The sequence below is a fragment of the Gigantopelta aegis genome, chromosome 10 (genome assembly GCF_016097555.1).
Source record: "Gigantopelta aegis isolate Gae_Host chromosome 10, Gae_host_genome, whole genome shotgun sequence".
In the NCBI taxonomy this organism is placed as follows: Eukaryota; Metazoa; Mollusca; class Gastropoda; order Neomphalida; family Peltospiridae; genus Gigantopelta; species Gigantopelta aegis.
This window is the reverse complement of record NC_054708.1, coordinates 43,395,421-43,665,420: the sequence shown is the minus strand read 5'-3', so window position 1 is coordinate 43,665,420 and position 270,000 is coordinate 43,395,421. Positions and strand designations below refer to the sequence as shown.

The 270,000-nt window shown below is 37.4% G+C and overlaps 6 protein-coding genes and 1 long non-coding RNA gene across 7 annotated transcripts; all 7 read left to right on the top strand.

Moving 5' to 3' along the window:
* The first annotated feature begins 44,881 nt into the window (after nucleotides 1-44,881).
* On the top strand, nucleotides 44,882-102,198 carry LOC121383641. The gene is made up of 10 exons (XM_041513735.1): nucleotides 44,882-44,945; nucleotides 45,668-45,778; nucleotides 46,396-46,506; nucleotides 54,166-54,443; nucleotides 55,509-55,685; nucleotides 68,194-68,356; nucleotides 73,050-73,324; nucleotides 80,388-80,582; nucleotides 86,607-86,771; nucleotides 102,020-102,198. The coding sequence occupies exons 1-9, from the start codon at nucleotides 44,882-44,884 to the stop codon at nucleotides 86,757-86,759; spliced, it is 1,527 nt and encodes a 508-aa protein (XP_041369669.1). The 3' UTR covers nucleotides 86,760-86,771; nucleotides 102,020-102,198.
* A 7,948-nt stretch (nucleotides 102,199-110,146) lies between these two features.
* LOC121383640 (uncharacterized protein K02A2.6-like) lies at nucleotides 110,147-110,635 on the top strand. Its single transcript, XM_041513733.1, has one exon. It carries the CDS (start codon nucleotides 110,147-110,149, stop codon nucleotides 110,633-110,635), a length of 489 nt encoding a protein of 162 aa, XP_041369667.1.
* Nucleotides 110,636-112,481: 1,846 nt separating this feature from the next.
* Nucleotides 112,482-121,778, top strand: LOC121383639. The gene is given in 5 exon segments (XM_041513732.1): nucleotides 112,482-112,662; nucleotides 114,688-114,840; nucleotides 115,243-115,309; nucleotides 120,676-121,518; nucleotides 121,520-121,778. Coding segments are annotated over 5 exon segments (1,503 nt in total).
* A 7-nt stretch (nucleotides 121,779-121,785) lies between these two features.
* On the top strand, nucleotides 121,786-123,218 carry LOC121383637. The gene is given in 2 exon segments (XM_041513731.1): nucleotides 121,786-122,037; nucleotides 122,040-123,218. Coding segments are annotated over 2 exon segments (1,431 nt in total).
* Nucleotides 123,219-125,651: 2,433 nt separating this feature from the next.
* Nucleotides 125,652-165,429, top strand: LOC121384483. The gene is made up of 16 exons (XM_041514892.1): nucleotides 125,652-125,958; nucleotides 129,727-129,906; nucleotides 132,854-132,979; nucleotides 134,041-134,145; nucleotides 136,422-136,532; nucleotides 137,788-137,898; nucleotides 142,871-142,981; nucleotides 144,202-144,312; nucleotides 145,541-145,651; nucleotides 149,584-149,867; nucleotides 152,245-152,421; nucleotides 154,368-154,530; nucleotides 155,831-156,102; nucleotides 160,083-160,262; nucleotides 164,086-164,266; nucleotides 165,178-165,429. Exons 1-15 carry the CDS (start codon nucleotides 125,661-125,663, stop codon nucleotides 164,236-164,238), a joined length of 2,493 nt encoding a protein of 830 aa, XP_041370826.1. The 5' UTR covers nucleotides 125,652-125,660; the 3' UTR covers nucleotides 164,239-164,266; nucleotides 165,178-165,429.
* Nucleotides 165,430-230,153: 64,724 nt separating this feature from the next.
* On the top strand, nucleotides 230,154-236,450 carry LOC121384486. The gene is made up of 3 exons (XR_005959394.1): nucleotides 230,154-230,282; nucleotides 233,141-233,295; nucleotides 236,260-236,450. It is a non-coding gene; the product is annotated as an uncharacterized LOC121384486 (long non-coding RNA).
* A 16,706-nt stretch (nucleotides 236,451-253,156) lies between these two features.
* On the top strand, nucleotides 253,157-268,644 carry LOC121384484. The gene is made up of 6 exons (XM_041514893.1): nucleotides 253,157-253,273; nucleotides 259,708-259,855; nucleotides 260,887-261,054; nucleotides 261,859-261,945; nucleotides 264,517-264,630; nucleotides 268,294-268,644. Exons 1-6 carry the CDS (start codon nucleotides 253,211-253,213, stop codon nucleotides 268,596-268,598), a joined length of 885 nt encoding a protein of 294 aa, XP_041370827.1. The 5' UTR covers nucleotides 253,157-253,210; the 3' UTR covers nucleotides 268,599-268,644.
* Nucleotides 268,645-270,000: the final 1,356 nt, after the last annotated feature.

The window sequence follows — 270,000 nt, the reverse complement described above, 5'->3', positions numbered from 1 at the left end:
TCATGGTATGTGCTGTCCTGTTTGTGGGAAAGTGCATATAAAAAATCTCGCTACTAATGGAAAATGTAGCGGCTTTCTTCTGAAGACGTGTTAGAATTACCAAACGTTTGACATCAATGTGTTCTCATGGTGTTGTTAAACAAAACAAAAGTGTTTTTGTTTGTATCTGGATACTATTTAATATAATGATAGTCTGTAAGTCAGTATGTTTTGTAAAGTATTCAAGCATAACTGCACTAGGAAAACCTATATAATATACACCTTTTCACGCTAGTCTTATCGACAACTTTAGTACAAATCAGTTAACAAAAGTTATTTGTAATCGCTGCAGACTTATACACACATTTTGTTTTCAAGAACAAGATTGCTTGTCAATTCAATTTCTGAGATGTGACTCGCTGCATCCTTTGTTTCAACAATGCTCAAATCGAGTTTTTGTACTGAATGTAATGAGAATTTAAACATAATATACATGTGATATAGCTACAAGGACATATTTCTAGAATATATACTTGGGTAAAACTAATGCGGCCCATTCCTTTATAATAATGTCTGAAAAAAATATACCATTCAATGATCAATGACCTAAATATGTAATGACAGTAGACTTAAAGACATATTGTCACAGACCACTGATCTGTTTAATGGTCTAATAAAGACCTGAACAAAAGTAATTTGATTTGTCCTTCAATATACTTTATTCAACCATCTTCATAACAACCATACTCATCATGATATTAATGATATTTTGTAAAAATAACTGAATTATGGCAATGGTCCATAATTCAAAAACTAAAATTGCCGAGAGGGTTACCCGGATTTCACTCCATCATGGTTCATTTAAGATGATGCGATAGCTAGATTTGGTTTCCAACAATTAATGTAATTTGTATTTATTATCCATTTTTAGAGAAAGAAGGTCCTTAAATCCGTGACAGTATGCCTTTAATTATTTTTCAGCCTCTTTACTTTCACCCTTCTCATAACAGTGTCCAAGGCTGCTTTTTGTGCATATTGGTAACATTATATGATAATGAGCTGCTAAATACCCACATGTTGCATTCAAAAAGGATGTTTTTTTTGTTTTTTTTAAAAGCCATACCGATTTTAATGCATGATTGCAGAGGTGACGCCCAAACGAAAGTTTCTTGCAATAATTGCAATGAAAGGCAGCAACGTTAAAGAAACATGATTGCGTCTCATTTGATGACATTTAAGACTATGACACGTTTTCAATGATATAATGGTTTGCAACAGTAATAGTCGTGGAAGTCTGCCTGACTAAACTCCAGAGAGGCTACATAATTTGGTTTCGAATACTGACGTCACAACGGTGGTTGTGAATAAAGAATTAAGCTTTACCTCACTTCTACTAGCAAATATTCCACATGAAGTAAAACCTGTAGCCTCTGAAATCATAAAACCTTTCAACACAGATATTTAACCAAATGTCGCCGATGTATCTGTTTGCGCACGTGTGCGCTCGTTAGTGCGTGTGTGTGTGTGTGGGTGTGTGTGTGTGCAAGCACATCGTTAGGCCACCTGTCGCTGGGTGGAGTATTATCAAATCGAATACATTTGGCAGGGAATCAACTTTGTTGATATTTGTAACTATTGAATATGTAGCTACTCGCTTGTTGATACTAGAGGTATAACCGGATAGATATACTTCATATTACAATTTATGATCTCTTAAATGAAAATACGTACGAATTAACCAGAGGCATACTTTTGCTCATCTTCATAAATCAAGGCTAATATTCGTTCCTCGTATTCAGCCTTGATACATGTAGTCAAGATTACTGATATCCACTACTAGCGCCCTCTATTGGAAGAAAATTTGTAACACCGATTATGTCACTTACACGATGACATCGCTGACCAATCACAGCATCGGTAACATGTGACAATCTTGAAAGCAATATCAAAAATTAACCGCCGGACGCTGACGCTGCCATCTTTGTTTACAATAACAAGGGAATCTATAAGGAGCGTTGCGATTCGTTGCAATCAGATCTCATCGCATCCAATGAAATTTAAGTATTTTGTGGCACGATTTCTTGACGACATGTATCAAGGCTGAATACGAGGAACGAATATTAGCCTTGATTTATGAAGATGACTTTTGCTATGTTCGCTCCCAATCCTTAAAACAAAAATGTGACTTGAGCAATTTATTAAATGCCACAAATTTATAGATGTAGCCTCAGATTGAGCATTTAATAAATACCATACGTCATGCAAAGAATACTATACATAATACATATGGTAAAGTTAAAGTCAAACATATACTGACACACAATGAAAACGCAAAACAGATATTTTTCAATATTTTGTTGTGATTAATGAAAAATATATTTATTGGACTTAAAATAACAATTTATGAGAGGAAAAGAAAGAAATGTTTTATTTAAGGACGCACTCAACACATTTTATTTACGGTTATATGACGTCAGACATATGGTTTATGAAAGGAAGCCATTGATTGGTACTTTTGTCTGGGTTTTAATCCTGGTTTTGTTCTCGTTATACATACAATAGCAGAAACACACAAAATGGTGTGAAATGTGTTCACTACATGCTCAATCATACTGCATGCAATGCACGTGAAATGCGAGTATGTGAACACATAAAAGTCACGTAACCGTGTCATATTCCTCGTCGCTTTAAGAATGCCACGACTCGGAGAAGAACAAAGGGAGCGAGCGTTGAGCATGGTTCAAGGGGGGACTTCGCAAAGCCAAGTTGCTAGGACCTTCAGAGTCCATCCATCAACTATTGGACGACTTGTTGAACGTCACCAACAGACCGGGAGTGTCCGTGATCGACCTCGACCTGGTCAACGTCCCGTTACGACCCCACGCCAAGATCGGCATATTCGACGACACCACCTTCGTGACCGGTTCAGAACTGCGACGATGACAGCAAGAAACACGATAGGACGTCAAGGAAGGTCTATCCATCCGATGACGGTCATCCGTAGACTCAAAACGGCTGGACTCAAGATGCAGACGCCCGTACAACGGTACATCATGACAACGCGACATCGTGCTGCGAGACTACAGTTTGCTCTCCAGAATGGTAATTATCCACCACCCTTTTACAGGAGCATTGTTTTCTCAGATGAGTCCCGTTTCTCTGTCTCTTTTGCCGATGGAAGAGCACGTGTTTACAGGAGACTCCGTGAACGGTACGCTGACGGATATGTGAGGGAACGTGATCGGTGTGGCGGCGGTTGTCTGATGGGGAGGGGGGGGGGGGGGGGGGCAATCAACTGTGATTTCAAGAGTGATCTCATCATTGTCCACGATGCCCTTACAGCCCAGCGTTATGTTGACATTATTCTAAGACCAGTTCTCCAGCCACCTTTGCGCCGTCAATGAAGACCAGGAGGTCCCCTTCTGTTTCAACAAGACAATGCCCATCCACATACTGCAAGAATTACCCAGACATTCCTGCAACAAGCCGGTATCACTGTTATGAACTGGCCCGCCGTTTCACCGGATTTGAACCCAATTGAACACATGTGGGATGAGTTAGGACGTCGTGTACGTCACCGCCAGCCACCACCGCGTAACGTCGCTGAGCTTGCACAGGTGTTGCAGGAGGATTGGAGGAACATTCCTGTGGCTTATTTGAGATGTTTGTGCGAATCCTTTCTCCGTCGTCTTCACGCATGCTCACGGGCCAGTGGTGGATACACCAGATACTGAACTTGATGGGGGGGGGGGGGGGGGGGGGGGGTTTGAACGTTTCGATTACGAATGCAACTCGATTACTGATGATAACTGGCCATGTTTCCATGTGAATGTATCTCAAGAATACCAGTCATCAATGTCATATTACATTATCCACCAATTCATTAATAGTTTGTTGTTTTTTTGCGTTTTCATTGTCCGTCAGTATGTATGACTAGAAACAACTCGAGTACGGATAATATAATTAGAAATAAAATATGGTAATGTACTGTTATTAAGTTAAAAAGAGCGAAGGTGGGGCCTAAAAAAACGCCACAAAGATGCAACAACTTGTGAAACAAGAGGGAACAGCTACCCCACCCAAAATATGCCTCTGGTAGTAGATACAGTCAAAACAACAAGTCAATGGGAATGTTTGAGACAATATTGGTAGTACAACCCGTAATCATGTAATGCTAAAATATACTAGTTCCTTCACACACACGTGGCAGATACATAAATCAAAGTGCTACCCACTAATAGTGTATAATCTGACAACAGAACATCTCATAGGTCGCCAACCACAGTTCATGACTCATACAGTCTTAGTAGAAGATAACACAATCTGATTACATTAGAAATATTGCAAAGACTACAGAGAGTCGAAAGTGTAGAAAAATAATAAGTTAGTAACACATATACCACGAATCCATCAGCTCACCGTATCTATGTGATAACAATGTTGTGCAGACATGAACATGCTGGGCTGCCTGAGTCAGTCCCAACCTGTGAACTTTAATTAATGTGAGAATAAAGTCAAATTAAATCTCCTGTTCCAACTCTGCAGGCTGCCTCAGTCAATCCCGAGAGAAAACTCAAACCTGCACCCATACGTGACTATAAAATTGTCTAACTACTGGATTCAGTCAGATCCAACCTTTTATCTCGCAAAAATTAATTAACGTGATCACAAGGTCCAATTAAGCACACCGCTCCATCTCTGCAGGATGCCTCAGTCAGATCCGAGAGAAAAAAAATAAAATCATCTGCACTACTGGATTAAGTTGTCCCAAACTGTTATCTTTGCAACAAATAATTAACGTGATAACAAGGTCCAATTAAGTGTATCGTTCCAACTCTGTAGGCTGCTTCAGTCAGTCCCAAGAGAAGAACAGAACCTGACCCAGCTGGACACTACAAAAAGCAGCTAACTATTAGATTCAGTCAGTCCCAACCTGTTATCTCTGCAAAACTATATTAACGTGATAGCAATGTCCAATTAAATGTACTGCTCCAACTCTGCAGGCTGCCTCAGTCAATCTCGAGAGAGAAACAGCGCCTGTCCCCCTTGCATGACAACACAAACATCTGAACCAGAAACAACCGGCCGTTTCAGCCAGTTCCAAGCTGATGAAATGTCCACATCTAACTTGTACTGGACCAAACAAATTAACAAATGATTCCCAGTGCCAGGAGCTACCTATAAGCCTGACAAGAATGGTACTTTGGTGTACCGTATATATGAATCCAAATGCTAACGGCCCATTCTTTTGATTTGGGCATCCGGGATCCTCAACATATGAGCTGTAGTAGCAGCACCAATCCAAAAACTGTGTGATTTATAGATTGTGAGATCTAATTTGGCAAAGGATAATGTTACTTGTAATACTGCACAGAATTCAGAACAACGAATGAGTTTCAAGTCCCGATAGCAGAACAATGGTCCAGTAGCATATTACCTCTTAAACTCCTGCAATTTTGAAGCAGGACAAATAATGATGCCAAATACGTGGCGATAGTGCTAGGTGACTTCCCTTTGTGAAACAAAAATGAAGTAAACAGCATAATATTTTCAAGGGTTGGTTTTATGGAGTACCCTGGGTGAAACCTGTTCAGAAAAAAAGTGAACGACGGAACCATATTACCATACACCAGCTTCGTATTAGGAGCAATAGCTGCATCCAGGAGGAAAGTTGCAGTTTTGACTAGACCTGAAGTAAATGGGGGTCCAAACGTTGTGGGTTCTTTGTCCATGTGAGGTTCACGCCTCAGAAACTCGATCTGTAAACGGGGGAGAAGATCAGGTAATATATTGTAGAGACCAGGAATATGTTCAGCTTTCATTAAATAATACAAGTGGTGGATTAGACGAAACTGGCCTGCTGCCTTCTTGGGTACCACTGCTACTGACGGAATTTGTAAATTTGAAAACAGAATTTCTGAAAATGGGCCAGCTATCCTACCCAGTTTCAATTATATGTGCAGTTTATTATCCACAATCTCTTGATGCTGAATAGCTGACTGTGAGTTTTTCGACATTCGAAATATTCTTTAGCCTTCAAAACCTATCCTGAATCCAAATTTAAAACCATTTACTTAATATTTATGTTTTTCTAAATCGTAACCATACAACAATATAGAAAATGTCTTCAAACAAACAGGAGTGACTATTGTATTTTGTATGCCCTTTTTACACTGATTTGGATTGTCCTGATTCTTTAGCTTCCAAGGATTTTTTTTTGCACAACTGAAAAATGGGTGGTTTCCAGAACACCCTTCACATTTATGGGAGAACTTGCAGGGGTAAGTATGGCAGAAGCCATCTCTGTTGTATTGCCAGCAGCAACACTTTGGAAGTTTTGATACCTTTTGAAATGTGGAACCCCCTATCTAATCGAAGTGAACCCGGTCAGAAAAGGGGCCTTCCTTCCGTCAAAGGACCGCTGATTGTACTGATTGGACGAGACTTCTTCGCAGGATCGAGTGTCAATAATAAAGAAATCAGTATTGTATTGAACTCCAGGACAGGCCTCTCATCTGTAGATCATATATGAGCCAGTTAGCCTGTCTAGCAGCCAAATGTCTTACTATCTCAGCATGTTTTACTAAATGTGGTTTTGCTTCCGGGAATTTGTCCGCATAAATGATGATGTACCTCAAAAAGACTGTCGTTCAATGATCTATCGAATAGATGGCATATTTGGTTTTGTTTGGCAATATGGATAAAGTAGAATTGTCCACCATTTTGAATTGCAAGCCTTGGTTTGATTATAAGAGTGACATATTTTGTGAAGAAGAAGAGAAAGAAACATCAATGCATTTATACTGCCAAATGTTTTGGTTGAGTTGTGAGTCAACCATTGCAGAAATAGGGGTTGAAATGGCTACTGTTGAATGCTGGTCGTCTAACAGTGATTCGGGCATGTGGCTAGATCCTACGTTTATAATTTCATCTTCCAACTGGCTTTTAGAAGACTCACGATTTGACAAGTCTGATGCAGGTATATCAGACGGAGAGCATCCCTTTGAGACTTGGCTCAAAGATTCCACTACATATGCCCGGATTTTCTCGAACAACTCAGCTTTTGCTGATAAGGTTGTCTGTGTCGTAGTGAGGGCCACTGGTGGTGAAGAAGAAGACTGTGCCTTTGGTAATGAAGCCGACGTAGTTTGCTTGATCCTTGACTTCGAAACCACTGGTGTTTAACGAGTAGCTCCCCTTTTTCCTGGCCTTGCATCTCATGGCTTAACTTTTGGCATTGTCCATGTTTGCTAAAAGTACAACCACCAAATACTAATAATTATCTAGAATTATTAACGATTTTTTGTTTTTTTAAATTCTGCTCAACCAACTTACAGACCAACGACCAGGGGAATTCTTCATTTTAAAAATATATGTAATCCTAATGAGCTACATATAGACAAATAGTAAAACACGGAAGACCCGCAGAGTAGGACCACCTATAAGAAATGTGTATTTAAAACACATAAACAAACAGTCCAATATAACGCACACCACGTAGGGTATTGCATAATGTAAAACATACCCAACAGTCGCGGGTATAGCATACCACTGAGAGTAAAACATAATTTGAAACAGGCCCAACAATGTAGGTTCAGCACACCACCTAGTGTAAAGCCCAATTTACATACACGACCAACAATCTAGGACAGAGGACACCACCTAGGGTAATGTCCAATTTACACACATGCCCAACAATCTAGGGCAGAGCACACCACCTAAAGTAAAGCCCAATTTACACACACGCCCAACAATCTAGGGCAGAACACGCCACCTAGGGTAGTACCCAAATTATACACACGCCCAACAAGATAGGGCAGAGCACGCCACCTAAGGTAATGCCCAAATTACACACATGCCCAACAAGCTAGGCCAGAGCACACCACGTAAGGTAGTGCCCAATTTACAAACACGTCAAACGTTTTAGGGCAGAGCATACCATCCAGGGTAATGCATAATTTAAAACAAGACCAACAACCCAGGGCTGAACACATCACCAGTGGTAATACCCAATTTACACACGCGTCCAACAATCCAGGACTGCGCACACCATCGAGAGTAATGCCCCCACCCACCCCTTACACCTCACCCCCTAGTTTACGGCTGAACACAGCACCAAGATTAAAGCCCACCTTAGACAAACATCAGTATAGGGCTGAGAAAACCATCGAGGGTAATGCCCACTTTGCACATACCCAACGATCCAGGGCTGAGAACACCAACGAGAGTAAATGTCTGTTTTAAGAGCGCAGGCAATAATCAGGTCTAGAGTAGTACATCTCATTTACAGCCAAAACAACCATATAGAGCATCTCGTAAATGTATATGCATTTAAAACAATCAGTCCAACACCGTAAAACCGAATGACCACTTTGGGTTCTGTAAAATCCATTCTGATAACTCAATCTTGACCAAATAAGACTAGTATGTATAGTTAAAATACCATAAAACCAGTATAGGGCAAAGTAAACACTGTAAGAACACTGGACACTACAATCCTAGCATACCAGTTCTACGTCGTTCTTGTATACACTATTGCTGCCCTAATACTTCGGTAATACTTTGGGTAACCAATATCGGTATTCAAATGTACCCTATCATCAATTTAAACTTGTCTCTGATTTTCTTCAGACCAAAACCCAGAATGTTTCCAAAATTTGACACTTCCATCCTATCCTCCTTGAAATAATGGAACAAGAACTTATTCAAATTCATCACACCTGCCATTGAACCAAACATTATCAACCTCATACCGTATCTTGCGAGTAGGGGGAATTCGGTGCAATACCTGACATGCCACCACATTTTGTACCATATACTTCAATCTTAATTCCAAAACAAGTTGCATTAATTCTTTCTCAGTATCACACACAGTTTTGCTTACTGTACACAAAACATTAGAACCCACTTGTAAAAGTACCACTTCGGGGCCCACAGCTCGAACTGTCATGCGACATACGCCATTCATTGTCGATAGCGATCCTCCTGGAAAACGGTGCATAATTATATTTTTCCTATTCGGATCCAACTCTAAATCTAGATCGACTGAGTGATACTTATTGCTTCGTATGAATTGCTGCATACGGGAAATAAAATAATGGCCCATAATCAACATATTTGCCATTTGAACCGAAATTCGAGACTACCGACAATACAACAGACCACACTATAATACTAAGTATACACGTCAAAAACCTCAAAGAAGATAATATATACTCCACACCGTGTGCTTTGCGAAAGAATTTTAATCGATGGCGAAACAAATGTAATATAATATTATAGTGTATGTAATAATGTTCTAAAGCATGTAACAAAAACAAAATCAAATTTTGTTTACAGGTCGCAGAGAAGTAAATTGACCAATCAGCGTCGTGTTTCCCAGAAAGATAGTGCTTTTAAAACGCACCCCATTTTTGAATAAAATAGTGTATGCGTTTGAAAATAGGTAAGAGATTGGATCTTTGACCAAAATTGCACCTACATTTATGGTGCACAATTGTGTTAAATTAGATATCACTTTCTTGACACATACCACCGGAATTCACACCACACTGGTTTCCAAGGTAATAATAACAATGCATTTGTATATGCCATACTTTTAATGGAGCCACAAATTTGTCTGCTTTAAACAAATTTAATTTATTACATATTCATTGATGTAATAGGACAAAACAACAACAAGAGATGTTAAGGTTGAGATGAATTAAAACTGGGTATCGACTATGAAACATCGTTTTCTGGCCAAGACTGAACAAATGCCAAATGTGGAATGTGTAATTTGGAAAGGTTTCCAAAAATGGGTCAAAAGAAATAATTATAACAAATACTGAGTTATTCATGCAAAACTACCTGGTCGTCCAAAACACCAAATTTTTAAAGTAGACCACTCCAGTATATGCTCCACCACAATTACTTTGACATGGCTCGTAGCATGGATGTATCACATTTATGTCATAACTCCCTCTTTGTTAATATTGAACACTTGAGTCTCGAACCACAGTATGTTAACAACAACCGTCAGCACTGTCTAAACATTGTCCTGAAACACTGAATCGGCCATCCAGGTTATAGAGACTGGGGTTGTGTTCTTCTTCTTCTTGGGGACAGGTATGTATGATCGGTTAGATATTGTTGTGCAACGTCGGAGTCGAGTACATTCTTCTTGTAGTTTGTTTTTGTAGTACTGTTCTGTGTGTTGTCATATTGTTGGTGTCGAACCTTTGGGATCTGTACTGAGTAGCGTTTTTTCCGAGTAGGGTTTTTTTCCTAGTGGCGTTATACCGGTCTTCATGTTCCCTAGCTTTCAGTTCTGCGAGGTTGTGTATTCTTCCAGTCAGTGGGCCTCCCACTAGTTGGCATCTTGTAACAGTAGACTTTAAAATTTCTTTGTTGAGCATCTGGGTGGCAGGCACTATGTATTCTTGCTTCAAAGTTGCGATAGAATGTCACTTGTTTCGGATTTGTACTAGTATAAGCCCGGTTAACACTTTCTACTTTTTGAGTGTTTGTATTCAGTTTTGTTTTCAGAACTTCAGTTTTGCCGAGTCGAAGTTCTAGGCATTTCCTTAATAAGTCTTTATAGTCTTCTTTCCTTTTTAGAACACGCGAATGAATGCCTTTGACACAGTGTTGAACAGTTGCCACTCACACACGCTACAATGGAATACATGGTGTAAGTCATTTTTCGTGTTATTGTAGTGATATCTCCTGCAAGTTGACGGTAGGTGATGTCAAGTTCGAGGTGACAACGTTGCTTGATGATGACAAAAAGTATTTGTATTTTCTCTCGGTCTGACTTATTTCTTCCCGGAAACATGTTTTTGCTGAATGAAACTTTCTCAATAGCCTTTTGATGAATGTTCGTCATACTTCAGATCACCATCACATGTTGGGAAGCTATTTCTATGTTCTCGATAAGATTCATTGAATACATTGAGCACTTTTCCACAAAGAAGAAATTTATAGCCATCTATGTCTTGTCTGCTTTGCTTCAGGATATGTCCCAAACCATCGGGAACAGCTGGGTGTGGCCGAAGCACCTGCATATTGACAGTCGTCCTCTGTGAATCACTGACCATATATGGAGATGCTTTTTGACTCGTCGATGGCTTAGCCACTGCACCAAAGTCTTCCCTGGACAGTCTAGTACAGGTAGGTGATTTGGTGGCATTTTGGAGCAGTGTACTTTCTTTTTGGTGATGGAATTTGTGACCAATTGCATATACATATTTTCGTTTAGGGGGTCTACCCAGAAAACCCCCACATTGTTTCTTGGTGGGGGCTTTCCCCATAGCAATTTCTCAATGTCAGTATATAATTTTTATTTTCTGTAGTCTGCCCCAGTGCGACAAAAAACATGTTCTCACTTTCAAAATTATCTGACTGACAAATAATCCTGGCTCGGGGAACACATATGCCAGGTCCGCAAAATACCCCCCGCCCACGCCCACACACACACACACTGAATACTTTGTCCTGGTATGCAGTAACAACACACTTAAACAACGTGTTGTTGTGTCATGGTGGACGTATGACTGATAGTGGTCACCCAATATGCTAAAGCTACTCTAAACAGATGAACACTTATCTGATAATCACTGAAGTAATTTGAAAATGTTTCTCGCAATCCACAATTTCCAACTTGAAAATAAAATGTAAAAATAGCAGGACAGGTGAGATGGCCTGAACATATTCCCTGTGTAGAGTATAACTGTACCAGGTTTAGCAACAAGTCAGACTTGGCATAAAAATAGAAATCAGCGTCGTGTTACCCACGAAGATATTGCTTTTAAAACGCACCCCATTTTTAAATAAACTAATGTATGAGTTTAAAAATAGATAACAAATTGGATCTTTGACAGAAATTGCACCCACATTTATGGTGCACAATTCTGTTGAATGAGATATCACTTTTCATTAGTTATTTCTACAATTAGAATTATAAGAAAAAACAAAAAGGTTGCACACCTCCACACTATTTATATTTACAGTTGATAAATGTATGTATGTGTCATAAAACCAAGTAATTATTACATCGCTGTTGAGACAAACTGATATGGTCAATGAACTGCAGTGATGAAGTACACATATTCATTATCATTTGACAGAAAATGTAAAAACTCTATCACATTGCTCATTTAAGACAACACAGATGGAATTACATACTTGGGCGATATGAAGCAACCTTACTTTTAGATAATTCCAGACAGACTGACATACTGACAGCTATTTTATTAAAGTCACGCCTAATGTACACAATAATAAAATGCAATTTAAAATACATTACAAAAGTACATAAGCCATTCCTTACAGGAGGAATGGGAGGCTATCAGTAAACAAGTAAACACAAATATAAAACGAGCGTACACATATATACATAATAAACGTAAAACAAATACATGCACATAAACGTTTCAAACTATTATCATCAAATTTGTATTATAAATATGTCAATAAATTACACAAAAACACACACACACCACATGTAAGTTAAGAACATAAAAGTGTTCGGCGGCATGTTAACATTAAAAATAGGGTTTTGGCAGTATTACAAAGAAGGTTCTTACTTGATATTAAAAAAACTAAATTGTTTAACATCATTTAAAGGGACATTCCTGAGTTTGGTCCAATTTTGTAAAGATGTTATCGACTAATAAAATATTTCTACGATTACATTTACATATTAAATATATTTTCTTGTTTAGCATATTAGTGGCTGCATATTAAACGTGTTTCTGATCGTTCTAATATTTGTAGTAGGTCAATTTTCATTTTATTTCCTAAAAATATTGTTTCGTACGTACAATATTATTTGAAGACAAAATCCAGTTTGGACTTCTTACAAATATTAAGACGACCAGAAACACATCGAATATACAGGCACTGATATTCTAAACAAGAAAACATATTTATTAGGTAAGTTTAATCGTAGAAATAGCTGATATGTCTAAACATACAAATATTTGATACAATATATATTTTTTGACAGATTCGGATGACATTGTACCTCTTTAGTCACGAATGGTATAATCATAAACTGTTACACAAGTTTGCGATAATAGCATATATTATTTCCAACACGCAAGCAAACCCTATGATGCTGCATCCAATTCTCTCGTAATTGACATTGACACCATCGCTTTGGGTCCAAGCCATTGCTTGTGAGTTTACCCCCAGTAGTTGAACCAGTAAACTTTCGGTAGGTGGACGATTCTGTGGCTCAAACGATTCTTTGTTTGACGATACTGTTTCCGCGGATTTAGCATATCATAAACTGTTCATGATATCATCTGTCATGTATAATCAGATGCTAGATTTACCTTCATGTTCTCAATACCTACACCTTTTCATAATTCTATTCGGGTGCTCGTTATCGTTTGTTGCCATACCAGCGCATACCCATCATAAACAACGCAACTATGTCGATTGTCTGTTGTATTTGTTTTGTTCCCCCATGTACTAAAAGCTTCTCAACAACCAATTTGCTAATTTAGGACTATATTTATTCAAATAGATGTTAAGGTTTAACGTCCCATGGGTATCAGTGTAGCTAAATAGACTCCTGAATGAAGACTTTTGATATTTATTTCGTTTCTTTCTGAACACAGCGGCACATCTATGTGCATAATATAATTATGTTTTAGCATGTTCGTACTGTGTCCCGAATGCAATGAGCTTAAACCTTGCCATTTTCTAGCTCAATCAAGAGTACTGTATTATATTTAGTAACACTATAGCAGAACCTGTTTTATCCATCAAATGTGCTGTGGTCCCACTATGAGCAGATTGTAATATTATAACAGACCTACTAAGTTTTAAAATTATACAAATTATAGTATTCCGTCGGTTTATCTGTGCATGTCAATCTGTTGATATATAATAATCAGTTTTAAGCACTCGGTTTTGTAGTCGTTAGAATAGTTTAAGGATTCAGACACATGCAATATACCTTGGTAATACAAAGGAAAACTACTTAGGCCTTCTTGATCAGAAATAAGGAGTCCACGTCTGGAAGCCTATGCGAATGTTTGAAAAAAATATATTGTCGATAAATGTCATTTCAAACGTTGTTTCAGTTTGTCAATTGAGAAAGAAAAAGAGTAGGTCCAAATTTAATTAAATTATCAGAAATGCATTAAATATATATTCATATTCGAAGCAAGACAATTCAGGTATATTGTTGTTTTAATTATTGAAAAAGGCTTTATTTGTAGGAAATATGTCACAGGAAATACAAACTGAGGGTACCATTTTTAAAACAGCTGTCTTTAAACGGCATAATACATGAACATGTATGATTAATTTGCAGCTTTTTAAAACTATTTGTATTATGGTTTTGCTGTAGGGCGACATTTTACGACACGCTGATATTCTGTGACGTACTTAGATACGCTTAGTTACCATTGTATTTTGAATCGCCGCGCACTGATTAAATAACGTCACACGTAACGTTAGTTGGGATATTATTAGTTATATTTCCTAATATTTCTAATGATACCAAAATCATTTCTATACCATTTTGTCCCGGGTTCGACCACGTGTTTCGCCTTCAATGACCAGACTAAACCCGACATTCGTTGACCTATAGGTCGTATTAATGGACAATGCATGTGCGTACTATCTGTATATTCTATTTTCAAAGACCATATTATATTGCTTTACATGTGAAAATCACATTCCTTAATGTCAACCTTAGATATAAAGATTTAACTTTGTTTGGTAATATATACGAGAGATAAAACAAACCATCGAGTATTACTTTATGCTGATTAGTAGGCATGTCTTTCCCACACAAGAACTGTTAATTGAGATATTCATTATATTCAGATAAATACTTTACAACCTAGCAGATAACGGTTTTGATTCCAGACCGCATAGACCAACCCAGAGAAGATGTAATTTTATCAAGGTGTAAATACGATAAATTGCATGCCTAGTTCTGGGGGTTTATATTCAATCTCTGCTAACTTCAGCTATCTGAACTGTCCGTCTACGATAAACAATGATGGTCAGATTTCAGTGATCTTAATCGTTATTTATGTTCGTGTTTCCCCGTGTCCCGCTTCTCTCAGGCAGGTCTGATAACATCTATTAAGGTACAATTTCACTTTTCATTTCAACATATGTTCGTGTTTATATCCATTTAAGAAATCGATCCGAGTCGAAGCCGGTCAAGGTACGATTACACCTAGTGCAGTAAAGTGATGGCGATGTAGTGCAGGGCTCACATTAAAGAGACATTCCTGAGTTTGCTGCAATATTTAAGATGTTGTCGACTAACAGAGACTTTTTAACGACTTTAATTACATATGAAATATTTTTTTCAGCATAAAATATTACTGGCTGTATATTAAACGTATTTCTGATCGCTCTAATATTTGTACTAGGTTAAATTGTATTTTATTTCCTAAAAATTTTATTTCCGTACGTACGAAATTATTTGAAGACAAAATCCAGTTTGGGCTTCTTACAAATATTAAGACGATCCGAAACACATTGCATATACAGACATTAATATTCTAAACAAGAAAATATATTTAATATGTAAGTTTAATCATAGAAATATTTTATGTGTCGGAAACAGCTTACAATGTAGCAAACTCGGGAATGTCCCTTTAAGTCAATATTTTCAATGTCCCTTCGGAACAGGTGGCGCTGGAAACTAGTGTTTAATCTTCACTAATAAAGATGAAAAGAAACCGATGGTGAGCCCGGTTATAATACGTGCACATGTACTATAAGCATGAATGAATTAATGTTTAACGACACTCCAGCAATGTACTATAGACGTGCAGACTGATTTTTTTTTTCTTTCACCTTTTGTTTTTAGTGTGTGCGTGCGCGCGTGTATTGACAATTACCGTATTACCAGCTTGGTTTAGTATTTATTGATAGTACATGTCTATATATATATATATATATCCCAGACTGACCGCGCATCAAGCGAACGCTGTACCACTGGGCTACGTCCCGCGCTCCACCGATATAATGACCTAAGACAAAACAAATTTAAAACGTATTATTACAGACGACCTAGTGTCTTTAAGCTAACTACAGAACACATTGAAGTTCAATATCCTTGGAAAATATTTTAATTCGTTCAAATAATTTAAAGGGACATTCCTGAGTTTGCAGCATTGTAAGATGTATTAAAGTAACCGTTCTCAACAAGTTTGTTTTCTCTTTCCATTTAAGTATTTAATGTCTACTACATGCAGTGTATTGTCATAGTAAGTGAATCTACGAATGTCAAGCGTAGCCTGCCCAGAGGCAATTAGATGCATTCCACAGTAATACTTTCTTAATTGATGCACAGTTGAGATGTCGGAAATGAATGGGTACTAGTGTTCCTGAAGGTGTGAAGATCTGTTATTTGCTGCATCTTATCGCTGTTGTTAAATATCTCTTTTATATAATAGTGAACATTTACTGTGACCGCTTAATACAGGTATTTTAGCGATTTGGGATCCGATTTGTGTGGCTGCTGGCCGCGTTAGAAATGTGACCGCTTATTTCAGGTGCATTGACGTTATAAATCGTTTGGGAGGGAACAAATTGGCCGCTTAAGGCAGGTGCCCGCTGAATACAGGAGGCCGCTATGACAGGTTTGACTAATATATATATATATATATATATATATATATATATATATATATATATATATATATATGGACATTCCTGACTTTACAGACGTTTAAACATGACCCGTGCTAACGAGTCTTTTAATGAATACAACTGGATATTAATTGTATTTTTTTGTTTAAAATATTAATTTTATGAACCATGTGTTTCTGGAAGTCCTAATGTGTATAATAGCTTAAACAGGATTTGATTTTACATGTACACAATTATTGAATGCAAAGTCCAGTTTGAAATTTTTGGCCTGGTGTCGACCACTTTTGAAATATGCCCCACACAAGTCAGTGTGAGGCTGGACAAACAGGGTGTTAAGAGTTAATGGATAGAATTGCGAGGACTGAAGTGGAATTGTTGTTTCACTACAATCGTCAGTTGGTGAAATTGCCGCCACCGAACTGCAGTTGCATGTGCGTGCCAACGATCTGACTGAACATGCAAACAATACAAAACATAATAAGCTGGATTTAAATACGTTGCGCTACTACCCCCCGTAAATGCAAATACAGATCAAACGTTATCTTGATACTGAAATGAGAGAAAATATCTTGAACTATTTGTGTTTCAAATAAAGCATACATAGTGTTATTGAAAAGAGCTTTTCTCAATGTCATGATATCCTCAGCTGGAGGGTATAGAAACAATAATGCCACAACAGACCTTGAACAGTGACATGAAACAAGTGAATTTCGATCAAAGCGACCTGATAGCACTTTCTATTTTATCTGATGGAAGACACGGAGTGAGTTATGTGATAAAAACTGGCTTGACGGTTGTTGGTCTTTAGAAGCAAGTGGCCGAGTTGGACTAATCCGGTAATGTAGCGTTAATTTAATTTATTAGTTTATTATTTGTGAAACTATTATGGGTCCGAGGACCATGGCAATGATGTTCACTTTGATGCTAGTTATCATAGTGTGTCCACTAACTACAGCTGACAGCAACGACATGAACTTTAAATTCCAAAGCACTGATGGTTCAAACTTCAATTTCAATAATTTGGAGGACCTGATATTGGATGTTTCCAGTATAAATACTGTTAATTATGGCGCCGGCACGAACAATGTTGATCTCGACATTTTGGAAGCTCAAATTAAGAATTTTGCAGGGGATGATTTGGATTCCCTGTTAGAAGAGTTGAAAGGATATCATGGCATGACAGATGATGGTGAGTGATCATTACTTGTTTTTATAAATAAGTTCTGTTTGATTTGATGTAAGAAGAAAAATTGGTGTGCAATCAATCTGCTCAGAAACAAATAACTTGTACAAAATTCCATAGTATGAAACAACGCTTTTCCTGTGTGAAGGACTAGTGTTTCTCAAACAGAAAATCAAGTGTAGAAATAGGCTGTAAAGGTCGCTGCACACCATAGAAACAGGTCACGCAACAAGTAAAATGATTGTGTGGTGTTTCGCTGTGGCGCGGCTACAGGCAACGTGCGTGAAACGGAATAGAACCAGTCCTGTTTCGTGTGACACGCAGCCTTTTTTCAGCCAATCAGAACAGGAGGAAACGCGTAGTGTGGCGTTTCTTTCAGATGAAAATATGGCAAAACCGTTTGAGTTGTATCAACATTAACAAAACTACATAGCATTTAAATCTTCGCAAAAATCACGATCGAATGAATGAATGAATGAATGTTTAAAGACACCCCAGCACGAAAAATACATCGACTATTGGGCGACAAACTGTGGTAATTCAAAACATGAAGTGATAATCAACATCAATATAAAATTCAAGAGTGAAATAAAAATACAGTGTAAAGAACTGTGCAAAAAACATACAAATACCACATATATATAAAATTAAAATTTAGAGTAAAAGTCAGTATCACGTAAAAAAATGGGAAGCGGAAGTTGGTTCGATATTCAACGTTCAACATTCAATATTGCTCTGACAGAACAACATTCAGTATATTTTTTTTGAAAGATGCATTTAAAGGGACATTCCTGAGTTTGCTGCAATTTTTAAGATGTTATCAACTAACAGAGACTTTTTAACGATTGTAATTACATATCAAATATTTTTTTCTGCATAAAATATTCGTGGCTGTATATTAAACGTATTTCTGATCATTCTAAAATTTGTAATAGGTTAAATTTCATTTTATTTCCCTTTAAAGGGACATTGCGGAGTTTGCTGCATTGTAAGATGTTTACGACTAATAAAATAATTCTACGATTAAACTTGCATATTAAATATATTTTCTTGTTTAGAATATCAGTGTCTGTATATTCAATATGTTTCTGTTCGTCTTAATATTTGTAAGAAGCCCAAACTGGATTTTGTCTTCAAATAATTTCGTACGTACGAAAAAAACAATATTTTAGGAAATAAGATGAAATTTAACCTAGTACAAATATTAGAACGATCAGAAACATGTTTAATATACAGCCACTAATATTTTATGCAAGTTTTTTTATATATTTGGTATGTAATTACAATCTTTAAAAAGTCTCTATTAGTCAATAACATCTTAAAAAGTGCAGCAAACTCAGGAATGTCCCTTTAACATTCTTTAGAAACTTAAATTCAGATACAAGTGTTCGTCTATGAAAACAACCAATTTAGTATGATTTCGGAATAAACACATTTACCATAGTTTGACACACAATAGCCGATGTGTTTTTGTGTGCTGGGGCGTCGTTAAACATTCATTCATTATTTCATATTTCCAGGTGAAGACGATCATTATTTGTGAAAATAATGAATCACATAAATTAATTCAAATTCAACTTGCAACACGAACATGGCACCCACACTCAAATGCGGGCGCGCACATGTACGGCCACGGGCACGCACTCACATACGCGCGCGTACATACACACACACAGACACAAACAAATTATTTTGTTTAAATTTAATAAACACTAAAACAACTACACACTTCCATACTATCTATTAGTTCGTTAATACTTCCCTTAGGAATCATGGTAACTAACTTCAGAATTATGCAATAAAGCCCTAGGAGAAGAAGACAACGTTAAAACATGTCTATGTTAAATATGTATTTAAACTTAATTTATGGGATTACTTTTGTGAGTAAAGTCTAGGTTGAATCGGCCATACCAGGCATGCTGAAATATCCCCTTATTTTAAAAACAGAATCGAATAAGCTCTGTCTTGTGCTAGCACAGATTTAATAAACTAGTCTGTGAGTTGCATTCCCGTTTGTGGCGGTACAGGAAGAATATATTGTCCAATAAAGAGGTTGCCCTCCTATAGACGAGACAGCAGAGATTCATGGAATCGACCACTATTTTCTCAAATGCCCTTCCAACACAACATTGTGCACAGATAACGTTTTTGTCGTTCAGATTTAAAACTATTCAGTAAAATGTCTAAGAGAAGATAAGCTCCTAAAGGGACATACGTGAGTTTGCTGCACTTTTTAAGATGGTATCGACTAACAGAGATTTTTTAACGATTGTAATTACATATCAAATATATTTTTCTGCATAAAATATTAGTGGCTGTATATTAAACGTGTTTCTGTTCGTTCCAATATTTGTACTAGGTTAAATTGTATCTTATTTCCTAAAATATTGTTTTTTCGTACGTACGAAATTATTTCAAGACAAAACCTAGTTTGGACTTCTTACAAATATTAATACGACCAGAAACACATTGAATATACAGACACTGATATTCTAAACAAAACCAATATATTTAATATGCAAGTTTAATCGTAAACATATTTTATTAGTCGGAAACATCTTACAATGCAGCAAACTCAGAAATGTCCCTTTAAATTCCCAATGTTACATATCTGTTGAATTTAAAATTTAACAAATTTTCAAACATTCAAAACTCCAATATATCTTTACTACTTTGTGAAGACTGCCACAGATGATTGTTGAATCAAATGTTAGAACAGTCCAGTCAAAATTGTTGGGAGTACCCAGACATCAACTGCGACACAAAATATTAAAGTTCGCTAACGAACGCATTAGCAGAACTAAACAGGAAGACGAAAATAATAATTAGATATGTCATTACTTGATTAAAAACAAAAACGAACTAAAATTGAATGAATGTTTAACGACACCCCAGCACGAAAAATACATCGGCTATTGGGTGTCAAACGAACTAAAATTGAAGACAAAACTTTATTCCGATCGGAAATAAAGAACTATAACTACTGTAAGCATAATGCCCAGTGTTTAATAACATATATTACTTGATCATTTATCCACTTTGTTTCCTCCAAAGTCTCTATGTCCTTTTGACAAATTGCAATATGTCCAACCATAGTAACTTTTCTGCTCTGTTCCTGTGCCTGCAATCCAATATTGATAATTATTTGTAGTAAAAATTGTCTTAGCAGCCAACCAAAGCATCCGGAATTAATACAATTATGGCAGTCTCGCTAGATACAATAGTGCATACTATCAATGTTTAATGACACCCCCAAAAAACCATATATATCGGCTGTTGGGTGTAAAACAATGGTTAACATATAAATGATACAATAGTGGATAGTCAGTTGCTTTCAAATGAATGGGCAATGTTTAAAAATAGCACAGCATAAAAATGTATCTGCTTTTGGGTGTAACACAAAGGTACATGAATAAACATGGATGAATAATTTACATCAATTAAAGTAATTCAATTGAGGACAATAAAACTAAGAATCAAAACATTTTGTATTCAATTTTCTGTGATATTTATCAACGAAACATAGTGTTATTATCCCTACTATTTTGATGGTACATCTTTAGGACTATTTGTAAGAATTTTTATAATATTTTTAGTAATGAAATCTGATTACAATTTTGGAAGAAGATAGCGTTTCAAATGTTAAATTTAAATGTAAAAAGGAATAAATAAAAATTCAAATACGTCTTTAAAACATTTCCTCTCAGGATCAATTAACAAATTAAAAAAAAAAAAATCAAAACTATACGAAAAAAATAGACTTCAACGGAAAAGTCGATGGACATACTAGAGTAATAAATTGTACATTATAAAATATAAATTTGATGTAGGTGTGACCTTGAGTTCAAGTTACTTTTCTGATTCACTGGCACTTTAAATGAAACTAGTTATCCAGGTAATCCCGTCACCTGTTAGGCAGTTAAATGTCCTCAACTGGTTTCACTTGCAATATACAGTAAAACCAAATTGCCCCCAGATAGGTCGTCAAAATGCACGCCTGTGTAAAATAGCTTGCATTATTGATAGGGTTCATTGGTCCTGTTGTGTTTGGCACCCATAAAGTACTGTACCTATGTCTATTTCCGCGAGTCGTTCAGTATCAGCAATGATCTATTTTAGCCTTGATTGGTTTATATTACAGCGGAAATTAGTTATATATTTGTCGTTCGGCATGACAAATAACGAATAAGTACCTAACTGAAGTCGCGTGCTTGCGTCGACGTGTTGCTTTCAATATTATTTCAATTTTGATTGCTACTGATGCAATACGTTAATGGCATAACCTAGTGTCCACTTGAAAATATAAATGAAGATATTAATGTTTATCGATTGAATAAATATTTCTTAATTTAGCTTAAAGCCTAAAATGTTTGTGCATAATTATCATCTAAGTGTAACCATTTACCTCAGATGTGAATTGTCTGGCCAAGTACATCTTTTCGTAAAACAAGATGTAAGCATTTTCCTGAAATAACAAAGTATAACTAATTAGAAAAACAAGTCCCACTCGTTGAAACTGAATAGCTGTAAAAGTATGCAATGCATAACAACGAAAACCTTTCCATTTTTCGCAATATAAGCTTGGTATTTTGTGTAGTGATCATAACATTTTCATTTTGATTAATTACTTATAAATTGGCGCATGAAACGAAACATAATGTTAACAAAGCCTATACGCTTCAGAACTTATTCAACATCTACTGTATTCTATAAACGATGGAAGATTTGTCCACCAAAAGGGCAACGTAAGTAGTCGTTGAACAGCGACCAATATTGTTTAACTGATTTTATTGTGCCCATAGTCTTTTCCTCCGGGTTAAACATATGTCATTGTATGTGCATCTTTGTATGTTTATTTTCATACACTTACCATTTGTGACACCCAATAGCCGATGTGTATTTTTGTGCTGGGGTGTTGTTAAACTTTCATTCATTCTTTCATTCCTTGTATGTTTTCACTGTATGCGTATACATGTGTATCTGCTCATTACTACAATGCCAAACTCACTTCTGCAACCGTTGATGAAAGGATTGTTTCCATGTTCGTGGCAATTCTTGTGTCGTCATAACATAATACTTCTGAATCGCCTACAGTAATAGTCGTGTCTGTGAAAGAAACAAATATTTAACTATTTCTCTGTATATAAAAAACCGCTATGCGGTGGTCTGGTTATGTAAACCACATTATATCAATGCCAAGTCCATTGGCAATGAAAATTAATATATAATGTCAGTTGTCTACGTTGGGTTTGTGCAGGTGCATGCGTGTGAGTTGGGTTGGGGATTCATGACTGAATATGAGTAATTATTTTTTGTTAATCTTAGCATCACATATAAATGGCTTACTATTACAATAATTATAGTTCATAATTAAAAGGGTACCTAAAATGGAAAACATTTTTGCTTAATGTCAAACGTACTTATAGTACATTTTAAATACGTTTATATCCTGGGCACACTTCTCACAAATATGTACTGCCTACTTAGGTCAGAGGTTAGTATACATCTCACGTAAAAATGCAGTTACTTGGTGTTTAACCCCTACTGTAGATACTTAATCTACACAGTGAAAAGGAAAATATGTGCCGCCACACTGGCTCCCGAACAACACAAAGGGGTCAATAATAATCACATTCATAAGAACAGAGAGCATATTTGTCGGTATCGTTCATACCATGTGTGGGACATTGGTAACAAAAGGTGTGTGTGGTGGGGGGGGGGGGGGGGGGGGGGGGGGGGGGGGGGGGGGGGGGTGCCAACAAGGGTGATTTCTTTTTGTACAATATACAGACCTTAAGCGATCACGCTCTCTGCTGCTGGCCTATATGCCACCCACTGATGTAATAAATAAACAGCCACATACTTATTAATAGGTAATCAAATGAATGAATGAATGTTTAACGACACACCAGCACGAAATATGCATCGGCTATTGGGTGTCAAACTATGGTAATGCAAACAAATAAGGTGACGATCAACATCAATATAAAAATAAACGAGTGCAATAAATAGGAAACTAAAACAACGTATGTGAAGTTCGGTGTTTATTACATACCTTTTTTATGTTTTACAAAAACGGATTTTAATTTAACGTCATAACAACACTTTGTTAAATCTATCATCAAAACTCCTTTCATGGATGTACTTAACGTTAAGACTAATACTCTGAGGCAGCCTTGTGTAATGTTTCAAATACGATGTGACGTCATTTGTAAATCATATATGACGTCAGTAAATATAAATCCCTAACTGCAATGTGTGTACGTGTGTATGTGTGTGTGTTATAGTAAATAGAGTTGCTATAGACATTCAATAAAAGATAATTATTTTCATTTCATAAATATAATGCAAATGTACCCACATTACATATATATATACAGATCTAGGTATTTAATGTTAAAGAATAGTAAACTATTACGTACAATGAACACAGGTGAATGATGCACCCAAGTGAAGCTGTAAAAAAAACGTTCAATAGCATTAGAATTTAGAACATATCTTGAACTTTAGACACCATTTCACATATCACCATGTCGTTTAGATATACTACTACAATATTTCATCTGTAGGGACAGTTACCTTAACACAATTTGAAACCTTGCACTACCCATCGTAAACTTTAGAAAATGGAATAATTATGTGAAAAAAAATAAAAAAATTGAGAAACGATGTTATAATATGACATGGCCGTAGGAAATAACCTGCGATGTCACAATATTGGTATTTTGAGATAATTGAATGTTAAAGTTTACAACTGTGCAGTAATAAAATATTTATACCGGAGCAAGCATGTTTTAAAGACATTATTCAATGGCCTACAATAAATATAGGTTTTTATTTCATAGTTATTGTGACCTTGATGTACACGACCATTATATCACTGACCCTTTGTTTGGATACCACAGGGTATTCCATTATATTTCAGGTTTTTGTAATATGACGTCTGGTTCTAAATGACACCACATTGTATTAATTTCATTATTTACTAATTTCTATTTATATACCAAATGTGCCAAAATATAGTGGTATAATAATTACTCGACCAAAAGTGAGGTGTATAACTATCAAATGTTTAACCTATTTTAATGTAACGTCACCGATTAATACATAGCTATCACAAACCTCAAAGCAAATATATTGTATAATCGAAGTGGTTTATATAATGTTTGGCAATAATGACACTTTTTTTTAAGATGCATAGTTTGCTATGTAAATTACAGTGTTCTCATTTCATTTATATGATTGTATAATAATGAGTACAGTATGTGCAGTGTGCAAACCTGTAATTACTTGAAGGGTGTACTTTTTCATGTGGTCTACATCAAGTGAATCATTGGGCAAGTGAATTTGTCTGTGAAATTAAAAATGTATTTTATATACTGAAAAAAGACATTACAAATATATCCGATCTTTCTGACGTATGCACACAGATTACTTGTTAAGTAACAGGCCGTGCTGGTATATAATTATAACATCCAATCTGCCATGCACTTTAACTTATATGCACTAATTAAGTAATACCGTTTCAATATAACAGATGTTCATTTCCTGTTCTGTCACAAGCTCGTAACAAGGAAAGTGGCACTTAAATTCCAATTTAGTATATGACTGTTTGTATTTAAAAGTTGTTAGCCACCTTCAGGGAAAAGTGTAGGTCCATAACAAATGTTGTTAAAACAGGAACAGATTCAAACCTGTAAATACAAACATTAACTTTTATCTACATTTGTTTACTTGAAAAGGTGGTTAATGTGTCCCGTGTGCTGCTCGTAGACTGCCTTCAAACGTGTTTTCCGATGAGAAAATCGACTTTGTGATTTCGTCCATAGGGATTTCTTCACATGTCTCGAATTTTTGCCCTTTAGTTTATTTTCCCTGAATACTGCCGAGCCGTAAACAAAGGTAAATAAAATTGCACTTAACTTTTGAATATGTTGCTATTTTACCAATATCTGTCTGTTATCCGTGAACTAGATCGTGTCTCTGCACAATTCAAAGTCGAATGGACATCGAGTAAAATATTGATTCCATGAATCTGTAGATGGTGTATAGAGGACAGCCACTCCCATTGATATCTTTTACTAAACAATACATCATTTGATGCCACAAAGAGTACTGCCGATCCCAGATTAGTTCACGAAATTAAAACTATCACATACATAGCTCATTGGAATAAATACAGCTGTGATGACGTGATATCAGGTGTTTGCAAAAGATGAGCATATCGTGTCCCACCTGTGGTACAGGTCATCGATGTTACAGTCCCCATACGCTTTAAATGATGTCATATTCAGTAGCGATATCGTGTTGTGGGGGCCACTCGATACATATAATATAGGGATATCGCTGGTTTCTGAATAAGCCATATGAATGTTACTGTAAACGCACACATGAAACACCTTTCTATTTCAACTAAACTTGGAAGAACAGATGCTACACATATACGGTAATATGGTAAATACTTCAATAAGATTACTAAATATTTGGCAACCTAATTTATACAAATATCTAATCTACACATATTTTGCTTTGAAAATGAAGATCTTCCAATTCCAATACCATGCAAGCATTGCTGTTAGTAACGATATTCAGTTTAATGTTCCCTACAGAAAAATAATAATTTGATGTGTGAATACCTGTCTAATTCTATTATTGTGTGAACTTTTTCCAGATTACTAGTGAATCTTTGCAATTGTATTACCAGGATATTGTGTTCATCAATTGTTTTCATGCATATTGAATGTGATGTCATATACCCACAAAATGGACATAGTCTGAAAGAAAGAACACATTTTTGTTAAATTGTGATCCGTGTCCTTTAAGATTGCTCAAATGTAGAATACCCTTACTTAAACATTAAAATTCCCACTAACATTTTCATTGTAAACCTTTTTGAGTTTTAAATTATACTCTGTTTAACTGTCATTGACAAATTGTAGATATATAGCCATATGCTCTGGGGTATAATTCAAATCAATAGTACTATTTTGTTAACGATATAATAAGACGTAAATACAGTAAATGTTTTGGTATAAATATGATGCACTTGATAATTAGGAGAAAATAAATATTTTTAAATATGCTGACTTTGAAAGTCTATATAATGTATAATTGTGTTCAGTGCACTAATTATTAGTAAACTAGCAATTTATATAAGGAGTAATGTTAAATCATTTTCATTTTTGTTTAACTAACAAATACAAAAATTAAAAAGTTTGTTTTGTTTAACGACACCACTAGAGCACATTGATTCATTAATCATCGGCTATTGGATGTCAAATATTTGGTAATTTTGACTCGTAGTCATCAAAGGAGACCTGCTACATTTTTATTTTATATGCACTTTGCCAAAGACATGGAAGCACATACCAAGGCCTTTGTCCAATTGTGGTGCACTGGTTGGAAAGAGAAAAACCCAATCAGCTGAATGAGTGCAGCGATGTGGTTCGACCCTGTGATGCAAGCACATCAAGTCAGCACGCAACCGATTGAGCTAAATCCCGCCCAACTAAGAAATCAACTACATAAGCAATCCATGTAATAAACTCACAACTTGACTTCATACCCCAAACGTCTTTTGACCTAATATACTAACAACTTGTCTCCTTCGCAAATCAAGTGGCGGGACGTAGTCTTGTGGTAGAGCGCCCGCTCGATGCGCGATCGGTTTAGGATTGATCCCCATCGGTGGACTCATTGGGCTATTTCTCGCTCCAGCCAGTGCACCACGACTGGTACATCAAAGGCCGTGGTATGTGCTATCCTGTCTATGGGATGGTGCATACAAAAGATCCCTTGCTGCTAATCGGAAAGAGTAGCCCAATGAAGTGGCGGCAGCGGGTTTCCTCTCTCAATGTCTGTTTTGTCCTTAACCATATTTCTGACGCCATATAACCGTAAATAAAACGATTGTACTTACATATCAAATATATTTTTCGGCATAATGTATTAGTGACTGTATATTAAACGTGTTCTGACCGTTCTAATATTTGTACTAGGTTAAATTTCATTTTATTTCCTGAAATGTACATTATTTGAAGACAAAATCCAGTTTTGGCTTCTTACAAATATTAAGACCAGAAACACATTGAATATACAGACAGTCATATTCTAAACAAGAAAGTATATTTAGTATGTAAGTTTAATCGTACATTTTACGGACATTTTACTTGGTCCCGAGGGTAATATGACACTAATGACTGGCATTCTTGAGATACATTCACATGGAAACATGCCTAGTTATCATCAGTAATCGAGTTGCATTCGTAATCGAAAAGTTCAACCACCCCCCCCCCCCCCCCCCCCCCCCCCCCCCCCCCCCCCCCCCCCCCCCCGTATCGAGGTCAGTATCTGGTGTGTCGACCATTGGCCCGTGAGCATGCGCGAAGACGATGGGGAAAGGATTGGCACAAACATCTCAAATAAGCCACAGGAATGTTCCTCCACTTGTCCAGCAACGCCTGTGCAAGCTCAGTGACATACATGACGTCCTAACTCATCCCACATGTGTTCAATTGGGTTCAACTTCGGTGAAACGGTGGGCCAGTTCATAACGGTGATAACAGCTTGTTGCAGGACTGCCTGGGTAATTCGTGCAGTACATGGACGGGCATTGTACATCCGTGTCATTGATAGACAAATGATGAACTGTATTACTGGATTATTTACCTTTGATTTTACGTATCCTATTTCAGACAGATTTCACTGATGGTTGGGAATTCATCTTGGAGACAAAAGTTCTCCAAGATATTTTCTTACTCTGTCTAATCTCTCTTCGAGCCTTGGCCCTAGCAATACGAAATGCATTCAGGTTATCCCCAGTAGGTTCACGTTTGAACCTCTTAAGTAACCTTTTTTCTCTTTTTGAATGCATCCTTACACGTATTATTAAGCCATAGTTTATTGAAACGCTTTGGAACTGCCGAAGTCTTAGGAATAGTTTCATCTGCAATGTCCTTCAAGATGGAAGTGAACAAAAACATGGGATCATCAGCATCAGTAAGTTCAAATATTGACCCGTATGAATTTATCTATGCCAACAATGGATTTATGAAGGAAGGAAGGAAATGTTTTATTCAACGACGCGTTCAACAAATTCTATTTACGGTTATATAGCGTCGGATATATGGTGAAGGACCACACAGATATAGCCACTTAATGGGCTACTCTTTTTTTGCGATTAGCAGCAAGGGCTTTTTACATGCCATTTACCATCCCACAGACAGGATAGCACATACCACGATCTTTGATATACCAGTCGTGGAGTACTGGTTGGAGCGAGAAATAGCCCAATTGGCCCACCGACGGGGATCGATCCAAGACCGACCGCGCATCAAGTGAGCGCTTTAGGTTTCTATGGAATACAAATAATTATATAGTTATTCCAAATGTAGCAAAAACAAAATCTAAACACCCAAATCATGACATAACAATCCAGACTATGACATGATTTTTTGTTGTTGTTGCTTAAAGAACAACTGCGGTTTTTGTTTGTCCAGTTACATGTATGGCTTGTGTGTCGGGAACATCAGCATCCAGCCTTTTTTTTTTACATAAATGTTTGCGTACATTTGTGTTGGTAACTTGTTTTAACTTCAGGTGAAGTAAGTCATCCTTTATGTCCATGCTGTTGATTAACATACTGAGTTTGTTTGTTCCAACCGTTAAACTCAAGAACAACTGGTCATTATCACCTGGATTGGACTTGTTTTAACTACAGATAAATACAATGTGTCATGGGCTGAGAAAAATCACAGGGTTGTTTCTTTGCGAAGTGTTTATATACATGTACAGGACACTTGTTTGAAACATCTGTCGGATAGGCGCGGGGTTTCCTGTCTCGCACATTGTTTTTTATGTCGACACCGGTTCTAGTTTTTGTTTGACTTTCTGTGCATACTAGATATTCAGAGCCAAAGACAGAATCCAAACAGAGTTGTATATCACCCCCAGCACCTGGCTTGGTGCTTCCTTCCCTCTCCTCTCCTGCCACAATACCGTGTGTTATTTACCACAGCGTGTTTAGAATACTTGATGCATTGGCAAGGCCCAGTTGTCCTCTTTCATACAAGGTGTTCATGTCGTTGCCGCCAATGGAATCGGAGGCGTTTGGTCTGTTGCCCAATCCCTATTTTTTAAAATTATTTTGTTTACACTTGAGTACAGTGCGGGTTTGAGTACATTCGTAGCCTTGTTTTGACACTCACACCATAATTCTGCCTTTTATAATACCCTTCTACACTGCCCAGCATGCTTAGTAACGAGGACGGTTGATACTCACTACCGTCCTTTTGGCGAACACTCAAAAGAAACTAAGACAAATAATTATCTAGTTTACGGGATGAGATGGAATGTATTGCCCTAGTTTCATTTTTCGTTTTTAGAAAATCCTGAAATAGCTTTTGATAACTTAAGTTTTGTGTTTATGTTTTAATTTTCGTCGATGTATGTTTGGATGTCATAGCGAACAGCAAAAACACACTTTGCGGGTTCAAATATTTTTATTGTGTGCATGATTAAATGTGCCGGGGAGAGTGGGAACAGCAGAGGATGAAGGTATAGAAACGGCAGGTTCGCCTACATAATCATGGTAATTGGAGAAACATGTTTTCTCAAGTTCGAAAGGAAAATTAAATATTTCGGCACGGATATTGTCTGCATGGTCTGTCAAGCCGTTTACTAACTGGTGTTTTCCAACAGTATTCACAATTCAAGTGTACATCGTGTATGTGCCTAACGGGATTTGTGTGTCAATAATCTTGTATTTTTGTCCAGTAGCACAAATACATACAGTATCTCCAATTTTAAAACGATTATCCATTGTTGAGATTAATCTGTTTCGTGTATCTATCGTAAAAAAAATAAGAGTTGTCTCCACTAAAACGTAGTCACACAACAACATATGTAGACATCTTCTAGCACCGGGGTTCTAGACAGATTTATCTAGCACCATGCAAAAGATGGCTAATTCACTCTAGTGGGCAGGAAAAACAAGGACTAAAATGCATAAATGTCTTTCATCCAGATTAGATATACATCGTGTACGTTTGGAAAGTCTGTCCAGGACAGAAGTCAATGGCTAAAGGCACGCTGTTAAACACCAGTTCGTGCAGTGACCAGGATTGTAACCTTGGTTTTGTTGTATTAGAACCTTTTTAGCTATTGATATTACATGCTACTGACATACATTTTTGCACAGAATATCGGTGGCTGCTCATAGGACAGTAATTCAAAACTTCCAATAGGTTCGAACAGATTAAAGGAAATTATTAGGACAAATATAAATAGCAGAAATCTACATTTAAACGTGTAAACATCCAAGTACATCCAAGTACTTATATTGATGAAACGCAGCACTTTCCTTTGATATATATTATCAATAGACACGACCACACCAAGCGATGTTAAAGGGATATTCCTGAGTTTGCTGCAATGTTTAAGATGTTATCGACTAACAAAGACTTTTAACAATTGTAATTACATATCAGATATATTTCTGTGCATAAAATATCAGTGGCTGTATCTTTGGTTGAAGGGACATTCCTGAGTTTGTTGTAATTCGTAAGATGTTATCGAGTGACAGAATACATTTTGCTACGATTGTAATTACATAACAAATACATTTTTCTGCATAAAATATTAGTGGCTGTATATTAAACGTGTTTCTGATCGTTCTAATATTTGTACTAGGATAAATTGCATTTTATGTCCTAAAACATATTTTCTCGTATGTACGAAATTATTAGAAGACACAATCCAGTTTGGGCTTCTTACAAATATTAACACCACCAGAAACGCATTGAATATGCAGACAATAATATTCTAAACAACAAAATATATTTAGTTTAATCGCAGAAATATTTTATTAGTCAGAAATATCTTACAATGCAGCAAACTCAGGAATGTCCCTTAAAATGGCTCCGAGATAAAATTGCTCGACGCTTTGGTAAATGCAATATGCAAACCATTTCATCTGCAATACAAATCGTATCTAGTAGAGCGAGTTACATTCTAAGAACCGACCAATAGAGGTTTTGTGATACAAATATGTTTTGCTGTTTACAGAAGTCGTTTTAGAGAGTAATTATCTCCGTTTCGTGTTACAAATTCTTAAACAATCCAGTTTAGACATATCAACATGCAGATGATATATATATATATATATATATATATATATATATATATATATATATATATATATATATATATATATATATATATATATATATATATATATATATATATATATATATAATAATAATAATAATAATAATAATAATATAGTATATATGTATGTTTTGATGTGTTTCAGGCAGCGAATCAATGGAAAGTGGAGGCTTTGGCGTGAGAGGTGATACCAAAATCAGCAAATACGAAAAGATAATAAAGAAACTAGAAGCAAAACATGGTGTAAAGCCCAGTCACAAATCGGCAAAAAAAGTGGATACTGGAGAGAATTCTAAAATTGGTAATCTTAGATTCGATCTTCTGATAGGACCTAGACAGATATTCCATTTGTCCGTTATTATTATGCGTATATGTGTACTTACTTCATGATAATAATAACAATAATAATAATATACATGTGTATTTTTATTATTATTACATGTATTATTATTAGTATTATTATTATTATTTATTATATACACGGGTACCTACTCAACCTATTTGTTACAGAAAGTGGTTCCTACGTATTAGGCATTGTGGATTACGTGTACGGATTGCAGACAAATATAATTCATGTTTTACGAAAGTGTTTTATTTGTTATTTGACGTATGCAAAAAACACAAATATCCTTCAGATGATATTGTGTAAACACCATAGTCAAACCAATAGTCAAACCAACAATTACAGCAACAACAACTAAGGAATAATAACAATCACTAAAACTTCAGTCTCACAAAAAAACCCAGTCTCAAATACACAAATTATATTCCGAATGGGCCCAATTTAAGAATTATTGGTGATTCTTGGATATACGTACTGAGACTGTAGGGGATTCCTGATCTTTCGTCAGTATTCTTGAATGTTCTGGATCGACTCCCGACTGTTTTGAACATATTCAAAACTGTCGGGAGTAATCGTGAATAAAGTTGAAATCGTGACTCAATCTTACGAGATCTTGAGGACATCGTGTGTAACCGTAATATGTTCGTAGACGCATTCGGGATATTCGTGATTAAACGTGGGGTATTCGTTCGATTATTGAAGGGTCTTTCTCTACCTCTTGCTCCTTTTCTGCCTCTGGTTCTCCATGGGACGTTGGCTCTTCCCTCGTCCCTTGTGGCCGGTTGCTGACTTCTTGAAGAGCAGCATGGTGATGTTCATTGCTTACAGGCAGAACATCAAATGAAATCTGGCCTGTTCGGCAGCCTTCATATGGGCTTCTTGCGGCAATCTTACTGACTCGTGTTCTAATCGTGCGGATTCCTAGGCATGTCATGGTAATTCTTGACGCGTTCTGCATTAATCGTCATGAAACGGGAAGGCGTCCTAGGGGACACGTAGTAGGTCGTCCCGATTCGTAATGGAATCGGGTTCAAGATCGTAGTGGTATTGTATCAGTTCTTGCTGCAGTCGTGAGCATCCATCCGCAGTTCGGGAAAGAAGCCGAATCATGCAAATTTAGCCCAAAAATCGGGAGCAATCGAGGCTGCATTGGATCGTGTATATTCCTGGACATTCGGGGTATAATTCGTGTATGTGCGATTGGGGCTTTAGAATGAGTAAGAACTTGTACGACGGTACTTTTTATGTGAGTCTTGTGGACGTCATAGTAAACCGTGAGGCAGTCGTGAGGAGCCTTATTACAGTCGTAGTAATTCGTCAAGGTACAGTAATGGAGGCGTACTACGTCGTAATGAAGTATTGAATTAGCTTCAAGAACGTAGTACAATCTCAGTACTAACTTACATCAGTCGTGAGTAGTCATAGAGAGGTCGTGAATGAAGCTGATTCATACCGATTGTGGCTACAATTCGGGAGCAACCGTCGCAGTGTAGGATCGGGGCTCGTCGTGGCCATTCGAGGACAAAATCGTGTATATGTGACTTGAGTCTTTAAGTATCTCAGTATAAACTCGTTATCTCAGTATAAACTCCAATCCTAGATGTAGGCACGAATATAGTCAGTGTGGGTCATGCCATAGATTTCCGATATGCACTGTGTGGTTTATACTCTGTACTCTGCCTCTTTGTTTGCATGTTCAGACACAGTCGATACGTTTGGAGGTGCGGCGATCACTGGTCTAGATTTTACGTTCAAAAAAAAGGAAGGTCCTACTGTCGTTGAACTGACCAGACGAGCTACATATTTGAAGGAGACATTCCACAAAGGCAAGTGTGATACTATTTACAGAGAGTAATATGAACTAGGTAAAACCTGAAAATGAGCGCAAGTGAGATAAATTAAATACGATGCATAAGTGTGTGTGTGTGTGTGTGTGTGTGTGTGTGTGGAACAAGTCGTGTGCGTGTGTGTGTGTGTGTGTGTGTGTGTGTGTGGAACAAGTCGTGTGCGTATGTTGTATTGCTAGATAAAAAAAAGGTGTTGCTAAGCAAAGTAGTTCAAGGTCACGGAAAGTAGGTGAAGGTCAAAGGCCATGATTCTCAATAAGCCTCCTTACTACTTGTATTAATATACCACAAAACGTGGCAAAACACATTTATACTGTTAATTTATTTATGAACAAACTGATTTGATTTGTATAAACAAAAATCGTCTCGCCGACAATGCATATGCGAGTCCGTAATTCTTTTCGGAGCGAAAATCCTATTTAAAAAATTCAATGTATTCTTGGAAATGTATCGAATGTATTTTCTAAAAATATATATTAACACGATCCCGATCATAAGGCATTTAACCTTTTTTTATATTCATCACTATCGTTTTTCCCTCATTTATTCCTAAAATGCATGCAAAACTAAAATGTGAGCGCAAATTTAATTGTCCACTTAAAGTAGAGAATGGATCACTAGAAGTCAATGCTGTTAGCTAGCCAAGCAATGAAGTATCATTCGGGTACAGGATAAAATTGTAACCACTTACTTTGCCCCACTTCTCTTGTGTTTGTGTCCGAATAAATGACAATCTAATTAAAATTAGCTCCACTATTGCATGTGGATCTAACAGCAGCCTGTTGGAGCTCACGTCCAGTTGACCTTTCATTTAACCAATCAAAATCTTACTTGCAAAATCATGCCACTGATTTGAAAAGAATTTGAAAACATTCAGGATTATGTCAAGAGTATACGAAATGATTCGGGCGAAATACGGAGTATGCCGGAAACTAATTACAATATAAAATTTTATATAAAATTGGTTTCAAGATGACCCCCCCCCCCCCCCCCCCCCCCCCCCCCCCCCCCCCCCAAAAAAAAAAAAAAAAAAAAAAAAAACCGTGATGGTATATCCATACAATCTGTTTATACTAGTAGTGGGGTTGCTTAATCAAAAAATCGATACCGAGTTGAAGAAAGCACCACATTTGGCATACATGATCCTTAGGGAGTGCATATTGGATTTAGAAGGGGTGTCATCAGACTCTATATCAAGGTCACATTTCATAATAACACTGTGATTTTCTAGTTTGGCTAGATTTAAGTACCACATTCTTCATCAAACATGCCCAGATAAAGGATATATCAATGTAGAAGATATATTTTGAATCAAGATCATCAAAGATGAAATTGAAAATGATGCCCGTGAACAAAATTAAAACAGTTTTCTGAAAATGACCACAACTTATATGTGTTACTTCCCGATAAGAGACAACTAAACTCGGTGAAGATATTTTAACAGGGTTCTTTATTCCGGAGAATAAGGATATATAGTCAAACAAACCCTTTAGCTGTGGGCGTTAGGGCGGTAACATGATGAAAAAGCGTCAAACGTATTAATTCAGTTTATTCCTTTATCAAAGTAAATGTTAATTGAAGTAGTTATTTATTTAAACCTTATTTGTAATTTATAAACTGTACTTTATATGTTAGTAAAATAGTAAAGTCAATTAGAAAAGTAGAAATATAACTCACCAATTATCCCAGTATACTTTAAAGCTGACCAACAGTGCGTGGCCTGTGCAGATCGTGATATGTCAAGGAATGTCAGGTGAGTGATGGTGAATAGCCACCAACTGGGTCAAACACAGTTGGCCAGTCTATTGGTTGATCGTCACTGTCCCTGGTCAGAGGTCAGATGTAAAGACAGGTAAATGCATGTCCCTACAGCTCCTAGCCAAAGGTTTAGGTGCATGTGTTTTGTGCATACTAAAATCATTAAAAGAATAAAACCCACATGGTTACATTTGCGTATACCGTGTATGTATTTGCAAAAAAAAAAAATCTCTCATGTTGTCATTATCAGTCAAAGATGGCTGTCATCGGTGATGACTACAAACGTCTCAGTAGCATCAGATGCCAGTCAGTTTTTCACATTTAGATTTTACATAAATTTAGTTATAAATGTACTTACGTTCCACATGACTCACCACATTTGCACATTGTAGTACACTTCAGCCCTGCCAATTTGCATTTGCAATGTTTGTGACACCAAGGTTGAGCTTTGCAACTGCATTTGACAAATTCTCTGCAGGCCTTTGCTGCTTCTGACAAGAGGGTCCAAACTGGCATCTAAGAATCATCATGCTTTGTCCAGCCATAACCCTGGGGACTAGGCTGATTTCGTTCTGACTGATACTGTGCCCTGTTAACATGTTGCAGTAAGGCAGCCTGGGTTGGAGGTAGACTCTCCATTGCATGTGTTTATTGTGAGAAGAGCTCTTGTCTTAAGTCATTTACGCTGCTCTGGTTGGTGGTATTATACAGAATGCACGTGAATCGTTCCAGTGAAGCCAATGTTGTCATTTACAGTTCAGTGATCTGAAGCGGGTGGTCAGCCATATGGCAGAATGATTCGGTGACACTTGGATATGACTCCCAGGCTTCCAAGGCTTTTTTCTTCCCCTTTCCAAAGAATTGTGACGTAATATCAGATCCTGTTAGTGAGTGGAATACAGGTACGGCTCGACTCTTCAAATTTCCGAGTTTCTTGCAGGTGTTCTTGATGGAATAGTATTGAAACCATTTTCCAGAACCAAATGCTACCCACAGTTCAATTTCGGGGCGACTTGATTTAAGAGTGAAGAATATTCCAATGAGTATGATGATGACATCTGTGTCAACTGTGCGTACATGGATCTTCTTGGCACCTTTCTCAAGAGCATCACTGATGTGGATGCACATCCTCGAGTCTGCCTCTTCATGAGTACAGGGTCCCATGGGGTGCTTGGAGCCAATTGAGAGAACTGATTCTCCCTTGGTGATGTAGACCTCTTTTCCTGGCGGAAACGTGTGAAGAGCTGTCATCTCAGTCAGGAGATTGAAGAGCTCTTCTTTGTTCTTTGGGTCTCGCAAGAAATCTTTAAACTTTGAAGGCAGTTTGGATTGACCTCGAACTTTGGTTCTTGTTCCTTTTCCTCTCTTTTTCCTAGTTGACTCCTTCAGGCTGTCAGACTTGTATTTGTCCCACACACTGTCGATCCTGTCAGTATTGTCCATTTGATTTGTGATCCATGTGGTGAAAACCTTCTCACAGTACTCATCAAATGTTGAGACCTGTCAAGTTGGGAGAAGATGAACTATGACAAGGATGGTGGCCATGAGTGGTTCCCATGTGAGACAAACTCTTTGGGATCAACATCTCTGAACATGCTTGCAATATAAAGCTGACCAAGGAGAGTGCAGTCACTTTTAAGACTGGCCATTGTTTGCTTTGCTTTTTTAGATCTTGATGCCTGAGGACGCTTCAAAAGGGGCAGAGAGTTCTTCTTGATTGGTTCATGGATTGACACTATTCTGTCAATGAGGACATCCTTGACATATTTCTTGTACTGACTTTGACCTTTTCCATTTATTCCTCTCACTGTTTCCACCACATCCGCATTGGAACAGTTGTAAGTGTCCAGACTTGATAGTTCAGGATTATCATCACAAAATGGATTGCCCATTTGTTCAATGGCCTCACACAGACTTATCACCTGTGCTTTGAAGGTTTCTTGAGTTGTGGGTCCTTGCTCATGGTAATCTACTGCCAGTACGTCATCCTCGATGAACTGACTCTCGAACTCACTCAGCAGCCTGGTTCCATTTTGAAAAATAAAATCGTATCTACATTGAACTTACTGAACAACAATACACTGTTTATCTCATATGAATGTTATTACCAACATATCTTTAAACTTTATGTTATAAGAACCGAGAAAATCAAATCAATATGTTTACTATTACATTAAGCCACCCCCCCCCCTTACATTCCTTTATCGTGACCTTGACCCATTTGCTGAAGGTTATTCATGTGTTCTAACTACAATTTATGCTGAATAGTAAACAAATTGAGTTGAAATAAATTATTATAGTAAACCAGAAAGATAAATACATAACATATTTGATATTTTCAGTATCGTGACTTTGACCTTGATTTTGAAGGTCACCCAGACCTCTGATTTCGTAGCACCCCTTCTGAATCTGATCAGTAGGCCCTAGGGGTCATGTGTACTAAATTTGGTGTTTTCTTCAACTCGGTAACGATTTCGTCAAAAAATGGGGTTAAGCAACCCCACTATAGTATACAATCCAGAGTTTATTACTGCACTTTTCCCCCTTTTTCTGGTTCAGTGTTGAAGTAAACCAACAAGTTCGCCAGTTGCATACATAGTATCGCCCGTTATTTTTTTAGAATTTGTATGCTCCCGAATAACGCTATAAAAGGCGAAGTGTAATTGGTCGATATTTAAATTGTTATTTATAGATGAAATATCACCTGGACATGGGAGTCCACGCAATTCTGTTAGATCTAGTGATAGACCCAGTAGAGCTAATTTTAATCAAATTCAATAAATGAGTAAGTAATGTTACTCCCGTGGGTTAAACGTCAGTTTGTGAAAATTAAAATTGGCTGATTCCCAAGTATTGGAAATAATATAAAATTTGGATATGACAGCGGCACAGTAAAGATCTACCAGTATACATCGATAGTTGAGCGATCGCGACTGATCCACGATCAGTAACTAACAGTACAAATACGATCTACAACATTATTAACGCGTGTTTTAAACATGTTACATTTGTAGATGCATGCACTACCAATCCTTGCAAGAATGCAGGTGTGTGTTCCCTTGACGGGTCATCGTACACGTGCAAGTGTACAAAAGGATACATGGGGGAGAAATGTGAAGGTAGGTTTGGTTGCTTCAAAGAACTGATATATTGTGTTTATCTGCTTATGTTCCACTGTCAGGGTGTCTGCTACTAGCACTCGTTTTTATAAACATGTTACCTTTATAGATGCATGTACTACCAATTCCTGCAAAAAATCAGGTGTGTGTTCTCTCGACGGGTGGAAGTGTTCTAAAGGATACATGAGGATGAAATGTGAACATAAATCAACTGTTCATCTGGTGTCGGCCCGGTGTCCCAGTTTCAAATTCCTCCCGTATTCAAGTTACTCCCCGGTAATTTGAACCAAGTTTCAGATTACCGGGGGTTGTTTGAACCTAGGTTCAGATTACCCCCCGGGGTTAGGGTTAGGGTTAAGGGTTAAGGTTAGGGTTAAGGGTTAAGGGTTAAGGGTTAGGGTTAGGGGTAACCTGAACCGGGGGGTAATTTGAACCTATTACACCGGGACGTAGAAAAATGTATTCTGTGTAGTACCGGTTTGCCTAATTTTTCTTTACCAACGAACTGAGAAGTGTTTATATTCTAGCATTAGTGTTCCGGGTAGCAATTGAGAAGGAGCTTGTGTGTGTTTTCTTTTCTTTTATTGTTATTTCTTCCTTTTCTTCTCAGTTTTGTTGTATTTTTCTCGTATTGGTCTCTACTGTTTTAAAGGATTACTGACCTGGGTAGTATTGTTATATGTGTTTGATTGAGCTGGCGCTTGCGCATTGCAGGTTGTTTCCTGTTTAATCTATATAAAGTTTTGCATCGAAAAGAGAAACTCTTTGAGATTTAAAATAATGGCAGCTGAACAGGCTCGAGTGACATATATTGACACATTACGAGGCTGCAGGCATCTATATTATAACCAGCATGACTTTCGCATAAATAAAAATAATGGAGAGAGAACATATTATTGGAAATGTGTTAACTCGCAGTGCAGAGCCTACATCGTGACTGTGGACAACATGTTGCAGATGGCAGAACAGATGCAGGACAACCACGCGGTGGTGTCATTCGTTAAGCACGTAGACGCATTCAAGGCAAAACTTACTGACTGGGCTAAGACCGAAACTACGCCAATTCCGAAGATTTACGGTGATGAAATCTCCAATCTGAGAAAGAACCATAACGCAGTGCCTGACGGTTTGTTAGTCAAGCTATACCGTCAAAGCCACACCCCGACTACCCCAGACAAGACAGAAAATCAACCTGGAAGGCGAGTGGACCTGTACGGAGTTGAAGGACGAGAACCAGTATTGTTGTGCACGACTGACAAAAACCTGGAGTTGTTGTGTGAGGCTGATGTGGTGTTTTCAGATAGGACATTTTTCTCAGCACCCAAGCTGAATTTCAACGACATATGTTCCCACTTGTGTATTCTCTTCTTCCCAACCGCATAGAAAACACATACGTACGAACTTTCCAAGACTTACCATGGCCTAGGTTTTCATTTCGCTCCAAGGGCGTTTCAGATGGACTTTGAGAGATAGGTTCACAACGGTGTACGCACTGTATTCCCCACCACAGGAATTGTTTTTACATTACATGCAGTTTGTTTGGAATCGGACGCAAAAAGTAGGACTAGCATCCGAATATACTGAAAACGATGATGTACAAAAGGTGGTAAGGCGTGTTTCAGCCCTTCCAATGATTCCACCTGTCAAAGTAGAAGAGGTTTGGACTGACACAATTGCCGACAGTCCCCAGGATGAAAAGGTAACATTACCGATGGATTACGTCACTATCACCTGGATCGACGGGCCATGGACTCCAGAAATGTGGAACCACTTTGGCAATGACAGCCACCGGACATCTGAACATATTTGAGGTGGTAGGTCTATTGAAACGTGAGCAGCTCTGGCACGAAAACGAAAATACTGCACTATCGATGCCAGAATCCTTTCTCTGAAAGACGAGTTGATCAACCACAACATCACAGACATGGAGTACACTGATCACATCGGAGAACCTTTGCATTTCATCTGAAAGCTGCGGAGATCAACGGAAAATATTTTTCATTCAAAATGAATCGTTGAAACTGAGACCGGTCTCGGTGGCGTCGTGGCAGGCCATCGGTCTACAGGCTGGTAGGTACTGGGTTCAGATCCCAGTCGAGGCATGGGATTTTTAATCCAGAGACCGACTCCAAGCCCTGAGTGAGTGCTCCGCAAGGCTCAATGGGTAGGTGTAAAACCACTTGCACCGACCAGTCATCCATAACTGGTTCAACAAAGGCCATTGTTTGTGCTAACCTGCCTGTGGGAAGCGCAAATAAAAGATCCCTTGCTGCTAATCGGAAGAGTAGCTCATGTAGTGGCGACAGCGGGTTTTCTCTCAAAATATGTGTGGTCCTTAACCATATGTCTGACGCCATATAACCGTAAATAAAATGTGTTGAAAGCATCGTTAAATAAAACATTTCTTTCTTTCTTTCGTTGAAACTGAATTATGGAAACAATTAATGTGTTACTTAAGTTTGAATAAAAATGTTATGCTACTTTTAAATTTGATAGTTTGTTGTATTAACATATAAAAATTAACAAACACACAGACATAGAGACCGAGAGACGACGGACGGACAGACATATTTACACCAGAGCCGTTAAAATCTAGGTTGGAGCTGATATTATTGTATATCATTTTAATAATATATTTTATTTTAATTATTTGTAATACCCACAACGTAACCAGTGAAACGAATTCTTAGTGCTCATAACTGCACAGTGGTACCGAATTAGTTCGATGTTACCTTTTGACTGCACACACCGTCAACCCGGTCAAAGGGCAATTGACAAGTACCGGGACGTAGATAGATCCTAATTAGTACACGTCAACAAGTCCCGCGACGTAGAATTCATTTTAGGACAATTTTATACAAACTTATCTACTTCCCGGACCATAACCGTTTATCTCCTTATGTTCAACCATAGATGTTTGTTTGGTTGTTTTTGTTTGTTTTTTTAAGTTGCGATATTAACAGCTGTGATAACTAATTTGTAATGCATGTTTTAGATAATAACCAATGCGATAACTAGTGTGCAATGTATTTTTCAGATATTCAGTCTGATAACTAGTTACCATCTGTTTCACATAGCATCCTGTCTGATAACTAGTTTACAGTATATGTTTCAAACATTATCTTGCCTGATAACTAGTTTGTAATATATCATTCAGATATCATCCAGTCTGCTAACTAGTTTACAATCTAATTTCAAATAATATTATCCAGTCTGATAACTAGTTTGCAATGTGTTTCAGATATTATCCTGTCTGAGAATCTAATATCAAATGTTATCCAATCTGACAACTAGTTTGCTATATGTGTTTCAAATATTAGCCAGTGCCCATAATCATAGGCTATGGCGTAACTATAGCACACGACATAGTGACGTTATGGTTTATGAAGATTTTATGATTTTAGAGCGTTTGATTGATTCAAACTTATATTTATTGCTTTTTAAAAAGAACAAATATATTAAGCATATTTTATACAACTTACTAGGCCTTCTCCATAATGCATACACGTCACGACAGTAATACAGTTTTGCAATTTAAATATGAACATAAATAAATATCACAAATATAAACAGAGGAAGAAATAAATAATAAAGGAAACATCCCTAAGATAGCCTCGACAAAATAGGTACTGCCTGATAATTAGTTTCCACTATAGTTCAGATATTAACAAGTTTTATAACTGGTTTGTAATGAATATTTAATATGTTGACAACTGTGATACCTAGTTTGCACTATACTTCAGATATTAACAAGTTTTATAACTAGTTTGTAAGGAATATTTAATATGTTGACAACTGTGATAACTAGTTTGCACTATAGTTCAGATATTAACAAGTTTTATAACTAGTTTGTAATGAATATTTAATATGTTGACAACTGTGATAACTAGTTTATAGTTGCATATGTTTCAGATACCGACCACTGTGCAAGCAGTCCATGTGTCAATGGAGAATGTGTTTCTACCAAATCTACCTACACATGTAATTGTCGTGCAGGTTACCAAGGCGACCTGTGTGAGACAGGTACATGTTCAAGTTATTTATTTTCAACTTACCAGCATAATACAATATACAACGAAATAATAAACCTATACAGGATACGTACATGATTATGGTCAAGAGTAATCTAGTGACAAATAATAATAATAATAATAAACACAAGTCTTTATTTAGTATACTGAGACATACATGTATTATTGATTTAATATACATGTTAACAAATAGTACTATACTGAACAAATAGAAGTAATGTTAATATTAACCTGTTTCCTCCAATAACTGACCTCTAACGGCATTTCCTCTAAATAATTATTTGCCGAGATTATTAAAGGGACATTCCTGAGTTTGCTGCACTTTTTAAGATGTTATTGACTAACAGATACTTTTTAACGATTGTAATTACATATCAAATATGTTTTTCTGCATAAAATATTAGTGGTTGTATAATAAACGTGTGTCTGATCGTTCTAATATTTGTACATAGTTACATTTCATCTTATTTCCTAAACTATAGTTTTTTTCGTACGTACGAAATTATTTGAAGACAAAATCAAAATTGGGCTTCTTACAAATATTAAGACGACCAGAAAGACATTGAATATACAGACACTGATATTCGAAACAAGAAAATATATTTAATATGCAAATTTAATCGTAGAAATATGTTATTAGCCTGAAACATCTTACAATGCAGCAAACTCAGGAATGTCCCTTTAAGTTCTATAATATAGTACGACGTTAACAACTGGGTACGTTTTATGTATATGGTAATATATAAACATAAGTTTCATCCTTAAATCATTATATTGTAGACACTGGAGGATAACATGACACTCGTCTTCGATTTAATTTGTGTCATATAGTGTACATTTTCTCTGTGATCTTTCAATAATCTTGTAATTTGAAATTATTTAACCAGTGTTTTTTTTATAGACTTCCCTTATAATTGGGAATCATCCTAAATCACTATAAGCAAAAGTATTAAAAGTTTTTTTTTTTTTTTTTTTTTACTCCTGATAAGTCTTTTACAGAACTGTATTTGAATTTCTTCAATATATTGGCCAGGTTGAAAACTCAATACTTCAGGTCCTTAACTAAGAATACTATTAGCATAGGTGTCAAATACAGATATAATTGTTTCAATATTAAAACAATTCTTGTTACAAACTTTCAGTACTGAAAATAAATCTTTTCGACCCTCTCCTGTTACTCTCTTCTGCTTACGACTTAAATTACCATTGTAAAATGATAATATTCCTAAGTAATTAAATTCATCCACAATATCTATTTTGAACCGTTATAAAACCATTTCCCTTAATTTCTAAAAAAACACAGTAGTATACTATAGTATTCTAGACAAAACTTCTCCCTTTCCTTGAAATAAACTGTTCTTGATTTTCTGAAAGTACATTATTATATTTTACACAACATTAACAATTATCTTATGAAGACCATATAATAGTAAACGTTCTATCCTCCACGCTCTGTTGAATTATTTTATAACACAGGTTTGTTTACTAAAACAATCAAACATTTTACTATAATAAAAAAAATTAAAGCGATTTAACTTTCTATAGGTTCCTCTGTTGGATTGATGATATCAATAAATATTTTAGAAAGTAGGCAAGTGCGAGAGATAAACAAAGAAAAAGCAATACACACCCACACACACACGCACACACAGAGAACGAGAGAGAGAGAGAGCTGCCACATATTCAATACTTACTATAATATCAGACGTTTCTCCGCATTCTATCATTCCACTTATGGAAATTAATTGAAACCTCTAACTACATCTTTTCAATCGAAGTTAAATTGCATTTCAGTTATCAATTACTGCGCAAACAACCCCTGTAAGAATGGAAAGTGCAAAATGGACACGACCGGCTACCAGTGTCAGTGCTTTGCTGGCTACCAGGGAACTCACTGCGAAACGGGTAATACTTGTTGGCGTTCAACCCCAAAACTAACATCATTTATTTTTATAACGTGTATGATCCATGATAGCCTTTTCATGTGTACATTTGAAGTGCTATATCTACTTCCATATCTACTTGCATACCTACTAAATAAAATTGTGTTATTAAAGGGACATTCCTGAGTTTGCTGCATTGTAAGATGTTTCCGACTAATAAAATGTTTCTACGATTAAACTTACATATTAAATATATTTTCTTGTTTCGAATATCAATGTCTGTATATGCAATGTGTTTCTGGTCGTCTTAATATTTGTAAGAAGCCCAAACTGGATTTTGTCTTCAAATAATTTCGTAGCTACGAAAAAATATTTTTTAGGAAATAAACCTAGTATAAATATATAGAACGATCAGAAACACGTTTAATATATATATATCCACTAATATTCTAAACAAGAAAATATATTTAATATGTAAGTTTAATCGTAGAAATATTTTATTAGTCGATAACATCGTAAAACATTAGAGCAAACTCAGGAATGTCCCTTTAACATTACTGGAAGGCTAATATTACTAAAACTCCAGGTAGGCATACATCGTTTACAATGTTATTATTATGGTGAATTTTCATTATTATTATTATTGCATTTAAGCATAAAAATTATTATTGGGAAGACTCTTGGTTGAAACCCGTTAAACGCAGTGACTGCTACGTAATATCGGTTTTGTAATTTATGTTTTAGTTATTGACAACTGCGCAAGCAATCCATGTGTCAACGGAGACTGCAAATCTAGCACATCTGGATACACCTGTACCTGTCACGAAGGTTACAAAGGAGATCAGTGTGAATCGGGTAAAACACATACAAACATTTATATACACTTTATCGCACAGGGATATAACTAATAAAATATTTTAAAATTTTCGCTGCACAATTTATAAATAGTTAATACAAACAATTGTTTTGATTAATAACTCTCATTAAACAATATATATATAAACAAACACAAATTCAGTTTTGTTCATATAACTTTATCCCTATAGCAAATTTAGTAACATTTGAGACATAGCTACCTCGTTTTACCCTCTAAAGAATCTTTGGTTGAAGGGATATTCCTGAGTTTATTGCAATTCGTGAGAGAGATAAAGATAGAAAAAGCCTTTCTATTCATACTGAGACAGAGAGAGAGAGAGAGAGAGAGAGAGAGAGAGAGAGAGAGAGAGAGAGAGAGAGAGAGAGAGAGAGAGAGAGAGAGAGAGAGAGAGACAGACAGACAGACAGACAGACAGACAGACAGACATTATTGGAAGGCTATTATTACTAAAACTCCAGGTAGACACACATCGTTTACAATGTTATTATTATGTTGAATTGTTATTATTATTACTATTATTGTATTTAAACTATCAAATAATTATTTGGCACCCAGTGACTGCTGCGTAATATCGGTTTTGTAATTTATGTTTCAGTTATTGACAACTGCGCAAGCAATCCATGTGTCAACGGAGACTGCAAATCTAGCACATCTGGATACACCTGTACCTGCCACGAAGGTTACAAAGGAGAGCAGTGTGAATCGGGTAAAACATACAAACAATTATATACACTTTATCGCAGACTCCACAGCGACATAATTGATTAAATATTTAAACATTTTCACTGCACAATTTATAAATATTTAATACAAACAATTGTTTTGATTAATAACTCTCATTACAAAATATATAAACAAACACAAGTTCAGCTTTTTTAATATAACTTTATCCCTATACCAAATTTAGTAAGATTCGACACATAGCTACATCATTGTACTGTCTAAAGAATCTTTGGTTAAAGTGGCATTCCTGAGTTTGTTGCAATTTGTAAGATTTTATCGACTAACGGACGTTTTAGCGATTGTAATTACATATCAAATAAATTTTAGTGTCAATATATTAAACGTGTTTCTTATCGTTCTAATATTTGTACTAGGTTAAATTTCAATTTATTTCCAGCATACGAAATTATCTGAGGACAAAATCCAGTTTGGGCTTCTTACAAATATCAAGACGACCATAAATACATTGAATATACAGATATTGACATTTTAAGCAAGACAATATATTTATTATGCAAGTTTAATCTTAGACATATCGTATTAGTCTGAAACATCTTGCAATGCAGCAAATTCAGGAATGTCCCTTTAAATTACATGAATGAATGGATGAATGAATATTTAACGACACCCCAGCACAAAAACTACATCGCCTATTGGGTGTCAAACTGTGGTAAATGCAAAAACAATTAATGATCAACATCAATATAAAAAATCAACAGTTCAATTAAAACACAGTGTAAAGAACTGTGCAAAATACAAATATGACAGTTAGATAATATTTAAAATTTACAATAAAACGCAGTATCACGTAGGAACTGCAAAATAAGTTCTGGATGGAATCGAAAGGATTCGCAACACATTTCGTGGTTTAAATATATATTTTCAAGTTTCTTGCAGATGCGTACACTCCACCAAAATGTGGCGTGCCGTCAGAGTACACTGACAGTGCTCACACTGAGGTGGAGGATCCTTCTTCTAAATAAATGAATGAGTCAAATATGTATGGCCGATGCGAGCACGACACAAGACTATTCTATTCTCCCTGTACTGTCTATAGCAGGACTGCCACTCTCGCAAGACTGGCTTGATAGAATGAAGCTTATTGGCAACCGCACCGTCTCAATCGTCATGCCAAGTCAAAAAGATAAATTGGTTGATACTAAGTTTAAAATCAGTATAAGTTACAACAACCCTGGTATGGGGCAAATCCAAAGCAGACTTGGCAGCAGAATATGCCTTTTCATTACCCTTAATACCAACATGGCTGGGCACCCAACAAAATACAACATCTTTATTGGCAATAGATAAAAAGACACTTTCATTAAGGGATGGTCCATCTTCATATTGCGCAAAGCTTTGAGACACAAAAGTGTCAGTAAAAATAATACATTTGGATGCTATTGAATCTTTGATTTCGTCTAAGGCTTTAATGACTGCCCAAACGTAAGCACTAAAGACCAATGCCGAGCCAGGCAGTCGTATGGAAATGATAGTGTCTGATGCAAAGACTGTAGCACAAGTCACATAATTCCCACCCGTGATCCATCTGTATACACAGGAATGTAATCACGGTACTTGTCTTGAATTTCCATGAAAAACTGTTTATAAATAACAACATCTGTACGATCTTTCTTCAGATGCGCCAGATCAAACACAATTTTAGGTGGTGTAATACACCAAGGTGGTAAAACAAAATATGAAGGAGTTTCCAAAGTGTCAGTTAAATCAATGTTGGAAAGCGACAAAAACAACTTAATTCGAAGATCAAATGTACAAATAGCATTTGGCCTTGCATCAAACAACTTCATATATTTGTTGTCAAACACCGCATTATGTGTAGGATGCGTTGGTAAAGAGTCGATATTGATAGCGTACTGCAGAGAAAGCTTTGCACATCTAGCACTCAAACAAGGTTCATGTGCATCAACGTACAGGCTTTCTATAGGAGATGTTCTAAACGCAAGACAAAGCCTAAGTCCCTGATTGTGTATAGGATCTAGCATCTGCAAGTAACACTTGCGTGTCGACCCATACACAATGCATCCACAATCAAGTTTTGACCTCACAAGAGATCGATACAGACGGAGCATAACCTTGCGGTCTGCTCCCCATTCCATATTACCAATAACTTTTAAAATATTCAGAGCTTTTAAGCTCTTCTTTTTATCATATTTAAGATGGGGCACCAAAGATAGCTTCCTGTCAAATATAACCCCCAGAAATTTAGGCTCCTCCAAAACTGGAATTGGATTTTTGTCCAAAAACAACTGTGGATCTAAGTGGAGACCTCTTTTCTGGCAGATATGCATACAGACCGTTTTTGCCTTTGAGAATCGAAAGCCATTGTCAATTGCCCATTGATGAAGTTTATTAAAACAAAGCTGCAACTTACGTTCAGTGATACTCATATTGGACGATCTGTAACAAATCTGAAAATCATCGACATATAACGAGCAATCCACACCAGGTGTTATACACTGGGTGATGCTGTTAGTTTTTACAGAAAAGAGAGTTACAGACAGGATACTACCTTGAGGCACACCCATCTTCTGTGGGTGAATGTCAGACAAAGTCGACCCCACCCTAACTTTAAAGGGACATTCCCGAGTTTGCACCATTGTAAGATGTTTCCGACTAATAAAATACTTCTACGATTAAACTTGCATATTAAATACATTTTCTTGTTTAGAATATCAGTGTCTGTATATTCAATATGTTTCTGGTCGTCTTAATATTTCTAAGAAGCCCAAACTGGATTTTGTCTTCAAACAATTTCGTACGTACGAAAAAACAATATTTTAGGAAATAAAGCGAACTTTAACCTAGTACAAATATTAGACCGGTCAGAAACACGTTTAATATACAGTCACTAATATTTAGTCCAGAAAAATTTATTTGATATGTAATTAGTCGCTAAAAAGTCTGTTAGTCGATAACATCTTTAAAATTGCAGCAAACTCAGGAATGTCCCTTTAAAAGATCTATTTTTTAAACATTGAGAAATAAAAACAGGAAGTCGACCTCTAAGGCCCATGTTGATTATGGATAAAAGCCTCCCTACAAAACGTTTCAAATCGAACAAGATGATCAACCGTGCTACGTCTAGATCTGAACCCACATTCTACGTTAGTAAGCAATTTATGGGATTCAAGATACCAGACAAGTCTACGATTGATCATTCATTCCGTGGTTTTACAAATGCAACTTGTCAAAGCGATAAGGCGATAACTAGTATGATTAGTTGGATCCTTACCAGGCTTGGGAACAGGAATAATAATTGCTTTCCTCCAAACAGAAGGAAAGTAACCAGAAATCCAGATGTTATTAAACATATTCAAAAAGAACCATCAAAGATGATTCAGGTAAATGTTCTAATAACTGATAATGAATTTCATCCGGTCCTACTGAAGTATCATGGACTCTACAGAGAGCATCCTGCAATTCCTCCATAAAGAAATGCCTGTTGTATACTTCAGCATTATTGGATGAAAAATTCATGGACTGCTTTTCAGGTTTTGTTTGTCACAATGCCAGGTTGACTGCAACACTTTTAGTGGCGACTTTAGCAGCAACTGCAGCTGTATATGACTTGTCAACCACTGTGGGTGTTGCTGTCTCCACCAACCGCCTGGCATCCATGAAAGATAACTTATTTTGTACCTTTACCTGCTGAACCCGTTTTTCCAGTTTCCACCACGGACACTCTCGCAAGTATGCACAGTGGTTGCTCTTGTATATCGTTTGTACACATCTTCCTATCATGGTCAAAAAGACCACAGCGGGCACATGTAAGTTTCCCACGGCATGTGTTCTGACCATGGCCAAACCTCTGGTATTTGAAGCAACACAAGGGGTTTGGAATAAAGGGTTCAACGGGAATATTAAGGTAACCAGCTTTGACAGATTGGGGAAGGGTAGGGATGTTACATGTGAGAATACAAGTATTCGTCGGTAACAAATCATTGTTTCGACGAACCGTTATCCTCCTCGCAGCATTAACACCCTGTGAGCATAGATTTTGACATATCTCATCCTCACTAACTCCTTCCAGATCTCTGCATCTGATCACTCCCTTAGACCAGTTAAGGCAGGTATGCAGAGTTACCTTAATTGGCACGGTACAAAAAACTGTAGACTTGAGAAGGCAAGTTGAGTGCTTTTCGGTTGAACATTAAACTAATAGTCCATTCTTTATTTTATTTTACTGAGTTTGGCTCCCCAGCCAAGCCAACAAGTGCCTTTTGAATGGCAAACGGGGATAATTTGTTCAAGGCACGTGAGAAACCGTGGCCAATTTTGTAAAGAAATCACTTTGGATTTCTTCACATTTGTTCTTGATGTCATGGACTCCTCGTCCGAAGACAAGAAGTCCAAAACTTCGGTGTGGACTCTTTTCAGGGTCCATCAGAATTTGGAATTAAATTTTGGATGTTATCCATATTTAATAAATCAAGTGTTCGTCAACCATGCCCCCGACCCACCACCGAGTCCAACAAAGGGGACATGGTGCTGCGGATAACCAGCAGACAGCTATGCCAGGGATACATGGTTGATATACTTGGGCAATAAACAAACAATAAATCACCCAATTGACCCTAGCGACCGCTTCAAGAGCAACGCATACAAACGGTAAAGCAAATAATGTTTGTTCTTGACTGTATAACCAAAACAGAGGTTGTTTGCTCTAGAGCATGGCGTGACCAGCCGATTGATCGGGTCGGGCCATTCCTGACCTCCCGTCTACATGAACTCCGGGTTAAAGTGGTGTATTGTCAATGGCAATATACTCGGTTGCAGACATTAACCATAACTCAACCACCAGGATCCCATCATCCACTTCACGGGTCGCCTCATACGATGAACAAGGCGCCTCATACCAGGAGTTGTGCATTTATTGGCCATTCTATAAAATAACGTTCACCCCTGCACCACGGTGAGGTTAATGCACACGCAGGGGTTAAATTACATAAGTTACATAATCTGGCGTAAGTTACAGACTGAAGTAAATATAATGTGTCTGGTCGTCCTGGTGTTTCTAGTGGCTTAAAATGCATTTTATGCAAATAATAACGTCATCTATTGGTTATTGGTTAACACGAGGTCTATTATAACACAAGACAAATACTATTTTAGGAACCGTTTTGCACTTGCATTAAAGTATCTTAGCATCAAAACAGAATATACCTCAGTCGATAGCACGTTTCACTCGTAGGTTCAAACACTGCTATTATGAACATTCAATTTTATTCATCGGCAGTTGAAAGATGTATGCACCTTTTATTTTGTTTACAATTTAAAGTTAGATAAATCTGTTATAAAAACTAAATTAACATCACATACTTTAAGACATATATTATTATGTATCACAATAGAGTTGTCATAAACTATGCTTCATACCGGATCGCTGTATCGATACATCTCTAGGGGAGGGACGTAGCCCAGTGGTAAAGCGGTCGGTCTGGGATCGATCCCCGTTGGTGGGCCCATTGGGCTATTTCTCATTCCAGCGAGTGGCATGACTGGTATATCAAAGGCCGTGGTATGTACTATCCTGTCTGTGGGATGGTGCATACAAAAGATCCCTTGCTGCTAATCGAAAAGAGTAGCCCATGAAGTGGCGACAGCAGATTTCCTCTCAATATATTTGTGGTCCTAAAACATATGTCTGACGCCACATAACCGTAAATACAATGTGTTGAGTGCGTCGTTAAATAAAACATTTTCTTTCGTCCTTTGCTACATCTCTAAAATATACCAGCCGGACATGTTTCATTACAATACTGATGCAGTAAAACCATGTATGTATTGTAAAATATACTATCCAGAATAACTAGATAATAGAAGAAAATAGTGCAAGTCACGGATGCTGTGGTGCTTAACTGTTCTGGTTTTTGGTTCCTCGAGGATATGAACACCAACAATTAAGTACCATTTAAACAATAAGATCGATGTATCATGTATAAACAGGAAAATCACTCAATTATATGCTAATTGAAACTGAGTTTCTCCAGTTAAATATCTTTATTGTGTAACCTTTTACAACTTATCAACATTATAACAATGAAAACATTAATATAGACTTACATGAATATATGGAGTTAACACCCATATATATGTAAATAATTAGTTCACTTGTTATTTTCATGTAGAACATACTTATAAATATGTGTACAAAAAACAAGTGTTCTCTTCTCAAGTACCATTAGCAATACGAATTGTAGAAATAAAAAAGCTAAATTAGTTCTTTTTTAGTAATAATAGATCTCTTTTCGCTTACAGTATTTGTCAGGGTTATGCATGTTATTAGTGCAAATTATTAGTGCCAGTTCACAAGACCTGTATTAGTAAGTGGGTATATTTAATATATATATAGACAGATCGATATATATATATATATATATATATATATATATATATATATTCCTTAAAGATTCGTATTGTGAACATTGAAGAATAAAATGGAACTCATCCACAGCCTCATTAATATTATTTGTCAGGGTTATGCATGTTATTAGTGCAAGTTATTAGTGCCAGTTCACAAGACCTGTATTAGTAAGTGGGTATATTTAATATATATATAGACAGATCGATATATATATATATATATATATATATATATATATATATATATATATATATATATTCCTTAAAGATTCGTATTGTGAACATTGAAGAATAAAATGGAACTCATCCACAGCCTCATTGATATTATTCTAGAACATCCGTCTACAGGTGAATGCTATTATGGTTATGCAGGAGACCCAGTGTTAAACTAGGGGCTGGGGCAGACATTTTATTTTTCGTGCTGGGGTGTCGTTAAACATTCATTCATTCAATCAATCAGCAATTTTATAGAAAGATGTATGTTTAAAAAAGTACAGTATTTTGAAGTACACTAACATGCATGGTACATATGACAGTCCAACCAAAATATCGAATGTTCCCACTACAACAAATTACAGTTATTGTTTCCATATCCTAAATACTGATATTGTTGGAGAATTTCAAAAATCCGGGGCTGGAATATCTTCTCCATCACTCACTAAGGCAAAAGTTTGATTCCATTGCACTGTAAAAAGCTCTATTATTGGCGACACGGAACCGAACAACTGGCATATCAAAAAATAGTATTGCGTTTTAAACACATACAAACTCGGAAAACATTAAAATGTTATTGAACATTTTTTGTCAATAAAACACTTTGATTTTTTTTTATTTGCATCAATTGGCATAGGTTAAGTCTGCTTTTTTATATAGAGATGAAGGCAACAGATGGAACAGCCATGGTAAAACACCCTCAGTTCTGCCTTTAGTCTCTGTGTACTGCATTACCGATTACATAAAGCGGTACAGCATAACCACCATGTCTGGCGTTCCTGCATTTTGTTTTTACCCCCTTAATATATACCATTTGATGATAATTTGTAAAACCAATAATTTTATTTCCGTGAGTTTCTTGCACAAAATGCTATGAGAGTTCGTATGGCTTTAAACATTAATATTATGTTTATAAAGGACTTTTAGTATTATAGTGTATGTAGTTAATCACAAATGCATTGGTTCCCTTTTGCTCCTAACAGACTAAAGCTCGTCTATAACTTGTTTTCATGTAAACTAATAAAGCTCAAACATTTTTGTCTAGAGAAAGCTGTATTATCCAGTTGTAAAGAAGTACGTGGAATGAATCCAAACGCGAAGGATGGAGAATACTGGATCTACCCAACACCGTTTAATGGCAAGAAAGTGAAAATCTACTGTTTCGACATGGCAAAAAACGCAAGAGAATATGTGACACTAAAGGCCATCAATCGAGGCAATTATCCAAATTTGAAACTCATGAACTGTAAGGGTACAGAGCGCGCCGGCCTCAGAAAGGTTGCAGGGAGATATGCGTTTGCCAAAGTTCGAGTTAACATCAAGGTATAGTCGCTGATTCACCAACTGGTGACCATTGGGATTGGCGCAGCATTGTAGCATGCTAATGTCGCTCTGAAAGCCTAATGTCATCCTTGACAACATTAGATGTTCTTATCGATATTGGAGGTTGCTACGACTGCCCTCTAATGACATATCGGTTGTCATTTTAAGTGTATTGTCACTAGCACGCCATTACACGTTTTCAACAATATTGCATGTTAGGCACATTGCTTCCAGTATCATCCTGTGTGGGATTGGGTGTTGAATGTAGCTTGATCAACGTCTCATGTCGCTAAACCGAAACATACTAGTACTTCACTGCTCAAAACAAATATTGCTATACAATTCTATTGACATATTCCAAAAGTCTATGGTGTTATTGCGAGTGGAATATTATAAGTTATATTGAAGAGTGAATAAGGTACTTTTTATTTCAACGAAAATTAGTTTTACAGAAATAATTTAAAAACCCCCCAAACAAACAAACAAACACACAAACACATAAAATCATGCAGTATCTACTAATTGGGTGATTTGGCTGAGGTCACATTACAGATTACTACTCAACATGCTAATGTTTCCTAGTATGATTCTACTCTTATCTATAACAGCAAATCCAGTTGAAAAACTTATAATTATATGTTTAATATATAACTAACTGCATAGTTTTCTAAAGAACATTGAATCCAATGTTCTATATAATCTAAGAGTATAAACAAAAAGTAGTTTAATTTTATAATGGATGTAACTTGGAATTTTCAAAATATATTTAAGAATATCCCACAAAGCAACATACATGTAGCAGGAAATCTGGGAAATAATATAGGATTTCACATTTCGTTATATCTTGATATTTAAAAAAAAAAATTGGGACAACAAGATGTAATTACATAATTTGCATACCATAAATACTCAATCAAGCAGTTATGTCCAGTTGAACATTACCACAGTTCGAAATTTGTAATAAGGCCTCGAGTTCCTAACCATATATTTCTGTTCTGTAAATTTCTCATTAATATATGATTTGTTTACTAATTGATGCTACATATTATTAACGTACACTTCCAGAATATGGAACTGGTCCTAAATGACTTTACATTTGCAACTACTGTTGGTGTCAAACAGAGATATGGCATAGCAGCGGACTGCTACACCAATCACAATAATGGCCGTCGAGCTTCGTGTGGAACAAAAGGCTACTTTATCATCGATACCTCGGGGACAGGCATGATCATCAATGAATCGGTATCTATCTTCTATATTACCCTATCTCTCTCTCTCTCTCTCTCTCTCTCTCTCTCTCTCTCTCTCTCTCTCTCTCTCTCTCTCTCTCTCTCTCTCTCTCTCTCAGTATGGCGTTTTCTCTCTTTATCTTTTGCACTTGTCTACTTATAAAAAAAATATACTTAGTACCAACCAACATGCAGTGTTTTTATTTGTTAGTTACATTCCGCCATTCTTTATATCAGTTACTTTCGGGTTACTTCTATACGGATTTGCATGCCTTCTGTTTTCGATTTAATTACCACTTTTGTGTTAAGTAATAAAAGACTCAATCTCTCAAAGTAATTTTTTGTTTCCAACATTTAGGTTATATATATATATATATTTGTATTTCCAAAACTCGAAGTGTTTAGATTGATAAAGGTATCTATGGAATTGCTATATAAACTAGTAATAAAAGACTCGATCTCTCAAAGTAATTTGTTGATGCCAACATCGATGTTTAATATATACTGAACTTCCAAAACTCGAAGTGTGTGGATTGATAAAACAATCAACGATGACAGTATTGTAAAGAATCAATTGTCAGTCAAGCAATGCGCGCGTCTCGGCATCTTGGATGTTCAAGATTTTGTTGTTAATTAGAGAATAATAGATCGCAGACTAAGTGGAAAGAACGCTATATATTGGTTGTCGGTGTTTGTATACTGGGTAGAGAGTCATTACGAAATACATAAGTACCCAATCTGGTTACTGGTGTACAACAGTAGTAATAATTGTTAACGGGTTTGGGGTTGTTTGTTTGTTTTGTTTTTTTAAATTATTATCTCAGATGAATCGTTCGGGTCAAACTATTTTAAATATGAACAACAACAAAAAAAACCCCCAAAAAACCCCCAATATACTTAGTACTAATCAACATGCAGTGACTTAGTGTGTTAGTTACATTCCGCCAACATTCATTATATCAGTTACTTTCGGGTTACTTCTATATGGATTTGCATGTTTTTTGTTTTGAATTAGCAGTTTTCGTTTGTTGTTTACTTAGTTTTAAAATATACACAAAAAAGGATGTACCTGATGCGTCAGACGATGCCAGTAACTAGGCTAGTTTAGGAGAGGTCAGTGTAGCACACGATTTTTACAGTATCAAACAAAATCATCCATCCAAATCCACTTTTAATTATGATGTCTGGTAGATGAATTCCGAAATATCGAACTATCCGACACTCGAATTATTTTATCGTCCCATTCAAGTTCACTAAAATCGCATTTCCAAGAATGGAAAACAGTTCTTCTTACAGCTGTAAACTGAAATAGTGACTCGAGAAGAGTCAAAAGACATTAACTATTAAGTAGTAGTTAAAGGGACATTCCTGAGTTTGCTGGTTAAATTTCATTTTATTTCCTAAAATATAATTTTTTCATACGTACGAAATTATTTGAAGACAAAATCCAGTTTGGGCTTCTTACAAATATTAAGACGACCAGAAACACATTGAGTATACAGACACTGATATTCTCAACAAGAAACTATGTTTGATATGTAAGTTTAATCGTAGAAATATTTTATTAGTCGGAAACATCTTACAAAGCAGCAGACTCAGGAATGTCCCTTTAATACAGGCCAAAACGCCTACCATGGAAAGTGGTTAGACTACAATCTCCAGCGAAAACACTGTTCTATGTGGATATAATTTTAGTACAGAAGTGTTTGAGAAAGAATTGTTTGTAGAGCTTATTAGCATTACTGGTCAAAGAAATAACTAGTTAAAGCCAGACTATTTACTTGCCAAGGTACATATTTCAAAATCAGGATTTACCCTGCCAATTGCCATTAAAATTTTGTTATACAAAGACGCTGTTAAATCGCGATGTGTCACCCCGGCACGATTTGTCACCCCTGGGTGACGAATAGTGCAGAAAGGTATACTTGATGCACGATTTGTCACCCGTTTTTTACCAACGTAATTTATTTTCCCTATACACACATACATACATACATACATACATGTATGCATGCATGCGTGCGTGCGTGTGTGTGTACGTCCGTGCGTACGTACGTACCTACATGAAGCATATATACATACATAGATACGTGCGTACGTACGTACACACACACACGCAAATACACACACACACACACACACATATGGAGGTGCACGTGCGTGAACATGCTGCGTTTGAAGTTACATAAAAAGCGGCACATAATTGACGTTGACTTCTTCAAAGTGAATGGCGTTGCTTTGATTGTAAAACAACATCGGTGTATTTATAAAGAAAGAAGATCAATGCGGCGTCCTTCTTTATATAATAGCCAATGGTTTCAGCAACCTTTTCAAAAGAACGGGTACCTGCAGAAGAGAGGACTTCGGAAATTCTCGAAGTAACACGTTAGTATTCCTTTTTCATATTTTTTTATTTGTTTCATTGGTAGATTTGATTGCTTAATTAATTTCCCACTTTTAATAAATCTAATAAATACTGAAATCAAAAACATGTTTACGCTAAAGGTCAACTGATCAGATGACTATTGAAGATGCCAGCCATTATCCATTAATTTGTCTTTAGGGATCCCAGCCGCCTGAACAGCTTGAAGAATATATTTATTACATATTAGGCATGCACATTTAAATACTGGGCACAAGTTATTCAAACAACCTGAACGTCTCTTAGTTACAAATGATACAATATTGGCGACTTCAGTTGTTTCTAAAATATAACCATTAACAACATGAAGTAGTAAAACACAAACAAAGATAAACTTTAAAAAGAAAAGTAAAGATTAGAAAAGTAAAAGTTCTTTATTTGCTTTGTTTTAAAACACATCATTGGAAGAGGTGGGGTCGTAGCCTAGTGGTAAAGCGCTCGCTTGATGAGCGGTGAGTTTACTATCGATCCCCGTCGGTGGGCCCATCGGGCTATTACTCGTTCTACTTTGTGCTCCAAAAGAACTGGTGTACCAAAATACCGTGGTATGTATTATCCTGCCTGTGGGATGGTGCATGTTTTTAAAAGAATCTGATAATTGTATATATTTTTTATTTACTTATTCTATTGTATAGTTAAAGTTATATATGCGATAATTGTATATATGTATTGTTTATTTATTATATTGTAAAGTCTATAATATAGTAAATCAGGTGTTTACAACTGATTTATTTTAAAATAATTGTTTACTCTTTTTTTAGCACAGAATGACACCCAATAGCCGATTTTATTTTTTGTGCTGGGTTGTCGTTTACCAACTAATTCTAATGTAACCTAATCGAAAAGAGCAACCCATGGGGTGGTTCTCTCTTCAATTGTCTGCGTTGTCATTCACCATTACATTCTTTTTCTCTGATATTGTTCTCTCTCTCTCTCTCTCTCTCTCTCTCTCTCTCTCTCTCTCTCTCTCTCTCTCTCTCTCTCTCTCTCTCTCTCTCTCCACTTTTTCCATTTTCTCTCCAATCCTCCTTCCACCTGCCCCTCCCTCCCTCTCCCTCCTGTACATCCCCCTCACTCCCTTCCTCTCCCTCCGTCTCCCACTCCCCCCCCCCCTCTCTCTTTCTTTCTCTCTATTTATGTTGATATTCTTGGATATTTTGCAGTTTATGAATTATTTTCCTCTTTTAAAAAAAAAAAGAATATACAATATGATTATTCTCAGTTTAAGTATTCTTTTTTTCTATCCAGGGACAAAAGAATTTATATATGGATCGGGTCTAGGAAATTCCAGAGCAAGTCAGGAAGTGTCGACCTCATCCATTCTTACACATCTTCAAAAAGGACGAGTACGATACTATTGTTCAGCACATTTAAAATCCCAAAGAAAGAACTCACAAGGGTGCAAGTCAACGCTATACGACAGTATTTTAGAAATAATTTAAATTTCTCTTGTTGTTGATGGCAACTCACAAGGGTGCAAATCAACGCTAAAAGACAGTATTTTAGAAATAAATTAAATTTCTCTGTTGTTGATGGCAAAATATTTTTAAATGAGAAACCAGTTGTAGTGAGAAATGAGATGTCCACCTTAGTAAAAAAAAATTTTCGAAAACATTACGGATGCGGCTCAAGGACAATCTGGCACCAGCTTCTTGATGGCTTTGCCAATGTGTCATACAGGAACATTGGAAAAATCCTGAAACAATCAAAGACAAACCAAAAGACGTTTCCTAAGTTTACTAATACTGTGCCACCTAAAGCAGTGACATCTGATGCTGTAAATGAACGATGGCAAATCGATTTAATTGATATGAGCAAGGACAAGGTCATATATCATGGGAAAATTCAAAAGTATATCCTGTCAATCATCGACACATTTTCGCGATTTATTTTTCTTAGACCACTGGTCAGGAAAAAATCCTTGAAAATAGCAACAGTCTTGCAAAAAATCTTCGCAGAGCATGGAACCCCGAAAATAATCCAGTGCGACCAAGGCATGGAGTTTCGTGGAAAAGTGGAAACGCTTTTACACAAGATAGGAATCCAAATTATCCGAAGCCGCCCTTATCACCCGCAATCTCAAGGGAAATGTAAAAGGTCCCACCGGGAAGTTCGAAGAAAAATACAATACAGAACCCTAAAATAAAAGGGCTTCAACTGGGTGAAGAATCTCTTTTCAAATTCAAGAAAGCATAAACTCCATTCCAAAAGAAGTGCTCGGGTACAAAACTCTGGTTTTCACCAATAGAACATGTAAGTCCTTACAAGACTCTGTACCAGGATTTCACCGATAGAACATGTAAGTCCTTACAAGACTCTGTTACAGGTTTTCACCGATAGAACATGTAAGTCCTTACAAGACTCTGTTACAGGTTTTCACCGATAGAACATGTAAGTCCTTACAAGACTCTGGTACAGGTTTTCACCGATAGAACATGTAAGTCCTTACAAGACTCTGTTAAACAAGCCTCGCAGCATTCGAGTGACATAAAGATCAGAACCTGTTCTCGAAGCACTCACACTTCAATCTATAATATTGGAGAGATGATTCTTCTTCGTTATCCTGCAAAAAATTCTAAACGGATTCCGCACCGACGATTTGTTTTGACAGGTATCGTCCAGGATAGAATTCTCCAGAAGAGTAAATATCTGGTCAAATATAAGAAACCAGATAATGAAGAAATATGTCAGTGGTTTTCTGTCTGTCACAGATATAACAAGCACAACAGCAGAAAAAAGAAGAAAAAAGAAAAAAAAAAAAAAAAAACTGGTGGCAAAACGAACGTTGAAGTCGGAGCTGAAGAAAGATCTTCACAAAAAGAAATATCTGATCCCACTGACACACGAGGACATAGTTAACAATTTGAATACAACTCACACGACTAGTGTGTTATTAGACCCAACAGATAACCCTGGAAGTTGCCAGTTTGCTTCAGTGGCAAATCAGCTTTCATTGTACGGAATCCACCGGACTCCAGCAACCCTTCGTCGTAATGCAGTGGATCATAAACACAGATTTTGTGACACGTACTAACTATTTGTTGTTGGGACCATCGAGCAATACCTGAAAAATATGCAGAATAGTACGACTTATGGTGATCATGTTACACTGATGACACTAGCTCGAGAATATAATGTACAGTTTTTTATACTCTCATCCGATGGACAGTTTTTTATACTCTCATCCGATGGACCGGCCCATACTCTTTCTTGCTGACAGTTGGCTATCTGCCTGAAAACAGGGGAGAACATTATATGAGTGTGAGTATTACACAGGATGTTGAACTAGAGCTGTTAACATGGGTACCTCAGTAATTCGTGAATCAATCATGGATGCATTTGAGCAGTCGATGTACGAACATCCTTTTGAGTTGACAAATTGTACAGAGACAGGAAGCCCAAGCAACCATTCTGACTATTGTGCAGTCAGTCCAGTCACTGCAGTTATCGCCGGCACTTTCTTCCCAGGAAATCACCCCAAACTATGACTTAACTTTTCAATCAGCCCAGGAGCAACCATTTTCTGAGCAGTCCGCAGAACTGAAGGACTGTCCGAGAACAGATAGTCCACAGAGGCAGCCAATCAGCTCTTCTGCGATCATTCCTTCACTGCAAACATTCCATCACGGATCCGTCGACTGACCATCAGTCAGAAGAAAACTTGCCGTGTGAAATTCAAATGTTAATTATCTATACAATACTAGAACTTGATCCAACCAGAAGATACATTCTTCAACGAGTCAACTCCTTTTTCAGGTCTGTGGTATCCACAATTCCATTTCCCAGACTTCATATTAATTATTCCATGCGTCCAGTTGTTCCTAGCATCATTAGTGTCAGGCGGATGGTAAGAGCAGCAGGACGAAGCAGTGGCTTGGCACTAGAAATTAGGAGGATCATGAATAATCCCAGATGGTTTAATGCTGGTTGTATTTACAAGAACCCCAACACAGAAGTTTCTTAATTATACATGTGGTTTAGGCGCTGATTATGGTAGCACCAGATGTTGCAAATCATATATTTGCAAACAAAAACACACACAAAAGCAACCCCCCCCCCCAAAAAAAAAAAAACTGTTAATGTGTGGAAAGCCATATGTGAAGAAAGAGAAAAATACTTTTGTTATTAATAAAATAAAAAATAAAAAACGATTATTTTTTTTCTCTCTTTAAGTTCACATCTAGACCAATTGGTGGAGGATTTAAACAAATGATTGTGATTCCAAATTTATTGACAGTTAATTTTAATTTTAAATATTCCACTATATAAATTTCTTTATTAAAAGTCGGAATTCTATTGTTTGATCCTCTACTAGTAGCCCCAAATCAAAAAGAAAAAACAATTAAAATCAAAACCATTGAAAGGTTTATAATGCTAAATTTAGCTTGACCTGTTTACAACGGCGCTTTTTCACACGTTAATTTCAGTTATTTGTTTTAGCATACTTAATAAAATTACACTCATGAAAGTGTGACTATTTTTTACCTTTCGCCCAATGGTAAATGTGTATAATGTGTTGTAATTAGGCAGAATCTTTCGGATCCTTCTCAGTGGACCCATTTGCAGTTTTGGCTATTTTCCATTCCATCCAGTGGTCCATAACTGGTTCGTCAAAGACCGTGGTATGTGCTGTCCTGTCCGTGGGAAAGTACATATAAAATACCCCTTGCTGCATATCGAAAAGAGTATAGCCTATGTGGCGACAGCGGGTTTGCTCTAAAGAAATGTGTAAGAATGACCATATGTTTGACGTCCAATAGCACGAATTGTGCATATACTCCCATTGGCTTAATACGCTGCGTCTAATACTTCTATTACAAATTTCTAACATTATTGGCAATGTTATTTGATTTGGTGCAATGATACTTTAACAATACCACTAGAGGCGATTAATTAATTATCGGATATCAGTTGTCACACATTTGGTAATTCGGACATAGTCTTGAAAGGAAACCCTCTACAATTTTCCACTGGCAGCAAGAGGTCTTTTCCATAGACAGGACATCACATACCACAGTATTCGGTAGATCAGTCACTGGCACCGTATGGGATGAAAGAGCGGGATGTAGCTCAATCGGTAGCGTGTCCGCCTGTGAAGCGGTCGGTCATCGGATCGATCCTGCTCAGTGGACCTATTTGCAATTAGGGCTATTTTCCGTTCTAACCAGTGGTCCATAACTGGTCCATCAAATGATGTGGTATGTGTTGTCCTGTCTATTGGAAAGTGCATATAAAAAACTCTCTTGCTGCATAACTGAAAGAGTAGCCTATGTGGTGGCAGCGGGTTTCCTCTATGGAATTGTGTCAGAATGAGCATATGTTTGACGTCCAATAACCGATAATAAGATAAAAATCAATGTGTTCTAGTGGCATCGTTAAATAAAACAAACTTTAGTTTTGTATGGGACGGGGGAACTACCCACTGGGTCCGCCAAGAAGGATCGATCCTACCCGACACAATATAAATGTAATTAAATGCATTGTTGAATGCGTCAAATAGAATTTTTTTTTTTTTTTATTATTCAAAAATGTAGCATAACCATGATTTGAACAAATGGACTTTGATATTAAAGGTCTACAAAAATAAGGTGCACACGCTCTCTTCTTGGGTGACAAAACGTGCAAAAAAAATAAAAAATCAACATGTAATTATTAAGACTGCAAATTAGTTTGTACGTTGATTGGTCTTAGAACAAAACTGCAATGGCAAATTATTTATGAATCTAAGTTGTGAAGCATGACTGAAAACGCATGACTGAAAATGCATCTCGGATCACATAACGTCGTATAGAAATGTGCTGGGGAGGACCCTAACAAGTACACTTGTCACTCGACCCACATACAAAATTACCTAAACATTAATTAGTTACCATCGGGTCTTTCCACCTTCTATTTTTTTTTTTCTTAAAGACAAGACATTGTCTACTAACAATTGTTTCATTTTAACACGTCTAATTGTTGCGTAACCTATTTTTCATTTCCACATTAAATGTAGGACAACCATTTACATAGGCATACTATATTACACAAAAGTAAATTGGTTGCTTGAATTTATTGTTGTGTAACACATAAATGGGTTAAGCAACTTGTTAATTCCCAATAGTCGGTAATCATACAAAACAATGTAGAATAATGTAATAATAGCACGAAGAACTATCTTTATTTGCACATTTCAATGTTAACAAGCCCATATATTCCACTGAATCCAACAAAAGGTTCTAAAAGGTTAGATAGGACATGGGGTATCTAATCAGTATTCAAACAGTGTATAAACATTTAAGAATTGCTGTTATATGTAGTAAAACATTAAGAACAGAGCCACTTACAGACATTATAAATACTTCAGTAAGACAGATTGATTTGTCTCAATCGAGTTGATGATGCAGAATGATACTTTCATGAGAAGATGGTTCATGCCTGTCTGGTTGACTCTGGATTCTTGCTTACACTTTCTGAAGAAACGGGGAGGGTGGGGGGGGGGGGGGGGGGGGGGGGTAAAATGTTATGGCACGTCAAATATATTTCTTGAATTATGGCAAAGGAAATAAAACTGCTTTCCTTAAAGATTATTTTTATAATACAATAGTAGAGAGTGTTAAATTCCACTTTTCCTTTTACAGAAGCGTCAGAAAGTAATTACCAAATACATGTGCTAAACGATTCAAACTTTAGTCCAAAAGTAGAATGACATCATTATTCGTAAGTGACGGCGGTAAGCTTATTCCCAGTATTTTTCACTACTCATAATAATCACTTGTATCTACATACCGGTAATTAATGTTGATCAAGCCAAGAGATATATTACCATTGCACTGATGGATGGATATACGCCGATAGCGGGCCACTGTATCCCTAGCTAAAATTTATTGTTTTTTTATTATTACTTATATTAGTATTAGTATTTGTTTTAATTCCAAACAATAAGAACAAATTTACAACCAAAAAATTAAAAATAAATAAAAACATATTTATACTGGATACTAAATTAGTGGTGACTTAGCCATGGAAAATGTTATTGAACTAAAGAAGGGCTAACAGCGGGCCGCTGTATGTGTAAATGTAAACACATTTTTTTTTTTTTTTTTTTTTTTTTTTTTTGTGATTGAAACATATTGTATTGCTTTTTAAAGAACAAATGGATTAGGCACAAGTTACACAATTTACTAGGCCTTCTCCATAACACATACGTATTACGACAGTAATATAAATATTATTGAGAAAAGAAAGAATAAAGGAAACAGAAAAACAAAGCGACGCAATAAAGTTTCTGTGTGTTCGATAATTAGACAGCAGGTTTGATAAAAGAAAACATTATTACATAATGGCTACACAAATAGCAATACAATAAATAAATAGTAATAATTTTAACGATCCATAATTTATTTACTACTTAAGGGAAACGTTTTGTTTCATTTATATACTTATGCACATGAAACAAATATTTCTTTATTGTCTTCTTCACTTAGTGTATTGTCACCATTTAAAACTAGAGGGTTTGCTCTTTAATTATATATGGCATGTGTTTTACATCAAATAGCCGATGATTAATCAATCAATGTATTCTAGTGCTTTCAAATGTAAACACAATTTCTTTGAGCTGCGTAGACATTTTTTTATTTTTTTTATTTTATTATAAATTCAAACATGATATAAACATATCTATATAATTAGTATATATACGCGATGTAAAATTAGTGTTTATCTGGCCCTGCGTTGCGCCAACAGTGGGCTGCTGTAGGAAAGCGTTCTTTGTGAGCCACAGAAAACACTGCCTTCGTTGCAACGTACAATGTACGTGATACTGACATTTACTCTAAATTTTAATTTAATCTATCTGTGATATTTGTATTTCTGCTCAGTTCTTTACACTGTTTTTATTTGACTCTTGAATTTTTATATTGATGTTGATCATCACTTCATGTTTTGAATTACCATAGTTTGACACCCAGTAGCCGATGTATTTTTCGTGCTGGTATGTCGTTAAACATTCATTCATTCGTTCCAACGTAGAATTTACTTACATAATTATTGTTAAAACCCGATGGTAAATTAATGTAGATGTAGTCACGCAAACTATCGTAATCAAGCTGACGGCGGGCCAACAGTGGGTCACTGTAGGAACATTTTGCCGATGGTAGCCGCTCATGTCCGACCATTTCCCAACATCGGCCGATGGTCCATGCATGTTGGGATATATAACTTTCCTCATTTGAACTTGATAGATTTCATATGATACTCCCGAGAATGTTATAATTTATTTTTATCCACAAACTGATTTATAATAAACGTTAAGTGTGACTGTAATCGCTTTACAATTGATAACAATGAGAGATGTCAACTACAGTGACGTTGAATAAAATGTCAGTTTTTCGGCTGCAACTGCAGCATATTTGCATCTGCTATAGCAACTGTAATGACGTCAAATGTGCATCATAACAGTATTTGATATATTATTATGAGCCATGCCATAAAGATAACGTGGGAAAGTACGTTGTGTGTAACCCTTCACTATAGGGCATATAGTCAAATTTCGATAACTCAATATTGAAGGAAGGAAATGAAGGAAATGTTTTATTTAACGACGCGCTCAACACATTTTATTTGCGGTTATATGGCATCAGACATATGGTTAAGGACCACACAGATATTGAGAGAGGAAACCCGCTGTCGCCACTTCATGGGCTACTCTTTTAGGTCAGCAGCAAGGGACATTTTATATGCACCATCCCACAGACAGGATAGTACATACCACGGCCTTTGTTATACCAGTTGTGGAGCACTGGTTGGAACGAGAAATAGCCCAATGGGTCCACTGACGAGGATCGAGCGAAAGCTTTACCACTGGGCTACGTCCCGCCGCCCAATACTGAAGGGGACGAGGAAATAGTCGAACTTAATATATAAGACTTCAAAATTTTGAAACAGGAAGTAAATGATATAATTAACGTTGATGTATTTTGCAGATTTCAAAACATGGCGGTATGTAACTAACAAATACAACACTGAATGCCAAATAACACTCAGTACATTTGTTTTTCACAAAAACATGTAAAACTATTCTAGTTATTTTAAATAAGAATAATCATTAAAAAGCACAAACGTAAATCAGGAACTATCAATTATACAAAAGATACAACGCTAACAATTATTACAAGTGGTCTTTGAAGTTAACCAGTCTGTGTCTGCAATTATGTTTTATGTAGTGAGGCTCCCCCACCATGTACGAACACCAACAACCAAACACAGGATCAGTTCGTTCCGCTTAGTCGGCGATTTATTACTCTGTAATTATCACATTGATTGATTGCAAACATATTTTATTGTACAACTAACAAAATAATTGGGCACAAGTTTGACAACATTCAAGGAAACCAGTGTATCACATTAATCCTCCCGAGACAAGCGCGCTTCGTCTGATTGACCCGATTGACAATTCATTTGTCTTTAAAATACTATCGGCAACAACAGTTTGATCACTACACACGCATCAAGTTTTAGAGGTGCATAATCTATTAAATCTCTATGTCGAGTGTTCGAAGTAGTTTTTGAAGGCCGCTATTACTAAATGTATAGCACTTCGGCCCGGTCTCTTCATCCATAATGCCACACGTTTGGCATTTTGAAATAACTGAATTTTAAAGTGTACAACTCTGTAGTAAACCAATCGTGAAATTGATTCCCTAGGCAAGCGTGCATTTTACGTTTTGTTTTGTCTAATTATCGAACACATAGAAAGCTGTATTGCGTCTTTTCTCTGTTTCCTTTATTCTTTCTTTCTCTCTTTCAATAATATTTATAAAGTAAAGTTTGTTTTATTTATTTAACGACGCCACTAGAGCACATTGATTCAATATTTATTTCCGTTCATATTTAAATCGCTGAAGCTCGCCAGTTACACTGCTATCTCAACTGCGCCAAATAATCACAATATCCAAACGTAGTAACCTGATATTCTATGTATAACAGTGATTCATGGTAGCGATTATGACATTGTAAAAATTTTCCATTTGACGTGACTGTCAAGCGATTCACATTTTGATTGTGATAAAGGTTTTGTTTGTGTAACTAATTAAAAATAAAATTGTTTTTTCAACTACAGACACAGTGGAAGACGTTCGGTAAAAGGGCATTTGCATCAGTGAGCAAATCGGATGATTATTACAAAATACGTTTGGAATGTGGTGGACTCTGTGGTGGTTGCCAACCCACAACACCGCTTGTTCTAAAGTACAAAGAACATGTAGAGGAAAAACAATGGGAACGTATGTATTGCCTTTGACTATTCTATAAATTAGCCATTTTAAATGTCACCTCTGTCCTTCAAGCTCATATATTAAGAGATTAGCGGATGTTTCACACACACACACACACACACACACACACACGCACGCACGCACACACACACACACACACACACACACACACACACACACACACACACACATCATATAGATAATTTGGTATTTGACAAAATTAATATTTGAAAAAGGGGAATTTGGTAACTGAAAAATCATTTATCAAATTCGCCTTTTTAAAATTTTAATTTTGTTTATTCGATAGTATGAAACACATTATCACTTTACATAATAATGTGTTTAGAAAAAAAACACAAAAAAACACACACACAAAAAAACGCGCATCATTACAACCACCACCCCAAACAAACAAACAGATCATCAAAACAACGAAACATTATACAAATACAATAAAATAACGTGGTCACTTTTCTAAATACATGAATAATGCATAGCTCATCAGGACATAATGCAGTGGCTTATTCTACCTCATGATGATGCAAATCTGTATTTCAAAATTGCATATTTTGCCCCCCTCCAAAAAGCAAATAATAAATAAATAAATAAATAAAAAAAGATAAATAAAAAGTAAAATAAATCATATGACATTTGCACCTGTAGAAATTAGATGTACAATGTATAGCATCTGATTCTTGTAGCACTAAACATTAGTGTCATGAAAAGGAGCAACCGCACTTTCCGTTAATCCTAGATTTTATACTTGCTGTGAGACCACCAGGAAATATAAAAGGTGGTCAGAAAAAAAGTTGCAGCCTTTTACTTGCTGTTGGGTGCTAGGGCAGTGTTACAATTGTACGTATGTGAGCGGTCAATGTATCTGTAGACCCAGTACCGTTTTCGCCTAAGGATATACATTATTTGATAACATATCACAACACCTGCTGTTCAGGTGATTCCATACATTACCTGGGTGAATATCCTAGTACTGTTGTATTTTAACATCTTTGAGAAAGTGAGTTTGACAAATATTCTATTGAGGACTTTTCCTGTTTTCCTGGTTATGCCATTCAATTATGTGGCGATTTAAGTGAGCATGTGTATCTAAACAACAATGAAATACAGCCATATACATTGTGAAATTGTCCTATCTATGAAGATTACTTTAGTTTATGGTCCCGATATAATTCACAATTGAGTGAAATCCATGATAATAGTCCTTGATATATTGAGGGATGCATCATGGTGTTTACCGTGTTTGACTAATAACTGCGTTGCTTTTATAGTGTCTACCATCCATCTTTAATAACTTGCCGGACATGGTCACGTGCCAAGTATGAACGTTCGAGCATAACAAACGTACATGCATTCATTTGCTTAACGTGGAAAACAAAACATTTTGATTAGATAATAATAATAATATTAATAATAATAGTAATACTAATATATTTCAGGTATGAACATAATAAGGTTCCAATGAGTCGACTACTTCACAACTGTAGTCTGCGGTGAAGACTGAATCTAGTATACACTCTCCCCTAACCCTAAAAGTAAACTTAATGTTCAAACTGAACAAATAAACAATATAAAACGTCTGGGACATAGTATCGTTTACAATGGACAAAACTTATATTTGTCAAGCGTAGGTCTCTGAAGATGTCTGCAACTGTAAGAGCAATGTATCAATTTGGCTTTAAACTGTTGGTGCATTATCTTCAAAGTTGTAGGAACAGGACCTTCGTGCCCCATATTCCGATTCCAATGCCAAAATTCCAATCAAGAAAATTAAAAAAAAAGTTTGAACGAGGTCAACATGATATACTCTCCCGAAAACAAAACGCATATTAGAACATTTTCCTATACACCGTATTTATTTTATCATCTCATCGATTTAATAAGACATTTACGAACTCTAAATTTCATATCGTGCCTGTGATAGGTATGATACGTTCATTTACCACACACAAAAAAAAAAAAAACAATTACACAACTATAACGTTACACTGTGTCGCTGAAGACAGTATCTATTATGACTGCCACGGGTCTGAATAACTGCTCTGCATCGCCTACTCATTGACTGTATCAGTTTCTGTATTCGAACCTGTTGTATCCTTGCCAATTCATCTTGCAATGCCTTTTAAAGTTGCTGAAGCGTTTGAGGTGGTGGTTGACGTTGTCGCACTCGTCGATCAAGGTCATCCTAAAGATGCTCAATCGGGTTTATATCTGGCAATCTGGATGGCCATGGTATCACATTAATATTCTGGTTCCGTAGAAAATCCATGAGGCCTGGCTGGAACATTTCTCTCTGAACATCAATAACGGGAAGACGATGACGCTGGAGGATTTGATCTCGGTAGTGTATGGCGGTAAGATTTCCTTTGATGTGCATCAAAACTGTTCTACGGACATACGATATCCCTGCCCACACTATCACGCTGTCCCCGCCTAGTCTGTATACGTCCACAACGCAACTAGGGGCAAATCGCTCATTTCTACGCCTATAAATACGCATTCCTCCATCGCTTCTGTGCAACACAAAATGCGACTAATCACTATGTCAGATCCTCTGCCAGTTTCTCAAATTCCAGTTCTGGCGATTTATATAGCACTGAACACGAAAACGTCGATGTTGACGTGTCAATACAGCACAGCTATATGGCCTTCTTGCTCGTAGTCCAAACCCACGAAGTCGGTTGCGTATTGTTTGCGCTGATATATGACGCAGAGAAACACACCACTGAAGTTAGGTTGTTACAAGATGAACAAAAGAACACAAGTAAACTTATGTTTTTACATGACGATCACAAGACCATGGCTGAAGTTAGATTTGTACATGACAAACAGGGGACTATGACCATATAAAAGTATTTGCCTTTGTTAGCATTGCCGAGAGAACTTAGATTTAGTTATGATCCTATGATCAATTACTTGTATAGTAATTAGAAACATGATGTGTAGCTATTTGCCGATGAGCTCATATATTATGAAATTGCATGTATCCATTCGACATTGTTAACTATAACTGTTCCTACTGTTTGAATGCGGGGTAATTTTTTGAATATTTACTTTAACAAATCAACAGGTATTAAATGTAACATTAGCGATGTGTAGAGTTTTTTTTCTTTCGATCAACATAAAGCCGCACGCCCTAGTTCCATCCGGCGAAAATAAATCACGTTTTTTTAATAAAATAGAGTGAAAAAGCAGGTTTTATATCCATAAATACCATGGGAATCCCCATGCCCCAATTGCTTGAAATAATTTTGAAAGTTAGTATTCTGATGTCACCGGTAGATGTCGCTCGAAGTACAAAAATGCCTACGTCACGACAAATTTCACAGAGTGCGCACAGACTTGGGGTGCGTTCATTTCACCTCTCCTGGACATGTTCCAATTGTTCTGCCCTGGACAACGAAAGGAATGAGTTTGGAACAGGAAGTTACTTTACGAACATGGGTGCTTCTGTTTAGGAAGTGGCTGCTGCAGCAATCATGATACTTGAATCGGAATAAGATGACACTGACCATGTTGACTATACTACAGTGTTTGAAATAATAAATTTTATATATTTTGTATAAACCGCAATTAGCCTACATTTACTATTCGGAACCGGGTACTAGTGCCTAACCTATTGTTATTAGCAATTAGATGCACCGTTTATTATTGGTGGTGGTGGTGGGTAGTGGTGGTGGTGGTGGTGGTAGTAGTAGCAGTAGCAGTAGTAGTAGTAGTAGTCGTCGTCGTTAGGGGTGGAGAGGCACTTCCCCTCCCCAGGACGAAAATGTAAGATTGTTTTTCCTACTCTATTTAAGTAAAGGTAACAACATAGCATGTGTCCCCCACCCCACCCCCCGAAATTGTATCCCCTCTCCAAATATCGTAAGACTTAGCAGAATTATTGGTTTTAATGGTTTGTAACGTTTTGTATTGAGATACTTACTTGTCTGAACTTTATTGTTAATGAAAATGTTCACGAACTGTGAAAAAACACCTCACAAATGAACAACAAGTAAACGACAACAAATCGGATGTTGATTGCGCGAACCGTGCACGAGAAAAGAAACGGAACCAAAATGATAACGGGCACGTGGTATACCAACGTATGTGACATTGAAATGGGGTTATCCCCTCTAAAAATAGATTAGACCTTGTCTGCTCAACGTTTTTTTAAGAAATACGAAAAATGCATTTTATGGTATTACAAACACCAGGATTACCAGGATTACCAAACCGCACTTCAGGTGAATGGAAATGTATATTCTAAATAATAAACGGTAAGTAAACTGCAATTTTATTTGTGAAAAAATGGGTTTAATAGCGAAAAACAACGGCGTAATGGTTAACAACTAGGGCGTGTCCCTTTAACAACAGGTGCGCTGTCCTAATAATCCAAATCCTTATATTCATATAATTCTAACTGATTGTGCAATCAACAGTGTATCAATCAGCGCAAACTGATTACATGTGATGATCGATGATGATATACTAACCGATTCCCAACACTGCTTTGATTAACCTTCAAGTTTGCAAAAACAATTAGACTCACTTTATGTCATTTTACCTGTACCAATTGGGATCTGGAATCAAAAGTGGTATGGCTGTGCCTTACCACTTTAGAAAGTAGTCCTTCATATAATTATATTATTACCAAATACTATTTGTGTTTAATAATTGCATAATCCAACGTTTTTATCGATAGGCTTACCACCGACTTGTGCTGATCACCAGAAGAAGGGAAAGACAACTGATGGCGAGTATCTGGTTTACCCGCCAGTCCTCAGTGGTGTTAAAGTCAGGGTTTATTGTCATGGCATGAAAACCAAAACCCCAAAGGAATACATAACTTTGAAACACCCAAATGTGGGAGAAAACCCAGACAAATCTGATAAAGACTGCACGGGACACACGACTCGTTCGAAATTTTGGCGTATCACAGGCAAAATTGTATATACCAAAGTGAGGATACACATAATGGTAAGTAAAAGTAAGGAAATGGATATTTCGTTCATGTCCATTTGGTGCCTAGTACTGGAACACTCAACAACAAAAGAAGAATAAAGTATACATATGATATAAATTCATTTCTACATAATGCTGTACCTTATTACAATAGAACACTCCTCTGAGCGCTTAGTGCTCACTTCAACATCAATGGTGTCGGAATGCTGTTGATAACGTTACTGATTCACGGTTCGGCACTTCGTAGTGGGGCAGCTACCACCCAATATTCCAGTGAATTGTGCACTTTTGGTTAAAATATGAAACTTGACACATAAATACCATGTCCCAATACAAACATTCTCAGATATGGTTCCAAGTCAGCAGCTTCTCTTCGTGGCTAGGTAAGCGCTCAAAATGTCTTATCACCACCTTTCAGTGGGGGTGGGTAACCACAACGTGTGCATTTGTGGTTAAAACATGGACATTGGCACATGTAGACCCTATTTTTCAGTGTCCTCTGTTGGTCAGGTAGAATCTACAAATGTCCTCTCCCTTTTCCATGTCGGGATTTCTTAACAACATGCAAGTACCTGGATAAAAAATACATAGTTCTCACCCTGTGTTAATACAACGTCAATTGTAACTGTAATATCCAATATCGAAGATGGATGCAGGGAGATATTGGGGGGATACAAGGGTGAGGAATATTATAGTTGGACACGAAATGTAGACGACATTTTAGGTATTACTATTTTGTACAACAGTAAAATATGTATATATAAAAAACCCTGGAATGGGACACGTTTAATACTCCCCCTTTTTATAGCGTGAAAGATGTATCTGTATCATGGTTTCAGTATAGTCTTTTGCACCGAATCCTGGCAACTATCAAATTCTTACATATGATTCCATATATTGATTCTAATGATTGTATTTGTTGCAGTGATTACTCAGAAACGCTACAACATGTATTTTGTTATGTATAACAGGGTCCGTAATTTATGAAAAGAAGTAAATTCATGGAAACCGTCCATAAAATAGGGAAGAAATTCAATTTGAGTATATATAGTAAATAAGTAACACAGGTCTATTTCGCGATTAACACAGCGTCCACATATATATTTTGATCACGGTATTAATTACCTCTATTTCTCTTATAGCCAGAAATAGGTTAAACAAAATATATTTTATTGAAGTTAATGTTAATGAAAGTTAATTTCCACTCCACTGGAAACAAAACAGAATTGTGTTGTTTAGTATTGCGTGAGGGCGGTTCCAAATAGTTTTCAGTCAAATTAAAGTCTAATTGTTTAAGATATTAGTGCGAGTGCGAATAATTTTTACATGCTCATATACCACTAGAGTTTCGAGCATGTCCGTCCCGGGTCTCTGGATAGCCAGGGGCTTGTCCCGGGACAGATAAGATATTAATCTATATAAACATTTCCAGTTAGATAATATTCTTATATGTCTTGTACAACTAATTTTCTACTTAGTAAGACATATTTGTTTAGTTGTGATCTAAAACTAAATCAAGATACCAAAACATTTACGTACCCGTCAATGCCAAAAATAGAACTCGTCTTGACGTCTGTTTGAACGGTTCCTTCAAAAAGTTGAATATTGTTAATTATTTTCCAACAGGATTACTTTCATTTTATAAAAGTAATCATTGTAAATAAAGGATAGGTATTATTTGATTATTAATTTAATTTAACTTATAATGGACAATACACACAACTGGTCACTTCGGTTCGTTTACACACATAACCAGAGTCTGCCAATCTAGTGTTTATTTATTAACTTTACAATAGACATGATGAACGTTTTAGCCAGCATGTCTCACATAGCATTAGTGACGTCACGCCACTGCCGTTCTGCTAGTTAACCTGTCTACCGCTGCCAACTATAGTGACATTCCACCCACATTACTGACATTTACAACTGTCGCAAATGAAAAGGACGATACTGGATGATAAAAATAATACACCCTAGTGTCTTGTGATAGAATAATGTATCAGCACTCGTTGATAAAAGTATACTTTTATCAACTCGTGCTGATACATTACGATATCACAAGACACTCGGGGAGTATCCTCTATATCTTAGTGTTTCTCTTTCTTTTCCTCTTGCATACACAAAATGGCTCTTACCTTTACAGGCACGCTATCGTCTTTCCATCTTTTGTCTCATGTTCTCTTTTATTTTTAAGTTAAATTATATCTTATATATTATCCTTATATGCGTGAAATAATAATAAAGTGGTAGCAATAGTAATGATAATGATGTTAGAGGTGATGATGATAATAATGAGAAATGTACTATTTTCTATTTTGAATTTTTTCTTTAAATAATGTTTTCCCCTTCAGTCTTTAGTTTTTTTGTTTGTTTTTTTAAATATATTTTCTACCTTCTCTTTATTTTTATTATTTGCAGCTTCTCTGTTAACCCCCAAAGTTGAACATTAATAATAATTAATAATAATAATAATAATAATAATAATAATAATAATAATAATAATTTTATATATATATATATATATATATATATATATATATATATATATATATATATATACATATACATATACATATACATATACATATACATATACATATACATATATATATATATATATATATATACATATACATATACATATACATATACATATACATATATATATATATATATATATATATATGCAGTATATTGTTACAATGGCAAAGTTCGTCCCTGGGTCACTTTGTTGCTATAGCGAATGAATTTGTAATAAATTATTAAATTTGCCAAAATGACGTAAGTAAAATTACCGACTAATAGTAACTGAAGACTGAATAGCATTTAAATAATTAATGTATTACAATTACTATGAAACAAACACATATATGTACACATAAACATTTTAAAACAAAAATCACCCAAACAATATAGCATTATTATTACATAGTATGTGAATCAAGGTGCATTCACTGTCAATCTAACCATTTGTGTTTAAGGAATCTGTGGTTGATACCTGCTTCGTTTACAAAATATCAGAACAATAACAGACTTGATTGCTTGAAGTTAGTGCTTTAACTGAATGACTAAAGGATACTTTTCATAAGCAAACCTCGTCTACACATTTAGCCGACATCAGTAACTCGGACGTCATGTGACACTGTTAGCTGGCAACGATATCAAGGATGTCAAGTATCTGTGTGTATACTGCCAACGTGATAGGCATATGTTCAAACGTCGTATGTACATTTGTTCCTAATTTGATTTGTCGGTGTCAGAAGGCGTGAATTCTAGAATACCATTAATGTCCCTTTGTTCCCTCTGACAATTTCGTATCAGGTGGTTGGTGTGTGTGTGTGTATGTGTATGTGTGTGTGTGTGTGTGTGTGTGTGTGTGTGTGTGTGTGCGTGTGTGTGTGTGTGTCTACATGTGTATTAGACCGAACATACGTTTCCACCACAGATGTTAGTAAAAATGTGAGTATTTGGGTTTCCTTTGGTACTGGCAAATACTTTCCATTTTATACATCAAGGGTATATATGACTATTGATATGGGTAACGATACATTCATGTCCCTACCTCTCCCATATAGCTTCACAGGACGTGACACTGCCTCTGCTTTCCTTGGAAAAGGTAAAATGACAGCCTGTAGTAAAAGACAGTGCTACCCTGGTGTGATATGTATGTTTATCTACATGGTGCTCAACATTTACACCATCGTAGATAAATATGTTCCACGCTTCCAGGTACTGGACTGCTGCACAGATGAGTGACATGAAATATGTTGACAAAGCAAGGGAGGTGTTGTCCTGCCAGAATGGGAAAATTATGGAAATCATGCCACCCACCCATGATGCCTTACTGCAACACTCAACATGAGTGGCAAACCAGGCTGGAATATGGTCCACCAAATTATCAGAGTGAAAAACAATGCATCCGCACCACAGAGGTGGGGTTGAACGTTTCTTAAAGACAGACAGTCCTTTATACTGTACATGTGGCAACAAAGGCCTGCAGTGAATTGGATCAGTGTAGTTGCAAGTTGATGTTGCACTACATATGTATGCATAAAAGGCTTATTGAAAATGCACTATGTGTATTTGTTCTGTCAGAAGTAAAATGTTCAAAGAAACTGCATTTATGTGCAGTAGTACATGAAATCAGCAAAGAATCTTGACTGATATATTCAACTACATATTGAAATGATTAATTGGATTAATACTACCCTATATTCCAAGCACACTTTGCTTTGCCTATAACAGAATGATAACAAAAGAAACATCCTGGTAATACTAACGGTAAATGTTGGAGCATTATTTTTGTCCATAATATAATAATATAATTTTTTAAACAATATAATTACATTCCTTGCTTCCAAAATGTCAGTTTAAACAACGCAATTGCCAAGCTATTTGGCACTGGTGCTGATATATTGGTACTAATGCGTTTTTATTACTTTAATGAATCTTGGAAAGTGGGTGTATTAATGAAAGCTAAGTCAGTGAGCAGCACGTGGAAAAAAATATGGTGTATTTTGTCCTCAATTTTCATATTATTCTAAAATCTGGACCTAAGCTCCATGACTATTATGCTTAATTATCTTCAGAAACAGATAAAAGGATCCATATTATAATAACTGGTTTTGATACCCAAAATACAAAGATTCCATGCAACTAATGTCTTAAATAACCCCCCCCCCCCCCCCCCCCCCCCCCCAAGAAAAAAGCAACAAACCCAAACACACGCCCAAAAAAACCACAAAAAACAAACAACAACAACAAAAAAACACCACCACAAAACAAAACAGAACCGAAGAAAGAAAAAAAAAAATACAAAAAAAATACAAAACAACAACAACAAATGCTCTTCCATCTTAACTATCCAGTTATATATATTTGTTGTGGCAGTAAAACTCACTGAAAAAAAAGACATTTGAACACAAGTAATATATGTAAACTATTACAAGTAATAGTTATACCCACACTTTACGAGGTGCACCAGTGAATGTGCGAGTGGGTGAGTATTTTTAACATGCCCATATACCACTAAGGTTTTACGCATATTTGTCGCGGGCCAAGTCTCTGGATAGCCAGTAGCTTGATCCAGAACAGAATACTAAGTGACAGTTTAGATTTTGAAACCAAAATTGGGACTAGGGACATATACAATTGCATGGCCAGGCTGGGAGACAGAGCGGGGCAGCCACCAAGCCAACCACCAAGCAAATGTTGACATACCTAGCAGATGAGTGCCCCATCCCTCCTCAAAGCGGAATGCATAAATAAATAAATAAATTAATTAATAGCTAATCAATATAAATATTGATAAAAAAAAACAAATATTAAAAGTTATATAGTGTTTAAAAACATATAATTTAAAATCGGTAGAACTATTAAAAGCAGCTCAGTCGGCCAGGCGTGGAAATATAGGAGGTGAAACCCGGCAGGCGGAGCAGGCCCAAAAAGAGGACAACGGTTGTATTTAATAATAATAACAACAGAATAGAAACAGATAATAAGTGTGAGTTATGATATAAAATAGCTGAAACCTCAGGAGTATATTTTATTAAATAATAACACACAAAAATTAAAGTCAAATATAACTCGCATTCTCATACACAAAGGCCAACAATAATCTATCCTTAGCCTCTTTATAGTCCTTACTTGGATTTAGTAAATGTTTAGGATCAAAAGTAATATTATTTTTCAAAAAGTAGGAACTTAATATTTGTCTTTGTTTTGCGTAGGCGTTACAGTCAAAAAAATCATGTTTAACGTCTTCAGGGACGTTACACCTACTGCAATTGGGAGACTTTATTTTTCTAATTTTAAATTTAGTACTATTAAGTCCAATAGAGACTCCAACTCTCAATCTTGCAATAATTTTGGTCGCTTTACGATTAAAAGATGCCGGCCCCGGTGCAGATACCCTGGGTTTGATGTTAGCATGCCATGCCCTGCCCTGGTCTTATGGTCCCAGTCCGTTTGCCAAAGACCATCCAGGCATGGCGTAGTCATAGAACAAATTTCATTATGGCTGTAGGCTACTGTCAAACCAACCCTGGGGTCAAGGAGACTATGTTTAGCTCCTGCATCGGCCGCTTTATTCCCGTCTATGCCTATATGGGCGGGGACCTACTCAAAGATAATCTGACATTTTGTTTAAAGTAATTTATTATAAAGATTGTTTCTGGTCTGATACTGTGTGAGCCCACGATGGCCTGGAGTGCACTAAGACTATCAGAGAGAATATCATATCTGCTAGGGCTATTGATTTTATTACTATTGTTTAATATACAGCTTAACGCATACATGATGTCCGTTAACTCAGTAGAATAAACCAATATTCAGTCTAGCTGCACCAGTGAATATCCCTAGAATTCTGATCATGTGGCTTCTCTGGATATATATATATATATATATATATATGTCTGTGTGCGTGTGTATGTATATATATATATACACACACACACACGGACAGAGAGAGACAGATAGGGAGGAAGGCAGGGTAACCTGTTACTCCTACCTAGTACCAACAAAATATTACTGCAAATGATATGTAAATGCACTTTCCCCAAAAATGTTATCATTATTAAAAGTCCATTGTTTTTCCTAATAAAAATTGTCATAAAATTATAATCACTAGTGACAATGGCAGGCATCAGTACATGCTTCTGGGCAGGGGGAGGAGGCATAATTATTTTGATATATTTCAAATTGCAGATGCTCGTTCGTGTATTGTAGTCGATTTTAAATATTTTATTCTATTATTTTAATAATGCAATAACAATAATGTATAATAGCTATATCATAACAATCACGCCACCCTACTAGCAACAGGTTATTTCTTGGTCAAAGTAGATCATTATTAAGTGTGATACATTTTGTATTGGCCTTAAAGTAGATGTCATAATGTGAAATGAAAAGGGACACAGCTCTTGCACGTTTTGTTTTTCATACCAACGTTATTCAAGTATTGGTTGACCCTCATCCACACCTACGGTGGCACCCCAACCCACCCAACCCCGATTTCCAGAATGTCTTTCCATGTCGAACAATGTTGCTACATAATAAATTGTGAAGGTTTTTATTACAGACGATGGTAGCTGAGGAATTTGATTTCACGTTTGCGAAACTTTATGGAAAACTAAAACTACATAAGAAGCCAATATCTTTCGGACACGCAAGGGACGGATATACAAAGCACTACAAACGCAAGAAATCCAAATGTGGACCAATAGGCACGTTTGTCATCGATATGCGCGGAACGGGACTAAAGGTTAACGACAATGTAAGTATGAATGCTTTTAAGGGTGGATTTTAAGTCTTTCTGGGCATAAGGGGAAAGTTGCGGCTAGCCCCATAGGAGAATCAAATACACGATGGCTGCCGACGGTCATATTAAAAATCAGCAATCACCATATTTTACTTAATGCATGAATTACCCCAGGTAGAATCAGTGACAACGTGTCTATTTGCACTACATATAGGGCACTTAATGTTCTGGTGGGGTATTTGTGTAATTGTAAAGCACCTTCACACTGAAGTTGAAGATGACCATTGTCCACTTTACTGATTATTAAAAAATGCTGAAGCTCTTGAAATAGTTAGGCTAAATCATGTTATGTGTTTGTTTGCACTGAAAAAACTATCGGTGAAGTTCTCTTCAGTTTGTCATCATCGTGGTCGTCAAAACCAACATGGTCACTGTTCACCATATTGAAAAATTAGAACATGTTTGAGCTCTTGAATTAATTGATAGCATAGACGATAATTGAAGAGTCAATGTCCACTAAACATGGCACTCAAATCGTGTTATGAGCTTTTATGACTTGATGCCATTTGGAAATCTAATATCGAAGGTGTGGCAGTTGTATTGAAACAACGGAAAGTGCAATACATTTCAAAATAATTGTATGTCCATGGGAGCTGTAATGCATGCAGATTATAACTAGTTTATCTAAAGAAAAAGCAGAACATATCAAATACTGATACAGAACTGATAACATTGTTGCCTTTGTGTACTGAATTTCCAGTGGAGAGACGAAGAAGGAAATGTTTTATTTAACGACGCACTCAACACATTTTATTTACGGTTATATTGCGTCGGCTAGTGGAGAGATAACAAGTGTACCGAACAGCAAGCCATTTATACATCTTTCCATTGGCAACGTTCCAGTCAGAATCAACACAAGAGGGGTGAGATGTGTTACATGAAGGCGAGATAACTGGTACTTATTCCGTTTTGCTAAACAAAATTCTGTCTGGTGGGTGCTACACTTTTTGTTTAGTTTTTTGTGATTTGTACCACTTTTATCACGTTTCTGCAACATTTGAGCTCTTCATGTCACCATTACACAAACTTGATAACAGGAGAGATCAATAATGTTTTCGTAGGACATATCTCACATATAGCCCATGGCCAGTGATACACCAGTTACTATCAGATCCAGTTGTGACATGTACTATAACTTTGATATATTATAAGCTTTCCTTTAGATGCAGAACATACATTAATGGCATGAGACATATCATTCAATATTGTTGGTGTTAACGACTACTGGCACTAGTGGTGCATGGTTGAGTATAATATATAGTGATTAGAATACATTTGCTTCAGCCAGATGACACATTACAGAGACGGGACATCCAGGGCAGGTTTGAATAGTTATGCCTCAAAAGCTGCTGAATTCTCAGTTTGTTAGTACAAGTCCTTGGCCGAGAGAAAGACAACCATTCTATTCATCAAAGCACAGCATGACTGAATGCGATATTGACCCTGGTCTAGCTGGTCGTGGTGAAAGAGATATATTTGAGAAATGTAGTGTGCCATAGGGCAGTTCAAACGACTTTTGATGATCATTTCCTATCTCCACTAAAATAGTTAATACCCTTAACACGTTTCCCTTGTATGGTAACACAGGAGCACAGGCTAGAATATGGTATCAACAGAATAACATTGCATGCACGCCAGATACCTCATATGTGACCCGCTCTGGCGAACACAGTCGCTTGTCGCAGTTGTCGATTTTGCGTAATGAGGCAATTAGTGAAAAAATAAACTACCTTGTGAAAATTGCGATTTTGACAGAAAACAGTGCCTACATGTTTAAGTTATCATTTTAAACTACCCTCGTTTAATTTAATAATGTCTAAATACTTTTTATTACGATTTTTAGTTGGGGTTATTATTCAGAGAGTCGAAACAATGGTCCGAATTAGGCTGTTCTTTGTTCATTTTCACCACTTTGAATTGTGGTAGCCGTTTGGTGAATAGCTTCATATTTAGTATCAAATTGCGCCAAAATAATTCCTCTACACCATCCTTTCGGTGACGTGTGGGTATGACTTAGCTGTAAGCCAATAGGAATCGAAAATTGACCATACACAAAGTAGTTTGTTACTAGGCAGACATCTTAGCTAAGTAATATACGCCTTTTGATTGGTCAGTGACAAGGTCACTGCGGCTTTCTGGGTAATCTAAGCATTGAAGCTTACAGTGGTTCGTCGAAGGGAAAACACAAAGGAAGAAAAAAAAAGATGGCTGCGCCTACGGTTTTTGTTCGAAGAGAAATTTTTAAATGTGAATTTATGTACCATTTCAATCAGTTATTTTACTTTGTCATGATCTTAAAGGGAGTAAAAAAGACGCTCTTCTTGCTAGAGCTTTCAGTGAGCTGAACAATTTATATTTAAGTGGAGCCAATTTAGTCAATGAGTGGACAAATGTAATTTTCCGATTATTCCTGGGATGTGGACGATCACGATGACGGGGACGGAATTCGAAACCAAAATTTGTTCCTGGGTGGCCCAGGATGTGACTTTAGGAAAATGACGTTAGTCATTTCAAGAAAGAAAAAAAACAAGACCAAAAAAATAAAGGAAATAAAAAAGAGGAAAAAATTACCGACAAAAAACACACACAACCCTCCATGGATTATCTCTGGAATCAGAATGTTAAAACCATCTAAAAGTTATAATAATAATAGTTTCATTCTGTATATTGTATTTGACTTATTATTTTAGAAATGTATTATGTACTGGATTTTACTGCTTAATTTATAATTTGGAGCTTATATAGCTCATAAATTTGCAAAATGATTTTCACCAAATTTAAAATTTTTTTTTTACTATTTATTAAATTATTTAATTTTATCGTATTTAACCACCCTTAAACTACAAAACCTGTTTATTCATATAGTTTATGATATAAACTTAATGTGTGAAAAATTTGAGAGCTGTACCTTTATTTTAAGTATGTTGTTGCTATGGTGTTTTGATACCAGTGACCAAAATCCAGGACCTTATCTTCGGCGGCCATTATCTCAAAATAATGATCTCACATATCACCGAACCTTTTTTGCTCAAACTCTGTCAAAAATCAATATATTTTAATAATTTTTGCACCACATTGAAGCTGAGACTCTACAGGTTAAGAATATGCATGTGACTGAATTCGCCAGGGTGGGTCACATATTTATTAATCTCTGCCACCCCACTGTTATACAACCCATTTTTGTTAATATTGAATTAGAATTTCGATTTCCAGTATGGCTCCAGGTGGCCATCATGGATTTGCACCTCTGATAAAGTTAGCTGGATCGTTTGCGGAGTACAAGGGGACTAATGTTGTTCTAAAGGTCCACCCTCAAACTGTGGTCACCGTAACTTGGTCATATCTCAACAAAATATGACCCCATTATAATATCTATTATAATGTACACACAACATTATTATATGCTGTCCCAACAACCCTGTGACTTTCGGAAATTATGCCACAAAGTTTTGGCTTCAACTTATTATGGGTTGTATTTCGGTTTCAATTTGAATTTTGGGAAACAAAAATAACGCAGTGCTAGATCAGGTGATGACGGATGGTGTAGTATCGCACTTCCTTCAAGTACACAAAATAATTATTATTCTTGACCACTGCTTATTCCTTTATATTACAAAACAAAATATTTAGCAACTTTAGTGCAGTTTTAGGTGTCTTAAAATCAACAGACGCTACTCCCAAGTGCTAACACCAGTTAGTTCATCTTAGTTTATATCGAGCTTTTATCCGTTTAAGGCTCAAACGCGCTGTCCTGGGCCCCGTTTTATAAAGCTATCTTAGCGCTAAGATCGCCTAATTCTATAAGGTAGCTATGCACTTAAGGTAATCTTAGCATTAAGATTGCTTAGTAAAACGTGGCCCAACACAGCAGTTATGTGAGCGGTCTGTCCCGGATAGTTGTTTTGTATCTTCCCATTTAGGCAATATGATTTGCTCTAGGTTGGAACTGGTACAGGAGTACGAACCTAGTATCTACCAGTCGTAATGCCGATGGAATAGCCTTAGTCACTGCCCCATTGAGGCAACATTTAGTTCACAGCTCACAAAACACATGGCAGATTGTCACAAAAGGACGCTGAAAGACGAAATGAGCTTTCAGAAAGTGGAATATATAGGACATAGCTTAAGGTTGTCGCAAAACAAAAATGCACAGTTAAGCAGGGCATCCATTCGTACGTGGTCTGTGTCCATGTCCGCGTTCATTCATACCAGGTTTAGTGAAAAATCGTATATATATATATATACTCTGTGAAAAAAGAAACGCATAAGCGAAATATTCATGGCATTATCTCTTTAATACAAAGTGGCATAATAATTTCGTTATTTATGATCGTATCACAGTAAAATTTGACATGAGTATGTGACAATGTTCATGCCTTTGAGGCGTCGGACGAGGGCGCTGAAATCAGTACCTTGTGTGGCTACCAATAGCATCAATCACTGCGCGACATCTTCTTGGCATAGACTGAATGAGTCCCTGAATCCGGGCACGTGGAATCCTAACCCATTCTTTCTGCAGTGCATGTGACAGTTGCGGTAGTGTCTGAGGCTCCGGGTCACGCTGGCGTACACGTCTGTCCAGTTCGTCCCATAGATGTCATATGGGGTTGAGGTCTGGTGATCTTGATCAGCATGGCAGCACATTAATGATTTCATTCTGTAGGAAATCCATTGTTACACTTGTGTCCGGCCTGGTATTGTCCTGCTGAAAGAGATCTCTCGATCTTGATCCAAAATGGGAAGCATGTGATGGCGAAGAATTTCATCCCGGTAGCGTACAGCTGTTCGGTTGCCTTGTACGAACACACGTCTGTCGGTGTTTGAGATGGCTCCACACATCATGACACTCCCTCCACCGAATCTGTCAACTTGGGCGACGCAGTTGTTGGCAAAATGTTCATTGTGGCGTCTGTAAACACGTTGTCACCCATCATATCGCTGTAGAAGGAAACGAGACTCATTGCTGAACCATACTTGCTGCCAGTTTCCCAAGTTCCACCCACGTACATTCGTGCACCAGCGAACACGTAAATGTCGTTGTTGACGTCGCATGACGGGGCCAACATATGGTCTCCTAGTCCATAATCCAGCTTCCGGTTCCGAATGGTTTGTGCAGACACCCTTCTCAAACCAGGTATGCGTCCAGCAGCGTTCGTTGCAAGTGCAGAACCCGGATGTAGCGATCTTTTGCTGCAGTGGCTATACGAGGTCTTCCACTTCTGGGCCGGTCTTCAGCTGATTGAAACTGCTGGTACCTGTCCCAGAGACGTGAAATGGTGCTCCGATGGACGTTCATGTGGCGTGCGACTGCTAACTGCGATTCACCTAAATGGAGACGGCCTATTGCAATGTTTCGATTCGGCAGGCTTAGTCTTGGCATCCTGTAACTCGACTACTTCGAAATGGAAATGAGGCATCATTGCAGCTTTAAATACCCGTCACTACCTCAATATTTTCCCCGAGTTTCAAGGCCATTCGCCAAAATCTTACCATTTCACGCCGATTTCCAGCAAATGTCGCACAACGTGCCACAACGTGCCTTAAATGTGTTTTAGGGTGCATTTGGGCATGCTGTCCCATTCCAGGAACATTAGCAAACATGGTCATTCAGCAACATTGTACAAAACAAAAGAAGATATTTTGTATAATAATGTGTGTGTGTGTGTGTGTGTGTGTGTGTGTGTGTACAATAGAGATGCATCCGTTGATCAGATCCACGTCAGTGTCCATGTGATACACGGGCTAGTACCATGGACCATATACGAATGGATGCCCTGCATAACACACCTAATAGCCAGTTTAAAATAAGAATAGGGTCATGAAACAAACTATCGTTTCCATTGCCTTTCTTCAACATAAATTATAGTACAATTAAAATATAAACAGCAGTGTAAATTACTAATACAAGACGTATTAACAAATTAGCAATGTTATGTAATGACGCTTCATGCACTTACTGTGTTATATTTTTATCTGCAGCTTACATGGCTTCCTTATGGAACTACACCGTATGCAGAATGGTCCAGAGAACATGCAAATGCCACAGTGCATCTTCGATGCGGTGGATATTACGGCTGGTGTGTGCCGATGGATCTGTTAACTTTTGTGCCAAATCCAAATGACATATATTGAAATCTGAAAACGGTAAGCAATGTACTTTCTTTTCTTTTTTTCTGAAATCAACTACAGAAGTATTCAAATTTTATCAAAGAATTTAAATGAAAAATACATCAGCGGGGATAATAAAATATGATTTTAAACTAAGTTTATTGTATAAAACCCTCCTCCTTGGCCACGGTGTCCCCTCATTTGTCATGGTACCCCCCCCCCCCCCCCCCCTCCCCATTCATTTAAAAAATAAATAAATACAAAACTAACATTGAACATTTAAAAGTGTGCCGTTTAATGTTAAGTTTTGATCAAATAGTTTTGCAGGCTTTCTCCCAGAAAATAATAAACATAAAACAGATCATAATTATGTACCTTTATTAAGTGATTATGATTTTGGACTTATTTTAAAATTAAGCATTGAATTTCAAGAACATTCGCCAGTTTTAAATAGCAGATCTCTTTCTATAACTTTATATATATATAAAAAAAATAAAAAAAAAAAAATAAAAAAATATATATATCCATTAATTTTCAAGATTTTATGGTATCGTCCGTTGCCCTGTTTTGGTTAGGTTCCTGTTTCAGTGGTTGCGTCGGTTGTATGCATCAGTACGTATATTTGCATATTTTGTTTTACGAATTTGACTTTTGCACGCAAAAAGTAAACAAATGCCTGTCATATTCAAAGAAATGTTCGTAAAATAAAGTAAAAACGAGCAAAGAAAGCAAGAATGACCTTTACCCACTCAGAAACACGGCACATATTTTAATACCTTTTTTTCTATGAATTGCATACTGTAATTTGAAAGAAAACTTAATTTGAAAACATATTTCCGTCTGTTCTTAGCTGTACTGGTATCTGGTTATTGCAGTCACATGATTGTCACGGCGTCTGCTGGTAAAACTCTCTGTACAGAAACTCGTCAAAAATATATGGTCCTTATATATTTTAACATAAATATCATTCTGGATATCTGTTTATATATTTATTAAAACTCAGAATGCAGTTTATATTTTTAACCAAACAAGTTGGCGGTTATAACCATTCATTTGCTCAACTTCTAACACAATTGCAAGACATCAGAATTGTTATATTCGTTTTCCTAAAATATGATCTTTTTGCATTGGTTCTCGAGGACTCCATTTTGTAATTTGCCTTAAAATATTTTAAATACTTTTTTAATAAATTAGTATCAGTGCATTTTTGTTGAACAACATACATGTTTTGATAAAACACTGAAATATTTAAAGGTATCACCCACTGAAATTTGTTTTTACTGCTGATGCATGCTACAGTTTTTGACGCACGTGCAGTAAACGTATCTACGTAGCGGCCAATTTAGTGCTTATGCCAAGTGTTTAAATACTAATAAAATGGTAGCTATGTGAATAGCAACTGTCTGTTTATAAATATTGATACTTTAGAACCGAATGCTTATGCTCACCGAAACTGGTCGCCCCATGATACGTAATTTAACCTTCACTCTCCAGTAGAAATCCTGTTTTAGAACTTGGTACTATGATTCTCTGGGTCAGCCTCCCACATCCAATAGAGATATTTATGTTCGACCTTCTGAGTCTTTAAATTTGAATATAAAGCCAAGATGTAAATAAAATTGAAATACCTCCCTTTAATGAAGAACGCCATGTGTTCAGGGAGGTTACAGGTTTTATTTCTCGAATCTCCAAATAGTAGAGGCGTACTATAAAGGAATACTCAGAGAGAGAGAGAGAGAGAGAGAAAGAGAGAGAGAGAGAGAGAGAGAGAGAGAGAGAGAGAGAGAGAGAGAGAGAGAGAGAGAGAGAGAGAGAGAGAGAGAGAGAGAGACAGAGAGACAGAGAGAGAGAGAGAGAGAGATAAAGATAGAGAGAGAGAGAGAGAGAGAGAGAGAGAGAGAGAGAGAGAGAGAGAGAGAGAGAGAAATACAGAGAGACAGACATATACAGAGATAAAGATAGAGAGAGAGAGAGAGAGAGAGAGAGAGAGAGAGAGAGAGAGAGAGAGAGAGAGAGAGAGAGAGAGAGAGAGAGAATGAATGAATGAATGAATGTATAACGACACCCCAGCACGAAAAATATATTGGCTATTGGGTGTCAAACTATGGTAATGGGAAAAACAAAATGATGATCAGCATCGATATAAAAATTCAACAGTTAAATAAAAACACAGTGTAAAGAACTGTGTACAAATTACAAATATCACAGATAGATATAAATAAAATTCAGTGTCACATGAAAACTGTAAAATATATTCTGGATGGAATCGAAATTATTCCATCACATTTGTTTGTCCAAATATATCTTTTCGAGTTTCTTTAAGATGCTTACACTCCACCAAAATGTGGCGTACCGTCAGAGTACACTGACAGTTCTCACACTGAGGTGGATGATCCTTCTTCAAAATAAATGAATGGGTCAAGTAAGTATGCGAGCACGACACAAGACTATTTCATCCTTCCTGCACTGTCTGTAGGAGGACTGCCACTCTGCCAAGACTGGCTTGATAGAATGAAGTTTGTTCGCAACCGCACCATCTCATTCATGTTGCCAAGTCGAAAAATAAATTTGTTGATATTTTTAAAATTAGTATAAGGTACACCAACCCTGGCATGAGGCAAATCAAAACCAGACTTGGCAGCTGAATCTGCCTTTTCATTACCCCTGATGCCAACATGGCTGGGCACCCAACAAAATGCAATAACTTTATTGCCAATAGATAAAAAGACACACTTTCCTATCACCATCCCAATTAAGGGATGGTCCAGCTTCATATTACGTAAAGCTTGGCGACACGAAAGTGAGTCAGTAAAGATAATAAATTTGGATGCACTAGAATCTTTGATTTTTTCTAAGGCTTTAATGACTGCTTCAGCACTAACGATCGATGCCGAGTCTGGCAGTCTTATGGACAGTATTGTGTCTGATGGAAACACTGTAGCACAAGCCACAGAATTCCCATCCCGTGATCCATCTGTATAAACAGGAATGTAATCAAGGTACCTGTCTTGAATTTTCATAAAAAAACTGTTTATACACAACATCATCTGTACGACCATTCTTCAAATGCGTAAGATCAAACACAATGTTAGGTGGTGTAATACTCCAAGGTGGTAAAACAAAATATGAAGGATTGTCCAAAATGTCAGTTAAATCAGTGTTGGAAAGCAACAAAAAGCGCTTAATGCGAAGACCAAATGTACAAATAGCATTTCGCCTTGCATAAAAAAACATCATATATTTGTTATCAAACACCGCATCATGTGTTGGATGTTTCGGTAATGATTGAATCTGGGTGGCATACTGCAAAGGAAGATTTGCACGTCTAAGTAAGACTTGCGTGCCGACCCATCATCAAGTTTTGACCTCACGAGAGATCTATACAGACGGAGCATAACCTTCCGATCAGCCACCCATTCCATATTACCAATAACTTTTAAAATATTAAGAGCTTTTACGCCCTTCTTTTTAAAATATTTAAGATGGGGTGCAAAAGATAATTTTCTGTCAAATATAACCCCCAGAAATTTTGTCTCCTCCACAATTAGAATTGGATTTGTGTCCAAAAACAACTGTGGATCTAAGTGGAGACCTCTTTTCTGGCAGATATGCATACAAACCGTTTTTTTCTTTGAGAATCGAAAGCCATTATCAGTTGCCCATTGATGAAGTTTATTCAAACAAAGCTGCAACTTACGTTCAATGATACTCATATTGGACGATCTATAGCAAATCTGAAAATCATCAACATATAACGAGCAATCCACACCAGGTGTTAAACACTGGGTGATGCTGTTTTCACAGAAAATAAAGTTACAGACAGGATACTACTTTGATGTACACCCATCTCCTGTGGATGAATGTCAGACAAAGTCGACCCTACCCGGACTTTAAAAGATATATCTTTTAAAAATTGTGAAATAAAAACAGGAAGTCGACCTCTAAGGCCCATGCATGCGATGGAGGTCGTTTAAAATCCCACACTTCCACGTGGTATCGTAAGCTTTCTCCAAATAAAAACCCCACTGAAACCAAGTGCTGATTATGGATGAAAGCTTCCCTACAAAACGTTTCAAATCTAACAAGATGATCAACCGTGCTACGTCTGGATCTGAATCCACATTACACGTTAGTGAGCAATTTGTGAGATTCAAGATACCAGACAAGTCTACGATTGATCATTCGTTCCATGGTTTTACAAATAGAACTTGTCAAAGCGATAGGGCGATAACTAGTAGGATTGGTTGGATCCTTACCAGGTTTGGGAATAGGAATAATAATTGCTTTCCTCCAATCAGAAGGAAAGTCTCCAGAAATCTAGATATTATTAAAAATATTCAAAAGAACCATCAAAGATGATTCCGGTAAATATTTCAATAGCTGATAATGAATTTCATCCGGTCCTACTGAAGTATCATGGGCTCTATGAAGAGCATCCTGCAATTCCTCCATAGAGAAATGCCTGTTGTATACTTCAGCATTTTCGGATGAAAAGTTAATGGACTGCTTTTCAGCTTTTGTTCTGAGAGATATAAAAGCACCTGTATTGAAAGCAGAAGATGAATTATGAGAAAAGTTGTCTGTCAATGCATTGGCAATGTCACGATGAGACGTGACATCCGTATCATTGACAGACAAATGATGAACTGTATTCCTGGATTCTTTGCCTTTGATTTTAGGGATCCTATTCCAGACAGATTTCACCGATGTTCGTGAATTCAGCTTGGAGACAAAAGTTCTCCAAGATGTTTTCTTACTCTGTCTAATCTCTCTACGAGCCTTAGCCCTAGCAATACGAAATGCATCCAGGTTATCTGCTGTAGGTTCACATTTGAAACACTGTTTCGCTCTTTAAATGCATCGTTGCATGTATCATTAAACCATGGTTTATTGAAACGCTTTGACACTGCCGAAGACTTAGGAATAGTTTCATCTGCAATCTCCTTCAAGATGGGAGTGAAAACAAACATGGGATGATCAACATCAGTAATAGCATATTGTTGCAGACGAGTGCTGCACAGATGCTGAAAGTGAACCCAATTTGCCTTCGCCAACTTCTACCGTTGAACACTTTCAAATGACGGAGGTCCATCATTCTTCAAAATAATGGGAGAGTGGTCATTGCCACAAAGGTCTGGGCCTACTTTCCAGGAGAAATCAAGAAAATGTGATCCACTTGCAGAATGAAAATATTTGGGACTTTTATCATTAAATAAAAGTAAATCGTTTTTGAGAATCAAGTCTTCCAATTGTTTTCCTCTAATACTGACATCCTCGCATCCCCGCAACGTGTGGTGACCATTAAAATCTCCCATAATAACAAAGGGAGTAGCGAGCTGATCAATAGATCTTGAAGGTCCCTAGGATTGAAATTAAAATCATTACGAGGTGGCAAGTAAACTGAACATAGAGTAACAGTTTTATGAGCCGTGACTGTGACGGCTTGTAAAGTAGTATTTAATGTGACAATACTCTGAGGAATGTTTTCATTAACAAGAATAGAAACACCCCCAGATGCCCTATTTTCAGTTTCTTGAAATTTATGATAGAGGTTAAATACTCTCATGGTAATATGATCAGTGTCCTTCAAGAAAGTTTCTTGAAGACACACTGAAATAGGATTATGTCTTTGAATTAAAAGACTTAATTCATCAAAGTTGGGCCTAAGCCCACGGCAGTTCCATTTTAGGAGTTTATTTGCCATTGGGTGGAAGTATGGGATTTATTTTGGCCTTTTCCTTTGCCCTAGGTCGTGATGGCTTTTGTGACTGAGAATGATCCTGAGATGAATCATCCATATCGTCACAAACATCCATCGACAAAGGATCAAAAGGGTTATGTATTGGGACGGATCTCTGCTCAATCTTCTTCGTCTGTCCCAAAGAACTACTTGTATTACTTTTAGTGTCTTTTCCTGTCTGAGGGACACTAGGACCTGGCATCCCAGTGTTCAACCTACGTGATGGATTCAAAGACGCTTGAACTGACTTGCGTCCTTTCTGTTGTTCAACAGCATCTTTCATTTTTTTAACAGCTTCATGTTGTCGTTGAACCTGGTTCGCTGTCTGTTTTTCAGCCTTTTCAATATCTGAAAGTGTTTTGTATTTACTTTATCGTAACGCCATGTTAGATCTGTGTTGACTGCCACGCTTCTAGTAGAAACTTTAACAGCAGCAGCATATGACTGGCCTGTAAAAGCAGGTGCTGCAGTCTTCACCAGTTTCCTGGCTTCAGGAAAAGACAAGCGTTTTTCAACTTTTACTTGTTAAACCTTTTTTTCCAACTTCCACTTTGCACACTCTCGCGAGTATGCAAAGTGATTTTCCTTGCACTTGATGCAGCTGATGCTATTATTGCAAGACTTGCTCTCATGATCAGCCTGGCCACAACGAGCACAAGTCAGTTTTATTTCAACAAGTGTTTTGTCCATGACCATACTACTGACACTTAAAACAACGCAAGGGATTTGGTATGTAAGGCTCAACAGGTATATGTAAATACCCAGCCTTAATCGACTGTGGAAGGACTGGCTTTCCAAAAGTTAGGATAAAGATATTCATAGGAACTAATTCATTATTCCTATGAACCTTGATCCTCTTGACAGCAGAAACACCCTGTGATGACAAATTTTCACAAATTTCGTCGTCACTTACACCTTCTAAGTCACGAGACCAGATCACCCCCTTTGATGAGTTTAGTTAGGAATGTGGCGTTACAATGATGCAGATATTGCATAAACTGGTAGATTTCAACAAGCACTTTGAATGACTCTCAGTGCTGCATTCAACTAACAGCGATCCATTTTTCCGGGTTTTTTTTTTTTTTTTAACAGTTTTAGGCTCGCCAGCTAAGCCAACAAGCCCTTTCTGTACAGCAAAAGGTGATAACCTCTTCAAGGCTCCGTCATCAGATGAACTAATAACCAGAAACCTTGGCCAGGAATCTGATGTTACTACCTTCGATTTCTTCATAATTGACGAATTAGTTATAGATTCTTCATCAGAGTTTGAGAATGGTTTGAAGCCATATGTAGGAAACATGATTCATCAACCATGCTCCCCACCCACCACCGAGTCCAACAAGGGGACATGGTGCTGCGGATAACCAGCAGGCAGACATGCCAGGGATACATGGTTGATATACTCAGGCAATGAAATAATCAAACACCTGATTGACCCTAGCCACCTAGGCAATATAAACAAAACAAAGATTGTTTGCTATTGAGCTTGGCATGACCAGCCGATTGATCAGGTCGGGCCATTCCTGACCTCCCTTCTACATGGACTCCAGGCCAAAGTGGTGTATTGTCAATGACAGTATACTCTGTTGCTTTAACCACGACTCAACCACCAGGATCCCATCATCCACTTCACGGGTCGCACCTCACGGCAAACAAGGTGCCTCATACGAGGAGTTATGCATTTATTGGCAATTCTATGAAAGAATGTTCACCCCTGCACCTCGGTGAGGTTAATGCACACGCAGGGGGGGGGGGGGAGAGAGAGAGAGAGAGAGAGAGAGAGAGAGAGAGAGATAGAGAGAGAGAGCATTATCAGAGCGTGTTTCGCTGTCGTCGATCCCTTTTTAACCAAGTTGCCCAAACTGACAGCGCAAAGTAATCAAAATGGAAAACATTTGAATGCTATCAGAATCATGTATTACTAAAAAATCAATATCAATGGAGTCGGTATATATAAGTTGCAAATCATCTAACAAAACGCTATATAATATTAAACGAAAGTTACGTGACCACAATCAATAGTATTAGATGATGGTTGTGTTATTTCAAATCATTTACAACGTAATTATACACATTCCACTAAGTTGTTGTTATTCAATAGATTTGGAATAAACAAAATAGGTCATATTATCAATTAACAACACATACCTCTATGTTAAATATACATGTAAAAATATGCTCATTACTAAGTATTATGATACCTTTTTATGAAAGCAGGAGCAAGTGATTGTGATATAATGAATACTGTATTCGATGTGTCATTGTATTTGCTGGGTAAAGTACTCAATCACATCCAAATACCAAAGAGATAATTTTCACTACAAACCATTGGTTGTCTATAAGAAAAATAGGAAACACTATGTCTAACATGCTTAAAATAACTAGGAAAGAAATTTTAATTGGATAGTAAAGCTTGTCAGAAGGCAACAGTTTCGTAGATTTCATTTTAGTTTAGTATCTTCGTCCTGCCTTTGAAAGCCCTGAGCTTCATTCACTGTAATCTCGAAGCTTCTCTTGCTGTGTCTTTTTGGCTCTGGTGTGTTTTAGGCAGATCATGTTTTGAAACGTGATCTATAATTCGTCAAATAAACTAGGCCATATCAAAGTTGCAAAGAAGGCACTTTTTATCCTTCGCATCGATGTGTTTAACACATCTGATATGCCAATCGTCATTATAGATTACGGCAAATCACATATCCTCGGAGAGATCACCTGCCATAATTGAAATGTCAGAAGACTGAGCTCATGTGTAACATCAGCTCTAGCTGACATTCATCAGTAACAGCTGCATGAATTGTGTCTGTATTGACTAACGCATCAGTACTAACAGCCACAGTATGTTTTGTGTTTTTCTATATGGACGTGTGTTTCAATACTAAATGATGCAGGCAGTTGTTGTGTTTTATATATATATATATATATATATATATATATATATATCTGTGTGTGTGTGTGTGTGTGTGTGTGTGTGTGTGTGTGTGTGTGTGTGTGTGTGTGTGTGTGTGTGTGTGTGTGTGTGTGTGTGTGTGTCAGAAACTAATCGGCATGGTAGTTTCCTTCCAAACAGTAAACTAAACGGATTTTCACATCTGCAGCTGAAGTGTGCCTTTATCAAGAACTAGGGTTTTATTGAATTTGTGCAGTTTCTGAACCAGCATCTTCACACTCTTCTGAACTCACGAAGATGTACTTAACATTGTTGTGGTACTTTTGTCCTCATGTGTAATCGGCCATGCATTCGGCCTGCTACACCATCGCATGTCTAAGTTAAAAATAATTCCACGTTGCGGGGACACCCAACACGCTTTTATGGTCAGAAACAATGCAAAATGTTGTTTTATTTCTATATGGCTGTATCCAGTAATGTATCCAGTCTATCCGTTTGTATATTGGGAACTAGCTTCTTCAGGATAGCATACACGGTACCGATGCTGTGATCTAAGTCATCTGAGGTGAACACGTAGCTTTTGTGTTTGAGATAATCGTCTGCATAGACAACTACATGATGCAAAGTTACGGCAGCACTCGTCCAATGTGATACAGCTAAAATGTTCCGCAAAATCCATTTGAAGAACAACATGATTTTTCAGCAAACTGTTGTCAAGATTTGAAAAGACTTTATATTGGTCCTTGACCCTTAATGCATATGCCAAGAACTCGCATGGTTGTTCCGAGACAATTTTACTAAAACCATCTTCCTCCACAATTCTTGTTGGGTTTTTCTTACCATCTGGCATATCCACCTCCTTCCATCTTCAATATACAATCTTTTCGCTGTTCAATTGTTTCAGGAATTATGCAGGTGATTGATCTTTTAATGTGCGCCCATACTCATCAGGGTTGAGTTGCACATTGCAACCTGAAGATTTCATAGATTTCAACCACGCCATAGTTTGGTACTTTTGGCAAAGACATTGTTTTTTGCGAGTAATGTATTGTGTTAGGATATGTTTCGGTCACATCCTGCAGAATGTTTCTTGTGAGATCTCCAGTGTATTCCCTGACATAAATATAAGATACCTATACAAACAACTGTCATTTAGAACTATTTTCTGTTTCTTTCCCCTATTTATTGTTTTCGCATCATTCCTCTTTGGCATCACTCAACTATCTCTAGAAAAATTGTAAAACTTTCTTGAAGTCTTTGGTGTTGCACAAGTACTCGTGTGGTGTTGGGAATTCGTTCACACTCCTTGCTTTGTTTTACGACTAAAACCTTTCACGTTTCCAAATTAATTATGCAAGTGATATGTCTTAATTACCTGACAACATACAACTCTTTTAACAACTTGATTTCCTTTATATCCATTTGATCATCGAGCCTGTTTAATTTCATTTCATCTATATCATTTGTCAAAATCATTTTGTGTGTGTGTGTGTGTGTGTGTGATATTTTTTTTTTACGAAGTTCTTCCACAACTATATTTCAGGCGTTTGCATTTCTGGTTCATCTGGAGAAACATTCCCACTTACAGTAGGACATGCACCATTTTGCTTTTTCGCTATCTCGTATCTGTTGGATACACAATTTTTATATTGATGTTATTCATCATTTAATGTTTAAATTTATCGTAGTTTGAAACCCAGTAGCTGATGTATTTTTCGTGCTGAGGTGCCGTTAAACAACTAATCTGTTATATTCCATTCTCTTGGATGCACATGTATATGTTTAATCAACTTGTTAAGTTCTGTGGGAACATTGATTCTTCTTCTTGACGTAACTGTTTCATTTCGTAACTTATTATTACCCATATCCTATCTTGTTTTATTGGATAACCAGTATATTACTATAATAAATATATTTATTTTGGGTGGCGAAATGACTCTCTATAAACGAACAGGACTAAGTGCGAAACAATGAAGGGTGCGAATTGATATTAGGGTGAAACGACCCGGAATCTATCTATCTATCTATCTATCTTATCTATATATCTATATAAAACAAAATGAAAGATTTATCTATCTATCTTATCTATCTATATAAAACAAAATGAAAAAATGTCATCCATACTAGACTCTATTTCAATTATAAATAGTAAGAGACAAAGCAAACACTTGAAACAAATACTGACAAGAAAGAAATGTTTTATTTAACGACGCACTCAACACATTTTATTTACGGTTATATGGCGTCAGACATATAGTTAAGGACCACACAGATTTTGAGAGGAAACCCGCTGTCGCCACTTCATGGGCTACTCTTTCCGATTAGCAGCAAGGGATCTTTTATTTGCGCTTCCCACAGGCAGGATAGCACAGACCATGGCCTTTGTTGAACCAGTTATGAATCAATGATCGTTGCAAGTGGTTTACACCTACCCATTGAGCCTTGCGGGGCACTCACTCAGGGTTTGGAGTCGGTATCTGGATTAAAAAACCCATGCCTCGACTGGGATCCGAACCCAGTACCTACCACCCTGTAGACCGATGGCCTAACCACGACGCCACCGAGGCCGGTGAGATACTGAGAAAGGCGCGATTTGAATCTACAACAGTAGAACATAAATGCAGTGTTAAAAAGTGTAACTGAAGTGTATGCTAGTAGTCCATGATTCCATTTATAATAAATTCTCGTTTACTGAAGTTTATTGACAAAAATTGAAGAAATTTGACTACATGCACATTCAGAATAATAAACTTTCAGTCAAGTTTATTTGCTTCAAAAATCAGTTTAAAAAAATTACCATCGGCATATTCAAAATTGCCGTCGGTGGGCCCTTTCACCGCCGCAATTTTTTTTTTTTTTTTTTAATTGCCGTGGGTCATAAACTAGGGCAAACCAGGTTAGGTTTATGCAAACGTTTATTTAAAGTTCAAGAAAAACTATACCAAAGACATAGCTGTTTTTTTTGGTCATTATTGTGCCTTCTGTTCTTATTTGTACACACCAATAAGCGTATTAAATATATCTTTAGATTTTGAGATCAAATATCTAAAAAAAACACCCATAATTCCTTAGTTTGCTTTCATGAAGTGCATTTTCAGTTTATACTAGATTCAGAACCATTGTTACCAGATTTTATTATCTGCTTTCGAGTAAGTTGATAATTTATGTTATTGTTAAAGCTGCATTATTACCCAGTGTTACTAGCTAAGTAATATGCTGGATCAAATATTGTAGGGATACATCCAGTATGAATATTGCATTAATCTAGATTTAAAATCAATCTAATTAAAATTAGCTCCACTATTACCTGTGGATCTAACAGCAGCCAGTTGGCGCTCATGTCCACCAATCAAAACCTTACTTGCAGAATCATGCCAGTGATTTAAAAATAATTTGAAAACATTCCGAATTATCCATGTGTCGTGTGAATTACGAATGCCTTAAAAAGTGTTTTTTATTTATAAAATAAATAATTGTAATGTAAAACTGAAGACTGATTTAGTTTTTAGTTTTTTTAATAAATAAATAATTTGTAATGTAAAATTGAAGACTGACAACCCATCCCGTATGTATTGGTATGGTTCGCTGTACTGTGGCCACCAAAATAGACTCGCCCGATATATTTAGAATTTGTATGCTCCCAAATAACGTTATAAAAGGCGAAGTGTGATTGGTCGATATTTAAATTATTATTTACAGACGAAATGTTACTTGGACATTGGAGACTACGCAGTGTTGTTAGCAATCTGATTAAAATTAGTTCTACTGGTCTAAATAAGGCATTCGTAATTCACATGAAACATGTCGTATACCCTCAGGGTAATTCGGAATGTTTTCAAATTATTTTCAAATCACTGGCATGATTCTGCAAGTAAGGTTTTGAGTGGTGGACATGAGCTCCAACTGGCTGCTGTTAGATCCACATGTAATAGTGGAGCTAATTTTAATTAGATTGATTTAAAATAAAATGCAAGAAAATAGGTATCCGGGTATTTATGGCATTTAAAAACAGGTTGGGTTTTTTTTTTGGTAATGAATAAAAAATAAATGTGCCAAAGCTGATGATAATTCCAGATATCACAAATCTTTAAAACCTCCAACTACACTAGGCTATAAATAAAACATAGTCATGAATATTGGTGGCTGTCAATGATTTTGATGGTACATTATAAAAATCAGCATGACCGATGGATTTGAAATTCCTACACCTGGTGACTTGAAGACACCCACACCTAGCATATAGGAACCCCCTCCCCCATGAACACTGATGTTCAGGACATTAAGTAAATACTTCATAGAGGTGCAGTCATGTTTATGTTTCCTTCCTCAGACACGGTATTTTTAATAGTGATATTTATTTGGTGTGCCTGTTAATAGGGGGTATATAGGGGTCAGTCAACTGCATGTGTTCCAATGGAATTCGTTAAAGGAGTTGAGGTATTGTGAATATCAATGCTGTCTCTACAAATATAGCTGATCACACACCCCATCTGACAGTAAATATTTTTAGGAGTATTATTTGAAAAACAAAATTGTTTAATATGGCATATGGTTTTGTACAAAACTGTATACAATATATATATGACTTATGAAGTGTACATTGTATTAGGTTGCACTGTAAGAACAGTTTCAATGGAGTTGACAGTTTATGTCAGAATACACAAGATCCTTATTGTCATAAAAACACATAGTTGGACACTTTTTGAAAACAATGTATGTTATAAGTATAAGTACTACTAAAATAAATAACGTCCAGCTAGGTCAAAGTTCGAAGTGCACCCAACGTTCGATATGGAAGTTAACAACACAACTCTTGTGATTGGTTATCAATGTGTGTTGGTTGTAAAACTGTATGCAATTTTATTTCATCTAGTGTCACTGTGTCAAGTAGCCTTGTGCTTGGAACACATATGGGGTACCTGTAAACAAAAAGTACTAACTTTTGTGCAGAACTATGGTATTCATAGACACCACCCGTTATCTCTGAAATGAGCAGATGGACCCTTAATGTTTTTGACGTTAAGGGTGAGGGCGTATTATGTATATCTATGGTGTTTATATCAATTGATACGATGCAGGTTGGAGTTTTAACCACGTATGTTAATATTGTTTGTATTCATTTCTGTGTGTATATTCATTTCTGTGTGTAGGCAATTGGCCTATATGCAACAGTTTACATAATAATTTACAATATTATTAAGTAAATAAATTGCATCAACTAAGAGCTAGTACATATCGGATCTACTTTTAACATGCAATTCATAAGAACGTGTGTATCATTAGAGTTACATGTAACTACTTTACTAAATGTTACAATATTTGATACTTAGGAATGTATATATTTCGCTCGTCAGTATACGCTTCACAAACAAACATAAAAAGAACGAATTATCAATAGGCATAGTATACGTCTATTTTCTCTTGCATTGATGTGTGTTATATTCAACATCTAATAAAGATTTCAACTATTTATAGAACAACAATCTAGCTGAATCATTAAGTTTTCCTGTAATTCGTTGTTTCCCCACAATCTTCTAATCTCAGTCTAAACATAAATTCAAATGGGAAATATCACCAACATCCTGACTTGACAAGTCAAATGCAAAACCATATGGGTTTAACAGTGTTCTTATCCCGGTTGCTCATGTAAATCTTCCAGCAATATCAAGCTTTTTCCATAAGTAGATAACGTTGTTTAACATATCGGTCATCAGTTAGCTGTGATAGTTTACACAAATATTTAACACACTTAATATAATAATCAACATAAAGACCACATCGTCCACATTCTGCTAATATTGCATTACTTGACACACGTTTACCTACACCCAATACAAACTTACAAAAAAATCGTATGGAATTTTTCGAGAACTGGTCTTGCTTCAAATGATCACACTTTTTAAATACCACACTAACAGGTATACTGGAAATATTGTACTGCAATTTTTTAACAATAACCAATGCTTTACTTGCTTTAGAAGCCATATTTTCCGTACATTTTGTCCATGATAATATTGTGGAAAATAACATTCTGAAATCAAATAACAATGTTATCAAATACACAAAGGTCATCGGCATAAAGAAGCAATAATAAATCCTGAAACTCCTGGCCAACAAATATGCCTCTTACGTCTACATCTTTGTAATTCTGTTGTAAACATTGCAAATAAAAATGGGCTTAAAACATAGTCTTGGCGTACACCACTCACACAATGAGAACAGCTAGATATATTTTCAATTCTAACAGCAGCTTAGATATCGATATATTTTCAATTCTAACAGCAGCTTTAGCCTAAGAATACATTTTTTAATCACTTAAAATAATCTTCCATGAATTCCTTTGTTCATAATAAAATGTTAAAGTATCTTCCTCTTAATAGAGTGAAAGGTTTTGTTTTTGTTTTCTTTCTTTTTACTGAAATCAACAAATCTACAATAAAATCGACCATAATTTTGTGATAAATATTTCTGAGCTAAACAATGTAAGCGTAACCATATTATCTATTGTTGTCTATGTGATTTGTTTTGGTAGTTTACACCCTTTATTGGTATCGTTAAACAAAACAAACGTTTTTGTTCATTTAAAACGATAACAGAATTATAAATAATAAATGTGAAACAAATGTATCGACTAACAGCATTTTGTTTTCATTTCAGTGACAATCGTCGGAGAAGAGTACACTAATAATTTGCCAGCTCATGCGAAGAACATATCGTCTGCTATTCGTTACGATTATGAACTGTGGTGTAAAACAATATGAAATTATATAAACTTGGCCTACTTTCAGTAGTGTGCATATTGTGCGATTATGGAATAAAGATAGTAATAATAATCATTATTCTGTGTTGTTGTTCTTGTTTTTTGCTAAACTATATAATTTATATAAAATAAAACACTGAGAAAAATATTGTAAGCCCAAACGTATTTTGAAATGCCTATGGAATTAGGACAGTGTTTAAGACCAAGAGTTTCCGCGCTGTGGGGCGACTGTTGCGTAGCGAATATGAGCCTTTGGTTCCTTAATAAAGTATGTATACATACAAGACAAAACGCAAACGCAAAACAGACAATCATGAACAAAAAACACCCTAAACCCAAAAAAAACAATGAAATGTAAAATGTCATCCACGTCACTATTGAAATAATTACAGTTACCATTTTAACGGAGTGATTTGTATTGTGTTTCTATGCTTAAAGGCGTAGGAAGCGGGGGTAGGGGTGGGGGCAAAGTTGGTATGTGCCCCCCCCCCCCCCCCCTTTGCAGCAGCAGTGATGGTTTTTAAAAATATATTTCTACATGTACACACACACACACACACACACACACACGTATGCAACGGGGCAGTCTGTACTAGACAGTTCTCGGAGTACTTTAATGTGTTTGTATGTGATAGACCAAGCTCCAAGACCTGTTTGAGGTATACCTAACCAGGTAATCTTTAGGTTATGTGTGTTTTTAAATGCAGTGTCATCAATTGAAACAATTCAGGGTGGGTTTACTAAATTGCTTGTTCGGCATGTTATTATTTTGTTTTACTATCATTGCTCATGTATAGCAATTTTTAATCAAAGTTAAAGTGTATTTTGTTTAACAACACCACTAGAGCGCATTGACTTGTTAATCATCTGTTGTTGGATGTCAAGCATTTGGTAATTCTGACATATAGTGTGAAAGAGGAAACCCGTTAAATGTTTTTTCGACAAGTAGCAAGAGATATTTTATATGCACTTTCCCACAGACAAGACAGCACATACCACGGCGTTTAAAATACCAGTCATAGTTCACTGGTGCTTCAAAGAAAACAAACGGACATTAGTTGTGATCTAAAACGCCAAGTTGTCCAACTCATGACCAACGCATCATCTTCCATTATGTACCATACAATATCCAATTTGTTGTTATATTTTATTTCAGCAATGAAAACATATTTATTTTATTTTTGTGGTATCGACAATATCCAGCTGAAACCACTTATTTGGCACAATAGTTGGCACGTGACCAGAATGGTCATTCAGGTTTCTGTTTCCAAAGACTATCAGATATTGTGTGCCCGGTTGCAGATTCGGTCATGCCATTGCTTTCATTTACTATTATTTGTTTATTCTAATCAAATATTATGAAACGGACATTCTTGAGTTTGCTGCACTTTTTAGATGTTATCGACTAACAGAGACTTTTTAACGATTGTAATTATATATCAAATATATTTTTCTACATAAAATATTAGTGGCTGTATATTAAACGTGTTTCTGATCGTTCTAATATTTGCACTAGGTTAAATTTCATTTTATTTTCTAAAACATATTTTTTTCGTACGAAATTCTTTGAAGTCGAAATCCAGTTTGGGCTTCTTACAAATATTAAGTGGACCAGAAACACATTGAATATACAGACACGGATATTATAAACAATAAACTATATTTAATATGTAAGTTCAATCGTAGAAATATTTTATTAGTCGGAAACATTTTAAAATGCAGCAGACTCAGGAATGTTCCTTTAAAATTTCATTTTGTCAGGGATATCACCGTTTATAAAAACAACTAAAGTCATTCATCATTGCAATTATCTATCACGGGCGCTAAATAATATGTATACCGTCTTGATAGAAACAAAGCTACACGTATCATCTAGTGATATCAATGCGATCAATTAATTTGAAAAAGATGAAAAGAAACACACAACAATGTTACCTGCTTGTTTATTTTTTAAGTATCTTAAAATCGTTAATAGAATAGCTGTACATTGATCGGTTCACTAAAAGCACATCCCTAAATGTACTCCTAATCGATGAGAATATGCTGGCTCTGGTCACACATCAATGTTACCTCCTTGTTTATTATTCAAGTATCTTAAAATCGTTATTAAAATATCTGTACTTTGATCGGTTCACTAAAAGCCCATCCATAAGTGTATTCCTAATCAGTGGGAATACGCTAGCTTTGCTGGAGCAAAGGGAGAGGGGTGTTTGTTTTTAGGCTCGTAGGAACAGAGGGCACCCATATGGGAACTACAATGCAGGATTTGTTTGTTTCTCTTACTCTATAAATAAAGATACACATATGCACACACATCCCAACATCCCCACCTCCACATATCGTTACCACGGGCCTGGTTTAACACATGGGTTTATGACATGGGCATCATGGGTAAGTTCTAGGAAAAAATAGTTTTTATATAAACTTATTTAAAGAAACATTCGTGATCAAAACAGTCAAATCGGAATCTGTCCCCATCCAGGTTACTGCCCGATAAGCCTGACAATCCATGTAGTCCAGGAGCCAATTCTGAAAAGAGGTCTAGAAAATGGTGAGCACAACACCCACTACACAGTTGGTTTTTCAATCGACGATGAATGAGGGATGCCTCTGGAACATGCCTAGCCCTGATATAGAGTTGAATTGTGGCAGCAACAATAGGTAGAAAGTGTGTGTGTGTGTGTGTGTGTGTGTTCAATGTGTAGCCGATAATCATACATGTTAACCTGCCAACAAAATAGACAATTGATTTTAAAAACGGATTATAAGCTATGTAGAACACAGTATTAGCTTGATATGATGATCACTGATGACCGCCGGTTCGAGGAATGGACTCTGTTTTTTCTCCTTTTTTTTTTTTTTTTTTTTTAATGAACCTAACAGACACTATCGTTAGCACTGATTATGTATAGCCCAATACTCTGCCATTCTGGAGCTAGGTGGACATTTGTACGGTTATGATTGCTCTCTCAGTCGGAGATTATTCTAGAAATGCAGAATGACAAAACTACTACTTTTAAATGTTTAACACAGTTTTAAAGACATGAACAGTAACAACAGAAATGTATTGAAATATAAATCTTAAGATTTGTTATTTGTTTAAAATGTTAGTTTCTTTTGAACACATAAACAGTAACAACAGCCATTTATTTAATCTAAGCAACAATATAATAAATACATCATTAAATGTAGCAAAGCTTTGTTATCATCTGTAAACAAATTCAGGATCTCTGAAAATGCATATGTGGACGATGCCAAATATTAGTGCAGCGGATTGGTGAAAATTATAGAAAAATTGTGGTTTTGATGATAAAAAAGTTTGTTTTGTTTAACGACATCACTAGAGCACATTGATTAATTAATCATCGGTTATTGGATGTGAAATATTTGACAATTATGACACGTAGACATACGAGGAAAACCGCTATTTTTTTCATAATGCAGAAAGGGACCTTTGTCATGCACTTTCCGTGATACAAAGCATGAAACTTGGCATGAAGTAAGAACATACCAAAATAGTTATTTTTAGGTATATGGTCACTGCAGATTTTCTCAAATTACCAAATTGTTTACATTCAGTAGTCAATGTTTAAAAAAAATTAATGTTCTCTAGTGGTGTCGTTAAACAAAAACGTTCAACTTTTAGATTGACGTATACGTGTGTTACCACTTCATATCTTTTATGCTTATCTGACACTGATCATTAACACAAACAACAAAAAATCGCTTGCGTCAATTCAATGCAGTCGTCTCATGGCGTCGATAACCTTGCTCAAACGTGTTGAGCACACAAAGTTGATTACCATTCTTGGGTACCTAAACTTGTGTCCCTCCTCTACAAGTAAAGGCTTGCTGCAGATGCCGTCTGTTGAGCGGTTAAGACTGCTCGTGAATATGTCTCACAAGGTGTTCTATGGGACAGGTATGATGACATTACTGACCAAGGCAACACGTCCACATGGTTTTCAATCGTGTGGAAATGTCATATGTGGATATTGTAAAAGATAAGGAAGAACAACCATGGATGCTGGTGCCTGGATGCTCTGTTTTTGGTCGGTTTCTTAAAATTATGGCAGTGACTTGAAACGTGTCGGCAGTAATGGTGGGTGGTGGAAATCGGTTTATGGGGGTTGTGGCATACTTGGCATAACTCGAATCATGACCTACCACTAAAAGAAGGATCACTGGCATCTAGTCGATTGAAAAGACTGTACAGTCGTTCTTATTATATCAAAATGTCTGGCAATGTCAAACTATACCGATGCCTGCTTGGTCGAAATTGATGATATACGGAAATCACGCATTTGCCCGTGATGTCCCCAACAGAATGTTTCGTAGTGGGGTATAATACAGGGCCGTAGCTAGAATTCTTGTGTTGGGGGGGGGGGGGGGGGGGGGGGGGGGGGGGGCAACTGAGAGTAGTTAATAGTCTAAAACTCCTTAAACAGTTAAGAAGAGAATTTTCTTTAAGTTTCTATAATGCGAGTTGTCACCAACAACATTCTAACTCCATGTGCACGTGCCATATGTGATATAGCGGGGAATCAGCGCTATTTCAATGTACAGCATTAATTTATGCACGTCCTATAACTAATCTACTACCTACTAAATGAATAATGCTTAATGAAGTAAAATACCCACTTTTTTTGCATGCATTATATTTATTTAACTTTTACATTTCTGAATGGATTCGTAGTGACTAAAGACTGGACAGGACTAAAAACAGTCGACATACCGCCGATACCACTTATACCAGACAACACATGCACGTATATATACTACTACTACCTACATACTGGCAAGTCAGCACACGCTGGCAACACCACTGCTACAAAACATGTCAAGCACACACCGTACCACAACCATCAGCACACCGCTGACAACCAGTTGGCGTACAACCGCTGAACCACTGACAAAACTGTCAGCACACACCTAACACCATAACCAAAATATTAGGGGGTATACGGGTGATGCACACTTAAATCAAGTTTGTATGGACAAACACCCTACAGCCAGGTTATTTCATATGCAAATCCATGGTCAGGAGGACAATCCGGAAATCACCATAATTCTGATTAATTAATACCCAGTTAAAATTAATAAATATGTAATATTCGATTATTAATTGTGTCTGTCCAGGCTCCAGCCAATCGAATTCTGCCCGACCGCGACAGCTATTATGAAATAACATACACGTAACCGGCATTTAAACCATTATAGTCTAGGAATTTCAATATGCACACATGACTGGGTACCCATAGTCTAGTCTACTCACTGTGTACTTGAGTCCATACTGTAAATGTTAATGGGATCAGTCGCATCATGCAGCCCACCACGCACAGCTGTAGCACTTTTTGTCCATGTCACTCCATCCTGTCCTAATTTGTCAGTTTTATTTCTTCAACCTTGGCCATTCCATTCCAGAATGTTTCACATCAATATAGGTGAAATCAATCCTGTAAGACAAAGATAACTCGACAGTACCACCACACGCATGACGTATACAACAATATATCAATTTACAATTATTTATATATTTGTGGGTGTGGGGGAAGGCTGTGGAATGTTGTCCGTGTTGTCAGACATGCGGTCAGGATGGACACGAATTATAATTGAGCCGCTTTCAGTTAACTTCCACTTTCGAAGCCGGCTGTGATATCGGACCAAAATGCGGACTTGAAAATTACCATCGGTCATGGGCAAACCTTGTGTTGGGGACCTGATCATTATGCACTCTGCCAAAACCCTAAGAACAGACATTTTATCCTTCTCTGCAAGTACATGCAGTGTGGTTGGCGTGCCAGCCTGATTATACTTCGAAACACGAATCTTCACTCTTTCTGCGCTAGTGTTTGGTTGAAAGAAGATATCAGATCTCAGCAACGGGCGATTTGCTTGCGTCTCTGACGTAACTATTAACTCGCTCACTCAGAGAAGGCCAAAATATGCTAAAAGGAAAGTGGCATTGAATGTTTTAGCCTCATATTCAGAATAACAGATATGCTGCAATGACCGCACCGGCGTTACTAAAATTGTGTATGTTATAGCTGAGCGAGAATCGACACGTGTACCTCGGGTACGGCGACAACATACACCCCCCCCCCCCCCCCCCCCCCCGACGTTTTTTTAACAATAAAACTTGTGTCGGATCACGCCAATTATTAAATCGGTGTATGTACGTGATCCCAGATATATATGTGGTTATAGTGGCTGTTGCATATCCCTTTTCATAACAATTAGGTTTGTATAATATAACGTGGTTACTTGGTGCTGGCCAGAGCTCACAACTAACAGTCCAATCTAAACTTCGAAAATGAGGTTATAGCATTATTGTAAACTATACTAAAAGGCAAAAGTTATTGTGACACACAAAAGACTGCTGTGTATGAAACGTTATAATATGGAAAGAGAAATTGTACAATATCTCAATCTGTCTTTTCTGTACATTCCGCGTTTTAGATAACGCCACCGAAAGTCGGTGTACTTCCGGTATCGAGCTGACTCAATAAACATAATACATGGTGTCAGAAGTAAAACTCTGAAAAATCATCCGTAATCCGAGCCATCTGAAACAAAATACAAATATGGCAAGTAATTTGAACATTCTATACCTGAATCGTTCAATTTTTCAAAACCTGAAGACTGGCCTAAATGGATACGACGGTTTGAAAGGTTTCGCCTTGCATCTGGCCTCGCCGAAGAAGAGCCCGAGAGGCACGTCAACACACTTGTGTATTCGATGGGAGATGAAGCAGATGATATTATGATTGGATTTGGACTAACTAATGATGAAAAGAATGACTACATAACAGTTAAAGGTAGATTTGATACGCACTTTGTCGCTCGACGAAACCCGATTTTTGAACGTGCAAAATTTAACAAACGTTCGCAGCAGCACGGTGAAAATGTTGATTCGTTCATTACTGCATTGTACGTTTTAGTAGAACATTGTGACTATGGTCAATTACGAGACCAAATGATCAGAGATCGTATCGTAGTAGGTGTAAAAGACGATGCTCTATCGCTCAAAATGCAGCTTGATGACACTCTTACTCTGAAAAAAGCCACAGATATGGCCAGGCAATCCGAATCTGTAAAAAGGGAGCAAGCCCAGCTACGTAGCGGTTACGAAGAAGATACTTCAGTATCAACGCTCCACACCAAACGCAATCAACCCGATCGACAGCGCGCTCCGTATCGTCACTCCTGAACTCAGCATCAAACCGTACATAAAACTCAACGCAGTACTAGTGGTTCGTGTAGTAGCTGCAGAAAGGATCCAGCACACACCTGGAATAAGAGTGTGTGCCCGGCTAAAAATTCGTCGTGCATTTATTGTAAAAAGCCAGGGCACTGGATTGCCGTCTGTCGTCGTTGTGCGCAGGTGAACACCGTTCAGGCTGAGAACGAGCAGTTCACAGACACTGAGGAAGTGCTAAATATCTATGCAATGGATAGTGTTGAACAACATTGTAAGGAAAAATGGATACAAAAGCTACGCATTCTAGATCGTGACATTGAGTTTCGTATCGATACAGGTGCACGTTGTAAAATTCTAACCCTGTCAGATTATCAGCTACTCGCACACAGTGGTGAGCTACAGAAATCAAATCGGATTCTGCGTACCTATTCAAATCACAGAATAATTCCAACCGCGTCAGTTGAATTGCCAATCACACACAAAGAATGTCATGTCTCTACTCAGTTTGAGGTCGTGGACATTGACCAAGAAAACATTCTCTCCGGAGAAGTGGCCGAAGGAAATGGGTCTGATAGCTCGTCTGAATCATGTTGACACTAACAAAGATACTGCCCGACAGGAGGAATTCCCCGAGCTAGTCCGCACTACTGGTACATTACCCGGTAAATACAAGATTAAACTGCAGCCTGGTGCAAAAGGTGTTGTTCACGCTGCACGTCGCCAACCCGCTGCTCTGAAAGCAAAACTAGTGGATAAACTCAATGAAATGACCGATAATGGGTACATTACCCGAGTAGACCAACTGACAGAGTGGGTTAGCTCTATGGTTGCTGTCGTGCGCAATGGTAAGGTTCGTATATGCATCGACCCCAGTGACCTAAATAAAGTCATGCTCCGCGAGCACCATCCAATGAAAACGGTTGAAGAAGTAGTCTCCGAAATTGCAGGCGCACAAGTGTTTTCTGTTCTCGATGCAAAATCTGGTTTTCTGCAAATCTGTGTTCATGAAGAGTCGTCATTTCTCACAACGTTTAATACGCCTGTTGGTCGCTACCGTTGGTTGAGACTACCGTTTGGCATCAAGTCGGCGCCAGAGATTTTTCAGCGTATTATGGACCAAATGCTTGAGGGCATTTCAGGTGCTACAGCAGTGATGGATGACATCCTTGTAGCCGCGCGCACTGTTGAAGAACACGATATCATCCTGCGGAAGGTGATCGATCGTACAACTCAGTATAATCTGAAACTCAATATGGACAAATGTCTCATCAGGCGCTCCGAAGTACAGTACGTGGGTCATCCGAAGTACTGAAACCAGACCCTCGCAAAGTGCAAGCTGTGAAAGACATGCCCCCACCTACCGACAAAGAAGGTGTCCGTCGTTTTATAGGGTTTGTAACGTATCTCGCAAAATTCATCGCAAACCTCAGCGAGGAGGACGTTCCGTTACGACAACTGCTGAAAAATGACATCCAGTTTCAATGGCAGCCCGCGCAACAATGTGCATTTGACAGGTTGAAACAACTCTGCTGCGAGCCACCCGTACTTGGATACTTTGACGTTAATAAACCTGTGCAAATACAAGCGGATGCCAGCCAATTTGGTCTTGGTGCTGTGCTCCTACAGGATGACCGACCAATCGCATACACGTCCCGGTCACTCACTGATGCTGAGTGCAGATATGCTCAGATAGAAAAAGAAATGTTATCAATAGTGCATGAATGCGTTAAGTTTCATAATTGCATCCTTGGCAAAGACGTCACCGTCTTCAATGATCACAAACCACTTGAAGCAATATTCTCAAAACCGCTTCTACAGGCACCCATGCGTCTCCAAAAGATGATGCTGAAGCTCCAATGGTATAACCCCACGATTAAATATCAACCTGGCAAGCAGATGGAGCTGGCAGACACTCTATCGCGCTCTACACTAGCTGACTGTACAAGTGAAGTTGAGACTACGCCTGTGTCAATGCTCGATTTCCTAGCCATTTCAAGCGAGAAGCTTATCCAGCTCCAAAACTGTACGAAGGAAGAGCTCAGCAACCTCATAGAGACTATCAACTCAGGATGGCCTGACACTCGTGCACAGCGTCCAATATTTCTCCGACCTTACTGGGATGTGCGTAGTGAAATCGCGGTGTCAGACGGACTAATATTTCGTGGCATGCGAGTTGTAGTACCACCGTCACTCCGTCCGCGCATGCTACAGCTAGTCCACGAGTCGCATTTGGGCATTGTAAAATGCAAACAACGCGCACGCGAAGTACTGTATTGGCCTTGTATGAATGCTGACATTGACGAAACCGTGAAAAACTGTGCTCGATGCGCAGAGTTCCAGAACAAACCAGCACCACAGCCACTCATGCCAACTAAACCACCAGAACTCCCCTACCAGGAAGTTGGCACAGATCTGCTGTATTACAATGGCAAACACTACATACTGACAGTAGACTACTACTCAAAGTTTATCGAGGTAGATGAACTATCAGATGAGAGTAGCACAACTGCTATTTGTGCACTCAAACGACAATTTGCTCGATATGGCATACCGCAGATCCTGAGAGGTGACAACGGACCGCAATATAAATCAGCCGAGTTTCGAAAATTCTGTGCAAGCTATGGTATTGATCACCAGCCTTCAAGCCCTCACCTGTCTAGATCAAATGGTCAGGCCGAAGAGGCTGTACAGACTGTTAAAAGACTATGGCGTAAGAATAATGACCAATATCTAGCACTGCTTGACTATAGGACCACACCACTCGATGGCATCGATCTATCGACCGCTCAGCTGCTGATGGGCAGGCGACCCCGCAACAAACTGCCTACCACCCGTTCGATGCTCCAGCCAACTAGTTACAACCGACATGAGGTGAATCGTCGTTTTAGCGTTCGCAAAAGTGAGGCAGAAATATTACTACGATCGCTCAGGCACTCGCGAACTGCCTCCTCTGCACCCTGGTGAACATGTCAGGATAGCTCCTCTACCAGGCACCAAAGAGTGGATACCTGGAGTGGTCGAGAGTCACCATTCTACGCCCCGCTCATACGTCGTGCAGAGCACAGATGGTCGTAGATACCGTCGTAACCGTCAACATCTACGGCAGTCGACTGAAGGAGCCAATCATTAACCACCCATGATCAACGACATTCCATTAGATGTCAGCGAGGAACCACATGTCGTGGCTGAAACACCAGCTCCCAGCACTACACCAGCTGTGCGACTTAACTCGCCACCCTAAAGTGATCGTATGGCCAAACCACCTATGCAACCACCGCCGAATGCTCCATATGTTACAACTCGAGGTCGTGTTGTCAAACCACCCGTGCGGCTGGACATGTAGTTGAATATGACTGTGTTATTCTATTACAGTACAGTTGATAAGACTGCCTGTTTGTTTCACTTAACTATTACCTACCATGTCGGATATGCTGCTATTTAAAACAAAACTCATGATGACATTTGGTAAAATAGTTTATTGACTGTTATGTGTTAAACATGGTGCTTTTGGTAATTTGCCGTAATTATGTGTGATTGTAATACATTCAGTTCAGTTGTTAGAAAGGGAGATGTAACATATCTCAATCTGTCTTTTCTGTACATTCCGCGTTTTAGATAACGCCACCGAAAGTCGGTGTACTTCCGGTATGGAGCTGACTCAATAAACATAATACAAAATGTCCGAAGATATGGAAACGAGCAATAGTCCAGCTTCATATTGCGATATAGAAACATAGCGTAAATACTGGTGGTCTGTGGCCATGTCGGGACTATGACACCAAAGGAACTCTTTTGAGCAAATGTAATAAAGTATATGGCATCTCTTGGCACAAGATGTCGCAAGGGCCGAGCACTGCCCAAGATGTCTCAGTTAGGACATCTTGGGACGGTGCTCGGCCCACAATATCTCAATATGGACATCTTGGGACGGTGCTCGGCCCACAATATCTCAATATGGACATCTTGGGACGGTGCTCGGCCCACAATATCTCAATATGGACATCTTGGGACGGTGCTCGGCCCAAAATGTCTCAGTTGGGACATCTTGGGCGACTGGGACATTTTGGGCTTCAACACACGACTGACAAACATAATACAACATTTATAAATCAAGTGCGCAGATAGTTGGGGTTTTTATATCAATCGATACTGATAAGATGAGAATTAGCGGTGTCCCAACCTAACACTAAGGGGTAGCATGTTTTATGTTTATTATCTACTATAAGAACCACAACTCTTGAAATATATACGTTCCGTGGAAATAGACGAGAGCATAACACGCAATTGCATTGTTCAGTAAGAAATGTATACTTCCAAACATATAAAAGAGAGAAAACGGTAGTTGCGTTGATCGTTTTAAAACACACACACACCGACAGAGAGAGAGAGAGAGAGAGAGAGAGAGAGAGAGAGAGAGAGAGAGAGAGAGAGAGAGAGAGAGAGAGAGAGAGGGGGGAGAGAGAGCCCGGGAGAGAGAGAGAGAGAGGGACAGCGACATGATAGTGTGTGCAAGTGTGTGAGAGAGAGAGAGAGAGAGAGAGAGAGAGAGAGAGAGAGAGAGAGAGAGAGAGAGAGAGAGAGAGGGACAGCGACATGATAGTGTGTGTGAGAGAGAGAGAGAGAGAGAGAGAGAGAGAGAGAGAGAGAGAGAGAGAGAGAGAGAGAGAGATACAACATAATCGTGGCTATTGCCTTAAAGGTACATTCATGAGTTTGCTGCAATTTATAAGATGTTATCGACTAACAGAGACTTTTTAACGATTGTAATTACATATCAAATATATTGTTCTGTATTAAATATTAGTAGCTCAATATTAAAGTGTTTCGGATCGTTCTAGTATTTGTCAGGGGCGTTGCGTGATCTGGACCTGGGGTGGTTCGAATATGAACCAAGTGGACCCTTTTTCTATTTTGTTTTTGCACCACCAGACTATGTTAAATTTGATTTTATTTCCTAAAATATTATTATTTCGTACGTACGAAATTATTTGAAGACAACATCCGGTTTGGGCTTCTTACAAATATTAAGACGACCAGAAACACATTGAATATGCAGACACTGATATTCTAAACAAGAAACTATTTTTAATATGTAAGTATAATCGTAGATATATTTTAATAGTCGAAAACAGCTTACAATGCAGCAAGCTCAGGAATGTCCGTTTAACAATAGACTAACTTTAATTTTGCTCATGATCGATGGTACTTTTTATGTCCGCATTTTGGTCCGATATCATAGCCGGCATCGAAAGCGGAAATTAATTGAAAAAGGCGCAATAGTTATTTTCCATCTTGACCGAAGATGTGACAATAGGCCTATGTAGGCAATTTCATCGGCAACAATCTATCATAAATATCGTTCAGTGGATCGTGTCGGCAAAAGAAAGGCTCGGACTAGTCAGCCAACGACAAAATCAGCGAAAAGACGGCTTACGGCGAGGAGAGAAGAGGGCGAAGTGGAGATTGTGCAGTTGGGTGCCGACGATGTCACCGACCCCGCCAGTCCCCACCAGAGAGGTAAAATATAGATATAATCGATTTTGAAAAGCTTGTTGCTACCCCTTGGAATAATCAAAACGTGATATGTTTGCCCGTTGAGGAAATGATAAGTGCCCCATCACCTGTCTTGTACTCGGTTGCGTGTGCAGGTGACGAAATAGACGTCCATGTTTCGCATAGTTTAACAAATCATATGGAAACACGAATACATTCACCTTCCCCTGCTATTAAAAGGAAACATCGAAATGTGTGGTCGGTCGGCCTGCCAGCGTAGTAAGTATTAATGAACAAGAGGTTTTGGAAACTCGTCCGAAACACGCCAAACAAATAAGGAGCATAGAAAAATGGACGGATGCTATGCACATCTTTATGGCAATTTACATTCAGGGGTATAAAGAGAACGCATTGGAATTGTTACAGTATATTACGATGATTCGCGCACATATGATGAACAATTCCGCACGATGCAGATGACGAACCCCCAATTGTGGGAAAAAAATGAACACTGATATGTGTCTCTGCATCATGTCTGCCCATCCCCCATTCCATCAAAGCGCCTACCGAGTTAACGAACAAACATGCTTTGGCTTCAACCAGGGTAGCTGTCAGTGGCAGTACTGTAAATACCAGCATGTGTGTGCAGTATGCAATGCCAATAATCATTGTGGGCTGGAGTGTCCTAAAATAAATGGCGGGTCCAGTAACCCTAAATAGCACGGGCCTGGGTTTCGGACCAATAGCGGAAGAAATGGAAACTACGGTCCCAGCCGGCGATACAAACTTGCTGGATGTATCTTCAAATCTTTTAATGGGAGGTTTAGGTCACTTGTTCACAAAGGCTGATTCACCTATAAATATTACAAAGTTGTGCCACGAATTAACCCATTATGTTCATATAGATGCAACAGATATAAACAGTGGTTTTACTTATGGATTCCCGTTACATTATGGTGGCCCTCGACTGCCAACAGACTAAAAGAAATAGTCTGCTACCCAGCACCTTGAAATTATTTTGCAAAAAATCAATATCGAAATTGCCAATAATAGTGTTGCAAGCCCATTTGATAAACGTCCAATCGCATGGGTACGAGTTTCTTCTATCAGTTTTAATGTCCGGCGAATTTCGGTTGATACATCATTTATCCTATCCCACTGGAAGTTCAATAAATGATCATACTGAACCTAAAGTATGTACGGTACACTACACCAGCTTCAATGAATCGATTGCTATGGTTCAGCAATTAGGCAATGGTTGTTTTCTTGGTAAACTTGACCTCAAATCGGCGTTTAGGCTCCTCCCGGTATTACCACAGAATTTTGATCAGTTGGGTTTTTTGTTGAACAATACATATTATTTTGACAAGTGTATGTCTTTTGGTTGCTCGATTAGTTGTCGCACTTTTGAGAAATTTGCAATTTTCTTGGAATTTTTTGTAAGTAGACGCCTCAAAGGGGGCAGGATAATTCATTATCTGGACGATTTTCTCGTAGGAGGCGCTAGAGATACAGAAGACTATGACGATGCTATGAGGCAACTTGCAGCAACCTTCAAATTTTTAGGGATACCAGTAGCTAAAGAAAAACTGAGGGCCCAACAAACGTGTTAACCTTTTGGGGATTAGAGATAGATGCACACCAAAAAATGGAGACACGATTACCGAAGGGAAAAATATTTGATATCACTGAACAAAATCGGGACTATCTTGCCAAAAAAAACAAAAAAAACATTAAAGAACCTCCAATCAGTGATTGGGTCCCTCAATTTTGCGTGTATGGCAATAGTACCGTACGAAAGACCATTTTGTCGCTGACCAATTAATGCAACTAGCGGGTTAACAAAACTCAATCACCATATAAGGATTAGTAAGGAAATGGATAAGTATTTGAAAATGTGGTTACAATTTTCAAACAATATAATGATGACGATGCTCGGTTAGTTCTCGGATAGTGCAGTGGGGTTTGGTATGGGTTTCTGGCATTTAGTATGTAGGAAAATTAGCTTATGCCCCGTGGCCTACCACATGGTCTACTAATGGTTTAACAGATAACATTACTGTACTTGATTTTTTTCCAATTTTAGTGTTGTTGACCATTTGGGGAGATAATCTGTGTAATAAAAATATACCTTTTTCGTTCCGACAATATGGCTGTTGTACAAGTACTAAATTTCATAAGTCTGATCGGTTAACGGTGTTACCGAGGGCAATAACAATGAAATGTCTGCAATTTAATATCAAGTTTGTTTTATTTAACGACGCTTCTAGAGCACATTTTGCCTGCCTGAGAGCAAAAGGACAACCCCTGGCCCGGAAATACCACAAAAAAGTCTTGAGTGTCAACAAGTTTCACATATTTGCAAACTACATGCTCTCCCCTGTCAATTTCAGTCTAATAGTTGCCAATTCAAAGCTGTCTGCCATGAAATAACCAGTCAAACAGCAGACTACTTACGTGTATATATTTTCTGATTGGGAAGATAACTGGAATCTGAGGCCAAATGCTAACAACATTCGTAGATTACTACATGCACGAGACAACATGTCGTACTCGTGACATTGGTGTCGATTTTTACAAATGCCAAATTTCTTCTACCTGATTTAACAACAAAGAAACGTTGATATCGCTGAAATACTAAACATCTTTGTCGACAATCGTATTATTCAGGTAGGCGTCAAAGCCGAATCAATCGTATAATCGATAATAGTTTTACTATGTGGAGTATTATCAGATAAACAGTCAAACATTGTCCACGCAAAGTTAGCGACTATTCTTAGGTAGGTACGTGACATTCGAATCGTATCGGAGAAAGTTAGACCAAACGAAGTACCTTATAGTTTGTTGTAGATAGGTATATTGTTTAGGTGGGTATAAACAAAACAAAGGAGATCAAGAACAAAACACCTTGACTCTGTTCCAAACCATGTTTACTGTTTTGCTAAATAGTTTGTTATACTTATGTACAATAAGGTCTGATAGTTGTTAAAGGGATAGTCCTGAGTTTGTTGCCATTGTAAGATGTTCTGACTAATGAAATATTTTAACAACTAAAATTGCATACTAAATATTGTTTCTTCTTTTGAATATAGGTGTCTGTATATTCAATGTTTCTTCTTGTCCTATTATTTGTATGTAGCCCAAACTGGATTTGGTCTCCCAACAATTTTGTACGTACGAAAAAAAAAAATATATATATGTATATTGGAAAACGAAATGAACGTTCAGCTAGTACAATACTGGGACGACCAGAAACACATTTAAATATACAGACACTGATATTGTATACAGGGAAATGTATTTAATTGACACGTGTTGTTCTTGAAACGTCTCTGGCAGTCCGCAACATCTTCACAATGGCAACAAACTCAAGACTGTCCCTTTAATCTGTTAATTTATATAACCAGGGGGCAAAATTTAAAAAATAGACCCGGCGTGCTGTAAAAGGTTTCCCACCTAAAATCATATCTACTGTTGAACAGTTGTTGGAATGGAAAAGAACCCTGAGAATAGACCTCCCGCTCCCATGAGAGGGTCGTCAAGCGTTCTGCCGACTAAACTGCACCACGCCCCTGTTTAAGCATAATAAATGTACGTAAACTAGAAGAAGAAGAAGCAGAGGAAGAGACATGAATGCTTTATTTAACGACACATTGGGCACATCTGAATTACGGTTATACAAAGATATTTAGAGAAGGAAACCCGCTGCCGCCTCTCCATGTATTTTATTGACATACGATCTTTTATATCCACCATTCCACAGACAGAATAGTACATTACACGGTCTTTGTTACGAACTGGCTAAAACAGAAATAACGCAAATGGTCGAATGAATGAATGAATGTTTAACGACACCCCAGCACGAAAAATACATCGGCTATTGGGTGTCAGACTATGGTAATGCAAATAAATAAAGTGATAATCAACATCAATATAAAAATTCAAGACTTAAACAAAAACAGTGTAAAGAACTGTGCAAAAACACAAATATCACAGAATTTTACGGATACTGAATTTTACTCAAAACTTCAATTTTGTGCTGTATTGGCCATTCTCAAAGAGAATGTTACACCCCTGCACCACGGTGAGGTTACAGCACACGCAGGGGCAAATGGTCGAACGACAGGAATCTATAATAGACCGATTGCCCTACAAATAATTACACATAAAAAACAACAACAAAACAACCTAAATAAAACAATAACAAAAACTGCCTGTGTAAATTGGTGGACGCATTCTCATTAGGTATTTTCCCCGTCCCAATCAACGCCCCATAGCTGGTACATAAAGACGTTACGCCCAATGTTCGTTCTTACACCATAACGTTAGCGTCCCTTTATCTTAAATATCCTGTAATAAGCATAATTCGGAACGTACATTTACGTTTTATGCCTCAAATTCATTGCAGAACATTTGCCTATATAGATTTATAACTAAATCACATGAATTAATCCACATTAATTATTTACAAGAGACAGAAACATTGCAAAACGTCGAAAACACTATGTAGACGGGTAACATTTGCAAAACACGTTTTATTCCAAAGTGCTGAAATTTCTGTTATGAAAGCGGGAAAATGCTCGAACTTTCATTCACATTATCGTTTGAAAATGACGTAACTGGAATAACTGCTAATTAGATGACGTCACACGTAATTAAACAAATTGTTGCTGCAAAAGGAAGCAGACAGCCATGTAGACGCCTTGAAAAAGTGTCAAGATTGGAGGAGGGTGAGTCTGCTTTATTGTAAGCAAAATAACAGTTTTAGCATTTCTTCCTAAATAAAGTCATATTTGACATATTGTTAGCGCAAAATATGTGCATGAAAAATTAAACTGCTTTAACATTGCTATATTTTTTAAAATGTGCATATGTTTGTGTCCAGTGAAATGTCACAAAATCGAAAAGAATGCAGTTCGGTGTAGATATGCATATCTTAAGGTCAAATATTTAATATGTAATGTTTGATTTGTCACATCTATCCCTTTATTCTACATATTATTTTTCTTAAAATTCAGAAAAAGTATAATATGGTTATATATAAATGGATGTTAAAAAAATATAACAAATTAACTATGTCCAGGGAAATGTCACAATATTAATATAACTGCACAAATGCCGACGTTAAAGGTACATGTATAGTCATATATCGTATTTCTCCTCCTGGAATGGAATATAACGAAGGCCATTTATATTTATACAGCAATTTCTGGTCATGTAATGTATTTCTGGACTATCATGGCAAACTATAATAGAATTAAAGAATACGCAGAACACAAAAAGCAAAGGCGAAGACTACAGAAGTTGGAATCGTATAACGGGAATGCAACATTAAAAGGATTTCTGAATAAAACTTGATATTTTGTTTTGCTTTCACAATAGCACTAAAATAAAGTATTTACTTATTTAAAGATAGGTTAAGTGTATATATGAAAACAGTTTGTTTTGTTTAACGTCACCACTAGAGCACATTGAAATTATTTAATCATGGACTATTGGATGTCAGACATTTGGTAATTCTGACACAGTAATCAGAGGAAAACCGCTACATTTTTATCTAATGCAGTAAGGGATATTTTATGTGCACAGGTTAGCACATACCACAGCCTTTGATATACCAGTCGTGGTGCATTGGCTGAAACGACAAATAGCCTGTATACAGAAGAACATTTCGTTAATATATCGAATCATTGTTTAAACAGTTGAAATATCTATGTGCACTGCATTGAACAAAAAAATTAATGAAGGTTTAACTACACCCCAGGACGAGAAATACATCGGCCATTGGGTGTTAAACTACACTGAACAAAGCCACTTTACTGAGATGAAAGCATAACGTTGAGTTCTTATATATTTCAGATTACAAAACCAAAAAATTATCACCAGCGGCACTACGAAGAGAAAGCAGCGAGAAAATGAAAAACGGCACAAGGACAGTCTCATAAAGAAGCATGAAAGACAACGACGTTGGAGAGCAAAACAGAAAATGCTTCATTGTGAAAATGTGACACCCAGTCAAACTATCACAAACACCTTTTCTGATAAAATGCAGAAATGCAGAGCATTACGAAAACTCAAAAATGCACTTCCTTTATCAACACCAGCACGTGTAGCAACAATATCTGCCTATCTAAAACTGGATAAATCACCAACTGTAAAAGGTCTCCAGAAAAGTGGAGTGGTGCTCTCACCTGAAGACACAGATAACATAAAGCTCGGGATTGCCGTAATTGAAGATGTAAAGTCCACCATCAAATGTACAAAAATGAAAAGAACCGACGACTCCAGGACTGCCATGAATATCATTACTTCATCTATCAGTGTAGAATCGATTTCAAAATCAAAATCAAAAACAAAACTCGCAGAAAGATTGGGCGTAAATGCAAAAAGGATTTTTCATGGATCAAAGCGGCGTACCATCGTTCACTCTGAAAAGGCAGCATACACTTTCTCAGAAAGGAAAACGCGTTCTGATGCCCTCACTGAAGATGTAAGAAGGACAATCTACGAGTTTTGGTGTAGTCCGGATAATGCACGGCCCACAGGAAATAAAAGTGATGTAAAAAGAGTACGGATTGGACCAAAATATTCAAACCATGCTGTGTATATCCTCGATAAAACTCAAACAGAAGTATTTTCTGACTTCAAAGAGAAACACTTTTCAATAAAAGTATCACAAAGGATGTTTGAAAACTGCCAGCCATTTCGTACGTGCTGCACGCCTAAAGGATCGCACTACCTGTTGTTGTCGATACCATATGGAAGCCAGAACATTGTTTAGATCATGTATGGAGTTTCGAAAATCACTGCCTCAGTCTGAACGAGATAAATACCCAATTTATACTAGTTTAACAGATTTAGCTGCAGCCACTCTCTGCGATATGGATGCAAACGGACTTTACAGAAAGGTATGTCTAGACAGAGAGTGCACCGACTGTGGTGTTTCTTTATTAGTTTCATGAAAGCGAAATGTCAACGCAAGGCGACTCACAAGATGTGAAATGGGAAAAATATGAATATATTGAATTTACAACAAAACAGGGAACCAAGAAAAAGCTGACACTGATGAAGAAAAAATGAAAACCAGGAGAAATGTTCTCATATCTTCAAAAACTTCTTCAAACGTATCCAGAACATCAGTTTCGGGCCACGTGGCAAAATAAGCAACTGAAAACCCTAATAGAAAACCTACCTGAAAATCAGTGCATCTGTGTGCATGATTTTTTTCCGAGAATTACAGATGCAGTGACAAAAACGAAGTACAGTCATCCTATTTTCAGAGAACGGAAGTTTCAGTGCATGTGTCCCTCCTATATAGACACGCCGTTCTGGAAGTTGATGGTATTAGCAGTACCGAAATGGAACCAAATATTGTCGGGGAGCAGTTCTTTGTCATATCTGCAGACATCATGCACGATCAGCATTTCACGCGTGTTGCTCAGACCAAGATCGCAGATTATCTTAAGTCTATAAGCTATGAATGTACTGTAAAGCACGAGTTTCGTGACGGATGTCAGTGCCAGTATAAAAGTCGACATTGCTTGGGCGATCTGACCGATTCTGTCAACGATTTAAAGTACACGGCTATTTACAGAAATTTCTTTGAAAGCAGTCATGGCAAAGGACCGCAAGATGCGGCGGGAGGGCTAATAAAGAATCAGGCAGATGCCGCGGTAACTCGTGGGAAAGCTAATATTCAGTGTGCATACGACTTGTACCAGTTTGCCTGTGACAATCTCCAAGAAGCAAAATCACATACATTCAGACGTCGTATATTCAGATATGTTGAAAGTATCCCGAGAAATAAAGTTCAGAGTTACAAGGCTATTCATGAAAATCTGAAGATCTATCCAGTTAGAGCAACTGCGAATTCAAAGCAGCTACTTATCAGAAGCTTGACATGTTATGAATGCGACAGTTGTATTGAAGGTTCCATAAACAAATGTGAAAACCAGAAGACGATTGGCACAGTAAAAACTGTGGAAGCTCAGAATGAGACTCGTTCTTGTACTGAAGAAGGTGAAGAGAACAATGAAATCATTGAGAGTGAAGACTTAACAGATCATATCAAACGCGGATCAATAATCGCCGTTTTATCTGGAACTGAACCAGAAGAATACTACATGGTTAAATGTAGCGCTAAAACAACTTTAGTACGCACTGAAACTGACGCGTGGAATACTACATATAGGGCCGGGAGTGTGGTGCTGAAGGGATTGTATTTTGCAAAGGTGGGAGACTTAAAGTATAAAATAATACGCGGAAAACAGGCAATTGTTCCAGTACAGTCTGTCATGTACATTTGCAGCGATATCAGATGTGAAAATGGCCAGTTTTCCTTGAGCGAAGATGAACACCAAGATATATTACAGTGTGTTGATATGTGTCACTTTGTTCGCTAAGACAAGCATTTCCAATGCATATGTTACGGGTAACAAATTGAGAATAATTATACTAGCATTTATAATACATAAAATATACAGTACAATTGAAGTTGTGTTTATTGACGAATTAAAGTGTACAGCTTAATATACAGTGTACAGGTTTTAACAACGTTATAAACAGATGGCGTCATTTTGACGTTACCGTATGAGGTACGAACATTGTGCGTAACGTCAAAAGGTTGTGGTATGTGCTCTCTTGTCTGTTGGAATATGCATATAAAATATTCCTTGAAAATGTAGCAGGTTTATCTGAAGATTACGTCTCACAATTACCAAATGGCCAAATAACAGATGATTAATTAACACAAAAAGACCGCCTACCCACAAACCCACAAACAACAATAAACAAAAAACAACACACAACACCCAACGGCCCCCCCCCCCCCCCCCAAAAAAAAAAACACAAAAAAAAAAAAAACAACCTAGCACAATCACACACACACACACACACACACACAATTCATGCACAAAAAACCCCACAAAAAAGGAAAAAAAGCAAATAAATCACAAACAACAACATCCAAACATATTACTTAATGTGTTATATCACAAAATCAAACGTACCCGATATATCATCAATTCGTTGTGTTTATTAGAAGACAGGAAAACCCTTGCAAAGTTGTGAAGGAATATATAGACACGTATACTTGTTGCAATCAATTTGTTTTTTAAATAAATAAATAAAGTGTATTAACCCCAGAAACAAATATGGTAGTGTCAGAATTGGGAACCTGATACCACTACCTTACAACAATGTTATATAACAAATATTTTCATTCATATATATAATGCATTACACTAGTAATAATGGTATAAAATGAAAGTTGTTTTTAGGGGTTAACAGCAAAGAAAGGCAGAAGAAACAAAGATTGAAGGAAAGAGAGATTGAATTTTAAGACTGAATTTCCAGAACGAGAATAGCATAATATGTATTATTATTTCATGTCTATGGGGATAAAATTAATTGATATAATTTAATAAGATAAAACGAAAATGAATTCGCATGATACATATTCACATAACACATGCACCTGCGCGCATGTACACACACACACACACACTTTATTTCACAACGAGGTTGTTTTAAATGTATCTAACGAACGAAAGCGAGTTTGATACGTTTTTAAACAACGAGTTGTGAGATAAATGGTATCTAACAGACACGAATGTATTACTATATTTCTTACATATCCTTGAAAAACAGGTTTTAAGGACATTTTAAATTCTTTTTCGAATAAAAGTTATTTATAACCTTTGCACTTGCAGCTGACTTACGCGTCACAGACACATGATCGTCAAGATAACTACACGTCACAGTGTAATCTATTTCCATCGCGTTGGTTTTATTGCACGTATGACATTGGTGACCTAGTCATCACCTAGGAGCAGCCAGTCGTATATCTTGAAATTGTTAACACACATTCATGCTTAAAACAGACTATGTGTTATAAAAAAATAACACATGATTTTCTCACCAATGGGTGTGTAAGGAACATATTTAACTAAATTGTGGTTCAGATAATTGTTCAATGATCTGTGATCCAAGCAAGGTATACAATCGAACGCCGGGGAAATGTGGATGGTCAAAAAACGATGAGCAAATTAAAGGGACATTCCTGAGTTCGCTGCAATTTTTAAGATGTTATCGATTAACAGAGGCTTTTTAACGACTGTTATTGGATATTAAATATATTTTTCTGCATAAAATATTAGTGGCTGTATATTAAGCGTGTTCCTGATCGTTGTAATATTTGTACTATGTTAAATTTCATTTTATTTCTTAAAAAAGATTTTTTCGTACGTACGAAATTATTTGAAGACAAAATCCAGTCTGGGCTTCTTACATATATTAAGACGACCTGAAACACACTGGATATACAGACACTGATATTCCAAACCAGAAAATATATTTAATGTGTAAGTTTAATCGTAGAAATATTTTATTAGTCGGAAACATCTTACAATGCAGCAAACTCGGGAATGTCCCTTTAAGGGTTTTCAAACAAAGAACGGTACATTGACCATATGGAATGGAATTTATTAGACTCTTTCTACTCAAATATTTTTTTCTATAATATATCTATATATCTCTAGACCAATCAGTAATATTGGTACACATGTTCTCAAATCATGTGTGTAGGAGATCACCGAACTGTACTGGAAACACAATCAAACAAAGATATGAAATCCTTGATTGGTTTGAAAATATATCCAGTGATCTGATAGAACTTTCCATGTTATCTGATGGAAGACACGGAAAGACGAAACAAAATTGTGATATAAGCTGGATGGATATGAGACCATTTTTCATACGAGCGTGACAGTGTAGACCGACTGATCTGGTAATACACTAATAATGCAATGTTAGTATCCGGGAGAACATCACGAATTTCGATAACCATGAGAGGACTGTTGAGACTTGTGTTAGCCATCATGATGTGTACAATGACAAAAGCAGGCGGGAATGATTTTGATTTCACGGCTGTGGACGCCGATAATTCTTTTTCGTTCGGTACTGATTTGAATTCCATAGTCCTAGACGCCTCCAGTATACATGGTGACAAAGCCAAAGGTGACGGCGGCATCATGGCAGGTGTTGATCTCGAAGCTTTGGATGCCCAAATTGAAAAGATAGCAGCTGGTGACCTGGATTCAATTCTGGATGAGTTGAAAGGATATCACGACATGACAGATAATGGTGAGTGATCATAGGGTTATAAATTCACTATCTTGTCCCTTCTGCGAATGTTTATGTTATGACACTGACTAAAGTCCATGGTCTGAAACACCTAAGTCACTCCTAAGTTTTATATCAGTTTACCCTTTTATTCGCATTTCCTACAGACGGGAAACAAGGGCGGATTTACCAGTCCTGGACGACTGGCTTGAACACGGAATAATCGACTGGCTCCAGTGAGGTATATCCATCTCCATGTGTACTAAAACATTTAATACAGTTAAAGTTTGTTCTGTTTAACGACACCACTAGAAGCACATATATATTAATTAATAATCTGCTATTGGATGTGAAACATTTGGTAATTCTGACAGTAGTCATCAGAAGAAACCTGTTGTATATTTTCATTAGTAGCTAGGAATCTTTTATATGTATATTTCCACAGACAGAAAAGCACATACAACGGCCTTTGACCAATTTGTGGTGCACTGGTTACAACGAGGAAAAACTCCAGTTTGTTGCATGGACCCTGCGACGCAGGCACCTCATGCCAGTATTCAACCGATCGAGCTAAATCCCCCAAGAGCATTTAATACATGCTGTTAATTGATTGCTAGATCTTTACTCGAGAGACAATGCTTATAATGCCGTAAAACCTTTGTATAACGACCACCCCGGTCATAAGACCACCCCGCTATAAGGAAGGAAGGAAATATTTGTATTTAACGACGCATTCAACACATTTTATTTACGGTTATATAGCGTCGGAACCCTCTAAAAAGAACAATATTTTAAAGACTGGAATATTTCCTTATTATTTTATAGTAAAACTACCCCGGTATTAAGACCACCCCGCCTATTACGGATTTCGACAAGTAAAGTCAGACCCAATGGTCGTTTTCAGTGCATTTGGACACCAGAAATGTGACGACAACATGTACTTGTCACGTCACATAAGCGACAAACAATCAATAACGTGGTAAAATATTGCCTAGTTGGCTCCGCTATTTTGTTAAATTTAATTGCAGGTATATGTGTTGCTGAAACTAGCAATTAAGTAATCTTATATTTATTTAGTTCGAAAGAAAAAGGTATTACTTTCAAATTAGGAAGCCATAGTAAATTGTTGGAAGGTACGGCACACAGTCGTTTTATTGTATAACTTGCACACAGTAATGTGAAAATTAACAGTTACACTGAGGAACATGGGGTTTTTTTTAATGAAAGCAAATGCCATACTAGTGCCATACCAAAGTAGTGTCGGAAATAAAATAAAACGGATTTTCGTCGATTATGTCTTTCATATTAAACTGACAGGTAAATATTTTGTAAATATTTTTTTAATGATACTGTACCTACTTTGGCATTTATTTGTTTGGGCTTTCGTGTTTACTCTTGAAATTAAAAGAAAGATGTCAGTAAACAGGTAATTTATGCACTTTATTGGAAAAGACTATAACAAATTTTCATCGACATGTGTCAATTTCATTGCTGTTGCAATATGTGAGGGACCGTCTCTGATGACGGTTTATCCCTATCCCTTTCAAAAACAAAATATCTGTATACATTTCTAAACAAACTTTGAGCATAACTGTCATGAACCATTCTGAGGGTGTGACCTAGTATACAGACATTAAAAGGAGCCATCTCCAAGTTGCATAATGACTTATATTGCATTTTGTTTTAAATTAAATTTTCCTTTAAACTTTAAAGACTACACCTTCAACTATATGCCCATAAATGATACTGACAAAATTATTTTATCTACTAGTAGAAAATACAGTTTTATTGGAAAATCTTTATCACAAACAGATGCTCACATATAACTATGATATAACACATTTAAGTGGTTGCAAGATCTTAAAAATTGCAGCAAACTAAGGAATGTCTCTTTAAGGGTAAATTAAATTGACACGTCGATCAAAACGTGTTATAGTCTGTTCCAATAAAGTGCACAAATAACCTGTTTACTGACATATTTCTTTTAATTTCAAGAGTAAACACCATCTTGTACATCAATCAGAGCCCAAACAAGTAGATGCTATTTTAGGTAGAGTATCATAAAATATATATTTACAAAATATTTACTTGTCAGTTTAATATGAAAGAAATAATCGACAAAAATCAGTTTTATTCTATATCCAACATTAGTGCCATCCTAGTACAACAAATGCAACGATTAGCTGCAGTCAGTCAAGTGAGACAGATTCCACGTGTTTGTATTAGCTCGTGTTTGTATTAGCTTTGAGACAGTGGACGTCCTAAAACTTCGGGAGGGTGTAATTTTTCTAGACAGTTGTTAAAACTGTTGTGTAATAATTAATATAAAGAACGGATCCAAGCTCACAAATAACTGAAGCAGGTTTGACACTTGATTATTCTTGCATTTCAATGTAAATGTTAATACACCTTTATCGGTTTTATCAGTTTACACACTACTGACGGTAACCGAAATATGTCCCTCATACATGAAGCGGTAGTACCATTAATGCCAAGGTGTCGGATTCTTAAAATCAACAAAATGGCATGACCTTTTGACATCTGTTGACTTAATTATTACACTAATTTGTATATATTATAATCAGTTTGTACAGGTATTTAATATAAACATTTTGCTAATTTGTGTGGCTATGTTCATTGGTTACAAAGTTATGATACATTGTGTCATCCCTACCCCAAAATATTGTTCTCGTCTCACTATGTTTATGGGGTGATATCCATCAAAAAGCTACTCCTTACAAAAAATATCATACTACTTTATTAACTACAGGCACAGAGCTATTAAAAAACCCACCATGATAATGTGTCCGCCCAGGTGATGCCAATTCCTTTTATTTCAGTGTCTGGCCCATGGTCTATTTACCCACAGAGAGGAAAGCTCATACGCCAACCTTTGACCAGTTGTGGTGCACTGGCTGGGACGATAAAAAGAACCCAGTTAGTTGAATACATCCACCGAGGTGGTTGAATCCTGCGACGCAAACACCGCAGGGGAGTACTCAACCAACCGAGCTAAACCCGCCAAGAGCATTTAATATATGCTATTCATTGATTGTCAGATCTTTAATCGAGAGACACTGTCTATAATATTAGTGTAAACGGAAGTCGATTCATGTGTTGTTAAGCGACGATCATGAAGTGAGACAGTTAATCGTCATTCGGTTTTCGTCCGATGAAAGGCGAATTAGTAAGTACTGTTTAAAATGAAAACCAACGAATAACAAAAACCTCAGCCAACATCACACGACTGATCGAAAATGTCTGATTTTGGTCCAGCCTGACCTTTGTACATCTGCTCTCCCGTTTCCACAAAATATCATACTTTCTACCTCCACCATCCTGAGTAAATGTCCACTTAAACTTTATGACGCAAACAGGTGGCGGTGAACTATATAGGCCTACACTTTTTGTTTTAACTTTCGCATATCGTAGTCGGTACCAAACCTTCGATTCTAGAGCTACACAAATGGCGACTTCAATATACCTTTAATATGACTAATTGTAATAGCGGGTGGTACTTAATATAACTAAGTATAACAGGGGATGGTACCTTAATGTCAAATCAAATTACGAAGTTCCAAAATATATTTATAAAATTAATTTTCGCTGAATCCATCCACCTTTCATAATCTGCTTGGGCGTTAAAGGTCCAGTCCCCATATAAATGCCTATATATTGGTTGTGGTAAAGTTGGACCAGGGTACTCCTAGATTAGACCCAAAGCCAGAAACGAAATTATTTCTTGAACCACCTAAATAGCTGGGGTTTTTGGGGTTGTTGTTTTTTCAGATAGCGAATCGCCGGAGAATGGAGGTCCCATCTTTAAAAGCTCCGGGTTTGATTTCAGCAGCGATTCTAAGCTCAGCAAGTACGAAACGTTCATAAAGAAACTAGAAGCCATGCATGGGGTAACGCCCACTGACGAGTCAAAAGAAGCGCAATCGGTCTTTGGAGAGAATACTGCTGGAGGTAACGTTACGTTCTAATTCAATCTGTATATATAACGAGAGAAAGAGAAATTCAGATGATTTATCTTCGAAGATATTGATATAACCTGTAGGATGTCGTATCCAATCGAGTGTCATAACGTAAGAGTCGATTTACTGTGGTGTAAGACGAAGCATGTCCTACCTATTGTGCATGCCATTCTGTTAACAATATTTTAAAAATAAATACTATGTCATGCATTTGTTGATATATATACTCAACCAAAAAAGTATTGCAGTATTGCATTTTTGATCATAATGTATACGTTTTGCAATTTTGAAAGAAATGCAAGTAATCACCGTGTTTAATCCAGCATACTGTTTGATTGTCAATCTGTTTTTTCTGGAAAGTTTTCCACTTCCTGTCTTTGCTCGTGCACAGTCTGAAAATGTCGTGTGCGCACATAACATGAAAATCACGCGCAGTGATTAAGCATAAGCCTTGATTTTCAACTGTGTGACAATTGCCATGGGACTCCGTCCATCAATGTCCGAAAACCAACGCCATGAGGTCATTGGTAGACTTGCTGCTGGTGAAAGTGTTAGGAACGTTGCTCGTCACTTTAATGTCCACCCGACGACAATACTGCGTCTACGGTATCGTTTGCAACAAACTGGAGCAGTAAAAGACAGACGTCGCTCCGGTCGGCCACATGCGACAACGCAAAGCGAGGACCGGTATTTAGTGACGTCATCACGCCGCCGTAGATTCCAAGGTGCTCCCAAGTTGGCGGCCGCCTAACGACTGGCTACTGGCACAATAGTTCACCCTCAAACCGTTCGTAATCGACTCCATGACGCTGGTTTAAGAGCTCGAAGCCCTGTAGTAGGGGTTCCATTAACACGATGTCATGTCGCAGAACGCTTGAGGTGGGCCAGGATTCATCCGCAGTGGCGTCTTAGACAGTGGAACGAAGTTTTGTTCACAGATGAATCCCGATTCTGTCTAGAGTTTGCGGATGGTTAGACTAAGAGCATGGCGTCGGCGAGGCGAACGTTACGACGCTGCAAACATCATCGAGCTTGACAGATACGGCAGAGGCAGCATCATGGTCTGGGCGGGAATTCATTCCAACGGCAAAACTGACCTGGTTACTGTTAATGGAACATTAACTGCACAACGATATTGTGACGAAATCATTACACCTGTTGTCTTGCCATTTATGCAACGCAACCCTACGTTCACGTTTCAGCAAGACAATGCCCGCCCTCATTCTGCCCACATAACTAACGAACTTTTGCAGAGATATCACATTCAAGTCTTAGACTGACCAGCCAGATCCCCCGACCTTTCCCCCATTGAACACATGTGGGACATCTTGGGTCGACGATTACGAGAACATCACCCACAACTGAACACGAGACGTCGTTGTACAGCCGTTATTCGCCAAAATGGTCGGCATACAAGATATAGACATTATGACAAAATCACATTTTTGTACCCTCCTGTTTAACAATGAAGTATCCGTCAATGAACATCTGTTCATAAACGTAAATTTACTTCCAGGCTTTTCAAATAATCCATTTTACTTAATTAACTTAATTTGACTGGTTTTAGACAAATAATATAAAGTTTGAAGACGATTTAGTCGGAACTGCAATACTTTTTTGGTTGAGTATATATATACCACGACTTTTAATATCGCAATGTGTATACTGAGGAGAATCGTCTCTATGTATTATTTAATCATCAGATTTAAGCTCTACCACAGAAACAAACTGAGCTCCTGTATCCCACCTTGAACCTGACGCGCACATTGTTATGTACATATTGATATATACCACGACTTTTGATGTACTGAGGACAACCGTCTCTGTGATTTATTTTATCCTCAGATTTACGTTCTACAACAGAAACCAATTGAGCTCCTGTATCCCAGCTTGAAGTTGACTCACAAAGAACCACACCAATTAAAAAGGAGTATAAAATGTATGCTAGAGAACCACGCCGATTTAAAAAAAAGTATAAAATGCATACTGAAGGCTAACACCAATGTGAGATCTGGCGCAAATCAGAACACTTGCCCAGGATGAATGTACCTGAACCGGCAGTGAATATAGGCACGTTAATAAAGTTCTCCTTCCGCCAATTATAACTGAACCGTGTATCACGATACGTGTGTGTCACTGAGAATAAGTGATAGATACATGCAATATAAATACTAGTATATTGTCCATTACAGTTTCTGTCAGAATATATTCAGTGAAAAATGCACCACTATCGAGAGGGTCATGTGACTGCTAATTTTAGGGAGTGCACTCAATTGATAAGTGTTTTGTAAACAAATCAACATAGGTTATGCCTGACCACCGCCTCGTGTTGCTGCTGTGCCACTTGCTCAGTTGTTATCAGTTAGTATCACACACACACACACACACACACACACACACACACACACACAGACACACACACACAGACACACACACACACACAGACACACATACATACATACATACATACATACATACATATATATATATATATATATATATATATATATATATATATATATATATATATATATATATATATATATATATATGGATACATACATACATACATACATAAACAAATAACTTTAAACTAATAGGTTATTTAAATACTACGTGTAATCATCAAAGAAAGCTTTCAAAATGCATATCAGAATTGTTTTATTTTTTATTTTGTTTTATTTTTTTAATGAGGAACTATTTCCTAAACCGAACTATATTAACAAGTAACGATACGCCAAATGGCGGTGTGTTGCCTTCAGTGAAGGCCAGAGATACAACTGAGTAGGTTTATATTGTTGGGTTAGAGAACTGGTGCGGCCTCCCCTGGAACAAACTGGAAAGAAGAGTACCCACTCCACTCCGCACTCATGCCTACGTTATGGATGTCGTTTGCCTTAGTTAGTTCTACACTTGGTATATTGAAGTTTCGTTTGCAGGCAATTTCGACATGTTTGGAGGGGCAGCGATCACTGGTCTAGATTTCGGGTCGAAGACGAAAAAGGGTCCCAGCCTCGTTGAACTGACCAGTCGAGCTCAATACTTAAAGGATACATTCCACAAAGGCAAGTCGTTTACGTTTTATACAAACATTCGATTTTTATTTAGAGTTCGTTTGTCTTTGTTTAATTCATAATTGTCTGATTATTTGATTGTGGGAACGCTTTGGCGTTTTGGTTTTGTGTCTTTTATGTGATTTTTTTGTACTACTATTGCTTCACATCGGCTGCTGGCTATCAAAAAGGTAAGTGTATGAAACTATTATGTATATAATTAGGTAAAACCACGGTGCAAAGAGCGTGAGGAAAATATAATACAATACATAAACAAGGTAAGTAAAAAAAAAATTATATATATATATATATATATATATATAGAAATTAACGTGTTTTAAAAATATTAAAATATTTCAAAACATTTCTGTTGCCAAATATACCATTTTTCGTAGACTTCAGATGATCACACTCCATCAAACTGTGACACACAATCAGTATACACTAACGATGTCTACATTGAAGAGGGCGGTCCTTCTTTAAAACAAATGAATGCGTTAAATGTGCATGGCTGATGCGGATACGGCACAATACTACTTCATGTTCCTACGCCGCCTGTATGAGGACTGCCACTCTCCCAGGATTGGCTTGACAGAATGATACTTGTTCGCGAGTGCACCATCGCTATCATATTGCCAAGTTGAAACGATATGATTAATATGATATTTAGAATCACAGCATGGGATATCGATAGTGCCACGTGGCAAATTCAAAGCAGATTTAGCAGCAACATCTCCGATTTCATGTGCTGCAAAGCTTGAAGACACGAAAAATTTATATATTCGGATGCATATAAATCATCAATATCTTCCAGGTATTAATGATTGCCCACGTTTCAGCAGTAAAGACTGGTGCTGAATCAGGGAATGTCATAACATTTTTGTCTCATGGAAACAACTGTAGCAGAAGCCACAGGATTCCCATATTGTGATCCGTCTTTGTAAACAGGAATGTTATCACGGTACCTCTCTTGAATTGTCATGAAATAATTTGTATAAATAACTGCATCAGTGCGATTTTTTCCCCACATTCACAAGTTCGAATACAATGTTTTAATATTGTTACCTTTGTAGATGTATGCACCACCAATCCCTGCAAGAATTCAGGTGTGTGTTCCCTTGATGGGGCATCTTACACGTGCAAGTGTACTAAAGGATACATGGGGAAGAAATGTGAAGGTAGGTTTGGTTTGTATTAAAGAGACACTCAAAACAAGTAGGGGAACCTGAAATATTAATGCTAATATCAACTATTAGACCGAACATACGTTTTGACCATAGACATCCTAGTAAAGAACGTTCAGGTCTGTTCATCAACACACCGAAACACATTCCATAGTATGCACGGGCATCACGCAGTTGCTCCGTACACGTGCGTGGGGTGTCATTCTCGATTTTGACCATTTCCAGTAAGGTCGACCGGCCTCGGTGGCGTTGTGGTAGGCCATCGGTCTACAGGCTGGTAGGTACTGGTTTCGGATCCCAGTCGAGGCATGGGATTTTTAATCCAGATACCGACTGGAAACCCTTAGTGAGTGCTCCGCAAGGCTCAGTGGGTAGGTGTAAACCACTTGCACCGACCAGTGATCCATAACTGGTTCAACAAAGGCCATGGTTTGTGCTATCCTGCCTGTGGGAAGCGCAAATAAAAGATCCCTTGCTGCTAATCGGAAGAGTAGCCCATGTAGTGGCGACAGCGGGTTTCCTCTCAAAATATGTGTGGTCCTTAACCATATGTCTGATGCCATATAACCGTGAATAAAATGTGTTCAGTGCGTCGTTAAATAAAACATTTATGTCTTCTTCTTTTTTTCCCCAGGAAGGTCGATTAATCACTGTGGAACATTATTTCTGTCAATCTGTTTCATTCTGTTGATCATACAGTTGTTATTGTTTTGTTTTTAGTCATTTTTATTGTTTGAATTTGCCTTTTACTGATAAAAAAGGTCAACTTTCAAATTTCAGTTTTGACCCCAATCGTCCTTCAAGATCTTTGGTAGTCATAAAACCTACTGTAATACTGAACTACGGGTTGTAATGTTTGCCCAATTAATTCACTATTATCATATAACCATTCCCCACAGCTAATATGCCATACAGTTTTGGCAATTGTAAATTCTTATTAGAGTTCTCCTACTTTTTTGAAGAGTATATAGGGACTAATACATTAGTGGGCCTTAGATACCATTTATCTCACGAGTTGTTTTAAAATTATCTAACGAGCAAAAGCAAGATTGATACGTTTTTAAACATCGAGTTGTGAGATAAATGGTATCTAACGGCCACTCATGTATTATTCCTTATATATTTCCCTTTATAGTACCTATATTTCTTATATATCCACACAAATCTGAATCTGCCTTTTTATTACCCCTGATGGCAACATGGCTGGGCACCCAACAAAATACAATATCTGTATTGGCAGTGGATAAAAAGACACACTTTCGTATCACCATCCCAATTAAGGGATGGTCCAGCTTCCTATTGCATAAAGCTTGAAGACACTAAAGTGAATCGGTAAAAATAATAATTTTTGATGCATTAGCATCTTTGATTTCTTCTAAGGCTTTAATGACAGCCCAAACGTCAGCACTAAAAACTGATGTTGAGTCAGGGAATATCATTGAAAGTATTGTGTCTAATGGAAAAACTGTAGCACAAGCCACAGAATTCCCATCCCGTGATCCATCTGTATAAACAGGAATGTAATCACAGTACCTGTCTTGAATTTCCATGAACATTTATTTTTTATAAACAACAGCATCTGTACGATCTTTCTTCAGATGCACAAGACTTAGTAATATTGATGTGTAGGGGAAGGCTAGAGGAAACTCGATGTAATTCTTTGGCAATCGTCGACGTCAGCTACTGTGTCAAAAAAAAAACGTTTTCTTAAATCTGATGCCATAGAACACTAGCTTGATTATTCTCGAGTCCAGTCGTGACATTCAACTTGCATGTTCTTAACCAGTACCAGGAAGAAACCCGATTCTCCATTACGAAACGTACATTTCTGTGTTGATGTAGAGGAAGTGTGTTCCTTCGTGTAGCGTTGGTACTGGCTAACAACATGTAAGTTTAATGTGACGACTGGATTCTAGAATAATCAAACTAAAGCTCTATGGCATCATATTTTAATTGTCTTCTCTTTTGTTTGTTTTCTTGGGGGGTGGGGGGGGGGGGGTGGGGGGGGGGGGGGGGGGGGGGAATATTTGTTTGTTGGTTGTTGTTTTTTCCTCTGTGTGTTGCTTGTTTCTTTTGTTTTCTTTTTAGGGGGAGGAAGTATAATAAATAGTAATCAGTGTTTAACGCACACCTTTTTAGAATGTACTTCTGAAAGTTCTGTTGATATTATACTGCGACACATTTAGGTACATGTAAATGTATCGTGTAACACGACAGGTCGCACATAAGCCACTGTGGTCACTATTTTCAATTTATAACGTATGTTTCAGATACCGACCACTGTGCAAACAGTCCTTGCGTCAATGGAGAATGTGTTTCTACCAAATCGAGCTACACATGTAATTGTCAGGCAGGTTACCAAGGAGACAGGTGTCAGACAGGTAAACTATTTGATGCAGGTTTATCTCTTACTATGTTGACATTGATTCAAAATAATTGTGAAACCCAGTTATTAATGATAATGACAGTATATCTGTCGTAAACGTTAATACCAGGGTTTATAGATTAAATAGAGAATACCACATGAGTGGGCCGTTGGATACCGTTTATCTTAAGAGTAATTTTAAAACGTATCCAACCAGCGAAAGTGAGCTGGATACGTTTTTTAAAAACGAATTGTAAATGGTATTTAACTGACAAAATGTAGTATTCTATGTCTTGCATATCCTTAACAAATCCCAAATGATTTTTGTTCCAATTAAAATGTGTTTACGGCACTCGCGCGACAGTAAATGTAGGCGTCTTACTGTAATCAGTTTCAGTTTAACTTGCAGTTTCAGGACAGTCTGTTTCTGACATCATTTCACCCACACCCACACACCACCCACCCACCCACACCCACACACACACACACACACACATATATATATATATATATATATATATATATATATATATTCCTAATATATGATATTGACGATACCGAAAAACACTTGTAATAACCTCTCTATATATATGCATATATATATATATATAGAGAGAGAGAGAGAGAGAGAGAGAGAGAGAGAGAGAGAGAGAGAGAGAGAGAGAGAGAGAGAGAGGGGGGGGGAGAGAGGAGGGGGGGGGTTATTGCAAGAGTGTTTTTCGGTATCGTCAATATCATATATTAGGAATAAAAATTGTATTATGCGAGCCTCATTGTGAAAATGAGCAAAATTGACAAAGCAGAAACATGTTCAGTGCGTTATGCAGGGGGAGGTCTAGACTGTGATAAGTGGAAATTTTCTTTGAAGATGGGTGTTTGAACCACGCCACCAAACCCCGCATCCTCTGTACACGCGCCTGCAACATTATTGACAACAAGGCACAGATGCCAGGGAATGAATGAATGAATGAATGAATGAATCTTTAACGACACCCCAGCACGAAAAATACATCGGCTATTGGGTGTCAAACTATGGTAATGCAAATAAATAAAGTGATGATCAACATCAATATAAAAATTCAAGACTTAAACAAAAACAGTGTAAAGAACTGTACAAAAACACAAATATCACAGAATTGGTATGTCAATTATATGTATGTGTGTATGTGGGTGTGTGTATATGTATATATTATTTTAAACTTTATTCATTATAGAGTTGCGTGCCAGTTCATCGATTCCGTTTTCATGCAAACAGAGTATTTGTTTTTCAGCTATCAATTACTGCGCAAACGATCCGTGCAAGAATGGAAAGTGCATATCTGGAACAACCGGCTACCACTGCCAGTGTTCACCTGGTTACCAGGGAACCCACTGTGAAACGGGTAATGTGTTAATGCTTACTTTTATTTTATTTGACAACGTTTACCTGCCTCTGCCTGTCTGTGGGAAAGTAGCCAGTATGTAAATGTCATTCAATAAGGATGGTCCGGTCTGTGGGAAAATACCTGTATGTAAATGCCATTCAATAAGGATGGTCCTGTATGTAAATGCCATTCAATAAGGATGGTCCTGTATGTAAATGCCATTCAATAAGGATGGACCTGTATGTAAATGCCATTCAATGAGGATGGTCCTGTATGTAAATGCCATTCAATAAGGATGGACCTGTCTGTGGGAAAGCGCCTGTAGGTAAATGCCATTCAATAAGGATGGTCCTGTATGTAAATGCCATTCAATAACGATGGACCTGTCTGTGGGAAAGCGCCTGTAGGTAAATGCCATTCAATAAGGATGGTCCTGTATGTAAATGCCATTCAATAAGGATGGTCCTGTATGTAAATGCCATTCAGTAAGGATGGTCCTGTCTGTGGGAAAATTACCTGAATGTAAATGCCATTCAATAAGGATGGACCTGTCTGTGAGAAAGTACCTGTATGTAAATGCCATTCAATAAGGATGATCCTGTCTGTGAGAAAGTACCTGTATGTAAATGCCATTCAATAAGGATGATCCTGTCTGTGGGAAAGCGCCTGTAGGTAAGTGCCATTCAATAAGGATGATCCTGTCTGTGAGAAAGTACCTGTATGTAAATGCCATTCAATAAGGATGATCCTGTCTGTGGGAAAGCGCCTGTAGGTAAGTGCCATTCAATAAGGATGATCCTGTCTGTGGGAAAGCGCCTGCAGGTAAGTGCCATTCAGTAAGGATGGTCCTGTCTGTGGGAAAGTACCTGTATGTAAATGCCATTCAATAAGGATGGACCTGTCTGTGGGAAAGTACCTGTATGTAAATGTCATTCAATAAGGATGATCCTGTCTGTGGGAAAGCGCCTGTAGGTAAATGCCATTCAATAAGGATGATCCTGTCTGTGGGAAAGCGCCTGTAGGTAAGTGCCATTCAATAAGGATGATCCTGTCTGTGGGAAAGTACCTGTAGGTAAGTGCCATTCAATAAGGATGATCCTGTCTGTGGGAAAGCGCCTGTAGGTAAGTGCCATTCAATAAGGATGGTCCTGTCTGTGGGAAAGTACCTGTATGTAAATGCCATTCAATAAGGATGATCCTGTCTGTGGGAAAGCGCCTGTAGGTAAGTGCCATTCAATAAGGATGGTCCTGTCTGTGGGAAAGTAGCCTGTATGTAAATGCCATTCAATAAGGATGATCCTGTCTGTGAGAAAGCGCCTGTAGGTAAATGCCATTCAATAAGGATGGTCCTGTCTGTGGGAAAGCGCCTGTAGGTAAATGCCATTCAATAAGGATGATCCTGTCTGTGGGAAAGCGCCTGTAGGTAAGTGCCATTCAGTAAGGATGGTCCTGTCTGTGGGAAAGTAGCCTGTATGTAAATGCCATTCAATAAGGATGATCCTGTCTGTGAGAAAGCGCCTGTAGGTAAATGCCATTCAATAAGGATGGTCCTGTCTGTGGGAAAGCGCCTGTAGGTAAATGCCATTCAATAAGGATGATCCTGTCTGTGGGAAAGCGCCCGTAGGTAAGTGCCATTCAGTAAGGATGGTCCTGTCTGTGGGAAAGTACCTGTATGTAAATGCCATTCAATAAGGATGGACCTGTCTGTGGGAAAGTACCTGTATGTAAATGTCATTCAATAAGGATGATCCTGTCTGTGGGAAAGCGCCTGTAGGTAAGTGCCATTCAATAAGGATGGTCCTGTCTGTGGGAAAGTACCTGTATGTAAATGCCATTCAATAAGGATGGACCTGTCTGTGAGAAAGCGCCTGTATGTAAATGCCATTCAATAAGGATGATCCTGTCTGTGGGAAAGCGCCTGTAGGTAAGTGTCATTCAATAAGGATGGTTCTGTCTGTGGGAAAGCGCCTGTAGGTAAATGCCATTCAATAAGGATGGTCCTGTCTGTGGGAAAGTACCTGTATGTAAATGCCATTCAATAAGGATGATCCTGTCTGTGGGAAAGCGCCTGTAGGTAAATGACATTCAATAAGGATGGTCCTGTCTGTGGGAAAGTACCTGTATGTAAATGCCATTCAATAAGGATGGTCCTGTCTGTGGGAAAGCGCTTGTAGGTAAATGCCATGCAATAAGGATGGTCCTGTCTGTGGGAAAGTACCTGTATGTAAATGCCATTCAATAAGGATGATCCTGTCTGTGGGAAAGCGCCTGTAGGTAAATGCCATTCAATAAGGATGGTCCTGTCTGTGGGAAAGTACCTGTATGTAAATGCCATTCAGTAAGGATGGTCCTGTCTGTGGGAAAGCGCCTGTATGTAAATGCCATTCAATAAGGATGATTATGTCTGTGGGAAAGTACCTGTATGTAAATGCCATTCAGTAAGGATGGACCTGTCTGTGGGAAAGCGCCTGTAGGTAAGTGCCATTCAATAAGGATGGTCCTGTCTGTGGGAAAGTACCTGTATGTAAATGCCATTCAATAAGGATGATCCTGTCTGTGGGAAAGCGCCTGTAGGTAAGTGCCATTCAATAAGGATGGTACTGTCTGTGGGAAAGTAGCCTGTATGTAAATGCCATTCAATAAGGATGATCCTGTCTGTGAGAAAGCGCCTGTAGGTAAATGCCATTCAATAACGATGGTCCTGTCTGTGGGAAAGCGCCTGTAGGTAAATGCCATTCAATAAGGATGATCCTGTCTGTGGGAAAGCGCCTGTAGGTAAGTGCCATTCAGTAAGGATGGTCCTGTCTGTGGGAAAGTAGCCTGTATGTAAATGCCATTCAATAAGGATGATCCTGTCTGTGAGAAAGCGCCTGTAGGTAAATGCCATTCAATAAGGATGGTCCTGTCTGTGGGAAAGCGCCTGTAGGTAAATGCCATTCAATAAGGATGATCCTGTCTGTGGGAAAGCGCCCGTAGGTAAGTGCCATTCAGTAAGGATGGTCCTGTCTGTGGGAAAGTACCTGTATGTAAATGCCATTCAATAAGGATGGACCTGTCTGTGGGAAAGTACCTGTATGTAAATGCCATTCAATAAGGATGGACCTGTCTGTGAGAAAGCGCCTGTAGGTAAATGCCATTCAATAAGGATGATCCTGTCTGTGGGAAAGCGCCTGTAGGTAAGTGTCATTCAATAAGGATGGTTCTGTCTGTGGGAAAGCGCCTGTAGGTAAATGCCATTCAATAAGGATGGTCCTGTCTGTGGGAAAGTACCTGTATGTAAATGCCATTCAATAAGGATGATCCTGTCTGTGGGAAAGCGCCTGTAGGTAAATGCCATTCAGTAAGGATGGTCCTGTCTGTGGGAAAGCGCCTGTATGTAAATGCCATTCAATAAGGATGATTATGTCTGTGGGAAAGTACCTGTATGTAAATGCCATTCAGTAAGGATGGACCTGTCTGTGGGAAAGTACCTGTATGTAAATGCCATTCAATAAGGATGATCCTGTCTGTGGGAAAGCGCCTGTAGGTAAATGCCATTCAATAAGGATGGTCCTGTCTGTGGGAAAGTACCTGTATGTAAATGCCATTCAGTAAGGATGGTCCTGTCTGTGGGAAAGCGCCTGTAGGTAAATGCCATTCAATAAGGATGGTCCTGTCTGTGGGAAAGTACCTGTATGTAAATGCCATTCAGTAAGGATGGTCCTGTCTGTGGGAAAGTACCTGTATGTAAATGCCATTCAATAAGGATGGACCTGTCTGTGGGAACGTACCTGTATGTAAATGTCATTCAATAACGATTGGTCTCTCTGTGGGAAAGTACCTCTATGTGTATGTCATTCCATGACGATGGTTCTCTCTGTACCTTTATTTGAATGTCATTCCATAAGGATGGTCCTGTCTGTGGGAAAGTACCTGTATGTAAATGTCATTCAATAATGATGGTTCTCTATGTGGGAAAGTACCTCTATGTCATTCCATAAGGACGGTCCTTGTCTGTGGGAAAGTATCTGTATGTGAATGTCATTTCATAAGGATGAACATTTTCTGGTGACGCCTGCTTTCTGGTTACTTTCTAGACCAGATTGCCGGAGCTTAAAATAGTCCTTTCCATTGCATTGCGTTGCAACGTTTATACACCCTACATACATATCTTTATTTTAAAGTGTAGGTCACAGAGTGCGACGCCAGACAGGAGGACAACTTTACACTGTGTTTTTAATAATTATACATTTCTATATGTTTAATGGAAATAATCATATTAATCTGCTTAACTTTGTTCGGCACCTAATAGCCTAAATTGTATTATATCAGAAAGCTTTAGATGATTAAGTTGTAGTATTGTTAAACAAAATAATAATATTGTAGTTGTACATTCTTGTGTTCTTTTTATTGTTTTCTTTAGCACATTTTGCATCAAAGCACTGGCGTCTATTAATGTGCATGTTTCCGCGATCAACTACTGTGAAATCAATCCATGTGGCAGTGTAAACTCTCATTCTAGTACATCTAGGTACACATACAATTGTCAGGAAGGCTACCAAGGAGACGGGCGTGAATCAGCTAAATTAATATACCTTTTTGTATGACACGACTGGTGCATCAAAGGCCGTGGTATGTGTTATCATGTCTACGGGATGGTGCATATAAAATACCCCATGCTGCTAATCGAAAAGAGTAGACCATGAAGTGACGACAGCGGGTTTCCTCTCTCAATATCTATGTGGTCCTTAGCCATATGTCCGACGCCATATAACCATAAATAAAATGTGTCGAGTGTGTCGTTAAATAAACCATTTCCTTCATTCCTTTTTAGTATGAACAATCCCACAAGCAGTCTGCCTATTCTTTTATTATCTATTTTCATTGTAGATTATTTGAGGCATATGTGTTTTATGTATTAACAAATGTAATTAAAAAACACACACACATATTAAATGTTAACTCTTTAACTGTGTGTTAGTTTTTTATTTTCTAATTTGTCTTGTTTTAGCTACCAACTACTGTGAAAGCAATCCATGTGTGAACGGAGACTGTGCTTCTAGCACGTCTGGGTACACGTGTACCTGTTACAGCGGTTACCAAGGTGACCGATGTGAAAAAGGTAAAACATACATGAAGGACATATTTTAAAATGATGGATTGATGCCAGATGGAATTTAAAACTTCAGTCCCCTCCGCCACATGTATGACTTCTACATCAAAATCATTCACATTACGAAATAAATTAACATACGTTTGTATGAGGTAGGTGAGTACGCTTTTGGAGGAATTTAAAACGGTAATTGGTAAATAATTAGAAGCTATTTTCCAATACGAGACATCATTGACCTATCACATAAGCATCGCTGACTAAATGTGTTATCTGATCGTCTATCCCGTTTTGTTCTTGTACTTATTATTTTTTTTTTGTGTGAATCCTGTGTTCCTATTTTAGAAACAAAACCATACTTGTTAACTAACTAGCAGCTTTGCTCATGATGCCTCATTTGAAAATCGCCTGGTTCAAACAACACTAAATGAACGATTGCATTCTTACGCAACATAAGTATCATTGAAGTCTACACAAACGATACAGCAGGGGTATTTGAAGCTAATATATCAAATTCAGCCATGCATTTTTAAAACATGCATACAAATTTAATCATAAGATTTGACCGCAATTAGTATTTCGTTCATGCAAATATGAACCGAAAAACTATGTGTACACTTTGTATGGCCCGCTACACTATTATGTATGACGTTAAAGATTCATTCATACATTTATTCATTGATATTCTGAACTGTAAATGTATTTCCAGCACAAAATATACTTCTTAAATAAACTTATGTAACTAGAAAATTGTAATATTTCTGAAATCTTTAGTTGAGTAAGTTGAAATACTGTTAAAAATAATAATATTTTAGTTAAATAATTTGAGATTTCCTTTTCAAGTTGTACATTCTTGTGTTCTTTTCGTTGTTTTCTTTAGCATATTTTGCATCAAAACACTGGTGTCTATTAACATGCATGTTTCCGCGATCAACTACTGTGAAAGCAATCCACGTGGCAGTGCAAGCTGTCATTCTAGGACATGTAGGTACACATGTAATTGTCAGGAAGGCTACCAAGGAGACCGGTGTGAATCAGACAAATTAATATACATTTTTGTATGAACAATCCCACAAGCTATCTGCCTATTCTGTTATTGACTATTTTCATTGTAGATTATTTGAGGCATATGTGTTTTATGTATTAATAAATGAAACAAACAACACATATTAAATGTTAACTCTTTCACTTTCTCTTAGTTGTTTTTTTTCTTCTAATTTGTCTTGTTTTAGCTACCAACTACTGTGAAAGCAATCCATGTGTGAACGGAGACTGTGATTCTAGCACGTCTGGGTACACGTGTACCTGTTACAGCGGTTACCAAGGTGACCGATGTGAAAAAGGTAAACCATACATGAAGGACATATTTAAAAATGCTGGATTGATGTCGCAAAAAAATGTACAACTTCAGTTCCCTCCCCTACATGTATGACTTCTAAATCAAACTCATTCACATTACGAAATAAATTAACATATGTTTTGTATGAGGCAGGTGGATAAGCTTTTGAAGGAATTTAAAACGGTAATTAGTATATAATTAGAAGCTATTTTCCAATACGAGGAATCACTGACGTATCACATAAGCATCGCTGACTAATGTTTTCTGATCGTCTATCCCGTTTTGATTTTGTACTTACTTTTTAATTAATTTTTTGTGAAACCTGTGTTCCTATTTTAGAAACAAAACCAGACTTGTTAACTAACTAGCAGCTTTGCTCATGATGGCTCATTTGAAAATCGCCTGGTTCAAACAACACTAAATGAACGATTGCATTCTTACGCAACATAAGTATCATTGAAGTCTACACAAACGATACAGCAGGGGTATTTGAAGCTAATATATCAAATTCAGCCATGCATTTTTAAAACATGCATACAAATTTAATCATAAGATTCGACCGCAATTAGTTTTTCGTTCATGCAAATATGAACCGAAAAACTATGTGTATACTTTGTATGGCCCGCTACACTATTATGTATGACGTTAAAGATTCATTCATACATTCATTCATTCATTCATTCATTGATATTCTGTACTGTAAATTTATTTCCAGCACCAAATACACTCCTTAAATAAAATTATGTAACTAAAAAATTGTAATATTTTTGAAATCTTCAGTTGAGTAAGTTGAAATATTGTTAAAAATAATAATATTTTATTTGAATAATTTGAGGATTCCTTTTCAAGTTGTACATTCTTGTGTTCTTTTCGTTGTTTTCTTTAGCATATTTTGCATCAAAACACAGGTGTCTATTAACATGCATGTTACCGCGATCAACTGCTGTGAAAGCAATCCACGTGGCAGTGCAAGCTGTCATTCTAGGACATGTAGGTACACATGTAATTGTCAGGAAGGCTACCAAGGAGACCGGTGTGAATCAGACAAATTAATATACCTTTTTTATGAACAATCCCACAAGCAATCTGTCTATTCTGTTATTAACTATTTTCATTGTATATTATTTGAGGCATATGTGTTTTATGTATTAATAAATGAAAAACCCCACATATTAAATGTTAACTCTTTAACTGTATTTTAGTTTTTGAATTTCTAATTCTTAATGTTTCAGCTACCAACTACTGTGCAAGCAATCCATGTGTGAACGGAGACTGTGATTCTAGCACGTCTGGGTACACGTGTACCTGCTACAGCGGTTACCAAGGTGACCGATGTGAAAAAGGTAAAACATACGTGAAGGACATATTTCAAAATGCTGGATTAATGTTAGATGCAATTTAAATCTTCAGTCCCATCCCTATTTTCGAGACAACCTAAATCCATTTTCACTGCATCTTAAACATGTTTTAAAGGTAAAACGGACAAAAAACATTCAGGATTTTCTTTGACTTAATTATTTCAAAGTTTGTTTGGCAGTTGAAAGAACAACAAATTGATACCTACGAAATTATGGAATGCACGTACGTACACACACACACACATACACACACACACACACACACATATATATATATATATATAGGGATGCATGATTGCCATCCACATTTTCAAGCACACTTCAGTTGAAATTTACCAATTTGTTTTCGTAGAATTATGGCACTTGAAATATGTTGGACCCGGTAGGAGACATGCATTGCTTTAGCAGTACTCTCAGAATGTTTGTTTAAATTGGCCCCAGTTGTTTAGTATGTTCGTTCATGCATATTAGTCTCTTGCCTATGGTTCAGGAATGAAAATTACAGAAAATGATTTGTAAACTGTGTAAGCTGTGTTTTGTAATGCATACTGCAGCTTCTGTGGTTTATGTAATCAACGTATACTGTGTTGTTGCTGCTGTTCACTTGTGTGTAATTGTTTATGATTAAACAAACAAAAAAGTAATGCATTCTGGGATTTCGGACTTTCGTGCAGTCTTTATTAAACAGGTACCGCAATGAAAAACTATGTCTGCACAAAGTAGAGTGAAAGGGAGTTTTGGCAGCATGCAATGGAATACTATGATTGACAATGCATGTTATTTCAATTGATTATTGTGTAAACGTAACACATAAACAATTCGCATTTGCATAGACAATTTCCCGTAATGTACGTTTCAGTTGTTAACTACTGTGAAAGAAGGCCATGCAAGAACGGGGAGTGTGTTTCTAGCACATCTGGATACACGTGCAAATGTCATGCCTTTTACACTGTGAAATAGGTAATATAGTCCTATACATGTACAACCCATGTTCCTGGGCTTGGTGTAGTTTGAAATGCGATAGGTTGTAGGATCGACTGACCTCAGTTGACCTTTATGTACCACAATTGGTATATTAAAGGCTGTGAAAGGGGAAGGGAAACTCTTTTTACGTGCCCATATCCACAGAGGTTCAGGCACGCCAACCTGGGATTTAACCTCTGACTTCGCCAGTGACTTAATTCCGGAGCAGGAGGGGGGGGGGGGGGGGGGGGGGGGGTTGATTGAGTTTGAAGTGGACAGAATTTGGAAAACAGCCATTTAGTGAAGTCCAGCGAGAGCGCGGACCAAATAGCAAACACCAAGTGAGGCCAAGCTGTCATTGGCTTAAGTTCGATTCCTTGGTAAAACCTGTCAAAAACCTAAGTCTTCTAAGAATAACTGCATAAAAAAACAAAACATGTCTGGACTCTAAGTTAAACCCAAAAGTAGTTTTGACTGCTCGGCCGAAAAGGTTTTAAGGTGATTTGAGCAATTGAACGGGCGCCAAAGTAAAATGCGTTAGACTGTTTATAAAAAAATAAACATAAGAATTTTGAACCAATCGCAAAAGTTTGTTTAAGTCTAACTAGCCCAAAAAAGGAGGTTGTTACCTGTCCTAGTTAAGGTTGGCGCAGCAGGACTCATGGCGAGGTGATGGGCTGATCAGGCTTGAAGTTCGGGAGGGCCACCTTGAACAACTCAAGGTTCCTATCCATGGCTCCTAGGTAAATGCCCCGCAGCACGATCTTCATGATGCGGTGGATGGTAGCGTTGGGCATTTGTGGGCTCAGAACTCCCTGCCTGAAAAGTCCGTCCTGCTGTGCAGTCACATAGAGATGGTCGACGGTTCCTTCTGTTAGTAGTTGGATTTGGTATTTTCCTCGTCCGTTTGGTAATCTTCGCCAGTGGTAATCGGACCAAGGTCCCGTCAGTTGGTTAGGGTTGGTGTAATCTCCGAAGATCGAATCCCGGTACTTGGGCGGTAGTTGATCGCACGCGATAACCCAATCTGAGCGGTTGGGTGTCTCCGGTACAGTGGCCGATGACTCCTTCCTTCTCTTGAGTTCTCGTTGCCACGCCGCTGGAACAACAACTTTTAGAAGCGCTGGTGGGCTGGCTGGGGGGTCCGTGATAATCACGTGTCCAGTGTCCATCTCAGCTGGTGGGTCAACAGGAGGGATCGCCACTGTCAGTGGAGCTGACAGATTTGGTCCCCCCTGTTCCGCTCCTGGCAAGTGCTTCTGTCGAGTATCTGGGGGCGGCCGCGCAGAATGAACCGCCCCCGGTGGTTTCACCGGGAGAGAAATTACCACATTTTCGCTAATCAACTTCATTGCTCGAAAACAAGAATCGAATGAAAAGGCTGTGATATCAGATACATGTGAGTTTCTCTTTCTCTTTTTATAGAAATGCATATCTAAACAATATTCGGCAGGAGTAACTCATGTGACGGTAGCCTCTGTACACTGGAACAATATGTTCACGAAAAAACAATTTGACGCATGTACTTACGGATGCATGCACGGAAGTACATTTGATATGCCCCATTAGCACACTCCTACCTTACGAAAAAAATACGAAGTGTATTCGGGTGCATTTTAATATGTTGTAGTAGAGACCTCTCTAAAATCCATTGTGAAGAAAATAATTATGTTGAAATTTGTGGCTCCCAAATCCCCTAGATTGACTAGACTAGTAATGCCGTGACCTCGATTAATTTGCATCTAATTTATAAAGTTATCAAAGTCTGAAAGTATGTGATTTGAGGAATATCACATACCTTTATTACACTAACAAATAAGACATTCAATGCCAAATAAGACTCATCAGTACATATGTTTTTTCACAAAACTATTTTAAAGAAGAAAAAATCATTAAAAAGCAATAATGCAAATCAGGACTAACACACACACACACACACATATATATATATATAAAGAAACAGTGCTAACAATTATTACAAGTACTCTTTGAAGTTAACAAGCCTGTGTCTGCAATTATGTATTACGTAGCGAGGCCCTCCGCTATGTACGACCACCGACAACCAAACACAGGATCAGGTCGTTCCGCTTAGTCGGCGATCTATTATTCTGTAATTATTACCTAAATCCTCGACAGCCCAAACCACCCGAGACAGGCGCGCTTCGTCTGATTGACCTGACTGACAATTATTCGTCTTTAAAGTACTATCGGCAAAGACAGTTTGATCAATCCACATGCGTCGAGTTTTAGAGGTGCATAATCTGTTAAATCTTTATGGCGGGACCAAAGAATTAGATCGAGAGATCGATTTTATCGAGTGTTCGAAGTGTGAGTTTTCGAAGGCCGTTATTACTAGTTTGTATAGCAAGTTGGCCCGGACCGTCTCTTCAAGGCAAGAGATCGAAAGTTTGGAGAGATCGAAGGTGACGTAATAGAATTTTGACTATATAGATAGATATATATATATATATATATATATATATATATATATATGTATGTATGTATGTCTGTATGTGTGTGTGTGTGTGTGTGTGTGTGTGTGTGTGTGTGTGTGTGTGTGTGTGTGTGTGTGTGTGTGTGTGTGTGTGTGTGCCTACAAATATAAACCACGAGACCATGTTGTTATGATTTAAAATTATAATTGTGTGTACCATGGCTGGTATATCAAAGGCCGCGGTATGTACTACCCTGTTTGTAGGATATGGTGCGTTTAAAAGATTCCTTGCTGCTACTGGAAACATGTAGGAGGTTTTCTCCCTATGACTATATGTCAAAATGATCAAACGTTTGACATCCAATAGCTGATGAGTATTAAATCAGTGTGCTCTAGTGCTGTTGTTACACAAAACAACTTTTTAAAAAAGCGTTCAATAAACGATTTTTTTTTTTGCACGGGCTAATATAACAAGATTGAATGGGAATGCAATAAAGGGTGTTAATATATTCCCTTCTAGATGAAGTGTTTACGAGTTGCAAAGAACTACATAACAAGTATCCAAAGGCAGAAGATGGAGAATATTGGCTGTCTCCAGCGCCGTTTAATGGGAGGAAAGTGAAAATCTTCTGTCTTGGCATGGCTACGGGACCTATGGAATTTGTGACACTAAAAGCATTCAATCGAGGCAACTATCCCAATCTGAGTTTCCTCAACTGTCAGGACGCAAATAGCAAGCAGAGAAACAACCGTGCGAAACTAGAAGGATCATATGTGTTTTCCAAAGTCCGAGTCAACATCAAGGTACAGGGGCGGGTCTAGGGTTATGCAAGCGGTGAGGGAGTAAGGGGGATGTTTAGATTTTCTATGTATTATAAACTCGACGTAATGCACTTGTAATCACTAATAATATTCCCCAACTTAATGGAGGGCCGTTCGTTGTGTACGCCCTTTAAACACATGCCTCATGAAGTTCAACAAGGTAATGTTGAAAGACAAATTCTTTACTTTCGAGTCACATTCTGTCCACTTTCAGACAATGCAAATTAATGTAATACAACAATAGGGTACAATGTCTTATATTCGTGGGTGTTCTGTTTTCGTGAAATATTTTGGTTCATATGTGTCTCCAGTTTTTTCTTACATGATTGCAACAGACGATAAAACATGTTGAACAAATTAAGTACAAGAAACAGTGAATAACATTTTATTTTTGTTGAAGTGGACTTGACCTATTAGTTCCAGTTCCGGGTAACCAACGAAAATAGAACTCTCAACTTCCGTCTTGACCATTTTTGTACAATTACATTTTATATAATAATTATACTAAAATTATAATACCAATTGTACTAGAAACTATTTTTCGGTCTCGGCATTTTCTAAATAATTTTTCAGACGATCGTCTCAAGAAAAATCAATCAATGAAGCTCGCTAACGGTTGGTTAATGAATTGATTTTCTTAAAACAAGTGTTAGGAAAAAAAACCCATCTAGAAAGAACTCATCCCAGAAACCGTTAATTGTGGCACATAACAGTCTTCTAAAACAGCTAGCCATGACCAGCTAGCTATATCGTTATAGAAATAGGTAAAACTCTGAACGATGAACACTAATTTTATTGTTCGTAATGTATTCCATAGACAAAATGAAATGCAAAGTACCAACACGTAACATAAGTTGTATGTGAAATGTGCTTGATAATAATATTATCGGTATCAGAAATTAAAATGTCTAACAATTTGGACGTATTTATCATTTAACCAAAGAAACAAAGGTCTTTCACCCTCCATGTGTATCAGGCGCATCTGCATGCGCGTGCACGGGAGTCAAACCTATTTGATGAGCATGCAATATTAAACGAGGTATCATTTCGTATCATGTTTACGTCACGAGTGAAATAATTTTCAGCTGTCACGATATTTAGCGAGTGAAAGAAAGAAGTGTTTTATTTAACGACGCACTCAACACATTTTATTTACGGTTATATGGCGTCAGACATATGGTTAAGGACCACACAGATTTTGAGAGGCCCAACCCGCTGTCGCAACTACATGGGCTACTCTTCCGATTAGCAGCAAGGGATCTTTTATTTGCGCTTCCCACAGGCAGGATAGCACAAAACATGGCCTTTGTTGAACCAGTTATGGATCACTGGTCGGTGCAAGTGGTTTACACCTACCCATTGAGCCTTGCGGAGCACTCACTCAGGGTTTGGAGTCAGTATCTGGATTAAAATTCCCATGCCTCGACTGGGATCCGGACCCAGTAACTACCAGCCTGTAGACCGATGGCCTGCCACGACGCCACCGAGGCCGGTATTTAGCGAGTGATAATGAAAATTATTTCGCGAGGGACATAAACATGATATGAAATCGTAGGGAGTTTAATATCATATTAGTAGTATTTATTACTCATAATCGATCTCAATCTATATCACTCAACTCTGGTTCCTGTAAGATGCTAATGCGCCAATCGATGACGTCACGAAGTGTTACATTCAACTTAGCGTTCTAGTGGGACGTATTATTTTGTGCACCATGATATTTGTAACCATATGGGTAATAAACTAGTTGTATCACCCTTCTCAGTGTTATGACGTATTTGAACACTTTTTCAATTAGCCTAATGGTATGATCTGCCCAGTCACACGGTTGGTTTAATCAATAGCCAACCATAAATTAAACTGTTCTACTATGGAGAAAAAGCCCCTTGAAGATTATTTAGGTCATGTGATATACTCGTACTATTACTATATAACTAGTTTGCCTTATACACTGGACAGGAGATATGGCGCAAATCAGAACTGGTGCCCAGGATGAACGTGCCTGAACCTTCAGTGGATATAGGCACGTTAAGAGTGTTCCACCCCATACACTGGATGGGAGAAAGTGGGGCCTTCGCTGCCTTGCCCCCCCCCCCCCCCCCCCCCCCAACGCCCTTCCATACAACCAATGACCTTAACATTAAAATCGCTGACCCATGTTTCCGTGTCCTATGAATGCCCAGAAACACGATGCATTTGCCAAAATGAATCATTAAAATTAATTTAAGAAACCAGACAAGGGCAGCGGTATATTTTTTATCTTTGAAAACGTGCACATAAAATATACCTTGCTGCCACACGCATTAGCTAACTACAAGGTCAATATGTTTGTTGATATATGATTAACATACACTTTCAGACTATGGTGCTGGACGTAAACGACTACATATTCGCAACCACCACTGGTGTAAAGAGGCCATATGGTACGGCGGCGGACTGCTACTCCATCCACTACGGTGGCGGTCTGGCCAAATGTGGAACAAAGGGATACTTTGACATAGATACATCTGGAACAGGCATGATCATCAGGGAATCGGTATATTCTCCTCCCAACACACACATATATATATATATATATATATATATATATATATATATAGGTAGATATATATATATATATATATATATATATATATACTCTTCAAAAAAAAGTAGGGGAACTCTAATAAGAATTTAGAATTGCCAAAACTGTAATATATAATATATAATAATAGTGAATTAATTGGGCAAACATTTACAACCGGCAGTTCAGTATTACAGTAGGTTTTATGACCACCAAAGATCATGAAGCACGATTGAGGTCCGAAGTGAAATTTGAAAGTTTACGGGGTTTTTTATCAGTAAATCGCAAATTCAAACAATAAAAATTACTAAAAACAAAACAATAACATCTGTATGATCAACAGAATGAAAAAAGATTGACAGAAATAATGTTCCACAGTGATTAATCGACCTTCTTGGAAATTGTCAAAATCGAAAATGACAACTGGAAACTATGGAATGTGTTTCGGTGTGTTGATAAACAGACCTGAACGTTCTTTACTAGGATGCCTGTAGTCAAAACGTATGTTCGGTCTAATAGTTGATAATAACATTAATATTTCAGGTTCCCCTACTTTTTTGAAGAATACACACACACACACACCTATATATATATATATATATATATATATATATATATATATATATATATATATATATGTATGTGTGCGTACGTGCGTGTGTGGTCGTGTGTGTATACACACACACACACACACACACACATTCACACATACACATACATAAATATTAATGTTTTACGTTTTTTCCTTAGTACTTTTAAAAAGAAATACTTTGCAAAGACCTAAGCAACTGAGGCTGGGTTTTTTCTTGGATAATACACTGAATGTATGTACACAGTTGATATGTATTTTATACCTATATCATATTTGGTATATCGTAAGTGATTTCGTTAGGTAAAAAATAATCAAACCTTTTCTGGGGGAACAAAATGCAGCTTAGTTGTAATAGAAATGGATCGTCGGATCAACCCCCAACCCTGGTGAACCTTTAGAATTATTGTTGTTTACAAAACAATGTGCATAAGATATAAATACGAAACAGGGTCCCAGGGAATTGTGTTCAGAATGCTGGAAATGCCGTATTTGAACACCTAAAATTCCCAATTTTTTCAAGGGAACATACTTCCGGTACCCCCCCTCCACACACACTAACAGGTTCACGTCCTTTTTGTCAATAAATATTTCTACCCAGGTTCATGTGACCGACAGCGACCACCCACTCGCGCTGACAGTCCCACGTCCTCCAATTTCAAATACACACTACGGAGCCGTGTTAAATACTAGTGTGGGGGCGTATGTCCAAATTTGGCACAGTTGCATGTACTTTCCAAACTTATAGCAGGATATATAAACATTTACCCGTTTAACCAACTATTTAATGCTATATATATTAAGTAATTCAATGCATTTTGAATCAGAAAGCTCCCCCTCCTATAACAATATGGCTTTATAATAATAAAAAAATGTTTTAAAATTATATAATGGACAGATCAGTATGAAATGAAATTCATCTTCAGTGGCATTAACATGTATTATTTTTTTATATCTGTTGGTTTTAATAGCTAGATTATGAGCTGGTAAATCACATTTAGTAAGACCGTGAAACCCTTCAAAACCGACCTTCAGTAATTAGTAACTAGTCCATCAATACAGAACAGAACCTACTTAAACTAGATACACCTATATACGTTTTACTTTGTCCCTTGGGGTATCTGGTTTAGAAGGAGATTCTTAGTGTACATGAATATATTTACTTAAATAGCATTACACACAATATACACCAATAAAATATTTGTAATAAAATATCATGGATAATTATATATTTAATATTTAATTGCATTATTATGATACTTACATTTGCTAAATAAAATGTATTGATAGTTAAGCAAACGTTCACTTCGATTTGCCTTCACAATTACAGACACGGTGGAAGGCAACAGGGTGGAATCCCATCGCAATTGTAAAGAAATCAATGGACTACTACAAGATACGTCTGGAATGTGGGGGATGGTGCGGGGGATGCGAGCCAACTAGTCCGCTCATGCTCGAATACAAAGAACACGTACCAGACGGGCAATGGGAAGGTATTCAATTAGTGACAAGATCTAAAGTACTAAGCAAAATTACACTATATCGTGTTTTTGCTTACTGGCAGGGATTCTGCCAGAGTGTAAAACGAGCATGGCACCATACCCACACTTTTTTTCAGATTTCATTTGAGTTAACCTGTTGACGCAATTGTGATTTTTTAAACTTAAAACCCTAAACCTAGCCCACTTTCCTTCTGGGGGCCCCCCCCCCCCCCCCCCCCCCCATACCCCCTGTCGACTGAGATTGCATTCAGCACACACATTGTAAATATTTAATTCGATAACGTCATACCCAACAATTTCTTTCTGGCAAAAATCCTGATTATATATGAACATTTATGGAATTAAAATGTGATATCTGTATTTGCATTATGGTGACCTGTCACTGTATAATAGCGGGCATAATAAGCATAATAAGCATAGGTAAACCAATTATCATGTTATCCACCCACAATTTGGACAGATAGTTTTAAACAGACTGCACATGATATCTAAAAGGTGTCTTCACAACTTTCATCTGTAATAAAATGCCACCAGAAAAAAAAACCCCAAAATACAAACAACATCAATCAGTTTTTTAAAACTCTGTTTCAAAGTTGCAAGCGTTTTGATGATGTTTATATTTTTTGTTTTTTCATCTATAAAATGCTAAATATTTCGTTATATATATATATATATATATATATAATGACAGGTCGTCATAATGTTAATACAATTTTATATTATCATTTTGGGGAATTTTAATGAATTGTTTGTAATAAGCAAAACATGGTGGGGTATAATTGTGATTAGTGTATATGTCTATATGTATATATACAATCTGTTGAGTGATTTTAAATTTAAATTGTAATTAAATATCGGTATATAATCAAAATGGGCCAAACATATTCACAAGGTACTGATGAGTTTAATAGGCACTAATGCGATTTAATCTGAATGATAACCTTTCAACAAGTTCTTATGCCTTATTGTTAAACATATTTTCATTCCTTTTTGACAAGGCTAGGTGGCGTTGTAGTTAAACCATCGGACATAATGGTGGTAGGTACAGCAGGGTTCGCAGCCCAGTTCCGGCTCCCACCCAGAGCGGGATTTAACGACTTAATGGTTAGGTGTACGACCACTGCATCCTCTTCTCTCTCACTAACCACTAACAATTAACAACCAGCCCACTGTCCTGGACAGGCAGCCCAGATAGGTGAGGTGTATGCCCAGGACCGTGTGCTTGACACTTAATTGGATATAAGCACGAAAATAAGTTGAAATGAAATTCCTTTTCTTGTTTTTACGACAGGCCAACCCTCGAGTTGCGTTGATCTCAAGAAGAGGGGGAAAACACACGATGGACAGTATTTGGTTTGGCCGCGAATCCTCGATGGTTGGGAAGTCAACGTTTACTGCCATCTCATGAATACCAAAGCCCCCAAAGAATACATAACTCTGAAACACACAAATAGGGGAGAACACCCGAACATTGAAACTGTAAACTGTAAATACGACACTGTATCTAGATACGCCAAGTTATCAGGCAAAACATCGTTTTATAAAGTGCGAATAATCATCGAGGTAAGTGTAAGTCAAAACACATGTATGATGCGCTGTTGTTTTTTGTTGTTTTTTGTTTGTTTTGTTTGTTTGTTTGTTTTTTTGTTTTTGTTTTTTTGCTCACCAGGCGTGTGTGCAGGGGGAGGGTTTCGGAGATCAAAACCCTTTCCTGCTCGAGTACGTTTCATTCGTTTTGTTTCAATACGGTTTCCGGGGGAGCCTGTTTCGATCCCCCTATAAAGTTCGCTTGCCACAGACTACAACCCCCCCCCCCCCCCCCCACACTGATAAAATGTCTGTACACGCGCCTGCTCGCAGTCACTTCTCTTACCCCTAGTTCTTGTCTCCATTTTGGGCGCCATAACTGGTCAAAAGCCGTGGTATGTGATTTCCTTTCTGTGGGAAAGTGCATATATTAAGAAAAATGTAGCGGGTTTCCTGTGATGAGTACGAGTCAGAAATACCAAATGTTTGACATCTAATAGCCGACGGTTGGTTAATCAATTTGCTCTAGTGGTGTCGTTAAAGAAAAGAAACACACCATTTAAAGGGGTTTGTACATGTATGTAAATATTTCCGTTTGGTTTGACGTAAGAAGGAAAGTAAAAGTACTTTGGAAATAACAAAATTGTACAATGTTTTGTCTGCAATTTGTATTAAAAAAATAGGTTCACAAGTAAATAAAACTGTAATATATACCTTGGTCAGAAAACAACGCTTACGGCGTTATGGCCGTCATTTTGTTTTTTATGGACTGGTGTAGTCTTACGTCTTGCAATATTGATTAATTGTACTACAGGGAAAAGGAAGGAAATGTTTTATTTAACGACGCACTCAACACATTTTATTTATGGTTATATGGCGTCGGACATATAGTTAAGGACCACACAGATATTGGGAGTGGAAACCCGCTATCGCCTCTTCGTGGCCTTCCTTTTTTCGATTAGCAGCAAGGGATCTATTATATGCACCGTCCCACAGACAGGATAGTATATACCACGGCCCTTGTTACATCAGCTGTGGAGCTCTGGCTGGAACGGGAAATAGCCCAATGGGCCCACCGACAGGCATCGATACCACACCGACAACGCTTTACCTTTGGGTTACGTCAAGCCCCTAAGATTTGTATTTAATGTGACATTCAAGTGATGGGAATGGCAGTCATTTAATGCCACATTGAAAAGGTGTTTTGTTTAACGACACCACTAGAGCACATTGATTAATTAATCATCGTCTACTGGATGTCAAACATTTGGTAATTATGACTCATAGTCATCAGAGGAAACCCGCTACATTTTTCCTAATGCAGAAAGGGACCTTTTATATGCACTTCCCCCACAGACAGGAAAGCACATACCCGTTGTGGTGCACTGGTTGGAACGAGAAAAACCCAATCAGTTGAATGGATCCGCCGAGGTGGTTCGATCCTGCGATGAAAGCACCTCAAGCGAGTACTCAACCGACAGCTAAATCCCGCCCCTGTCATATTGAAATGTAGGAAGTGCACCAAGAGTAAGTTGAAGGAATTTCAATTATACCACTTTTAGTATGCTGGTAACGGTATGAACATTCATTTAGTTAACACTTCCTAATGATTAGATACCGACTCCAAACCCTGAGTGAGTGCTCCGCAAGGCTCAATGGGTAGGTGTAAACCACTTGCACCGACCAGTGGTCCATAACTGGTTCAACAAAGGCCATGGTTTGTGCTATCATGCATGTGAGAAGCGCAAATAAAAGATTCCTTGCTGCTAATCGGAAAGAGTAGCCCATGTAGTGGCGACAGCAGGTTTTTTTCTCAAACTCAGTGAGGTCCTTAACCATATGTCTGACGCCATATAACCGTAAATAAAATGTGTTGAGTGCGTCGTTAAATAAAACATTTCTTTCTTTTCCTAATTATTATATAATAATAAAAACTTAACTACTATAATTACTTAACATCTCGCGAACACATTTCCACAGAAAAAAAAGAGTTAAAGAATATCAAGTTTTTAAATAAATATCCTAACCTATCCCTTGCATGAGACATTAGACTTTGGCATAATGTCCGAATTGAAATTCTAATTTGATTTCAAGTAGCGTCTCTAAATATACTTTAAATGTGTCTATTTTATGCATTTATGCAAGGGTAATATTCTGTCATGTTTGGGTGAGAATACTGTATTTAGTAACATTTACAACCAGACCCCAAACTGTTACCAGTTTTGATACTCGCTCAGAAAAGACCTGGGATCAAAACATTAACTACTTTTCAAGAACGGTTTAAAATTGTTGATGATCTTGGGAGGTTTCTGAAACAGTATAAATTGTGTCTACAATTCTAATAGAGGGGCGAAAACAATATGAGGGAACCAAGCTCCAGGTGCCGCTAAATCCAGCTAAGTCCATATTACTAGTCTATGAAAGACCGTATTTCATATTATACGGCCTGTGTATGCATAGAACAACAGCAACAAAAAAAACCCACAAATTAAAAGGAATATAAAATATACATTACGTTCCTCATGATATCGCAGTCACCCCGGATATTTTATGGAAAACAAAAAACAACATAAATACCCCCCCCCCCCCCCCCCCCCCCCCCCATACACCCCAAATACAAGCTATTTCCTATTAAAGGGACATTCCTGAGTTTGCTGCAATGTTTAAGATGTTATCGACCAACAGAGACTTTTTTAAAGGGACATTCCTGAGTTTGCTGCATTGTAAGATGTTTTCGACTAATAAAATATTTCTACGATTAAACTTGCATATTAAATATATTTTCTTGTTTAGAATACCAGTGTCTGTATATTCAATGTGTTTCTGGTCGTCTTAATATTTGAAAGAAGCCCAAACTGGATTTTGTCTTCAATAATTTCGTACGTACGAAAACAAAATTATTTTAGGAAATAAAATGTAATATAACCCAGTACAAATATTAGAACGACCAGAAACACATTTAATATACAGCCACTAATATTTTATGCAGAAAAATATATTTGATATGTAATTACAATCATTAAAAATTCTCTGTTGGTCGATAACATCTTAAAGGGACATTCCTGAGTTTGCTGCAACTTTTAAGATGTTATCGACCAACAGAGACTTTTTGACGATTGTAATTACATATCAAATATATTTTTCTGCATAAAATATTAATGGCTTCATATTAAACGTGTTTCTGATCGTTCTTATATTTGTACTAGGTTAAATTTAATTTTATTTCCTAAAATATAATGTTTTCGTACGTACGAAATTATTTGAAGACAGACTCCAGTTTGGGCTTCTTACAAATATTAAGACGAGCAGAAACACATTGAATATACAGACACTGATATTCTAAACAATAATATGTATTTAATATGTAAGTTTAACCGTAAAAGTATTTTATTAATCGGAAACATCTTACAATGCAGCAAACTCGGGAATGTCCCTTTAAACATTGCAGTAAACTCAGGAATGTCCCTTTAAAGATTGTAATTACATATTAAATATGTTTTCCTGCATAAAATAGTTGTGGCTGTATATTAAACGTGTTTCTGGTCGTTCTAATATTTGTACTGGGTTATATTACATTTTATTTCCTAAAATAAAAAAAATTCGCGTACAAAATTATATGAAGACAAAATCCAGTTTGGGCTTCTTTCAAATATTAAGACGACCAGAAACACATTGAATATACAGACACTGGTATTCTAAACAAGAAAATATATTTAATATGCAAGTTTAATCGTAGAAATATTATATTAGTCGAAAACATCTTACAATGCAGGAAACTCAGGAATGTCCCTTTAACTCTCAGACGATTTTATCTTGTTCATTTTTCATTAGTAATGTATCTGCATATACTTTAAATGTGTCTATTTTATGTATTTATGCAAGGGTAATATTCTGTATATGCATTTACTGGTATAGGTAGGGGTGGTGTGTCCTTTTGTAGCTTTTTCTGTCTTTTTGTCCCCTTCCTAACAATGTTACACCCTTTGAAGGAATATAGTCATTGTTGTTTATTGCAGACAATGGTTGTTGTCTCGGATGATTACACGTTTGCGAAAACTACCGGCTACAAGGCAATACCTTTTGGTCACGCCAGCGACGCATACAATTGGCATAGGGATCTGAAGAAATCAAAGTGTGGACCAGTCGGCAAGTTTGTCATCGATATGCGCGGAACAGGACTGAAGGTTGACGACAACGTAAGTAGACGTACAGCGTCAAAACGAAACAATTAGTGTATCCAAAACAGCATTTCCCCACGCGTCCTGTTCCGTGTCAGGCCCCTGATCTCATCGGAAGTCAGACTCGGGATGGGCGTGTTGGAAATCCTAGTGGTATATCAGCACGTTAAACTAATCTACCTACATACCTACACGCACACGACTGCTACGGTCTTGTAGAAAGGAGTAAACTGGAGGTGGAACAACTTCATGCTACAATTAGTACTAAATCATCAGGTGATAAATATGGAAAGATGTATATATCAAATATGTCAACTTGTTCTGAGTAAAAGCCATGTTCTAACACATCACGACACATCACGAGTTGACGAAAAACGTATTAAAAAACCCCTCAAAACAACACACAATCATGAAATAGCATCTATGGAACCCATTTTCGAATATCTAGAATCAATCGCATGCAACTTCAACATGTGCCCTTTTTCTCAGTCTGTGTCCGTCTGTCCGTCTATATATGTTGGTGTCTGTGTCTGTTTCTCTGTGTCCGTCTCTTGTCTGCGTCTGTGTGTATGTCTCTGTATGTGTGTGCGTCTGTATGTATGTGTGTCTGTCACGGGGCTCGAACCTAACGGCGGCACCGACGGCAATTGCCGTCGTTGAGATATAAATTGCCGTAGGTAGAAAGCATCACCGATGGCACTTTTGTCTACATATAACATGATAGCCTTTCAGTCAGGTTTATTTGCCGCAAATGTCACTTTAAAGAAATTGCCATAGGCAGGCTCAAAATTGCCGTCGGAGGACTGTTTCGCCCATTGCAATTCATTTAAACATTGCCGAGGGGGACAAATTGTTAAGTTCGAGCCCTGCTGTCAATTTGGTTGTCTGTCTGACAGCATGTGTGTGTCTGTGTGTGCGTCTGCCTGTCTGGTGTCTGTGTTGTCCGTCTGTCTGTGCACGTGTCTTTGTGCGTCTCAGTATGTCGGTGTGTCTGTCAGTCGGTGTGTGTGTGTATGAGTGTCTGTCTGTCTGTGTGTCTGTCTCTATGTGTGTCCGTATGTGTGTCTGTCCAGCTGTGCGTCTGTCCATATCTGTTTCTGTCCGTCTGTCTCTCCATATGTGTATGCCTGTCCGTCTGTCTGTGTATGTCAGTCTATGTGTCTGTCCGTCTGTGTTTCTGTTTGTGTGTGCATGTCTATGTGCGTCCGTCCGTCCGTCTGCTTGTGTGTGTCTGTATGTGTTCGTCTCTTTGCCTGTCTGTCTGTATGTCTGTCTGTCTCTATGTATGTGTCTGTCTTTTCGTCTGTGTCTCTGTCTCTCCGTCTGTGTCTGTTCGTCTCAATGAATGAATGAATGTTTAACGACACCCCAGCACAAAAACACACATCGGCTATTGGGTGTCACAAATGGCAAAACTATGAAAATATTATTTATTTATTATATATATAATTATGTAAAACCACAGTGTAAGGAGCTGGGGGAAGGGGGGGGGGGGGGGTATAATACAATATATAAAATAAAGTTAAACGTGCATTGTCTGGAATATTTTTATTATTTAAGCATTTAGAACAGAAAATGCCATTACGTTTGGTGCATATAAGACGCCGCACTCCGAATTGGTTTCACTACACTGGCTTTTCTAAGTTAAAAATAAACCCACTATTTTGAAAGTGGTACACTTTTGCCGGGCTCCCTCTGGGCTAAAAATAGTACGGTTCAGCTATTGTTGCATTACAAAAACCGAGCGGATTCTAGCAGCCAATTCCTAGCAGCCAATTACGCTAGCAGCCAATGTCTTATTGTTACTAATATCCGTATAAATACAACTTAACCGTTTTATTAAGCACTTTTATAATATCTGAAGTATCACTTTAAAAATCAGTCTGTACTACGGTAATGTAGGATGTCCAACTAGTTTCGTATAGCCCACACCACAACACACATTATAAAAGGCGTATGAGTCCGGTGTTTAGAACGTCGCCATGTGTGTCTGCTGAAATTGCGTGCTAGCGTAATTGGCTGCTAGAATCCGCTCGGTATAACAAAATGGCGAGAATTGTTCTAACTGGCTAGTAAGCATTTGACGATATGCGTTAATGACGACAACTCGCAAGTGAATTAAAAGTGTAGTTATGCTTGTATTTGAACTTAGAACTTGATTATATACGATTGAAACCAGACATTGCAGCTTTAAGTATATCTTAAAACTTTGTATCAATCTAATTAAAATTAGCTCCACTATTACATGTGGATCTAACGCCAGCCAGTTGGAGCTCATGTCCACCAATCAAAACCGTACTTGAAGAATCCTGCCAGTGATTTAAAAATAATTTGAAAACATTCCGAATTATCCTGAGGGTATACGACATGTTTTGTGTGAATTACGAATGCCTTAAAACATGTTTTATTTTATAAAATAAATAATTTGTAATGTAAAACTGAAGACTGATTTAGTTGGGGTTTTTTTTTATAAATAAATAAATAATTTTTAATGTATAATTAAAGACTGATAACCCACCCCGTACGTATTGGTATGGTTCGCTGTACTGCGGCCACTAAAATAGACTCGCCCGATATTTTTAGAATTTGTATGCTCAAGTGTGATTGGTCAATATTTAAATTATTATTTACAGACGAAATGTTACCTGGACATTGGGGACTACGCAGTGTTGTTAGTTTTAAATCACTGGCAGGATTCTGCAAGTAAGGTTTTGTGCACATGAGCTCCAACTGGCTGGTGTTATAGTGGATGTAATAGTGGAGCTAATTGTAATTAGATTGACTTTGTATAGAAGTCAAAGTGTTTTAAAAACTTTACAATTAACATTGGATGGAATTTAAATGATTCCAAAACATTTCTGTTGCCAAATATATCATTTCTCGTCGGCTTGAGATGATCACACTCCACCAAAATGTGGCTCACAGTCAGTACACACCGACAATGTTAACACTGAGGAGGAGGGTCCTTCTTTAAAATAAATGAATGCGACAAATATGTATGGCCGATGCGGGCACGGCACAATAATACTTCACCCTTCCTGCACCGCCTGTAGGATGACTGCCACTCTCCCAGGACTTGACAGCATGAAGCTTGTTCGCAACCGCACCGTCCCAATCATCTTGCCAAGTCGAAAAGATATATAGGTTAATATGAAATTTAAAATCACTGTACGGGGACACCAACATGGACATGGGGCAAGTTCAAAGCAGACTTGGCAGCAACATCTGCCTTTTCGTTACCCTTAATGCCAACATGGCTGGGTACCGTCCATCTGTATGTCTGGCTATCTGTCTGTGTTCGTCCACCTGTCTGCGTGTGTGTCCGTCCGTCGGTCTGTCCGTCTGTCCACAATTGTGTCCTTTGTACACGTATGTCCGTCTGTCCGCGTGATTGTCCTGTCTGCGTGTGTCCGTCCGTCTGTCTGTATGTGTGTCCGTCTGTCCGCGTGTTCGCATGCGCGTCCGTCTTTCCTCCTGTGTGTCAGCCTGTGCGCGTGTGTCCGTCTGTCCGCGTGTGTGACCGCCCGTCAGTCTGCGTGCGTGTCCGTCTGCCGTATGTGTCCGTCTGTCAGCGTGTGTCCATCTGTCCGCGTGTCCATTTATCTGTGTGTCCCTCCCTCTCTCTCGACCAGTTGACCAAATGTAGGAAAAACCCTGTGGTATTTGAGATGTGTTTCGACAATACCTCTCGATGTGATGGAGATCGATTTAAAATTGTCGGTTTGGCTGCTCCATGACAATGACCTAGACTTCAAAGTCATCCCACCCAATAAAATGAACCCCAAAATGCTATACAACTAGTTATATGTAATTACACTTGTATTTTTATTTTTATCTGCAGCTTTCTTGGCTTCCATTGGGATCTTTACAATACGGATCATGGTTCAGGTCGAATGATAATGCTGTAGTGCACATCAATTGTGGTGGTTTTCCGGGTAGCTGCAAACCAATAGAGCTGATGACGCTTGTCCCAAACCCAAAGGATGTTAAATAGTAATACCGCTGAAGATTGCAAGGCAGCTGTAAGTTGTTTTCACCTGAAATGAATGGATGAATGAATGAATAGATGGATGAATGAATGAAGGAAGGAATATTTAACGGCATTTCGACACCTCGGCACAAAAATACAAAGCATAAGTGTATGAAAATATTGTTTATATAATTATGTAAAACCAGTGTAAGGGAAAGTAAAATACAATACATAAATCAAGGTAAAGTGTATTTTAAAATTGTGTATAGAAATCAAAACGTTAACATCAATTATGGGAGGAATTAAAAAAAATTCTAAAATATTTCTGTTGCCAAAAATGGCAAATATATAATTTTTCGTCGGCTGCAGATGGTCACACTCCACCAAAATGTGGAGTACAGTCAGCGTACACTGACAATGTTCACACCGAAAAGGAGGGTCCTTCTTTAAAATAAATGAATGTGTCAAATACGTATGGCTGATACATGCACGGCACATGATTAAACCATTCTTCCTGCACCGCTTGTAGGAAGACTGCCATTCTTATAGGACTGGCTTTACAGGATGAAGCTTTTTCGTGGCCGCACCACCGCCAATCTTGCCAAGTCGAAATTATAATTATATTGTTTAATATGATATTTAAAATCACCGTTGAGCACACCGACACCGACATGAGACAAACTCAAAGCTGACTTGACAGCAAAATATGCCTTTTCCTTGCCATAAATGCCAACATGACTGGGTACATTTGATGACCTTGTTATTAAATAAATAAGCCTGAAACACAGTATGGAATTACATTGTTTGGTGTCCATGCCAGCCGTTTGGGACTGTGCACGTGTGTGTGTTCGTGTGCGTGCCTACCCGAGTGTGTTTTACTGATGTTTTCACATGTCTGTAGAATGTTGTCTAAGACAAATAATATCATTATGATGACTAACATAACGTTTTGTTGCATTTCAGTGTCAGTCTTCAAAACAAGTACCACGTTCTGACCAACTGGTGCAAGAAAACTGCATCTCCGATTAACCGACGACGACTACGTAAAGTGTGACAACAAAATAATAAAATAAATACAAAAAACAGTTAATAAAACACACCGAAGACTGGGATTTCATTCAATACAGTTATGTCATAATAAATAACATTCTTTAATTTGTATAAACAATCGATGTCCAAAGTGCATCATTTATAAAATAAAGATTGCGATGGTAATCATGTGATTTATTGTTTATGTTTTACAAGTTTTATTACACGATGTAGGCAATGCAGAAGAAAATTGAGTAAACGTTTAACCAGGTACATTTGTTAAGATACATCAGGACTTCGTTCAATGATCATTGGAGACCAAGACTAGGATATCTTGGGGTGGTCTTTTCCCATATTTACGGCATTGTCGACCCTTCCCCCGTCCTCCTAGCAAATTTTCTTTTTAATGTATTTTCCGGAGAGCATAACCTGACAACTTAGTAAAACGTCTCTCCCCCACCCCCCGGTCTACATCCCGCTCCTGCACACGCGCCCGGGATTTGACAGAAGATGACGGGAATTATTCAGTCTGTTATAAATTAAGCATCACATGCATTGTGTTGCAGTCATTGTGTTTCATTTCAGCTTATTTTCATACTTATGTCCAAATAAGGTTCAAGCACGCTGCCCTGAACACACACCTCAGCTATCTGGGCTGTCTGTCCAGAACAGTGGGTTCGTTGTTAGGTGGTTAGTGGTTAGGGAGAGAGAAGAGGGTGCAGTGGTCTTACATCTACCCATTGAGTCGTTAAATCTCACTCTGGGTGAGAGCCGGTAGCGGACTGTCAACCCAGTACCTACTAGTCGTATGCCCATGTCAAAAAGGCGCCTAGAAGTAGTTGTGGTGCCGACGGAGTTTTTACCTGAGATTGATTTTTTAAATATTATGTAGCTACTGGGTAATTACATGTCATTCCAGCCTTGGTTAATTACCATACGGTTTTGGTCGTTTCCCCCTTGTACACATTAAATGCTGATGTAACGACTTCCTGTCAATCGTTATCAATACTCACTGAATACACAACATTAATTCCTAGTGATGAATCCAGCGTAACATCGAGAAGGGGTTACAGTGAGGCTGTAGAAGGGGATGTATATGGAAAGCGGTAGTAATTTTTCTCTTTTTTATATTGTCACAACTGGTAGGGGTGAATGTAGAATTTATCTATGCAACGCATAAAAGGGGCTCCTACACAAGTACACAACATGTATTATTTATATGGTTAATTCTTTCACAGCTCTCTGACAATGTTATATTTGTTCTCCACTAAAAGCAAATAAATGCATAATATTAATCATTGGAATACGGGATTGTTCGGTGTACTTCGAATTTTGGGATTCTCGGGAGTAGTTAAATAGATGCAACCGATTGTTAAATAGATGCAATAAACTGAATTGAACTGTGCTCATGAATATTTGGTCATCAGACGAACCCCCCCCCCCCCCCCCCCCCCCCCCCCCACGGTAAATAGTTATGACCGCAGCCAGGAGAGGGGAATAATGTGAAATATTCATATACACATTAATTTGCTGCAATTTTTAAGATGTTATCCACTAATAAAATATGTCATCGATTGTAATTACATATAAAATATATTTATTGGTTAAATATCAGTGGCTGTATATTAAACGTGTTTCTGATCGTTCTAATATTTGTACTAGGTTAAATTTCATTTTATTTCCTAAAACATTATTTTTTTGTACGTACGAAATTATTTGAAGACAAAATCCAGTTTGAGCTTCTTACAAATATTAAGACGACCAGAAACATTGAATATACAGACACTGATATTCTAACCAATAAACTATATTTAATATGTAAGTTTAATCGTAGAAATATTTTATTAGTGGAAAACATCTTACAATGCAGCAAACTCAGGAATGTCCCTTTAAATACCGGTCCGAACAGGTGGTTCATTAACCGATTCACTCCGGCTGTCTCTTACGTTATACACCCATGTCCCAAAAGGTCAATGCACAATATTACACAATAGCATGGGCAAATTCTTCACCATTTCCTAGAAGTGAATATGTGAACCATAACTTGTGTCATAATTAGGAACAATAATGATCCGTGATGAATGAACTCTCACCCGGAAGTGATCTGTATAGTGAGACCTAAGCTGAATGTTGCCCATGCTATTTCGTAACATTTTGCATTGACTTTTGGGGACATGGGTGTATAGCGGAAGAGACAGCCGGAGTGTATCGGTTAATGAAACACCTGTTCGAAACAGTACTACAGCCAGATGCGGTCTTATAGCAAAACATTGAGACGGAAATGTTCACAATTTTGGAATGAAAAATAAATGCTTATATAATGTATGTTTGCAATGGCGTATGTTGTTAGGACCAACGAACTCGTTCTATTGGCAATCTTCATTTGAAGTTGCCCAATTTAACATGGATTTCAATGGCATATGACATTTGTGTAGTGAGACCTAAACCTTTGGTAAATATTAGCTATTTTCATTCATGAATAACAAAAATCATTGGTACATCAAATGCACAGTGTAATTTCTATCTGTGTATGTTAAGTTTTAAAGAATAACAAAAAATTTGTAAACATTTCGATCCGAAATTTTAGAGTAGTTGTAGTGTTGGGCGCACTCGCACACTTAACATACGCATAGCTATAAGTTGTATTTGATGCGGTTATTATTTTGTCGAATAACACTAATGTAAATACCACCGACGTCCCAAACTGCGTTCACCTAACGACAAAAACATGAATACGATATTTACGGAAATACTATTTTACATATTTTAAATTGCAATTAATTAACGTGAAAAATTAAAAACGTGGACGTAAAACAAATCCATTCTAATAACGAAACTGAAGCACCCACCAGTAAACAGGAAAGAGTGCAACATTTCTAACTGCGTTACGGCGAAACAATATCGTACCGCGCATGTGCTGTTCGTCATTTTCCATTTTAAAGACGGGTACATGAAAAATATATGTTTCTTAAATATGCACAGTTTACGAACACGTTGTTTTATATTCATTTAAAAGGAAATATTCAGTTTGTCAATCGTTCTGGTCCGGTCCACGTTTTACCAACACACATAGCTAACACTTGATGTCAATAATGATAGGCATTACGTTCATACCAGTGAATAGTTTGTAAAATATAATTGTTTTTTTTAAATGAATTGATTCTTAATTAACACAATGTATACACTAAAATTATTTACAATTGTTATGAATGAATTATGAATACTATTCATTACAGTAGAGGCACCGAAAACAAATTCTAACAATAGGGGGCTTAAAAATCATAAAACAAATCCAATGATTTGGCCTTGTTGTTCAGGCACATGTGAGGTCATGTGACACGCACCGAATGTTAATTCACCTTCCTCCAATTTTAGGACAATTTCTACGAGTCATGTAGACCCGATAGCGGTAATTGTAAGAAATAAACAAAAACGACTCAGTAAAATTAATGATTTTAGGGGTTTCTAAAGTTTTGTATTTAGATACTAACTTGTCTGAACTTTATTGGTAATGAAAATGTTCTTGAACTGTGAACAAAACTCTTAGCACAAGTACATATACATTGGTGTAACCTTCATAAGGTGTCTCTCCACCCCGACCCCTATCTCTTTGTTTACCCATCGTATTTTATGTCTGTCTGTTGCTCCATATCACCACTCATTGACAGAGTGGGTGCCCCCCCCCCCCCCCCCCCCCGGCAAGAATTCAGGTGCGAACCCAAGGGACTCGGCCTCCCTATGTTTTGTCGAACAATATATATAACATAATTATTTTTTTAAATGCACACTTAATCCGTCTACCTGTCAAGGACCTTAAGATTATATTTTCTAAAACAAAGTGGTTTAGGTCCCCTCTTAAAAAGTCCTGGATCTGCGCCTGCCCCCCCCCCCCCCCCCCCCCCCCCCTCGCTCCTCGATATACAGGTTTCCATGGTACAGGTTTAAAACTTAACACTATTTTGTTATACGAATTTTAACTTTATTCATTATAGAGCTGCACTGCAATCCATCGGTTCATTGTGACACAAATGGATATGGTTGAGTTAAAAGAGCTTCCTTTTTATGGAAGCTTCGATAGCTCAGAGCGTATCGTGGTTAGTCTTCCAATTTGCGGGCGAATCGGTGCCACAGGTTCGAGTCCCAGCAACGGCATGGGACAATTTGTGAGGCCAGAAAGGATTTAATTATCCCCTGCGACAGTGCGTTAATATCTATGTATGTAATAGTCAACCTCGACATACATACAATATATAGATATTCATACATCAATACATACTAGCCAGTGCCAGGTCTGCCCACTGTTTCATGCACGTAAGCGGGATCGACCGCGTAGATTGTAGGCCCCATGCATATGGTTGAGTTAAAAGAGCTTCTTTTTCATGGAAGCTTCGATAGCTCAGAGGGTATCGTGGTTAGTCTTCCAATTTGCGGGCGAATCGGTGCCACAGGTTCGAGTCCCAGCAACGGCATGGGACAATTTGTGAGGCCAGAAAGGATTTAATTATCCCCTGCGCCAGTGCGTTAATATCTATGTATGTAATAGTCAACCTCGACATACATATAATATATAGATATTCATACATCAATACATACATACATGTATGTATGTATGTATGTATGCATATATATATATATATATATATATATATATATATATATATATATATATATATATATATATAAAAATATAATGTTTGTGTGTGTATATATGTGTGTATATATATATATATATATATATATATATATATATATATATATATATATATATACTCTTCAAAAAAAGAAACGCAAAAGGGTACAAATGGGTTATAACTCCGATTTTATGTTTCCTACCGGTTCATGCTTTGTGAATATAAGGTCATTGCATGTCCCAAACACATTCCCACGGTTCCATTCGATAAAACGCAGCTACTGTACAATAAAGTTCCAAAATGTGAATATTCGCAAAAACGCAGCCACGTGCAAACCATGTCACCACTGCACGTGCGTTGTCTGCACGTGCAACATGAACACCGACAGTATAAAAGTGCAGGGTGTTCGCTTGCCTGGCCTCTGTATCTGGCCGACAGTTGACAATCCAGGACATGCCACGTCTCAGTGAACCGCAGAGAAACAATGCCATCGGCCGACTAGACGCAGGCGAATCCAGAACGGCCGTTGCCAGGGCATTCCATGTGTCCCCAAGCACCATCTCCAGACTGTGGGACCGTTACCAGCAACATGGATCAACACGTGACCTCTCTAGATCCGGTCGACCACGGGTCACTACCCCCGGGCAGGACCGCTACATCCGGGTACGCCACCTTCGGGAACGATTGACTACTGCCACCTCCACAGCCGCAGCAATACCAGGTTTGCGCAGGATATCCGACCAGACCGTACGGAACCGCCTACGTGAGGTAGGAATTCGTGCCAGACGTCCAGTTCGAGGTGTCATCTTAACACCACAACACCGTCAACTCCGACTGCAGTGGTGCCAGATTCATCGACAATGGCCTCAACTGCGATGGAGACAGAAGTGGTTCAGTGACGAGTCCCGATTTCTGCTCCGACGTCATGATGGAAGATGTCGCGTGTATAGGCGTCGTGGTGAACGTTATGCGGCAAACTGCGTGCAGGAAGTGGACAGATTCGGCGGGGGTAGTGTCATGGTGTGGGCAGCCATCTCACACACTGGCAGAACTGACCTGGTCCACGTGCAGGGCAACCTGAATGCACAGGGCTACATTGACCAGATCCTCCGGCCACACATCGTTCCAGTTATGGCCAACGCCAACGCAGTGTTCCAACATGACAACGCCAGGCCTCACACAGCACGTCTCACAACGGCTTTCCTACAGAACAACAACATTAATGTCCTTCCTTGGCCATCGATATCACCGGATTTGAACCCAATTGAGCATCTATGGGACGAGTTGGACCGACGCCTCCGACAGCGACAACCACAGCCCCAGACCCTGCCCGAGCTGGCAGCAGCCTTGCAGGCCGAGTGGGCCACCATCCCCCGGGACGTCATCCGTACTCTGGTTGCTTCAATGGGCAGGCGGTGCCAGGCAGTTGTCAACACACGCGGAGGCCACACCCGGTATTGACTCCAGATGACCTTGACCTTGGTGGTGTGTTCTATCACTTACTCACAATGGACTAGAGTGAATTGTGAACAATCCTGCAACATTTGGTAATTATCGGACTCACCATTCAATAATTAAATCAATTCTCCAAATGTTACGACAATGTGGTTTTGCGTTTCTTCTTTTGAAGAGTATATATACGTGATGAGCGAGAATGTCATCGCGGTAACGTTGAGCATTTAAATTGCCATCAGTGACGTCTAGTGGTGAACGATAACCATGGGCAATGGCTGCCCAGACCATGACACAACCCCCACCCCCGAAACGATCTCGTTCAAGAACACAACAGTCAGCATAGCGTTCATTTCTCCTACGGTAGACGCGCACCCTGCCATCACCACGTTGTAAAGAAAAATCTGGATTCATCTGACGAAAGAACGATATTCCAGCGTCGCCGTATCCAACGAGTGTGTACACGTGCCCAATTAAGACGATTTAGACGATGACGTTGCGTTAAAACGCATCCGACGTAAGGTCGTCGTGCATGTAAACCGTTCTTCTGCAGACGATTACGAACAGTTTGCCCACTGATTCGGTTATTATGAAGCCCAGGTGTGTTAGCAGCAGTAGCAGTGGCAGTTTGGAATCGATTGCGCAAATGCGTGTTCATGATATAGCGGTCTTGACCACGCGTTGTAACACGCGGACGTCCACGACGTGGCAAGTCGTTGGTGCTTCCTGTCGTTCGAAATCTTACGCGCAAATTTCGTATCGCTCGACTAGAACTCCCAACATGCCTTGCAACGTCTTCTGTCGACATGCCATCATCAAGCATGCTAATCGCCCGTTCGCGTAAATTATTGGGTATTCTTGGCATACTAAAAATACTACAATGTAAAAAACGTTATTTGTTTTTTTTACAAATTTTGAAGCGTTTTCGTTCACTTGACAACAATGTCAGTAAGACAAGTAAAACAAATTGACCGAATACTACACGGGACATGTCGAACCATTGCATGCACGTGCAAATTGAATTTCACGTTGTCGACGATGAACAGTGCAAAAATAATCGATAATCATGAATCCTGATAATACAGCTCAAGGTTAATACTACCTATATAATTTCATTACACAATTCATTCATTAACACAACAAATACTATATGTACAAATCGGAAGTTTCTTTTTTTGTTCAGTAGATATATTATATATACATATATACATACATACATACATACACATATAGACATATATAGATATATATATATAGAGATAGAGAGAGAGAGAGAGAGAGAGAGAGAGAGAGAGAGAGAGAGAGAGAGAGAGAGAGAGATACGAGATAGATAGATACGAGATAGATAGATACGAGATAGATAGATTAGATAGATAGATATGAGTTTAGGTGGCAGACGTCGGGTCCATTTTTCCAGTTTGCCCCCTGGGTAATATTATGTTCACCAGCTGGGTAATAAATCACAGTTACCGATAGTAGATAAGAAATGGCGTGTCGTTCTTCCGACTTTATCATTCATCATACATAAGCGAATTTCTTGTACCTGATTTAACAAAAAGGAAACGTTGATATCGCTGAAATAGTAAGCATACTTATCGATAAGTATATTATGCAGGTAGATATTCAAGGCGCACATATCAGCATAATCGATACTATATTATTATGCTTGCGAAATATCACTAGTCTGGATGGAAAGATGCACCAGAAAAGTTGTATTCCAATGCAAAATCCTGGCTACGCCAGTTGTTTCGTTTTGTCGGCAGCAAATTTCAAGTCGAAATACGTTACACATAAAATTCGTGTTGCATGCATATTTGCAAGAAAAGAAGACTCCACTTAGATCTACAAAAATCCGATTCCAGTTGTGGAGGAGACAACATTTCTAGGAGTTATATTTGACAGGAACCTACAGTTACATCAAACACAATTTATCTCATTGGTTAAATATGTTAAAAATAAGGGCTTAAAATCTCCTAATATTTTAAAAGTCATTGGTACTACCGAATAGGGAGCAGACCGAAAGGTTGTGCTCCGTCTGTGTGTAGATCTTTAGTTAGATTATGTACTAGGTTAATTTTCATTTTCTTTCCTAAAAAATATTTGAAGACCAAATCCAGTTTGGGCTTTCTTACAAATATTAAGACGACCAGAAACACATTGAATATACAGACACTGATATTCTAAACAAGAAAACATATTTAATATGTAAGTTTAATCGTAGAAATATTTTATTAGTCGGAAACATCTTACAATGCAGCAAACTTAGGAATGTCCCTTTAAGTTTATTTGTCTGTGATATTTGTATTTTTGCACAGTACTTTACAATGTGTTTTTATTAACTTTTGAATTTTTATATTGATGGTTATCATCGGATTATCTTTGCATTTATCATAGTTTGACACCCAATAGCCGATGTATTATTATTTTTTTTTTTTTTTTTTTTTTTTTTCGTGCTGGTGTGTCGTTAAACATTCGTTAAACATTCATTCAATCATTCATTCATTTGGCCCTTAATTAGGTTATCAACCCTACAGTCATAATTACGTAGATTCCAGTAGGTAGTTATTATTGTTTTAGTTATTTTTACAGCGCTCCATCGGGTGTATAATTTACGATATATAAATAGAAAATATCTATCGTCCATTGCCCTGTTTCGGTGACGGACCTATTTCGGTGGTTGCGTCGTTTGTGCGCAACAGCACTGACGTAGGAAGTGACAGGTCAACGTGGCACATGCCCCCCCCCCCCCCCACACTTTTCAGATAGTTTGCTTTATAATAGTGTAAAAGTGTAACTATAAAAATGTGCACCCTCCCCCCTTTTTGTCACCTTCCTACGCCACTGAACAGTATGTACATTCGAAGATTTCCGACATCGTTGACCTGTCACATTCAACAAAATATTCATAAATATAAAGTCGAAACGAGCAAAGAAAGCAATATTGAACTTAACCTACGCATAAACACGGCACATTTCTTAATACCTTATTTCTATTATTTTCAAAGACAACAATTTGAAAAACAACAAGAAAACCCCACTTAATTTTAGAAAGTGTTTTTGTCTGCACTCCCATCTATAATCCGTCCCACTGGGATCGCATTTTTTCATACTATGTAATTTACTACAAATTATTTATTTCCGAGCCGATTGATTTGTAAAGTGCACACACACATTATAATTCTCTGTTATTTCTAAAACACTTTTACTTTTCTTCTTACGTCAAATCAAACTTAAATTATTTACAAAAGCCCCCAACAAAAAACATTTTAATAGAATGATGCGACGGACTATAAGGTAGACGACAGTCACTTAAATCGGACCCTTGTTTTGGCTTTGTGCACAACAAACAAAACATATCCAACAGTAATGTTATGATATGGTATATTTGACAAAAGGTACTTTTATTTCTTTAATCTTTAAATTAACATTTTGTCCACAATTATGAAAAAATAATAATAATGCCCTGCAAACAGCGTTGTTATTTCAGTTATGTTATGACCAGTTTTTATTTCAATGTGGTGATTCATTGTAATAATATAGGTAATTTTGATCTTGACCGACGTCGGTATTCTAATTACGTCAGTTTATATCTCCTTACAATAACCATAAAATGGGTACATGACATTTCCGTTTTAACAATGCTGAAAAAATTCCATTCCAAAATTGCTATTGAATCTCTCTCTCTCTCTCTCTCTCTCTCTCTCTCTCTCTCTCTCTCTCTCTCTCTCTCTCTTGAACATTACTAATGCACCTGGGTGTGTCTGAAGAAAATCTTGTGATTAACACATTGTACATTTTACAAAATATGGATTATTACATAGAGGGTCAACTTTATATCCACATTTAATTATAGAAATGCTGGTAATTTATTTTTAATTTTAATTTTTAATTTTCGTGAAGCTGAAAGCCAGGAGAGAAGTCCTGAACTGGAACGTTTCATGCTATCAATAAGCACACCATTTGCTTCATCACAACGTTCAATAATACTTTCTAAGTACCATTCTTTGTCATAAATATATGCAACATACTTCACCGTCTGCAACTGGTCATACATGTAGGTTTGGGAATCATGTTGCGTACTGGTTAGTGATAGTAACAATCTCCCGCCTAAAGTGATCAAAGTGGATTCATTGTCAGCCGAGATTCTTTTCATCCTCAGCTCTACTTCAGAGACAGAAATGAAGCAGTGGTGAGACCAAGTGTCTACAAGTCATAGCTGAATTGAAGCGAGAAGTCAGTTCAAATTTGTTTTCATTTTCTGCAATGTTATCAGCAGAAACGAAAACAAAATGTCACTCCAGCAATGTGATTGGATGCCCAATTAAAGTGGCAGTATCCGGAATATTTTTATTATTTAAGCATATAGAACAGAAAATCCAATTACGTTTGGTACATATATGACGCCGCACTCCGCACTGGTTTCACTACGCTGGCTTATCCAGGTCAAAAACAAAGCCAGTATTTCGAAAGGGGGACACTTTTGACGGGCTCCTACCGATCTCGGTTTTCATTGCCTTATCACAAGTGTGGAATTCCCCAACAAGAGATCACGTGAGATTTCGCAATTTTTGAACAAATTTAACTGTCTTGATTCAGGGGTCGTCTCATATCTCCAAAACATATTTATATCCATAGAGGTATGGTACAACGCCTTTCCAGGGGTCGGTGGGTTGGGGATTTGTCTTGAAATTTTGATAGTGACCAGCTGTTGGCATACGCGTTCCATGTAAGGGGATGTTACTAATTACGTAACGCTCTAGGGGTAAAGGAAGAGGGTATTGTGTTCGATTTACGTAACATTTTTCAAGACTATATGTTATTTTTATTCATTACTTAGACCTAAAAAGGTGTTTTTGGAAATGCGCGGTCAGTCTAGGATTGATCCCCATCGGCGGGTATATAAAAGGCCATGGTATGTGATATCCTGTCTATGGGATAGTACATATAAACGATTCCTTGCTAAAACAAAATGTAGCGGGTTTCCAAGGCGCGTGTGCAGGGATTTCAGCGGGGTTGGGGTTAGAGACTGTGTTGAGGGAAGTTTATATGGGGCCATGATCCCCCAGAAAATACATTTCAATTTTTTCAAGTTTGGGCAAGTAAGGGTTTCGACCTCCAATACACACACACACACACCCTGCACATGCACCCGATTGCTCTCCAAGATTTTATGTCAAAATTACCAAATGTTAGACATTTGAAATCGGCAAACGCACGTGTTAACTGAAACTGACAACAGGCTGTCGTTTGTGCTTTGCCGAGCTATGGCGGCACAGGCGACGAATTAAGCGTATACTTTTGACGATCTCCGTTCATAGCGAACACACACGACTTTTTTAAAAGTGCATTTGAGCTTGTATTTCATATTTGTACATGATGTTATAATAATATTATGGTAACCAGAGACTGTATCTTTAAACATATCGGTAGCCGTCAGAATGTGATGTTCCATGGTTACCTTGAAGCTAGCCCTAGCAACTAGATGTTTCACTGTACCCCCAAATACCATCACATGGATTCTTACCATGGTCTGTGGCAAAGAAATGCCATTCCACATCAGGACCATGGTCATTTTTTGTGATAACATAGATTAATAGTTTTTGAAGTTTTTATACTGACCAACTGCGACATCAATGAAGTATACCAGCTTCTTCATGGATGGTAGTGTGGTTTTAAGATACACAATGGTTGAAATACATGAATGTACAGCAACAGTGTCATATTTGAGGCAAATTATACAGGCACTCAGGCATTTTAATTCCTCATCCAGTCTTTAATACATTACAAATGGGTGGAGTGTGGCTTAAGAATTGTCCCAGTGGTAGCCTTGCACGGCGTCTTGAATTATGAAATTTAAGGTTTTCGCAAAGTCAAACAAGACACAGCCTCATGTGGAGCAAGATTTTCATTTGGCTTCCTATTGTAGCTGTCTTGTGTTTTAGATATAAAGTGGTGCTGACGGATAGTCACTAGCATTTTGAATGAATTCTTGAGCAAGATACCATCAGACTTACATGTATGGTGAACAAATCCGATATATAATTGTGAATGGCAGCTTCACCAGGACAGGATTCACAAAGATGCATGCAGTGGCGGTTTTCAATACTACATACCATTTTGCCCAGAAGATCTTTATAGTCAAAATTTCCCGACAGAGCAGCTACTACAAGTTTGACATTCTGATTGTGTTCACATATACAGACAGAATGCATACTAGAAACGGTGATTAGAATACACCATTTGAGACTAGGTTCATAAAACTTAGAAAATCCAACTTTATCAAATGGGTGTTTCTTGATATATTCAAGGTATATTTCTTTAATATTGACCTGTGATACTCTTTTTTGTTTATATTATTTGGTGTTGTTCACCCTAATCACCACATATTTCTTTCTTCCAGGACACATTCGGAAATATTCATCAGACTCGTAGAGATTCACAATTCTCTGAACCAAGTCTGGAGAAAGTGTTATACCTCCCTTGCTGTCGGGTTTAGCTAGAATACCTTTTTCCTTCTTCTGTTTTCTGGCTTTCTTAACCATGTGTTTTGTTACTAATAATTCAGCTTTCTGGAGCAAGAGTCAATAATTTTTAATTATTATTTTATTATTTATTTATTATTTTTTTATTTTTTTTTATTTTTTTTATTTTTTATTTCTTTTTTGGGGGGGGGGTGAGAGGGGAGGGGGTTTGAGTCTGGTGGCAGTTCTGAACTTCTCTTTAAGAAGAATTATTAGTCTGTCAAGTTCTTTGCAACTTGAATATCTATATATTGTATGTATGTCGAGGTTGACTGTTACATAGATATTATCGCACTAGCGCATGGGATAATTAAATCCTTTCTGGCCTCACAAATTGTCCCATGCCGTTACTGGCACAGAATCGCCCGCAACTGTGTAGACTTGCCACGATACCTTTTGAGCTATTGAGGCATCCATAAAAAAGGATGCTCTTTAACTCAACTTAACTCAACTTTATGCATGGGGCCTACAAGCTACGCGGTCGATCCCGCTTACGTACATGAAACAGTGGGCAAATCTGTATGTGTGTGTGTGTTTGTGTGTAATATTTATACCCACACTTTACGAGGTGTATCGGTGATTATCCCGACAGCTTTGGTTGTGGGGTTCTCACGACCAAAACTGTTCGGATATTCACCGGTGCACCGAGTAAGTGTGGGTATAACTGACTTATACCCCACTTAAGGTCGAGTTAATTATTATATTAGATCTATGGCAAATAAAAACTAGAAAGTAATAAATAAGGAAACGAAAATAACGTGGACCAGTCGTCGTGAGCATATCATTGTGTTCTGGAGCAGTGAAACTGTCTATTTCAGTTGTTCGTGTCGCACGTGCAAATACAGTTTATGGTAGTTATATCAGTGTGTGTTAGGGCTGTTTGGGGAATTTATTGGGGGGGGGGGGGGTAGTTGATACCCCTATCACACTAATTACAGCTCCGCACATTGCATGCTTTTCAACAGACGTATCATGCTGTGAATATCTCAAGGGAACTATTGTGAATAAGTGCGCATGTGTAATTGGATGGCTCTTTCTATTGGTTGAAATATTACGAAAACGTAATTTGAACTTTGGTATATGCAAATGATGTCACCCAGCAAACTAATTTTTGTAGATGGCATGTTCTATTGGTTCAAATATTACGAAAACTTAGTTATATGCAAATGATAAGTACCACCAACCACAACCATTTTGTTTTCTTATTTTGTAACGGCGAATTGTGAAAGACGGCCGTGGGTGTGAAAATAGGCCAACGAGAATTTTTGTTTTTTAATTTGAAGGCCAAAATGAAGATTACCTTGTTTAGTTAAATGGACTTCATTTTCTGTGTATTTTAATTTGGACAATCAGGAAGATTTTATATTGTAACTGCAGGAGGAGAAATGTTTTTGGAGACAGTTACGCTGCTGATTCCAGCAAACACGTCTAAGAACACGTGCTTTTGTTTAATGCAGGTTATGGCAACTGAACGTGTACCACAAGGAAAGAATTTGTCTACCCCCCCCCCCCCCCCCCCCCCCCCCCCCCCCCCCCCCCCCCCCCCCCCCCCCCCCCCCCCCCCCAATATCGGTACACATACACTTTAGTCAAGTATTCGAAGGATTTAAAAGACAGTGCAACAGAACATCGCAAGTGTGAACGTGACGGAAAGTGTTAGTAACGGTCGATACACCTACACTTTTAACAAACGAAACCATGACAATAAGACAGGAAGTACTCTTTAAAAAAGTAGGGGAACCTCAAATATTAATGTAAATATCAACTATTAGACCACAGACACCCTAGTAAAGAACGTTCAGGTCTGTTTATCAACACACCGAAACACATTCCATTGTTTGCACGTGCATCACGCAGTTGCGCCGTACACGTGCGTGGGGTGTCATTCTCGATTTTGACAATTTACAGAAAAGTCGATTAATCACTCTGGAACATTATTTCTGTCAATGTTGTTTTCACTCTGTTGATCATAAAATTGTTATTGTTTTGTTTTTAGTAATTGTTATTGTTTGAATTTGCGATGCAGCGTATGCAACGCGATGAGCGTCTACGGGCTATTGGCATACAGTAAACGAGCAGAAGTCAGCGTGTACTGGCCAACACATTCAATGTTTCGAAGTCAGTGATTAGCAGACTATGGAACAGGTACCAACACCCCCAAAATGTTGACGATCTACCCCGTTCAGGTTGTCCCATGGCAACGACAGGAGAACAGGATCGATTCATCCGTAACCACGCTCTAAGAAATCAGCTCAAACGGTAAATCAAATTGAAGCAAACCTCCATCAGGCTACTGGTGTCCGAGTTACGGGTCAGACGATTAGAAAACGCCTTCATGCAGCCCATCTTCATGTTCGACGACCCCGGGTTGTGCCTACCTTGACAAATTGTCACAGTGCCCACAGACGTGAATGGTGTTGGGAGTGTCAGAACTTGGGTATTTCTCGCTGGTCACGTGTCATGTTTCCAGATAAGTGCCTATTCGCCTTGGACGTCCTTGAAAGGCGTGGTCAGGTCTGACGACGACGAAATAAACGGCACGCCAACGTCACAATGCGATTTCATGATTTGGCGGTGGATCGGTTATGGTGTTGGTTGGTATCACTATGTCTGACAGAACCCCCAGCAGCACAATATCTATCAAATGCCATGGCCAGCAATGGGCCCAGACCTTTCGATCCATCGAACACGGCTGGGACATGATAGGGAGATGTGTGCGTCAACGTCAAAGACCGCCGACCACGTTAGCAGTATGCAGTACGCAGTATGCCTCGTCGACTGAATGAATGTCTGACACATGGTGGCGGTATCTGATAAAAAACGTCAACTTTAAAATTTCACTTCTAACCCCAATCGTCCTTCAATATCTTTGGTGGTCACAAAACCTACTGTAATACTGAACTACCGGTTGTAATGTTTGCTCAATTAATTCACTATTATCATATAACCATTCCCCACAGCTAATATACCTTACAATTTTGGCAATTGTAAATTCTTATTAGTTCCCCTACTTTTTTTAAGAATATATATATATATATATATATATATATATATATATATTTCTGACATTCTTTAGGAGAAACACTCTAAATAAGGGGTCGTTTTAATACACATAACGACAGTATTGGATATAAAAATCATGGGACACTGGGGAAGTGTCAACGGTTTCTCCAGTGGGGTTGGATCCAACGACGCAAAAAGTCAAAGCAATCGTTCTAACAACAGAGCCAGATATAGCCACAGGAGGCATACCGTTAACGTGTCCTGTGACAATAAATCTACACTATCTCTTTACTCCATCTTACTCTTAAATATTCTAGCAACAGTGTTGGTAAACTCCTGGACACGCAACAGGGTATCATGCTTCCGACTTTTATCTTATATTTTACGTAAATGAATTTATTTTACCTGATTTCACAATAAGGAAACATTGATATCGTTGAAATAGTAAACATAGATATCGGCCGATAGATACTGGCAAGATACTGTTATGCTATGAATATGAAGTGGCATTTAGTAGTTCGTAGAGTTTCCATAGGTTAGACATCAAGATCAAGAGAACAATCAATTAAGACAACGTGCTGTCCTAAACTGATAGCCATGTGTTCAGAAAGACGGGAATATAAAAGTTGTAGACCAAGATGTTAATCGTGTGACCACTACTAAGTCTTCTACAATATAACACGACCACAGGTGTCCCCAAAGAATGACATCGGATATATTATACTTACGTTATATATGTAAATACATTATATGTATCGGGAGTTTTTGTCTGGGGGTACGTTCTTAATCTAGATAAAAATATATAGAGATATTATTACCAGTGTTTTTTTTTTTTTCTCCGGTATCGTCAATATCATATATTAGGAATACAAACTGTATTATGCAAACCTGATATTCACGACACCGAAACACGCGAGAGTAATATTCTCTTTATCTCGCCTTCCTGTAAAATACTCGAATTTCATTGGTTATTTAGCTTTGGACAAAACACTTATACCCTGCGTGAGGGGAGTCAAATCTCTTATACCCCACTTGTAACATCGGACGATTATTATTGTATCAATGCGCAATACAAAAATCGTCTGTTACCAACGTAAACAAAACATGGCTGTCAAACGATTTGCCAACCACTCAGAAAATGAAATTGAAGAAAAGCGAGCATTTTAATGTGGCGAAGCATTGTAATAATACAGCTAATAGTCAATTTGAATAACGTCAGTATTCCAATGACATCACTTTGCATCTCCTTACAATAAAACTAAACTGGGTACATAACGTTGCTAGAGATTTTGTTTTTGAACATTATTAATGCTGGTGGATGTGTTTGAAAAAAATCTTGTAATTAAACATGTCGACAAGACAAATTCGTTGTAGAAGCATCACGAGGGATTTTTTATACCCTCTGTATGTCTTGTACCCCGAGCGTCTACAACTTATATTACTTATAGGCCCTAAATAAATATATAAATTGTGTATCTTTATCGTGATACAAAACTTTATATATATATATATATATATATATATATATATATATATATATATATATATATATATATATAATTTGTACTCACACGAATGATTTGAACAGTATTATTGGAAACCTCGTCAGAAATACACGAGTCGAGTCCAGCCATAAAAGTTGTGGCTTGATGGAAGTGGATGGGGCAGGTACACTAGGCGCCCTTTGAAAAACGTGTGATACCATACGCCAATATCTTCACACTAAGTTGTAAACGAATATCTGCACGAGTGTGTATATGTTTAAGTCAATATTTTTGTTCCTATAAACTGTCACGATACCACTGATATACACAAGGAAAAATATAAATAGAGGATAATAAACGAGTTACCAGTTATTATCAAATTTATGTCCCGAGTGAAATAATTTTCACTTGTCACGAGCTTCAGCGAGTGACAAGTGGAAATTATTTCACAAGGGACATACATTTAATAATAAATGGTACCGAGTTTGTTATTATATTTAGTACCCCAGCTATTCGGAGGTTTTAAAAGCCTTTATTTTCGATATAGCCTTCATTGGTATAGAAACGACGTAAACTACTTTACTGTTCTGGGTATTGCTTTAACTTTGTATTTTATTCACGGTTCACAGATAATTTTCAAAACCAAAATTTCTATATATTTTGTAAAAAAAAAATTATATATATATTGAACTACCATTTTATTACAAGTGTAATACTAAAACCAGAAAGACATAAACGCAAACGCTTTAAACTACGTGTCATCATTGTGTGTGCTTTGCCAGAATTTGATGACATCATATTTAGTACCGACAAGGTGATAGGTTTGTCTAATCGTTCAATAATAGTGTACGTTAATCCAATACATGAAATTATGTTTTTTATTTTCCCTGTTATGAGTGCCTGCTGGGGTAATACATATAAAATTATACACCTAAAAATTAAATAAGCACAACCTGAATTGTATTGCAGCCAAAAAGGTATGTAGAAATAATTGTCCGTACTTATGGATTCTGTCGTTTTCTCTAGAATACAGCAAATATTGATGTAACGACAGTGTTACTTACTGTCAATATTGTTCGATATCTTCTGCATATATAGCACATTAATTTTCATCGAAATGTCCCAAATTACTAGCAAAGTATAGACAGGTGTGGCAAGTAGTGCTTAATTAATTTTCGGGTGTATAGTTTACCTATGTTGTACTGATAAGCTTTGCAGCATAAAGTCATTGCAGAATTAACATTTAAAAGTACGTTGCTGGAATCTGATAACACTTACCATTTTATCTGATAGGAAACACGAAAATGCATTCAGTATAAAAACTTGCTGGACACGAGCTGGCTATTAGAAGAACGTTGGACCCTGGACCAACTGATTTCATAATACTGTGTTAATCCAATTTTATTGTGTGGGATATTGCATAATCTGTGGACTATGGAATGGATGTTGGGTCTGATGTTAGTCGTCACAGTGTGTCCACTAACTACAGCTGACAGCAACGACTTCGACTTCAAATCTGAAAGCAGTGAATCTATATTCGATATTGGTGATTATCTGGATGACATGGTGTTGAATATGTCCAGTATACAACTTCCTGCAATTGACCACAGCATGGCGGGTGTTGATTTCGGCCAACTGGATGCTCAGATTGAGAGTCTTGCAAGGGATGACTTGGATTCACTGTTGGAAGAGTTGAAAGAATTTCACGACATGAAGGATGGTGGTGAGTAGTCATGGGTCCGCTGAAATGTTGGACCGAAACGTCTCTGAAATAGCACTGAAAATATAGTAAAGGAAGTGAAGTGAAGTTGTTAAGATATAGTAAAGGAGTCATATTGTGCTTTACTCATTCTATGGCTAAAAGTAGAGTCAGTTATTGAGGATTCATGGCCATTTTGCCCCTGCGTGTGCTGTAACCTCACTGTGGTGCAGGGGTGTAACATTCTCTTTGAGAATGGCCAATACAGCACAAATTGAAGTTTAGAGTAAAATTCGGTGTCCGTAAAATTCTGTGATATTTGTATTTGTATTTTTGCACAGTTCTTTACACTGTTTTTGTTTAAACCTTGCATTTTTATATTGATGTTGATCATCACTTTATTTATTTGCATTACCATGGTTTGACACCCAATAGCCGATATATTTTTCGTGCTGGGGTGTCGTTAAACATTCATTCATTCATTCATTCATGGCCATTTTAAAATGTTTAAAAATTTTAAAAGTCTAAAATTGTGTATATCAGTTGCGCTTGTAAAAGAAGTTGGCAGCAGACGTTTGGCGCCATTCAGTGTTTTATGTTTAATTCGATATCTTGCTCATTGCTCTCATTTCAGTCTGTTTGCTTCAAACTAGGTAAATGATTAAGGGTTATGATCTATTACCATCAGGTATTAAACAGTTATAATATGAAATGGCCTAAAGTGCTTATTTCAAACTTGGTACTACTAGTGTCAATAGTTTTCTGACTGCTAATTATTTAAATTTATACACAATTTTCTCCTCGCTTCAAACTTGGTAAAATGTCAAGATGATAAGTGGCAATTTAAACAAACAGGTTCGACATGTCTACATTTCAAAAGGTTGTCGTTAAACGTTCATTTGTTTATTCATTCATTCATTCATTCATTCATTTACGTTTTAAAATTTCAACTTTTTACTCTGTACGATAGCACATGTCTGAGGACAAGATTCTTTATTTTACTTCCGAGTACATATGTTTTCGTATGTATTAAATTCTGGAGGTTATTATTAATGTAGGGCCACATACGATTACCAGGAACTCTGGTTTTCAATATACAGATACTAATATTCTATAGAATCATTATGTAGTTTAAATAGTTAAAAGGTTCTATTTACCGCAGACAGTACTGCAAATATAACGACCTTTGAAAGACCAGTCGTGGAGCACTGGTTGGAATGTAAGACCTCATTCAGAGAATGGGTCCACCGAGGGCGTTCGGTCAGCGGTCAAAGCACCCCAAGCATGTGCTCTACCGACTGACAACCTGCTTTTGTTTTCTTCTTTCTTTTTTCTGAAGTTACTTTTGTGTTACAGACAGCGAATCGCCGGAGAGTGGAGGTCCAGTCTTTGGAGGCATTGGGTTTAGTTTCAGCGGCAATGCTAAGGTCAGCAAGTACGAAGCTGTGATCAAGAAACTAGAAGCCATACACGGTGTGACGTCCAATGACGAGTCAGACGAAACGGAAGCGAGTTATGAACAAGACACGGGTAACGTTAGATTGTATTTTCTTAAAACGTTTATGAAAACATGTTCTGTTTATTTTCCATTTATTAATAAGCAATCAGAAATACCAACAATGTGACATATGAAAAAAAAGAAAGAAGTGTTTTATTTAACGACGCACTCAACACATTTTATTTACGGTTATATGGCGTCAGACATATGGTTAAGGACCACACAGATTTTGAGAGGAAACCCGCTGACGCCACTACATGGGCTACTCTTCCGATTGGCAGCAAGGGATATTTTATTTGCGCTTCCCACAGGCAGGATAGCACAAACCATGGCCTTTGTTGAACCAGTTATGGATCACTGGTCGGTGCAAGTGGTTTACACCTACCCATTGAGCCTTGCGGAGCACTCACTCAGGGTTTGGAGTCGGTATCTGGATTAAAAATCCCATGCCTCGACTGGGATCCGAACCCAGTACCTACCAGCCTGTAGACCGATGACCTGCCACGACGCCACCGAGGCCGGTATGTGACATATGAGACAGATGTGTTACACAAGTGGTACGTTCAGCAAGATGGATACCTACGAAATCTTTAAACAAGGAAGGAAGGAAATGTTTTACTTAACGACACGCTCAACACATTTCATTTACGGACATATGGTTAAGGACCACATAGATATTGAGAGAGGAAATCCGCTGTCGCCACTTCATGGGTTACTTTTTTCGATTAGCTGCAAGGGATCTGCTATATGCACCATCCCACAGACAGGCTAGTACATACCACGGTCTTTGTGGATCACTAGCTGGAACGAGAAATAGCCCAATGAGCCCACGGACGAGGATCGATCGCGTAACAGGTGAGCGCTGTACCACTGAGCTACACCTGTATCCTTGGTAACATGCTTGACAATTACAGGTGTAATTAAAAAAAACAAATGCTGTACACCAACAGCAAGCGGTTTTTTGACACCTAAAGATAATAACAATAATACTGAAAGCCTTGCAAATATCGAAAAACAAACTATTAATCTCACCAGTATATTGCAACCGTGCTAACACAAAGCGGTGTAAAATAAAATAATTATAAATTATTTACCGGGTATGTGCACTTCACGCAGTCATTCCAGTCTTTCAAGTGAAAACAAAAAGTATTATAGAACATAATAATAATAATATGGCTGTTCATTGCAGTAAATCTACTGGTCTCTGGGCATTCTGAAAATACATAATACTTGTAGTTAAATGATTTTGAAGATATTGGGGTTATTTTCTGAAATATTATGGAAAATACATTTTTCAAATTTTATCATACACCACGAGGCAGGTAATTTCATCCAGTGACTGCAAATTTGAATTAATTACAACTCATTATATTTGACTTTTTACACAATTATTTAATTTTTCTATTAATGTAAATCATATTCATATACTTATCTTTCTTTGACACTCGTTGGCCGATCTGTGCGTTATTTTTTTTTTCGTGTGTTTTATTATTATTATTATTATTATTATTATTATTATTACTATTATTATTATTATTTTTTTTTTTTTTTTTTTTTTTGGGGGGGGGGGGGGGATATATATATCGCTGGGATATCGTTAAATATCCATTTATTCATTTTGTACAGGGAAAGTACAAAATAGTATTCATTATCTATGCCATTACATACATAAAACGTTCCATCTTCTAATAAAATAGGGTTAGTCCCATATTTTCGTCTCAATGCAGACCTATAGTCCTTCCCATCCTCTTAGAAAAATGTTTATATATATATATATATATATATATATATATATATATATATATATATATATATATATATATATCTATATCTGTGTGTGTGTATGTATGTATGTATGTATGTATATATATATTACTGAACAAAATAAGAAACTTCCGCTAACTTTGCTTGAACATAACTTGATGAAAACAAACCGGGGGAATAATTGTTATATATGCGTTTAAAGAGTGTTGCTTGATACATCGTTTGGTGCAAAAGTAATGGCCATAGGTTAACAGAAACTGGGAGAAATTTTGACCAAGTGTGGTAGGGGTTAAAAAAAAAAACCCACTTAATAACGGGTATGACCACCTCTTGAATTGACCACTGCAGTGCATCGCAGGCGCATAGAATTGACTAAAGTGTTGAAATGTGGAATATTGTTCCATTCCTTAATGAGCGCTTGACGAAGTTCGTTGACGTTAGCGGGTGGGTTGGGACGATGCCTCAATCGTCTGTCCAGACTATCCCAGACATGCTCGATGGGGTTGAGATCAGGACTCTTAGCGGGCAAGTCATCAATGAAATCAATGTTATTTGTCCTAAGAAAAGTTACAGTGTCTCTAGCTGTATGAGAGGTGGCATTATCATGCTGAAAAATCGAGATGTTGGCGTTGTTATGGAACAGAGGAATGACGTGATGAGTGAGAATGTCATCGCGGTAACGTTGAGCATTTAAATTGCCATCAATGACGACTAGTGGTGAACGATAACAATGGGCAATGGCTGCCCAGACCATGACAGAACCCCCACCCCCGAAACGATCTCGTTCAAGAACACAACAGTCAGCATAGCGTTCATTTCTCCTACGGTAGACGCGCACCCTGCCATCACCACGTTGTAAAGAAAATCTGGATTCATCCGAAAAAGGAACGGTATTCCAGCGTCGCCGTATCCAACGAGTGTGTACACGTGCCCAATTAAGACGATTTAGACGATGACGGTGCGTTAAAACGCATCCGACGTAAGGACGTCGTGCATGTAAACCGTTCTCCCGCAGACGATTACGAACAGTTTGCCCACTGATTCGGTTATTATGAAGCCCAGGTGTGTTAGTAGCAGTAGCAGTGGCAGTTTGGAATCGATTGCGCAAATGAGTGTTTCTCATGATATAGCGGTCTTGACCACGCGTTGTAACACGCGGACGTCCACGTCGTGGCAAGTTGTTGGTGCTTCCTGTCGTTCGAAATCTTACGCGAAGATTTCGTATCGCTCGACTAGAACTCCCAACATGCCTTGCAACGTCTTCTGTCGACATGCCAGCATCAATCATGCCAATCGCCCGTTCGCGTAAATTATTGGGTATTCTTGGCATACTAAAAATTCTACAATGTAAAAAACGTTAATTTTTTTTTACAAATTTTGAAGCGTTTTCGTTCACTTGACAACAATGTCAGTAAGACAAGCGTCATTTAAAAAAACACTCGGCTTAGAAACAAATCACTTGTAGTAAATTCCTTAGTATGAAGAAAAGCGTTCCCTGTGGGACGTACTCTATATTTCTCAATATACATCTAATCTAAACATTATCATTACTTCACTTCAGTGTCGTTTTCGTTCTGTGTATTATGCTTGATACATGTTTCGATATGATAATTTGTGTTTTGAAAGTTGTGGTAATAAAAGAGTTTCCAACTACAATTGTCGATGAAACAGTTTCATGGAATATAGTCCATGAGCCAGACCCTGGATTTTTTAGATTGACTACCAAAAAGGTGACCAGATCCAACAATGATTTTTGGTTAGTCTGGTACCTGAGGGGTCAAAAAAACTGAGACGGACTTTTTGGAAGTGTAGCTTAGTGCCCGTATGGTGGCCATCTTTAAAGATGGCCGCCGGTTTGGGACTAAAATATGATACTTCATAAAAATGACTGTGGAGCTCTAACCACATGACCCACAGAGATGGGGTTTGGAACTATTGTCTATTTTTCTAGTAAAGTGTATCACCATTCTCTATCTATACATATTATGGTCAAAACCTAGGTCATCTAGATGTATTCATATGTCATCCATAACCACCATTACATGGTCTTGTTTGACAATTTTTTTACTCTGGTGACGCGTTTTACTATAAATGCCTAATTCTCGTTTTCGGCTCTTTTGGGGTAGGGGTAGTATCAGATCTTTAATAAGCTGCTATAAGGAATCATACAGATGACTTGGGGACATGAAGTTAGGCTAATTTGATATCAAAATACACTTTGTATTCATATATTTATAATTTTACACCACTTCAACCCTTATAGTCTGTTCATAGGCCTATAGGTTCCCATGGTTTGGGGTAGTCGTTTTAAATAATCTACCAAAACATACATGTTGGCTAACCCCAGTACCAATCACTTGCAGAGTTAGGCCTATCATGATTCATTATACACGGGCCCTACAGAATTGGCTATAACAAAAAACAACAACCACAACAAATACTACGTTCACTTTCAACATGGATGTCAGGAACTACAGATATGTGCATGTGTCAGAATGTTACTTTGATGTAGCTCAAATTATTGTTATCGTGAAGGCCTAAAACGTCCAGTATGCCTACAGTGATGGTGAGTATTGACTTATGATATACGTTAATCCCACTTGTGCATACTTTGTGAGGGCTATTTTATGTAGGTCACCTCTCAATGCATAGCTATTGCATGTACATTGCACACCTGTATGCTGTAGGCCAGTTTCTATTGATACTCTATACTGTGGATGGATGGATGTAGCCCCACTGTGGCAATGCAATTAAACATTGCAATGATTGTCAATGTAGCCCTAGATTAAAAGGCTAGGTATTTTCATAAACATTCTAGACATTGTCCCCGATGTGTATCACAACATTAAAGTGATTATGTCCCAGGTAGCGGAAGTGGCAACAATTGGAATTTCGTGGTAAACGAAATTCTAGTAAGACCCTCTATATTTCACATGTGTAACCTGGCTACTGTAGGTATATAGAGCCGCTCATCCAAGGCGCCATCTAAATTGTATAGGTGTAACCTGAACTGCACGTCCGCTACTCGCTACTCGCTACTCGCTACTATCTCACCACAGAATATCGGACCGAAGCCCTGAGAAAACTAAGGGAGTTGATTTCTTTGCACGATCAGGGAATTGGTTATCCCGACCTACAGAGTTCACGAATCGCAAGGGACGAGTCTGAGGTTGTATCTATAGTTGAAATGCTGAAGAACAACTGGACCAATCCGTTTGGTACTGAGCCATCCGACCTTGTGAGCATTTCTACTGGTGCTGCAGTACCACCTGAGGTGTGCATCGATTTGTTGAAAGCTCGAGACAAGGGAGAGGAAGCCTATGCGATACATGCACAGAAGTTAGAACAGGAGTCCAGTTTCCATGATCTAATTACGAAACTGAAGCTTAAAGCATTCAGTAGCATCAGAAAAAGCACTGTGGTCAAGGGGACAAACAAAGAAAGCGGATAACCGTGTCTTCGGCCAGATGCTGCTCATTTCGCAAAAAAGGAAATTAGACATGGAGGTGTTGTGCTATCCCCTTGGTCGAAAACCATGGGCACTAGTCAGTGGGGATGGAACAATGAAACAAATCAGACAAAGCACAGTTAGGGCGCCATATCGAGAAGGAAGCTGCTAATGTGGATTCGATTTCTGGTGTCAGGGCAACACTAGTAGGTGCCATGGGAATTGTACAGAAGATGCACGGTGAGAACCTAACCTTCGAGGAAGTGTCACATCAAGTCCTGCAGCAAGTCCTGCACAATGGTGCGGGACGTGATCGCACAGATGTTGTGTTCGACTTATACCAGGAAGAGTCGATAAAGGGTGCAGAATGTGTGAATCGGGGTTCCAAGGACGGTGTCGTCTTCAACCAGATAAAGCCAGGTCACAGAATAAAAAACTGGAAGAGGTTGTTGGCGAGCATTGAAAGCAAGAACAGACTCACTAAGTATCTAGCAGACAGTTGGAAAGAAGACAAGAATCGTGAGAAACTTGGTAAGATCACACTGATAGTGAATTCCGGTGAACAATGTTTCGAGATAAAAGAAGTTGTGAAAGAAGTTGGTGAGCCCCGAGCTACACACGAGGAGGCTGATACGCGGATCATGATCCATGCAAGGAATGCAGCAGCCAAATACTCAAAGGTTGTTGCAATATCAGAGGATACTGATGTATTTGTAATCATCTTTGGACTGAATTCAGAAATAGGTTCTCGGATCTTGTTAAGGCGTGGGGGAAAAAACACGCCAGACTTATCGATATTTGGAGATTGGCAACAATACTTGTTCGAGATGTATGTACCGCATTGGTCGGTATCCATCCATGGACGGAATGTGATTCTGTCAGTGCCCTCGCTGGACAGGGGAAAGTCAAAGCAATCAACCTAATCCGGAAGAGTCAACCATTCAGAGAGGCATTCATGGCCACAGGACAAGAATGGGACATTTCGGATGAACTGTTCAATACAACACAGGCATTTGCCTGCAGCCTGGACTCCTTAAGTACAAAGATCACCTCTGTAAATAAGCTGAGGTATGAAATGTTGCGTTCCAAGCAGGGAGATGTATCATCAGGTCAACTTCCTCCTTGCCAGGATGCACTCCTGCAACACACAAAACGTGTCAATTACCAGACCGCCATTTGGAGACGTTCCCTCCACAATTCTCCTGATATACCCGAAGCAACAGCAGGACATGGGTGGGTCCAAAGTGATGGACAACTCGCCATATTGTGGCTTACTGGTGCTCCTACTCCAGAGGTTGTTCTGTCAATGATGTCTTGCAAGTGCGCACGCTCATCTACTGCTGAGAAGTGCACTTGTGTCCAGAATGGCCTCTCTTGTACACCAGCTTGTAAGCTACAAAACTGTAAACATATGCTGGAGGTGGACGAGGAGAATGACTTTGTTCAAGATGGTGACGACAGTGAGAGTGTTGAGGACTAAATTTCCGACAGTGAGTTGTTCAAAGTAAAATGGGTTAGACCAATGATTATGAACAGACTTTATGGGCAAAATTATCTAGTTTCACTTTTATAAGCCTGGTACTGGACAGTCAGCAAGCCCACGGTCATTCAGTCAAATATGTCAAAGTCACCATAACCCACGATAGCTCTCTCATTAGGTCTTTCCACAAAATGTAATAAATGTCCATGATTGTGGGTGGCTTCAGTGAACTGTCCAGACCAAGCATGTAGAAGTGAAGCTGGATAATTCATAAATAATGCACAATGCCATTTGGTAAAGTGGAATAATTACAGTCTCTTGTTTGGTTTGAACGGGTATGAACAGACTATAAGGGTTAAAGTGGTGTAAACTTATAAATGTATGAATACAAAATGTGTTTTGATATCAAATTAGCCTAACTTCGTGTCCCCAAGTCATCTTTATGATTCCTTAGCAGCTTATTAAAGATCTGATACTACCACTGCCCCAAAAGAGCCGAAAACGAGAATTAGGTATCTATAGTAAAACGCGTCACCAGAGTAAAACAAATTGTCAAACAAGACCATGTAATGGTGGTTATGGATGACATATGGATACATCTAGATGACCTAGGTTTTGACCATAATATGAAATTTGACTATAACATGTATAGATAGAGAATAGTGATAAACTTTACTAGGAAAATGTGAAAAAAACCCGCACATTGTTTACATTATTTCTTAAATTTGGAACAGGAAATAGTTCCAAACCCCATGTCTGTAAGTCATGTGGTTAGAGCTCCACAGTCATTTTTAAGAAGTATTATATTTTAGTCCCAAACCAGCGGCCATCTTTAAAGATGGCCACCATACGGGCACTAAGCTACACTTCCAAAAAGTCCATCACAGGTTTTTGGACCCCTCAGGTACCAGACTAACCAAAAATCATTGTTGGATCTGGTCACCTTTTTGGTAGTCAGATTCGGTCTGGCTCATGTACAAAAAACATGCTAAATTCCAGGTGTTATAACCAATTATAGCTGGATTTGTTCAGGTAATATACGTAATTGTGTGTAATTGTACTCAACACATTTTGTTCTGTATTTCTGCATTTTTAACATAATTTGACCGGCCTCGGTGACGTCGTGGTTAGGCCATTGGTCTACAGGCTGGTAGATACTGGGTTCGGATCCCAGTCGAGGCATGGGATTTTTAATCCAGATACCGACTCCAAACCCTGAGTGAGTGCTCCGCAAGGCTCAATGAGTAGGTGTAAACCACTTGCACCGACCAGTGATCCATAACTGGTTCAACAAAGGCCATGGTTTGTGCTATCCTGCCTGTGGAAAGCGCAAATAAAAGATCCCTTGCTGCTAATCGGAAAGAGTAGCCCATGAAGTGGCGACAGCGGGTTTCCTCTCAAAATCTGTGTGGTCCTTAACCATATGTCTGACGCCATATAACCGTACATAAAATGTGTTGAGTGCGTCGTTAAATAAAGCATTTCTTTCTTCTTCTTTTTTTAACATAATTTATTCTTTAAAAAAAATCACAACTGATATACACGAAAAAGTGGGCCCGCTCTGGGAATATCATGGCGGTACTGGCAGACGACAACTGAAAACGTATCAATGTAATCAGTGGCGGGTCCAGAAAATCCATTTAGGGGACCCCAATGACATGAGGCGGAAAGCCAAGGGAACTTTGGGGGAGGTTTGGAGGGGTAAAAACTCGTAAAATTTAGGGGGTCCTGGACGCCCCTCCTCTCCCCCCCCCCCCCCCCTAGATCCATCTCTGGTAATTAGGTTTGTGTTTGTCATACAGCTGCCTCATTATTCGTTCTATGTGGTATATAACGGTGTTTTTATCTCCAGGTTCAAACTTGTTTGGAGGTACAGCTTTCACAGATATGTTTAAGAGACAAGATGATGGGCCCAGCGTCGTTGAACTGACCAGGCGAGCTAAATACTTAAAGGATACATTCCACAAAGGCAAGTCAAATACGTCTTCTACACAATATCCATTCTTCTATGCCCGTCTTTGTTCATATATGTATGTATGTATGTATGTATGTATGTATGTGTGTATGTATGTATGTATGTATGTATGTACCTCCTGACTATTACGTAGATAGAGTTTTATAATCTGTATACTATTGACTATTGCAAAAAAAAAAGAGGAAAAATGTTTCACGATCGGCTATAGGATACTATGAAAACTAGGGGTGGGGGGGGGGGGGGGGTATTAAACTATGGACTATTGTATAGTTAATTTCGTATATTTCACTTTTCAAATTCCATGTTTCACCTGTAAAGTGCAATTGCTCTGCTGACTAATTATACAAAATGTGTATGTTGCAGCTAGTGACCCCTGCCAAAGTAACCCATGCAATCACGGGGACTGTGTTTCTACCAAATCTGGGTACAAGTGTAACTGCTTTATTGGCTATGAAGGTGACCGCTGTCAAACAGGTAATAATAATACAGGCACGCGCGCATAGACATTACTTTTCCATCGTCCATATTTTCAGTGGTATTTTTCATACACGCACGCGTGCATACAGTGTATGTTTCCATCCATATCCCGTGTATTTTTGTTTATAGTTTTATTCAGTTGCTTTTCATATGTGTATAATGTTATTAAGCATATGTATGTGTGCATGCGTACTTCCAATTTCCCCTTTCTGAAAAATACTGAACACATAATCTGTTGATGTCGGTTGCCGATGTAGACTAGCACTTTAAATTGGCTTTGGCTTCATTGCCTCATCCCCGAGCTATGTGGGTGAAATAGTATGTTTTATTTAAAGAACTTCATACATTATCTAAAATTACGTTCGGTAGAGAAGTGATATTTTAATATTTTACATGTTGATAGTCAAATGAGTCGGTGCTATGACGTAGGAGCTACCTTTCGATCAACTAAATCAAATCAACCAATTAGCTCCATTTAAAATTTTGATGAACCATTCTAAATTATGCGTCCAAATTACCTTCAAGTCACAGGCCTCAGTGATGAAATCCGAGGCTTGCCGAGGATTTTTATGCTCTTATCAACGAGTGCTGGTAAATTATAATATCACAAGGCACGACGTGGGAGGGGGTATTATTTTTATCATACATTATCATTCTTTCCATTTGCAACAATTGTAAACAATGTCAGTAATGTGGGTTGAATGTCATTATATTTGGCAACGTTAAACAGAACGGCAGTGGCGTGATGTCAATAGTGATAGTTTCAGCTTGGAAACCTACACAGTGACGTAACAAAAATAAGTGATATCTCCTAGGAGAATATCACAGGAGTTATCGCACATTATAGTGCCAGCGATATCTTCTACGAAAGCCTTTAATGGATGATAAAATCCGTAATTTCAAGAACGTCATTCAAACCACAATTATGCCACGTCGCGACTAGAGAATAATAATGCAAAGCCTGAATAAGCGGGCTTTATTATAAAATAAAAATTAATGATATAACTATTTCCTCCTAGGTCTGGTATTCCGGAGCTGTGGTGAAATACACGCTAAGTATCCACAAGCGGGAAATGGAGAATATTGGATATACCCAGAGGCGTTCGATGGCAAGAAAGTGCAAATCTACTGTCACTATATGGACAGTACTAGACCCAGGGCGTTTGTGACGCTGAGGGCCATTAATCGAGGCAACTCTCCAAGAATAAGTTTCAAGGACTGTGAGCGTCATATGGTTCGAGAAGAGTACGACGGCTCATATAGGGGATCGATGTTATTTAGGAAAATCCGCGTCTACACGATGGTACATGGGCGAATCTATAACTATCTTAAATATAATATGGCCTACTTGAACAAAGTTCAATTGCTCGCATTGCTCGTGTCGCTGGCGCCCGGTTAGGATAATTCCTTAACAGTAATAAGAATTGTCGTTTACTCGTAGATTTACGTTTATGTGCAAAAAACCTAGTCTTACGATTTTTAGTAAAATTGGGCCCTGACCCGGCTATACGACATACGCAAAATGTTGCCGGTTGACAGCATCCGCCTCTTTTATCAGAAAGTCTGTTTCTCTTGCCTGTTTATCGTCATTTTATATAACAAAGTAAAAAAAAAAGAAAACTAAATTTTATATTCAATATGTGTAATGACCTGTATGCATGCTTTTCATCTATCTGTGTGTGTGTGTGTCTCTCTCTCTCTCTCTCTCTCTCTCTCTCTCTCTCTCTCTCTCTCTCTCTCTCTCTCTCTCTCTCTCTCTCTCTCTCTCTCTATATATATATATATATATATATATATATATATATATATATTACGCAAGTTTATCACCTGGCTACACTTTCAGAGTATGATTTTATCATTTGGCTACACTTTCAGGGTATGTGGGTGAAGACAGACGACTATACCTTTGCAGAAAGGGGTTTCCATTACTACAAACCATACGGCGTTGCCCGCGACTGCTACACCGCCCACTACGGCGGCCGGCGAGCCAAGTGTGGAACAAAAGGATATTTCGTAATCGATACAACTGGAACAGGCATGATTATTAAAAATTCGGTACTTACGTAAATTATTTACATAATAAGCAATTTTGTTTTTAATTAAATAATAAACAAATTATGGCACTGTGATGAGACCGATATGATAATTTATAGAGCAATTTTTTTTGTTAATATTTTTTTTTTTTTTTTTTTTTTTGGTGTGCTCTATAAAACACCAAATTGGTCTCATCACAGTACCATAATTTGTTTATTACCTAGTTCATTTAATTAATAAAAATACACAAACTAGGCCTATTTACAAGCAATCTATGACTGCACAAGCACGGCGGAAGCAAATAGATATTGCAGGGTTTGACTGAGATTTGGGGGGGGGGGGGGGGGGGGTGGGGGGGCTGGCTGAGACCAATGACGCAAATCAAAGTTTCTAAGGGATTCCGGGGTCAATCTAATTAACTTTAGCTCCACTATTACATGTGGATCTAACAGCAGCCCTTTGGAGCTCAGAAGGGGTGCCCACTCATCCGGGCACTACTTTCAAGATGGCCGCCATTTTTCAAAATGGCCACCGTTTTTCGAGGTGCGAACACTAAAAATGATAAAAATAACCGATTTCAATTATCTTAGTGTCGATTCATATGTTTTTGACAACTCTAAAACTGTATATTGAGTTTGTAATTTCTAAAATCCAACATGGCGACCCGTAGCGGCCATTTTCCAATATGGCCGCCATTATTTTTGAATCTTTTTAATAATTAACCGATTTTCACAATCTTGGTATCGATTTATATGTTTTTGACCATAGTAAGACAGATTATGAGGTTTAAAATTTGGAAAATCGAATATTGTGATCAGTAACGGCCACTTTTCAAGGTGGCCACCGAAATTCTTAGTTGTCGGAGGTAATCTCTGGGTCAGCTTACATATTTACTCCGAACATTCACCTTGGCAGTGGCAAAGAAGAGTGCATTTGAGTTGAGCTTTTCTACAGGAGCAAGCCCTCGAACATCCCTTCGTGCATCTGCACTTGACTAACTCTTGACAAGATTGCATTTCCCAGAGACTATCAGTTTTCTGCCATTCCCATTCCTTCGGACATGGGTAGTGGTTCAGCTTCGCGCGACTGCCCCCCAAACATGGCGATTTTTGAAACGCTGCACGTAGGGTATGCTGTCGTAATGCTTCCTTCGTTGGAGGCAGACTTTCGAGTCGTTTGTTCCCAATGGTGATACATGTTGACCTCTGTTTTCAGTCTAGATGATCAAGCATGTGGAGCGCTCTAAGTTCCTAAATACATCATCAGGTAACGAACGTAACACAGTTATACTGGTGAATTCCGACGTAACTGCTGGGAAAGCCTTCCACGTTTGCCAGGCTGTTTTCTTCCCTCTGCCAACAAAGGCAGACACAGTGTCACACCCACTGTACGCGTGGAAGCCAGGAAGAGCTGAGCACACTTCGATACCAATTTCACCAGCAATTCTATGTACAGGAATATTTCTATAGTTCTTGCCTGTTCCGAATAACAACCACAGTTCTCGTAGTCCTATAGCATATAACTTGTTGAAGCTAGCTAAAGCAAGCACTAACACATCCGTATCTACTGTCCGAATGCCTATCTTGGTTATTCCGTTTGTTATCATATCTGTTAGATGTACGAATATCCTGGTATCCGCCTCTTCATGCTTTACGGTGGGTGGAAGGGTTGATGCAGATGCTGACTGGTGTACACTGTTGTGGACATTGGATACAACTGCCATCGTACTACCCATCCTTTCAACGGTCAAGGATGCAAGTAAGTCAAATAACTGTTTGTTGTCTGAATTTCTGAGGAAATCCTTCCAACTTCTGGGCAGTGCACCTGATAACCGGACAACCATCTTCACCCCTGTACCCCATTTCTGTCGCGTCTGCTCTTTCAAGCTATCTTTTACGTATGTATCCCAAACAACATCAAGACGGGTAGCATTAACTGTTGTGACTTGTTTGGTGAGATGAGGAGCAAACGTGTTCGAATAGTACTGGTCAAATGTTTTCAGTTCTTTTCCGACTTGCAAGATGTTAACGAGTGCAGCTCCGTCAATGATCAAACCATCACATGTGACACGGTTGCTTGCTGTGTTGCCAGCATTGCCTGCACAGTTTCTAACAGTCCGAGCAGGTCAGCTTTCTGCCCGAGATAGAGATCACCATCTGCAGACAAGGCAGGAGGAAATGGTTGATTTTCACACTGAAAGAATGTATCTAGATCTAGCTGACGGTTCTGGCTGACGATGAACAATCTGGAGAACAAGTCTACATCCAATTTAAGGATACGGACATGTCCATCGGCCTTTGTGCGACGCTTCTGCTTACTCGCAAATAGTAGTAGATTTGTCCGAGTAATTGCTGCATCCAGTGGCTCTGATCTCCGAACAAATCTTTCTTCTCGAAACTTGTAACATTCCAGTCCAGTTGATTCTGCTCCGTTCATCCTTTCCACGATGTCAGCTTGAACGACGACCTTTAAGTCTAAGACGAATAGCTCTGAACTGTCGTCACTGAATGGGTTACCAAACTCGTTGAATGAATCCCGCACAGACTGAACTTTCTTCAAGAACTTCGTTTGAAAGGGTCGATACTGCTCATGGTGTTTCGGATTTACAGGAGCAGGGTTCTTGTCAGTAATGGACCAACTATATTCCATCTACATAAGGCATCATTGTCTTCAGTAAGTCCGATAGCACCTCCATCACCTTTGACAACAACGTTGTTTTGCTCATGAGCTTGATCAATTCCAATCGCCGAAAATGGCCTATGTGTTTTACAGATAGCAAAGTCTCCGGTGAGAAATCGTTGGTAGATGGCAGGTGCAGTAGTTTCGAGTTCGACAAGGTCTTTCACGTGTACCGAAAGCCAACGCGAGTAGTTTGGGTGGTCCATTACGAAAAACATGGTAGCATCTTCTTCAGTGAAGTGAGGTATAAACCAAAGTTGCGTTGACGAATCGAGCGGACAAATGTGAAGAGAAGCTTCAAGAGCTGAAGTGATATGAGCCAATACTTGAACAGTGGATGCTGTTTAGCTTCTTCCGAACACCAATCTTCAAATGCAACTTGTTCGCCGTTTTCTTCGAACAAAAACAATATAGTTTGACACCAGAATCATTCAGTCTCAATAGTTATTCAAGTTCCCCAAAAATTACAGCCATCTTGGAAAGTGGCCGTTACTGATCACAATATTCGATTTTCCAAATTTTAAACCTTATAATCTGTCTTACTATGGTCAAAAACATATAAATCGACACCAAGATTGTGAAAATTGGTTAATTATTAAACAAAATTTAAATAATGGCGGCCATCTTGGAAAATGGCCGCTACGGGTCGCCATGTTGGATTTCCGAAATTACAAACCCAATATTCAGTTTTAGAGTTGTCAAAAAAATATGAATCGACACTAAGATCACTGAAATCGGTTATTTCTATCATTTTTAGTGTTCGCACCTCGAAAAACGGTGGCCATTTTGAAAAATGGCGGCCATCTTGAAAATAATGCCCGGATGAGTGGGCACCCCTTCATTCCCTGAAAGTTTCATAAAATCTTCATAATATGCAGTTTTCTTATGAAAATTGGTATCTGGGAGCCGGGCTAATATGACATCATTATAAATTATGTAAGACGTACAACTTCCTAATTCTGTCAATCAATCCGAGCGTTCATTGGTGTATGTCAAGGGGGACCGGCCTCGGTGGCATCGTGGTTAGGCCATCGGTCTACAGGCTGGTAGGTACTGGGTTCGGATCCCAGTCGAGGCATGGGGTTTTTAATCCAGATACCGACTCCAAACCCTGAGTGAGTGCTCCGCAAGGCTCAATGGGTAGGTGGTTAACCACCTGCACCGACCAGTGATCCATAACTGGTTCAACAAAGGCCATGGTTTGTGCTATCCTGCCTGTGGGAAGTGCAAATAAAAGATCCCTTGCTGCTAATCGGAAAGAGTAGCCCATGAAGTGGCGACAGCGGGTTTCCTGTCAAAATATGTGTGGTCCTTAACCATATGTCTGACGCCATATAACCGTAAATAAAATGTGTTGAGTGCATCGTGAAATAAAACATTTCTTTCTTTCTTTTTAATTCAAGGGGATTCCCCGTTTAACACCGGAAATAGTGCAATATTATTATGTGTATGTTTACAAAACTTCAGAGCAGTGCAATATGATCTCAAACGGAATCACAAATTCCTAGAGTTAACCAATCGGGAGTCATAATATAAAATATGTATGCGAAAAAAAGGTAGAAATCTGTTAAAGGCGTTATTTGTTTGGTTTCACTTTTTTGCTATTGATTTAAAACACTAAATCAATTCAGGAAAAAAAGTATCGCAACACCCCGAAATTTTCGATAATAGCCAAATGCTATCGTCAATCATATGCGAAATGCAAATAAAAACGTCATGCCAGTGTACTTTTTGGATGAAATACACCTCAGGGAAGAATTAAATTACAAATTCAACAACATACTAAACAAAAACACGCATTTTATTCTGAGAACCAAAAAAGATGAAAAACCTACAAAAAATGACGTGCTGTTAAGTTTTGTTGTGTGAAGTTCGCAAGTGCAGTCACTGTCAATATTTTGCCCTCCAGTCCTCAACAAATGACCCAAGTACACAAACCATAACATTCTATCAAGATCCTGTGGAACCCCTTCCAGTCAGAATAAAATCCAGAACCCTCATCAAAATCGACTTCCCAGACCCTCACTAACGGGTGTAACCTCCTCCGACGGCGATAACTTCCCGTACCCTCCTCCTCATCGACTGTACGAGACGTTGCATCTGACGCTGAGGTATTCTGTTCCATTCCTGGTGCAGAGTCTGTTCCAATTCCGCCAGATTCTGTACTGGAGGCTCCCTCTCACGTACCCTGCGACCCATGATGTCCCAGATCATCTCTATGGGGTTTAAATCTGGACTCCTGGCAGGCCAGGGTAGCGTTGTGACTGCCTCCTGGTGTAGGAAGTCAGTGATGACACGTGCACGATGCGGCCTAGCATTGTCATCCATGAAAATTGGCCTTGAGTTCAAAGGATGATTATCAAAGTGTGGCACAACAACCGTGTCCAAGATGTCTGTGAGGTAGCGTTGTCCGTTTAGATTTTGCCTGACAGTTACAAGGTCGAGTTTGCAATCGTGTGACATGCAACCCCACACCATTATGGACCCTCCGCCAAACGGAACCTGCTGCAAGATGTGCCTTTGGGCATAAGCTGTACCTCTCTGGCGCCAGACACGGGCTCTACCGTCAGTCATGAACAACAGAAATCGACTCTCGTCCGACCAGTGTATTCTCCGCCATGATGCTAAATTCCATGGACGTTGCTGTTGACACCAGGCCAGCCGTGCGGCAATGTGAGCACGGGTTAACAACGGACGTCGGACGGGTCGTCTGGCTCTATACCCAGCTGTCTTGAGTCGATTCGGCACCATTCTGTCTGAAAGACGACGATTTGGCAGCCATTCTCGTTTCAACACGCCACTTCTCATGAACGGATGAATCCTGGTGAGTCTCAGAAGGGCGGTATCTTCCCTATGACTTGTCACACGTTGTCGTCCGGAACGATTACGGTCCTTAACGTCATTGGTTTGTTGATGTTTCCGCACCAATCGGCTGATGGTGGATGCATGATGGCCAACATTTCTTGCGATGGCTCTCAGGGACATACCCGCATTCCGCATGCCGATAACCTGCCATCTGACAGCATCTGACAGTTGGGGAGGCCCCATATTCTAATAACATCAATTAATTCACAAACTCTTCTCAGTTTTCTAACAGTAAGAACGGTGGCTTGAAACACGTGTTTTGCCCAGTGCGGGGTACCCGTAATGCACGTTTCACTACCCGCATGCGGTAGCACGTGCAGACCGTATCTCAATATATGGTGTAGCAAAAGGGTCATGATTGTGGACCCCACAAACAGACTTTTAAAATATTTTGAAATTTTGATATGAGGCCTGATTGTTTTGGGTGTTGCGATACTTTTTTCCAGGTGTATATATAGATTTAAAAAGTTGTTTTTATAACTATGTGTTTGGTTTAGTACATGTGCACGATGTGTATTCCCCGCAGCTCTTTACAATGTGGTTTTACGTATTTATAGCATTTTTAATTCCTAATGTAAATAATCATATGTGTGTACTTTAGTTTTGGTCTACACCCATTAGCCGATGAGTATTTTTGTGCTGGGGTGCCGTTAAACATTAATTAATCCATTCATTCATTCATTCATTCATTCATCCGTTAAGATTAGAAAACAACAAAACAACACAACACACAAACACGGTTACAATATAACAGCATATTCCGTCGTACACCAAGTGGAATACTGCAACCAGATATATGACATATCCTAAAATGGAAACTGCACACCCTCACGAGACTAACATAAGCGCAGATGCAAATATACGGTTTTGAATCCATTACAGCTTCAATTACACAAGTTTAAAATAGTTATATTGTTTGGTGTGTTTCTTACGATTAGATTAATGAATATTATCATCGGCAGTTTTCTCGAAGGGGGTGGGGTGGGGGGAATCAATTAGTCAGTAAAGTCATCATTCAACTGGTTTAATGTGCTTACATCCAATTAAGGCCCAAACACGCTCGCTGTGGGTACAGGCTGTGACATAGCCAGAGTTTGTACCCAGAACGAGAGGGGGGGGGGGGTGGGGCTGTTCAGGACTGGCCATGGACAATTTGGAAGAACTCTTAATAAAACGAAGGGCAGGATTTAGTTCAGTCGGCTGAGTGCTCGATTGAGGAGCTTGCGTCGCAGGATCGAACCACATCGGTGGATCCATTCAACTGATTGGTTTTTTTCTCGTTCCATCCAGTGCACAACTGCTCAAATGCCATGGTACAAATGTATGTGTTTTCCTGTCTGTGAAATCCATTGCTGCAGTTGGAAAAAAAAAAAAATGTAGCGAGTTTCCTTTGATGACTACATGTCGGAATTATCAAATGTTTTACATTCAATAGCTGATGATTAATTACTTAGTAATCAATGTTTTCTAGTGGTGTCGTTAAACAGAACAAACTTCAGTAAAACGAAACCCGTAATAAAATGTTAATTTACCCCACCCATTCCCCTCAAAAACAAAATGTCTGCTCAGTCACAATGTTATATATAATGAAACATTTTCGAAGGCAAATCTCTAAATAATAATTATGCAGAGGAAAACGTATACTTTTACATATAATGTTGTTTCAAACGAATGTTTGTTTTGTTTATTGACACCACTAGAGCACATTGATTTTATTAATCATCGGCTATTGGATGTCAAAAATATGGTCATTTTGGCACGGTCATAGAGAGGAAACCTGCAACAGTTTTCAATTATTAGCAAGGGATCTTTTATATGCACCATCCCACAGACAGGATAGCCTTTGATATACCAGTCATGGCGCACTGGTTGGAACGATGTTGAACGAATGCCTGAACGTTTTTAAAAAGAAGAAGTTTGTTATGCTTAACGACATCACAAGAGAACATTGATTAATTAATCATCGGCTATTGGATGTCAAACATTTGGTAATTCTAACACGTATTCATCAGAGGAAACCCGCTACATTTTTCCTAATATAGCAAGGGATCTTTTTTATGCACTTTCCCACATACAGGAAAACACATACCACGGCCGTTAACCAGTTGTGGTGCACTGATTAGAAGAAGAAGAAAACAAAATCAGCTGAATAGATCCATCAAGGTGGTTCGATTATGAGGCGCAAGCACTTCGAGCGAGTACTCAACCCACTGAGCTAAATACCGCACTAAATGTTTAAAGTCTGATTTATATGGTCTCGTTAAGGCCGATAAGGTGCACAGCTCGTAGGAATGAAATGGGATGCATACCGTCAGGCAAACCCAAGTCAGTAGATGTGGAAGGTGTAGTGCAGCACGAATCTGTGTTCACACAGACACAAGTTAAACTGGTTTAACTATACTGGTTGGAAGTGACGATGTTCACACGTGTACTAGCTATACTGGTTTGAGGAGGAAGTATAGTTATCCGCACTTGCGCAAGACATCAAATGGACTACGATAGACTACGACTCTGTTAGGCCGTTGGTAACGCACTTACTGACGACATTTTCACTTCTGCCTCATAGGCGTACAGATTCCCATTTTTGTAGTTGGGCAGCCTGGCTTTTGCCTGAATTAAACGAAAATGGCCGAATCTGCATAACAACATTTATTCATATTACCATTATTATCAAATAGCTATATACGGTTGTAAACGATTCACTGCGGATTTTACATTGATTACAACTAATTTTGAGGGAAGACATGGAAACACCTGGTGAAAAGGTCTTAGGTTAACACATTTTGCACGAATTTGAGGTTTTGCAACAGCACCACTGTCTCGTACCTTGTTTTGTTTTGTTTATCGACATCACTAGAGCACATATATTTATTAATCATCGGTTATTGGGTGTCAAGTATTTGGTAATTTTGACATATAGTCTTAGAGAGAAAACCCGCTGCATGTTTGCATCTTTAGCCAGTATCTTTTATATGCACCCCCCCCCCCCCCCCACCCCCACACACACACACACAGACAGGATAGCACGGCCTTTGTTACAGCAGTCGTGGTGCACTGGCTGGAATGAGAAATAGTCATATACCAGCCACAAGTTCAGCCAGCAAACGTTTCGCTAACGTCCATAAACTGGTTCCCAACGTTGTCATTTGGTTTACTGTGAAGCGCATACACCAGTCTAGCGGACGTTTGTCTTCTCGGTCAGCCCAGTTTTAACTGAAACAGTTTGCGTTCACACTTACATTTAAACTGTTTTAGTTATACTATTTTAACTAAAACCACATATCGAAGTGTTTTAGATATACCGGTTTATTTATATAGTATAACGAAAAGATCGCGTTCACTCTTGCAGTCTAAACTGGTTTGGTTATACCAGTTTAAAGGCATACTGTCACAGATTTAAGGACCTTGTTTCTCTAAAAATGAATAATAAATCAAAATTACATTACTTTTTACAGACCAAATCAAGCTATTGCATCACTTTTACTACACCATGATGGAGTGAAATCCATGTCAACCCTCTTAGCAATGTTAGTTTTTGAATTGTGGACCATTGCCATAATTCGATTATTTTTACAAAATATCATTAATGAGTGGAGTATGGTGGTTACGTAGATGGTTGAATAAAGTACATTTAGGAACAAATCAAATGTATATATTTTCAGATACTACTTTGTTGGATCATTAATTAGGTCAACCATCCGTGACTGAGTGCCTTTAAGTTAAACTAGTTTAAAGTGTAAGTTTGAACGCAACTATAGATTTCGAGAAGCTGGGCCCGTCTGAACAAGAGCAAAGCCTTGCATTTAAGGGTGAAGCTCCTGTAAACAAGCATCCCTTTCATGTCAGGGGGCGGGACGTAACTCGCAGGTACAGCGCTTGCCCGATGCGCGATGGATCTGGGATCGATTCCCGTCGGTGGGCCCATAGGGCTATTTCTCCTTCCAGCCAGTGCTCCACAAGTGGTGTAACAAAGGCTGTGTATGTACTATCATGTCTGTGGGATGATGCATACAAAACATCCCTTGCTGCTAATCGAAAAGTGGCGACAGGGGGTTTCCTCTTTCAATATCTGTGTCGTCCATAACCATATGTCCGACGCCATATAACCGTAAATAAAATGTGTTGAGTGCGTCGTTAAATAAAAACATTCCCTACATTTCCTTCCTCTCTCAATATGTGTTTGGTCTTTACACATATGTCCAACGCTATATAACCGTAAATAAAATGTGTTGAGTGCGTCGTTAAATAAAACATTCCTTCCTTCCCTTTCAAGTTAGGATTATGTGACTAATAGAAATTAAGGGATCTTTATGATTATAGACACAGTGGATGGCGACCGGGAAAGATGCGTTTGTATCTGTAACGAGATCAGACGACAATTACAGAATACGACTGGATTGTGGTGGTTGGTGCGGTGGCTGTCGGCCAACCACGACGCTAAAACTGGAATACAAAGAACCCGTGGAGGACAATCACTGGGAACGTATGTATTTACAAGGACTGTTCCAGTAATATACATGACTTTTAAAGAGCAAATACAAAGACGAGTGTATATAAAAATGTATATATCTGTTGGTTCTGTTGTAATTACTTTTGACGTGTGGCTAGTTTGATCACTGTTTTAAGATACATTTGATTTTCATTTCAAGTTATGTTTGTGCTTATATTCAATTAAGCTTCAAGCACGTTGTCCTGAGCACACACATCAGCTATCTCGGCTGTCTGTCCAGGCAGAGGGTTAGTTATTAGTCAATCTAATTAAAATTAGCTCCACTATTACATGTGGATCATGTCCACCAATCAAAACCTTACTTGCAGAATCCTGCCAGTGATTTAAAAATAATTTGAAAACATTCCGAATTATCCTGAGGGTATACGACATGTTTCGTGTGAATTACGAATGCCTTAAAACATGTTTTATTTTATAAAATAAATAATTTGTAATGTAAAACTGAAGCCTGTTTAGTTTTTTTTTATTTTATAAATAAATAAATAATTTTTAATGTAAAATTGAAGACTGATAACCCACCCCGTACGTATTGGTATGGTTCGCTGTACTGCGGCCACTAAAATAGACTCGCCCGATATTTTTAGAATTTGTATGCTCCCAAATAACGTTATAAAAGGCGAAGTGTGATTGGTAAATATTTAAATTATTATTTACAGACGAAATGTTACCTGGACATTGGGGACTACGCAGTGTTGTTAGTTTTAAATCACTGGCATGATTCTGCAAGTAAGGTTTTGATTGGTGGACATGAGCTCCAACTGGCTGTCTTTAGATCCACATGTAATAGTGGAGCTAATTTTAATTAGATTGGTTGTTAGTGAGATAGAAAAGGTGGTCTTACACCTACCCACTGAGTTGTTAAAACTTGCTCTGGGTGGGAGCCATACCGGACTACGAACCCAGTACCTACCAGCCTTATGTCCGATTGCTTAACCACGACACCAGCAAGGCCAGTCGCCCATACAAACATGTCCGGTGTAACAGAATCGAACACTGTGATTGGCACTAGGTCGGTGTTATGATACATACATTTTGAAACGAATAATGTTAAACTTTGTTATGTCGAACTCTATATTTTCGAGATCCACAGATATTACAAGGTGTGGAAAGTGACATTGTTTTCATCAACCACTTCTAAATGTGAATATTGCTAACATTAGGGATGGGACGATTCGATCATTTGAAAAATAATTATAAATATAACCTATACCTAAAACACATACTAGTAAATACTTTTGTTTTACCATGCCATGATAGCGTGTTCGATTTGGGATACTCGGGCAATATTTTCCCCATGAGTTTCAGAGGCTTGACAAACTAATTTGACGTGAACTGATTGAAACAATTAAAAATTCAGTTATCTTTGATGTATTCTGGAGTTCATAATATATGGGAGTCTAAAAGAAAGGTATATTTCAAAACATATTTCAGTAATAGCTTTTATTATGTTTGTATAATGTAAAATCTTTGATGAAGAATAATTTGAAAAAGAAGTATGGAATAACTAGAATAAGCACAAAGTACATGAAATGTATCAATGATTTTTTTTAAATATAAGTAAGCATAAGTACATACTATATAATAGTGAATTAGTTGATTAATATTTTTTTATATTGTTTTTAAATTTTTATTTTTTTATTATTATTTTTTGGCACGTATTCAAAGTGAAAACATGTTCTCGAACTGCAATCGAATTCGTCCTAATAAAAACTTACGGAAGTTAGCGATGTTGAATCGTTTTAATATGGCGCCATTTTATAATCCTTGAAGTTTTGAAACGTGTTTACTTTTTAAAATCTTTGTTATTGGGACGAAACATACTTAAAATTTTATTCCTTCGGCAGATTCATCACAGAGGTCATTCTCTAAATTTCACTAATTTGGGAAGCTACATTGTTTACGGTCTTGGCAAAAATAGGCGTACGGGTTTAAAACAAAAATGCCCGAATCTGGACATAACATTTATTCATATTAGCATTACTAACAAACAGCTATATTGGATTGCAAACGAATCACTAAGCATTTGTACATGGATTTTGACTAAGTTTAGAATTATTAAATACACAGTTATTCAATCATAGGCGTACGGGCTCCCATTATTGTAGGGGGACAGGCTTGTTTTGCCCGAATTACATTTTTTTTCATATTAACATAACTGCCAAACAGGTATATAAAATTGCAAATAAATCACTGCATATTTTTACATGGATTACAACTAATTTTGCGGGTAGAATTGTGGAAATACATGATAAAAAGGCCTCGCCTTAGCAAATTTTCCCGAATTTCACCATTGTTTTTGCCCGAATTTAAGTATGTTCTCCAACACTAGGGTGTCAGTTGCCCGCTCTCATTCTGTCTCTCTCCCCCCCCCCCCCCCCCCCCCCCCGTCTCACACGCTTATGTATTCAAGTTTAATGTTAAAACATCCATTCTTTCTTTATCCGTAGGTTTACCAAAAACTTGCCGAGATCACCACAAGAAGGGAGCAACAACCGATGGGGAGTATCTTATCTACCCACCAATCCTCAACAGCGCGGAAGTGAGAGTTTATTGCCACAAGATGAATACCCAATTTCCCGAAGACTTCATAACTCTGAAGCACCCAAATGTCGGAATATATCCGAACCTAGTAGACGAAGATTGTTCCGGAAATCCCATGACTTCCACATATTGGGCTTGGTATTCAGGCAAAACCGAGTATTTCAAACTGCGTGTAGAACCCTGGGTAAGTAAAAGTTACAATTAGAACACACTGTCAGATGCGGACATGGGGTGGGGCAGGGACTTGGGTCCCCCTAAATTATGTGACAGTTATAATTTTATTATATACTAAACAACATTGAAAACGCACCACCAAGAAATGTTTAGATTTCGAAAAGAATACGTAAACAATAAATGTATTTGTTGTGAACAGTAATAGATGGATAATTGATAATGACAACACACAAAAGAAGGATGCACAATTATTGATTAGTTTTAATTCATCAGCGTATGAAAGACACGTGGGGTTACAATGAAAAGTCAATAGCGCTTATGACCACCAGCTGCAGCAACACAAGCTACGCAACGTCTTCTCATCGACCCGATAAGTATGTGAATAGTGTTCTGGGGGATAGCATTCCACTACTGCTGTAGTGCGTGTTCCAGTTCTCTAAGGTTATTCATTTGTGGACGACGTCGGATGTGTTGACCAAGGTAATCCCAAAGATGGTATGTTTGTGATAAATCAGGGGACAGTGCTGGCCATTCAAGCAAAGGGACATTGTTGTTCTCTAGATACCGTGTTGTAACACGTGCTGTGTGCGCTCGGGCGTTGTCTTGCTGAAATGTGTGCATATCCCGATACTGATGAAAGAAGGGAAGGACGTGATTTTGCAAGACTTTATCCCGGTAGTAAATGACATTCATTCTTCCACGGCAAACATGGAGTGCTGTTCGGTGATGATAACTGATCCCGCCCGACACCATGACACTGCCTCCACCCCATCAATCCGTCTGGACAAGGCAGTCATTGTGGTGACGTTCTCCACGCCTATGCCACACCCGCAACCGACCATCAGCATTCCTTAAATGGAAACGGGATTCGTCAGAGAATAGCACACTATGTCAACGTTGCAATCTCCAATGACGATACCTTCCTGCCAAACGTCGGGGCGTCATTTCAGGCCATCGGTCTACATCTGGTAGGTACTGGGATAGGTCCAACATATGGATTCGTAATGAGCATCCAACCCAGCAGAGCGAAGACGGCCACTTGCACCAGTGTCCATGCGCTGACAAACCCCTCGTTTTGACCTTGAACAGTTGGTGTATGTCGTAAAAAGAGGCCAGTTGGCAGCGTTCTAAAAAAAAAACCAAGACTGTGTCAGGTGAACAACATGGCGATCGTGTAAGTGGTGTCTCTAACACGTCGTGGACGGTCAAACATGGTGGTGCCTGTCCTGCTGGTATTTCCTGTGGATCAGTCTAGTGATATGGTTGAGCATGGAGGCATCCGCGAAGTGCGAGTAACTCTATTCGAAATGCCGACCTTGAAAGCATGCCTCCTGGGCACGTGGCAGCGTTCCTCGGCCAAGTCAAACTGGCCATCGTGTCGTGTGTCGTAACACGTTCGTGGACGGTCATGGTGGTGACTGTCACTGGTATTTCCTGATTGAAAGTGGCTTTTCAGAGACCATCATTTATAGCCCCAATCAGCATGATTTGCACATTCAATTTACGTTTTTCACGATGCATGTAATATGTTGTGTGTTGGTGTTGTGTTTCATGGAGTGTTCATGCCATCGTTTTTGTAAGTTATTCGTCGTCATGCATGGTCTTATAAGATAGTACGGTACTTATTCATTGATATTTTTAATGCTGACATACGCCCCATTCATATTTGTTATCATCAACTGGTGGTGCGTTTTCGATGCTGTTCAGTTTATATCAAAGCTCCCCCAAAGTTCCCTTGACATTACCGCCTAATGTTATCCCCCCCTTCCCCCACCCCCCCCCCCCCACCCCCAATCGATTTCTGGATCTGCCACTGTTGATCATCGGCTATTGGATGTAGCAGAAGCAGATTGTTTTTTTCTTTCTGTCCTGACCAAAATGTCGATATAATTCAAAGATCCATGAAGATCTGTATATACCATTGTTAGTATGATATTAGTATGAACGGCTCTTCAAAATGCATCTGATTGGCCCGGAAGCATGTTTATCGTATTCGTCACAACGAAGGAGATATGTTTTGATACCAAAAACACCACAGTACTTGAAGAATTGGCATAGATATGGCTTTCTTTAATATGGTGGCAGCCATCTTGGAAAATAGTCGCCATGCGAATCGCATGCTGTTTTGAAAGTGTCATCGGGTGATTTCATGATCCCCACACCATAAAGAAAAAGTCTAGCCATAGGAACTAATGTTACCCTGCCGGTACCGGATTTCCCCTATTTTGGTGGTCCTGTTTACACGACTATATGTCGGGCTGAATTTTCTGGGTCCGTATTTTCGAAGCCATCTTAGCTACGACATATTGTAGCTACTTAAGAGCAAAATGCGAATATCGTAGATTTAAAATACGACAGATTTTCGAAGGTATCGTAAAGTTCTCTTAGAGTGTCATGATTTACGATATTTGTCGTAAACAAAAATGGGAACTCTCATTAAGTGAAGATAGAAAACACGGGATATTTCTCGGTGACGTCATCAAAGAAATGCCATCTAAACGTCATCTCGGTACAGATGAATTTCCAGAATGGATACTATGCAAGCGTCCGAATTCCCGACAAAGAGGCCCCGTAAGGGAAACTAATATCCATAGAAGCGAAAATTTCAATATTGGAAGAAGTCTAACATCTTTGTTCTCTTCTTTTGGCTGGTTAACAGTGATTAGGCTACATTAGTCCCAGAATAAAAATTACTATATATACATATAAATCAACTTTCAAAATTATTTGATTATGAATATTTTAGACCAGTGGTAAAGCATTCGCTTTATGCGTGGTCGGCATGGGATCGATCCCCGTCGGTGGGTCCATTGGACTATTTCTTGTCCCAGTGATGACTGGCCGTGATGTGTGTTATGCTATTGGGGGCTGAGGGCAATATAAAATCCTGGCTACGCCAATGACACAGACATGCATGTATTTCAACTTGATTTATAATCATCATGTGTGTTTACATCTATAGTTTGTCCCATCCTCCCACAAAAATGTTTTTTGTAATTAATTTCAGTTTGGTTATTTAACAAGAAAAATAAAAGTGTTTTGGTAATAAATTCAGTTTTACTATTTTTGTGTGTAATTTAGAAAACAATCGCTTGGAAATAAATAATGTGTAGTAAATTTCCTAATATGAAAAAAGGCGTTCTCTGTGGGAAGAACTATAGCTATATCTACCTACGTTAAACACTGTTGCCGTGACATTGTTTATGAGAAGGTTAAAAAAAAAAAAAAAACACATTAAAAAAACAAAGAAGATTTTTTAGTAATAACAAAGTGCGTTACGTTATGTTGTTCAGTACACTCATCCCATATAACGCTTCATAACCTTTGAACATGCATACATCCACACACCACCTCGAGCGTTACATAATATTCAAATTACCCTAAGGTTGTCACAAAACATATTTTGCTATCTTAATAATGCAGTATACATATTATTTAATAAAAGTCATTTCAAATATTAATTTTGGAGAAATTTCATGTCTATTTTTTATTATTGTGAATAGTGAAAAATTGTCAATTGGGTTAACTTAGTAATATTTCTTTTATTTTGGGCTTTTCGTTGCATTATTTAGGTGCATATTACATTGCACATTTGTGCCTTCTGCAACAACCACGATAAGGCCTCATTATATCGATTGGTAAATGTTCTTGGCCCAATTTCACAAAACATCGTAAGCCTAGTTTTGCACGTAAACGTAAATCTACTAGACAGGGAGCCAGGTGACATTTAATTGTTGCGAGAGTTCCAAAAGGTTTGAGGTGGTTGAGGTGTAGAGGGACCCCAACTGACTACAGAAACCCAATTCTTAAGTAAATATAGTGCGGGAGTAAATAGGGGGCGCTACTGAAATTACCCCCAAAATGGGATTTAATTGTTGTGAAAGTTCCATCCAAAATTCCTTTGCTACTTATTAGAGGACATCTCACTGAGCCCAAATCCACAACTTAAGAAAACATATTTTGCGGGAAAGGCTACTTAAGAAAGACTCTAATTAGTGCTAATTAGGGATTTAATTGTTGTGAAAGTTCCATCCTTGAAACCAAATTAAAATGTAGAGTATGCTCACCTGATTCAGAATTACCAATTTAAGAAAAAAAAATATTGCGGGAAAGTGCACTTAAGAAGAGGTCAAATGCTAATTAGTGCTAATTATGGATTTAATTGTTGTGAAAGTTCCATTCGAAATTCCTTTGCTATTTGGTAGAGGACATCTCACTGAGCCCAAATTCACTACTTCAGAAAATAATATTTAGAGGGAAAGGCTACTTAAGAAAGACTCTAATTAGTGCTAATTAGGGATTTAATGGTTGTGAAAGTTCCATCCTTGGAACCAAATGTGAAATGTAGAGTATGCTCACCCGATTCAGAATTACCAATTTAAGAAAAATATATTGCGGGAAAGACAAGATAATGACTTATAGCATTAATGTGAAAGGTGGGGTTTTTTTTCTTTAGAACATGGACATGTAGTATATCAATGGATAGATTTTGGTGAGTATTGTACAGATAAGTCAATATTATGTATGAATATGGTATACAGAGTCATAAAACATGTTAATAGCCATTTTGTTTGCTGAGCGATGTGCGCCATCTTGTCACTGTAAAATGGGTTTTTCAGACTGGTAATTGGAGACCATCCATAAAGCGTTGGGTTTTTTTTTCAAAATCGGGGATTTTTTTTATCACCCCTGCTCCATGTACACCTTTTGTATATTTGATCATTACTACCCCCTCCCCACCCCCCCCCCCCCCCCCCCCCCCCCCCCCATGCGTGTTCAGGTGTAAATTAATATTCGACGCTGAAAAGTACATCGGACACAATTAGGAGCATGGACTGCATCCATCTGACACCAATAAAATAATACATTTTGACGTATGTACCCCTCCCCTTGTAATGCCCGCCCCCCCCCCCCCCCCCCCTTCTGGGCAAATGTACTTTATAGATGGTCCCTTGTTGCAAGGCAAAATATATTAAAGATTTTTTTTTAAAAGAGTTAATAACATATAGTTTTCGACCATGCAGCCTGTCACAATACAGCAAATACTAGTATGTCATAAAAGTGGTTACACCCTCTGTACCACCAAGATCTGCTTGTGTAACATACTGACATGTCTCTGCATAATAGAAAAGCCTTAAAACATTTCAACACCATTTCTTGCAGCGACATAAATGTAATTTTTGATATGCATTAATGGCCTACAGTAGAATTGTCCACACTGACTTCTCCTTCCTTGGGGGCAGGATCTAACTCAGTAAGTACAGCGTCCGTCTGAGATGCTTGAGTCGAAGGATTGAATCCCTTAGGTGAACCCAAGCTCTGATTGGTTTTTCCTGCCTCAGCCAATGCCCCGCGCCTGGTACCCAAAACAAAAACTTATAGCGGTTTCCTCTTAGATTATATGACCAAATGTTTGACATCCATTAACCAGTCATTGAACAAAACAAACTTTCTAGCTCTATGTTACTCCAACGCAGAACCAAGAAAACTGTCCATTGTGTGTATTTGGATTTTAGAATGTCTTTCACTGACAACATCACTTACTTAAAGCAAAATGTGTCTGTATTTGACAAGAAATGTAATAAAGCCTGGAACAGTCTTCCTTCAAGACAGATGCTGTTGTTCTTTGGATTTATTATAAACTAGAAGTCATTTGAAGAAAAGATTATTCATCTCGAAACGATCTAAGAAACAAGCCATTCCTTCATAAATATACCATACTTGTCATTGCCCATCTCAATAAGTCTGTTCATCATATCATTGAAAGCTTGGACTTCAGTGATATTTGCTGCTTTCTTTAAATATATTTTCCATATGTCCCAATCTGATATTTCTCAGAAATGTCTTCTGTGTGTATTTGGTCTATTCATGGTGTCTGAAATATTTCAACTTTTGACAAATCTTCATAGATGACTCCAGCTCTGCTACCACCTTTCATAGAAGCATTATTCTCCTCATGTTCCTGGTCAATAGCAACAGCAAAGAATGGTTATCATGTTTTTTTTTTATTGAGAAGCACCCTGCCAAAATTCAGCATACACATCAACATTTTATTCATTAAGTGTTGCCAAATCTTGCAAATGCACTGAAAGTCACCTAGTTTGTGTTGTTTCAAGAAACCAATAATGATAAAATACTTGTATGCAAAATGAAGTTTGCTTTTCAAATGCTTAAAGAAAGAGCATTATTTTTATTTCCAACTGCAGAACTGAAAAACAACATTGGAACAGGGTTCATGATTCAGCTCTATGATTGCAGCAGTCTTTGACTGATGAAGTATAAATCATACATGTCTTCTACTGTAGGAGGTTGGGGATGCGTCACATTAGTGACTTTTGGGAAAGGAATCTGTCGATCCTGAAGAGGCAACTCCAGCCTATATATACCAGGACATCCACTAATTCACTACCGTCAAGAATATAGATCTGCTACCACTTTGAATGCTGCCATCTTCATATGAAGGCATCTGAGAAACACAATTAAGTGATATTCACTCTGACTTAATAGACATATACAGTCAATACGTTTGTCACTGGCATACATGTGTGGCATTATGAATATTTGGTTGGGATTCAGAATGCAAACTTCCGTTTTCACTACACACATTGAGTGATGATAGGCAGCGTTACAAAAACAGGAATACAAGAGAAATGATAGGCACATTCCTCTCAGGGGTGGCACTCCCTGGCTGATGGTTATCGTGGAATATAGCCACGAAATAATCTCATCTTCGTCAAAACCATACCATTCAAAAATTATTCCTGGTACATTGACTCATTTGACCTACGAGGTTCATGCCTGCAATATGTGCACTGGGCATATGTACTAACCAGTGTAATATGAATCCTGCGATGTTCGCAACATAATTAAATATGTAAGTCACTTTCCCCAAAGAGATATGGTGGACATAACCCTTCTCTTCTTCTTCTGCGTTCAAACACTGTTGGTTACGGCTCTTAATTTAGATCAGGATTTGTATGTTCCCGATGAACTGTGTGGTGTTGATGATTTCACATTTGGTTCCCCATAGATTGTTTCTAAAGTGCATCGGTATTGACCAAAAGGTGTTTTTCAATAAATAGTGTTTGGTGGCATTAATTCTGATGCTGCCCTTGAAATACTAGTCTAGTATAAACTATGTTAGCTATTTAACGAAAAAAACCAAAACATGAAATTGTCATTAAGCAGTAAACTACAAGATGTATAACGGACTTATATATATATGTAAATCTGTGTTATTAAGTGTGTATATAGCAATACATACTCGTATGTTCAATTCTGACACCTACACTGGCTTCCATGACCATTTTGAAAATGGCTGCCACAACAATCACCGAATAAATCTCCAATGTTGCTATTTCAAAAATATTTCCTAAGATGTGTCCTAAAATGCAAAATGGCATGTTTCTATCATCAAAGACACACGTTTGTCCTTGATGATGATGAATTGGATGATGATGTTAATATTGAGTGAAACTTTTTAGTTGAAATGCACACATAATATTTAAGGGCAGGTAATATAGTATGTTCACTATAATACAAAATGTCGTATATTCTCTTAATTTACCTAAGAAATAGAGATAATTTAGGCATAAATAAATTGTATACCGGGTAATATAAACTAAATCCGCATAGTTTTTTTAGAAGGAATAAAAGATACTTTTTAAAACTATATTTAATTAAAAATGGCTATTAACATGTTTTACGACTCTGTATACCATATTCATACATAATATTGACTTATCTGTACAATACTCACCAAAAGCTATCCAATGATGTACTACATGTCCATGTTCTAAAGAAAAAAAAACACCTTTCACATTGATGCTATAAGTCATTATCTTGTCTTTCCCGCAATATATTTTTCTTAAATTGGTAATTCTGAATCGGGTGAGCATACTCTACATTTCACATTTGGTTCCAAGGATGGAACTTTCACAACAATTAAATCCCTAATTAGCACAAATACCATTTGACCTCTTCTTAAGTGCACTTTCCCGCAATACATTTTTTCTTAAATTGGTAATTCTGAATCAGGTGAGCATACTCTACATTTTAATTTGGTTTCAAGGATGGAACGTTCACAACAATTAAATCCCTAATTAGCATTAATTAGCATTTGACCTCTTCTAAAGTGCACTTTCCCGCATTATTTTTTTTTCTCTTAAATTGGTAATTCTGAATCGGGTGAGCATACTCTACATTTTACATTTGGTTCCGAGGATGGAACTTTCACAACAATTAATTCCTAATTAGCACTAATTAGAGTCTTTCTTAAGTAGCCTTTCCCGCAAAATATTGTTTCTTAAGCAGTGGATTTGGGCTCATTGACATGTCCTCTACCAAATAGCAAAGGAATTTCGGATGGAACTTTCACAACAATTAAATCCCTAATTAGCACTAATTAGCAATTGACCTCTTCTTAAGTGCACTTTCCCGCAATATTTTTTTCTTAATTGGTAATTCTGAATCGGGTGAGCATACTCTACATTTTACATTTGGTTCCAAGGATGGAACTTTCACAACAATTAAATCCCTAATTAGCACTAATTAGAGTCTTTCTTAAGTATCTTTTCCCGCAAAATATTTTTTCTTAAGTTGTGGATTTGGGTTCAGTGAGATGTCCTCTAATAAGTAGCAAAAGAATTTTGGATGGAACTTTCACAACAATTAAATCCCATTTTGGGGGTAATTTCAGTAGCGCCCCCTATTTACTCCCGCACTATATTTACTTAAGAATTGGGTTTCTGTAGTCAGTTGGGGTCCCTCTACACCTCAACCACCTCAAACCTTTTGGAACTCTCGCAACAATTAAATGTCACCTGGCTCCCGGTCTATACGGCAAAACCACAATTCTTATTACTTCGGGTTCGGGTATATTATATACATACTTTAAAATAATAGATTTTGTTGGTGTAGTCCTAAAACATTACTTATATTAAAATATAATATAAAACAACCGCATCATTATTTTAGACACCAATTGTTGAAAGACAAAAATAAGAATTTAAATGTTATCTTTAGCGCTGAATGGAGGGGAGAAGGAGGCAGTTTGGAGATTAGGCCAAAGCCACAGGAGGCTCTGTATTTAGTGGGTTCAGAGGAGAAAAATAGAAGGGTACCGGTCGTATCGGTAACTTCGGCGTGACCGAAGGAAGGGAGGGAAGCGAAAAAGAGGGACGGGGGGGGGGGCAGGCCCCCAGACTAACCTAAACACACCCTACGGCCGAAACCGCCTACGCCTAAGCGCCCTAACCCTGAATTTCTGGTGGAATATCCCATACCCCCACCACCCAACCAACCACCCCCCATCCGTCCAGCCGTCGTGCCCTTATTACTATTATAGTTCAACAAATATAGTTACAAGAACACATATATCATTTTCTTTTGTCTTTAAAAGACTTCAGCTTCCGTAATGATGTAATTTTCTGCATGAAATAGATGCCAAACACGTGCAAACTCACGACCGGTATAACTGTTACTAGCAGACGTAAACTTACGATCTTTAGTGAAATAGGCCCTTGAAATAGGTAGCGTAATAATCAACGGTCACGGTTGCAATACACTGTTTTAAAGTTTTGACGGCAAAAGTTTACAAAACTGGGGAGCTGTATCTTCGTCATTATCATGAAATAAGATGTAAGACGACATATTGGTTTCTAGTCTACCACAGGTAGGATCTACGATATATTTACGATATTTTGGAAATACGACAATTTCAAAAATACGCTACGATATTTGCCGCAGTCACTTACAACGGATTTATGACATATCGTGGCTAAGATGGCTTCGAAAATATGGACCCTGGTTATATATACAGGGTACATTTACAATGCTTGTAGACATTCGTATTTGACAAATACTGTGTGTTTCTGACCGTTCCAATGTTTGTAGGTTGGTTGGTTGTAAGGTGCGTGTGTTTTTGTTTTTGCTTGTTAGTTTGTGGAGATTTTTTAAATTAATTTATTATGTGTGTGTGTGTGTGTGTGTGTGTGTGTGTGTGTGTGTGTGTGTGTGTGTGTGTGAATGTATTGTATGCATGTATGTATGTATTGATATATGTGTGTATGTGTGCATGTATGTATATGTGCATTTATTTATTTTTGTTTGTTGTTTTTTAAACTTTTTTTAAAACAAGTTGTACCTACCTCGAATCATTGCAATTAATAGTTCCCAGATCGAACATAGCTCTATTTCATAGAAATTATCCGAAGGTGTGTGTGTGTGTGTGTGTGTGTGTGTGTTAGGAGGAGGTGTCCATTCTGTATGCCTTGTTATTAACAAAACCCTATTAATATACGGATCCCTATGTTTGCACAAGCAGTCAACATTACTTTTAACAAAGACGTGGATACTATCATGAATCTCTGTCGGTAGCCCGAGTACTCTGTAAGAGAGCTAGACGGACATTTGGAAGGTTATACGCACTGTCATAACTTGAAATTTCAAACCGTTGAAGGAATGCAGTTCTTTCGATTTCTAACAATCAATTAAAGGTTTGTTATCAGTGTTTGGAAGACAATCATGTGATTAAAAACTGCCCCTACACCAAGTGTTACAAATGCAATGAATTTGGACACATTGCTAGAGCGTGTACATTATCATCGTTGTGTGAGAAATGTGGCGGATTGTTCATGTGATGGTAATGAAGATTCGGATCGTGAACGTGAGAGTGACCGAGAATGTGAAATGGATAAAACTGTCAAGGGGGAAATCGAACAACCCACGCCGAGAACTTGTATTAATACCATTGTTCTACTGCCTCCTGTAAAGCCTCTCTTGTCACTACAGGGACGACAATAAAAGTGAAGAATGTATTAGAAATATCAATACAAACTTACTTCAGTCACTATCCGTAATTCTCGATGATTAATCTATCAATATCCCAACACGTGTAAACCAAACAGTCGACACGCTGAACAAGCTATTTTTAGACTCGGCCAACTCAACATTCGGCCACGTGCCGACACGTAAACACAGGTCTTGCACTTCGCCGAGTAATAAGCGACCCTGGTTTAGTAAACGGTGTAAGTTTCTACGAACAAAATATGTTGAAGCAAAACACTTTTTCTCGAAACAAAAGTATAGCAAATAAAATGAATGTAACAAACGCAAGTAAATGCTATAAGAAATATATATATATATATCTTATTCTCATTACAAATTTAAAACAGAGCAGAACATGAGGTTATTAAAAACAGATGACCCCAAAGAATTCTATAAAATATTTAAAGAGACAAAACGCAGGACAGAAAGTGTACCATCGGATGAAGACTTCTTTAATTATTTCAGTGAATTAAATAAGGACCTATCGGCTGATACAGTGCCCGACATAAATATTGATGATCTCGTAGACCAAGTAAGCAACGATGATATACTCTTCAAAAAAAGAAACGCAAAAGGGTACAAATGGGTTATAACTCCGATTTTATGCTTCCTACCGGTTCATGCTTTGTGAATATAAGGTCATTGCATGTCCCAAACACATTCCCACGGTTACATTCGATAAAACGCAGCTACTGTACAATAAAGTTCCAAAATGTGAATATTTGCAAAAACGCAGCCACGTGCAAACCATGTCACCACTGCACGTGCGTTGTCTGCACGTGCAACATGAACACCGACAGTATAAAAGTGCAGGGTGTTCGCTTGCCTGGCCTCTGTATCTGGCCGACAGTTGACAATCCAGGACATGCCACGTCTCAGTGAACCGCAGAGAAACAATGCCATCGGCCGACTAGACGCAGGCGAATCCAGAACGGCCGTTGCCAGGGCATTCCATGTGTCCCCAAGCACCATCTCCAGACTGTGGGACCGTTACCAGCAACATGGATCAACACGTGACCTCCCTAGATCCGGTCGACCACGGGTCACTACCCCCGGGCAGGACCGCTACATCCGGGTACGCACACCTTCGGGAACGATTGACTACTGCCACCTCCACAGCCGCAGCAATACCAGGTTTGCGCAGGATATCCGACCAGACCGTACGGAACCGCCTACGTGAGGTAGGAATTCGTGCCAGACGTCCAGTTCGAGGTGTCATCTTAACACCACAACACCGTCGACTCCGACTGCAGTGGTGCCAGATTCATCGACAATGGCCTCAACTGCAATGGAGACAGGTGTGGTTCAGTGACGAGTCCCGATTTCTGCTCCGACGTCATGATGGAAGATGTCGCGTGTATAGGCGTCGTGGTGAACGTTATGCGGCAAACTGCGTGCAGGAAGTGGACAGATTCGGCGGGGGTAGTGTCATGGTGTGGGCAGCCATCTCACACACTGGCAGAACTGACCTGGTCCACGTGCAGGGCAACCTGAATGCACAGGGCTACATTGATCAGATCCTCCGGCCACACATCGTTCCAGTTATGGCCAACGCCAACGCAGTGTTCCAACATGACAACGCCAGGCCTCACACAGCACGTCTCACAACGGCTTTCCTACAGAACAACAACATTAATGTCCTTCCTTGGCCATCGATATCACCGGATTTGAACCCAATTGAGCATCTATGGGACGAGTTGGACCGACGCCTCCGACAGCGACAACCACAGCCCCAGACCCTGCCCGAGCTGGCAGCAGCCTTGCAGGCCGAGTGGGCCACCATCCCCCGGGACGTCATCCGTACTCTGGTTGCTTCAATGGGCAGGCGGTGCCAGGCAGTTGTCAACACACGCGGAGGCCACACCCGGTATTGACTCCAGATGACCTTGACCTTGGTGGTGTGTCCTATCACTTACTCACAATGGACTAGAGTGAATTGTGAACAATCCTGCAACATTTGGTAATTATCGGACTCACCATTCAATAATTAAATCAATTCTCCAAATGTTACGACAATGTGGTTTTGCGTTTCTTCTTTTGAAGAGTATATTATAAATGAAAGATTCAGCGAGGATGAAATACTAAAATGTATAAAACAACTAAAAAAACCAATAAAGCGGCAGGTGTAGATAAAATAATTAACGAATATATTAAGTCGACAGCCCATTTATTGCTCCCATTCTATGTTAAACTCTTCAATATACTTTTAGACCATAGTGTGTATTCAGAAGTATGGCTGACTGGAATAATTATACCAATCTTTAAAAATAAAGGTAGTAGTTCATCCCCTGAAAACTATCGACCAATTATATTACTATGTTTCTGTTCAAAGTTATTTACAACTATATTAAATAACCGGTTAACTACTTTTATTGAAGAAAACGATGTTATGAGCGAAGCCCAGGCTGCTTTCCGCAGAGGTTATTCGACTACAGATATGATCCCAAGAGCACATCTGTGGCACAAGTTACTAGAAAATAACATAAATTGTAAATTCTTTAGAATCATTTATCAAGTGTATCAAGGTATAAAATCATTGATATTTGTAAATAACAATAAATCTCCATTATTCGTATTCCATAATGGTGTACGTCAAGGTGAAAATTTATCCCCGATTTTATTTTCCCTGTATTTTACTGATCTTGAAAAATATTTACTTAACCACGGTTGTGAAGGCGTTTCTTCCATCGCAGATAATGAAAATAACACACTAGACATTGGAATACATCTTCTTTGCTTATTGTATGCTGACGATACTGCTTTGCTAGCAACAAGTGCGGTCAATTTACAACACACGTTAAATATATTCTATCAATATTGTAATATTTGGAAACTTAAAATAAATACTACAAAAACAAAAGTATTGATTTTTAATGGAAATTCTAAAGAATATAATATACCTTTAACACTGAAAAAACTACTCTCGAAAATGTCAAAGAATACAAATATTTAGGTGTCACTTTTACTAAACCAAATAAATTCAAAAACACTAAGATTAGACTTAAACAACAGGCGACAAAGGCTATGTATTTCGTTCTGGCAAAAGCAAAAAAAATCGTCATCTATCAACAGAATGTAAACTCAAAATGTTTGACTCGATGGTTCTGCCAACATTATTATATGGATGTGAAATGTGGGGATTCGAAAACAACGACATCTGTAACTCCGTTCAAATCAATTTTATTAGACATATTGTCATTGTGAAAAAAGCGACCCCAATATGCATGTTATATGGTGAACTTGGTAGAATGCCAGTCGAGTTGACTATCCACAAAATATTAATTTGTTATTGGGCACGAGTTATCTGGGGAAAACAGTCTAAACTATCTTTATTATTATACAAATCAATGATGAGAGACCATATTAGCAATGGAACTAAATATAACTGGATTGCTGCTGTTAAAACTATTTTAAATAACCTAGGAATAAGTAATATATGGCTACCACAACAAATTACCATAAGACAAAACGACCAGTATTTACAAACATGGAAAAGTAATATTTCAGAATCATCGAGAGGTAAAACGTACGAACATTTCAAAGACAAATTAAATTTTGAAAATTATCTTTATATTATTCTGGAAAAAATTATGGACCGTTATGATAAAATTTAGGACTTCTAACCATTATTTGCATTTCTATTAGAAGATAGACTTTGTACTATTTGTGATGAAAACGATATAGGAGACTAATTTCATTATTTATTTGTATGTAGTCTTTTTCAATAATACCCGGAAAGAATGTTTACGTCCATATTACTATATACGTCAAAATATATATAAATTTAGAGAACTTATGAGCAGTAAAAGAATAAGCACACACAAAAAAGCTAAATTCATGAATATAATGTTTCAAGTATTTAAACGCCCATAGCAACAATACCCAACAACAACCAAAATTACCATACATTAACCAGTTAATGAAACTAAAGGTCAACATACAACTATACTTGATATATTTTAAATCTTATTACATTATTTTATTTCTTTAATGTTAATTTATGAAACTTTAGTTTTATTATTATTATTATTATTATTATTATTATTATTATTATTATTTATTATTATTTATTTATTTTATTTATATCTAGATATTGTAATATCAAGAATTGTAAAGTACACAGTGGTAACTGAAATATTCTGAATAATTATATTTTACAATATATCTCTACTGTTACATCGCGGAATGTATCTATATTATTAATACACATGTCTCTATAATATCATGTATTTATAATATTAATACACATATCTTTATAATATACCATGTACTGTATTTGTATCTGTTTTCATATATGTACCAAGCAATGTATTCCTATTATTTGTACCCTCCTGTTTACCATCTTGTCAAAATCAGAATATGTATGTTCCTCTTAGGCCGTTGCATAACGGCCTGGGTGTAATAAAGTTCTGTTCTGTTCTGTTCTGTTCTGTTCTGAAAATAAAAAAGGTGATATTGCTTCGCCTTGTTTATATATCATCTTCCTCAAATGCTGTTGTGTAACGGACTGAGCGTAATAAAGTTCTGTACTAACAAATTTGATCAGCCGTCCATGACGAAGGGCATCGTCAAGCATGGGCGATCAAGACAAGCGTATCTAGGCAAGAGAGCCAAGCTGAAATAGATGACGAGGTGTTATATACAGATGAGGACGATTCGAAAGTGAATGACTGTAAAGACGGTGAAAATTAACTCGGTGAAACAAAGAGAGTGACGCGGAGATCAAGACTTGTGAAAAGACTAGCTGATGAGACCGTGTGGAGCATTATTGAGGGAAGAAAGGAATAATAGAAAGGGTGTGGCAATATTAATATCAAAAGATTGTCCTATTTACTTTTGATAGCTGTGATAATGAAGGTAGGGTTTTGAATATTAATGCTAATATTGAAGACGTTGATTACAATTGTATTAATGTGTATGCACCAAACAAAACGGATAAACGAATTGTTTTCTTTTATAAAGGTTAAAAATAATATTCTTGCAGGTGATTTTAATGAAATTTTGGACCCTTCTTTGGATATGGGTGTACATAGTAAATATTTTTGTTTGAAGTCTAGCAATGCTTTTCATTGTGTTATTAACAATTATGATCTTGTTCATATTTGGCGTTAGAGAAACCCAAACAAGAGAGAATTTAGTCGTCAACAAATTATAGAAAGTATAATGAAACAGTCTAGAATTGATTTAAAAAAAGCTTATTGCAGTTTGTAACAAATACATATATTTCTTACACTGCATTTAGCGATCATAATGTTATACGTCTTAAGCTTGTTTTTTCTCATATTGAGAGAGGTCAACGTATTTGGATTTTTAATAATGAGTTATTATATGATGAACGTTTTTGTGAAACAATTCTTAATGTTATTAATGATGTATGTCAGTGTCCGTTATTAAAAAGTGAGCCACTAGTTTGGTGGGATAATTTAAAATATAAATTTAAAAGATGTGCTATATATTTTGCAATCAATAAACGTAAAGCTGAAAATTAAAAATACTATTTTATTCAAAATGCATTAAAATGTGAATATGCCAGATTATCTGTCAATAAAGATTATGATATAACAAAATTAAAAATTATGGAAGAAGAATTACAAAATATTGAAAGCATCAAGTGTAAAGGAGCTATTTTAAGATCAAAAGTACAATGGAATTTTGAATCGGACAGGAATACTTCTCTTGTTTTTCTTATATAATTTGGAGAAATCAAAACAAGAATCTTATGCAGTTAAAGAAATAAAAACCGACAAAACAGAAGATATATTAAACTTTGCGCAACATTTTTACTCCAAATTGTATACTCAGGAAAATGTAGATATAGAAAAAGAAGCTGAATCATTAAATTTAATAAATAATAAATTAAATGATATACAAATTCAAAATTTTGATAGAAGAATTGACCGACACTTTAAAAGGAATGAATAAAAACAAATCTCCTGTGATGGATGGTCTTACAGTGGAATTTTATATTAAATTTTGGGACGTTTTAAAACCTTTATTTCATAAAGTTGTAATGTCAATTGAAAATGAAGAGCAGTTATCAAGAAGTATGAAAAAGTGAGTAATTAGTCTTTTTATAAGACAAAAGGAGATGAAACAAATCTTAAATTTTTTAGACCAATAAGTCTTTTGAATGTTGATTATAAAAAAAATTCAAGAGTTTTAGGCTTAAACAAGTTATGTGTTTGATTATTCCCCTGAACAAACTTGTGTTCCAGGAAGGGATGTTGCAGATAATATTATGTCAGTGTGGGATGATATAGATTTAGTTGAGTTAAGTAAGGTTGAAGGTTTTATTGTAAAATTGACCAAGAAAAAGCTTTTGATAGAGTTTCACACAGCTTTATAGTAAAAGTTTTAAAGCAATTTAATTTTGGAAATAAATTTATATCATGGATTAAAGTACTTTATAATGATATAAAAAGTTGTGTTAAAATTAATGGACATTTAACACCTTTCTTTTCTATAACTAGAGGCGTTAGGCAAGGGTGTCCACTTTCTATGATGCTTTATGTTATTGTAGCAGAACCTTTGAATAATTTAAATAAGAATAAACATAGTAATGATGGAATTAGAATAACAAATAAATTTAATTCTTTATTATTTCAGCATGTTGATGATACTACTATTACAATTAGAAGCTGTTATTAACAGTTAATATTTTGTCTTGCTGCTGGTGCAAAGGTCAATATTGATAAGTCAAAAGTACTCTGTATTGACAAGGCTATATCTAATGATTTATCTTTTAATATTCCTGTGTCTATCAATATAGATTGTGTTAAAATTGTTGGTATATATTTAGGCCCAAATAAGAAAGTATGTGAAAGATTGAATTGGACAAATAAAATAGATAAATTAAATGCTTTAATTATTCTTTGGTGTAAAAGGAAGCTTACTTTAAATGGAAAAGCTACAGTGTGTAATACTGTGTTATCTTCTAGATTGTGGTATATGATAAGTACTATTCATATTCCTAAATGGGTAGAAAAAAAAATTCAGATGTTGTTTTGTAAATTTATGTGGGACGGTAAAATATCATTAATAAAATATTCTACAATTATTAGGAATAAAATATACAAGATGGTTCTTTTAAAAAGGTTGCTTTTCGTGTTAAGATGCTAAAGAAATATTTTTATTATGATTTTAAAGCTGTTTGGAAAAATACAATGTCTGAATTTCTTTCAAAGTATATGAATATGTAACATTTTCAATATAGTTTTTAATGAATATTCTCTAGTAGTTATTAACCCTTTTTATGCTGAGGTGTTGTCAGCATCGGACTCCGTCACGAAAGGTGAACGTCATTTTGCCATGGATTTAGGTGAAATATTATCTCAGCCACATTTTGACAATCCTTATATTAAGTATAAAGATAAATTGTTATTATTTAGTTCTTTTATTGAAAGTGGTATAGTCACTGTGGCTGATACTGTTTATGAGGTTATGCCAGGGGTTTTTTCTTCTGTTTCTGCTATTGTAGAAATTATGCAGGAAAAATGTCCTGATGTAACTAAAGCAAATATTTCTTCTGCTTATAATGTTATTTTAAACTCGTTTCTGGGTGAATGGAAAACAGTTATTATTAGTGAGAATAAAAATGTCTGTTTAGTAAAAGATTTATGTTTGATTTATAATAATGAAATAATAAATTCAAGTAACTTCACTGTTAAATTAATATATTCTTTTTTAATTGCTGAATATTTCAAATTACCTACATGTTTAGAAAAATGGAAGGATTTAAGTTTTAATGTATCATGGAAGCCAGTTTGGAAATCCATTCATTATTGTGATAAATCTCCTGAATTCATTTATTTGGATTTTAAAATGGCGCATAATATTATGTTTTACATTTTGTAAATTGTATAAATATGGTAAAGTTTTGTCCAGTCATTGTTCAGTTTGCATGAATGACGATGAAGATTTGTGTCATTTGTTTTTATATTGTGATGAATTGTATGACTTAATATCAATATTTCATGAAATGTGTATTGTAATGTTTCAGAAAACGGTATTCTCTTTACAACAGCTAAAATATTATTACTATATGGTTGTTATGTTAGAATACAAACTTGTCCGTATGATTTCTTAAACATTATATTGTCGATTTATAGAATATTAGTTTTTAAAAGACGTTTAGTAGCGGAATTAAGAGGGTCAAATATCAGTCTTGTTAGTTTTTTTAAGCACTACGTGCGTCAGTTCTTTAAATTAATGAATATTGTTTTCAAAAATAAACTTTATGTTTTTACTAATACATATATTAAGGATAATAGGTTCTTTGACTTGAATGATGATGTATTAATCTTTAAATATCCTCTTAATAATTAGTATTAGCAGTCAATATTCCTCAAGACTTGATAAGAAATGTATAAAGTTTTAAATAATTATACAAGTGTGCTTGGTGTGAGTCAGTGAGTGGTTTGTGTGGGTGTGTGTGTGTGTGTGTTTATTTTTATTATTAGATACCTGTTGTATTTATTTATATATTATGTTGATATTGTAAATAAGAAACTAAAAAAGCCATCGGACTTAACGTTGGTAGGTACAGGGTTCGTAACCCGGTACCGGCAACCACCCAGAGCGAGTTTTAATGACTCAGTGGGTAGGTGTAAAGCCACTACACCCTCTTTTCTCTCACTAACCACTAACAATTTTACAACTAACCCACTGTCCTAGACAGACATCCCAGACAGCTGAGGTGTGTGCCCAGGACAACATGCTTGAACCTTAATTAGAAATAATCATGAAAATAAGTTGCAATGAAATCAAATGTATTGTTCAGCAGTTCTCTCATGTTATTATTTTTCTTTTCGTCACTACAACATATATTATGCAGAGCTAGCAACTGCTACGCTTTGGGCGTAGTTTGCTACGCTTAGTCGACTTTTGCTACGCTGCTCCGTTCATGCCCAAATTGCTTCGCTAATTGATACGCTAATGAAAACCAGTAATAACTTTTGCAACAGATAAATATAACTGGATGATTAGTGTATTTGGCCAACGTTTCTAGTAACGAATTATGTTTTATTTGGCAAGCGTATACGTTTCATCTTTATCACAAATTATAGGTCTATAAAGTACAGTTGAAAAGCGGGCGATTTCTGGCATTTATACTAAACTTGGATGTATTCTTGGAATACAGTAACTAAAAACTGAATTCCTCATTTATGTGGCTTTTTCCACTTTTTTTTATTCCAACATATAAAAGTATAATTTGCGGATTAAGAACCATTGTAAAAGAGTTATAGTAAGATGCATTCTATAACAGACATGTAGTTTTACTGTAGGCCGATCCCAGTGTTACGTACTATAAAACCTTCAAAGAACTGTTCTTTAGTTGTGTTACGCTTGCATGCCGTGGATACAGAAAATTGCATGTGAACGTATGCCAGTTAGGAATAGAGTAATTGTAATTTTAACTTGAAATAAGAATATAAGCATTCAGATTTAGTATTGATCACATCATCGCACAGCAGTTAATTTTGGGTTTATTGCATTTCGATCCTGTTTTAAAAACAAAATTCTAATCATTCATAATCCTGTTCAAATCGCCCGACTTACTTGACAACATTCGTTACATTTCGGGTATGTCCGTATACCTTAATCGAAGACGAGCGTTATCTATGCTAAAATAAAAATAGCAAGACCCAGTCTTTTGCGGTTACTATGACGTAGTTATTTGGTGTTTTATTTTGCTGCTGTTTATGACATTCGACCATGCTACGTTCAAATATCATTTGCTACGCTCAGTTTGTCTTGAATGCTACTCTCACTTGTGGCTGATTATGTTTGTATCGCAGGCAATGTTGGTCACTCGAGGCGATACGACATTTACGCGGAGTTATGGAAATTTCGTCATAGGTTTTGGAGGCGTCCACGACTGTTATACCAGGCACTATAATCAGAAGAGAAGCAAATGTGGTCCAGTAGGCACGTTTCACATCGATATGCGCGGAACAGGACTGAAGATTGACGACGACGTAAGTAGAGTTTAAATGTTGGTGGGGTTTATTTTTTTTTTGGGGGGGGGGTAGGGTAACAGCGCCACTAAAGCACATTGATATATTAATCATCGGCTAGTGGATGTCAAACATTTGGTAATTTTGACATATAGTCTTAGAGAAGAAACCCGCTACTTTTTTCCATTAGTAGCAAGGGATATTTTTATATGGACCATTCCACAGACGTGATATCACACACCACGGCCTTTGATATAGCAATCATCGTGCACTGGCAGAAACGAGAAATAGCCCAATGGGCCCACCGATAGACGTAGGTAGAGATATACAAGCTCGGAAGAACACCTTTAGAGTATTATATATATATAATCACATTTCTTTTCCGGGCTGATTCTGAATTACAGAATGTATTCTTGTGTAATTACGAAATACAGGACTTCTAGATTTTGGTATCCCCACTTTCATGACTAGTGATATTCAATCTTGGGCTAGTAAATAACTACTATTGCCATGCCCAATGGCCAGTGACTTTTTGTTGGTCAAATGTTGCAGTTAAGTTTGTTTTTTCGTAAATATGAATATCCTCCCACCTCAACCCTTCAGGCAGTTAAAAAACAGAAGGTGAAGAAGAAAAAGAAGGAAACAGGTAAATGTTGCCCCTTCTCCCCATAACAAACGTTTATAAATAAATAATTAAATAAATAAACACACGCACACCACACACATACACGCGCACACGCACACACGCTCACACACACATACAATATATATATATATATATATATATATATATATATATATATATATATATATATATTAGTTATTAAAGTGCTTTTTGTTTTGTTCTCATACGAACAGAAAATCTTTCTGTGTTGCTGACACCTCCTCTAAAATAGCAAGGTGGCTTGAGATAATATATTTTATAAATAAAAAGTCAGAAGCCTCCTTAAAAAGTCATATATCCCTCTTTAATTAAAATTTTCGCCTGTTCAGGCTTCATCAGGGAAATTATAAAACTATGATAAAAGAAGTAATAATAATAATAATAATAATAATAATAATAAAATCTTTATTTATAGAAGGTAACTCAGTTAGTTCTAGACTATTCTCCCCTGAGGCCTTCTTGCTAATTATAACAATAATAATAACAATAATCATATTAATTATTAAAAATAAAAACTAACAAAACCATACATGTATGTACAATATATACAACCATAAAATATATTTACACATAATTATTAAGAAGAGCAATCATGTTCCTAAGAAGAGTTTGTAAAAAGTAAAACAAAATTCTTAAATATATTTAAACTAGTACATTTTATAGCATCATTAGGTACACTCTTCCAGATACCAACTCCAGAAATTTGAAAGCTTTTCTTGTAGTGCTTTATTTTTGGTCGAGGGGCTAACATATTTCCATCATCAATGGAGCGAAGTTCATAAATAGATGATATTGGATTGAACAGGTCTCCGAGGTCCTGATTAGTCAGTCCGTTAAGTGTTTTATATACAAGAATGGCTTTTTGATATTCTTGATATTCGACTCTTCTGTTTATTTTTAGCCACTTTAGTTCATGAAAAAGTAAATCAGTTGGATCATCAGGTGATTTGTCAAAAATAATATGTGCTGTTCTTTTTTGTAATTTATTTATTCTTTCTAAGTCTAATTTAGAACAATTTCCCCATATAGTCAAGCAGTAATCGAATAATGGTTGAATACAAGCATTAAAATACAGCATTCTAATGTTTAGAGGAAGATACTTCTTTATTTTTGCTAGCAGAGTTATTTTTGAAGCTAGTGCTTTACGTACCTTGTCAACTTGTGTATCCCATTGAAGAAAACTGTCTAAATATACCCCAAGGAGCTTATGACTTGATACTTGCTTTATTTGTGTGTCATTACCTCTTAATTCTATATTTTTTGTTTTATATGAGATATTTGGACAGTAGTTAATAAATTGCTTTTTGTTTTGTTCTCATTCAGAAACATGTTGTGTTTACACCAAGCTTCAGTGCTTTTCATATCTTTAATTTATATTTTATAATGTTTATTGATGGACCTGAAACATGTATTGTTGTATCATTTGCAAACATGTCTACATGTGATTCAGTAGTAGCTAATGGAAGGTCATTTATGAATATAAGAAAGAGTAAGGGTCCAAGTACTGAGCCATGTGATACACCTGCTCACATTTAAATAAGATGATTGAGTGTTCCCTATGTATACTTGCTGCTTTCTGTTTTGGAGATAGGACTTTATTAACTTTATGGAACCTTCATCAAAATTGTACCATTTCAGTATAGAAACAAGAATTTTATGGGCGACCAAATCGAATGCTTTTTTTTTAATTAAGAAAAATTACTCCTGTTAAATTCCCATTATTCATTTCTTGTAACCAAAGGTCTGTGATTTTTGTAAGAGCTGACTGACATGAGTGAGATCTTGGAAAACCAGATTATTCATTGTGAATTTGTTTTAATACTTATATTAATAATATGGGTTACTGACCGCGTAATAACAGATGCAGTAACCTTTAATAATTTGGGACCAATATTATCAACACTTGCTGCTTTTTCACATTTAAGTTCAACAATGTATTAAGAACCTCTGCGTCAAACCATACTGAATTGAAAACATGACAAATATATGATCTTTAAAGGAGGCCTCTGACATTTTCTTTATAATATATATATACACGTACAATACTTATTATATACATGTACACATATACATACACATGCTGGCTTGCACGTCTAAACTTGTTCAGCAAAAGCGTCTGTATAACAAGATTATATGGCATATGACAAGGTAAGAAATCGGCACACTGTCACCATCTACATGTACATGTTATGTCATTGTTCGATTTTATCCGCAGCTTGAGTGGATGCCTCAAGGACAGTATTCGTATGGAGAATGGACCAGAGGCCATGGAAATGCCACCGTGGACATCCTGGCAGGCGGCGAGTGCGGCGGACTGAAACCCATCGGGCCCATGCTTCTCATGCTTAATCCAAACGATATATACTAAAGGTATATTGTACAGAATCCATTTTGTATATAGTTTAATTTACATATCTATTCCAAAGGTATAAGCTATGAGAACTTAGGTTATATAATATACAATAGGTTTTTTTCTTTCTCTACATTAATATTGGTTCATATAATCTCTTGATAAAAAGTTTGTTTTGATTACCAACACCACTAAAGCACATTGATTTATTAATCATAGGATGTCAAACATTTGGTAATTTTGACATATAGTTTTAGAGAGGAAACTCGCCACATTTTTCCATTAGTAGCCATGGATCTTCTATGAGCACCATAACACAGACAGGACAGCACATAATATGGTATTTGATATACCAGTCGTGGTGCACTGGCTGGGACGAAATATAGCCCAATGGTCCCACCGACAGGAATCGAACATAGACCGACCACGCATCAAACGAGCGCTTTACCGCTGGGCTACGTCCCACCCCTATATATATATACAAGTATGAGTCTACTGCAATCTAATTAAAATTAGCTCCACTATTACATGTGGATCTAATAGCAGCCCGGTGGAGCTCATGTTCAGTTGACCTTTCATTCGACCAATCAAAACCTTACTTGCAAACTCATGCCAGTGATTTGAAAATAATTTGAAAACATTCGGGATTATGCCGAGGTTATACGAATTGATTCGGGTGAATTACGAAGTATGCCGGGAACTAATTGCAATATAAAATGTTATATAAAATTCGTTTCAAGACGAAACAACAAACACAAAACCCCGTGATGATATAGCCATAAAATCAGTTTATAGTAGTATATATTCCACAGTTTATTTCTGCACTTTTCACCCATGTTTTTTCAATGTTGAAATAGACCAACAAGTTCGTCTACTGCATAAATAGTCTAGCCCTATATTTTTTTAATCTGTATGCTCCCGAATAACGCTATAAAAGGCGAAGTGTAATTGGTCGATATTTAAATTGTTATTTATAAATGAAATGTCACCTGGACATGGGAAGTCCACGCAATGCTGTAGACCCAGTAGAGCTAGTTTTAATCAGATTGAGTCTATTGGTTAAAGAGACATTCCTGAGTTTGCTGCAATTTTAAAGATGTTATCGACTAACAGACTTTTTAATGATTGTAATTACATATGTCAAATATATTTGTCTGCGTAATATATTAGTGGCTGTATATTAAACGTGTTTCTGATCGTTCTAATATTTGTACTAGGTTAAATTTCATTTTATTTGCTTAAATACATTTTTTCGTACGTACGAAATTATTTGAAATCGAAATCCAGTTTGGTCTTCTTACAAATATTAAGACGACCAGAAACACATTGAATATTAAGATAATGATATTCTAAACAAGAAAATATATTTAATATGTAAGTTTAATCGTAGAAATATTTTATTAGTCGGAAACATCTTACAATGTAGCAAACTCAGGAATGTCCCTTTAAACATACTGGATATACCAATAATAGTCCACAGATTGAAAGTACTGTCTTATAAGGCCTCTTTAAGTCCTCCCGAACACCTGGGCGATATTCAGTAGCTATTTTCACACTTACACAAGTTAAATAGAGAATAATACACGAGTGGCCGTTAGATACCATTTATTTCACGAGATGTTTTAAAATGTATCTAACGAGTGAAAGCAATGGGTTTTAAGATAAATGGTATCTAACGGACACGAATGTATTATTCTTACATATCCTCAAAAACCAAGTTTTAATCAAATTTTAACATCTTTTTCGACTAAAAATTTGTTAACAGCCGTAGCACTTGTAGCTAACTTACGCGTCACAGACAAATCATTGTCAGGTTAACTATACGCCACAGTGTAATCGATTTCGATGATGCTGGGTTTTGTTTCATTGGCATTGGAGACCTGGTCATCGCCTTGGAGCAGCCAGTCGTATGTCTTGAAATTGTTACACACGTACATGTCTTAAAGGGACATTCCTGAGTTTCCTGAATTGTAAGATGTTATCGACTGATACAATATTTCTACGATTAAACTTACATATTAAATATATTTTCTTGCTTAGAATATAAGTGTCTGTACATTCAGTGTGTTTCTGGTCGTCTTAATATTTGCGAGAGCCCAAACTGGATTTTGTTTTCAAAGGTACGAAAAAAATTATATTTTAGGAAATAAAATGAAATTTAACCTAGTAAAAATATTACAACGATCAGAAACACGTTTAATATACAGCCACAAATATTTTATGCAGAAAAATATATTTGATATGTAATTACAATCGTTAAAAAGTCTCTGTTAGTCGATAACACCTTAAAAGTTGCAGCAAACTCAGGAATGTCCCTTTAACAAGTATGTGTTATAAAAAATAACGAATGATGTTCTTACCAACGGGTGTGTAAGAAAGTAGTATAACGGGGAAAATGACAGTGACGTCACAGTCAGGATAAGCAATAAGTGCGATAGTAACGGCCTAACAGACCCGAAGTTGTTTCGATGTTTTGCACAAGCACGGATAACTACACTTCCGCCCTATACTGGTATAGGTTTTACACGTTTGAGCGCTCGTGATTTAGCTAAACATTTACAGTTAAAACAGTTTCTTTTCTTACACACCCGTTGGTGAGAACATCATGCGTTATTTTTGGTAACACATTGGTTGTTTACACACGTACGTGTGTTAACAATTTCAAGACATACGACTGGCTGCTCCTAGGTGATGACCAGATTGCCAGTGCCATGCATCCAGTGAAAAACAACACGGTGGAAATAGATTACATTGTGACGTATAGTTAAACTGACAAAGTGTGAATGCAGCTAACGTTAAGTAACATGTATATGTGCGTCGCTCTCTCTCTCTCTCTCTCTCTCTCTCTCTCTCTCTCTCTCTCTCTCTCTCTCTCTCTCTCTCTCTCTCTCTCTCTCTCTGCGTGCGTGCGTCTGTGTGGTACTGAGATATATAATGCTATTATAATAAATAAGTATCGACTAACAAAGATTTGTTCATTTCAGTTTTAAACGTCGAAGTCGGACAATCGACAAATGGCTTCCAGGTACAAGAAAAGTTCGTCATCTGTTAATCATCAACAAATATATGAAACGTGAATCACACTTGAGATTCGTTCAACAGTTTAACCAGGCGCCGATCTAGGGAAGGCGCTGAGGGACGTGCCCACCCCTTTGTTTCGCCGACGTCAAAATACCATAATACCCTGTTCAAACACCTCTTATCACGTCTGGCGTCCCCTCCCTCTCACAAACCCCTGGATTCGCGCCTGTTAATAATGGATATTTTGCATTAATTAATATGTTCAATGCATATTTTTTTTAATAAAACGTTTCATAGTATTCGCTATGCTGAAATAGCAATTTTGTATTTTATTTTATTAAACAATAATTACTATTACAAAAATAAGTCGTTGTATATGTAAGTCGTTGTAACTAAGACTATGGGTCAGAAAGATGATTCACGAGGTCTGTAGAGTTGGTGGAGATTTCGTCCATTGTAAGATATTTGCAATAACAGAGCCTTGTTGGCGACTATTTCATACTAAATACATTTTCTTGTTTAGAATACTAGTGTCTGTATATCGAATGTGTTTGCGGCCGTATACTAATGTTTGTAGCATTCAGGCTTTTTTCTTTAATTTGCGATATATAGTTTTTCGAACGTACAAAATTAAGGAGAGGTAAAAACCGGTTTCGCCTACTACAAGCATTTGGACAACAACAAACACCTTGTAAATACAGACACTGATATTTTAAATAACAAAATGTATTTAATTTGTATGTAAAAGCTCTATTGGTCGGACACATTTTACAATGGTTGTAAACTCAGGACTGTCCCTTTAATAGAGGCTAGGCAATAGTTCCAGCTGAAACACAGACGTAAAAACATTAAAGTTTGTTTGGTTTAAAAACAGTAGAGTACATTGATTTATTAACAATCGGCTATTGGATGTTAGCTGCTGGTAATTCTGATATAGTCTTAGAGAAACAACTCGCTATATTTTCTCATTAGTAGCAAGGGATCTTTTATATGCACCATCTCACAGGCAGGAGAGCACATAACACGGCATTTGATATACCAGTCGTGGTGCAATGGCTGTAAGGAGAATTGGCCCAATAATCCCACTGATGGGGATCGATACAAGACCGACCGCGCATCAGGCGAATGCATTACCACTGGGCGAAAAACAAGTTGAAGATTTTTTTCTTTAAAGTGACATTCCTGAGTTTGCTGCATTGTAAGATGTTTCTGACTAATACAATATTTCTACGATTAAACTTACATATTAAATATATTTTCTTGTTTAGAATATTCAGTGTGTTTCTGGCCGTCTTAATATTTGCAAGAAGCCCAGACTGAATTTTGTCTTCAAATAATTTTAGCTAGTACATATATTAGAACGATCAGAAACACGTTTAATATACATCCACTAATATTTTATGCCCCAAAATATATTTGATATGTAATTACAATAGTTAAAAAAGTCTCTGCTGATAGATAACATCTTAAAAATTGCAGCAAACTCAGGAATGTCCCTTTAATGACACCGCTAGAACACATTGATTTATTAATCGTGGGCTATTGGATGTCAACCATTTGGCAATTGTGACATCTAGTCTTCAAGAGAAAAGTCGCTACATTTTTCCATTAATAGCAAGCTATTTTCTGACAGGATAGCACATACCACTTTTTTTATATACCGTTCGTGGTGCACTGGCTGAAACGAGAAATAGCCGAATGGGTCCATTGACGCGGGTCGATTCTAGACTGACCGTATCAGGCTACGTCCCGTCCCAAGCAACCAAAAACGATTACTCAGCGACATATATCTGCATTGACAAAAAGTCACATCAGGACGAAGCACTGTAATTTTACTGGGGCCAATTTCTTGTTGCCGATTTAAGTGGGTTTCAATTCCGTTCACCTGTAACTTCTCTTTCTCGTTGTAACTCTTAACTGAAACGTATCAACATCGCCAAGTCAATTATTAACGATCTTGAAATCATTCAATAAAGTCACCATATTCTTACAGGGTTCGCACAGACCTTGAAAAGTCCTTGAATTTCAGGGTAGTCCTTTAAAAGTCCTCTCATTTAGTAAATATTGAATTTATGCTTTAAAAGTCCTTGAATTTTGTGACTGAGTGCTTGAATTTTACAAAACATCCTTAAATTTAAAACTTAAGATCCACTGACAATAAATATAACAAGTTTCTGGAAAAACAATTAAACGGAAAACACTTTTTGTTGTTTTTTCGCTAAATTTTAAACCTGTTACTGGACATTTTTCACCGGGTATCAAATTATTACACACACCGGAGATGCTGTAACTGCGCATGTGTTGGCGTCTGTTGAATCAGACAAATTAGTCAAAAGTGTGTCTATAATTTGAAGTGGGAAGCTAAACTGTACACTGGCTCGTAGGAAAAGTTTGTTTTGTTTAACGACACCACAAGAACACATTTATTAATTAATCATCGGCTATTGGGTGTCAAACATTTGGTAAATTTGATACTTAGTCATCAGAGGAAACCCGCTACATTTCTTTCTAATGCAGCAAGGGATTGTTATATGCACTCGCCCACAAAGAGGAAAGTACATAACACAGCCTTTGACCAGTTGTGGTGCACTGGATGGAACGAGAACAAAACCAATCCGCTGAATGGAGCCACCGAGGCGGTTCGATTCTGGGACACACGTACCTCAAGCGACCACTCAAATAGTACCTGCATTATACCAGTTTCATTCAATGTAGGGGACAGAGGACCGCAAATATTTTGTGTAATAGATTGAACGGCCCTGTATTTTATTCATTACCGTACACCATCTGCGGGAAATCCATTTGCTATGCGGAATGTCCTTTGTACGTACGGGGTGTAATAGAAAAGAATGAAAAACTGAATTACAAAGATGGTTTAGCTGAGCAGACCGGCCTTGTTGGTGTCGTGGTTAAGCCATCGGATATAAGTTTGGCAGGTACAGGGTTCGCAGCCAGGTACCGGTTCCCACCCAGAGCGAGTTTTAACGACTCGGCGGGTAGGTGTTGGACCACTACACCCTCTTCGCTCCCACTAACCACTAACAAACTAACAACAAAGCCACTGTCCTGGACACAGAGCCCAGATAGCCGAGATGTGTGTTTGAACCTTAATTAGATATAAACACGACAATAAGTAAAAAGAAAGACGAAAGAAAACTGAGCAAGATGATGATTGTGTACGTGAAAATAGGATCTGAAATGATTGATGGTGTATTATGATCTAAGTTTGTGTAATCGTGAACGACAGTTTAAACTTTGACTATTTGAGCGGCCCATATTTTCGAAGCAATCTTAGCCTACGAAATCGTGAAACCATCGAAATCTATGACGTCACTATGGCTTCGAAATTGGTAGCATTTTTGTCATTAATTTTATCATGGCAAACATCTTGAAATTCAAAATGGCCATAATTTAAGGATATTTTACATATATTTTGACTCCCAGTTAACAAAGAAACATAATTCTTGTGTCTTTACATCTTTTAGGTAAATTACTCGCTGATAACATTATATTTAACTTTGGAACTCATCTTGGAAATGAAAATGACCATAAATATTATTATTATTATTATTATTAATTATTATATACCGTTATTTAACCAACAATTTATGTTTATATTTAGTAGCTCAGTAAATAAAGAGTAAAAAAAAATATTATCTATCCATATGGCCACCATTTTAATCTGTTTTTGCCTATATCTCAACTCTCGATTAACATAATAGTTTTATCTATATGCACATTTATGTAGTCATGAATTTATTTGTATAATATTGTATCTTACCATTTTATATTTTTTCATATATCTTATTATATATATATCTACAGAATTAGATTCATTGACCACTAAAATATGCATAGTTAATAAGACAATTATATATATATGATACTACTCATCCAATGCTGGAATACAGAAATGTACAAGGACAAAAACATTGTGCTTCCAACTGAAACTTGAATTTTGAAAATAAAACACGTTAGTGTTAGCCATTTTGAAATGAGACCAGAAAATTCTTTTTTAAAAAATAAGATGCTAATAGAAAAACTGACACCAAAATTGTTTCTGTGTTAAATGAGTAAACCTATAATGGATTGACGTCCATTTTGAATTTCATGATGGTTGCCATGATGAGATGAATAATAATAATTTGAATCCACCGACAATATAGACCCCAGAACTATTTTTTTTTAAATGTTTAAATGGGAGTGGATATATCTGTATATATATTTATATATATATATATATCAATTTCTCTGGCGATAGTGGTCAGAAAACAAAAAAATGCTATGGATAGTTTTGTCATGGGAACATATATGCACTTGAGCAAAACAAAAGTTAAAAAATTAACATTTGGACTATAAACATCCAATTGTATGCAGCATAAACCATTCACTATCTATAACGCACACACTTTAATTATTTCAATTTTAAACAAGTCTGCTTTTACGTTTTAAATGCATTTTTTTTTTAGCTATCCATACCATAACCAAGTATAGAGTGTTCATTACAATTTTATAATTTATATTAAATTTATTTATTACCCATATGGTCTACAATAAACGGTTACATAATGTCGTATTTTCCCCCACGCTATCTTTATTGTCTGGGTTTTAAGAATACCTTGACAACTGTTATGCACACTACTGACGTCACGAGTCGCTTAGCAAGCTTGCGACAGTGTTTCGGAAATTGGCATCAATCCATCTCATGATTTGATTGTGAACTATACAGTCATGTTTAACGTTTGTTAAACATCATAGTTTGTGAATAATAAATAAACTATAACATTGAGGAGTGCCATTCGAAATTTATGAAATGGAAATTGTTGTACAACGCTCTCGCTGTGCGTTTCATTCCGTATAGCACTCACGCTGAGTCTATAAGATTTTATTATAAGATAGAGGCGGATCTAAATGGGGGCATGGGCCCGCCCCCCCCCACCCCACTCCCCTAAAATGTTGCGATAGCCATATATATTAATTTTCTTCTTTTTTTTACGATCCCCCTTCCCCCAAAGGTGGCATTCCACTTCATGTCACTGGGCTCCCCTAAATGATTTTCTGGATCCGCCACTGACTTTAATAAATAATCTGCCTTTAAACCATCACTATAATGCATGGAATTTATTGTGGAACAAAACAAACTTTATTCAGCTTCAACTGGACGTAGAGGTGAACCCCCCTGCCCCCCCCCCCCCTTCCGCTCCCCACACATTTTTTGGCTAACTGTAAAAACGTTTGATTTTATATTTTGAAATATTTTACAGTCCTCTGCATTAAAAACACTAGGTATTATTGTAGTTACAAATAGCTACAATACCGCACAGTTATAGATTATTATTATTATTATTATTATTATCCTTGTAACTTGAAAATAAAATACTAATTTATTAATTATTGACTTAGTATTTACATACAATAGAGTATATTTCTAGGAGCCCATAAATTAAAACAAAGCTAGTATACTATACATAGATGTTAGTTGCATGCTCAGAACAACATTTTAAAATCTTCCATTGAGAGAAGCAATTGTATGACCTGTTGTCGATCATTTTTGGAATAGCCCTATCCAATTTTATACATTTTTATTGTCACTCTCTCGTTTCCTCATTAATAAGCAATCCATGTAAAACAAAACAACATAATATACTATCTTGATACTCAAAACTGACAGTTGATAAAGAGATAACTACACTGGCATATCGTGTTACCTTATTAAGTAGGTCCAATGGTTCATTAATTCATTTCAGATTATTTTCCTGTTTATGGGTGTTTACCATCGAACCAAATTGCTTACACCACAATAATGATACGTGGCTAAAGCTGCAGCACACGATTCAATGATCATATACACGGTGGATATAACTATTACAACCCCTCAACCGTAAAGCAAATGAAAAAACAAAAACAATGGTGGGTTACCTTGAATTAAAAAAATGTACGTTTAAAATTGACTTTTTAGTTTTGGCTTTATACATATAGCTTTTGTTTTAAAATGCATCAGCTCCATTGTCATCACATATGTTCACAGGAAACATAACGTTCATAACTGCATGTTAGTATATGTCTCGACATTCCACATTCGATTAAGGATAACATAATGGTCTCATTCACAATGTCAGTAATCTCGTACGCATTTGTCATCTCACAAATGATCGCAGACGAAAGTTTTAGAACATAGATGATGATAATTGATGATGATGACGACAATGATGATGATAATTGATTATGATGATGATAGTAGTTTATGTTGTAATAGTCAAGTATGCTATATATAGTACTATATGTAGAATTATATATTCAGAGCCGGTTTAAAGATCAGCGGGGCCTGTAGCACAAATAATAGCTGGGCCCAATTTCCAAGATATATATTTTGCAACCCCCTTGGGGAGAGGGAAAAATGACCTGGGGAAAATGTACACAATGTCTCACCGCGGGACCCCCTGAACCGCAGGGTCTGTAGCACGTGCTACATGTGTAACAAAAATAAACCGGTGATAAAAAAAGTAAAATGCTATTTTTGTGTGCAATTTAGAAAACAATCGGTTCAGAAATAAATAACGTGTAGTAAATTCCGTAGCATGAAAAAAGGCGTTCTGCGTGGGACGGACTATAAATATGAAATGTTTCCGTACATATTAACGAATATGCCCGAAGTTTTACGAAATTACGTTTTCCAACGAAAGCGTTGTGTAAGTTGGCTATGCTTATGAATCGTAATAAGTATTATTGAATAATATCGAAATTGAACGTACTAGAAATCTTATTATATAATCAACATTCTAAAATTGTATTAGTACATGTTTATTTTTATATTTCAAGTTAAATTTCACTGTGTAAAGTGACACGGGTAAACAGTCACATGCTTTGTTGCAAGCATACGGCAATTAAGCGTAACTTCCGAGAATTAGCGGTTGAGATCCCTTGCTACTTACCAATTTGGAGTAGCGGGTTTCCTCTCTCATACTAACACTAACTCAAGGTTCGAAATTTCTCGGGGGAGCATGCCCCCGGATCCCCCTAAGCAACGTCGTGCCTGACCATAAGTCTAAACGATCCCCCTCCCAAAATCCTGGCTACGGCCGGGCCTGTAATATTTACAACTATAAATGTACCGTTTCTCTATTAAAAATAGATGATTTAATAAAATACTTAAGTGTGGACCTTCAAGTAGTATAACACACAGCCTATATCTAAATTCAAGGTAGTACCTGTTTTGATCTCAAACCAATTTTTAATGTTTACCCACAACTGTCTTGCCTGTTAACAAGTGAAGAATAAATGTTCTAAATGCTTCATTCGTGGTTAATACACATTTTTAAAGTTTGAACTGAACATTTTGCGTCTTAGTGTCGATGGTGGTTTTTCGTATAAGTTCAAAGCAATGCGAATCAGTGATTGTTATGTTGAGTTTTTGGGACCATTTGTGACAAATGTTTTCTAAAGAACATTGAATACGTTTAATATAGATATTGTATATAAATTTGTTATCATTAGTGTTTTATATTTTTGTTATTAATGGATTACTTTCAGCTATTTCAGTAATTGCTATTTAGGTTGAATTGTTGTTGTAGGCCCTACCGAAGTAAATCGTTCAACTTCACCATTTGTAGTAAGTACACGTTTTATTTTTAAATATTTAATTATCACGAAAAATAAAAACATACCGACTTGTAAACAGCATCGTCTGCTTGTTATAGAATTTTGTCAGGGGTCAAGGTTAGTAGACCAGTTTTTATTTTAATGCAGCGAAGCATTGTAATACTATAGCTAATTTTGAATACGTTAGTATTGCAATGACGTCACTTTGCATCTCTTTACAATGACAAAAAAAAGAGGAAAAAAAAGAAAGAAAAAAGCAAAAGGGGTGCATGGCGTTTCCGTTTTAAGAATGCTGGAAATATTCCAATGCAAAATTGCTATTGAATTATTTTTTCTTTGAACATTACTAATGCACTTGAATGTGTTCAAAGAAAATCTTGTGATTGAAAAATTGTACCTTTTACAAAATATGGATTTCAAGTGAAATTACGGTAAGATATGCTATATTTATTGTGTACGAAGCCAAAACAAGGGTACGAAAAGTGACTGTCGGCGACCTTAAAGTCCGAACCAAATTCTTAACAACTACGATAAATTACTCTCCTACCTTTAAAGCCGCACACCCTAGTTCCATCCAGCGAAAATAAATTATAATTTGGTTAATCTACAAACCTGTAACACACTTAGATCACGTTTTTATCAAATGGAGTGAAAAAGCAGGTTTTATATCGATAAATACCATGGGAATCCCCATGTCCCAATTGCTTGAAATAATTTTAAAAGTTAGTATTCTGATGTCACCGGTAGATGTCGCTCGAAGCACAACAATGCCTACGTCACAACAAATTTCACAGACTTGGGGTGCGTTCGTTTCACCTATCCTGGACATGTTCCAAATGTGCTGTCCTGGTTGTATCGCAAGACTTAGCAAAATTATTGGTTTTAAGGGTTTGTAACGTTTTGTATTGAGAGACTTACTTGTCTGAACTTTATTGTTACTGAAAATGTTCACGAACTGTGAAGAAAAATCTCACAAATGAACAACAACAAATCGGATGTTGATTGCGCGAACCGTGCACGAAAAAATAAACCAACCAAAATGATAACGGTCACGTGATATACCAACGTCTGTGACATTGAAATGGAAATATCCCCTCTAAAAATAGATTGGACCTCGCTTGCTTAACGGTTTTTTCTCGACAGAACGTCTTGTGAAAAAATGCAAAAAATGCATTTCGTGGTTTTACAAACATCAGGATTACCAAAAAGCACTTCAGGTGAATGGAAATGTGTATTCTAAATAATAAAATGTAAGTAAAGTGCAATTTTATTTGTGAAAAATGGGGTTTAATAGCGAAAAACAACGCCGTAATGGTTAACAAATAGCCGTAACTAGGGTGTGTCCCTTTAAATAATGTTACATTTCCCCCAAATTTTGTCCAGACACAAGTTGTGAAAAAACCATTACAGTGACACAGATTCCACATATGAGACTGTAACGATGTCGCCAGTATCGACTTCGCTGAGATAGCATAGGGCAAAATACATGCAGTTTTCTCTCGTCGGCATTTTTTTTTTTTTTTTTATGGAATACTCCTCAAGAGGGGTGAAAGCCTCAAAGTATGTGACATAATTAATACAAAATCAATGATCTCTAGTGGTATCTTTAAACAAGCAAATACTAATTTAAAAAAAAAAATAATAATAATATGACGTCATCACGTTTTCTTTTATATCATGTTATGACGTTGTTAGATTAAGTCGTATCATTTCACCCCTCTTGGAGAATATTCCATAAAAAGTCAAAATGGCAGCCGGCACAAAATTACATGCTTTTTGCCCTATGCGATCTCAGCGAAGTCAATATAGCCGACATGGTTATCAGCTAGTATGTGGAATCTGTGTCATTGTAATGTGTTTTTTTCAGGATTTCTGTCTAGACAAAATGTGGGTAAAAGCTAACAAAAAATAAAAGTAGGGGAGCAATTTATTGTAGTTGTTAACATTTTGGTTCGGACTTTAGTACGACCAAATATGACAATCGAATGTAATTTTCTTAATTAAAATAATTATCTTATTATTATTATTTTTTGGCCAAGTTATAATCAGTTACATATAGAAAAGTCATTCAAAGATAATTTAATTGTTATTATTTAATTCCTTCCTGTATTTATGCAAATTATGTGGGAACTCTTTTGTTTCTCCCACAGGTCATTAATATGCCTTATATGTTTTAGCATAAATATCTTTCTGGATATCTGTTTATATATTTATTAAAACTAAGAATGTATGACATCGGCTATGTTTAGTAGAACCAATTGGGGCAATCCAATGTAATTTTTTAAATTAAAATAATTATTTTATTATTATTATGTTTTATGGCAAGTTATAAGGAATTAAATATAGAAAAGTAATTCAAAGATAATTTAATAGAGTTATTATTTAATTCCTCCCTGTATTTATGCAAATTAGGTGGTAACCCCACAATGTTCTCCAAAACCCTGAATGCCAATGGTGTGTAACTTGAATTATTATTTTTTTCTCCCGCAGGTAATTAATATGTCTATTATTTTCTTGTAATTATAGTGCATATTTTCCTAATAATTAGTAGCGTCATGTTGTAAAGTGGAGTATCGTGTAGGGTTTGTAATTATCCGCCATGCGACTTCAAAGCACCTGAGTAGGCCTACTTGCAACATCCAATAGTGTTGTGTCATTTTCGTTTCTGTATGTTTAAGATAATATTATAATTATTTAAGTAATGTGTCGTACCGTCATACAATTTCGATCGACATATGTTTTCGATACTTTGTAAATGCATGTGTCGCGAAATTATGCGAGATAGAATCTATTACGTTACTATCAGCCTGAACAGAAACCACGAAGTGTCTTTTTTTTCTCTCTCAGTATTAAAAATGCTTCAAGTCAAGCAACAAACTTTGTGTTTAAATTATAATACCATAACTGTTGTACATGTTATCAATTTTGGATACTGCAATGTTTTAGTACTAATAAAATGCCTCACATAGCAAACTCCAGTTGTCAGAAATAACTGCAGAGTTATCGTCTGCTGCGCGGACATTAGACCTGTCAAAGTTAAGGTAGACGACAGTCACTTTCCGCACCCTTATGTTGCCTTCGTACACAATAAATATAGCATATCTTACCGTAATTTTACTTAAAATCCATATTTCGTAAAAGGTGCAAATTTGTTTAATAACAAGATTTTCTTCAAACACATTCAGGTGCATTAGTAATGTTAAAACAAAATAAAATAATAATAGCAATTTTGCATTGTAAACTGACTGCGAGTGTGTTCTGTATTGTAATTACATTCTTTTTTCTGGATCGAATATACCATATTAATAACACCCGGAAAGCTAATGGCGTCATTAGAAAATTACGTCATTAGCAATTGGAAGAGGCGAAGTTGACGATTCAAGGGTCTACAGTTAGATTGCAGCCAGGTATTTTTTTCGATTCTGTAAATCAACACTACAGGTTAATAGTCGTACCCATAATTGGGCCTCTAGAGCTGAGCTAGGTTTGTATCCACTCCTGTTGTCTGTGGTAAAAAGAATGTTACATTTTTACTCCCATATGCAAACTACGGACAACATTATTTTACATGTTTTTTCTTAATGCACTGGCCTTGAAACGAAAAATATTAGTTGGCTTCACAAATTATATTATTACATTGGTGAGTTGAATAAAACAAACGAAGCACTGTCAATTATCCCATTAATCTTATAAATATAATTAAAACTAAGTATCACAATATTATAAAAGAAAACCTTGGAGCTCCAGCCAAAAGAGATGGATCCAGTAATAAGATGCGAACGTACAAATGATATAAACACAATATTCAACTAGAGCCATATTTATTACACTGTATGCATCCAGAACACTGTAAAGCTTTTACTAAATTACGTCTCAGTGACCACAAATTAAAAATAGAGACTGGGCGCCATACAAAATCCTTCACTCCAGTGGAAGAACGTTTATGTGACCACTGCAATGTAATTGAAGATGAATACCATCATATCACAATATGTTAGAAATATAATAGTCAACGTGTCAAATTATATGCATATCTAACTTTCCATAATTACCTATTTAAAAGTATGAGTATGCAAGAAAAATTTATATATATTATGCAAAACCAAAATCCAGCCTGTGCTGGTGCGGTATGCAAATTTGTTCACGATTATACATGTATTGCCCATAATTAGTCCTTATTTATTTTGCATCCAGTTACGTATGTGGAATGTTTATATGCAATAAAGTTTTTTTATCTTTATCTTATCTATACAGTTAGTTCCGCAGAAAAAACGATTCAGTTTGCAATGGACATAACCATATAATTACAAACTTTCCGAATTTATACGATTTACTGTATTCTGATTGGCTGACGTCACTAAAAAACCCAAGCGTTATCCTTTCATAAACCTCATAAAAATACGTCATCACGGAAGACCAAGATCGATTGGAACTATTTTTAGCTGGATGGGCGAGAAGCCCAATGACCCAGTTCGGTGATCGTTTTAAAAATAGAACAAGGAAGTGACCTGTTTTCTCGATTAAAAAAATAAGGGAAACTGGATGAGATATTCATGTTATATATATAAGTTAAAATAAAGATATATACACTGTTTTTGTTGATTCAATACTTATTTTTATTTTTAGACGGACAATTTCCAATAGTATGCATACATGTATTCCTACGCTTATTTACAGAACATGGTTGACGGTAAGAACGAAAGAAATTATTTGTTAGTGTTTTAAGGTACACTTCTACGCGATTTTATACCATTTGTGACTTTTATACATCGATAAATTCCTAAAAAATGAGAAACAATTCTTAAATGGAGTTTTTAGATTTGCGGGTGTTATTGTCTATTTGATGCCCGTAAATGTTTCATTTTTGACATCAAAAATGACATTTGCGGGATTAAATAGACAATAGCACCCGCAAATCTAAAAACTTCATATGGTTATCTCCTAATTGGAATTGACCCCTCCGTATGACGAGTTAACCACGCCCACCGTGACACGTGATGCAAGGTTAGACAAACATTCAATAATGGCTGCCAATTCGCATAGGTCGATAGCAAAATCAACCTATCTGTCGATTACGTTTTTGCCTTAATTTATTTACAAATATCGTTGTTTAATTAAAAAGCCGACAAGAGGAGACATTCAAGTATTTCACTACAGGGTACATTTACGATGACAACGTGATTTAAATCGACGAGACCAGTTTTACTTCAGTACATTTTATCGAAGCACAAGAACCCGGAAGTGAACGTCGAATGCAACCAAAAGAACATTTAAAACATCCTATGCTAGTTTTTCTTGTCAGAACTGATAAATTAAAATGTCTTGTTTGTTTCTTTTTTCTTCTTCTTTTTCATCTTAATTTTTGTTGTTGTTGTTGTTGGACTTTTATATTAATGGAATCCCGATATGCCGAGGAACAAGAGAATAGAATGCGCGGCGACGACCCGGCCTCGATCCGTTTAAAACCGTCTTTATTTTTGGTCGGGTTGCGTTAAATGTTTTGTTTAAAAAAAACTAAAGGGAGGGACGTGAGCAGTAACATTAAAATACAAGGCGTGTGGGAATGCTATCAGTGTACCATAATTTTATGCACGAAAGGTTACAAAACTATAGCAGGATAGTCGCCTGTGCCAAAATTATGCAGGCAGTGGTTTAGATTGTGGGGTTGCGATGTTTATGGGGGGGGGGGGGGGGGGGGGGGGGGGGGTTCTTACATAGCTGCACTGCTTGAATCAACCGATATACGGCACTTTCCCTATTTATGAAACCAAAGCCATACACGAAATTCAAAAAAATAATAATAAAATTAAAATCACAACTGGCCCTCCAGTTATGTATACTGACATATTGGGCCGTCTCCGTTCTGACAAGACATATTAGGGCTGTTTACGTCTGGGTGCCCCATCCCTTTATAAAATCGGGCTGTCTAGCACACTCTTTTGAAAAAGTTGGACACAATTACGAATGAAAATATAGAAAATGTAGGACAAAAGTAGGAAAACGTAGAACAAAAGTAGAAAAACTAAGTATTCTGAAGAAAAAGTAGGAAAAATAGGACAAAGACCGAAAAGTACGAAAAAGTAGGATAGCTGGACAGTCTGTAAAATATTTGCCAATTAAGCCAGTACAACAGTGTTTAAATAAATTATAAACTCGTGTTGTGGCAACAACTGTTGGGAATCAAACTTGAAGCTTCTGCCCCCCCCCCCCCCCCCCAATCTCACACACCCCGCCCATTAGTTATCCTATTGTCCACAAAATGTACTCACAAAGCTTTATCTGTTCTAGAGGCATAGGCAGATAAAAAAAATAGTAATAAATATTACAAGACAACCCATGCCTACAGAACAATAACAATAATACAAAATAAAAATTTAATTAAAAAAATGTATATATATATATAACCCCCAAACACGAGGCAAAATTATATATATATATATATATATATATATATATATATATATATATATATATATATATATATAAAATGAAACTAAACCACAGATTGCAGTTTGCACAATTTGTTTAATATTTATTATGAGAATACTTCCTAACATTTTCCTTTTTCTCTTTACATATTAATCCCCATGCAATCTGGTACAGGTAAATATAGGATTACCATTTGATGGGTGGTGTCAAACTGAATCCCAAGTCTTGGAAGTCTGAATTACTCCTTAGCAGCAATATGTCAAACACAAAAAACAAAACAAATTGTATTAAATGAAATTGTTGAAAGTGTTTCATTTTCAGCAGCAATTTCATCCCCTGCCCCAGTTTTTCTTTCACATATCAGTTGAAACTGTTCTATTATTTCTATCATTCTGTTCTCAATATCACGATGCAATGTAATTTGTTTAATAGTTTGTCTTCAGAATCTCATTTTCGACATCTAATCAATGACTCCACATCCATTGGTCCAGTTGCTGAATTATATAAAAACAAACATGTTAAGTATTTCACATCCATTTGAAGAAGTACATTAGTCTGTAACAATTATATATTGTTGTATTAATTTAAAGTTTAATTTAATTTAAGGAATTTTTTTTTTTAACAGGAAACAAAATCAATGTGACTAAACAAAGTATAAAATTATAAAGTATTGCAGTAAATTAAGAAAAGTAGTGAACAATGTATTTAACTTTGATGATGTTATTTGATTTTTATTAGAAAGTTACACAAAGCTTGATGACATGTGTTAGAAGAAAAATGCCTATGCTTTGCTAAAATTTGGGGTATAAAATAATGATGAAAAACAAAACTACTGTCTCCAACAGAAAATCATATTTAGGGTAGGTAATAAAAACAAAACAGATGTAAGTGCCTCGTCTAGGTGGTTATGGGTTTGAAATGTTTTGAAATTAGGGTTAGGACATTACATTCCAAGCACATGTCCATTTATAAACAGCAGTTCTTTTACTATCATTTATCTCAACATTAAAAAATATATCTATTAATTTCTAAGATTTTATGGTATATAAGTTTAACCTCAGTAGCCTCTGGCAGAAACCATTAAGTTGAAAATTCTAAGAATAACAATAAAGGAATAATAAAATGTCTTACCAGTATTTATTATAAATTACCCAAGATTGGTAATTGATCTGCTGTTAGGTGAGGAATTGTTTTAATAAATATGGTAAAATTGGGTTGTTTTAATTGAGGGGTGGGGTGGAGGGGTACTAATGGATAAGTTAATGTTTGGTTTGTTTAAAGACATCACTAGAGCATACGGAATTATTAATCATCAGCTATTGGATGTCAAACATTTTGTACTTTTGACATGTATAGTCTAGAGTGCAAACCTGCTACATTAGTAGCCAGGTATCTTTTATATATATACACCACCCAAGACAGAATAGCACATACCACAGCCTTTGATATACTAGTCGTGATGCACTAGCTTAAATCGAATCAAACCGAGAAACCGTAACCGGCAGATCTGTTCCGATTGCAAAAAATCACAATTATTATTAAAAATGTTTTTGCTTCAAAACATTTCAGGGTCCCTACATAGAATTTGCCTAATTTATAACTTTCCAGACAATACTTCCTTATCCCCCTAAAGCTCACAACCATATAGGTTACTCACTCACTCCGTCTGACTGTGCAGTTTAACGACGGATTCTTAACGACAATATATACATCGAAGACTGATTAAATGAGTCAGTAAATTCCATTACATTGGAGGGAAAGTGATTCTTAAACTCTTACCTTCGTAGAATTTATATATCAGTTGAATTTTGATGGATTTCGGCAAAACTTCACTTTCAATACCATGTGACGGTTTCGCAGGAAAACACTCATTTTACGTCAATCGTAGGCTCCGCATAGTTGTCATCGCTGTTAACACTTGTCAGCAGAAGCATATGTTTACTATGATTATAATTCAGTTGGAGGAGACAATTATTTTAACTAATTTTAATCCTAACTATACAAAAACGTTACACATCGAAACAAATTATGTTGTCTAACCTAATGGCGTCCAAGCAAATTTGGGCCCGCGGTTTTTGAACCGCGAAACATGATTGGTCCAGCGCGGCTGTCAATCACGCCGTACGGAGTGGTCATTCTTAATAGGAAGATGCGAAGTGACGTCATTGGAATACTGACGTAATTGAAATTTAAAACTAGCTATATATTATTACAAAGCTTCGCCACATTAAAATAAACAATTGGTCTACTAATATTGACCCCTGTCAAATTTCTATAGCAAGCAGACAATGCTGTTTACAGGTCGGTATTTTTTTTTTTTCTTCATAATTTTGGACAAAATAATTATATTAAGTTTATGTTTTAAAAGATGAAAGAAATAAAAAGTACCTTTTGTCAAATATATCATATAAAAAAATAACCGTTGGATATGTTTTATTTATTGTGTACGAAGCAAAAACAAGTGACTCGTGGACCTTATGCTACGTGATCCTTACACTGAACAATGAAAATTATGGACGACTTCGTACAAAGTAAATATAACATATCTTACCGTAATTTTTCGATATGTTGTTTTTTAAAAAAGGTACTTTTTTTTAATGCAAAATTCTTCACCAAAGACGATTAAATGTAGTCAATATCATGAACTAAAAACTGAATAGCAAATTTGTATTGATAAATTTCTAGCGTTCTGCAGATGGAAGCGTCATGGACTGGTTTATTTTATTGTAGGGATTTGCAAAGGGAGGTAATTAGGAAGTTAAATGTTTGTAAGGTGAAGGACACGTGAAAGCAGCGTGGTCTTAACATTGTTAGGCTGCTGATTTTCCTCTCTCTCCTTGGGTTTGGTGCGTGTGCGTGTGCGTGCATGATTTTTCAAATATAGGAATGAGGATTTCAGCAGATTTAATTATTTACAAGGTTATCCATTTGATGAGTGAAATGGATCAGGTATCATATATATATTTGGGTTTTTTTACTTTCACCTTTCTGTTTTTGATTTTGTGTTTGTTCATTGCATTTTTCAAGCTGCAGTGTGTCGTCAAAAAATCATTCATTCACTGTTTATTGTTTTTCTTGTTTATTTTATTATTATTATTATTTTTTAAATTATGAATTATGATGATTATTATTGTTTATTATTATATTGTATCAGATGATCATAGATCTGGGTGTATACAGTGTATGTATTATTTACATTGCTGTTTTCTTAATTATTGTACCAAAACACACATCACACACTTGAAGAAAATAAAAAAATAAATAAAATAATAAAAATATAAATAAATAAATAAATAAATAAATAGAAATAAAAATAACAATATACTTGTGACTACATAAATTATTTTGCATTTATCATTATATAATTGTTATTTCCATCAATGGTAATTATAGGAATGATATCTGGGGAGGGGGGTACAACCTCTAATGGAGAGTCACAGCCTTTATAGTATGTTGGGGGGGGGGGGGGAGACAAGCCATATATTTAACCTTTAGTTATATGGAGTTGGACCTGTTTCAAAGTCGACATAGACCTACTTCATAAATCAATAACTTCTATTGATATGTATCCCATCATTTATCTTTTGCTTATTTTTCAGAAGTTGAAAATAAAACAATTTCATTATTTTCAAGAGGAATAATAATATGCAAGGCATTTTTCAGTTTCCAATCCCTCTTTTCTCTTTTTATCTGCACTGCTGACTGCCACTTTTGGCATTATGCTACATTTCGCAAGGATCCTTTTGCACTCATATCCAGTCGACCACAGCATACACATAGTGTTAAATACTACATACAAAGATGATTTCCATAAATGCAACTGTAATGGAGGTCAACATCTATGTTACATAGACAAAATTGGCTATATTGGTCATTCTTCCAAAAATGTCATATTGGGTTACCCACAAAACATAAACAATTAGTAACACTTTATGCATTTTATGAAATTCACATGTTTTTTAACACTTAAAAACCTTTTATATATATATATATATATATATATATATATATATATATATATATATTGTGCAAATACCAGTATTGTTATTTCTAGTCTCTCATTATGTCTTTCTACCTGTTTGTCTCTCCCGATTAATTTTTTTATTACGATCGACCATTGGAGCATCACAACACATGCACGCATGCACACATGCATGCATTCAAAACAATTGCCAGCCATATATATATATATATATATACACACACACACACACACACACACACACAAACACCAACAGTGAATGATTACAATTTGTACTTGCCTCACTGTGGTATGAAGTATTGTCCATAACAACGACGCTGGAAGGGGGAAGTTTCGGCAGTAGTATATCCTTGAACCACTCAGTGAAATGTTTCGCATTCATCTCATCATGATTATCCTGGCTGTTGGTTTTCGAGAGGAAAACCAAACCAACATTGGGAATGAAGCCCATCTCTCGAGAACCACCATCAAGGACCACCAGACGTTTTCCCTTCCCATCTGGGATACAGCGATCACAGTCACTGCACCCAGATGATACCATAGCTGTAGTGGTTCCAGAAATATTCTCTGACCATTCCCCTTTCCAGCTGTGGTTTGTATTCACCCATATTTCGTCAAGGTAGACAATGTGTCGTCGATGCTGACAGTATCTGTTTAAACATGAAAAAAATGTGTTGCATTATGATGAGAATTTTCATTTAAATTGTGTGTACATATGTGTGTGTAAAAAAGAGTAAAAGTAATAAACACACAATTCAAATCGCTATAAAATATACCTTGTATTGATAAAGTTCATTTATGTATTCTTAGTTAACTATACATGCAACATTCCAAATACACTGTGATAGAAGCCACCCCCACCCCCACTATACTATGTGACTTCACGCCAGCGGGTCTTGCGATATCACATTTGACCGACCACAGTATTGACCCCCTTAGCAGTGTTATATTTCCGCTGGCATAGGCGTACAGGCTCCCATGTTTGTAGGTTTGTAGAGGTGGGTGACAGGATGATTTTCCCCCAAATTAAAAAGAAATGCATGGATCTTGATAGAAACATGTATTCATATTAGCATTAGTATCTAACAGTCATATATGGTTGCAAACGATTTACTACGCATTTTTTACATGGATTGCAACTAACATTGTTGGTAGATAAAAATATGTGTTGAAAAGGCATCATGCAGCTCATTTTGCCCTGATATCTATCATTTTTATATGAATTTGAGGATCCAACCCACCCACCAGTGCACACTCTGGTATCTTGCACTTATGTCCACAGGCCTATAAATTAACAACAACCCCCCCCCCCCCCCCCCCCCCCCCCATCTCCCGCTGAAGCAAATGGTCCGCTTTCAGAACTAAAACATACAGGTTTATACTTTATATGGAGTTTCTGGTGGTGCAAAAACAAAATAGAAAAAGGTCCACTTGGTTCATATTCGAACCCCCCACACACACCCCACACATACCCCAGGTCCAGATCACGCTACGCCCCTGCAGATATTACGTTCATACCAGTGAATAGATTGTAAAATATCAATTTTGTAATTAGTTGATTCTTAAATAACAGAATTTATACAATTATATACAATTGTTACGAATGGATTATTTGTCTACTATTCACTACAGTCAGAAAGAAAAAAAGAAAGAAATGTTTTATTTAACGACGCACTCAACACATTTTATTTACGGTTATATGGCGTAAGACATATGGTTAAAGACCACATAGATTTTGAGAGGAAACCCGCTGTCGCCACTACATGGACTACTTTTTCCAATTAGCCGCAAGGGATCTTTTATTTGCGCTTCCCACAGGCAGGAAAGCACAAACCATGGCCTTTGTTGAACCAGTTATGGATCACTGGTCGGTGCAAGTGGTTTACTCCTACCCATTGAGCCTTGCGTAGCACTCACTCAGGGTTTGGAGTCGGTATCTGGATTAAAAATCCCATGCCTCGACTGGGATCCGAACCCAGCACCTACCAAACTGTAGACCGATGGCCTAACCATTACACCACCGAGGCCGGTCACTACAGTCAAACACAAAAATGTAGCATAGGCCTACCTTTTGCAGATCGAATGAATAATAACTGAAAGAAATGCTAACAGTAGGAGGCTTAAAAGTCATAAACATTAAATGATTTGGCCTTTGTTGATCTGGTACGTATGAGGTCAAGTGACACGCACCGAATGTTAATCATCTTCCTCCATTATAAGTCAACTTCTACGAGTCAAATGAACCCGATATCGATAACTCTTAGTCGGTTCCACAGGGGATGACTTTTCTCATACTATGAAATTTACTACATGTTATTTATTTCTCAGCCGATTGGTTTGTAAACTGGACACAGAAATAGTATTTAATTTTTATTTCCAAAACATTTTTATCTGTCTTCTTACGTCAAACCAAACTGAAATTATTAACCAAAAAACACACACTTTTGTAGAAGGATGAAAAGGACTATTGTAAACTTAATGATTTTAGGGATTTGTAAAGTTTTGTATTTAGATACTTGTCTGAACATCATTGTTAATGAAAATCTTCACTAACTGTGAAGAAAAACCTCACAAATGAACGACAAGCAGATGACAACAAATCGGATGTTAATTGCGCGAACCAAGCATAACGCAGTTAGGGACGTTGAAGATATATTCTTTACATTCCAACAAAACATTTATTTTACCCAAAGTGCCATTATGCAACTATGGTGCTGCACAAGTCCCTTTAATTTTCAAATCTTTAAAAATATGCAAAGCGAGGAAAACGGCATCTTATTAAAACGCATTTTCATTGGTGTTACTAATGGTCATTGGTGTTACTCAGTACCTGGTAACACCAACGACAGGTAACACCAATAACAAATAAGTGCATAATTAATTCATGCTCTCTAAAGAAACAGTTGAGAAAACTGAAAAAGTGCATGCTGTAGCAGACATACGACGTCTATAATAATATACAAAAAGTTTCTTAAAATTATTAACCATTACAAAAATACGATTTTAACACCAATGACAGTGAATACACATACATTTATATTTTGACAACACATTCATGGCATTTAAAGAAAACTATTCGCAACTGTTCATATGCCTGCTGTTTTGGACAAATAAGTCTGATGGCCGATATCGGTCGATGAAATGTTTCATCCAGAGAGCATTTAGTTTCTTTTGTTTTCTCATAAGTATATACAATAACACCAATGACAAAACTCCAGGGACAAGCTTATATTGCCCACCATCTTTTGAATATGGAAAATATTTACAAGATTCCTTCTTTAGGGAGTAAGTCAGCCATCAGTATTGCATTAAAGGTATTCAGTGGTATGTCTGCTGTTATATATTTTAACAGTGCATGTTACGTATAGTGTTATGCTAGGGACAGGTAACACCAATGACATTTTACACTAATCTCTAATAAAATCTCTATCAAAGCTGATTATGAGAGAGAAAAATTTGCTATAACAGAATATTATTAATAAGGTTTCGTTAAAGACAACAAATTTAGTTTTCTATATATGTAAAGAAAAAAGAATTTGTGCTGGGACATAAAAGTGACACTTTCTGTAGAATGACCCAAATATGTTTTCGTTATATTTCAACCAATAGAAAGAGCCATCTACATGTAATTAGACATGCGCACTTATTCACAATATTTCCCTTGAGATATTTACAGCATGATACGTCTGTTAAAAATCATGTGCGGAACTATAGTTAGTGTGGTAGGTGTGTCAACTACCCGCTATCCAGTAAATTCCCCAAACTTAAAAGAAAACTAATTAAATATTATTTCTAGTTCTACATGTCATAAACGTTTTTTTTGTTTGTGTTTTTTTGTGGGTTTTTTCAGATGAAATAAATATAAATATGTCCTCGGAAATAGCATTTTAGTGCTTAATTATTCATACTATTCCCACCCCGATAAATATATATCCCGATGCCAGTACAGCCCTAACACACACTGATAAAACTACCTCAAACTGCATTTGCACATGCGACACGAACAACTGAAATAAACTGCTCCAGAACAAAATATGAGGCTCACGACGTCTGGTCGACGTTATTTTCGTTTCATTATTTACTACTTTTTAGTTATTGATTTTATTTGCTATAGAACTAATATAATAATTAACTCGACCTAAGTGGAGTATAAGTCCATTTTATCCACACATACTCGGTGTTTCGGTGAATATCCCAACAGTTTTGGTCGTCAGAACATCCTCAGCTTCTCCTCGGAGGCCCCACGACCAAAACTGTAGGGATATTCACCAATGCACCTCATGAAGTGTGGGTATAACTATTACATATGCACACAGTCAAACCTGTCTTAAGCGGTCACACAAGGGAGTAGATAAAATTAAACATGTCGGCAAGATAACTTCTTTGTAGAAGCATCACGAGGGGTTTATGGATATTTATACCCTCTGTATGCTCTTGTACCCCGAGCATCTACAACTTATATTACTCATAGGCCCGAAATAAACATATAAATTGTATATCTTTATCGTGATTCAAAACTTCATTTATATATATTGTACTGACACGAATGATTTAAACTGTTATTGAAAACCTAGTACGAAATACGAGTCGAGTCCAGTCATAGACGTTATGTCTTGTTTGGGTTTCATGGGGGCAGGTACGCTAGGTGCCCTTCGAAAAACATGGCCAATATCTGCACACACGTGCATATATGCCTCACTAAGTTGTAAAACAATATCTGCACGAGTGTGTATATGTTTAAGTCAATGGTGTTTTTGTTTTTATAAACTGTTACGGCGCTATTTATATACACACAGAAATATGAATATAACATTATACATCTGGAAATTAAATAAGCACAACCTGAATTGTATTGCAGCCAAAAAAGTATCTAAAAATAATTGTGCGTACTTATGGTTTTTGTCGTTTTCTGTAGAATACATCAAATGTTGACGTAACGACAGTGTTACTTATCGTCAACAGTGTTCAATATCTTCTACATATATATAACATTAATTTGTATCATCAAAATGTTCATAATTACTAGCAAAGTATAGACAAGTGTTACCTACATGTAGGTAGTGCTTAATTAATTTCCGGGTGTATAGTTTACCTACATGCACCCATTGTATTGTACTGATAAGCTTTGCAGCTTAAAGTCATTGCAGATTTAATATTTAAAAGTACGTTGCTGGAATCTAATAACAATTTCCATTTTATCTGATAGGAGACACAAAAATGCATTCTGGACCAACTGATTTCATAATGCTGTGTTAATCCAATTTTATTGTGTGGGATAATGCATAATCTGTGGACTATGGAATGGATGCTGGGTCTGATGTTAGTCGTCACAGTGTGTCCCCTAACTGAAGTTGACAGCAACGACAAATCTGAAAGCAGTGAATCTGTGGTTTATTATCAGGATGACGGTATACAACTTCCTGCAATTGACCACAGCATGGTGGGTGTAGATTTCGGCCAACTGGATGCTCAGATTGAGAGTCTTGCAGGGGATGACTTGGATTCACTGCTGGAAGAGCTGAAAGGATTTCATGACATGACTGATGGTGGTGAGTAGTTATGGGTCCGCCGAAATGCTGGACCGAAACTTCCCTGCAATGGCACTAAAACATAGTAAAGGAGTTCTAGTCATATTATGATTTATCCGTTCTATGGCTAAAAGTAGAGTCAGTTCCTGAGAATCCATGGCCATTTTAAAACGTTTAAACATTATAAAAGTTTAAAATTGTGTATATTAATTGCGCTTATAAAAGAAGCTAGCAACAGACGTTTGGCGCCATTCACAGTGTTTTATGTTTAATTCGAAAGGGTGCCACCATCACTCGTCATCTTGCTCATCGCTACTCATTTAAGTCTGTTTGCTTCAAACTAGGTAGATGATTAAGGGTTATGATCTATTACCATTCAGGTATTAAAATGTTATAATATGAAATGGTCTAAGGTGCTTATTTCAAAATTGGTACTACTAGTGTCAATATTTTTTTCTGATTGCTAATTATTTAAAGTGATACACAATTTTCTCCTCGCTTCAAACTTGGTAAAACGTCAAGATGACGAGTGGCAATTTAGACAAAAAAGGTGCTTTGTTGGACATGTCTTCATTTCAAAAGGTCATTAACATGTTATTCGTTCATTTATTCATTCATTCATTCATTCATTCATTCATTTACATTTTAAAATGTCAACTTTTTCTCTGCGTGATAGCACATGTCTGAGAGCAAGATACTTTATTTTACTTCCGAATACATATGTTTTCGTATGTATGAAATTTTGGAGGGTGTAATTAATTTAGGGTCACATACGACTACCAGGAACTCTGGTCTTCAGTATACAGACACTAATATTCTATAGAATTATTATGTAGTTTAATTCATTAAAAGGCTATATATTTACCACAGCCAGTACTGCAAATATGACAACCTTTGAAAGACCGGTCGTGGAACACTGGATGGGATGGAAGACCCCATCCACCGAGGACGTCCGATCGTTCGGTCTAAGCACCCCAAGCATGTGCTCTACGGACCGACAGCCTGCTTTTGTTTTCTTCTTTGTTTTTCCTGAAGCTACTTTTGTGTTACAGATAGCGAATCGCCGGAGATTGGAGGCCCAGTCCTTCGGGGCACTGAGTTTAGCCGCAATGCTAAGCTCAGCAAGTACGAAACTGTGATCAAGAAACTAGAAGCCATACACGGTGTGACGCCCAGTGACGAGTCAGACGAAACGCAAGCGGGTTATGAACGAGACACGGGTAACGTTAGATTGTATGGTCTTAAAACGTTTCTGAAAACATTTTCTGTTTATTTTCCATTTATTAATAAGCAAAGACAAAAGTTAAAAGTGTTTTGGAAATAACAAAAATATACTATTGTTGTGTGTCATTTAAAAAACACTCGGCTTAGAAATAAATCACGTGTAGTAAATGTCATAGTATGAAAAAAGGCATTCCCTGTGGGACCGACTCTATATTTCTCAACATACATATAATCCAAACATTATCATTACTTTACTTTAATGTCGTTTTTGTTCTTGTATTATGCTTGATACATGTTTCGATATAATCATTTATGTTTTGAAAGTTGTAGTAATAAAAGAGTTTCCAACTACAATTGTCGATGAAAATGTATCATGGAATATGTACCTAACACATTTTTTCGGTATTTCTGTATTTTTAACATAATTTATTCGGACAAAAATGCAGAACTGATATACAGGAAAAGTAGGCCCGCTCTTGGAATATCATGGCGGTACTGGCAGACGACAACTGAACACGTATCAATGTAATCAGTGGCGGATCCAGAAAATCCATTTGGGGGGGGGGGGGGCGTTGACATGAGGCGGAATGCCAAGGGAACTTTGGGGAAGGTTTGGAGGGGATGAAAACTAATATATAATAAAATTATAACTGTCGCAAAATTTAGGGGGGGAGCGGGCCCCTGGCCCCCCCCCCCCCCCCCCCAGCCCAGATCCGCCTCTGGTAATTATGTTTGTTGTTTGTCATACAGCTGCCTCATTATTCGTTCTACGTGGTATATAACGGTGTTTTTGTCTCCAGGTTTAGATATGTTAAAGAAACAAGATGGGCCGAACGTCGTGGAGCTGACCAGGCGAGCTAAATACTTAAAGGACAAACTCCACAAAGGTAAGTCAAATACGTTGCTTGGTTGTTGTTGGGTTTTTTTGTTTTTTGTTTTGTTTTTTGTTTGTTTGATTTTTTGTAGTGGTAGTGGATTATTGTCTTCTCGTAGGAATGAATGAATGAACGAATGAATGAATGAATGTTTAACGACACCCCAGCACGAAAAATGCATCGGGTGTCAGACTATGGTAAATTAAAAAACAACAACACATTTTTATGATCAACAGCAATATAAAAATTCAACAGTTAAATTAATACACAGTGTAAAGAACTGTGCAAAAATACAAATATCACAGTTAGACAATATTTAAAATTGACAATAAAAATCAATATCACGTAGAAACCGTAAAATACGTTATGGATGGGATCGAAAGGATTCCATCACATTTCGTGGTCCAAATATATCTTTTTTTCTTTCAGATGGTTACACTCCACCACAATGTGGCGTACCGTCAGAGTACACCGACAGTGCTCACAATGAGGTGGAGGATCCTCCTTCAAAATTAATGAATGGGTCAAGTATGTATGACCGATGCGAGCACGACACAAGACTATTTCATCCTTCCTGCATTGTCTATAGGAGGACTGCCACTCTCCCAAGACTGGCTTGATAACATGAAGCTTGTTCGCCACCGCACCGTCCCAATCGTGTTGCCTTTTCGTAGTATTCTTATTTCTGTACTAAAGGCTGCATGGGACAAACATGTGAAAGTAGGCTTGAACAGAAAAAGTTCCTGACCAGTGTTATAGCTAGGAATATAACAGGGCAGGACGCTCATTTCAGTGACTGTGGAACAACTGCGATATAGCTGAATACATTATTTCAGTAGCACGAATAGACGGACATGGAACCTTATTCACAAAGCTCGTTTAAGCTCTGTTAAGGCGTGATACCGATGTCGTGATGTATGTTTAAGACAGTAACCAGTGATACACTACTTTGTAAAGACACAGTTGGCTACATCCCTTGTAGTAGTGTTGGTATAAAAGTGCTGCTACTGGCAGTAGTTAGTTTAAATTTCCCTATTAGCTCAGTTGGTAGAGCGCTGGATTCTCGTACTGAGAGTCTGTAGTGCGAATATTTTTCATTCTGTTACATCGACCTCTGTGGTGTCGTGGTTAAGCCATCGGACATAAAGGTGGTAGGTACAGGGTTCGCAACCCGGTACCGGTTCCCTCCCAGAGCGAGTTTTAACGACTCAATAGGAAGGTGTAAGACCACTACACCCTCGTCTCACTCACTGATCACTAACAACTAACCCACTGTCCTGAACAGAAGGCCCAGAGAGCTGATGTGTGTGCCTAGGACAGCACGCTTCAAACTTAATTGGATATAAACAAGATAATGAGTTGAAATGAAATGAAATGTTGTGTTATATTCGGGGCCGACGTAGGAATTGGGTGTGTTCTTAATACAAGAATGCAATTATAATCCAGTCAGGACCCCTAACAGTTCAACTTCCCGTGTCAACGGAGAATGTTTTTGTACCAAATCTCGTTACACCTGTAATTGTCAGGCAGGTTACCAAGTAGACTGTCAGACAGGCATAGCAGCAAAACGCATTGCTTTTTAATCAATTAGCCTCTTTGGTTGGTTTTCGGGGGTGTTTTTATTTTTATTTATTTATTTATTTATTTTATTGGTATATTGTATACCTTCGTATTGAACATCTATGTTTATATAGGCTACCTGAAACTAATCCTATCATGAAGACAAACCATACCGTCTAACAAGCATGACAGGGCCGTTTCGTATAATGTGAGTGAGTGAGTAAGTGTTTTACACGTACGTATATACCACGAAGGTTTCACGCACGCCTGTCACGGGCTTAATCTCTGACTTTCGCCAGTGACTAAGTCCGGGCCAGGAGGGGGGGAGGGGTACGTTTGAGGTGGGCGGAATTTGGAATAAAAAATTTAGGGGTCGGTCAAAGACCTAAGTCCTAAAATCCTAATGACATTCGTATAACGTAGCCCAGTGTTAATGTGCCTACCGGATGCGCGGTCGGTTTAGGATCGATCCCCGTCGGTGAACTCATTGGTTTATGTCTCCTTCAAGCCAGTGTACCACCAAGTATCAATGACCGTGGTATGTGCCAACATGTCTGTGGGGTGATGCATATAAACGATCCCTTGCTACTAATGGAAAAATGTAGCGGGTTTCCTCTAAGACTATATGTCAAAACTACCAAATGTTCGACGTCCAATAGCCGATCATTGGCAAATTTCTAGGAATGCTCTAGATGAGTCGTTAAACAAAACAAACATGTTGTCTGTTTGGGAACATTCGCTTTATTGCTAATAATGTTTAAATGCTTGAATATTGTAAATACAAACCACTGTATAATATTTCAGACCTTAGGGATAATTATTACACGTTTTAAATTATTTACAATAAACAGTATGTTCTGGAAGGGTCAAAAAGGAAATCCGTACATGAAACGGCGTGACTCCAGATGATATCTATAACAGACGGTAATGTGGCAGTCATAAGGCATTGGGTTGGATCAGAATATAACCCAGTGGGTCTGTAAAGAGCTATTCCTTCAACATCAAAGTTCATTATTTTTTCAGCTATGAATTACTGTGCAAACAAACCGTGCAAGAATGGAGGAAAATGCATACCTGGAAAAACCGGTTACCGCTGTCAGTGCCCTACTGGTTATCAGGGAACCCACTGTGAAACACGTAATGCATTAACAATTTTAATAGGTGTTTTCTTTTGTTATATATATATGGATATATACTCTGTCAAAAAAGAAATGCATAGGTGATAGGGAAAGAAGAAAAGTGTTTGATTTTACAAAAAATATCCCGGTTTTTTGTACAATTTTGCTGAATTATCATGTTTGTTAATGTTCTTGGAATGGGACAGCACGTTGTGCGACAATTGCAGAAAATCGGTGTGAAATGGTCAGATTTTGGCGAATGCATGTGAAACTCGGGGAAAAGATTGGGGTAGTGATGAGTATTTAAAGCTGCAATGCTCGCAATGCTGCCTCATTTCCATTTCGACGCAGACGAGGTACAAGATGCCAAGACTAAGCCTTCCGAATCGTAACATTGCAACAATGTTAGGTGAATCACAGTCAGCAGTTGCACGCCACATGAACGTCCATCAGAGTAACATTTCACGTCTCTGGGACAGGTACCAGCAGTTTCAATCAGCTGCAGATCGGCCCAGAATTGAAAGACCTCGCATAAAAACTGCAGCACAAGATCGCTACATCCGGGTTCTGCACTTGCCACAGCAACGAACACTGCTGGACGCATACATGGTTTGAGAAGGGTGTCTGCACAAACCATTCAGAACCAACTTAGAGAAGCTGGTTTATGAGCTAGGAGACCGTATGTTGGCCCCGTCCTGCAACGTCAACATCGACATTTACGTGTTCTCAGGTGCAGGAATGTACAGGGGTGGAACGTGGCAAACAGGCGGCGAGTATGGTTCAGCGACAAGTCACGTTTCCTTCTACAGCGACGTGATGGACGACAACGTGTTTACAGACGCCGCAGTGAACGTTTTGCCAACAACTGTGTCGCCCAAGTTGACAGATTCGCGGGGGGGGGGGGGGGGGGGGGGAGTGTCATGATGTGGAGAGCCATCTCATACATACACCGGCAGAAGTGAATTTGTTTTCGTACAAGGCAACCTAACAGCTGTACGCTACCGGAATGAAATTCTTCGCCGTCACATGCTTCCCATTTTGAATTGACAGAGAGAACTCTTTCAGCAGGACAATGCCAGGCCGCATACGGCACGTGTAACAATGGATTTCCTACAGAATGAGAACATTAATGTGCTGCCATGGTCATCAAGCTCGCCAGATCTCAACCCCATTGAACATCATTGGACAGACGTGTACGCCAGCCTGACCCGCAGCCTCAGACACTTCCGCAACTGTCACATGCACTGCAGGAAGAATCGGCTAGGATTCCATGTGCCCGGATTCAGAGACAATTCAGTCTATGCCAGTACACAAAATACTGATTTCAGGGTCCTCGTGCGACGCTGTTTTGTGACAAAAACGCCTCCACTGCCGTCAGTCCATAGCAAGAACATTGTCACATACTCATGTCAAATGTTACTGTGAACCGATCATAAATAACGAAATTATGCCACTTTGTATTAAAGAGATAATTCCATGAATATTTCGCCTATGCGTTTCTTTTTTGACAGAGTATGTGTGTGTGTGTGTCTGTGTGTGTGTTGTGTGGTATGTGCATGTGTATGGTTGAGAGTACATCAACGACGATCGATCCTGCGACCGATAACATTTCATGCGAACTATATCACTGACTTGCACCCACATCCTGAGTAGTTTGGAGCTTTATAATGTGTATACTATTGACTATTTGAAAAAAGAAAAAGAAAAAGAAAAATGTTTCACTATCAGCTATAGGATACTGTGAAAACTGGGGAAGAATTGATTAAACTGTGGACTATTGTATAGTTAATCTCGTATATTTCACTTTTTGAATTCCGTGTTTCATCTGTAAAGTACAACTGCTCTGCTGACTTATTACACAACATTTGTATGTTGCCGCTAGTGACCCCTGCCAAAGTAACCCATGCAATCACGGGGACTGTGTTTCTACCAAATCTGGGTACAAGTGTAACTGCTTTATTGGCTATGAAGGTGACCGCTGTCAAACAGGTAATGACAATCCAGGGTGTATACTACCATATGAAATTCCCACAGACGACAACGGTAACATGTGGCTGAATTTCCAGCAGCGTATCAATCGACATAAACACCAAATCTATGAATACTGTCACCTCTCACCCTTAAAGTGAATCGGAACAATTGAGGGTGAAGCTGCTAATTTCAGTGATAACGGGTAGCGTCTATGACTACCTTTGTTCCGCACAACATTTTAGTACTCTTTTTTTCAGGTACCCCATACATTACCTCATGAGGTTACCCCATACATAGTGGTACTAGATGAAATAAAATTACATAAATGTTTTGCCCAGGTGAAACTATTTTTTCACAACCAACACACTCACATGTATCATCAATCACCGGACTTGTGGCTTTAACTTCTCTATGAAACGTTCCGTGCACCTCGAACTTTGACCCAGCCGGAAGTTATTTGGTTTAGTCCTACCTACAGGCACGCGTGCATACAGTGTACTTTTCCATCCATAGTCAGTGTATTTCTGTCTATAGTTGTATTCAGTTTCTTTACATATGTGTATATTGTTATTGAGCATATCCATGTGTGTGTGTGTGTGTGTGTGTACTTGCAATTTCTCCTTTTACGAAAATGCTGAACACATAATCTGATGATGGTTGCCGATGTAGATTGGCATTTTATTTTGGCTTTGGCTCCATTGCCTCATCCCCGAACTATGTGGTTGAAATGGTATGTTTTATTTAAAGAACTTCACACATGTACGTAAAATGACGTTATGTAGAGAAGTGATGTTAATATTTTACATTTTGATAGTTAAATGACTCGCGAACACATGGTCAACAGTAGATCTAATGATCTGCCTGTAACCACGTCCAATCAGCACGTGCCATTATTCAACTCTTTAGAAACTGAGTCGGTGCTATGACGTACGAGCTACCTTTACATCAAGTAAATAAAATCAACCAATTAGCTCCATTTTAAATGTTCATGAAACATTCTAAATTATGCGTCAAAATCACTGGCCTCTGTGGTGTCGTTGTTAAGCGATCGGACATCGACATCGAGTTGCAACGACTCAATGGGTAGGTGTAGGACCACTACACCCGCTTTTCTTTCACTAACCACTAACAAATATCAACTAACCCACTGTCCTGGACAGACAGCCCAGATAGCACAGGTACGTGTGTGCCCAGGACAGCGTGCTTGAACCTTAATTAGATATAAGTATGAACACAAGTTGAAATGAAATTACCTTCAAGAAATTACTGAACATTTTCCCTTTGGCATTAATCCTACGGGACATTTGCTAATTCGATAAAACCAAAACCAATTCTAGTCGGGCTGCTTGTGCTCCCTTGCACATGCCGGCGTGGATTATCCCCTCTTCCTAGATGGAGGAGCCAGCGAAAGTCGACACCTATGCCCATGACAGGCGTGTGCTACAAGAGCCTGTTCTAAATGACCGGACCGGGACTGCTATGACGTGATCAATACAGTACGGAAAGGTCCAGGATTATTACAGTTGTGAATATTTTAAACATTTTGATGATAAAAAATGTACAAAGATGATAGGGGCAATCCGTTATTTCATGAACGTCATTCAAACCACAATTATACCATATCTCGACTAGAGGATAATTCTGTAAAGCCTATATAAGCAGGCTTTATTATAAAATAAAACTTAATGATATAACTATTTCCTCCTTCTAGGTCAGGTATTCCGGAGATGCGTAGAAATACGTAATAAGTATCCACAAGCAGAGGATGGAGAATATTGGATGTACCCAGAGGCATTCCATGGCAAGAAAGTTCAAATCTACTGTCACTTCATGAAAACTAGACCCAGGGAGTATGTGACGCTGAGAGTCATCAATCGAGGCAACTCTCCAAGAATGAGTTTCAAGAACTGTAAGCTTCATATTATTCGACTGGAGGACGACAACTCACATAGGGGATCGATATTCTTTACGAAAATCGGCGTCTACATGGCGGTACATGGGCAGATTTATAATTAACTTGAATATAATATTGCCCACTTGAATAATATTTATATAAGTTCAGCCAGTTTACAAACTAACCGATATTAGACATGGACTATAACATAGACTTCAATGTCAGCATTCTATTTTTAGATTTTACATTTATTTTCATCATCATCATCATCTCATTATGATAATGATGATGAAAGATGATGATGATGATGATTATTATTATTATTTATAAATATACTCTTCAAAAAAAGAAACTTGACATTGGTAAAAATAAGGCTATAAAATTATTTTGACAGAATCAAAGACATCGTAAAGACAGTCAAGTTAGTGAGCGAATGGTGATGCAAAACACTAAAAACCCACGTTTGATTCGCATAAACGTAGCTATAGTCAACATTTGTACTGAAATGCAAAATTGCAACCCTTATAGAAGCACGTGCATCATGAAGTTCTGTAACTTTGCATACCGAACCCTCCGTTGGAGGGACTTAAAAGGCCACACCACCAGTGATTCAAACAGACCATATTGCGACAATGTAGTTAACGCAATAATGGCAAGATTGACATCAGCTCAACACAATAATGCTATTGGAAGCAGGGCCTGCTCAACAAGCTGTGGCAAGCCACTTTGGCGTCTCCAGACAGACTATCTCTGCTTTATAGGCAAGTTACAATACCACTCACGGTGTTAATGACAGGCCAATGTCAGGTCATCCCAGAGTAACCACCATCGCTCAAGATTGATATATCTGGGTGCGTCATCTTCGAAATTTAACCACAACAGCAACAACCACAGCGACACAAATCCCTGGACTACACAGAATTTCTGACCAGACAGTTCGTAATCAGCCGAAGGAGACAGGCATTTTAACTAGAAGACCAGTGCGACGTAACGTTTTCACCTCACGTTACTTAGTGAAGCGTCTGCAGTGGTGCCAGCTGAAGGTGAGATGGACATGTCTCAGGTGGAGGACTGTTTTGTTTTCAGATGAGTCTCGTTTTCTCCGAGCATACATTTACATGTGTTTCAAATCTATTCCATGAAGAAGATTGCATCATTACGAGAAATGGAGCGTTTTAATGAAGAAAGGAAATGAAATATGTGTATTTCTAACGATATTTGTTATACTATAAAGCTGTATCCTAACCACACGTGATCGATGTGATCGATTATTCTAGAAATCATTGATTTCAATCTGCGTATCCTATCCTCACACATACGTCGGGATAGTTAAATGTGTCGCGTCGCACGCGTCCGGTTAGAATACGGCAGTTGAAATCAATGATTTCTAAAATAATCGCTCGCGTCCGGTTAGGATATAGCTTAACCGGACAAGTGCGATGCGACATATTTATCTATCGCGTTGTACAGGTGCGGTTAGAATGCGGCAATAGAAACTAATGATTTGTAAAATAATCGCTCGGA

Coding starts and splice junctions, on each gene's coding strand:
- LOC121383640 (XM_041513733.1), top strand. CDS start 110,147: ATGGTTGCTGTCGTGCGCAATGGTAAGGTTCGTATATGCATCGACCCC.
- LOC121383641 (XM_041513735.1), top strand. CDS start 44,882: ATGGACACGACCGGCTACCAGTGTCAGTGCTTTGCTGGCTACCAGGGA. Junction 45,779..46,395: donor AGGAGATCAGTGTGAATCGG/GTAAAACACATA, acceptor TTTATGTTTCAG/TTATTGACAACTGCGCAAGC. Junction 54,444..55,508: donor AAGTTCGAGTTAACATCAAG/GTATAGTCGCTG, acceptor GTACACTTCCAG/AATATGGAACTGGTCCTAAA.
- LOC121384484 (XM_041514893.1), top strand. CDS start 253,211: ATGAGGATTTCAGCAGATTTAATTATTTACAAGGTTATCCATTTGATG. Junction 253,274..259,707: donor TGATGAGTGAAATGGATCAG/GTATCATATATA, acceptor GTTTATTATCAG/GATGACGGTATACAACTTCC. Junction 264,631..268,293: donor GGGAACCCACTGTGAAACAC/GTAATGCATTAA, acceptor TCCTCCTTCTAG/GTCAGGTATTCCGGAGATGC.
- LOC121384483 (XM_041514892.1), top strand. CDS start 125,661: ATGAGAGGACTGTTGAGACTTGTGTTAGCCATCATGATGTGTACAATG. Junction 125,959..129,726: donor TCACGACATGACAGATAATG/GTGAGTGATCAT, acceptor TTGTTTTTTCAG/ATAGCGAATCGCCGGAGAAT. Junction 152,422..154,367: donor GCATGATCATCAGGGAATCG/GTATATTCTCCT, acceptor TCACAATTACAG/ACACGGTGGAAGGCAACAGG.